We start from the raw sequence: 288,358 nt of genomic DNA on the forward strand, positions 1-288,358 counted from the left end.
TGAAAGTCTGCCCTGGGTTACAGAGGCTATGTGTCGAGCATCTTTACAGAGCACCCAGTGGTGTGAACTAAATCAAATGTAGCAGAACAGAATTCACAATTCAGATGCCGTAATGACAGTGAGGAGGAAGAAAGGAACAAGGTATTGCACTGTAATGATTTCTGGCGCCGCTTAAGAAAAAAATAAAAAAACGGGGGAGGATTAAAGTGAAGGGAAAAACGAAACAAAGGTGCATGTAACGGAGAGGAAAAACACAACAAAAGGTAGTAGTATCCCGGGGTGCAGATTGATTCCTATCAGCTGGTACATAGACAGTGACCTGCGGGGAGAGCTTATCTCGGCTCATGCTCTGTCTCTTTTTTTTTTTTTTTGATCCGACTGCTTTAGGGTGCGGACTGGTTGGAAGGAACAGAGGAAGGGTAGTTGGCTGGATGAATGGATGAATGGGTATGAACGATGAAGAAATAGTTTCATGAATGTATGGAGGGAGGAAGAGGGAGACGAATGAAAGAAGGGAAGTAACGCTAAAGGAAGAGAAACACTGCAGAGAGACGAAGCGATTGCGTCTGGAGGAAGTCTGATAGATCGGGGACAGGGTGGGGAGCATCAGGAGAGAGGGACGGCGTGATAGGGAAGAGCCTCCCTCTGCAGAATAATCAGGGCATGATCAGCAGATGGGAGGGCAGGGAGAGAGGAACGAGAGGGACAGCTGGAGAGATGGAGGAGATAAAGCAGAGATGGAGGAGAGGGGGAGAGATTCGGAACAGAAGCGTGGAGACCGGCCAGCATGTAAAAAAGAAAAATAGAAGATGGGAGAAAAAAAATAAAAAAATAAAAATGAGGCGTAGCTGTGGAGAAACGGAGAAAGTAGAAGTGCGGACACTGACAGAGAAGAGGATGATAAAGTGCTCACTTAAACTGGCAAACGCATTCACTGCAGGGTGGAGGGACAGGCAGTTTGCGTGTATGCACATGATCAGTCAAATGGACAGAGGATGAGGGGATAGAGGAGTAGACAGAGTTGGTGTTTATAAGTGTGCTGTAACACGTTTTAAGCTAAAATAAAAAAAAGTGACATTTTACCATTACAGCTTTGACTGGTGCAGTATTGGATCGGAGACAATATTCTTGAGAATACTACCCGTGGACAGACACATTTCGAGGTAGTTTTTCATATAAATTGACCGGAAGGTTCTAGATTTTCCTCTCTATTAATTAGTGAAATCAGTGTTGATTCACTGATCCTGACCTTCCCTCCCAGCTCATTACTCTTTCACAAGTAGATCCAGTTCACCGTCAATTAACTAACTTTTAATGAAGAGAAGGGCTATTGAGCAAGACCTACAACTGCTCCGGTGGTAATGTAACACACCGCTTCCTTTACTGCCTTTAATAACAACCTGCACGCTTATCGTCACACAAGAATACGGTTTCAAGAAGCGGGTAATAATAGTTGTGAAGGGGCAGTCTTGGCACGGAGAAGTGTTGTCCTTACCGGCAGTAATGAATGGCTGCGCTTAAATGTTAAATGTCCATATTTTTCTGCCGACAGCTCGAGCAGGCTGCACGTGCGGGGTTTTAAATGGCTGCTATAAATAGCTTTGACTTTTCATTAAACTATTATTTTTAAGCACTTCCGGGCCCGTGCATGAAATTCATTTGTTCATTCATTCATCTTCTGTGACCGCTTGTCCTGTGGAGGGTCGTGGGGGGGTTGGAGCCTATCGCAGCTGTCATTGGGCGAGAGGCGGGGTGCGCCCTGGACAGGTCGCCAGGGCTAACACAGACATGCACACCTACTGCCAATTTAGAATCACCAATTAACCTAACAAGCATAACTTTGGATGGTGGGAGGAAGCCGGAGTACCTGGAGAGAACCCACGCAGACACAGGGCTCTGTATATGTTCTCATACATTAATGTCATAATCCGTTGATTGCCAAATAACATACCACATGATACGCCCATGATTGTAAGATAAAGGTAGTCCATTTACAGACTTGTGATTAAGTCAGACAATCATTATTTTTTTTTACTTTCATTTTTATTCACTGGTTAGCTCTAGCAGCCCGTCGAGGTTTAGATAGTTGTTAAAAAGAGAACCTTTAATAAATGAAACACGTTACAGGGCAAACTTCTCCAATCTCAAACAACCTTCACTGCTGTTTTCTTGGTTGCCATGGACAGATTATTGTGCCAGATCCGAGAGCTTTAAATGCAGCAGCTTACACAATCTCGCGGAGAAATCGATTTAAACAAAATGAGGACTGCGGTGCAACAGTTTGATATAAATCTACTGATCCACGCTCCGGTCCAGTATACGGTGGTGAAAGCGCCTGCAGACTGGTTTGCCAAGGGCCAATCAAATTAAACCGTGAGTTGAACTTCTCAATAATTTGCAGTGAGGAAAAAACAAACAAAAAAAAACCAAACACCTGAACTGGAGTTGAGATTCTAACCTTGTGTGCTAGCCATTGTAGACTCCTTTCTCTCACTGGTTATTATGAAACTACTGACGTAATCATACAGATTTTAAATCCTAATTATTAAACCGGTTTGATATTAATCAAGCCAGTGCTCATTCAAATTTCCAAATAATGTGGTCGAGGCCAGATTTCTCCTCTGATAGTTGAAAAGGGTAAATCAGGGAAAAATAGGCCCAAGCTTCCTGTAGTCTGGACCCACAAATAACTCATCCAACCACAGGAGGACTCAACACTATATAAACACAAATTATTTTCGTTCTGTAATATTTTCATGGTGAGGTTGGGCTGCTCTGTCATTACTGGATGGGTTCCCATGAAATGCTGTACAGAGAGCTACAGCAGCTATGACATTTCATCAAGTGCACTTGACTCGTGAGACCGTCGACACTGTTAACATTTGACATTTTCAGCTTTGGTTTATGTCCAGATACCTGCAAAACTAATGAGATTCCCATCAACATCAGCTGTAATCGGTAACAACGATTAACATGCAAACCTGCTTCTCTGAGATGGTATACCAGCACTACAGTGCAATGGCATTAACATTTAGCTCAAAGCATTGCAGCATTTTTAAGTGCATTGCATGAATATGAACAAAACAAAACACAAAAATATACATCCCATACACATTTAACACAGTTATAATAGACTTAAATACAAAAAAACAAAACAAGTGTACTATAAACACATAGTGAAAAATTGGCGTGTGGATGGTGAAATTTTAGCACAACGTTGCAGATTTTATTAAACACAACACTCCTATCTTCATTACAAAATCTTAGTCTCTCCAGATGTCTTTGCCATTTCGCCTAACCACAAATCATACGCGAGTCCAATCTCTGCACTCACAAGATTAACTTCTTTTGCGGTCGCCATTCCAAAGAAAACAGACATTTCTTTCACACTTATTTGCAAATGATAAGGAGCTTGTTGCTCCAAGAATAACTCAACAGTAAGTCAGGTTCCCAGTGCTTCCCAAAAGCCTCTGGGGGGGAAAAGTAAAAGATGCTTTCCCAGTAAGTGTAAAGTTTACTGCACGAGCAGAAACAGTGTTCAGTGTTAAGCAGTAAGATGGGAATCAACTGGGTGAAAAGGCTGTGTCGTGTTTTAAACAATGTCAGTGTCTGACAATGACAGAACGATCGCTTCATTCCACACAGTAGACTGTAGACTCATTTTATTCAATTCGTTAAACAACCTTCTGAAACTTCAATTAAAATCTAACTGCAACAAGGAAGTTTTCTGCGCTCTACACCTGCAGCAGTTACTTTTATATTTACTGCACAATACTTGCCCTGACCTTACTTGTCATCAAGTTCTGCTGAAACATCTCAGTACTTCAGGCAACGTGACTTTCACACAGTCGATTTATACATGACCTTGCGGATCCCTTTTTCTTGGAGCATCGTGGCAGAAGCACCGACATGTGCCTTACCCGTGAAATAAATTAATAAATAATAATAAATTAAAAAAAAGGATATCTGTACTGTGCTGGCTGAAAAGTATAAATTCCTGCCGTCGTTGGAGGAAAAAGGTAAATGAGGCCGTCACCTTTTAACACTGAAAACCACAGACCAATAATAAACTCAAATGAATGCTACAAAAAAAAAAAAAAAAAAAGAGGATTTCAGGTATGAGACTACAAAGCCAGTCTGATGGCTGTTATTTGTGTGCTGCTCTGCAAAGGCCTTGCACCGCCGTTATGAACAGTCACCTTCTCATCAAGGGCAGACAGCGTCTTTCAATTTTGTGCACCACTGGCAAAAGATTGTCTGGAAATGTTCGCGTTGGTTGTATAAGAAGCATTTCATACATTTCATTCCTTGGGCCTTCTTAGAAATTGCGGTTAATGTTGTTATAGTGAAGCTGCAGTGGATAGGATAATCTGGATCCACTGTCCTTTTTTTGTCCAGAGTTTACAGTGCTTTTGTGGGTTGATGGACAGACACTGCATTTTTTGTTACTAAGCTTCTACTGATACTACACAGTTTAGCTAACCTGCTACTTTTATGCTCACACCTCACAGATCAATGCGACTTATCACTGTGTATATGAGCGCCAAACCTCCAGCTGGTTTTGTCCAGCGACGAGTTAAATGGATTCAAACAAGAAAAAGACAGGATTGAAACATTTCTCTGCACAATAGATGAGTCTGGCATATCCGGAAACTTATGACACGGCTTGTGACGGGTCTCCTTCATAAAATTTATATGACCCAAAGACACTATATCAAGAAAATATATGTTCTGTCTGCTTGACACAGAGTGCTCAAGACACACGGAAATCTTCTGCCATGTCCTTTCAGTCCGTAGGGAGTTCAGACGTGCTCTACTCATTGGTCCCGCCTGGAAATGTATTTTTATCTTATTACGTCTTGTTGAATATTTTAGTCTGCAAATAGATAGCTAGGAGTTTACATGTTCTCCCTGTGTCTGCGTGGGTTCCCTCCGGGTACTCCAGCTTCCTCCCACTGTCCAAAGACATGCTTGTTAGGTTAATTGGTGATTCTAGATTGGACATAGCTGTGAGTGTGAATGGTTGTACGTCTCTCTGTGTTAGCCCTGCGATAGACTGGTGACCTGTCCAGGGTGTACCCCGCAGATAGGCTCCAGCCCCCCCATGACCCTTCACAGGACAAGCAGTTACAGAAGATGAATGATTGAATGAAATAGCTAGCTTGCCAAAACACACACATAACTGTAGGCTGATATTCTGTTGAGTACTTAAACCACCCAGATTGTAGGCTATCAAAAAAATAAAAAATCTATGTAGTCCAAAGATACTTTAGAAGTCATCCAGCGACAAACTGCAGCAGCCAAACGCCACCAAAATGATCCCAAACTAGCCCAAATTTTGTTTACCCACCCAAATCCATTTTAACCACACACACACAAAAAAGGTGCTTCCACACTTAAGGTTGTGATTCTAAATCTGGCAGTGTTTCTCCCTCAGGTCGGTTCGTTGACGGCCGGCGTGAACACCAGCAATCCCACTCCATTCTGGAACAGCTGTCCAGCAGTTTACCCGATGCACCCGACAGAGGTTTGTCTAGCAACTTTCTCATGGTAAATGTTGTTTTCTATTCATAGCCTAGACGCTTGATCAAGCGGAACATGTTGTTAAATTACAGAACGCTGGCACATGAATCACAGAACAGCTATCAAAGCTCACGCTTGCTGCTGATGTTCCATTTTCTATTTGATTATTTCCTGATTTTCTGGAATCCTATTTTTTTTCTGTAAAATACTCACCAATCAGGAAACTGGACACGCTGTTGAGGACGTGTCAGAGCTTTATCTCAATTGTCCTTTGAACGCAAACCGAACCAACATTAAGTGCAGCATTGTAACAACACTGCATCACCTACTCCATGAATCTCCATGAGTGGGAAAGCTGCTTGCAATCTGCCAGACCGCCCAATCGTGGAACACCGCACTGTGTTCCGACAACTAAACAAGCAATAATATACATATACATGTCACCCCAGTCAGTCTAGCCTGCACAGTTAGTAGCCCAGTAAAACCTATTCTTCAGATCACGCAGGTTATGGAAGGCTCTGGAGTTCTGCACACTATTTATCTACAAGTTTGTTTGTGTAACGACTCTTGCGTTATGTGTGTGACTTGACAGGCATCTGCGCTACGGACGTTCCGCTACAGGTGTTAATATTAAATTCATAGAAGCCAAACAGTTTTGTCTTTGCGCTCCTATAACCAAAGTTTACACGGTGAATTAACACAAGTGACTCATTTCACATTCGGGCTAATAATGAGCAGCATAGCGGCCAGCTGAGGCCTAGTGAGGAGAAGATGTCTCATTAGTGTATTTTCCTCTGACCTCCTGCCAACAAATCTGTCCTAACTGTCCGAAGACAAAGGGTCAGTCGGTTTTGATGCACCGCTGGAGCAACAAACAACACAGCGATGACTCTTTGGAGAAGTGTTCCCATTTTAAACTAATGTTAAAGTTTGTTTTAATGTTAAAATTTTGTTTACACTGATGCAGTCTATGCAGTACAAGGGATGGTTTTGCTTCTGAAAAGGGTGGCAGGGATGCAAGCCTTCTCTGGATGACATATGGCCGGTTTAAACACTTTTAAGGGGGAGCTACTGTGTTTTTACAACCTGGACCTTATTTCTGGCATAAAATACATTCGTTTACTCACCCACATAACTTTGGTGTCATTTGGAGTCATTCAGACGATATTTAGATCAGTGTATATCCATATAGTGGGAGTGACTGGGGCACCGAAACGCAGCCTCTAAATAACGCATTACCTGCCGCGAAACTCGTTCATTTCACCAATATTTTGTTATGATACGCTAGTGCTATTCCCCGTTGAGTCCGGAGTTACCTGTTATGTACTCGCAGACGTGCAGCGGTTTGTTGTTTTTTGGCCAGCTGTTCCTCTCTCTGCCTCCGCATCCTCCTTTCAACAAGCTCCTAATTCATATACTCTAGCTCAAAACGGTAAGGACGTCCATCATAAACAAAGTCGTCGTCCACAACCTCAGAATCAGAAAAATATTCAGCCACGTTGCAAAAAACTAGCAGTAGCAAATTACAGGTAAACAAGCCAACGCTCAGAGATGACATCATGCAGGTCAAAGGTTAGTAGGTCAATCTACAGACCCCGGATGATGATAACAGGGAACTCCAGACTCAAAGGGGAATAGCACTAGCGTAGGATAACAACATATTGGTGAAATGAACCAGTTTCATGGCAGATAATGCATAATTTAGAGGCTGCGTTTCGGTGCCCCAGTCACTCCCACTATATGGACATACGCAGATCTAAATATCATCCGAATGACTCCAAATGACACCAAAGTTATATGGGTGAGTAAACGATCGTATTTCATGCCAGAAATAAGGTCCAGGTTGTAAAAAACAGTAGTTCTCCTTTAAAGCCTTACTCTAATAATCTCATAATATTAAAACAATTCCACTACAACCCATCACAGATCTTGTGACAGCAGCCATGTATAAAACTGGACAGTAGAACTTCTGACCTGTCAGAAACCCAACCAATCCTCTAAAAGCCAGATTGTTCGGGCAATTACTCTGGATGACCCACCCTCAAACTGCACATCAAATGGCACTCTGGCTGCCTCGCTGTGTGACAGAATGGCAACCTGACCTGGGTTCACAGCATTAGTGGCAGTTAGGCTATTACAATTACAGAAGTTAGCATAATAGTAGTGACACTCTTACATTTGTGGGAGCTGAAGGTGTTCTCAATTTTGTCCACTGGACGTGTATGTCATAATAACAGTCTTCTTGTGTTTTGTTTTTTTACTAGTTTGTTGTGTGAAACAATTATTATTCCCCCCAAAAAAAGTAATTAATCCAGGAACCATTTTGGAAACATGACAATAGTCGTATCCCACTGGACAGAAACAATTACAACAGTATGAAAAAAAATGTGTAGAGAGAAAGTGTTTTCTGCATCTCTGGAGGTTCTTTTTTTTATAATTGTTCGTGTTTTCTTAAATTTGTAATTAAAATATCCAAAAACAAAAGCATTTAAAACAGGCAACTGGACTTTTGTGAGAAGAAGTTTCACCACTCATCCGTGTAGCTTCTTCAGTTCTCATTGTTGCAATTAAAATGGTTTTGAAATAGCAGACTCAGATTTTCTGAGAATTATGATATAAGTCTTGCCCAAGTGGGGGAAAAAAAGTAATATTAGTTGTCTTGTTTTGACATGTTTCTATTCCACTGGCTATATACAGGTAAATGAAATGCTGCCTACTTTGAACTTCTCTTCTTTAGCTGGTTCTGTGGTATTTTGCTCAGAATCTATTTCCCCTTTGGTGGAGGCAGACAAGTATAACAAGAACTGGAGGAAGGCTTGAATGAGTCAGACACCCAAGGCTGTTGCCTAGTTAAAACATGCTGTGTTATTTGTGGCGAGATGCATAATCTGACAGAAAAGCTAACACATATTTTATTTAATGGACACTTATCCCCAAAGTCGGTATGAAGGCAAACATTTTTCTCATGTCACTCTCAGTGGGATGTAAACTACAGAAAGCTGTGCACTTTGTTGACTACATGTTCAACCCTTAGCGTTGAGGGGAGTGCTCTTAAAGGTTTGTTGATTTGTTGTTGCTTTTCTTACTGAAGAAACTAAAGATGCTGTTTGAGCATTTTAGAAAAATCGTTGCTCAAATAACCAGTGAAACGTTTTTTTTTTTTTTTGTTGTTCTGTTTTTTTGTAGCGCCTTTCACCCCGGAAAGTCAATCGCAAAGTTCATTAGAGGTTTGGCGGTAATGTGAAGAAATGTTTTGTTGTTGTTGTTTTTTTAAATTGTGTTTTTCAGAGAATATTAGACGGCTGGGTGGAGAGAATACAAGGAACATCTGTTGGTGGTGAAAGATTAAATCTGTACTGGCCATTCTCAAGCTCATTGAACAGTGGGAAGCCCAATTTGACGGAGCTCAATTTTCCCTATCTAGGAGATTAAAGAATAATGTTTATATCTGATGCAATTCATTCTATTGGCAAAACAGCAAACAATACATAAATGATCTAAGTTGTTCTCCTGCAGAGCAGATGGCAGCTCAGAGGCTGTTTCTAGGTTACGTCAGGACTTCTATCAATTGAGGTTAATTTTTTATAGACTTATACATGTCAGCGCTCATTCCAATTCGCGGATAAATACTTAATACAAAGAGATGTGGGGTATGATAGCTCTGCTGGGTTCACCTGCTTCACAGGTGGGTACAAGTTCTCTGTGCCCACATAAAGGGGAGATAGAGTACATGTTCTTCTCTGTCTGAAGGGTTGGTGGAGGGCAAATATCATCTGCATGCACAGAGTGTAAAATATGTGCGCCAAGATTTTGTTTTCTGCCTTCATTACACCCCCCTAACCTTGACCTTAACTCTTCATATTTCTTTCAACAATTTCCAAACTTTTGAAGCGTTGACCTTTGTAAATATTCATAAATAAAATAAAATATCTGAACGGCACGGAGAGCTGTGGGCTGAAGTAAGTCTGGGGGCAGTGCGCTGGGAGACGAGGCTGTGCTGCGCTGCTTGGTAAACTCTCTGCCTTGACTAAAGTGCGCCTGGGTCTCTGTGTGAACACTGTTTGCCTTGAGTTTCTGTGCTGCCGTATTATCTCTGCATGTTGGAAGGGAGAGGTCACAGCTGGAGGCTAAGCTCTGCTATTCCATGTGAAGAGGCTGCTTGTTGTGGACCCCAGCTTGCTGCTCTAATGAACTCTTTCACCTGCTACAGCCTTCGCTCTGTTGTGAGGAGCTAAGGGCCAAACTTGACCAGAACAGCATGATGCGGTATGAAACCGCATTAAGTGAGTAATCAAACACAGAGGCAGCGGCAGCAGTACTGTTTTTCTCTGAAGTATTTTTGTCGCATGTTGCACGCTACGGGGAAGAGATGCTATATATTCTTTTCTTGCGGCAACTGTCCCCAGCAGAATAAACAATGGAACTGCTTGTTCAAACGCATGAAATGACCTGTGCTTCTGTTTTTCTGACAAGACGCCTCTTGCTGTTCTGTGAATAATGACTGTCATCTCATCGAAGGCAGAAGCAGCGTGATCTTGTTTTAAAACTCCAAAAAGTCTTCGGGAGGAGGTCGTGGAGGTTTTCTTGGTGTACAAAGTGTGTAACTACAACACAGGAAAATGCCAAAAATTGTTTATTTTAATCGTGAAGATGAAGCATGATCTTTCCCCACCCCTTCCAAGTTTACTTTCCTAAGATTTTATTCTATTTTTTTTTATATATACAAATAAGCCAAAACCAACAATATCTTATGACCTCTTCCTGCATTTATACTATATACATTTCTTACTTACTTTTCTCTGGGCACCTTTCCAACATAAATTGTAAATCTTTTAAGACCGGTCACAAACATAGGCAACATTATCTTAAACATAATTGATCCAACTGCTGGGAGCTGAGTAGGTTTAAACACATTATGCTCAAATGGGACTAAATTAGTTTGTTGGGAACTATTTCCAGCCACTACGGAATATTTACAGCAGCAATGTTTGGCACAGAAGAATTCAGTATTTAGCTTTAGTATATTCATCAGACTTACTGTTGGTTGTAGGATCAAGATTGTGACATGTTACGCTGATGTGAAAATAAATGCATTCTTATGAAACAGTCCTGCACCAAGTCTTAGCTTCATAATGGTTATGGTGTTCAGCCTTTGTGGCTTGTAGCACGCATTGATCCAGTTGAATTATCACCTTTCTTACACAGTTTCAACGTAAACAGAACATTAAAACAGTCATGAAGGGGGATTTGGTGCAGGATTGTTACATTAGAATGCATTAATTTTGACTAGTGTACCAAATGAACAAGAAACTCACTAGTTGGATATGTGCAAACCATAGACTGTATATAAATATGTACAACACATTCCCGCTTCCTTGCATTGGCCAAACTGTCGGTTGATGTAGTTTTTCCGGGGATACGGGTGGCGCCCTCTTGTGAGTTTGGAGCTAGAGTCGGTGTGCAGTACGGTCCGACAGTGGAGCTACGTTATTGAGGACCCACCCACACTTCCACCGGACTCACTCGCGTTTTTAATTAACGATGTTACCATTCACAAACAAATGTTGGATTATACACTATACTAATTTATTTATTTTCTCCAACTCTTAAAGTCCTACGGGGCCGCTTCACGGAGCAGTTGGGACGGCAGCTTGTAGCCATCATGATGTCACATCCTGTCCCTATAGTGTCAAATATCTAACTAAAACGAAACTTGACAGTGGAATGTTATATTAACTACCTAAAATCACAGAAACCATTTTTGAAAATTTTGTATTTGACTTGTAATTTTGTGCTTTAGCTTGGCCCAAGTCTCATCCACTAACATGGAGGGGGTGGAGCTTATGACCAGCCAGTCACCAGGGGGAGCTCCACTTGTTTTGGCTTCACTTTTGACAAGCTAAGACTTCCATCCTCCATCTTTATACAGTCTATGTTGCAAACCAAGCAGCAACCTCGAACTCAGAAGTGCAGTTCCACAAACGGCCACTTGAGGCTGACTCCAAAAGCAAATAAATCCCCACAGACTTCTATATTAAAATGTCCAACTTTACAGCAGAAATAAACATATTTACAGACTGCTAACAAAATGGCTTAGGTCTTTATAATCTCCCAATTCATGACAACTGAATTAATTTTTATATTATTCACACTTTTAAGTTAACTCAAGCCTTACAGTTATGTATAATTAAGGGCGTGGTTGCTTTGAAAGGTGGGTGTCCTCGTCTTTATCTTCTCCTATACCTCTGTGACCATTTTTGAGTTAGCCAGGAGCTTTATATACAGTCAGTTGTGCAAACTGGTCCTGGACAGTGTAGACATTACAGTAGGTTTATCGCTGATGACTGAAATGATGATAATAGCCAATTGATGTTGTGTCACGTTTTTTATGATGTGTTTTATTTGTATTGCTATGCTCTAGGTTTCATTGCTGTGTTTAACAAAAGATACATTTATGCTAATTATAGAAATGTATGGTTAATGATATGTTGATTTGTACAGCTCAAGACAGCTGTGCAGAAGTTTGCAAATAGTTTTTTAATATAATTTAGGAATAAATGGCATCCAGCGGATACCTGGAACAAAACAAAATCTGTTATGAAAACAGAAAACAAGCTATTGTTGTGTAGGTTTGTTGTTGCTCAGAGCATATGTGCTGGATACAGTTGATCTTATTCTGGCACTAACTCAGTAATCACAATTATAGCGATAAAATAAGTCCCTCTTCTTTGTGGCTTTAAAGCCGTTGCCAATAGTCGCCATTGTCTGAAAACCAGTGTTGATCTGAAGTCAAATTTCTCCATCACCCTGCCACATCTGACGAATCAATGAGTCAATAGGTGTCAATGAGGGGCCAAAACTCAATTGAACCTCTCAACTACCTCGCTTGTCTCTCACATATCAATAAGTGTTTGTAGGTCTACATCAACTTTAATGAAGTCTGTCCCTTTCTCTGCTCGCACCTTTTAATCTTGTATTGACATTTCTTGCCGGCCTTGTGATAACAGCTTATAAGTCACCTTTATGGAGGCAGCAAATAAAGTGGTAACTACAGCCGCTGAAAGGCTGTCACAGGCAACAGAGCCAGTAAAAGTAAAAAATATGTAATAGGATTCTCTTTATTCCTGATAGAGGAGAACCGCTTTACAGACAACTACTGAGAGAAAATTGAGGCGAGATTGAAATGGTTTTTGATGTCTTTTCTCCCCATCTTTGATGGAGGTTTTTTTCTTTTTCTTTTTCTTTTTTTACTCGCCTCATTGCGACTACATACAGTCTGGCTGGTTTTTATTTATTTATTTCTTATTTTTTGTCTTTTATGGCAAGCAGGAGCTGGGCTGGAACTGCAGGTGCAGCACAATACAGAACATCTGCATCTGTGCCTCGGTGGGGAAAAAAAATAAATAAAAAAAGGCAGGCAGGCATTAAAACCAAAAAGCCAAAGCAAAATGGAACGGCATCTGTCCTCTGTGTTTAATGCGGCCCGACACCTCTATTGTGATGGAGATAAGCGTCACCCCAACAGCACCTCAGGTGATTAACGGCACTGTATTTGTGAAATATTGTATAAACAAACAGGTGTCCTCCACTCCCTCTGCAGCTCATTATAACTCAGCTCATTTTGTTTTGGTTTGTCTTATTGCATCTTTATCAACTGAACAGTGACTATTATGAAGGAACAGCACGCTTCCTTAGAGACTGTGTATTATACGTGTGTCGAGTGCGAGTGTGCATATGTTCCACACAGAGTCCCAGGCTTATTGGAGACATTTCCTAGTCGCTAATGGGGTGTGCAGAGAACTGTCTCCCCTCGGTAAAATGGGACTCAGGCACAAAGACCCCGTTGGCTAATGGCAGGTGAGAGATTGAAATGCCTCACGAAAAAGGACAAAAGCAGGACACTCTGGCGCGCTAATGTCAGCTTTTAACATGTGACGAACAAAAAGACGGCCCGAGGGTAACGACACGGAAGAAACAAAACAAAGTGACGTCTAATGCGCCTCATGGTGAACTCTGGGAAAAGCGGGGGTATTATTAAGCGAGCGAGGTGGGGTGTCGCAGGAGCAGATGCATTTGCACGTGTGTGTGTGTGTGTGTTGTGAGCGCACACGCTCGCCTCCGAGCTTTTGTGCGAGTTCGCAGAGTGGGTGGCTTTGCGGCAAAAACCTCTGCATCAGCATCTTCTCTCTAGCGACCAATTAGCTTAGACGTTCAAAAAAAAATAAATAAATTCAAAATAACTTCTCTCCATTTGCATCTTTTTCATTTGCTTATCTCTCATTCAACCAGCAGCACTTTCTCTGCCTCCTAGGCTTTCTTCAGCTTCAGTGATGTCACACCTGCAAGATAATTGGATAAACTCGATTCAAAGCAAGAAAGCTCTCGGATAGCAAGACAGTGAGGCACCATTTAACTACTGCAGAAATGGGGCATCGCTGAATACATTCAGGATGGAACTGTGAATGCTAACCTGATATCTCTTATGAACTATATAAAAACAAAATGCATCTTGACATTAACATGTGGTTGTTTAGCCTCAAAACATCATATCCACTTATTTTATGTAACCCACATATTTCAGAAACGTGCACGGGTATGTACGTGTGCATGTAGAAAAACAAACTAAAAAAAAAAAATGTGCAGGAGGATTTCTCCTCCCAAACCCTCCCGACTGTTAAGACTGCCTTCTCTGTGGATCAATTCCCTGAAAATCTGGATGAATTATTAATGCCCACATTCTGTTTTTTACTGATGGGGAAATCATTTAAGATGGATTTTTGCCGCGCTCCCAAAGAATTCATCAGTTGTTTAAGGTGTCAATATTATTTCCTAATATTGCTCCAGTAGATGGAGGCGCTGATCAGGATTCCCGACACAGTGACATTGCGGCTCTGACCTTGAGCCGAATCCTTAACCCAGCGTGCGTCGATACATATTCATTGACGGCGTTCACCCACCACACCTCTCCAGGAAGCCATGTTTACACAGGACACGGAAACTGCACGGCATCGCAGGGCTTTAGCGCGATAGCTGCAAGTGTTTTGCACCTTCACTGTTTAATAATGCAGTTTTCCTGCGATAACGCGGGCCTGAATCCTTTAGCAGACTGCTATGAGCAAAACTAGAGCTTAACGAGGGTTATACTGCTTCCACTTTAACTTTCATTATGACTTAATTAGACTTTAAATTTAATTCCGCATCTTTAGAGGCGAAATGGAAGAGGATTCCCCCACGAATGCCCCTGTAATTCTGCGGAAAATTAACTTACGACACAAATGATGTTGTTAGCTTAATGTCAAGGGTGGTGCCAATGCTGTGGCGATGGTGACTGACGGCTCTGTTTGTGCGAGACCTCAGCCAAAGCAGGATGAATAGAGCACAGTTAGCGTTGCCAGCTGAGATCAATAGGCTACAGTCTCAGGTAAGCACTGTGCCTTCACCCTTTGGGCATTTCCTGAAACGATGATAAATGCGAGCTGTTGGATGCCTTGAAACGTGATATTTTTCATTTGTCACATTATATCATGTCATATCAGTGATTATACAGGAAAAGAAATGAGGAACAGGGGCTACAGTGAGGCATTATTCCATTATCTGACGGAATAGTGTTTTGCACAGCCTCAGTGGACCCTGATAACGCCGAGGCAATATCAACACCAGGATATTACAAATCCATGTTAAAAGTTTTTGCACTTCAGCTCTTGTGGTGGAATATCAAAGTAAACCAGCTATATTCAGGCAGCATCAGCAGTAAATTCAAAATTGTCCCACATGGTTTGATGCGTTTTGTGCGGACTTAATAAGATGCTACAGTGTGCACTGCATGTGGAAAGGGGGAGAAAAAAAACGAAAAAAAAACAGGACAAATCTCATTGCAACATGACCGCCCGCCTGCTGGTGCAGTAAGCCAACCACACCGGCTCCCCAAGGGACCTATCAGCATCTGCGGCGGCAACAAATGGCTTTGGACGCCCCTGTATAGCGACCACAGAGGGAGAGGTGCTGAGGGAATGACCTGTAAACCAAACACATTCAGTCTGTTGCCTTATTAATCTAATCAACGGCTCATTCAGTGCTCCTTAGAGACAGCCATCACGGCACGGCAGAGGAAAGCAAAACAGACAATGACAGTCTGGTCCATTGCAAACTGTTTTGCGGTTGAGTTCCTTTTCCAATTACAGCCGAAAACGGTGATGGGATTTAGAAAGTCAACTTTGTTTCTGTGAAAACATATTTTATGAAGTTAAACACCGAAGGTTCTGGTCTCACGCCAGCGTCTGTCGCCTCGCGTTTACGTTGAAATAAAACAATGACACCTTGTGTTACATCTCTCTACTTAGTATTGATGCAGCAATGCCCTGGACAAATCGCTAACATGATAAATATGCATCTGCACTTCATAAACGACAACAATTTGGATTGCTAAGAAACATTTAGTCTCTCATTGATTAATTCGATCAACCTATTATGTATTTTTAATTGACTATCACAGAGGAACGGAACGTTTTTAGAGCGGTCCAGTCACATTTAGTCTATAAAATCATAGCAGACAGTGCATCTATGTTTGTTTTTGTTTTTTTAAAGCTTGACCTCGACGTCCTCAAACAACAGCCGCTCCCAAAAGTCTTCAATTTACAGTGACAACAAGAGAAAAGAAAATAGCAATTCTTCACATATTGAGAACAAAAAGCAGAGAAAATTTTAATATGTTTTTCATGAAGAGATATTTATTTATCAAAATTTTCTAAACTATCTTAAGGTCACTGCAACTGTGGCTTAGTTGGAGGCCAAGAAGTAATGATAATAATAATAATAATGAAAAAAGACCATTCCCATGCAGTTTAAACAGTTGGGAATATCTGCAGACCAACTTACTCTATGCTTGAAATAAAAAAAAAAATATATATATATATATATATATAAAAACCTCACTGATCTCGTCTGTGAGAATTTTTGAGTGGGGTTCAAAGACAAAAGTATTTCAAAAAGGGTTTTGCTGAGTACCAGGGGACAGGTAATGTGTTTCAAAAAATGTTCTTCTAAGTGTCTGAAAAACTGAGCCGTGGGTATACCTACGATATGCAGCTGGATGAAACAATAATAACATTTTCAAATATCTTTAAGATCCCACATTGGGAGGCAGTTAGTAGCCCTATGGTATACAAGTTTAGATATAGTGATAAAACTGCCAATAACGAGCCTGGACTACGTGCAGAGCGGTTGGCATGGCAATTGGTAGTCATTATGATGTCACATCCTGTTTCTATAGCGTCAAATAACTAAAACTTATCAGAAAAATTGTATTAACTACCTAAAATGACAGAAACCATGCTTTAAAAAATAAAATATTTGATGTGTACTTTAGTATTTTAGCTCGGCCTAAGTCCCATCCACTAACATGAAGGGGGTGGAGCTTATGACCTATACTGCAGCCAGACACCAGGGGGAGCTCTACTTGCTTTGGCTTTCACTTTTGAGGAACAGTTCCATCATCCAACTTTATACCGTCTATGCTTCATCTTCTCATCCATTTGCCCTTAAAAATGAGCAGCATCACTTCTTCTCATGTTGAACTCAGGGCAGACTAGAAATGACACTGACTCATTATCACATCTTGTGGTTCAGTGTGGTATTGCGTGAGGATATGGTACACGCTATGCTAATGTAGCTAAATATTCTTTAAACACAGTAGCTTTTATCTCTTCACATTCTTTTGCCATTTTTTGTGATTCTGTGATTTTTTAAACTAGCTAAATGTTTATTTTAAGAAAAATCTTTTAAAGGAGGCTTTTCTGCAGCGGGATGTTTGCTATTCCAAAACATCCTGAAAATACATTCTGTAAGATTTTTATTTTTTTCATTTGGCATTTTTGAGATCATATATTAAAAAGAGGACTCTAACTTTCTCTAACTACTCATTCAACTGCATGTTTGGTAAATCCCTAAATTCACCAGCTGCTCTCGCTCTTTTATCCCACCACTAAATATCGTCTCTGGCTCAGGCTGTATTTACAGGGTAATGAATGGGTGCCGCTCTCGCTTTCGCATGCTCACGTACAAAAAACAGCCAGCAGTCACATCCAGGCCACTCGCAAACAAATATGACACACACACACACTTGTAATCATAGACTCACACCTGTGAAAGTAATGATCATAGTTTATCTGTTTGTGTTCGCAGGGTTCATGTTTGTCTCATTTAGCCACTATTGTTGTGATGACAGTAAGTGTATGTAAACACGTCTGAGAGCGGGACTTACAGGCAGACGAGTTTGGATCAGGTATATGAGCTCTAAAAGTCTGAAATTATTTCGCAAAATGACAACAAATTAAATGTTAATTGTGCTGGCAGACACTCCGTCTACTGGGATTGGTTTGCTCTAACTCCACAACCGTGTTTAGTCTTACCCAATTAAGCAGTTTGTTTAGTGAATGGTGAATCATATTTTTTCCGCAACATGAAATACAGTTTTATCCGAAGCGAAGTACACATCTGAAATGAAAGAGGAGAAATCTTTTAAAGTTTGAGGGAAAAAAAAATCACCCAGGTGTTTTTTGCTTGAAGTCTGGCCGCTAATCTTAAAGCACCTTTCTAGTCACGTTAAAAAAACAATGTGAAAACATTTCTAACAAACCCTACACATCAGAGGCTCATAGAGCACAGTGGTTGTAAGAAATGATGGCACAGCAGTTGAGGGAAAACTGGAGGGAAGAAAACATAAATTAAAATGAAGAGGAAATGTATTGATGCCAGACAGATAAGTGAAGAAACGTGTACAGATATTAATATTATAAGAAACTAGATAGGAATCAAAGCTCATATTGGCGAATAAAAAACCAATACAATAAACATACAGAAAAGAAACATTAAAGCAACAATGGCTTGATCTTTTTGACAAGCCAGAGTCTAACTGTTCATTCCCATGTGATCTAAAATCTATTAAACGCATCAGCGAGCCACATGTTGTGTTGTTGTGATGAAGGACACTTATTTGTTTTCCATCAGTCCACATAGGTTCCCATTGACATGTACAGTATATATTTATTGTATAGCTGTCAATGTGTTGTCAGTGTATTCATCCCCAGCTATAAATGGTCCTTCAATATAAGGTTGAATAAAGTATGCTTAAAGCAGCCGAGCCCAGCGGTTCGTTTGTGCGAACAATTTACGTATTAGCTTATTTATTTATATGAAACCTAACATCGCGATTGTGATCAGTTTAGAAGCCAAAGCAAATTGCAAGGGAGTAGTTTAAACTAGGTCCGCCGATAGATTAAAATATTTAATCGCGATTAATCGCATGATTTTCATAGTTAATGTGCAACACACTTTTAAAAAATCTGTTTCAAATGTTCCTTAGAGGGATATTTTTCATGTTTTTTAAGACTCTTGTCAACTTGGGAGTGGAAAAATATGATTGCTTTATGCAAATGTATTATTTCATAAATGCAACGATCCAAAACAATGACAAACACTGTCCAGAATATTGTTTTCCAGGCGTCTCTGTCGCAGTGCATCCAGCCTCTTGCTCCGGTGGTAACTCACTTTACATCGACGGAAAATGCAGATCATTTTATTTCTGTCAAGAGAACCATTTGCTGGGGCTTTGAAGCTGAACTTGCTGTTTAAATGAACGGTTTATTTCTGTTTCATTTCTGGTCATTTTCTTCTTCTGCTTCTTTGCAATTTGTGGCCATTTTGACACTACAGTGTACATTACTGCCCTCCGCAGGGTATTAGAACTGTGTGAAATAAAAGAACATTTTTTTGACAGCCCCAGTTCAAACCTGTTCATAAACCGATCAAAAGAAGAAGGGTACAATGTGGAAAAAATGAATGATTACTTTATTGCTTTGCTCTTTCAGTGCATGACATCCATTTTGACTGACATTTTCAGGGGGTGTATGTTTTTCTGCTTCCCGAAAAATGGCAGCTCCCTAGCCGAACTGGTAGTCTGTGAAGAGTTTGTTTTTAATTCTCTTAAAGGACTGAAAATGAATGGACACTAGACGGCAAGAAAATACGAAATAAGGACACACTTGTGGAAGATATATATATAAGAACACGAATTCATGATATTTTCCTCACTTCAGTTGATGTCACGCAGCTGTTCCAATTAAATGTGTTTTCTACACCACACATAATTAAAACAGATGGAAACAGTTGACCTGAAATCTTCAGTCGGAATGATTTCAATCAATATATGTGCAAAAAAAAAAGACACATGCATGTAGCCACACTGATTGTTTTGATCTTTTCACGTGACTTGTTGACACTCTTGAAAGCATAAAGGCTGTAGGAACATCCAGTGGAAATGTCGTCCCTCTGTACTTTGCGTGGTTTCTGCACATTTCTGATGACGGAGATGAACACAGGGTCAGCAATGTCGCTCAGGGTCACAGTCCTGTCCAACGGACCAATAATGCATGTGACAAATGTCAGAGAAACTGGTGTTGCTGTGAACCTGTATGGATTTATCGATCCTTCCTCTTTTTGTTTCATTTTGGTTCACAAAAGCTCTGACTGAAGTTTTATGCCCACTGCAAGTCATAAATACTTCCTTGAGTCAACAGAATCGCTCCATTTTTCTCACTGGTTCCCACCTTTTCCTTTTGTTTGACCGGCGTCTTCCTTTGAGTGGATTTATTTTGTCCCTCTTGTTTTCAGCCCAGGCTAATCTCCCTCATCGGCACATCTTTGGCCTGCTCTTTCACCCCCTCCCCAACCCCCCCAACTCTTGGAAAGACTGCTTGTAGTAAAGATTGTAATCTAACTGCTAATCTTTATGGCTTTCTCTGGGGCAGCGCGCTGAGCCCCGGCTGAATGATTTGCCAGAGATGTAGAAACTCGCCGGAGTCTTGAGAAGTTCTTCGTGAGCTGAGTTTGAAGGAGACAGTTTCCACACATATTCAGATGCGCCAGCTGTCACTAGCGGAGTTGTCAAATGGGGAGCCAAAAGGTGTGTCAGGTTGTATTTGTTTAATGATGATGCTCATTACTTCTAACTTCTCGCACTGTTCCGTTTTCCTTACCATATAGCATGAGCCAATTATTGGAACAGCTCAAGAAGATGTGTGCGTGAAAACTTCTGCTTCCCCTACCCTTCCTCTTCTGGCTAGCAAAGCAATGCATATCTGTCGTAATGAGCAGTAGGAAGTGCTCCACCACCAAGCTGCCTCTCATCGCGAACGTAACACAAAGAGATTTACTAATGCAGGCTGTTAACACAGCCAGTTTTATACACGGCCTGTTTTATTTTTTTATTTTTTGTTATTTTTATAGCGGTACAGCAAGCAGTCCCTGGACAGCATGCATTATACACATCTAATTAAGTCTTCACATGTCTATAATAAACTGCATTATGCCTTTGGGGCTAGAGGGCAGGTCAGGAGCTGGCGTGGAGTTTGTGTGAGACAGCCAGTTGTCAGCGTTGTGTGAGCGTTTTTTAGAATCATGCCTATGATAGCTATTTAACTTTCTCTAATTAACCCAGAATAAATCAGGGCAGCACAGTAAATATTTGTCACCGGAGAGGGAGGAAGGGGACAGAGAGACGTTCTCTGCGGTGCTGCCGTGCCACCGGCTGACGTGAAAACACTGAATGTGCAGAAGGGGATTGATGCACACACAGAGAGAGAGAGAGAGAGGGGCAGATTGAGGCGGAGAGACGCCGAGACAGAGATGGAGAGAGAGAGCAAGGCTGAGGAGGGCAGCCGGCCAGCTGTTGGTATAGTTTGATTGGCCTGTGGAGAGCTGCCTCTGTCTTTTCATGGCACCAGTAAAGTGCAGTGCTCCCAGTAGCAGGTGGCCGCTGCCCATCGCCGGCCTCCCGCGGGACGCCACAGACAAAGATCATCAGTCGCTCCACTCCTTTTTATTAAACACCTTCATGCTCTCCGGCTCCGCAGCGACCGAAAGGAAAACAGAAAGGCATTTCACACGGAATACCTAATCAGCACATAAAAGTCAGGAAAACAATTTTTTTAATGGTACAGCGACGGTGTACTCGCCTCTGCTTTCTCTGACATCAAAGGCTTGGGAGACCTGATGCTACAAATCAGTGTCGCTTCGAACATCCCACACAGATTTACACAGGTTGCTTCGAGCGGGGCGTAAAAAGTATGGAGTACTCGCCTGTCCTTCACGGAGCCGAGTTTGGCAGTTGGACGGATAAGGGTACAGTAAACCAAGGAAAAAGAACAGGCCTGTAAGTGCTCTGAGAGCTTTTCCCCAAGCAGCTTGACAGCTAGGTCCCGGTGACCGTGTTTGTGACAATCAGGCTACCTCACATCATCAGTTGGTTTAGTTGTTGCCATGGCAACATACGGTACAGTAACACCGCCAGCCTCGGCTCCATCTGACTTGATACTCCTGATGTTTGCTCTTTGCAGTGCCAGAAAACCGTATTTCCACATTGCCTAGCCACACAAGGCAAGGCAAACTCCATTTTCTCTCCGTCTCTCCGCCTCGGCTTTTCTCCGTCTCCATGTCTCTCTTTTTTTTTTTTTTTTCACTCGGTTCGCTCTCCTCTGTCTCTCTCCAGAGGGGTGTAATTCAATTCTCTGAATACACTTCAGAGAGGAGGAGTGTGAAGACTCATTTAAGCCTCCCTAACACTTGTGAGTTTTTGTACCAAATGTTACTTATTTTCACTGGCTTTGAGTCCTGGAAGCCTTATATTTGTTTTTCTGCCTTTGCCCAGTAATTCAAATATTCCGAAGATTATTTTTCTTGGAATCAGAGATGGATTTCAAGCAAAGATTAAAAAAAAATAAAAAAAACCTGGAAGCTCAGTTCTGGTTGAAACTTCGCAAAACCATTTTTATTGCCTAAACAAATTTGTCAAATTGTCCCGTTTATCCCAAAGGAGTTTTCAGCAGATTTCAATAATAAACAATAGCCTTTTTGAGCGTTAAGATAGCAGTAACATCCTTTTACATACCAGTGTGTTAAAAAAATAGATTTAAGAATATTTATAGTGGAAAATAAAGAATAATAAATGCATTAAAGTTACTAAATCAGGCCGTGTGGCTATTATATAGAGGAAATGAATGTGTGGTTCATGCCTTAAACGATTCTCTTTGTTATTCAAATCCCTTCCATTGTACGGCCTCGGCACTATGAAGGCAGAGCAAAGAATCAAAAGTTGTCCGGTGAATTACTCAAAGGTGAGACAGACTGATGGGACAAAGGCTTTGAAAGGCATATTGTAGCACTGCTGCTCCTCAGAAAGGTTATCTCCCCCTCGCCTGTCCTTGAGCTTTTCGAGCAAGTCAGCGGACATTTTGCAGAACCAAAGTCCATTTCTTTTGGAGATGCACATTCAGACGCAGCAAGGAAGCGAGCTCTTACCAAATGGCTGTCCATGTGTAATTAGGATTATGTTCGCATTCAAATGGAGTGCTTACTTGGCTTTGGTAGCGAGCTGTGGCGGTGAGAGCTTTCTGCTCGTGGATATGAGCTGGCAAGAAGGGCAGGATGTGGGTTGGCAAGAAGGGCACCGTGTCACTCCCGACCTCTCGGAGGGGCTTTGCTGTGAGGGGAACGATGACATGCGTCACGCTCTGCCAAGTCCTGCGCCGCCACTGTAATAATACCCAATTATAACCTGGGCTAATTGGAATGGTGCTTTGTTTTTCTTTCTGTTATTTCAGAAAGCTGACAGCAACAACTCATGGAAGGATCGATGGCGGATTACGAGGCTCATGGAGCTGCATAGAGAGGAGGGCTCAGACTCAGGCTGTGGCTCTCATTAAAACCCGGCCTGATCTCAGCCAAGCCCTGGGAAAGGAGGGTGAAAAAGGCAAGAAAAAAACAGAAAAAGGGGCAGAAAGACGAGAAGAGAGGCAAGAGAAAAGGTAGAGCCGCAGGAAAAAAAAGATCAGAGAGAAAAGTTTACTGTCCCCTTTAGACATGGCCTCCGCTGGACTCTTATAAATGGGTATTGTTCCCCATGAAGCACACAGCGACTGTTTACAGTTTCCCATAAAGGAGGGCTTTATCCCTGCTCAGGGATGCATTGTGACAAGATAATTTGAATAGCCGAGGTCTTACCACAAAGCCATAAACATTTACGGGCAGTTGACATGGAGAATAAAGAATGAGCCATGTAACCTCCGCAAGATGCCGCCTGACTCCTGATGAAGCAACCGGCGCTGGGTCGACTAATTCGAGCCCAGCCACCGCCATCAACATGCCGAGAGACGGCGCAAGCGAGAGATGGGGAGAGAACGCAAACACAAGCGAACAAACAGAAAGCGAGGAAAGATAGTTAGCGAGAGTGATAGCTGAGGCGGGAGGAGGGGGAGGGCGCACAGGTCTTTGATGTCCCCTTTGACTCGTTCCTCAATGAAATGGCGGTGTCTTGTTTTTATGTTTTATCACAGGAGTCGACCGCCAGAGCAGACCCGCGGGAGCAGCCAGACATGAGGCTGAATTCGATTAGACAGTAATCGGAGATAGACAGGCAGCGGTGCAGCCAGCGTCTGCAGGACTCTTTTAAGCAAACTATCACCACGACTTTCCCTTCCGTGCCATTTGCTCTCGGCGGCCGTTGAGCTGCGTTTACCATCCGAACTCCACGATCCAAACCCAGGCTGCGTTTCGGGCTTTGTTCTAATTCTCCAAAATGTCCTCCGGGGTGCACGCGGTAATCATATCAGGTGATAAGAGAGAACTCCGAGTCATTAATAAATTACCTGCCAGCCTGATCTCACTCCTGCGTCGTCTCCATGGGCAGAGCAGCAGAACTGGGGTCTTGGGGAATTAGTCGGATCGTATTGCATTTTCTCGGAGACTTACACATGTACACACAATCCTCTTTCTCTGTGTATCTCTTTCTTTGTCTCTCTGCCACCGAGCCGTTGTTTTCCCTGTGCCTTGCTTGGCATTCCGTTCATTCTCCTAGATGTTTCCAGCGTAACCAATGATTAACAATTATGCCAGTGCATCTAATTAATGCCGGCTAATTATGAGGTTGAGATGCTGACAGGGAACCGGGGGAAGGACCGGGAGATTGCAGCATCAGAAATAATCAGGAGGAGAAGAAGAGGTTGTAGAAAGCCAAAAAAAAAAAAAAGAAAAACTAAAAAGAGAGCGAGAGAGAGACGATTGGGAGTGAGTGTCTTAATTGGCACGCTCTGTTTTTTTTTTTCTTCTTTTTTTTTCCGCTGGACCCTGAGCTTATTACATAAAAATATGGATAGCTTGTGCATAAAATTATAGATGATACTCTCGCTCATCTAATTTGCGGGCCACGTGGATCACATTACAGAAATGAAGAAGGAAAAAAAAACAACAACTTCTGAGCTGGATGGGAATTATGTTCAAAACCACACAAGGTCCCTGGAGTGGCATCGAAACTCGAGCCATAATTATGTCCATAAAAATGCCCACAGATTTTTAATCTCAAACTAATTTGCTCTTCATGTGTCAGCGACTGGTAAACCGAAAAAGCGAACACACATAAACCCTTAAGCAAACTCACAGTAGGACCTTTAATATATAATATATAAGTCAAATGAGCTAATGATAGTTCCCTCTTCATTTACTTTTATTTTTTTTTTTATTTTTTTGCACTCGTCACAACCGTGAACCTCAACCCAGTTCCCCACCTCAAGCAATACTTCATCGGGAAAATTGCCAAGAAAAACGACCTCTCCCCACGACTCATAATGAGGCTGCACGGAGCATTTCATTAGCATAGCCTGTGTCTGCAGCCCCACGGTATATTGGGGCGTTATGTTCAGTGACGTTTTTATTCCTCCAACAATTCTGTAAGGGCTCCATAATAACGTCCACGGAAGAAAACACATCGTATATTAAAGGAACATGATTTTTTGCTTCCTATTCAAATGAGCACATCTAAAGAAAGCAAAGGCAGAGGGGAGGAAAAAAAAAAATGAAAAAGGAGGTTGGGGAATTACCCTGAGAATAGTAATTATATTCAGAGGAGCCTTTTTAGAGTGCATGTTTGTTGTTTTTGTCTTCCTCTGCAGAAGGCGAGGCAGGAGGCTGTGCAGCTCAGAGCGGTGACAGAGGTCCTCCTCAGTCTTCCGAGGTGCATTAAACTAAATGACTGACAATGAGCGAAACCGCATGGACCCTGAGGCAAATTACCGGGGATGAGGCTTCATTCCTCAGATCCGCCGTTGCTCCGCATTTACAATTCATGTTAAGAATCTTGAATAGAAGATTTGTTTGCCGTACAAATAACAACGTGGCAGAATGGGAGAGCGGGACAGTGCAGAGAGGCGCTTTTACACCCTGTGAGGCGGGATGGCACCCGGTGATTTCTGAGAGGCTGAGCTAACACTGTGGCCTGCTCAAACACACTCCCAGCAGCAGCAGCAAGGGAAGCCCGGGCCAACAAACCCGACTCTGGGGATGTTTGTCAATAGGATGCTGAACATGACAGGGTTATGTTTAGCACTGTCAAAGCAGCTATTTGTGTTTGACATGCCGGATTCAATAATGCTTCCAACAGGCAGACCTTAGGCCGAGCAGCCTCGCGTCTGTACTCCCTAGGTCCTCACCCTTTCAGTGTCAAGGTAGCAACTATTAAGTTCAATGGGAAACTTACTTAGTAAATCAATACTGTGGCATTTTTATCCCGGAACTTGCATCTCGCGTCAATATTCTGCATCATTTATTCTCACCTTCATCTTTTACCTGTGTCGTTAGCCGTGCATTCGTTTATGAATGTGCAAAATAATGGACAGCTTCCATCAGAGGTTGAGAATCTGAGAATAAACATAAAAATTCAAGGATTGTACGCCACTCCTTCGCAAAGCCGTCTCCTTACTTAAAAGTCCATTAAGATGTAGCGAGCTGTGAACTGTGCAAATTTAAATGTGAGCAGAAATGCATATTAAACTCTCCCTTTTCAGAAATGACATTTTTGTTAACGGCAGCTTAGGAGTGATTTCTTTTCGAGTCGCGAGAAGCAGAACTTTGGGCGTTCGGCTGGGAGGCTTTTGACGGGGCGACTAAACGTCCAGTTAATTAGTTTCCGGTGCGGAGGGGTTGTCGGCAAATAGGAGGAGACGAGGCCCGTCGTGTTGCGGACGCCTTCGGTGGTGGGAGAGGAAGCCAGATGTCATCGTCGGAGGACAATGGGTGAAAAATTCCGCTAATATCCTTCCCTTTCTGAAGCATCGCACTACGGCTGCTGCGGCGTGAGGGTCTTTGGAAATTCTGCTTCCCGTGGGGCGAAACATTTTTATCTTGGGCAATAAGTAGCAACCACTCCTATCATGTAGTACATTTCATTTATTGTATATGATGTAATAGGCTTATCCAGTGCAGCAAGCATTAGAGAGGACTAGCTCTTATGAAAGTCAATAGGGCTGCAATAACATAAATCAATGGCACACAACAGCCCAAAGCTTACGCAATGTACTACTAAATTAGGCATGTAACAATTACAGTGGGGCATTTCTTTCAGCTCTCAGGTGTGACCCTTGATTAAGCTTCTGTCAGTCGGGAGGGGGGTGGAGCTCTTCATGCATGGCCCGTGTGATTGCTCCAGATTGTGCAAGGTTAGGAATTTATGAGGTGTGTGCTTGTGCGTACACCCGCGTGCGTTTATAAGATTTATTTTTTGATTTTTTTTGTGGGCGAGAAAGAGGGAGGGGAGGTTGAGGGTGGATTAGTGGTGTTGATGTCGCCCGATGTCATTAAGACGCGCCTCGTGCAAATAATTTCATGGCTGTTTACAATCCTCTGCTCCGTCCGTGGCTAAACTGCACCACACAATGCAGCCGTACCTCACACATTCTCCCCCCGAGGGAGGCTGCTGTTCTTCTCCCAAAGAATTAAATAACGCGGTCTGTAGCGTTTTTCAAGTGGTGACCACCTCCGTTCAAAAGAGTCATGTTCAGTATTTTAATATGGGAAGATCTTTCTCTTTGCTTGTTTCATTCTGCAGCACCGGCTACAATCACAAAACAGCGGCGCACCCAAACAAAAAGAAGCGTCCGTTAATCCCGCCGCATGTTTTTTATTAGGGTCATTATGGTTACTTTTGAAGAATTCGTGCTAAAACGATGAGCTAGGTAGAGCACCTTCGGAGGGGGAACCCTTGGTAATTGACCTTGCTGTCTTGAGCCGAGTCAGCAAGCAATAAAGAACGGTTAAATGTTAAGGCAGAAACTAAAGTGCTTGAAGGGCTTCGCGTACTCTGCATTAACGAAATAATGGCCCGGCTTATTTCATATTCCGTGTGAAACCAAGGTCACCATTTTCAGTTGTTTAATAGGCATGCGAGGGCGCAAAGCTCTGATTCCAACGAGTGTGTGTCTGTTTGTGCGCGCCTTTCGGGGAGAAGGAGACGGGAGAGTGTCTGTGTGTGTTCGTGTGCGTGCACGTGTGTGCTCATGTGTACATATCCAACTATCTGGGAGGCTTTTCACGCCAGGGAGAAAATGAATATTGGAATGATTACCAGTTGATTAACGATCCGGCTTAACAGGTATATGAGTTTCTGATTTAACAATGCAGATATATCAGCTCGCTGATTAAAGCTAAAATTAGAAATGCCATGGCAAGGCACCTGAAGGATTTAGAATAAAAGTCTCTCTTGAGGTTCACACTCACACAGCAGGTTGGTGTCGCATCCTCCTCAGTCTATATTGTTTTTGAACCGTATTTTGACGTTAAACATCAGTTTATTCGCTCCTCAAATGCATGTAAATGTGGCCGCCTGTAAAATGTATGAATGGGAGCATACTGCAGCGAGCCACTTATGTGTTTTTAATCGGCGACGGCATGAATCAGCTTTGGGTTTATTTAGATTCCGAATCAAAACGTCTCTAATGGAGCAATTTGAGCTCTTAGCATCCAGCTGTCAAAACTCCTCAGAGCGTCCCTTTGGCCGGCCCTGACAGAAACAGAGCATGTGATTGGTCTAATTGAGATGGCATTTCCCTGTCTCTATGGAGAAGGTCAGCCCAGAGTCAGTGTGAGTAGGTGCTGATGTCGCTGTCTCTTTTCCACGTGCCGCTCTGCAGACAGACACATCCATCTGAAGCTATTAAAATCGTGTTGGCCTGCCCTCCTACGTCCTGCTGTGATTATCATCTATTAAAACCCAGCACCGCCGAGACAGCGTTCAGCGTGGAGGCAGCTGGCTGACGAGCTTAACGGGGCCCCGCTATAGGTTGCACCTGCAAGTGTTAATGTGGTCGGTGACCGTGGGGGGAAGCGTGAGAGACACCTGTGGGAACCCTCGGGGAAACATGGAAACCTGCGCTGACACCGCAGAGTGTTTTACTTTATGTTTGCAGCAGCCTCGCAGGAGATGAGCAGAGGGAGCGCGGATGATGAGGCAGGAATGAGTAAACACGGATTTTAACTGCTCCTCTATCAGGGATGTGGAAACTTCACTTGCATGCAAATAATGCGAGATTAGAGTTTTGGCTCGATAAAGCGTTGGTACAGAGGCACCCAAAGGCACTTCTGCCACTACAAAGGAGGTGAACAACTGAAAATGGACTAAATTGAAACATGTTTAAGGCTACACAAAGCACTAACAAAAACAAGGGCGCAGTGTGAGTTGTTTACTGGAGAGGCTTAGTTTTGAGTTTTGAGTTTTTCCAGCTTGCTCGGATATTTTTGATCACAATATAGGCAACCCTGTGAGATGAACAGCACTACAGTTGGAAAATTAAAGCCAATTGTGGCTCATATTATTCATGCCACTTATGATGAGACGATAATAACATTATTTCTATTGCTTTCGGCGGAACAGACACAGAATCCATCCAGTATCTTTAGGGCCTTGAAATCCTGTTTTGATGGGATGCGAGCAATCAGGTCCAACAATGAACGCAGCATTTGGTTGAAATATTTCTCCTTCTCTGGCCTGGAAGCCGGACCAACTTCTCCGCCTACAATCTGGAACTGGTTATGCCCTGGCGAAGATCTGCCATGACAATCAAGTCGCTTGAGCGGTCTTTGTGCGGTGATGGACAGCAGAGTAACGGCGATCTGTGCGTCATTCAGTTTACTTTCTTTGTGGCGGAGACAACAGACCAACTGTTCCTTTAGTAGACGGGAAAAGAAGGGGGAAGAGAGGAGATAAATTGGACACAGAGGAGTGAGAGTAACAATAAGAAAAGATAACTAAGAGTAAATCTAGTTTAGTTCTAGCTATACGTTTAAAATGACCTATTTCAAAGAAAGAAAAAAAAGAACTATAACTAATATAATCTGGATACACCAAACTGTACTGGGTGAAATCCCAGGAGTCTTTCCTATGCGTTGGATGAGGACCTTATGGACAGACTTGGTTTCCCATGGTGGACTTTACCTTCCCTTCAGATGAAGAAGTTATCTTGCAAACTCTCCAAGCTTCTCGCACTCCTGTCTCCTTGCACACCACTCTCATTCGCCCACATTTACACCCACAAACACACCGAAGTGAACTGAACTGAACTGGACTGCCTCGAATTGAAAGAGACATTCAAACATCTCCGATTCACACATTTTTGAATTTTGATTTGAAAGTTGAAAGGTAAAAGTTTGACTTATCTTCTTTTTATATGTTCATTCATTCATTCATCTTCCGTAGCCGCTTGTCCTGTGGAGGGTCGCGAGCGAGAGGCGGGGTACACCTTGGACGGGGTCTATCTCAGTGCTCTTCTTTTTATTGTAACTGGTTAAATGTAGAGCTTGTTATTTTGACCTTATCTTTGTGAACTTATGGGAATTTCGGATTGATTTATGACCCTTCTGAAAATACAGTTTGGTTCTAATGACTTGACATATTACTTTGACCTTGATGTATTTTGATTTAAGATGTGGTTTAAATACAAGTTATTTAATTTACAGAACTAAATGGAAACTGGTGGTGTAGTATTTTTGTTTATGCCTTTTGTAGCACAGGTACTGAGTTAACCAGGCTAACTTTATTTATTCTGAATCAAGTCATTTTTGAAATTGACAGGTTGGCAGTATAAATAACTCTCCTGTCTGGCGCCCACCTATAATTTTGATTAAGCCTATGCTACATCTTCACCCCCCCATAAAAGATATTGACTTTGAAGGACAAACAGTTAACAGCGATTAAAGCATTTGTTGAGAATACCTTAAAATGTCACGTACGTCGTTGCTCTAGTTATGTGCAGAGGTATTTTTTTCTCTGGTCGAAAGTGTTGAGTTTTGCAGCTCTTCAGGAACGATTTGTCGACAGCTCGTGTGCGATATCAATGAAATCCTCTTCACGTTCTTGATAAAGTATGTACTCTGAGCTTTGAGTATTAAACTAAAACTGTAAATCAATAATACTTTCACTGATTCAAGAAGTTTGCACACCAAGTTCGTACATGTGGAAACAAACAGAACCTCATATTTACAAAACCCCCTCAGAAACTTTTAGTACATGCACATACAATTCTGTAAATGCTACTTGATCAAATGCGTTCCTACGAACACATCCAGGCATTTGGACCGCACTTGGTTGGATGTACACTGTGAATTTGAACACTGCTGGAAGCAAGTGATGACATTTAACAAGAACACGAGTCCAGACAAGAATGCACACTGAGAAATGCTCCTATCAGTCGGGTCGCAGGTATCGGTGTTCTTCTTTTTAATGTGCTCCAGTGTTGTTAGCCTTGCAGCAAAGTGGACCTCTGACAACCTGATATACTTCTGGAAGTGATCGGAATAATTCTGCAGCTCCATCGAAAGGTGAAAAATGCCCTTGCTCTTGACATCCCCTCAGCTTTGGATCAATCCAATATTTTACTTTTCCTGCTTTAAAGAAGGCCTGCAACATCGTCCTCAGTTACATCTCGAGCATCGGCGTGCTGCAAGGTTTCTGCGTGTAGCAGTTTTTTGCGGACGACGGATTGATAAATGCACGTTCAATAAATACAGACGTAGGATTCAGTTGCCAGGGGACTTAAACCTCAGCATTGAAGTGATCTGCTGTAGACATCACCGGGAACAAATGCAGCAGCGAAAAAAGAAAAAGAATTTAAGAAACTTTCTCTCACTTGAGCTCAAACGCATGCTTGGGGTCTTCTTCATCAAGCGGAGCTAAGAATGAATATCACACTCAATATATTTTAGTGATTTGGGTCAAGCGAGTCTGTAATTTGAAAACAAAATGAAATGTTGAAGCGTGGTATTGTTGTCCACTGCCCACGTCGGTCGGCAAACCTCGCAGAAAGAAAAACTAAATTCTCCGTCTTATTTACTCCTTTTTCATCTAGACTGTTTCTTCAGTTGAAATTGGTTCCACTGATAACTGCTCGCAGCCGGGTTTGTGGATTATTTGGAGCGAAATTAACACTAATTCTGGAGGCGAAGTACACCGAACACGCATTTTCTCGGGTGATTTTTCCAAATTGCAGCCCCTTTCTGGCGTTCATCTTAAAAAAAGAAAAGAGTAACATGTGGATGATTTGGAACAGTTTTAAAGCGTTTCTTCTTGTCTCGTCAGACAGCTCATGTTATTTTTTTTTTTTATTCAGCTCGTCAGCCACACCCCCTGTTTGACACAGCGTTTGTCTTTTCATTTTTATGCTGTCTTCATTGTGCGTCTCATTGATATGTCGCGATCAATACAAGACAGTTCAATTTGCAATTCTTGACACTTGGCAAAACAAAACTGGGTAAAACAAATAATTAGCGGGCCTCAGTCATTGTTTCCTTCGTCCAATTATATCTGATGCTCTACCTGTCAAAGTGGCGCGTCTCTCTCTCTTCTATTTAACATCCGCACACTCGAGCAAACGGGTGGCGCTTCCTTCATTATTCCACGAGCAAAGCAGGGTTCAGCCTTGGACTACCATCAGCCAGTGTCATGTGGGACGCACATGAGCGCGAGTCCCGCAAAGAGAAAATTACTGCGATGCATTCAGGTGTCCTCTCAGCCGTGCGTTCAGAGCGCTTCCAAGGGGGCTGAGGGAGAGGCAAAGTGGATGTGACAGGCTTAGATTAAATGCCAGAGACGGGGCGTTTCTCACACACACTACAGCCTCCTGGACAGCAGCCTAATTAGGCACTTCCATGCTCTGCCATCAGCTCTTCCAGCAAAATGCTCCATCCAAAAACACATTTGTTAATGTAACAAAATGTAACGCTGCAGTGGATTGCTGGAGAGATTTTCTGAAAACAGTCCAATTATCCCTTTGAATTCCTTTACCGCACATTGATTTTGCAGTTTTAATAAAAATTTACGCCGGCTGAATTGCACCGTTGTTGCATTATCTCGCTTTTCTCATCCTCGCCCGCCTCGGGGGGGGGGGAGAAGGAAAGCGAATGATCAGGTGGCCCGCGAATCCCTGTGAGATCAAATGACGTTTTTTTCTTTTTCTTTTTGTTGTTGTTGTTTTGTTTTTTTGCCATCGGTTCCCGTATTACCGTAAGAACATGTCAGTCTGTATCACCAAGAGAAGGTCAGGTGTTATTTTTTATTTTTTTCTCAGGCACAACACACACACAGATACCATCTCCTCCTCAGATAAAACGTTCTTCTCGGTTATTATCACGTCAAGTATAGGGCAGAATTATCCACTCTGATATCTGTTCGTACGCCTCAGCGCAGACATGCTGGACAGGGGAATAAATCTGATTATGGAGTGCGTGGGGTAATGCTCAATAATAAAAAGTATTATTTGCCAAGATCAATGTGTGTCGCCATAGCGATAAAGTACAATGAATGGAAAGTGCTGGGAGCCTGCAGTAAATTTTGATGCGTTGTGATATTGAACACATTGTGACAACATACTGCTCGCCAGGGCTGTAAAACATCTTCCAACAGGCTGTTGAACATCCGCCCGCCACATTCTTACACACCATGGCTGCCATACATCAAGCCCCGGCCACAGCATGCAAAGGCTAAGTGTGTGAGGGATTACATGGCAAGAAGCAAAATAGGACAGCGCTACATATTTATCAGAGGAGGGTGGGTGGGGTATTCGGCGTGGGAGGGCGAATTAATGGTAAACTGCCTGCACATGTATGCGCGTTTGTGTGTGACAGGCGGTGGGCGGGTTCCATCAATCACTCAATTATAGCTCAACGTGACGGTGGCATGAATCTTTGTGACTGATGGTTGCACCGAACCGTCTCAAGCCCGCGTCTTTTGGTTTGGCGACATTCACACTCGCCGAACTGACGCGCACCTCAGGAAACTTTTTTTTTTTTTTTGCGGCACCCCATCTGCCTCCCGTGGCCCCCGGACTACGCGAGCCTCGCTGCCCTCAAAGCCTCCGCTGTTGGGAGGCTCAGAGTATTTAAGAATGTTATCTCTAATGCACAGATGTCTTAAAGGTCCCGGTGGAATAGGCCTGCAATTTTCCCTCCTAATTAAAAATTAATTAAATCGGCAGTGGCTCTAGCCAGGCATAAAGCTGAAGGCCGCCGCAGCCGCCACAGGAAACGCAATCATTTATTTAACTCAATTACAGGAAGCCACAGCAGGATCCCGTGCCACTGATGTCCACCTGGAGAGTCGGGGGCGGCTTTGCGGAGCATCCCACCCAACTGCCCTCTCACACGCTCCTCGGCGGCCCCAGCGCTCCCCGTTCTAGCTTGAGGATTCGTCGAGAAAACCGTTGGCTGATGCTGCTTGCGATTCCGCCCGCATCTCTCCCCCAACTGTTGTGATGAATAAACACATAGTCATAGAAATATCCTTTGTCACCTGTTTCCCTCCCTCCTCCCTGGGGGCTGATTTGGGCTGATTGATCAGAGATTCAGACACAGGATCAATAAGGCTTTCACCTCTCCCTTGGCAAGAGCAAGGGGCTCAGTGATGGCCCACTATGCTGTCCAATTATTCAGTAATGGAATACTGGAACCTGCCCAAGACGATTAACACAGTGGACACAGGGGATAGCAAGTAGGACTGCTAATTGTTGGGTTATATTGTAAACAGTGACAACAATGCACTGGCCTTATTCCCTCCTTTTTTGTTTCTTTAACGTGGAAGTGCAACCAAAGCACTTCTCTATTAGACCTAAATATTCCTAGACTGCAGACACAGTAATTGCACTGTATCTACTGTCTGTGTGCAGCTGTTGTGACCCTTGCACTCCCAGTCATCCGCAATATTGACAGTCGGGGAATTTAAGCTTACAGTGGGCTTACGCTAATTGTCATTTGCCCGAGACGCAAACGTGCCCACAATGAGAATGGGGTCGGGCTGTTCATTAATTAAAGTCAACACGCCTTGTCCATAGGTAAATTCAGCTCGCCTCTCGTCAAGACCTCGGCATAAAATCAACATGGATGTGAAACGTCTCATGTCGTTTGACCTCTCTTGTCAAGTTTGCAAATGTCATTACTAAAGGAAACAGAGAAGTTAAAAGCGTTCGAGACGGGGCCCGTTTGAACAGGGATAAATCCTGCTCCTAATCTTTTCCTTGTCTTTCTCACAAATGTTTGCGGCAATCTGGGGATAGAAGGAGTTCTGAATTCGCCACAGCCTTGTGTGAAATTTAAAAATAAATAAATAATTCTAAATCTCTGCGGATATAGACGTGCGCATCACAGCTCCTGGCTATATCAACGGCGCCGTATTATGATCTTAAGATACCTACGGACTCGACACATCATCTGCAAGTTTCACTGCTCACTGGTTTGTTTGATTATTAATTAGCCTGAAGTGAATTCAGGGTTTTTTTAGACATACATTTGTATGTATGAATTAGTTCTGCTACATCGCTACTCAGTGAGATGTCAGTAATCACAGCTCTAAGTGTGATGAGCTACGCCCTTTCTCATTATGAGCAAATCACATTATTCTGTTCTGGTGATTAACACTGTTTACTGATTTTTTTTTTCCCCCCCACCCTGCTCTCAGGGTACACTGTGCCGTAGACAACCTCAGAGCTCAAACAACCAAAGACCACCTTCTACTACACTTGGCAGAGTTCAGCTTACTCTACTTACCTTTGAGGCACGGCACAAACCTCCAACACATACAGCACTGTTTCATATTCCCACTATTGTAATGCAATATGTTCAGGCTTTGTAGAAGAGAAAGCAGCGCTCCGTTGGGAATCTCAGCGTTTGGATGTTTCAGTACCCAGTGTTACAGAGCTCATGATGATGTACAGCAGCTCCAGACAGATACTAGCGTGTGATGTAGCTGCCTGCAGATATGCCTTTGGTTGCCTGCAAAGCAGTCTCTGGGGTTCAGGGACCTCTGGTGCTCTGTGCTCCGCCAGTTTTCTGCTACATATCATCATATCATCAGGGCAGACCTTCGAGACGGAATCGACTGCTGTACTGTATCTCATATATATATATACACACGAGAACACAGGAGGATGTGTTAGTGGGTGTGTTGTTGTTGTTTTTTTTTCCTTCAGACATTGAGCTCACTGTATGTACAGTAAGCAAGCTGCATGATTTGCACAGCATACCAGGATACATGTATCCCTCTGATTGCCTGTCCGGCTTTTACTCACCACTCCCGCTGATCAGAGAAAAAAAAAAGCAAGCAAAAAATAAACAGCTCTGCTTGTTAAAAAAAAACTGTTACGAAACACAAATTAGAACATGACTAAAGCGACCGTGAATCAACTCATTCATTCTCTCGCATGTCTATAGAAACAACAGGGAAAAAAATAGTCATGTCAAACAGTCATGCAGTGCTATTTCTGTTGCTCTGCCAAGTGATTCACCGTGTTTCATAACCTGCTATTTTCACTGTAGCTGCACACACAGTATAATGTGCCGTGGCATTGTTGGTACTAACTGTTTAAGCCAAAAAAAAAACCCACAAAAAAACACAAAAATCTGTTTTAGCTTCAGTAATACCGTACCAGCCTGCAAGTCTCACACTGTCTCTTAATTGAAAACAAGAAGCTATTGTTTGTAGCCTGGTTATTTTTAATGTGCAGCCCACTTTTGATCTTACATTTACGTTCGCGTTTCAGTTGTGAACAAACAGTGGATGAAGAACGTGACCGGTGGTTTAGAGCTGCTCATCTATTCAGCTGTCGCCACCCGTTGTTAATAAGGAAAATTGCTGAAGGTAAAAGCGACGTTAAGTGTCTCATTACTCCTTGGTTTAGATTCCCTGTGCCTCTGAACTCCGATGATCACCATTCCACTCTGCCGTATTTGCATATTTGACAGCTTACTTTTTAATTACCGCAGTGATCGGCCCATAATGAACAGCTTCTAATGAACAATGGTTTGATGAAATTCTCCGCCATTACGCAGTTAAAATAAACTCCACCTCAACCAGCTACAATGGTGAAATGCTGCTTTCAAGTCAGTGCATTAATCAATAATCCTAGTCCTATTAGTCTGCCATTACAGCCCAGAGCCGGATCATTTTGCATAATAAGTACTTCTGATACTATGTACGCTTTATTTGTAATAAGGGCTGTCAGCTTTTATTCGAAATTCCAACTTTCACCTGAATAACTTTCAGCTGGAATTGCTTGTTCAGATTCAAAATGTAATGTCTGTAAGCGCAGCAGAGCTTTTGAAGTTTTCCTTGTGTTCGACGTAGGAAAATTCAATACTATACTACATGAGCTGAAAGCACGCAAAGGCTAAGTGCCAAATTATATGTGTCTTCACAATTCATTCCTTCACACTTGTTTTTGGCAGCTGTGGAGAAACAAGCAGCAATACTTTAGCTGCTAAACAGAGCTCCTTTAATTAAATCAGCTGACTGCTGCTGCTACTACTCAGAGCAATGCTGGCTATCGTGGCAAAGCTACACAAATAGGGATAAAATCAAAAGCTAACATCCGAGACACTGGGTTGACTTGGTTACAATGCAACAACTCAGAAAACCCACACAGACGCCTCCAGGTAAACCTCCACTGTGCTCACAAGGCAGTTTAGCCATTGTTAGCGATACCGTACGCAATGCATTTCCTAGTATTTCATATGTGCCAAGATCATAGCAACATCTTCACAGATAGAAGATGGACAAAACTGTGTGTGCACGACCTATTTAATGCGAGTTGACAAGCGGTATGTTTGTGGGGACGTTCCAATTTCCTACTTGGAGGTTGCAGTTTCCTAATTCAAATGGAATTGAAGAACTGAAAACATCTTCAGGGTGATAATTCCCTGGTTGGTTTGTCTTTAATAATGGCATCCAGATCATTTGAGGCAGGCAAACAAAGCAATTGTTTGGGGCCCTGTAAAGAAAAAAAAATTTGGGAAATGGGGTCCCAAGATGATTACCTTTTGGTATTTTTTCAACTACAGCCACAAACGCCACTGATTCGATCCATTGCTTCCAATAAAATGTTTGGAAAAATGCGATTCGCAGTCAGACCATTAAAAAATGCTAAAGCTTTTACTTTAGTAAAGTCTTGCCAATGGCATCTATCACACGTCCTTTTCCTTCAAATGGAACTCGCGAGCTCCCGGATACGACATGTTGGGTACACAAACTGCTTGGCGTTCAAACATGTGAGAAGACTGCTGCTAGGCAACTGTTGCTTCCACGGGCCACGGAGGCTAACGGTTTAGCATTTAAATGACCGGGTAATTTAAATGCAATAGTGTAAAAAATCCATCAACATGTTTCTCGGGCGCATTATAAAACTACCAAAACATTCAGAAGGCGCTCACAGCTCATAAATTCTTGTTTTATTTCCACTTGAGATTGTAAATGCCACAAAAGACGGACTATTCTCATTTTTCACCAAAGACGTTTTCGACGAGCCGCATTATGTTCAAGTCTCCCAGTGAGCATGAAACATGAAGGAGCTAAATGGAATAAAAACATCACTGCTTTCTTTTCTTTATTATTACTTACTGTCTCTGAACTCTTGTCATGAAATACACTCGCGAAGGCCTCGACTCATTAATGATGATTTTGCTGGGTGAAAATCTCCAGGCTATAATCTTAAACCTTTCTGAAGTTATTAGTTGCTGATAATCTGATCTTTTGCTTCATTATAAGGATAACCCCCCCCCCCACACACACACAAAGCTTTGAGGCATTCATATTCCATCAGTTTCGTTTTAAAGCTCGCCAAATTTAAGGTTTTACCTGCAGTCAAATATGGCTAATATTATGGCTTTGAATAAATGCAGGGATAAAAATAGTTATGCTTCTGCTCATGGGATAAGCTGTCTAAACGTTGGATCAACTCCACCTGATAACAAACTGTAATTTCATGACTTTTCGCTAAAGGCAAAGTCACGAGATTGACTAGAGAGTGGGATCCCAGCAGCCTTGTTTGTCATCATTGTCCTCTGAGTCTCATTGGTTCATAGGTTTATTGCTTGAGGCCTTGCATTGTGTAGCCGTGTGCCTTTTTTCCTTCTTTTTTTTTTTTTTTTTTAATCAATGAATAATTTCATTGGCCTAATATTACAGGCTGTGAGCTCTTCAAGCTGAGCGGTACATGTGGGAAATTGGTTCTGGAAATTAGTTTTTTTTGTATTTATGTAAATGTCAGATTTCTCCTCTTTAAAGTTCCGACCTTTTCTGAGAAGTAATATTCAAACAAAATGCTGTTTTTATATCTCGCACAATTGCTTTATTACGAACCTCTCGCGCAACGTACACATAGAAAGAAAAAAGAAAAAATGGCTGGCATGTGTGTGCAGACTTTGAATTGCCTTCATCTGTCCTTTTTTTTTATTTAAATGTTGCATTCGATGCCAAAACAAAAAAACAAACTCGTTGCGGCTTTTCAACAGCTCAATCCAACGGTCATTCTTTCCCTCTGAATGTTTTCCGGGGGTGATACAGTAAATGTAAAGGTATCAGGTGTGAGCCTGAAGCCAGTGGAAAGGTCAGGTGGTGAATTAATAAAAACACCGCCCCGCTCACTCGTGGCTTTAATAATGTCACTGTCTTAATTAACTCACCTGTCACGTGTCAGGCAGGAAATCCGTCTCCACTCGGCAAAATATCCGCAAAACGCTTAGACAAGGTTAAAGCAAAGAGATGGAAGAGTTTAGAGAAAGTGTGTGTGCACGTGTCTGCCGAGGGCTGGAGGCGTTCGCTGCGCTGACAAGCTGTGTGTGAAAGTGTTAACAGAGGAGTGTTTAACACCTCGCCAGCCGATTGTGGATTGACGGCACCGCGCTCACTCACGCAGGTGGGATCATTGATGCCCTTTGTTTCAACTAGTCCAGTCCACAGCATTATCAATGGATGTGTCTGGAACTGTTTCCATTGACAGCCGCACACACACACACACATATACATATATAGGATACTCACTGCGTCAGTGCAACTCAATACCCCAGAGTTGTAGGCTGGACTTAGCCCTTCACTTCTTGTTTCCGTCAAACTTGGCACAAGGCTGCAGGGTTTCTTCTACAGTACCTCACACATTTTTGGTCGGGTGAATACAGAATGTTCCATAAACAAAAAAAAAACACACAAACTTTAAAAACATTGAAGGTGAACTTAAGGTGCCTTTACTTTTCTTAATGTGACACATTTCCAAGTGAAACCTACAAAAGGAAGGCATCTGATCAGTCCCATATTTCTTCAGGAGGAGACGGTAGTTTTGACTACATGGATTCCATAATTCCACTAATAATCAGAATACTACATGAATACATGAAGTCAGAATAACAAAATCTAGCCAGACTGGCTGCTCTGGCTAGATTTCAAGGACCAATAGGATTGAGAGAAGCGCTGTAAACCTTTGAGAACCGGTTCAATAGGACATTATAAGCGCCTGATAGCCATGCAAATGTTGTAGCTGATGGTTTGTTTCTGGTTGGAAATAATTCAGACATCATTTGATATATTCTTTCTGCAAGTTTTTTCCTACATGGAGTTTCTGAGGGAAAATACACCGATCAGCCACTGCATTAAAACCACTGACAGGAGAAGTAAATAACATTGACCATCTTGTGACAATTCAATGTTCTGCTGGGAAACTTTTGGACCTGGCATTCATTCGTGTGGATGTTACCTAGATATGTACCACCCACCTAGACCAGACCAGACACTCCCACTGCATAGCAATGACACTCCTTGATGGCAGCAGCGATCCCCAGAGGATGCAGCCTGACACAGGCACACACACAAAAATGGTTTAACTCAAAAAACATGAAAAACAGCACAAGGTGTTGACCTGGCCTCCAAATTCCCCATATCCCAAACTGATCAAGTATCTGTAGGATGATCCACAGAGGCCCCTCCCCTCAACCCATAGGACCCATAGACTAACAACATTCTGTTGCCAGACACCACAGGACACCCTCAGAAGACCCATGTCCATTCTCCGATGAGTCACAACTTGGAGGAACAAGGGAGACCTATACAACATTAGGATGGTAGTCATAATGTTAAGCCTGATCGGTGTAAGGAGAAACAGAGCTGTTGTGTGGCTGACACAGCTCTTCTAAACTTGGAAACCTTGGAAGAGTTAAAGATCGTTGAACACCTCAATAGCCGACAGGCCTGAAAAGTGACGAACAAAGCTGGAATCGCTGCGAGTCGAGTTGAATCCAGCGTTGTCTGTAAAGCCGTTATATCTCCAGCGGATCCACCACTCCGCAGCGGGAGCTCTATTCTCATTGATGTTTTGTGCCATGGTAAAGCATACACTACGTATATCTCAGATTGGTTTATTCATTTAGCGTCCATGTCAACAGTTGAGCTGGAATCTTGAATCAAAATTATTTAAACTGGGCTGAGGAAGTATTGTGCATGTAAACGCAGTCAGCAAACATACAACCACAGGCTCAAAGTGAAGCACAAGGGACCCAATATATCATAGATGACTGATATTTAATAAGAAACAATTAAAGTTAGGTAAAAAACGTTTCTTATTTATTGTATGTTTAACTTTTTCTTGTGCTTCCTGTTTTATTTTGAAAAGGCCACACACAACGGTTAGCCTCTAGAAACCTAAGAGGCTAACGGCTAAGCTAATGGCCCTGTAACTAAATGAAGGAAATGTTGCATTATATCTTTTGTTGGACTTATGGTTTAAGATACCACCTGATTTAACACTGCAGCATGTTTTGTTATTACCATAAGTAAATCTTGCATCTTTGCTTTCTCCTCCTGCCTCCTCCCATGTCCCGCATTTGAGTCCTTCCCCTTTAAACTTTAAACTGCGACACTATGGTGGTTTGGATTTGGATTTGGATTTGATTGACAGTTGCCGGGCAATATCAACAAACTACCTCAGAAACTGACCTCACAGTGTGATTGAATAAGGCCTTTTCCTGATTGGTGTGCAGAAAAGCCTGACATCACATTTTTCTCCCAACCAGTTCAAACCGGAGATAAGAGCACAAACAGAAAAACAAATAAAGAAATCTCTCAATTTAAAATGAAAAAGAAATATCAGCTCCATCTTCGGCAGAAAAATAATGTTCTCACGGACTCCATCAGTCACAGTAAAAAGCCGACAGAGGAAGTATGTGGCCGGGGCCTTCGAGGTAGGCAGGCAAACTGTTTGGGCTCATACCTACCTTTGTCTGAGGGATGAAAACATTCAAATAGAGCCGGGATATTTTTGCAACTTTATCTTTAATAAAGCAGTTCGGGAGAATTTTGAAGAGAAAGGGAAAGGAAACATTCTCGGCCGCGAAGCCTTGTAAAAAGAAAACGAAAAAACACGATCAGTCAGTGCTGGATTGATAAGTCACTCCATTGTTGTTCTCTAACCCATCCACTCCCTCAAAGTAATTTGGAGCCAAGGGCAGTCACAGCCGAATTCTCATTGTGATACGCTGAAATTCAAAATGGGTGGAAAAAGAAAGAAAAAAAAAGAGCAAGACTGGTGACATTTGTGAGAATAACTACAATATGATGAAAAGTCATACAATGTGATTTCTACATGGACGCAAGCGTTCCACAGTCCAATCACCCCTCTAAGTCCAAATTGAGAGGGGCGGTGTAAACCTTTGATTATCCTTACAATGGGAACATTTTAGCGGCTGACAGCCGTGTAAATGCTCAATCCGATTTTTTCTCTCTTGCTGGAATAAATACGTTCTTCCTGCGCACGTCTCCCCCACGTGGGACAAACATCACGGAGGGAAACATGCTGGCGGCAAAAACAACGAGGCGCTCAAAGACGTCTGAAAGGACGAAAGGAGCCGGAATCGACGCGAGCAGTGGCGTTGAAAGCACGGGTCTGTCTTGTTTCATCTAGGTCATCTTCTTTTATTGAATGAATTCAGCGTTGTCAATAAAGCTGGTGGGGGCGAGGAAAAAAAACTTCTTGTGTTTCCTGCAGATTTGACACTTCAGAGCGGCAGAACCACTTTGTGCACGTGAAAAGAAGTTCTCCTCTGATGTTGTAAACACAGACAGTATGTTATCAGGCCATTTTCTTTAGCTTCCATGTAAACAGTAACAAGTATTTCTGTATAAACATAGTCAGTGATTCATCTGATTTAATGGCAATGCCTGGGGGGGGGGGGTTGTCACATCCAGCTCTGCGGCACCTGGTCGTCATTAAAGGGGAACTACTGTTTTTTACGACCTGGACCTTATTTCTACCATAAAATACGATCGTTTACTCACCCATATAACTTTTGTGATATCATCCAGGTCAGAAGACATCATCCGGGGTCTGTAGGTCAATCTACAGGCCCTGGATGACAATAACAGGTAACTCCGGACTCAACGGGGAATAGCACTAGCGTATCATAACAAAATATTGGTGAAATGAACGTGTTTCGCAGCAGATAATGCGTTATTTAGAGGCTGTGCTAATATAATTATTTCATAAACGAGTGCAAATGACACAAAATTTATATGGGTGAGTAAACGATCATATTTTATGCTAGAAATAAGGTCCATGTTGTAAAAAACAGTAGTTCCCCTGTCCCCATGTCTTCACTTCTTGATTGTTAGCCCTGCCCTGAGGTGTCTCACCTGTACCTCATTGTTCCCCTTGTATTCAGTCTCCTTGTTTCCTTCCCACTTTGCCAGTTCGTCTTTGTACTCCACGTCAGAAACTTTCTTCTCTTTTTCTAGTGAGCTTTTCTTTTCCTCACGATATTTTTGGACATCGTCTTTGCCTGCCTTTTAAGTAAAGACTTAACCCCCCTGCCTCCTAAGTCGTGCATTTGAGCCCTCCTCAACCACTTCCTCCTCACAGATTTGGGGTACTGTCAGCCTTTAGCTCACATCTCAAGACCAGTTTTTAATAATTTGACTGCTGAGTCTTCACATATATCAACATTAACTGCTGTCTAGTCATATATATTGATTCAACAAAAAGGCGATCTTATTTGAATTTGTTCATTTTAATATTCTAAATGCTTTTTTTAAACCGAGTGCGGCGGTTCGGTCAACATTTGTCGTTTTAAAAATTTGCTCCCTTTAAGAATCGACTTAATGCGGAATGCATTTAAAGATTGATTGCTGGGCTCAGCAAACACAAACATGATTTACTGTGGGGTGATGTTTAGCCTTGATAAGATTAGTCCTTTACCAGCGCCATTATCTGCAGTAAGAGCATGTATGCTGATGCTCACAGCAATTGTGTTATCTCATTATGGAAGTGCGTGGAGAATCAATTTTTAAAAAAGAAATGATTACTGTTGGTACACTGTGTAGCAATTCCATGGTTTTGTACTATACAGTTTGTACTAAATGCTAATGTTTGCTGTCCTTCCTTAGTTGGGGTCGGTGGAGGGGAATCCGTCCACTTTTTGCATATTGTATCTTAGAAAATAAATTGCAGGAAATGACACGGTGCAAACTGTGAATTTGGAACGTGTTGTTTTTCCAGGCGTGCCGGTCACGTCGAAAACAAAGGCTGCTGGACGTGCGCATGCATGCATGGAGATTTATTGAAGACGTTTCCCCCCCAACTCATCCATGTGGATTCTTCTGTTCTATTTTTCACTGTGCTCCAATTTCAGTCTTGTTGCTAATGCTGAACTCGAAGGAGGTTGTGCGTTTGTTTACAAGAGAAAAGTCCATATAGATGGCCCCGCTCTCGTTGTGTTCACAGCCTTTATAAATTTAAGTTGTGACCTGTCTGATGACATTTTCAGAGATTAAGTTGGTGGATAGAAAGTTAATATATTCTAATGAGGAGTATGTCGATATTCCCAGTGAGCTGATCTTTAAACTATACCTGTGCATTTCCTACATTAGCATGCTAAACTGCTAGCCTCTGTGACACCTAGCGGCGGTGTTCTCTCACAAGTTGTGTTACCACCAAGCACATAAGCCTTATTTAAATTCTTTAAATGTTTAAATGTGAGGGTTTTGTCCTTGATTCGGGAGATGAGCAGCCATTTCAAATTTCTTGGCTACCACCAAGTATTTGAAGGCAGCATAATTTAGATAAGCTAATCTAAGCTAAGCAGCTGACTGTAGCTTCACATTTACTGAACAGAAGAGACAATTCCATCCTTCTTCTCATCTGAATCTATATATGAAAATGTAATATCTTAAAATTTAGTCCAATCAAAGGATCCCTATAAAAACAAGTTAGAGTTATATATATATATATATATACACACACACATACACATCTTTTGTGGGATATTCCTGAAGCAGTCTCACCACTAGCCACAATTCGATTACATTATTTTTTTTCCCTCCCATCTGCTGCAAAGAGCTCTTCTGTTGCATTGTCAGACGGCAGTGTCCATCAACAGCGCACTCGACCACAAGTGAATTTCGTATGCATTGTGTTATCTTTGAGGATGCTTAATTTCAGCACTTTTCCGGCGCGGGCGCCCTGCATACTGAAACCCGGTTACAATTAGCATGCGGTATATAATTGAGATGCAGCCTGTGTGAAGACTTTTTTTTCCACTGTTGTATTTCAGCACCACGGACAGCACTTGCCTCTGCAGAGTGCACAGGTTAGCGCCACAATAGCGCCCCTAGAGCGGGTGGGGATTAAGTAAGGCGGTCAAGGACTCTTAGGCAGAGTAAATGCTCGCTGTCACCGGGGCTCGAGCTCAGACCCTGTGGCTGAAAGATGGCAGATGATGATGACTTTATTGGATCACACAGAAACGGGAAGAAAATGGTGCTCGGTTATTGCAGTGTTTGTTGTAAGGTAAATTTAAATCAGCGGCATTAGCTGAAGAACCTGTTTGATATGTGTCTCCAGGACACCCCAAGGACAGCACCCCTCTGACCAGTAATACCATTAGTATTTTTTATCTTCAATGCACTCTCATGTAATTACCCTTCTCCCTGAAGGCAAAACCTTCCTACTTGGCACTACCCTTCTGTGCTCCTCTTGCCTTAATTCAAGCACACAGAGCCATGCACATACACAAATAAAGACCCCTTTTAACAGCTGGGACGCTGCCAGCCTGTGTTTGTGTTGCCGCTGATAATGTGCCGCCAGTATATTTGTCACTCCCCGACACCACCCCTCTTCCCCGCTCCAAGGGGAAATAGCTGTGCCAGCATGTACACCGGCTACACGTGGGCACCAATTCAACACATGCACATGTGGGATATTACATGGATTCGTAACCTTGCGCACGTGCAGGTAGATCTGCAAGTGCACCCTGTGGACGCTTGATATAGATGCTGGGACATACAGACGCTCCACAAGCACCTGTTGAGAAACAAGAAACCGAGGGATGGGTAAAGTGTATTGTGCACACCCGCCCGTTGGATGCTCGCTTGTGCACACTGGCCTAATTTCCCATTCAAATTTTACATTCATGTCTAATTAGGAATAGCTCTTTCTGCCTACTCATTATCAGTGTTTGACCTTTTGCTTTGGCTGTTTGAAGAGCCGAGCGCTAGTCGATGGGTGGCCGGTGATAATAGCTTGTCATTTAGCTCAACACATGCTGATTAAATAAGATAGGCCCGCACACATACGAGCCTGTTGTTCCCTAAGGGCTCAGCCAACAAGGGGAGCACCTACTGTAAACACAGAGATGCTCGGACAACAATATAGTTTCCACAGGCAGCACGAGAACAAGAAGACATGACAAGATCAAACAGTTCCTGTGCTTACTGCACCCCCCCTCCCCCTTCCAAATTTTACTCGATCTCCCTTATGCAAAGTCTCATCGGCATGAATTAATAATACAACTTCAAACAGATGCAAATACATTGTTCTGTGTCCTCTCCAGCTCTGACAAATGCTTAGGTATGTAGGCAGACTCCATCCGATTCTGACGCTGCGATTAATTCTCTGGGGACAGGATGCCTATTCCAAAACTTGACTCTTGTGGCCTTTAGCAGCTCTAAGTTTTATAGAGAGAGTATTTACATAATGTATATTGATCCCTGAGACACAGTGAAACAAGGCCTGTGCTATGTGTTCTTGCATTAAAATACGGGAACGGTATTTAAGTATGTCTTAATTTAGCATATAAAAACAAGCTGCGCACAAACGTACGCGAACGCAGACAGAGACATGCACGACACACAAATGTTGGCAGAAAAGTGGGTTCGGTATGTCTTTCATAAGCTGTATCTGTGTGTGGGCTGCTGTGGCATGCATAAAATATTATTTTCTCAACAACTCGAGGTTGTGGAGGAGTTAGTTCAGGAAGGGGTGGGAGAGAAGGCCAGGGGATATACAGTATTTGGGCAGCTGACAGCTGCGTGCGTGTACGTCTGTGTGGGAGTCTTGGAAACGGGAGTGGGAGTCGCTGGCGTTTGAAATGCAATGAGGTCCTTTTGAAAGGAGCTCCTGTCACAGGTAAGCAGGGTAGCGAGTGCAAGAAGTGTACGGTGATAAAAGGAGAAGAGGAGAAGTGCCCATGCTTTAGGGTGGCATTCGGTATCTGAGGGCTTTTTGCACAGTCTGAGGAAAGCACTCAACGCTGCACACACTTAAATACAAAAGCCCGTGGAACATACATACGCACTTTGATCCTTTTGGTAACAATCCTTAGATTTTGGGGGACCAAAGTAAAAAGCATTTTTTTTTTTTTAGCCCTGGTTTGGGGACCAAAGAGTCTGAGCTGATGCTTTGTTTAAGCCCAGAACAAAGACATGATTCCTTTGCTGAAGGTGATTGAGAGATGCTCTTGATGTTCTCTTTGCTTTCATGCATACTGTAAGGATAAAGATATGCCTTATAAATCAATAATTCCCCACATCACGTGCCCGGTGCCTGGCGCAGTGATGTCCTCCCCTCTATCGGTCTCTGTCCTCTGTAGTGCACCCTTTCTTCACAAGCTATTGAATGTCAGAAAAATGCTGGTTAAAAAATATTGCTTTCTTTCAAATCCTGCTCAGTTTATACATGTGGGTTTAATGCAGAATTTATTAATGTCATGCCCTTTCAGGGATATGACTAATTATGAGAGAAAGGCTTGAAGGAGAAGGTGCTACGGAGGTGAGGTTATATAGCTGTTTCATCTGTCAACACTTTGAAACTGGTTCGCATTGCTCACACATTAGGGCTCTTTCTGTTGGTGATTAATCAATAGATACCTCTCTTGCTTGCTTCTTTCCTTCCCTTTTCTATTCTAGATGGGAAATTGATGACAGGCTTAGAAAAGGACAGACTTTGAAACTGCTGTCAAAATGTGTGTGCGTGTTTTTTTCCCAGGACATATTATACCACCCTTTTTAGAACTTCGGAAACGCTTATCTGCCACCGAAAAGCGATAAAGTACTATGTGAAAGTAAAAAAAAAAAAAAAAAAAAAAAAAAGTAATAATTGAAGATGAAAATAGTGGATTGCCTGTAGGTTGCAGGCTGTGGAGGTGTAATTTGGTTGTGAATGCTGGGAGAAAATGTAAAATGAAATCCGCGAGAATTTATGGTTGTGAAGCGCTTGCATCGGAAAGGTCATAGCTCTGTCATTTAAAAAAAGATTTCAATAAATGGCTGCCTGTGTCTCCTGTGAGACACTCAAGCTGTATGGCTGAGTGGGTGACGCTGGAGCACTGGTGGAGAACAGAGGGAGAGAGTGATGGAGCACATCCCTAACACCCTTCCGGAGATAGAATACCCTAGTTAACTCCTAACGCCCCTGGAGATCAGGCATCCACCGCAAGGGCAGAATAATACTGCATCTCTGGTGCAGCTGGTGAGCATTGTTGACAGCATTGATCCAAGATCCCTCATTACCGAATGAGAGAAACCCCTTCAGCAACGTCACCCTGGAGAGGGCTGGAGCTTGGCTGGGGGATTGAGAGAAAGATAGGGGAAAGAAATGAACAGGAAAGTAGACAAAAAGAAGAGAAATGGGAGAAGATGGAGGGGATCTTTTAGAAGATGAGGGCGGGAGGGGGGGAAGGATGAGGAAATAAAGGGAAAGAGCGCAAGAAAATCAGGTAGGAGAACTGCAGCAAACTGTTGTTAGGTGCTAGTAAGGCCATGCAACAACCTCCTTCCCGTTTCACAGTGAAAGGATCGATCACCGGTCAATCGATCACAGCCTACAAGGAACACAGAGGAGAAAAACTGTGTTGGCTTTGCAGTTTGCATGTAGGAGACTAAGCAGTTCTCGCGGAAGCCGCCTCCAGCTGTGAAGTGAAGTAGTGCAGGGATCCTCACAATCCGACATTATTGCTAAGGCTTGAGGGGGCATTAAGGCTTGCAGGGGATGCATCACAGAGCTGTCTCTTGTTCCGTGACATGTGAACTTGAAGTGTAACATATCCCCGTTTTTTTTTTTTTGTTTTTTTTTTAATGGTGGGTTTTAATAGCTGTGTCATGCAGAATAAGAACGACTCTCTCATAATCAGGGAGCACACGGGGGGACGGCAGGACCAGGGACAACTTCCCTTCAGAGTTATTCTCACTAGGCCCACATCTTAGCATTCGCAACAGCAGCCTTCTCCTTCTCTCTCCCATCGCTTTTATGGAGTACCGGCTCTAAATCCACCTCTGTGCTCCGTATCCCTCCCTGTACGCTCAGCTGCATGTGCCTCGGTGTTGTCCAAATAGGCCAGGAATAATTGGATCAGCAAACATTGTCTTATGGAGATGGGGCTCTCCTTTTTGTTTCCAGTGACTGTAATTTTTGGCCCAATGAGATACTGTTTAATTAGGTTATACTGTATGATTTTAATGCAATTTACACCATAATCTGATGACATTAGACATAATGCAGCTGACATTATGTCTAAAATGCACTCTAAGCAGCACTATAGAGCATCTACAGCTGTAATGATGCTTATTATCAAATAAAACGGCGACTGGATTTCCTCCACAAACTTTCTAAGCAGGATGCTTGTGGTATATCATGGATACTAATCCTTTCCATATCATGCGCATGCGCTAGGTATGAAACATTCATTTCAGTTTCCATTTGCCATATTTTCTAGAATGATAAGTAAGGGCCGTGTCTCTCTTATGGCAAGGCCAGTTCTCTTCCCCTCTCCACATCTATTATCTCTCCTTTATAGACCATAATGATAAAAAAGAATCACAGTAAAACACTGTGACATTTCAAATCTCTGCACTGAGCTGGTTGTCAAGGAGATGTCTCGGTGAGATGTGTCGGGTAAAAAGAGGAAGTGCTCTTTTAAAAGAGCGTTTACCCGGCCGCTGGAGGTGTAATGTGCCTGCCATTAGGACTCTGCAGGCAAACATGGAGCCTCAGAAGCGCACGGTTCTCCGGCGCGAGGCTGCGCCCTCCCAAACTCCAGAGGCTCTCGGATTCTGGATCAGAATCCATTACAGTCTTCAGCAGCACACCCAGATGACAGCCACGCTGGTGATCTCTGCATCAGAGAAGCACTGTTTTATCAAAACAGACTCGGACCTGAAGACCTTTTTCATCACGGCTCTCTCTTGGATCGCTTCATTCCCTACGTGGAACCGCCGGACTTCGCGGCCTCCACGTAGAGGGAACCAGTGATGAAACTGACGGAAAGTGCCAAAACCTATTGTTGATAAAAGATGCATACTGCTGTGTTGTGTTGGGGGTATAGCAAGACAGGCTGAAAGGCAGATAGAGTGAAGCAGCTGTCAGAGTGGTTGTTTGTAGCCCCACGCGTACGGCGCTTTGGGGAAATAATAAACTGCATCATTAGAACCCCTGTCATTCACACGCTGTTTGCAGCAGACTGGCTGTAAATACCTACACCGATGCATCACACACAGAGCACAGGTCACAATCATTAGGCGGCTAATTTGGCAAAGGAAAACAGATCTTATGAGATGACGTGCAGGTTTAAATCACAAAGCAAGGCCTGGCGCAGACACAAATTAGCGTCAAATGCTGGAAACTGCAGTTTTGCTATTTTCTATAATTCATACTTTTTCTGGTAGAAATGCACATCATCAGCTCTCAGGCCTGTTGCTCATGGGAATAAACTGCTTTTTCTTTTTTTTTTGGGAGGGGGGGAAATGTGCTGCTGAAAGGCTGCCGGCAGAAAAACACTCAACTTCCACTGCTGTCATATTAATGAGTCAGCATTCCAGCGCGGGACCACGGTGCAGCCATATGGCATCACCTGAATGAGTCTAACCGGCGATCCAGACGACCTCCTGACGCCTGTGCGTGTTTATGTCTGTGGCCGGTGTGCGCCTGCCACACCCCCTCCTCCTCGGTGCGGTGGTATGATCCAGGGATAGTGTTATAGCAGCACCGAGTCTCACCAGCAACAGCATCAGCCGTCAGCCTCGTCGGGTTCAACTGCGGCTAAACGCACCGCGCCGGGCTCCCTGTCACACGGCACGGCGGAGCTGGCTGGCGTACAGCCCCCACGCAAGGAGATCCCTTCCCTCTCCAAGTCGTTGCGTCGTCCTCCATCGGCATTCGAGTGAGAGCGAGCGAGCATCCTCAGCATCAGCACCACCACCACCGCCGCCGCCACCACCGCCGCCTCGAAACCAGAACACCGAGAGAGAAGAAGGAAAGAGAGAGACACACAGATAGAAAGGTGTCTCGTCCACATTTTTAAAACAGGAGGCACCGCGTCTCGACTCGCGTTTCTGCCGGGAGGGATTGCACAGTCTTCAGCGTTTGCGGGCTGCTTTGTAGCATGGGATCGGACTAAAGGAATGGCTTTACGTCGGGAAGGTAAGCGACACGTTCAGTTCTGGCCTTGAGTGGGCTCGTTCGGGCTCAGATCTGCTGCTGTGTTGCTTGGCCAAACGAGGCTTGGATTGCTGAGACAACGTGAGTTTACAGGAAATGGTTATTATCAGCTGTTCAGATGTGCTGTGCGGCGATACGACCCTTGTGTGTGTGTGTGTGTGTGTGTTTGGGTATTGTGTGTGTGTGTGTGTGACAGAGAGGCAGACAGAGATGGAAAGTGCATATGTGTGTGTGCGTGTGCGTGGTGCGGTTCTTATGAAAATCAGTGCGCCTCCTTTTGAAGTGCGGGGCTGCAGACTTTGTGCATGCCTCCGTGTTTGACAGCCAGTCTGAATGATGACTATTCAGGTACAGTGTGGAACAGCGGGCTGCCTGCTTGCTTGCTTGCTTCATGCGTGTGCGAGTGTCGTTTTTTTTTTTTTTTTTTTTTTTGCCTCAGCAGCGCTCGCCTCGCAGCCTTGAGTTGTTTTGCTCCAGTTCTGGCTCGTCCACTCCATCTCCATCAGCACTGAGATCCAGAGGGTATAGATCTCTCTGACGCGTGCCTTCTGTCTCCCAACATCAATGCAGCCCTACCGGGCCCGGGCCAGACACCACCAGCAGCAGCACCACAGGTCCAACAGGCAACATCAGGAAACACTGTGACCCTCTGTACTCTTGTCCGTTTTTAGGCATCTCCTGTCAACTCCTAACCCTCAGGGTGATGCTGCAGCCGGTGAAGCAGTTTCTTGACTGAGTTATTGAACTGCATGATTTCTATTTATTTATTTATTTATTTATTTACACTGGTGCTGCTCAAGTGGTGCGAGGGTAAATAATTAACAGCAGCAAATGCATTTTGATAAATCATAATTATTGTGAAGGCAGTGCAAATTGCGCCAGGATGGATATGCTCTGATAGATTTTAAATTGGACCTCCTCACTTCTCTCCTTCACAGCAGATTATAAATAATTGCTCGGAGTAAAGCACGGAGGGCATATTTCCAATAAATAAATAATTAAACCAGAAAAGCAAATAAATAAATAATAAATAATATTTCTGTGGAGTGAAATAGATTCTTCCATTGACTCGTGCCTTCCTTTTGCGAGATTTGTTAATCTCCCTTTATTTGACTAGGGAGTGGGAAGGCTTTCTGTGTTGCATTTAAAAAAAAAAAACAAAAAAAAAAAAATGCAAATACATTGTAATCAGAAACTGCTGGCTCTAATGCATGGATGCAACGCTCTGCTCCTCCGGCCGCTGTACACATTTCAGAGGACAGTATTGATGTTTGGATAGTTCCAACAATCGGGCATACCTGCGCTGTAACATATTATTTCAGGATCTGAGACCGGCTTTAATTACAAGCCTGTGCACTTGAACGCTGAATGCTGTCAGCGTAGCACTGTGTGTGTCACTGCCCTACCTGACGTCTCTCCCAATGACACGGGGGCCCCGTGCCTAATTCCTCCTCGGCTTGCACATTATTGATAGTCATGATAAAAATCAGGCAGTCTGTCTTAGCTCTTTGTGATTAATAGAGTGCATCTGTGCAGGAGGTTAGATAATACACACACTCTCTCTCCTTCTGGGCCTTCTCCACGCTTCTGAATAGAGAGATGATGATGTATGGGACCTGGGGAGGTTGATGATTGCAGCTCTACATTTATTTCTCCCACTGTACTGCGCTGTAGTGATGATTGGCTGCGTGTCATAGCAGGGGGGCTTCTCGTTCTATTGAATGGTGAATAGTGTGTGTGTGTGTGCAAGCTCGAAGGCCACATGTGGATGATTTTCTAGGCCCTGCCGTGTTGCAGTACCGTCAGTGATGATGAGCAGTGATTAAGTGCATATTTTTTTTATATTTTTTAAATGGCACACCCATTATGACAACGCCTTCACAATTAGAAGACGGGCCTTTTGAATTGAAATGTCACATCACCAATTATAAGCCGGCGCACACATGCCACCGATAAGGCGAGCGGCCCTGCCACACGGCCAATCAATCAGTCAGATGTTCGGGATTTTAGCTCGTGCCAAAGCACTCTGGTTTCCCCTCAGCAGCAGTTAGTGGTCAGCGGCTGTCGCTGTGGTGATTATCTGTGCCAGTTGTTGCACACTCACTTTTCTTTTTTAATTTTCAGGCATTGTTGTCGTTAAGCGGCTAGCGCATATGGCGTTTTGGAAATCAGAAGTAGCCGCTCAGCTCCTTGGCTTGGAGTCACATCATTATTTCAGTGCAACTTCCTGACAATTTAGGCCCGGAGTGCCGATTGTTAGGATACTGGCGTTCTGCCTCTGCTGTCAGCAGATCCCATTGTCCTGAGTCAAGAAACACAAACGGGAGGGGGGGGGGAAATATAAAAAATCTTCAGTTACGTCCAGTAATTTGTGTTTTTCTGAGATTTGAGTGATATTGCATGGCCTTTGGATAGTGCAGTGCTGTACGAGACAGCGGGGGAGTTCTTTTTGTTATCCAGCCCTGCATTATTTATGAATTTTCATTCCAGGAATGCAGTAGCCCCTGGCACTGTAATGCTCCTTTTCTCCCATGGAATCGCTATCACACTTCCCTTCTGACCAACAAGTTCCTCTGCAAAGCTAAATTTCCTTAATGAAATTGGGGTCATGAATTAGTGAGAGGACGACGTGAGACGCGTCAGAGGTTGTTTTTAATATAGAGTGCAACACTTAGTGGTGCAGTCAGAGTTTAAGCTTACAGGCAATATGAGGCCCAGTGGGAGTCTCTATCCCCCTCTTTCTCCTTCTCCCCTATCTCTGCATGTCCATCATATGCTAATATTGCAATTGGGGGGGGGGGGGGGGGGGGGGGGAGTATAAAATGTGCCAGGGTGTTCGCCACCCTGCTGATGATTTCAAAGTAAAAGCTGGACTGCTGTACTTGCATACACAAACACACACACACAGCCACTAAAAATATGAACCGCTATACAACTTCAAATATTTACCTTCTCGCTGCAATGCTGCTCCATCCTCAAGAGGAACTGTTTAACAAATCCTGCAGTGCTAATTAGCGTTTCCCCCATTCATTCGGCTGTGGTCGGCCTCTGCAGCAAGGAAATTGCCGGCACTGTGATTTTAAAAAAAGCGAAATGCGAAAAAGCACTATAATATTGCCAGATTACCCTATAAAAGAGAATAGGTCCAGTGTTCACACTTGTGTTTACAATTCATGCACTTGGAACAGCGAGGTATTATTAGCAAGAAAATAAAAAATAAATATGTGTTCACTGGCAAAAAGCAGTGAGTATGTGAAGCTTTGGTCCAACATATCCACATTTTGTCCAAATTGATTATAATACTTATTGTAATTACTGTAATTTTCCTAAATAAAAGGCTGTGTAGCCTTTTAAGTGTTTTATCATTAGCTTAAAAAAAAAAAAAAAAAGAAGAAGAACCTACTAAGAATTGAAACCAGACTTTTTGCCTGTTTTTCATTTAACGGGTAAAAAAATGGGAAAGCAGCTTTTATTTTCAAATAGCTTTTAAAAACTCCTCTCCTCTGTCTTTTTTTTTTCCTTCCTCTATGATGAATTATCCAAATACAATAGTGTTTATTTTTGTGTGCAGACCGAAAGCGGGACCAACAGCAACAGAGAAAGGGACAGAAATAGAATCAAAACCAAAATCACCTTCAGTTGCCAACGCTGCAAACACACACACACGCTAACACACGCACGTACAGCATACGCCCGAGGCGTTCTTCTTTAAAGTGTTCGGCTGTGTCTCAACTGGCATCTCCAGCCCCTCTATTCTCTCTTGTCTTCTTCCATTGGGCCATGGGCAAGAGTCAGGAACTATATGCCGTTAAATAAGTGGCGGGGGTGTTATGTGAGATTTATATTGTGAAAAAATGCTTTCGCAGCCTCCCTTCACACTCCTCCACCTTCACACCGGTCCCACTCCATTCAAATTCCAGTCAGAAGACAGAAGGATCAGAGCCACGAGAGGCTTACTGGTCAAGCCCACTTTACCTCTCTTTAAAATATGAGATTAATTTGTCAAGAGGAGTGTGTGTGTGTGTGAAGAGGAGTGCTGATGGAACACACCTAGGCGGACGATTGAGGTGAAAGAGCTTTGAGAGTATTGTTGATTTAAGGTTATGGAAATCTTTGAGGACTTGGGTCATGCTGTTATATTGGATTGCACCACGCACTGAAATACATCTAACAATTGCATTCATCAAGTGATCCCTTGATGTCAAGAGTCCAACACCCAAAAAAACCCAGTCCATTACCTGACGAAATCTATATGATATTACATTGTAGAAGATTTTTTGCTTGAACGGTTCATTCAAATTCGAATTGATTGTAAAAATGGATGCAGATGAGGTAAGATTTTCCTCAGTTGAATGGTTTTTGCAGATTGGGTATTGCTTAAAACAAACTAGGTGTAATATCTAAGCAGACACTTACTACCAGTCACACCAAACATTGAGCAGATGCACATCTGCATGGACACGTCTCCTGTCATAAATTTGCGCTAATCAAGTGAGAGAGCGGCTTCAGGAGAAACAAAAAAATCAATGTCCGTTTCTTCCCCCACTTTAATGCAGCTCAGGCTGTCGTTCACTTTAAAGTGCGCGTCTTGGCATTAGTGTCAAAATAATTAAGTTAAAATCCATTATATTTCATCCTGCTTTTGTTGACACGGAGGACAAAAGGGACGTGGCGCTGGCCAAGATTTCCACCGGCAAGATGTACAGCGGCGTGTCACCTGCAGTCCCGATCGATGCATGGGAACGTTCAGGGAAGCACTCGGTCCAAATCTCATCTGTCGGATATTCAGAAAAGAAAAACAAAAAACTTTGATCAACCCCGAAGACGAGTGATAATTAAACACCCGCTGTGCTCAAACAGAGTCATTGATCAGAGTTGGCCACACACCTGCTGCATGGTGGCACCAAAGAACACAATATAAACCTACATTTGTACCTTAAGAGTGTGATTAACAACTCAAATCTGAATAAGTTGCTATCTTCAGCTTTGTTGCATACCTATGAAATGATTTATTTGGCAACATAAAACACAGTGATGTTATACTGTAGATCTCTCCCTAAACGGGTTCATCTATTTCCTGCTGACTGGTAAATAGCCTCATGTGTATCATCAGTAATATTCATAGCTCTACTTTCTAGATGATCATGAATTATTAACGCATAGAAAAGATGAATGGCTCCAAAATGGTGCTTGATGCATCTCTGCTGGAAGCCGTGTTTTACACAATACAGCTCTGTAAAGTACAGTAGAGGACAGCGGTTCAACACGTGTGGTGCAGGGGAGTTGTTTTATTGTTCCGGTTTAATTTCAGAATGAGCCTTGATCCACCGTGAACTCTGGGATGTATTTCAAGTGTGTGTATCATCACCCAAATTGACTTCTTACTGCGGAGACACATACACTCTACTGATTGCCAGCCAAGATGCCAAGCCAAACTGCATGAAGAAAAGTGATGTAAGAAAAGAAAATCCAATATCTGCTCCAAGAAAATCGTGGCAGCTCTGTGCAGCCATTTTTCAAGTAAAGCAGACCTAAAACACGCTTTCTCCAGATGTAACAATCCTGAAATCCCACATTTTACAGCCGCGCGCCGCATGTCATCCCGACCCGATGTGCCTCCGAATGGGGAGAAATTTCGTATTTTGCTCACTTTAGTGTGCACGGAAGACACAATGCTTCATCTGACAAGCAACGAAATGAGAAATGCAAATTTTTAAGGAGCATGCTTGCTGCTGTTTTGCCTGGCAAATTTTTTATTTTTTATTTTTTTTCGAGGCAAAAGTCTGCGGTGGAAAATAAGATTCACGAAGAACAGAAGTGAGCCGTGTGATATTGACGAGAGAAAATCCTTAAAATGACTCCCTGTCATTTTCTAACTGCAAATACATTTTACAGTATTTGCTATTGATTTGAAGCTTACATGGTAAGCTCCTCAGGTTTTACTGATGCGTCTCGAGTCCAGTGAAACGTTCACGGCCGAAAACATTGCTCAGTTTTCTAATGACTCCGCATTAGTTCTTGGCGAGAGTCGGAATTCGCTGTATCTACTCGCCGGCGTGATTAAACAAGCTGTAAGCTGCAACCTTGAGGTGCATTTATATCTTTATATACAGTATATATACAGTGTATGAAATGTTTTCAGCCTCCACACATCCATGTCTCATCAGTTCTCAACAGACCACTGCCAGGACAACAGTTTGTTCGTCCCCGAGGTCGTGTTTGAGGAGCCGCTCCTCTCTTTGAGGAGAAGTATTTTCCTGTTCAAGGCTGCTGAATGCTGACCGTGCCCCCGGCCTACGAGCAGCCAGGAGAATCAGAGAGAAGGTGAGGGATGAGAAAAGATCTGAGGAGCAGGTGCGGCCGCGTCATGCACCCTGGACTTTTTGGATTTTCAAACATCACAGAAATACCCTTTCTCCCACGGACTCCTTGGTTTTTGGAGGATGACGAGTGTCACGCTGTAACAGTGTAGATGGAAGATTAGCCCACTTAGCATTGGGAAATCAATCTGCAGTGCCGCTCAACAGCTACTAGTAGATCTTTTCAGCTGCTCCTCCGCAGGACTAATACTCTTTCCACGCTCATTTCTCTGCAATCAACAGCTTCATAAAGGAAGACGCGCAGGAAACACTGTCTCAATCGCTAATCACCAAATCCAATTTCTGGAATCAATGGCATTGATTTATCAATTAATTTTGCATCTGCAACGCTGCCGCTTTGTTTTGCTTTGGGTATCGGAGGTTTTAGCGGTCAAATGCATTATTGAAAGAGGCTTTTTACCAAGCAGTGGCTGACGCAGAGAGCTTAGGAGGCTGTCAGTCATGATGTAAAGCTTTATTTGCAGAGCGAGTTAGTGTGAACAGCCTTTTAGTCCTGCTAGGAGGACACTGACATGTATTTATCTTGCGAGAGAGGAGGAATATCAAATGTGTTGAATAAGGCTTTGCCTTGTCAGGGATATTGATTAAGCGGTTTTGGGTGGTGTCTCTTGGCCCGGGTGTGTGTCTGCGTATTTGTGGTCAAGCGTCTGCATGCTGCTGGAGGTGAATGCAGCGTTGTGCACGTGTTTGCGCATGAGCGTGAACGCGGGGCAAGTGCGCTGTTGCATATTACCGTCATTCTTGTGCTTTGTGTTTGCTCCTCTGCCTTCTGGGGAATCAGCGGAGGGCTTTAGATCAGAGAGGAGAAGAAGAAGTGGACATGAATAGGAACTGATAGCGTGGTGAGAAGGAGTGGGAAAAAAAAAAAAGGCTACACCTTAGTCAAGATCTAAAAAGAAAGAGAAAAGTTATAACTGTAGTCAAGTTATAAAACGGCCTTTGAAAAGTTAAAGCCAAGCTGCTCCCTCGCTCTCGGCCACATTCAGAGGGCATGAATAGTGTAGGACCTCATGGATTTCTCCACGCTGCTCAAGCTTGCAGCGCCGATGTGGGATTTGAGCCGTGTCCACTATAAATAGTCAAATGGTCCAGGATGGCTTCCCAGCTCCTGACAGCTCCTGACGAGAGCCAGTCTGCTCTGCGAGTGGACACAGACTTCATGTCCTGCGTCTTTGGGCGTTGCGACACGATCGGGAACACGATGAGGATTGCTGCGCTATTGTGTCACCTATTTGACTCGCCTTGTGCGTTGATGCATTAACCTTGGGAGCTACTGTGTGTGGAGTAATGGAGATATGCAGAGCACTGGAGGCTGATGGGTAAAGACACTGCAAAGGCAAACAGAAACAGCGAGTCAAGGTTCACACAACGCCGTCTTTACTGAAAAGGCCAGTAAAGACCGTGTTGGTTTGTCTGTGGTGCGTGGGTGTACAAGTGCGTTGTTTGTCAGCTAGCGTGGAAAGCTGCAAGTATGTGTAGGCGCAAGGGCACTGCAGCTGATTGTCAGAATATTTCATCTCTGAAGCCTACTGTAGCATGGACACTGTACGTATAGTGGGATCCAGGCTGGTGTGTGTCTGAGCGTGTGTGGGTTTAGGCCACAATATGTGTTCCGCCGGTAAACTCGGCATTAGCGGCTAGAGATTTCAGGCTTGGTCAGCTATGAAAGCACGACTACGTGACCAGAGTGCTGCCGCCGCCCACAGATAGCTCGCCCTTATCCACTAATTAAAACCCTCTATCACTCCATGTCTCACTTGGCAATCTCTCTATCCTTCAATTCCCCCCATTTTCACTGTGAAATCTCTCCATCTCTCGTTATCTAACCATCACTCTCTCCATCCTTGATCGCCATTCATCCTTCGCTCCTCTCGGCAGGGCTCCCAGCGGGCGGTGTGCTGTTTTGTTGTGTTTTGGGTGGTCGAGGTATAACAGGGTCCTGTGGGTCCTTCAGGGCCCGCTCGTCAGAGTTGTCCCTGTCATATGCCTGAGGAGCCATGGTGCTGCTAACGAATGGAAGAGATAGTTTTTTAACACCCCCCACCCTACCCCGCAATCGCTCCATGCACACTCAAAATCACATCCTCACTCCAGGAGAGGCATCTCTCTCCGGCAGCTCACTGTTTACTCCCGTAGGACCTGTAGCCTGGATCTGCATTTGCAGCAGCAGACCGTGTCTCGATTTCTTCTGATGATTAAGCCGTTGTAATGGTAGACAAAATGAAAAGCGGCAAAACAACAGCGGGATTGTCATGACTTCACTTAGGAGCGTCTGCGGCAGTAGGCTTGTGCTGTGGCATGAATACATTTCTCAAGGTTTCTCATCGTCATTCCTGCGGCCTGCGAGGCCTGTTTAGTGAGCGGAATTAGCTGGCCTCTGTGCAAACAAGCTTCTTGGAAATGTGCAAGGCCAGAGCTAACAAATAAAGTAGCTCCCCCACTCGCTGGGGGTCTCCAGGCTGTTACGAACATAAGACCTTCTCTGCATGGAGGAAATGTATTTGTAATCCTGGAACTATACTGTATCAATAATCTGAGGAGCTAATATTGATGGATGGCACCGCTCTCTCCGTCCTCCTTGTTTATTTACCAATGTGAAACTCAATTTCTCTGCCTCTGCCCGGTCCCAGTCCTCTCCCTGCCTCGCTCTTTTCTTCCATTTTGCATGCTGCTCCCTTCTCGTTTGTCATGACTTCAGCACATTCATTTGAGATTGGGAAGTGTAAATCGGTTTCGGCTTGTCCTCGCGGCCCTCGCCTGCGCGCGCGACGATCTCTTGCCGCGCCGTTTGTGTTATTGTCGGCGCTGTTGGACATCTGAGAGACCCCGCCCCTCTGGAGGGGGGGACTTGGAGCGAAAATCCTGTTTAAAAGCAACTGTGGATGTGAGGCTCTATCACTTCTCTAAGCAGATTGAGGGGAGAAAAAAAAAACAGCACGCTTGTCCGCGGCTGCACTGTTTGAATAAATAGATGGATAGGAAAGGAAGGGGAGGGGAGGGAGGGGATCAAGGGGGTGAGGGGTCCCATTAGATATTATTGCATCTCTGTAGCCGTGGATTATCACTCCCGTTTGGTTGTGTGTGTGTGTGTGTGTGAGAGAAAGAGGGATAGATAAGAGACAGAAAGAAAGAGGTTAGCAGGGGATGAAGGGAGGAAGGGGATAACAATGTAATTTGATGCATGTGTTTCACCCAGTGTTGTCACTTTGTATTAATTTTAAACCGAGCGGTGAAGAGTTCATTACACACTGATGAATTATAGATTAGAGCTGAATTAGTAATAAAATCACACAATAACGTGTACATACATTGTCACTGCGTACAGCCGCTCGCTGCTAATCCGTTTATTGCACAAATATAGTGAATGGTATTTATTTTGCCGTAATTTGTGACGGCAGACTCTCAATAAATGTCTAATCTGAGACAGTACTGTGTTTAATAACGCTGGGCCCGAATGCATACATGTCTTTTATGCATAATTTCGCATGTGGATGATTAAGATCATGTTTAGTAACGGGCAGTGTAGTGACACAATCAGCTAAGTGCTCCACTAAAGCAACCCTGTGTCGTGTAGTCCCCTGCTCTTCACTCACATGAAAAAAATATGAGGGGAGATGATACAAATCTTGTAGCGAAGGTTTTGAAGATGCCTGTATTAAAAATTTACTCCAGCAGGAGCTGATTATTCTAGCATCCTAAACCTTGGCATCATTCTTGTTTTGCTTTTTTTTGCTTTTAATGAATAGTAACCTATAGCCATGCTATGGTGCCAATTGCACCCCAGGGTAGCTATTCCTCAATTGCAAGGCTAGGCTGGTGTTGTGCTCAGGTGGCACATGCTGACTTGTCCTAGAGAACGCCCATGTGTCTTGTTTGAAGTGAGCTTGGCTCTAGGAAACAACCTCCAGGTTTCAACATCAAAACCCAGAATCAAACCCCCTAATGGGCACCCCACTGTGGGCTAGAATTAGCAGGAATAACCCCCGCCAGCAGGCTTACTTCTCTAAATGCAGGGGCCTCGGAGGACGAGATGGAGGCTGGAAAGCACGTAAGGCAGGGGAGGAAGAGCAAGGATGCAATGATAAGAGAGGAGCACAGGTGGACTGATACAGGAAGGAGGGATGGCGAAAGAGGGGAAGGGATTAACCGGGAGAGAGGCGTGTTGCGAAATACCAGACAGTATTTCGAAGTTGTATACAAGCAGCGCTACATTCGCCCGGTGAAATGTTCACTCGACCGTCTGTGCGCACACATGACGGGGGAGCAAGATGGTGCACTCTTGTGCAGGATTGCATGCTTTCATTCTCGCGTGTAAGCGCGTGCCAGACATAAAACGGGACGGAGAGCCTCTGTAGAGACAGACAGCAGCCGGTGCCTGCAGCAAGCTCAGAGCTCACAGGGTAATGTATACTCGCTCCTCGCCGTACCAGAGAGAAGGTGACACCAGTCAATCCCGTTCTGACAGGGCAGCTGAGATAATAGCGGGCTTTGATTCCTTGCAATAACTCCTGCCAATCAAAATGAAAGGCATCGTGATTGCAGGGAACCACAAATGCATGTGTGTGTGTGTGTGTTGAAGAGCTTACTGTATGCCACAGTACGGCTGAGAGGATTGGATGCAAAACGTGTAGTCATGTTCTTTTAAGACGGCGTTGCGCTTTGCGCTGCCATTAAAGAGAACACAAAAGATGGATGGAAGGGAAGACGAGTGGCGAGCTTTCACAGATCATCTGCGCCATGATAATGTCTGCAGGGGCCGAGGGTGCGTGTGGGACGCGCGCGGGAGCGACTTGGCCCATTTTTTGACTGTTTTGCTGTCAGGGATCGCCGTGTGCGTGCAGACAGGTCTGTGCGTGTGCGTTGGGGAATGAGGAGGGTAAGCGCGAGGCCAAGGAGAGGAGCCTTTCAGGTGGAATAAAAGCATTACTGCAGTGGTAGAAAGGTCAGCTGTAAACTTGTATCAGACTAGTGGTGATCACCCTGTGCTGCAGATCTCTGAGGTATTGAGCAGGCACGCTCTAATGGCTTTGATATATGGACTACAGGACTCCCTGAAGAGGTCAATACCATAGCACTTTGTCTCTATGAGCAATGACCCTCTCAAGCTCCATTTAGAAGCTTTATAACTGCAGGAAATAGGCTGGAAAGGCCTCGAGCAGGGCACGATGAAAGAGAACTAATATGAATGAAGCATTTTCTAATCACTTCTTCTGTGCCCTAATCGTCGGCCCAATCAATCATTAGTTATGGCGGTATGAGTATATGGCTCCGGACGTTATCAGAAGTAGATTTTGATGTGGCGGAGAGAAGAACAAGAGAATCTGAGCTGAACAGAGCTAAAAGGGCTGATTTATCATTGCTCCACTTGGAAGGGCAATGACACTGTAAAGACTGGTGTCTAATAGCGTTTCATCATTACTTCAGAATCTGGTGAGTCACAGTGTTTAATGAGAGTGACAGGCGCTGGGCTCGGCTACAAATTTGTTGATTTATCTGCGGCTTGTCAATGCCCGTCTGTAAAAAAGAGATAAAGCTCATGGAGAAAGCCGCAACCGACGGAACGCTAAGCTGATTCTGGCCAATTTCTCTTCAAACACATCTGGATATAATGGCTACCACCGCGTTCCCTTCTCAGTGTATTGATTTGGAACTAACCTTTGGTGTGAAATATGAAAGAAGCCAAATACTGTATATGAATGTTGGCTGTAATTGGAATGAGCAGATGTTGCGGTATTGTTCCGCCGTGTTCAATAACAGTCTTCTTGTGCTATTTTTTCTCCTCCACCCTGTTTGTTTAATCCCCTGTTTCCCTTCATTTTCCTCCGCCGGCCCATCCTTCTCCCTCCCTCACTGTGTCTTTCCTCTCACCTCCCCTGCCTCCAGACTCTGTGCTCTGTGCTGTGGCTGTGCTGAGTGACTAAGTGGAGCGCTACGAGCCATGGAGGAGATGGACAGTAAACCCTACCAGCCGTTGTCGAAGGGGCGCCATGAAATGGAGATGTCCTACACCAGCTCGTCCGACGAGAGCGAGGACGGCCGCACCCATCACCGCTCCTACACCTCGCGCGAGACCCTGCCCGACTACACGCACGAGCTGCGCCTCACCCTCGGTTCGCATCGGGAACGGCAGAGCAACTACAGCCAGCCCCAACCAGGTAACAGCGCTTATCACGGCGTCAGGGCGTGCTAATGGTTACCTAAAAACATACTTCCACTGTTGCACAGACACTCTATGAATACTGGCTCCAAAAGAGACACATAGAAAAAAAATACACACACAAACACACACAGAGAGGTCTTTAAAAGGACCTATGTGAATTACCTATTACAGTCCACAATGAGCCAGAAGGACAGTCGGAGGCAGCCAATTACCTCTTCTCCACGGAGGTGATATTTCTCTCCCACAGCTAAACTAGGTCAACCCCAAACCTCTCTGGCCTCACCTGGGGTGGAACACCACCCTTCATTACACACACACTCGCAGATACAGACACGGGCGGACAGAGGGGCGCACACACACACACACCCGCGCGTCGACACGTACACACCGAAAAATTCTTTCCTGCCGGTGACAGGAGGAGAAATGGGCCAACACGCGCTGTGATGGATGGCCTTTATGCAGGTCATGTGTGGTGTTAAGAGAGAATCCGCACCTCATCAGGAGCATGCCGCTGTGCGGGGTTCACGGTGATCAATAGGTACTCTTTCCGCTACCTCAACCTCCTGCCTCTCTGCAAGACCTACCCACCATGCCAACAAGCAACATTAGCCATTCATAACAGTTACAACCCCCGACAAGCAGGTCGCTCCGGGGATTTCATGGCTTGAATGCCACCTGCTATGGATTTTGTCATACTGTTCTCCGTGCACCCACCCGTCGATGGCCGTTCGTCATTATGCTGCTGCTTCGTTATCTTCCACGGCGCCGCTGTGGTGTCAAAGACCACTTGCCTTTTTCAGTAGTTACCCAAACAACACAGCAAACAACATCCCCTGCCATCGGTGTCATATGGTTAGGTGCCGAGGACCCCCCCAAAGCAGACTTTGAAATGTCAATGGCAGCCGGTTCTGCAAAGCACATCTGTTCATCTTTGGGCAAAGGAGTTATATATAGTACACCCTACCTAAGTAACCAACTGTTAAGGGGGGACGTTGCCTCCAGTGACATTTTTAATGGATTACCGTGTTCCTGACAAAGATCAGCCGATTCGTTTCCCCTCTAATTCCCCGCCCATGTTCTTCATCTTTTCCTTCATCTTCTAAACCCGTCACATCTTGGCCTCCCCTCCCATCTCCTCTCTCTTTCCGCGTCCTCTCCCAGCTGTCTATTTGCCCCAATATTACAAATACCTCTCTTTCCGTTTAACTTATTTGCTCGCCCCTGCATTGCACCTGTCCCTGCTAAGCCTCTGAAAGATACTGTTCATAGACGGACAGATAGACGGCTCGATCGCCGTCTCCGTGATGGGTTTTGGAGCGCGCGAAACAGCTGACCGAAATAATTAACTCAAATTAATTAGTTAGCGCTTTTCAGCGTTCCATTTGCAAAGCTAGAAATGTGTTACAGAATAAATGTTTGAATTATTCATAAGCCTCGGATGATTCTGATCATTTGAGTATGCGAGGACCCTTTCACCACTGAATGCACCTTGTACTCTTTAACATCTCACAATTAAATCGGTTAAACAACGGTAATCCCATCCTTTACCGGCTTATTCCCGTTAAACCTCTGGCAGTAAATACGAAAAGATGAACCACTCTCTCAGTCCAGAATAGTGCCAGCTCATCCTCAGCCTGCTATCGGTGCCCACCATCTCCACCAGTCACATATTAGATCAGTCTGAGTTCATTAAGCTTACAAAGAGTATTGCTAAGCGTGCACAATGACAATTAAAGGAGTCTCAGATGAGTTTTCAGCAACTCTGAGTTTCCCTCATCTTGATTCTGGCAGCTGGACAGTAGAGGATACTATTTAGAGAGACTTCAGGTAGTTAATCAAACTTAGTCTGTAATTAGGATAGATTTTTAAAAAGTAAGGGGCCACGCAGAAGGACAAAAGGGAGCTTCTCGATCCCCATTATCTTCCCTCAATTTGTCCTACTTTTTTCTTTAAGATTATTCCCTGATCTATTATTGTCTCCTTTTTTTTTTTTTTTTTTTTTTTTTTACATCTGCATTAGGCTGAAACCCAGACTGTTATGTCAAATAACAAGTAGTGTCGAAAAGTGCTGTCATATATAAATTGCCTTTTTTTTGCTAAATATAATAGCAGGAAATGGAAAGTATTTTCCCTGTAATCACTCTCTCAAACCCCTCGTAGCTTTATAAATATGTTTCTAAATGAAATGGGTTGACAACTTTTCGGTTTGCAGTCAATCCATGTTTGCTGCTACTGGGAAATAGCCTATTTGCTCCTGAATTGCCCTCTTGCAGCCAATTTGAGCTAAACAGTAGTGTGTAGTGGTGACCAATCTTAGGCCGGTTTAATTCCAGCGGAACAGTATGTGAGCCACAGTTGGTCTTGACCCCATCAAACCGGCACAGCAGGACGTATCGCTGGTCAATGGAGTGGTCAACAGGACTGTGGCTTTTACCGCAACTCTGCGGTTCGTGTTCAGAGGACCTGACCTAACACACACATTAAGGGCACTAAGTGAGACGGAGGGGAAGTCTTTCCTTCCTTTCCTGAGTTTTCACCAGAGCCTATATGTTCCCGGGCTTACTATCTGTATAGATTTCAGTTTTTGCCTTTATTTCTTTAAAATCGCATCAGTTCCATCACTTCCACTTACACTGTCCAAAAGGAAAACTCAGGTGGCGAGAAAGAAAATTTACTCAACCGCCTCTACAGGAAGAAAAAATGCAGGGCTCAATTGAATAGAATTGAATTGAAGTGTAACCAGAGGACTAACACAGTATATCTGATGTTCTCAGATAGCAGGTTGATGCTTGGGATTGGAGGGCGTACTAATACCTGAAAGCATATGAGGCTCAATTTTTCCCTCAGTCTGAGTCAATATTAATAAGGTTTGATCTTTATCTGATCTCTTCACCCCACCAAGGAGAATATAGATGAGATCAGGGCTCTGTTTGAGCAGCAGTTCAATACATCTCAAGCTCAATAACACACGTCAGGCAGCCTGAACAGGATATAGCCTCGCTGCAAATGGTTAAGAGAAATTGGGGGTGGCATTTTGATTTGGTCCTGTGATGAAAAACTTAATAAATGCTTGCTCAAATAACAGCTTGTCTCTTGACATAATTGGGAGGTGTTGGGTATTTGGCTTGTAAATGCCTGTCTCTAACAAACACCTGGTCAGCTTAGTTGGCGAAGCAAATAAAAACACATGCCCCCTGTTAGAGGCTCAATCTGCGCGTCTCTCTCACTCCCCGCCTCCAGATTTAGACTTCTGCAAGAGTGCGCAGATGAGGAGCCCGGACTACCACATCCACCAACAGCAGCAGCAGCAGCAGCAGCATCAGCAGCATCAGGAGGAGGAGGAGGAGGCGCTGTGCTCCGGGCCGGCCGCTCACGTCCACGGCCGCGGCTACTCCCTTGGCGTGAGCTCGGACGTGGAGACGGAGCCGGAGGTGGACCCGTCGCCTGCTCACGGCCTGCAGCACATGTGGATGCGCGGCCTGAAGTCCGAGCAGAGCTCCTGCCTCACGAGCCGCGCCAACTCCGCCCTCTCCCTCACTGACACCGAGCACGACAGGAAGTCTGAGCCTGACAATGGTGAGTGAAAAAAAAAACCTCTTATCACTCTTCAAGAGGATTGACGCCAGTATGTAAATGCACACAGGAGATTAGCCTTGCAGATAGTTTCGTATGAGTTAGCTTGCATTGTTCTGAAGTCAGGCCACTTCTATATTTTACCTTCAAAACTGAATTTCACATTAAATTCTCATCGTTTCATTAAAATGAAAAGAAATTTCTCGCCAAGGAATGCAACAAAACACAACCCATAACATCATGACTCCTTTCAAGCTTTAAGTTACAGCCTTGGGCAATTATATGATTTTTTGAAGTTTTTGAACTAACGCTAATGCTTGAGTTCCTCGTTCTTTGAAGAGCCTTTGATGTGACTAAATGCAGGAATGTGCCTATTGGTTATTTAGCCTCTGAAGTGAGCTGGTAGAGAAGGTGAACCTGGGGATGGAGCCGGAGGAAAGTCCGGTGACGAACACCCACGGCGGCGTGTGTGACTTGGAATAGGATTGAACATCCTTCGGAAGCTGGGGCGGATTTTGGTTCAAGGCTTTGTGGAAAAGAAATTGCAGGGGTCTAGAGTGCCTGACTGGCTGCCTGAGGGCAGCTGACAACCGCCTCTGTGGGGAGACTCTAGCCTGGAAGGAAGGAGAAGTTGAGAGGCGGGGGTGAAGATATGGGGCCAACTAGAGAAGAGTCTGGGATGGTGCCAGCTATCTGTCTTGCACTGCTGGGCTTGGCTGGGCTCCCCGCAGATGGAGAGTTAGTTAGAGGTGCACACAAACAAAGACGGAGCTCTTCAAACCGTCCCCAAGGGCACTGTCTGTTTATGTGCCGCAAAAAAGGTGGAACGCATTCAGTGGCTGAGGGAAGCAAGGGTTATAGAGATAGAGAGAGAGGGAGAGAGAGGTGGGGGAGAAGAGAATTAGAGTCGGAAAGAATAAGAGGAAGGGAGAGCAGAAAAATGCTAATGAGAGAATAGAAATGGTAATGTAATGGTATAATTAGAATGAGAATAAAAGGAAATGAGTGGTTGAGGGTAAAACAGGTGAAGGAGAAGCTGTTTCGAGCGTGCGTTTGACAAAGACGGAGGGAGGGTGAGAAAACTGAGACGGGAGATGGGAGGGATCATGCGAGAAGGGTTTTAGGATGTGCTTGTTTGTGTTTGGGTTGCACCCAGGGGAGCTTTTTAATGACAGGCGGACTGGACAGGGAGTCGGCCTCGTAGAAAATCATACGTTGGAAGAGGGGAGAGAGGGAGAATGAGAGAGAGTGTGGGAGTGAGAGAGAGTAGGAGTGCTTGCAGCATTACACAGTAATCAATTTGTGATGGCTGTGTGCATATGGACCAAAGTTATTACCATTTGGGATGAGGGACTCCATCTTTACCCAGGGTCAGAATTAAAGCTGCGAAAAGGGGGGAAGCAGATGGGAGAGCAGCAGAGGAAACAGAGGAGAGAGAGGATGGATGGAGTCACAGAAATGATAGGGGGGGATTTAAATGTTCAAAGGCTTCCCTCCTACAATGCACCAGGAAAGCTGGTTTATGCATGGATTTCATATGTCACATGATAATTACTGTACGTCCTATGGCTCTCAAAAGTTTGACACACTCTCAAGTGCACACTCCTTCTTTCCACTCACCCCTTCCCTCTGTGTTTTCTGCTCTGCATTGGTATCCTTTACTTGGCAACCCCCGTTTTTATTTTTTTACTTTCAATTTTTTTTGTCTTTCTTTCTTTCTTCCTCTCCGCCACCGGGAGCCCATTTATTCTCATCCTCCTCCTGTCCGTCTCTCTCTCTGACACATGGCCAGGTGTGTCCATGCGTGGCATCCTCTAATAGGAAATGCATTATGGATGTCACATTTCTCTCCATCAGCACAACAAAGTCTCGCACGCCCCTCTGTTCCCGGCGATAATGAAAGTTAGAGCCACTCGCGAAAAGATGTTGGCGTAAAGGGGCTGGAATCAAAACGCTAACGTCCCTGCCAAAATGAAAGTGCATTTTAAGTCGGCCCGACCTTGCACTCCCATTGTCTTCGGCGCTCGCCCCCCCTCCCTCAAACCCATTAATGATGTCAGCTTCAGATTGGCAGGAATCCTTTTGTTCCTGGTCTGATTGAAGCTGACAAGTCAATTTAGTCACCGCATGGGTGTGTGTGTAAGTGTGTGTGTGTATATATATATATATATATAGCGAAAGAGAGAGGTGTGTGTGTGAGAAAAATAGAGAGAGGGCGCAGCAGATTAAGAAAGAGTAACAGAGGAAGAGATCTGGTTTGTGTGTGCAGCTTCGTTTGTACAGATGTCTGTCTTTTATTCTCTTTCATGTATGTATGTGTCTGTGATGGGCGGTGGCAATGGCGGCGGCGGCGGCAGTGGTGGGGGGGAGGGGTACACGTCCTCCCTTGAGGAGGGCTGTAGGAATCCTGGCGAACCAGTCAGACCTGCTGACAAACTCGGGAAAACATCAACACCCCGAATCGACGACGGTGCACTGCAAGAACGGAGGAGATTGGCAGTAGAAAGACAAAGTGCAGTTCAGCTAGAGTTTATTACCGACAGAGGCACACGCCTATGGATAGACATGCACTGTATGGCCAAAACGTGCACCCGGCTGCGTTTATTAAACATGTCAGTGTAAAACCATGTGCACTAATTTGTTGGAACCTGGCTGCAGGGATGCACCCATTCAGCCAAAATAACATTAATGAGGTCAACACTGACGCTGAGCAACAAGGGCTCGGTTGCGTTCACTGTTCCCATTCACTCTAAACGCTCTTGGATGGGCTTTGACTGAAGTGTTGCCACAGAGCTGGAATTAAAATCCTCCCCGGACCTGAAAGTGAATGTTAGTTTGACCGTATTATACAGTGCATAGGTGACTACACGCGCATATCGAGCCTTTTTTTATTGCTTAATATTGAAAGAATAGATATAAAGTATTAGCTTTCTTGCAGAGAGTTGGATTAGAATATAAATACCACCCTCATGTCTGTCTGTTACCAGGGTTACAAACTTTACCGCCAGCTGTAGTAAGATTTCCGTGGGTTTGAGGATGAGCCAAACCACGGACGAAAGAACACAAACTATTTAAGTGGCTAGACACCGCTAGAAGTTGCAGAGAAAATAGATATTTTATTTAAGAAAAAAAACAACAACTATAACATGTACTTCTGACTTTCAACAGTAAAATATGTTGAACTTTTACTTTTAACAAGTATGAGATAAAGCGTGATCTCGGGACTCATCCAAAGCAATCTGCTGTTTGAACCTCACAAATCTGCCCTTTGTGTCAGGGATAGTTAACATTTATGATTAATTAAGGATGTTGTCCTTTGGGCATGGACGGATGTGTGTCATTCCTGCTGCTGTATGATCAGCCAATCAGTCACGGCCCTTGAGGGGCAATTCACTTATAGTACATGCAGTTCATTGACACATTAAACATAAAGAAGAGCTACAGGTATATTATTAAGTATTGAACCCAAAGGAACAGTTATGGAGTTGTATTTTTGTGGACATTTCAATTCGCAATTGATCTTAAGCTTCATTTAGAGTACTAGACGCCGTAACTCACGCATGTAGCCTACGCTGGTGCGAGCCATTTATACTTGTGCACTCGTCAGTCTTGCTCGCTCTGTAAAAACGCCACCCAAACACTAGTTGGCAAAACAAACAATTTGAAAATTGCAGAGATGGAGAAGCAGCCGGAAATACTAAATTACTACTACTTCCAAGGGGACCAATTACAGCTCTTGCTGGCTGTGTCGTGGCGACACATGGTTCCATTTCTGGGGAGGTGCACGTCAGCTATGGCGCTAGGGTCCGCGTATGCTCTGCGCTGTCGCCGTAGATACAGCGTCAAATTGACGTAGCAGTCTAAACCACCTATTATACTGTAAATCTATCTCTATATTCTGGGCTCTCTGTGATGTTAATGAACCAGCTTTGAACCTGTTGCTGCTCAAATGCGTAAGAAAGCTCGACGCTGCCACTTTACAGAGCACGAGAGCGGTCGGAAATCTGCCGCAACGCCAGCAAACAATTAGCCTATTTCACTGCGGACAGCCTGGCTCGGCGTAGCAGGGAAAAAGAACAGGTGTGGCACAGTTCCATTAAATGTCCCAGTAAGCCGTGACAGCGAACCAGCATGCACAAAAGTGGGACCTCCCCTGTGCGGAAGACAACAATCATTAACACACCTGTGCTTCCCCTATTGTGACAAGTCCAGATGTCTGCCCCGGAAAAGGCCTGTTAGTTTATTATTAGCATGAAGAATGTAAGTAAAAAGAAAGTGGCCTGACTCACTGGAGAGTTGTTTGTTTAATCCGTAAGCCAACAGACAGGAAAAGACAATTTAGGGTTTTTAAAAGAAGTTACATGGTGTTCTAAATATCTTATTGACGCACAACAGGTTCCAATCAGCTCGGATTCTATTTATAGCGTCTCTGCTTTTTGACAAAGACTTCAGGAAGTCCATGTACCTGTCAGTTATTCCACTGTTGTTTCCTCATGGATTAAGTGAAGAAGAGTGGGTTAATAAGCTTTAGAGTTGTTGGTCACTGACTCTGGCGCTCAGTCACTGGGAGGGAGTACGACAATAAAACGCAGAGGAAAAAGGACGACTAAGAGCAGATGGATGTCAGTCTGCTGAATTACTGCAATGTGGAATAATAAAAAAAAATGACATTAGCTGCATTATCTGGGTTACAACACCATCCTATAATGAGATGCTAATTAGTTGACAATTTTGTCGTTAGTTTAATCAGTTTTCCTCTTCTCTCTCTTCTCCCTTTTATCTTTTTTTCCCCCCCTCCACTTCTGCGATTGACACATTGGCATGTAGCAGACAGCCTCCTGGTTTTACATCGCTGCACTTTTCATATTCCGTGCTTCGAGCAGAAGGGGTTCTGAGGCAATTGAAAACAGCAGTCCTGTGAAAGGCCCTATCACTCATTATAGCAGATAACTTTCTGTGCTAAAATGCAAATATCTGTGTAATTACCATGGCCCGACTAAGCACTTGGTCCTGACTGGGCTGCAGGACATCCATTATTATTTTTTTTTTTTTTAAAAACTTGACAGCTCCCTTATAACTGTCTGATCACAGCGCTAAATTAGTACACTAGAAAGGTTTTGAGTGTTCCATTTCCACCATACTTTGCAGATAATGGTTTGAAGAAGATGGGTTTTTGAAATTGCCTCATACATTTAGAGTCCCCGTGTTGGCAATCAAGCCTTATGAACGCAGTAGTACAGAAAGATGGTTGAGTATGGATGCGATTCCCACGCAACGAGACAGGTCAGTCTGGATCTGTTGATCGGACCGGGCGGTTAAACAAACTAAACACAACAGAACAGAACTCAGAACTGAAATGCAGTTCGGCAGATTTTAAACGACGCTACCTCTAAGTAAAAAATGAACAATACATTTACATTACAATGATGATTAATGTGACAGGTGAATCCCTGTGTATTTCGCAGAAAATTAGAAATCTGGTGTCTGTGGTGATATTCCTGTTCCAGCGTACCATTTAGCAGAAGATTTTATGTCAACCAGCAAGGATTTGTAAACCCTTTATTGGGCACTCATTGAAATAGTTGGAAACTCTAAAATGTTGTTATTGTAGGTCATAAGAACTAAGCCTTTTTTTTTTACTTTTGTGACATTTTTCAATGTAGAAAATCAGGTCAGTGAAGTTACCGTATATAGTTCCTTACCCTTTAGTGGTAAAACAGTGTAAACATGTATTTAGACCATCAGAACATAAGTGCATTAGGCTGCTTCTTTGCGGTAGCAGCAGTTACGCTGAGTGTTCATGCAGAGGTGGACCTTGCAGACCACATTCGACCTGAGAATGTCGCCTTGATCTTCACTGACTTGCTGGGTGAAAACCACATGCTTCTCGACCTCACTGAGAGGCACGGGGACGCCATTTAAAATGTGTGTGGACGTTACCAAATATGGTTCCTCGCCCTGTAAAGGGTTAAGCGAAGCAGAGGTAGGGAGCAACCGAAATAATGGGAGATGGAGAAGTGTACAGCGACTAGGAGTATGGCTGAGCGAGAGTTACAAATGTAACCTACATTTACGTTCTGTGGGATCAGGAAGAATGAAACAGAATTGGGGAGGCTGAAAAAAAGAGAACGGGTTTAAGGACTGTAGACATACATCATAGTGTTGTGATGTAATTACGTGCACCACCAGATGGTTCTGTATAAGTAAACGATGTACATTTGCATTTATCTTTCAGCATTGTCTTTATTCTACACGAAGCAGGCTGGTGTTATATGGATTTTTTTTTTTTTTTTTTCAAGGTACGGATGTTACTAAATGAATATTAAAAACCTTAGATCTAACACCTAGTTTAAGACAAAGTAATTGGAACAGAAGTGCAATTCATTAATTTCTTTACACTCGACAGCCTGCGACTCGACGTGAACACACACATTTCTCGTAACAAAATTTCTCCCCAGCCATAATACATCTATTCATGTGTATGCATTTTTCATCTGTGGAACTGGATTATTCCATGTAGGTTTCTTCTCAAATGTTAGAATTGTTTATTATTATTATTATTATTTTACATCTTCGGGAAACTGAAACCATTTTAGATTTTTAGTGCTGGTCTCACAAAGGAATAATGAAGACGTCTCAAACAGCTCCATTTTTTTTTTGTCACAGTTCGGGCATGAAGAATTAATTAACTAATCGGAAAATGATTTTTTAGATTATGTGATTATGAAAAAAAATGGTTGAGCTAAAAAGTAAAAAAAATAAATAAATAAACCAATACAGGAGATAGCAGCCTCCTTCATGTGTCCCAGTTTGCTGGAATGTTTTCCAACTACATTGTACACTTACTGCTAATTTAAAATGCACTATAATTACTAGAGAATGGGGCCACTAGGCTTTTTTTAACACATCTATCCTCTCTCATTTCCATTTTCTCTTACTGTGCTTGTCAAATAAATGAAAGATAAGCAAAATGAATGAGAGTGTGAGCGTCACTTGTAACGGAGTAGATGCGGCCAGGTCTTTACTTACCAGCTAAGTAAACGAGCCATTTTTGCCCCAGAAATAGCTGCTATTAGACCTTCAAATTAAGTAATTTAAGATATATTTCTACGCTGTAGATGTCCTTGCCTTGAAACAAGACAAGCTTGAATGTTACCTCAAACATAAATGTTACATGGTGGATATAAACTAGGTTGCTCGGGGGCTCGGGGGACCGCACAATGTCATAGAGGGCCCTCATATCCTTTATAAACATGGCCCATTATATTTTTATAATGATGTGCCAAAGTTTTTCAGTTAAGTTTGACCAAGCTGTGCTCAAGTAAGAAGAATTGTAGAAGGTTAGCAAGGGCATGGAGACAAAGGCTGCGCGAGTTGGGTAAGAAAGAAAAAAAAAACTGACCATACGGTTTAATGAGCAAGCGCACGGCACAAAGAAAGACAAAGAGAGGGCACAGAGAGGAGAGGGGAAGGCAGAGAGGCTCGCTGGCGAGTGAAGACATTGCGCTGGATGTTAGGGAGCCGTCATTTAAAAAAATACTGGCGAGTTTTAAATTAATTTTGGTTAGCAGTGATTTGAAATGTGTTAAAGACGTGTTTGAAATACCATTTCGTTGCACTGATGGAATGCGGTGAAACAGCAACAGGTGTTGCTCAGAATTAGATTTCAGATGGGAATCAGATTTTAAGGATTTCTCTAATTCATGATGCAATTCTGACATTTATTAGGCAATCTGGACTTTTAATTAGATAGTGGGGGAATTACAAATGTTTCATGTAAGCTCTCTTATCCAGGGGTGTCAGATAAGAGCGCTCAAGCAATGTGATTGAAATGGATTTTATGTGTTTTTCCTCCGTCTGATGTTGAAAGACACAAATCTCCTTTTGGCAGCTCTGCGGCCGCGATAACCTCGGCGGAATCCGGAGACTACAATGCCTTCTAAAATAGAGACATCTGCAAATGTGCGAACGTAACCGCAACTGCGGACACGCACAGACACACGAGCAGCTTCCTACTGTCTCCTCCGGCCTCCCCGGTGTGTTTGTGTGCGCGTGCGAGCGCCGGACTAAGTGGCCACATCAGGCAAACAGCCGCGTACTCTAACTCCCTTCTTGCCTTCCCATGGCCCAAGGGGTTTTGCAGGAATGGATTTGTCTATTAGCTCGTAAAGAACATTGCTCAGTGCCATATCGATCATCTGAGCTGTAACGTTTAGGGTCTTTAAGTTGTAGAGTTGATCTAGTGGTACATGGACTCCCCTGGCTATTTTACCAGAGTGAGAGATGATCAACTTAACCCTGGTGCTGCGCTTGGCCAGAGGAAACACTATAAACACGTCCGCTGGAGCCAGAAACCGTTTTTATTGAACCGCACGTTCGGACATCCGGGAGAGGCTGAAGAGCTACTATGAATCCGCCAGGTGCCTTGTTGCGGCTGCGGCGCACTTGTGTGGTTTCCCTCTCCTTTAATAGCAGCCTCATCACACAGTTAGCCATGCAGGCCTGTGTTCTTGACAAGCTGTCAGGATGTTGGACCCCACCCTGTTGTCCTAATGATAAACCTTTACAGCTCACTGATCCAGAGGAGGACTCACTGGACTGTACTGCCGGTTGATGGGGGGTAAGGGGTGTGTGTTTTATGCTCGTGGTTGCGTGCGTGAGCTAGAGAGTAAGCGCTGGAGTGATCATTTTCTCTTTGGCCCCCTCTGCAAACGCTCATGCCCCTCCTCCAGTCTCATCTCGCCGCCATGGCAACAGTCATCAAATCAGAACATCGGCAGCGGCTTTCATCTCACGCTGTCCGCTGCCTGCCTACAGGCTGTCTGTATACATAAACTGTGTGATGGAAACATCACAGAGTCCGTCCGCTACTTGCCATTTTAATAAGCGGCCACATCCCGCACAGTGGCCCCGCTCACCTACACAGCAGAGGAGGTGAGAGGCAAGCTTTTTTTTTTTTTTTTTTAATAAACAGTCAAATAAGCGGGCTTAAAACTGTTTTTAGCTCCCAGCGCTGTTGGAGTATTAAAATGAGAGGAGAGCACGGTGAGTGGCACATGAATAAGCTCTACAGCAGAAAGGAACAATAGCCCTGAGAGTGTACCGAGAGATTAGTGCAAATCAGAGTGTTCTGCACCGGGGGAAGAGGCTGAGAGGGGGTGGAGGACACAAAGGTGCCTGTTTGGACACAGACACACACACACATGCTCAGATAGATGCCCACACATGCTCCTACTGTTTTGTTTTGGGGTCAGTGTGTGGTGTGTATTTTGGATTTGTGTTAGAAAGTACAGCCATAACACGGCTGAACTGAGAAGGATGTTGTTGCCATGGAGTGGAGAGCGAAATAAACATTTTTTTTTTTAATGATATGGAAAATGTTTCCGCGCAGGCATTGAGGAACGACACTGGCTTTCATGAATGAACATCTAGAAATCCTAAATGAGCAATTAAAGAGAAAGGATAAGAGACGTAAACAAACCGAGACCTTTGTACCCCGCACAATAACATCCTTGGCGTGGATGAATCTGACCTGTCGCTGAGCACGCTTCCTCTGTGAAAAAAAAAAAAAGCTCCTCGTCTGAATAATGAACCCACAGGTTCATTGTTTGTCTGATAATCAGAATTGTCATCCGGGCCTGCACAGGGATTTGAATACATTTGCGAAGAGCATGTCACTGGTAGTAATGACAGCGTAGCGGTTTCCCCGGCGTTAACAATCGCTGCCATTTTAGTTTAACTGCTTGTGGTGATGGCCTCTCCTCCGCCCCGGCCCTTGTGATGCAGGACAGCCCGGGGATGCTTCTCTGCCATGGCTGCGTCACTGCCTCGTGTTAAAGGCTTCCATCGCGGTCGCGGTGCCAGTAGTAAAGGCTGTTGTTACATGGCACGGTGCCCTGAGCCTGTCAGACCTCCGGGGCGTGCGCACCACCTGTCATTATCAGCGCACGGCCCTGGCAGCTACGGACGGCTAATGGTCCACTGGGTCTCGCCCAACAATCTGCTGACCAGTATGAGCGCTGCTGGTTGCATGGCTGGACACCTGCGCGCGCACGCATGACCACACAGAAAGGACAAGGTATGCGCATCTAAAAAAGCGTGAGGGAAAAGGACAAAAAAAAAAAAAAAAAAGTGATACATGAGTCTATTTCATTCCTTCACTTTTGCCCTGGGACGGACTTCCTCTGCTCACTGGAGAATTATCTGAATGATTTATAGGATTCGAGTGGAGCTTTTGTCACAGACAGCTTTTAATTGAAAACGCCACAATAGGACTTTGGAAAGCCATTAATTGTTACGGTTAATTAAGGTAAACATTAAATGAAGAGATTTTTAATTGGTTTCTCTTGATGAGGGTAGGGATCTGGGGTGACCACAATCTGCATATGTAAATAACTGAATACTCCTCCAGGCCTTGGCTTAACTCTCTCTGCCTCAGAGTCCTGTCTCTGTCTCGCTCTCTCCCTTCCTCTGTTTCTGTTTGTTTTCCTCTGTTTCTGTTTCCCTCTCTCTCTGCACACACGGTGCACGCGCGCAAACACAGCCCAGACTCGCGTCACCTTGCGCCCCAGCCCAGCTGCCGGAGACACAAATGGGGTGCTTTACTCGAGTGGCATTGATGTGATGTATGTGCGTGCTAAATGCTAAACTGGCGGTCCCCGAAGAGATACGTTTGTTAAGATGAGACATGACAGATTGGCACAAGACATCACCTTCATCTTTACAATACGCAGAATTATCCCAAGGCCTCCGTAGCCCACGCAGGCGCCGTGTTTAATTTTAGCTTTTCATTTCTGAAAGAAGGACTTCTGTCGGCGCGTGTGTGTGCCCAGTGGTGCTCGGCGCAGACAGTTTGATGAACCACTTTCCCCTTGTGTTAAAGATTCATTCATCCGCTGTCATGCCGTGACAAAGATTGCAATGTGTGCATATAGAAAACATCACAAACACATAAAATAGCTTTCGTGTGTCCCCTGAACAGCTGCCACCTGAGCCTGAGGAGAGGGCGCCCAGTATCTTTGCCTGATAGATCGACACAACACCAGATAGATAATCACGCCATTAAATAAATAGCTTCTTAAAATGCTTCAAAAATGCTGCTAAAAGCGTGAGCATTTTTACGAGAGACGTGGGAAAAGAGAGTGGCGCTATCAGGGGGAAGGAACTGAATGTGCATTGCGGTGTCTCCAGGTGAACGTGTATGCGCATGTGCGTGCGAAGCAGGCAGACAATTGGACGGCAGCTTGGTCACCCGGTCACCCCGCCGCAGTAGAAAAGCTCCTCACGGCCAATGCGGGGCTCTTGCCAGTGTTTCACAAAAACAGAATGTGCTGGCGCTGTCCAAACAGATGCTCAATGCCATTTCCAGATAGTGTTTATGTGCGCGCGCGCGGTGGGTGGGGTGAGTGTGTGTGCGTCCGCGGGCCTCCGAGGGAGTGCGCACTTTGTACTAATGTCTGCGTGTGCGTGCATTCTGATCCAAACAGATGTTTGCTTTTTCCCCAATATGTGTGTACTAGCAAAATCAGATCAACACCAGCCGGCGCAGCGAGCCTGGCCAAGGTGGATAATATTCAGTGGATGCCGTGGCCAATACACACACGCACACAACACTGAGGAGACTACGTGGAACGACATGTAGAAAGAGCACATGCAAGCAGACCTTTACATAAAACATACAGGAGCATTTTATGCTTTAGCTGACTCCATGAAATGCATGCGACCCGCAGATTAACGACACGTGAATCACCGTGATTGCAAGTAACTTAGCGATTGCAAGAAACTGCAAGCAATCAGCGGTATCTAGATATATACACTTTCCTCCCAAGCGGAGGGTCGACAGAGGAGCTGATTTCCCATATCCTAAAAAAACACCCCTGTCCCGTCCCAGTCCTTGAAGACTCACTCTTATTCCATGTGCATGTTGTGATTTCTAAGAGAGTGGGAGGGTTGTAATCATAATGCAGTGAATTTTGATTCAATACTTGTCGCTCTCGACTCTTAGGAACTGAAATTTGACTTTAAAAAATGTCAGACTAACCTTGATATTTACAAAAGGCCTGTCATAAAAGGCTTTGCCGTTGGATTTTTTCCCATTAATGGCATTTGAATTTTGGTGGAAACAACTTGATCCATCAATCCATACACATCATGCGCTTGTCAGCTGGATGCAAGCAACCAATAACCTACAATGATTCCTTTTTTCCGACATTTTCCCTGCCCTGACTCCTCATCCCATGGGAAACTCGCAGGATTCCTGAAAAAATGCCCCTCCTCTTCGACTAAGTAAGGGTAGTCCCATTGCACCTTTTTGGAAACATGATCAGTGATACTCACCAGTGAATCTTCACAGCTTTGGTCATTGAAAGGAGAAAGGAGGGGTAGGGTGTGGCTGAAAAATAGAGGCCAGGACACTGAGTCATTTGTCCTGGCTGAGATGCACCATATAGCGCTGCTATGTTTAAACATCTAATAAACAGCTCCATCACGGACGACAGACATTAGCTAAGCTACACTACAAACAATCCCATGGCCTGTTTCTTACGGCGATCAAGGGACTTTTCGTGCCTGTTGTGCCACCATAGTAGGCCAGTTTACAATTGCCTTTATCTCGTCATTGCTCGGTTTAAAGTGTTCCCACACAGCTGAGGCCTTCAGCGTGTCGCCATGGTTTAAACAGCTACGGTGAACTGAAGCGTCACAGCCCGAGGTTCGCCGTTCTGCTGTGAGCGAGGGGGGTTTTAGGCATCCAAACTGAGATGGTGTACTTCCACATTTTAGTAGTAGAATTAAAAAGATTACTGTTAAAATGTGGAGGTATACCTTCTCAGTTTGAGTGAAATTAATTCATTATCTGTTACTGCTTGTCCTCTAGAGGGTCACAAGAAGGTTAGAGCCTATCCCTGCAAGATCGCCAGTCTATCACAGAGCTAATATAAAAATACAAAAAACGAAGAAAAGAATTTCCAACCGCCAAAATTGAAAACCTTTTGGGTCCAGCTCTACTTCCAAGTTCCCAAGTACTCCTTAATTAAAAGCTACTTGTACTTGTGCTACTTGTACTTGTTCCAGACCGTGTCCAATTTGGCCGACTTCATACCTGTGCTTCGCAACATGATGAGTGGATCAAGTGTTACGCTCTTTCATAGATTGCATTGCCGAAGAGTATATCAGGCAGCTGAAACAAACTGAACTAACCAACAGCTGCGGTAAAACGCCGCCTCCACATTAACAGTAGCAGTGGGAATAACCGTCTTTTCCACATTCGCATCACATTCACATGGATATGGATTTTCTGAATTAAGAGATATTAAGATGGTACATTACATCTTTCAAACATTTCCAATGTACGATAGCAATTGATTTTTTTTTTTTTTGTATAGTTCAGTACTGCTACTTTCTGTCTCTGAATACTCACTCCACCGTTTAATCAATACACGCCCACACATCTGCAAGCGTAATGCCGTTATCTAACATTATGTTTGTTGAATCGTGTCATCCTGATGATTGTCTCCCAGTTGTGCGTAGCTGTCATCAATGGCAGATTTTCTTTCTCCCTGGTAACACTATATGAGAGTAAAGCAGCAACGGGCACAAAAATATATATATATCTAGATTATGTTACCAGTGAAGACGCACTACCTTAAAAGCTAAAGAGAACTAGAATCTGTGCAGTAAATGCTATTAGATTACATGAATGGCTGTAACATGACTGGCTACAGTCTTACTCTGCAACATTTGTGCACTGAATACCTACTGTGGCTATTTACAGCCCGCTGAAAATCCCCACACCCAGCGGTGGGTATGAGCGGAAACCTGCATACAGGCACTGCTGCACCTCTGCAAGCAGTTATTATAAGAAAAGAAAAATAATATTATAAAATTCAAGAAAATGAGGAGGTGGTGGGAGTGGGCATAAGGGGCATCATGAATGAATGGACTTAATGTTACTCAGTGGGCCCCGTGTTTATGTACTGTAGCCTTTGTAACAGCCCTGCTTTTAATGTGCGCTTGTTAATTTAGCGCTTCCAAGAGGGAAAGCTCCACCCTCCCCTCAAGTTAATGTTGCCACGCCTGTCAAGCTTTCCATTCCAGCATGAAACATAATAGTTCATAATACTAATGGCGGCAGGTATACGTTGAAAACGTGTAGCGGTTCTTGAAAAAGTTCCTTGATTTCAGGCGGAGGTAGGCATGAGCAGATTTCTCATCTCTGTCTATTCCGCCGTCTGAAACAGCAGCTGTTACTGGCAGATTGCATCTCCTATGGCTAGTTTGCTAATTAAGCCAAAGTTTTCTCCACGACTCTCTGACTGACATTTCATTGTCTGACATGTTACTAAGAGTCTGAGGCCAGAGCTGGATTTACAGAGAAGAAAAACAGCCTCACCGTCTTATCAACAGCACAGACGGCACTGAATATAAAGGAGAATCGCTGTTGTGTTTTGAGGTATGGAGACACGCAGTCCTAATATTTAAAGTATGAAATGTACAAATCCGACTCATATTTCATTCTAACATAATCCTGTAATGTTGGCTGGAGTGTAAACTTTCCAGAATCCAATAAAGACTAGGACCGTGTTTCTAAAATTAGCCTAAAGTCAGACAGAGTATCAGTGTGTACGTATCCAGGACCAACTCCAGAGGATGTTCCAGTCCCAGTTCCACTTCTTTTTTTTTTTCTTACATAACCTGTAATCCTACAAAATGATGTTAGAGTGGCAAGGAAATGATGTTAAACCTTTGGAACGAGGTAGTTTTCTGCATTAATTTGTCTTGTTTGATCTGATCTTTCTCTAAGGGAGAAATATACATACAAACACAATGTGCTTAATGCGCAAACACTTCCAATCTTTTTGCCTTTATTGGAAGTACTTGTTGAAGAACTCATCTCCTTTGGCATTGATTGTCTCATACACGCATTTCTGGTAGCTGCAGATCAAACGTGTACAACTTCGCAGTCAGATTTCGGACCATTCTTCATCACATAACCTTTCTTTTTTTTTTTAAGCTAAGCCATATTATTTCTCTCTTGAGGTCGTTCCACGGTATAAGGTTTAAGGTCTGGACTCTGACTTGGTAAAAGATACCTTGAGGAAATCAATTTACCCTTGATGATGGGTATCCCAGTCCAAAGGCAGCTAAGAATCCGCTAATCATGCTGCTCCACCCGTAGCTCTTTGGGAATGCAGTTCCCTTTTCACGCCATGTAGTCTTGCATCAGTCAGATCTGTAGGCTGTCGCGTGTTCTTGGGTAACAGACAGCGGAGATGCTCAGCATTGGCTTGACAGCGGACATTTTGACTCTCACAGCAGGAGGCGCACTGATGTTTTAATGATGGCTGCATTCCAACTGGCGGTAGATCCTTGACGGGCGCATGCTGGTTCGCTGTCACTGCTTACTGGAACACTTAATGGAACTGTGACATAATTAATTCCACCTTAGCTTTCCCTACTGTGACAATTCAAAATGTCTGCAGTTGAAAAAAAAAGGGGTCTGCTCCTTTAAGCCTTTAGCTGTTACTCAGAGGATCTTTTCTTACCGTGCCGTCTTAGCTGGGCAACCACTTGCCACAGAAATATAGTGTCTTCATTTATAGACATTCTGTTTAACTGTGGACTGATCGATATCGAAATTCTTTCGGGTTACTTTATAACCCTCTCCCGCTTTATGCAAGGCAACAATTCTTGATTGTAGGCCCTCTGGGGCCTTTGTGGAGAAGACAATGCCCCCATCAAATAGTTCTTCTTCTAAGTAGCTTAGTCAAAATGTTTATTTTTCTATATATATATAGTCCAAGTAGTTCTAACTCTTACCTCCATACATGTTTGATGATGTCTGGAGGCCACGGTTGTCATTTTCCTGCCTGCACTATAAATATTTGAATGATACATCCGGCATGGAGAAAAAAAAAACTAAACTACAATTTAAAAGATTGTATTAGTTGTGGTTGTATCCATTTGTCAGAGACAGATGTTTATGCTGCTGGTTGTCGGTGCTAAGATTTGAGAAGCATTTGAGAAGCAGACAAAGTTTTTTAAACCGTTCCCGTTACATTTCTGCTTTTATATTTTGGGTGTAGAAACTTCAAGAAATACATGACCTACAATCTGTCCACACAAAACTACGTGCTTGTGCATATTTTATTATTTTATTTGGATATTATTTTCCAATGGCCTGAGCAGGCGCTGCCCCTACTGTACATGTTCAAGCTGGGTGTGATGAAGAAGAAAGGCAGGGGGAGTGTGAAATGAAAATTAAGGAAAGCGCTTCACTGGGCACAAAATTAGTATACGCCCCCAAGTGCAAGATGAGTCATCAACAATTCATTCGTTCATTCATTTTCTGTAACCGCTTGTCCTCTGGAGGGTCGCGGTGGGGCTGGAGCTTATCCCAGCTGTCACTGGACCAGAGGTGGAAAGGTCGCCAGTCTGTCGCAGGGCTAACACAGAGAGACAGACAACCATGAGCACCTACAGCCAGACCTACTCTGCCTCATTACAGTTCCCAAATTGTGGATTTGGAGGAGCGGGATTTGATTTGTCAGTCTGGAGAAAATAGTAATCAGGACATACTGTGTATCAGTTTTCTTTCAGTCCATCTGTAAGCTCGGGGTGTATCATAATCTAGGAACTACGGATGTGTAGTTTTTAGACAGAGCCTAGAAATATGCTCATCATCTGGTTCCCTCCCAGGAGGGTGTGGTGTTACATTCAAAGTACATCCGTCTATTGTTTTTCTATCTTTGGTGGAATAAAGGGAACGGCGGCAGCCTGAGTGGGGTAGATCCCCGCACGATTTTGGGAACAAGCCGCCGCAGAAATGAGTCTAGCCAGTGAGATGTGCTGAGCGATGATCACCTCGGGGAAGCGTGAGCCGAGCTCCCTTGTAGCTGCAGAGTGAGAGAGAGAGAGAGATAATGGAGTATGCAGCAGACAATAGGTGGATGCGGTTCTTCTTTCTAGTTTTTTTTTTTTGGGTCAGCACCAGAGATGGGTCAGCACATAGACCGCGCGGAGGAAACAGAGGGAGGAAGAATGAATGAGAGTAATATCTCATATGTCTGTCTTTGTCCCTGGTTGCCCTCAGTCAAATCCTCACCATTATGTTTTCATGCCTGATTTATGTGGTGTGGTTGATGTGGCTGGATTTTTTTTTTTCTTCCTGCTTTACAAGACGGAAAACAGAGAGGTGACAAACACTGTAAACCAGTTCTGGGGCTGCATCTCTACCTGTACAACACAAAGTGATGCACATAGCGACTAACTATAAATCTTGGTTTGTCCTCATAGCCCAGGCTGCTTCTTTTCCTGGTGCGATGTTGAGTAGGCCGGCCTTATGCAAGAGCTATTTACATCAGGTCTGTCTCAGCTGAATGGATTTCCCCTGATATTTCAAGCAAGGGGGAGGTAAAGAAGGGGCGAGGGAGGCAAGTGGGTGAGACGGGCAATGAATCAAACGTATATATCTGCGGTTGTATGCTTCATTAGTGGAATGAATGCGGGGTGATGCACGATCACCGCTAATGTTTGGCCAGAGGCGGAGAGGGAAAACAAGGGAGAGAAACCTGTGGATTAATGTTCTCATGACCGTTGCACGGCCATGGGAGGCAAGCGCGCATGGGAAGGTTTATCACAGAAGAAGGTTATGATTGTGTGGCTGTAACACAGGCTATAATCGCTGCCGAAATAAACACGGCTGGTTGGCGGTGCTGCAATCATCGGTCAATACTTTAATGAAGACATGATGGCTCAGAGATCAAAACCTCTCAAGCTGAGATTGCTGCTCCCGCTAATTTTACTTATACAAGCACAGAGTGGCTTAACGCTCCAGCACATTGAGCTGAAATATTTCTTTTGTGAAAGCAGATTCTTTCACGCTGCAGTGTATACTTTGCAATTCTGAGGTGTTTGTGCGCAATTATTTCCTAGGGTGCATCCATGAGGGAACGGACTTGTTAAATAAATGACAGGGAGTCGCTGTATACTTACACTATACATTTTGTTTTTCCAAGAGCTGACATCGGGGATCATCCGGCACATATCTTTTGTTCATTTGTCAAGTCTCTGTCTCCTCTCTCCATCCATTTCTCAACACCTCCCGGTATCATCAGTCACAGACTCTAACCACCCGCGGCGAATGTGAATTAACAGACGGCATGCTGCTAGCAGCACCTTGCTTGCCACTGAAACAGATTCATCACGCAGACCTAGATACCGCCTCCCCTCACTAATACACACATATACGTACGCACACACTTTCACCCTAGAATAGTACCTCACATATCATACATCCGTGGTGTAACACTCTTCGCACTTACGCGGTGTACTTTGCGATCAGGAGAACAATAACATCAGCAACAGATTCTTTTTTTTTTTTTGCCACTTAATTTACGACGCCACTGCGCTTTTTAGCTTTTCCGCGGATGTGAGAAAATATTCTCCTGCCTTTTTCTGACCTACTCAAAGCCCCTGGCCTTCACTTAAAATACATCCCCGTTCACCTCTCTTCAATTGCCACATTTATATATGAGTGGGAGTTGCTTGAAAATCGATGTCCATCGGAAGTTGAAAGGAAGAGCGAGACAGGTTTGCCCACAGGTCAGAGGTGCATTGTGGGATATTGACTGTTCCCCCGTGCTGCAGTAGGCGCGTTGAAAAAACACGTCTCCGCGAATATTATTGACAAAGGCAGTACAAGCCTGCACCTCAGTAAAGTGGACAGATACTTTATTATCCTCTGAGAGGAAATTCGTTTTCACAGTCGATACATGAAAACACGACGCACTCAAATGGAGGGATACAGGAGGGATTGGTCTTTGTACTGAAAAGCAAATTTTTTTTTGTACCTCAAAGAGCCAACATAAGGTTTGATATATACCTTTTGATCTAACATAAACAATTTCTTAATGGTTAAAGGAAAAAAACGTGGTACCAATTCAACCTGAGTTAAAAGTACACTGGCAACCTTCAAGCACATGTTCTAGTCATGTAATTAATCCCCTTGACGGCGTTTTAAAAGCATTGCCTACCAGTGTCCCGGTAGCTGCGAACCTTGAACACATGCAATCGCTGACTAGCCAACTTTGAACACGTGTGTAATCAGAATTTTAATTGCGTCGCCTGCGAAGCTCGATCGTCGGTCAGTTCAGGTGCCACAGCGCGGTGGCACGGATGGGGTGAAGCGCTCGCCCGTAGACATGACAGCGGCGCTTCGGGCTTGGCTGAGCACACCATCAGGCATAAACAGCGTCTGTGGGTGGGAAGTCGGCGTGGGATCGTGTTCAGCAGCCCCGACCGGCTCGTGGGTCGCCCGTACGGCCACGGTGGTGTCTGAAGGAGGAGAAACCGTATGTCGTGACAGGAAAATGGCTGGCCTCTCTCCTAAGGTCAGTAGTGGGAGTTAGAAGTGACACGGACTGTAATGTACAAGCTCTTCAGACAAGTTTCTTTTTTTTTTTTTTCGTAGTTTGACATGTTTTCTGAAAAGATCAATTCAATCACTCGGGTCTCAAGTGAAGGTGCATGAATTGGCTTACAAGAAATAGTACTGTAACATAACTCTGTAAAGCATTGTGTATCCCTTGTACTTCTGTCTTGGAGAACAGCCATGTGAATATCTGTCAATATCAGTGTTTGGCCAAAATAAAAATAATAGGCAGAAGAAATATAGTAACAAACGGCAAGAGATCCATCCATTCATTGTTTCACATGGTAATGAATGTTCTGCTCAGCCTATCTTGACATGATAATTAGACCATAGTGAGAATAAAAGTGCTAAACTGGACGAAGAGCATGACACAAAGGTCATCGGGAGTTCAGCCGACTGAAGCGTTAACAAAAAGCTTCATTGTCTTAATTATTTAATTTCTCGATGCTGCCATAAATCCTGAAAATTAATTTAGGGGCTCTCTGGCCTAGCTGTTAACAGTCAATGTGCTCGCGAGCGAAGTACATACGGTGCACCTCCGTCTTGATTCATAAGTGTCATCTCTACGCAGTTAATTTGATTATATTGGTGTTGCATAAATTAGATCGGCTCGGAAATCCCAAAGGTAATGCAATCTGTCCTGTGTTACGAGGCGAGAGCAACAAGTCTTTGCGGATAATGCATTCTGCATTGTCTCTAGTTGGCACACACAATGGAGCGGTCTCGTAAAGCCATAAAATTGTTATTATCTCTTATTTTACGTGCGTGGGTTGAGATGCGCCAGAAGAATGCAGTTCAGATTTTGATATCTCCGCTATAGATTGGGCAAATGAAATGAAGTGGCTATAGATTGAGTTTGAATGAAGGATGGCTGTGTCTTAACAGCGGACACCTTGTTTCCAAGTAGCACTTCTTCTAATTAATGCGCGGAGCATAGCTTACACATTTCAGCCATAATTTATGATATAAAACATGTATTATATTATATTTAAACTATTTATGTTCGCTTTTGTTAAGAAAAAATCGCCCTACAACTGCGTAAATCATTAGATATTAGCGTCCACAGAATCACATTTCATGAAGCTGTGAAATACACGTCAAAAGGAAAAAAAAAGAAAACAGGAAATATGTGTATTTTTTTCTTATTTCTTCATTCGTTGTGTGTGGAAGCTAAAACTGGGGATTCGGGGAACATTTATATAAATAATTTAGCCTTTCAGAGCGCCAAGGTCACGGCACACAGACACATAAAGTCCATTAATGTACAAAGACATTAAAGCAACAGGTCATTGTTGAAACATAGGCTGAGGGGATGTTCAGAGTTGTGCGGAATAATAAACCCGCATACAGAGAGAGAGATGGAGAGAGAAGAGCCTCGGTGCCATTCTGCAAGCGTTCCGTACTCCCCCTCTGGAAATGGTGACGGTTCAGGCTTGTTAGACTTCTAAGAGCAGCAGAAGCCTGTCATTTCACATTAAAGTAGCCTAGCATTGCTGCTTTCATGGATTTAGTCCTCGCCGGACGGAAAATGATATATTTATGTATAGATTTAAGATGGGAGGCAGACAAGGTAGTCTACTCATCCCACATTAGCTCCTGTAGGTGTGCGCGTCTGAATACACGCGCGCCCATTGTGAGGTGCGTGTTTGTCCCTCGCTGGTACAATGCATTTCCATTATAAGGCGCATGCCATCCTGTGTTATGGTGAGCCGAGCTGCCGGCTGTTACTATGACTGTCACATCTCTGGAGGAGAGAGGAAGGGGATATTTCCTGTTTAGATGCCACCAATTTCCTCTTCATGCATGGTGCACACACACACATACACACCCGCGCACAATTGATAGATTTATTATAGCGTGTCAGGAAAGTGCAGGCTTCACATTTCAGCAAAATGGACCCATTTGGCGGGCGAACAGCGGCAACCCCCACCCACCCCTTCCTCCACCTAACTCTTCTCAACCCCGCATCCTCCCGCCCCGCCCACGCGAGCCGGGCACGCCAGCCCACTCAGCCGAATCCAGAACGGCACCGAATACATGTTTCTGTCACAAGCTTCGTGTCAGCTTTTTTTTTACACGAGCAGGAGAAACGGGGAAGGAACGGGTCATTCTGACAGTGGGAATCACTCTGCGCGGATCTTAAATGTTTTACGGCCTTAATGGGCCTCCAGAAATAGATGCAGTGCTAATGTCCTCTGACTCCAGGAGAAAAAATAAAAAAAAATAAAAAAGTGGGGAGGAATGTGTCTGCGCTAAGTGTGTGCGCCCTGGAATTTGTGCGCATGTCTGTTTGTGTCTGCTCGTGTGTGCGCGATTCAAATGGGTTTAAGTGAGGGATTCACGCATGCAAATGAAGCCACTTAAATCTGGGTCCTTTTTTCCCCTCTATCTCAAAGGACACCCTCTTCTCTATTTAGAGCACCACTTTGACATCAGCCCTATGGAGGCAAGGCCCTATGGGGCTTTAGTCTTAAGTGGTGCACTATAGACTATAAGGAATCATCCAGATTTGCCTTATATAATCTCTCATCCTTAGAGATATCCACAACAAATCTTTAACAAGCCCCCTGCTTGATTCAGACACTTGGCATAACCTATCGCCCAGCTTGAGCATTAAGCATTACCTTTTGAAGAAGTGTTCAATACCGTGGGATTCCTGGCATTCGGTGCTTCCAGACAGCATTTGCTCCTTCAGAACAGTTAACCATCTCCCAGCATGGTTCCTCTTCTCCAGACAGACTCTGACTTAGAATATTGATCTCTCTGCTAGCTGTATCCTTAGCCCTCAGACAATCCATACTAAATGTATTAGCTGTGGAGAGAGCTACGATGTCCTCTGCAGCTAATCATATTTAGCCGGAGAGAGAGAGAGGCATCTTTAAAGAAGCAGCCTGTTTTCGGGGGGCCAAAGTGAATTGTCCGGGCCGGAGGATGGTGCTGCGATGCGCAACATCAAAGGGTGGGCTTCGCAAATTAAAGGTTCATCTTGAAACATTGCGTTTTAAAGTGCGTGGGCCTACACAAGCCACTGCACATATGTTGCATATGGAGGAGTCATTTCGGTACACCGGCGTGATTTTTCATAATTTCTCCCCTCTGTCACCAGTCACACACGCTTTCTCTCTCTCTGTCTGTCTCTCTCTTTCTCGCACACACACACACACTGTTATGCATCACAGCAGGCATCATACAGGAGAGCAGCACTGATTGTTGAGTGGGGCAATCAAAGGCTTTGATGCTAATCAGAGCTCTCTGTCCTGCCAGTTTGGGATGATGGTGGAAATATACAATAAAGAAAGGCTTTTATAGAAGATGCCCAATGCCTGGCTGATGTGATTGCTCTCTTACCTCATTCACTGGGTAGCAGGGGATGGAAATCAGACATGAGCCAGGGGATAGAGCCGCATACTGGCTCGTGTGAGCTCCTAATTCAGTGCCACATGTAATGAGCTTTGGATTTGGGCCCCCATCATGCATAGAGTTTTCCGCCTAATCTGCTAAACACTTTGTGAAGCATTCATTCCGTTTGTTTGGGTTGATTTCCGTGCTGCTACTTCTTTAGAGATGACAGTAGTACTTTGTTTGGCGGGATCTCCTGCAAACCACTCTGATAACACCTGTGCCGCTTGATGCAGCGAGCGTATTCCTGGCACTCATCTCCTCTCGCTGCAGGGGGGCTGCCGGTGGTGTGTGTTTTTCTAACCGCCGATTTCTCTGAATGTGCGCTGAGCATTTCCGCGTTCGTCTCTGCTCTTGCCAGAGCCATTTTTTGGACACATGTGCTTGTGCTTTTAGTGTTTTGTGCGCTTGTGTGTGCGTGAGGGATAGAGAGAGGGAGAGAGAGGGGAGAGTTTTTGACAGTCCATCTCCATTGTGTTTCTTGACTGCGCGCATGTGCTTGCGAGGGTCCGTGTGTGTGTGTACGTTACCTCCGCTCGTTGTTGGTTGACAGACTGTTGTTCAGCCTTCTGACAGACAGTTCCATTAAATCATGCTGCAGTGGTAACCTGCAGTGACAGGATGCCATTGCCTCCCTGGGATTCCTCCATCAGGGTCTCTCATGCGCTTAACGAGGAAGTAAACATGCTAAATTGTCTGCTGGAGATGAAGCGTAGAGGCTGTCTCACGCCCGCACGTCACGTGTGATGTCTGTACAAGCTAGTTTCCTTACTTAAAGGAACACACATAACGCAGAGAACGCACAAGGCTAAGAGCCATGTTTGCTCCCTAAATAGAAAACGTAGCGTGTCTTAGCATCAGTTTACGAGAATACACAGCATTAATGTTAAACGCCGCGCGCTGCCACAACAAAAAGACACTTAGAAAATGCGCACCGTGCACGATGGCATATTTGCCAGACTAACATGTGGTCAAAATGGTCAGAATCCAAGTGTGGTGAGAAATATTGTTTATTTTCAAACTGTAAAACTGCACATTGGCAGTAATCTTTTACACTGGAAACACAACACTGAGCTTCTGAAAATAACTGCCTGATTCTTAGACCACAACCACATTCACTGTTTTTCCTGAAACCTTTTCTTTTCTTGTGGTTTCGTGATCGTTCCGCAGTCAATTACTTTCAAGTTCCTCGGCGACAGCGCTGTATGGCGGTGCTATAGTTCCAAGGAGGCTGTGCAATAATAAATGCAGCTTCTTTGATGACTCCTCTAATAAACAAGCGCTGCATTTGAATATGCTCTTTGTTGTTGTGAATCTTCCTGCAGATTGAGGCAGAGCCTGCCTGGTGCGAAAACGCTGAGTGGATTTTGAAGAGGTGTTGAGTGCAGGGGATGATGGCTCTGCTTGTTCCTTTTAAGGTTATTTTAAGCCGCAAGACCTGCAGGGCGTGCGTGGTGTGTGTGTGTGTGTGTGTGTGTGTGTGTGCGATGTGTGTCGGAGGTTGTGTTTTAATTAGAGAGACGAGAGTGTGTCCTTGGGCTGCCGCATAGGGTCAGGAGAACCTGGTAGTCTGGGAGAGCAGTGGCTGGGACAAGTCTGGCAGGCCTGCTAAACACCCATTACCCAGACGTGTAGATGCACTCAAGAGCGCACGCTCGTGTCCACGGCCGCACACACAAATGCACAAACAAACGCACATACGCGTCCTGGTCTTGGCGCCATTCCTGTTGGCCGGCGATGCCATGGTAACTGAGCAGCCTGCGTCTCCATGTGTTCCATGGCCTTCTCTTGCCTCTGAAAGCAAAATTACCACTAGCACTACTCTGGGGAGGCGGAGAGAGGTAGGCAGATTGAGAAGGGCGGCAAGAGGTGGAGTGGAAGGAGCAGGGGGAGGTTGAGAAGGAGGTGAGGGGAATTGAAAGAAGAAAAGGTTGAGAGGGGAGTAGAAGGAAGCATCTGACATTTATCCTCCTGGCCAACGGAAAATGCCACTTCAGACTGGCATCTCTCTTTCATTCTCGGCGACGCTCTCTAGCCTCCATCTGACCCGAGGCTCGGCTACTTCACCTACATCCGCGCATCTCACTTCAATTCCCGCCACCTGCCACCGGTCGCGTCTCCTCTCACTCGGCTGCGTCGGCCTCCTCCCATTTTCATGTCCACCACATGACCTTTGGCTTTCATCCAAGCGTTTCTTCCTCTCCCTGTAGTCATTTCCATATCACAGGCCCTCACCTATGCCACATCACGCCCATCTTTCGTCAGCTTTCCTCTTTGATTATTTGCCTCCGAATCCTCTTTAACCTCGCCTCCCTTCCCCTCGCCTTACCTGTATTTGCATCTCCTCCTTTCTCTCCTTTTCTCAAAAGCTAACCTTCCCCTCCGCCCCACCTCCACTCTGCCTCACACACACCTCTAGCGTGCCCAGCCTGGGTTCCAGCCGATGATGGGACTCATACAGCCTCCCAGATGAGGCGATAGCTAATGGCTCTTGAATAATGCATGGCAGGCAGGATTTAGAGAGCCCAGTCTATTAGCCTGACCAAATACTCTGGGCTTTTATTAAAGACCAACACTTACAATTACAAACTACATTAAGGCCGGGGTCCTGTCTGAGCTCCCCCTCGCTCTCCATTCGTCGCTGTCTCCGCAGTCATAGCTAAGGCAGAATATTATCTTTTGCCTTTTAAGATTTTATAGCCCTGCAGCAGCTGACCCTTTTAGAAGGGGTCACCGGCAGTCTTTTCTGGTTGTTGTGTCTTTTTTCTTATGTTATTGTGTCAGAGGTGAGTGACCCTTTTAGTCACAGTTGTAGACAGAAAAGGAGACGGGTGATGCGAAGGGCAGCGGTGTCACATTTTCACTGTTGGTGCTCTGAGTGATTACGGAAAGTCGGTGCATATATGTAGCCTTTTTATGTTTCTCCTCACTGTGGCTTGTTGGGTTTTTTGGCAGTTTTGTGCCCTGGGGTTAGAGACAACGTGCGCTTGTGCGTATATATACGACTGGTACACAGTATATTGGCATCTATGCGTTGAGTAAACACCTGCGTTGTGCCAAGCGCTCCACTACTGCAGACCTGTCATCATTTTCTAGATGGATTTTAAATTTCTCTGTGCTTACTGTTGCCACTGCAGATGAGGCTCCCTCACACATCATTCCGCATGATTATACATGAACGTTAATGGTCGCTAATAGCTATAAGTGTCTGGAAGTGTGTGTCTTGTAAGTGGCTTCTGAATAGTCATAAAGTGTTGTTAGCTAATGGCTATCTAAACATCCCTCTACCTGGCTATGTTTAAGTGCATACTTAGCTGTCTGGCTGTAATAGCGTATTGACCTACCTCTTAATTTTCAGATTGCTATGCATGGTTTCATCTTTCATTTGCATACTAGACTGTGACACGTCTGCACATTCTTGACAAGTTTGCAGAGCCAGGTGTTTGCGTGCCACGGCGCGTTGAGATATTTTCAGAAGGAGAACGTAGCCGTGGGACCAGGGGTCGGTGGGCCTCTGCCGTCTTTTCTGCCTAAGGGTTCGGTTTTTATATGCTGACAGCTCTTTAATCATGTAATGCTGGGAACCAAGGGATATCCAGGCCATGTCAGATAGAGAGTAGGCGGCGCGATAGATTGATGTCAGTCAGTTCATCACAGTAAGTCAACCACAAACCCTTGATCCATCCACATATCCTCGGCGTCGGTCCCTCGTCTGCTGTGTGTCAGGAGACCTAATTGATTACATGTGTGATCCACCAGCGATCAAATGAGAAGCTGCTGCTTAATCAGTAGTCAGAAGCACTGACCTCGTGAGCTACAACTTCCTGCACATGTGTGTACGTCTGTCTCTCTCGGTTGACTGGTGTTTATTTATTCAGATATTGCTGTATATGGTAGATATATGCCCTAAATATCATGGACTTTTAAACCACGTTTCGTTCCATGAGTATCCAGCAAAGATTGTGGCGGTTCATTTAAATTAATATGTAACCATAAATCCAAGCCTAGTGGAGAAATTACTCACGTCAATTCCTTTCCTAAATATAACAGCCACACATTAAAACCACAAACCATTGAAGTGGATAACCCTGATAATGTCAGTACGACGATGTTCTTCTGTGAAACCTGGGTCCTGGCTTTTACATGGATGCTACTGAGGCAACGCCAAGGAGGTGTTCCTTGCATCTTGTTCCTCCATCCCAGATACATGAGGCACCCGTGAGGCCATCCACATGATAAAACGTGACACATTACACCAAGCCGCCTACTACCATTGATCCATGGTCTAGAACCGGATGCTACGCAGTCCCGTGCACAACTAACTGCATTGCTGCACATGTATTCTGACACCTTTCTGTCAGAACCTGCATCATGTTTTTCACCAGTTTGAGTATGTTGTATTAGACCACACTGGTCAGACTTCTGTGCATAATTTGACCCTGTCCCTGGTTCACCACTTTTCCTTCCTTGGACCACTTTTGAGAGGTACTGACCACTGCAAGCCACACAAGAGCTGCAGCTCTGGAGCTCCTCTGACCTAGTTGTCTAGCCATTACAATTTGGCCCCTGTCACAGCTGCTCAAATCCTCCCATTTTCAACACACCGCATTTAAGGACAAAATGTTCACTTGCCGCTTGATATATTCCACCCACTGATACGTGCCATTGTAACGAGATAATCAGTGTTATCGCTTGAACTGTGATTACGACCAGCCAGGCATAAAGTTATGGCCGATTGGTGTATTAATAAAAAAAAAAAAAGAAAGAAAAAAAACGCTGTGTCCAATGATATTAAAAAACTTAACGACGCATTTGTAGTGTGTGAAATTATAAATTACAATGCAGTGTAACCTCACAAGGTTAAAAATTGTGAAGTTAACTCAAAGGCTGTACCACCAGTGTAGCCCTAATTCTACTTGCAAAGTAGAAAAGTGGCACTAAACTTGGGAATGAAGGTAAAAACTGACACCATGAGATGTCGTTGAACATAACATGCAAAGTGAGATCAACGCCTGCTCTAAAGCATTTTAGTTCAAAAATCCATCCCTCTTGGAACTAGTTAAAAATGCTCGTGGTTTCCAAGCATGGGACATCATTTCTGAATTTTTGAGTAAATATTATTTAGCTGCAAAATTCTATCAATATCAAATACATTCTTGATGAAGTCAAACATCAAGAATGAACCAGATCAATAGCCAATCAAAGCTCATGTGAACTGCAATTTTGTACCTGATGCGTAAAACTGTGCGCAGCAGGGGAGAGGCGCTCACCCCTACCTCGGAGAGAAAAAAAAAGATTGAGGCTTACATGTGGCTTCCCTGCCTCGGTTAAATGTCCGCGTACAAAGGGGTCACTAAATATCTTGTTTTCCTCTTCACCTATCAAAGAAGCTGCTTGAGTTCAATAAGTCAGCAAAGGCCAGTGGCAGCACGGGTGAAGGGAAGAGCGAACGAGAGCGGGATTTGCCGGTGTTTTTTGTCAAAAGAGAGAGGTGTGATTGGGAGGAGGAGTGATGTGGTAGGTATCAAGCAGGTCTCACAGCTATTCTGATTGCATCTCTCGAGCTTTGCACTGATACGGACATGAAGAAATGACTCAGAAACGTTTGTGTGTGTGCGCGTGTGTGTATTGAGACAGCACAGGACTGCAGTGTCTTATCTTGGTTAACGTTATTCCTTTGTCTCTCTGGAGGCACGCGGGGAGCAGAGGGCAACTGCAGTCTGATGTGGGGCATCTGTTCCCACATTTGTAAGTTTCTCCTGGTGTGTGCGTGCGTGTGTGATTTTAAGAAAGAGAGAGGGACGGACAGAGAGGTGGCCGAAGGAGTGTGAAAGCACATGCTTGCGTGTGTGCCGTGATCGGTGTGATAGGTGCGGTCGGTGGAGTGGAACGGCAAGATGTTGTTGCAACAGAGGGCAAGTGCCGCCTTGTCATTGGTCTGTGTTAATTCTGACCCGGGGCGGGGGCTGCACTCACCCCATTGACCGCAAGATGGCCGCCAGTCGAGTCTGCAGGTGGTGCTGAAGACACGTCTATTTCCTCCCATTCTCTCCCTCTCTCTTTTCTCCACTCTCTTTGTATCCATATCTCCCTCCACCATCTATTATATGTTCCAGTCGGAATACCAAGCAGCCCGTTACTCTCTCAGTTATTCCCCCTGTCTACCCGTATTCACACTTGTCCTCTACCGCAACGTGTGTATATATACAGTATGCACACCTCTGTAAATGCTTTCCATAGTATAATCTCAGTGGGGACATTACGTGCATAATCTACTCTATAATAAGACTCCAGTTGGCCCTGGATGCCTGGTAAAGATGGGAAGGGAGATGTGTTAATTAGTCTCATTTACTGCGCCAGCTAGTAAAGAGCAGGACCCCTTCACAGACGACCTGCTTCTCCTTGACAAGAGCTACAGAGTTGCTGATCAAAGTTTCACACGGCAAACCCCCGGGGATCTCTAGGTGAGCTAAGCCGGTTCCAGTGGTCTTCTTTAAGCGAAGAGCACCGCTGGTAGACGTTCTGGGAATAGGAATTATTGACTGGAGCGGCGTGGTATGGAAATAGTGTCTCTGGTGTGCCATCGTCGAGACGGAAAGCTTATAGTACCCTGATTTATGACTGCTGTGGAGAACTGAGTGCTTCATAAAGATTTGCCGCTGGCTGAGATGGAGTAATCAGCGAAGTGATCTGACTTTGGCGCATTACAATTCCAACGAGTTGTAAAGTCAGTCACAATGCCTCGACTTTGTCGGTCGGACAATGTGCGGCGGAAGGAGTTACAGGCTAACTTTGGCCCTCTGTCAAGGTCATATGGATTAGAAATGATTGGGTTTCCAATACTCTACTGGGGAGTTCTGCATGATGAATCATCACTCTATTCCAAATCGACACCAATTAAGAAGGGTCTGTTTATTCCGCTGTGGGACATGCTGTGGATGTTCACTTGGAACACACATTTTCACCCCCTTTCTCTTTTCACCGGCAACACTGTGGCATTTGCAGGGATTAGTACAATGCGCGTGTGTTGTATCTGTGCACGCTCCCTCATGCGCTCTCGGGTTCATATTTCTTTCAGGCTTGCGGATTCGCATTCTGTTTGCACATCCGTGCGTGTCCGTGTTTACGTGTGCGGAAGTGTTGGCACGTGCGTGTCCACAGTCGTGTCACTCAGTGTTTACTGTGTAGCCTTGCTCTGTTTGTGCCAGCAGCTTCATGTCTGTAAGGCATGCTATATGAAAAGTGAGGTTGTGGAGCCCAGTGCCGGAGCCAGTGAATTCATTTGCATTCATTCCACTGCCTGTCTCTCCTCAGAGCCCATTCTAATTACCAGCAGCTCAGGTCTGCTACAACACTGCGCATACTCTCTCTCTCGCTCTCTCTCTCTCTCTCTCTCTCTCTGTATCTCTCTCAGTGAAAAAATGGGCTGCCGCTGGTGGTGCATTCCTGTAGCTTTGATACCACTCTCTCTTTAGCCTGCCAGGAATCGCTTCATGTTGGTTTGTTTGCTGTCAAGCCCAAGCACTTTCTCCTGTTTTAATGTCAGAGTCAGAAAAAAAACAAAAAACGTAGCGTATGAATGTGTGAGCAGTAGAAACTCCTCCTCCAGACTCTTGTGTGTGCCTGTTGTGATTGTTTTGGGGTCGAGGGAGATGCAGTGTGTTTTCATGTACAGGACGGCGAGCGAGGAGGAAGGAGCGAGAAAACTGCGAGGCTTCTAAAGGATGAATGTGCTCACTAATCACCGGAATGGCCATCGTGGCGTTTCACCTCCCGAGTCTCGAACACCTTGTCGCGCCGTCTTCCTGGTGATGCAAATTTCCAAGCAAGGCCAATAACTCACATGATAGCACTGCCATTACTGAGCATGCTCCAGAGCTCTGTGAGCCACTCATGTGCACCTCTATGCAGGAATGCACACACGGATGTATGATATGCAGCATGCACACACATAAACACCTGCCCAGCTCCATGGCATGGTAATGACCGGGCACCCTGCAGCAGTGACAAGGTCAGGAAGGATCAGGACGCTGCCGTGCTCTCAGGAGAGATCGGCTGAGCTCAGCTAGCTGCTCCTCCACTATGGGCTACATTCAGCCAAACTTGAACTGCCCTCGTTTTGCCTCTTCCTGCAAAACTCGTTAAGATCAGAAAAGTTTGGTTGGCCATCTCGTGTATGCAAAACATCAGCGGATTAATTCTAGGTTTTAAACAGATCATTCAAAGAAGCGCAAGACCACGGGAGCATGCTCCCCTGAAAATGTAATTTGCGCGGAGGCCCCTGCAGTGAAGTGTTTGAGTGATGTTAAGCCTCTCGCAGTGGAGCTGAGATGCTAGACTCAGGAGGCTTCATGCGCTCTCCAGGGAAATGCTACTTTCAGAATCACCTGCAGCCTAAACATGATTGCGTAGCTGCTTCCGAGTTGTTTTTGGAGATGCGGGAACAAACAAGCAATTATACGAATGTGCGCACGGATATACACCTTCACATACGTCCGCGCGCGCCGAGCGAGTCCTCCGGTCTGAAAAAAAGCCCAGATGATGCATGGCTGCTAATTATCAGGCTCTGTATGAAAATCGACTGGGCTCCGTATGGGAGGGAGAAGCTCTTAGAGCACTCGGTTTCTTCATTTGTATTTTCTTGCTTTAATTGGACAACATGATTGTGTCACTTTGTTAAATGGAAATCCCACCGTTTATCCCTGTGTCTGCAGAGATGAATCAATGGCTGTTTTTATTCTAATTGCTGTCTCAGAGCCCACTGTCATCAGTGTAATTATCAGTGTTTCTGCCGCCATCACCGCTGTTTTCATCATCATTGTTATCACTGTTATTACTGATGTTATCGTCATTATCTTTGTTATTTCCATCACCCCCAGCCAGCCACTATCAGCGGCGTCATCTTCTTCAACATCCTCATCGTCGCTATGATCATTAGCAATATTAGTCCCCGGCGTCATATGTTCACTATTCTTATTATCGATGAAACCATCCTTCATGCCGACTTCATCAGCACCATCAGCAGCCAACCGGTGAAGGGAGTCATATTAGAGCTTATAACGTCTGATGAGATAATGTGTTATCTCTGGTCAGCAACTCCGTTTAGACAAAGACAAATCGTCGCAGAGAGTCAGATGGTCAGCCGGGGCAGGATCCCATCTCATTACCACAAGAATGAAGAAGAACAAAAACCAGCTAGCTCTAATTTCGGTTGTCTGACCTTTTTATGGGGTTAATTATTTATTTCATCGAAGCACAGCAGTGGAATAAACTTTGTGGCAATTTAATGCAAGTCAATTAAGAAGTGAAAAAGATGAAAAGCTATCCTGGGGGAAATTATTAATCTTTTATTTTTAGAGTGGGGCGGATGGTGCGCTTTTTCAGCGGGCCCGGCCGACTGCAGCGTTAAATGTTTTCGAAAGCGGCCGCGTTCCTCTGTTAGACAGACAGGTTAGATATTGTTGAGGTCAGGCTCTATGGATTTTATATGGCTTCTGTGTAATAGGTGAAATTAACTGTGTGCTAGAGTGTTGGGCACAATAATGAAGCAGGGGTGAGAAGAGGAAGGGGAGGGGCGTTAGCAAACACAGGGAGCGAAGCGGAGGAGAAACCCCGCTGAAATATTAGGCTTTAATATCATCGCGGCCCGTGTTTTTTTATGGTTTGCTTCACTTCAAATGCGGTGGTCTCTTCTTATTAAAGAAGCTCTACGTTGTGTGTGTCCTGCCTCCACACTTGACTGTATGAAAATTAGCGGGGTGAAGGGTGGCCAAACGTTACTAATTATTTTTGGTTTGAACCGCCGTTCTGAGTTAAATGGTGAAGTATTTCCTTTAATATCTCAAAGCAAGCAGCAAATATAACAAAATGGCATGAATGCAGCCAGTCTTCCATTTTAAAAAGTAGCACTATAAAACAGAACGGTTGCAAATGGGTGCACACGGAGGCAAGCTGATAGGAAAAATAAAGCCCTGGTACAGAAACTGAACTGCGGTCCTCGTGCATGTCTTTTATAATGTAAATATAATAAAGTTAATGTCAAGGATTTTATGTAATGAACAAAGATGAAGTATTTGTTTTGTTTTCTCTTTATTTTAATGAGCTATTTGGCTTTTTGTAAAAGTTCCCAAGGCCAAAGTTCACGTCAAAGGGAGTTCCACTCTCCCCCAGAAATTGGTGCTCCTCAACTGTCCACAGAAAGTACAAAAGAAACTCAAAGGTGCCCTTTGGCGCTGTAGCAGTGGTACATCAAGTTTGCAGCTGACTCCAGTGTTAACCGGCCGGTAGCAATATCAGATGCCATTAGATACGGCTAAAGTTCGTACTGCTTTCAGGCAACAAGAAGTTTTTCCTGCTAACATGTGTTGTAATTCAAACCTGTGATCTTTTACGAAATCTGAAGTAGTTTCAAAGTAGTTGTTAACGTAACAAACTTGTTTTGGTCCCTATTCTAACAAGGAAAATAAAACTTAAGTCCAAAAATCTAAAAATCCCAGTCTCCAGAGTTAAAGGCCTGTGATTTGTGGCTTATTGTGAGCCTCCACCAGAACGCCAACCTCCATGGAAGGACGTCACAAGTTATAATTTGGACATTTATGCCTTTATTCTTTAATCTTCATTCCTGCACCACAGCCTCGGTTCATGGGGCTCATGCTCAACCAGGTGAGCTACTGGGGTGTCCCTGGAAGCTTTATAACCCATAACGTTTTCTAACCCATAATGGACACTAGTTGTGCCAGTTTCTAGTCTTTAAAAGGAACAAGTCAAGCAAGTTTCTGATGGGTTATAACCTATTTAAACCTCAACTTCCCACCAGTCCCTTAAAACTGAAGAAGCTACTCGGATGAGTGGTGAAACGTCTTCTCAAAAACTCTACAAGTCCAGTTGCCTTTTTTTCAATCGCTCTTTGAATATACCATGACCTGGATGTCTGAGAACCTTCACAGACACCTAGGTCGATGTCCCGAAACCGGGAACCCCAAGCCCTGTTTGTTTGGGATTGTGAGAACACACTTTACCCGCAGACCGATACAACTACACCCTTGTAATTATAGTACACAGCCGAGCAGTTTACCCGATGCATCTTCGGAGGAGAAACTCTCAGGTGAATAGGTCGTTGGCTGCCTCCATCTGTGCGTAGCCTAGATGCTCGATCAAACTGAACACGTTGTTCACATACAGAACGCCGGTATATGAATTACAGAACAGTAATAAATGCCAGTGCCGGCGCTCGCTGCTGATGCTTCACTTTCGGTTCGGGTTATCTCCTGATTTTCTGAAATCCAATTTTCCTGCATAATTACGAACAATCACAAAGCGAGCGTCGAGGCCGTGCCAGAATGATGTCTAATTTGCCCTGTGACCACGAGCCAAACCAAGGTTAAATGTGAAAATCGGAACAAAATAGAGATGTGAAAAGACCCTAAAATTAGAACCACTCGATATTTCACCTGAGTGCTTGTTCTCTGCGGCTGTCATCGTTCAACATTAGAGTAAATTGCAAACCCAGTGCGTCACAGTCCCGACACCAAAGGACGCCTGGATCGTCTCTTTGAAACGATGACTAGCAGCGAGGTTGGCATGACATGTCCTCTAAGTGGTTGTCCAAAAACGGAGTGGGCAGCTGACCAGTCAGAGCGCACTGGGCTTTTTGGGAGGGGGATCTTAAAGAGACAGGAGCGTGTTTCAGGCAGAGGGTAAAAAGAGGTGCAGCAGGAATTAATACTCTGAACCTCTTTAGCCGTCTTCCCATCAGTTCCTGCATATTTTTCTCTTAGGGAGTTTTCCTGACTGTAGCATTTTAAAAATGTCTCTGGCCTTTCCAAAATCACCTTGTACAAGTAGCCCTGAACATCTGTGAGGTTCATCAAGACCGAAAGCGAAACACGATGAGCACGACGAGCCTTCGCGAACACGATTACTCCGCACACATTATCCATTTTTCATTCATTCAGTTTTATGCCCACTTGTTAAGAACGAGAGCTGCACACTCATGACAACTAAGTCATTACACACCGCTACCACTACACTGTGCATGTGTATGCTTCAGTCATTTTATTTCTCGTCTCACTTCATTAATAGGACTTGGCTTTAAACGTCTAAATTGTCATAAATAATTTCTGTGCTATTTTGGGCCCATCTCACCAACAGTAATGCATTTTTAATACCTGGCCCAGATACCTGTTACCTGTTACTTTTCCCACTAAATCCCCCCAGATCTCCCTTCCGCCGACTATAAAACGCTTTTCCTCATATCTCACTTATGTAACCAAAAGCTGATGATTCCAGGAAAAATATCTCATAAGCGACTTTCCGAAAGTGTCTTTTCTGGAGGGCTAAGTCCCAGAGGAACCCCAGGGCAGAGGATGTTCTACACTGTCACGACTGTCATCTAGAGCTGTAATGGCCCCTCCCCTGGCCTCTTTCTGCTCCCCGCAGACTTGATTTGATGTTTCTGAACTAGCTGGCTGGTCTGCCAAATATTGCACGGCCCCTGCCCTACATCGCCTTCCCTATTTAGGTTACATTTACTATTTAACACAACATCACAGCTTGCGTGTTTGATGCGACTTTGTGTGAATGAGCGAGAGAAGTGTTTCTGCAGTTTTTTTTTAGTTTTTTTTTGCATTTGTGTGAGAAGAGAGGAATTGAGTCAGTTTGTGGATCTTTGGGAGCGCGGACCCAAAGCTGCCTTAGCTAAGCCTTCTAAAGCACCATCTGGCAGCCAAGGCCTCTGTGTCACCCTACTCACCAAGATTACATTCTCCCCTGGCCTTCTATCCTCTCCCCTTTTCTCCTCCCCTCCTGTCCTTGTTGTACTTTCCTTCCCCTTCGCCTGGCAGCAAACACAAATGCGGCAGATGAAGGTGTTATAACTCAGGTTTTCTAAAACTGGTGAACTGGAAATAATTTGACTCGAGAAGCAGAAATAATTTGGATTTATAATATCAGTTTCAAAGCAATTGTGAGCCATTTGGGCTGAAAGGAGTTTCTCATTAAACTGCTTTCTATTACAAGGAAACACTGAAATCATTTTTGAGCCGCCAAAAAATGCAAAAAAGTCAAAACATGACGTCGTATCTGATCGCATCCCTTTGCTTCTGTTCGTCTCGCCAGTGCATAGAATATATTTAGCATTACAAATCTTGAAATGGCTTCACTCTTTTGAATTTGCATGCGTGGTTTAGGTTCCAGTGTCAAATTTGCAGGAGACCACTGTCCAACGCAAAGTTTGGATACGCAAAACACCTCGTAGCGTTGTTGCCCCACATACAAATGAACACGCAACGTCAAGTCGCACACAGTGGTTGGATGTAAAATAACTAAAAACATTTTACATGCACACAGACATGATTATCGGACACGGAAGTTGCATTTCTCTAAAGTGTCTCGAGACTATTCTGTCATTGGCTATATACATATACATAATTCATTTATTTTCTGTAACCGCTTGCCCTCTGGAGGGTCACGGGGGGGCTGGAGCCTATGCCAGCTGTCACTGGGCGAGAGGCAGGGTACACCCTGGACAGGTCGCCAGTCCGTCACACACCTATGGCCAATTTAGAATCACCAATTAACCTAACAAGCATGTCTTTGGACAGTGGGAGGAAGCTGGAGTACCTGGAGAGAACCCACGCAGACACAGGGAGGACATGTAAACTCCATGTTGGCCGATGGATTCGAACCCAGAACCTTCTTGCTGTGAGGCATCAGCGGCTAAATCCAAATAAAATAAATGAATGAACTGGAACTGAATCGCTCCAAGTTGAACAACAACATTAAAACGCTGTTTACATGTGAATTAATCTGTAATAGTGACCAAATATACAACATCAAAGCTTTGGAAAGGCCTATCGTGCACTTACAGTCATTTGAGCATCTGTTATTAATACGGAACAGTTCGAGTGCTGTATTTTTCGACAGCTGCTTTGTGAAATGAAGGATCTAAATTCTTCTTGAATCACCGCAACGTTATTCGGAGCAGGTTTTAGCCTGAGTCATCGGCTGCGTTGTGATTCGGTATCACCTTCGGCTGGCAGGTACTTAATTTGATGCGTCAGAGAGTTAGCTTCGGAGAAATGTTCACATCGACTTTATAATTTCTAATTGCCTCGCATTGTCCTCAAGCGACTACAGTGTATCACAGCCTGAATCAAGCCTGAAATCGACAAAGTCCTGCTCGAGTTTAAAGTATAATTCGGCGTCTGGAGCGTGCAATGCAAGTTGCCAGCTCGAGTGTCTTAGGAAGGCACCACGTTTTGTTTTTTTTTGTTGTTGTTTTTTTAAGGAAAAGTTTGAAAAAAAAAATATATAGAACTGCTAAAAACATCTAGTATCTAGAAAAAAAAATAGCTGTGAAAGCAAGGGATTTCTGGCCGGACTCAAAGGACTCCCCTAGTGATGAATCAGATAGGCTGCTAAAAACTGAAGCACCACTTTAAAGCTCCCGGTGCATTACAATGGCACACTATGCAGCAGTGCTCTAAAAATGTTCTGTCAGTTTTCCCTAAGCGTGTAATTTTTAATACTCAGAGGTGGCTCAGACGAAAATAACATCCATTTTCCACATCCATTAGTTTAGACTAAACAGCACCTCCAGGTGATGACACAAATACATTTCCTGTCATTTCGCGAGGCCTTAAATACTCAGTTTGAGCGCAGCCTGATTAGCTGCTGAAATCATCAAGTGTTTTTAGGGTGGTGATAAAAACCAGGTTGCATATGGCGCCGCGCAAAATAATATAGTTTCTCGGGAGAGAATGAATTCTTAATGTCCACGAGGAGACGTGTGCGGCGTAGGCACGAGTGAAAAATGTGACACCGTCGTCGTCTGATTAAAGGCATCCGCGAGCCGGAGGATGACACACACTTGTCAGTTGTTGTTATTCCACGCAGACATGCTAAACACGGTAAAAAAATATCTGATTTCATGTGTTTGCCTGAAATATGCATCAGCAGTGTTCAGCTGAACCCCACCCCCCCCACCCCCTCCCCCCCGCCTGCACGTTTCTGTGAAAGCGTGAAATAAACATGTGACGTGAGCAATGGCACGTCATGATTAATGAAGGGATCATTTCATTGTATTGGGATGCGGAGAGAGTGGAGAAAAAAACATTTTATTATGTGCTTTGGAAATGTGGCAAATGCAATTCAGGCTCGTTGGAAGGCCAATAGGCAGTGATGCCTCGGGAAGGACTGAAGAGGGGGAAGAAAACAATTTCTTCAAAGAGTATTTTGACAGCACTCAAGCAGTTATTCTGTAAACACTAATGTCAAATATGGATATATATATACAGTATAAGCAGAGGAAATGTCATCATGACGTCTGCTACTATAACAATCTTCAAAATGACATTTCTGCTGGAGACGTTACGGAGAAAGGTTCGCGGACCGTTCCCGAGAACTGTTTCTGTCCTGCCGTAGTATTCTTCCACAACTACTTCGATACACAAAATGTGAAATTTTAACCGCAGAGAGTCGTAAACCTGACGTCCCATGTTGTGTGTCGCACGTTGGCGGATATGATTTCTTTTCGTGCCCGTGCAAAACGGCAACAATGAAGAGATCCGGGCCACAGGAGATGTCGGCGCACGTGCGCAGTTTTCGTGTTATGGAAATGTCTGCGATAAAGCGCTCCATTACCGTTTTCTGTGCAACATTTGGAAGAGAGGTTGCCTCCGTTTTTAAACATAACGGTAGCCGGAGTACACTTTCTTCAAACGTGCCGATTTTTATGCCCCGCAATAGACACTGAAACGGCGCTATTTAATTCTTGAGTTTTCTCAGTTTTCATCTGGCGAGAGTCATCAGATCTGCTCGCCGCGGTTATCTGTGTAATACTTACACTTGAAACGGGAAGGCCGTGGTAATCTCCCAGGTGGGATACATTTCCTGATAGTAAATTGTTGCTGACACTTTGGCAGCAAATAGACTTGGGGGCCAAGAATTCCTGGCTAATACCACACTCTGGTTGACAGATTCTTTACCCTCTGCTTTGAAGCTAATGTTACATTCGTGGTAAATACTGCTGGACAGAGGTGGACCTTCTAGGGTGAGGGGTCTGTGTGGGTCGTGGAGCCACCTTACAACCGTCTGGTGCACACGTAGAACAACATGCAAATCGGCTTCATCTGCAGCCACACGCGCATTAAGCAAACATATGCACTCACATAGCGATTGGCAAAAACTCTAATTAGTCTATGCTCAGTTTTAGAAAACAGACGAGGGAGAGCAGCAGGGAGGAAGAGGGAGAAGGAGTGAAAGAGAATGATAAATGATGGACCGAGAGAGCTGTAGCTGGACCCCGAGGTTAGCAGTGTGAGGGAGTTGCAGCTGGCTAGCTCATTCCGTCGAGCTACAGATCTCATAATAAACATCACATGGGTAGTTTGGGCTGGCGGGTGCAGATTAAGCCAGAGCTGTTAGCTCTTTAAAGACTGCTCAATGTTGCAGCAAGCCAAGATCCTATTTATAGGGAGGCTGGAAGTGTATCAAAGCAGGTAGGAAGGGAAGGCGCCGGACAGGGACAGTTTTCAAGCTGATTTATGTCCCTCAATCAGTGTAATAACAATAAACTGTCAACTAGCACGCCACTTTTATTTGTAATTTACGGTGCTGCGCTCCTAATAAAGCTATGTTTATTTCTCCCCTGTCCCTCCCTCCTCTTCTTCCCCTCGCTTTTTTTTCCTCTCCGTGCCTCGGCGCAGAGCTGCCCAGCAGTCCAGGTGGCCAGTTCACGTTTCGCCCGCTGCCCCCGCCTCCGCCGCCGCCCCACGCTTGCACTTGTGCCCGCCCGGCGCCCTACACTCAAGTCAGCCTGCAGAGGAAGACCATGCCGACGCGGTGCCAGGCCAGCCAGGGCAGCCAGGGGGCAGACACCAGCTCGAGCACAGACCAGGCACAGCTTCACAACAGCTGGGTGCTCAACAGCAACATCCCCCTGGAGACCAGGTAAGAGAAGGCAGCTAATGAACGCGTTCCTCCCAAGGTTATTTGTTTGGCGTGCTGTTTTTAGGTTGTTAAAAGAAGATATTTGAGGCAAATGGACGGCTCCAAAAAGCTTTCAGTCAAAACATGCGGGTGTCATTTTGTAATGAAATTCTTCAAATGAAAATATCTTCAAGGCAAAGCACCTTCCTTCAGCATTATGTCACTTTTCTTTAATCTCACAAATGAGGATCATTAGATTAAAGAAAGTTCTTTCATCGTGACTGGGATTTGGCAGACTTTCGGAATTTGTTAGGAAAATCTGAGTAGAATGATTAAGAATGAATGTTGGACTAAAGGATTTGTTAGGATGGACATGTTTTGCATGTGTTTAGAGGAGTAAGTGGAACACCAAGCAGGCCTCTGGGGTATTATTACAGGACGCTGCAAACCATCAAAGTCATAACGAATCCCTCTTTTTCTTCGGGATTCTTTTCATTCTCTTACCCCCTGCTGCACAGAGAGATCAACCAGTTTGAGTTTAAACTTTCCAGAATAAAAGCAGGATCCAGTTCAAGCGGCAGAAATCGTCTTTTCAGGAATACATTGATATTCCCATTCCAGTTTTAGTCGTATGTTTCCCAAATGCTCGGAGACGAACCGCTGAAACTTCATCCCATCAAACGGAATTAAGCATTTGCTTGCTGCATAAGTAATAATTGATCAGAGAATTATTTAGGGGATCCTCATTTGTGAGGCTGCTTTCGAGAAGAAGCAGCAAGGTGCAGAAGAATATGTTTGCATGTTTAATGAGAGCCCGGTGCAGGAGCTGATTTCTGGTATTATGAGTGAGGATGAGATTGGCAGGCTGCCACGGCAGAAGAAGAGGTTTTAATAAGTTATGCATTAGACCATAATTAGATCTTACCTCATTTAAAGGAAAGGAAGAATAAAATTAGATTCAGTGACAATTTAAATTAATCACTGGCCAGACACGAGTATCAATGTGAAAGACTTGTCAGGGGTGCATTGTAATTACATTACTTGTCGGAGTGTGCTTTAAATGAGAATCCACCATAAACAAAATTCATGCTTTTTTTTGTTCTTGCCACATTTCAGATCATTCAAATAATATTTGCTGAGCAGAAAGAACTTTCTCCCAAAGAGAGATGGGATTATAAAACACAATTTCCGCAGCGGCTCAGTATATTGGATGGTGCCTTTTTGTAGTAATACATTTTTGCATTTGGGACTTTATAGTCAAATAAGTTTCATTTGATAGTAGGCTATTAGTTCTGAACCATAAAATGTAATCATATTCATAGTCAATAGAATAGTGTCCCTTCATAACATAATTCAGATATTATTGGCTCTTTCTATCCAGTTTTGGAGGGGGGAGACCGAAAAAAAAGGGACTAACTCTTCACTGCTTAACTGTTTTGAGTAGGATTTAATATTCAAGCACCCACCTCTATCTCCTCCATCACATTCTCAGATACACTGCTAATCTAATGATTTCATATTCCTGCTCTTACCGTGGCATCGCTATCAGCTCCATCTCGGCCGCCAGATTAAAGATTTATCAAGTATTTACAAACTTGACACGCGGGGCTTATGCCAGCGGAATTATAAGTGACGCGGTGACCTTAATAAAAATGGCAGAATTATGGATAATATCTCTTGTTGTCGAGCACACTTCCATTTTCCTCGATGCGCATTTGATGAATCCGTATTGAAATGTATTGACGTCGCGTCAGCAGAGATTAAGATTGTTTGAAGTGCGCATAGATTTCCTTTTCGGCTGCACATCCGTTATGTTTCTTGAGAGGGCAGCTTGTGGAAGTGGAAGGATGCAGATATGGATATTCAATATATCTGACTAGGTCTCACACTGGGTGTGTTAAGAGGCACAACAAATGTTGGGACTATAATGAATTGACCGATGCCCTGCATTCTCTCCTTCCTCTTATCGCTGAGATGTGAGACTACTCGAATCACTCTTGTGCCCCTACACCATGAAATCAACTTTTACACGCACAAACACACACACACGCACCTTACATCTGCATGTACCTGTGAACAAAGGCCTCCGCCTACGCACACATATACACACACACACACGCAGCCATTTGCACTTATCCAGGTAGAGACAGCCCCTGGGCAAAGTCTCCAACCTCCTGGAGAGCGGGAACTCTCATTTTCTTCCTGTCTCGGGGGAAATCTGCCCTCTGATATGAATTCAGAGCTTCCTGGGCGTCGCCTCTAGATATTGTCTGAGAAGATCAAAGGCATGGAGCCAAGAAGAACAGAGAGGCGTTTTTTTTAAAAAGCGCCGCACAAGAAGAATAGAGTTCCACATGCGGTGACAAATGCAATTTCTCCAGATGGATTCTGATCCCTTTTGTTCTAATCCACCTTCAGCAGAGCAATAAAAGCACTGCGGTGGACCCGACCCCTGTACCGGCTTCAAAATATGTGAAACAGGTGTATTTGAGATCGTTTTTTTTTTTGTGTGTGTGTGTGAATATTTGTACTGCGTGGTCATTTTTGTATGCTTCTCTCAGTGTGTGTGTTTCCTTCTGTTGAACTGCCGCTGAACCGTAGGTGTGCGGTTGTTCCACGTGCGGCCCCCCTGTGTCCTCCACCTGACTCGCAGCTTTCAGTAGAAGCTGAATGGGTGGATGGAGAGAGGAAAGTAGGCAGACAGCGGAGCGCGGACGTCGTCTGTTCTAAACATAAGGCCACATTACAGACACGCAGTGAGCAAAACACTCAAAAAAAAGGAGACTGCAGATAAGTGGCAAGATGAATAACGAGAGAATTTAAGTGAATAAGGACATTAAAACACAAGGACAGTTCAACTCCAATAAATAGCCATCTCAGCCCTAATTACATCTATTATTGAGACTAAAGAAAATTACTTTAAAAGATGTCTCAATGGGATGAGATTTTTTAATGCTCTGGAATTGCTCCCCGTGTCCTATTTCTTGACAATATTATTTTATCTTTTATCCTGTTGTGTTTTAAAGCTTTCCTTTAATAAGTTCCCGTGTAATTGAATATGTTAGATCGAGTGCAACATTGAGCTTTACTCTGACATGATACCAAAAAATATCGCAGGTAGACATTTCCATAAACTCACACGGCACCGGCAAAATACTGCTCTTGTTTCAAAGTAAAATGTGTTGTCAGGGCGGGATACGACTTGAGAAGATGGATGTAGCTTTGCGATATGTGAGGGGCAAGCGGATGAGAAATGGGGCGCCGCATTACGGTGTCTATCGATGCTGTCAGTCTCCTGCCCGGCCCGGCTTTAATGGCCCGTCCTCCGAGGGCCGTTCGGAGACCGGTCCCCACCTCCAGCCGGCGACCTCACACCTCTCGCCGCACGGGCGGAATAACACTCGTGGCGAGCCGCGCATATGCCCCAGCATATCGCGCTCGCAGCCGGCATTAACCTCTGGGGCAATCATGCTGTTGGTGAAACCCAGGAGCTCAGATAGTTTGTTGTTGTTTTTCTAGTTTGGAAAAAGCACACACACACACACACACACACACACTGCAGAGCATAAAACAATGAGTCATACCTGTTTTCTGCTTTTGATGTCGTCTCCAGTAGCCATCCTTTGTTTCCCACCACCAGCAGTCTTTGTTTGTCTTTTGATGGAAGCCACTGTGGCCAGAACAGGCTGGAGCTGCTTATAATTGCCTGCCCGGACCCACTTTTCCAAATTGCATAATTTCCTAGCCCCCGTACTTCTACTTCCGCACCTGACACCATCCAACCTCCATTATCCAAACACAATATAGATGAAATGCGACCCAGATTAATTTCCCCTCAGCTTAGTTCCCCTATCATCATCTGCCATCTAATGCACTCTTTTTTTTTTTTTTTTTTGCTTAATGAAAATGAACCCCATCTTCGTTTAACTAATAGAGTCGTATAACTTAAGTAGTCACTTTGATGAGTCAAAAAAGGAATAGGTAAAGCACTGATCCTTGGCTGCCAGGGCTGTTGGATTCACTTTCATACCAGTGCTGCTCTGCATTACAGTAGCAGCTCATAATGTTGCACCCAAGAAGCACTCGGTCAAATTAAAGCTTGTTCTCTGAATGAGGCCTGGATAGAAGTTTGTAGTTTAATAATTACCCATAATGCATTGAGTTTCCCATATATTGCGGCGCCTTGCGTGCAATACGTGGCAAGGCTGTTTTCTATTGTTCATAATGCACTAATTTTGAGTAATGTTTGTGTTTTACATTTTGTCACATATTACTTCCCGGAGTTCATTGTGAGACATAAATAAATTGCAAGTGGAATCCTGGCGCTTAGGGACCTTCTTAGACTACTTTTCTTCCTTGATTTTAGCTCCCAGTATAAATTTTTGATGATGCATTACTTGCAAGTTGAAGAGGCCACTTAGATTAAAAGCGCGCAGATGCAGCCAAACGTGCAGGATATTAACCGTTAAGCTGAATTACGCACTTCTAGACGACGCTGAGAGTTTATTTCGACAGGTGAGGCTTAGTAAGACCGGGCCTTTCGTGCAGCGGCAAAGTGGAGCACTCTGTTCTGTTCGTGTGATATCTGAAACGTGCTGTATTCATCAGTTGAAAAATAGCAGTAGAAGGGGTCTCTTCCAAAATCTCCCACCTTGGGGGCTCTTTAAATGAGTTTCAGTCAGGCGTACTTCAGAGTGAGACCGAATTCCACTGAGTACAGATTTGCATAAATAGAATCAGAATAAGATACATGATACCTGAGAAAAGATGATGTCTGTGCTGTGCTAAGCTAATTGGCAAAGCACCGAACCTCTGTCCTAGATAGGCCTACAAAGAAACAGTCTCCAAATTCATATTGAAATTTAGAAAGGCACAGATAGCAGTCCCAGAGGTGGCAGGTAGTTTGTGGAACACAGAATGCAGAGCGGCTCCCTCTTCATACTAAGATTAGGACAGCAGTTAATTGACACACGAGCCCCTCCCTTGAACAGCAGTCGGCCAATGAGAGCTTAACAACTGCAGCTAAGCCTGGCGAGGATTTCCAGCCTTCCCCACCTGCCAAAGTGATATGCACGGTGCTGGGGTAATAACCATATTCTGCATTTAAAGAGTTCGGAGAGTGCTTTTTTTCATCTTTGCTTTTTCAGACTTACTAAACCCAGAGGATAGGAGCAAAGTGACATTAAATAGTGGGATTTATCAGCTGCAAGTAATCTGAATTATTAGCATGTGTTGCTAACTAGTTGCAAGGGAACATTTTTCCAAGGCCACATTATAAGATGCACACCTGCATTGGATGATACAAATAAATCCTTCATTTACATGTTTTCTGTTTAGAGGATGCAGGAAAATGCAGTTTTAGTCTCAGTCTTTTAGTACAATATCATGTATGTAGCCATTAGGTGCACCACAAGGCCTCTTTCAAATGGCAGCTGTTGTACAACAAGTCAACCGACTCCAAGAGCTAATGTTTGCTTACTTAGCTAGCTGCAATTGATAAAATAGCGGAAGTTGCATGTTAGTAATGAAAGGCATGTTTTGTCTTCTTTGTCTGAAGTCTACAAAGTAATTTCTTAATAGTTAGAAAGAATCTTACGTGGTAAATCTGTCAAGGTTAACACTGCAAACTACACGAAACGAACAAAAGACTGACTGGCATGACAAGGAGGGCGGGGCTTAGTTAAGAGTAATGCTGCCTTCAAATGGAATCCGTAAACTTTTCATGCGTTCAGTCATTTACACAAAATGTTGCGTTCACGTGGTAACGTCGGCCATAATAGCCGTTTTAGACTTCTACGTTAAGTTGACGCAGAGACTACGGCGACAGCGCAGACCCCTACGCAGACCCTAGCCGCGTAGCCTGACATACCCCTCCCCAGAAATAGTAACTATGTGAAAGAGCTGTGATTGGTCCTCTTGGTAGTAGCGTATTTCCACTTTAGCATTTCTGGCTGCTTCTCCATCTCCGCAATATTTGAATAGATTGTTCTGGATCGATAAAGATGAAACACATCAAAGAAAGGTTAACTGAGAGAGGTTCGGAGATACAAATCTCGACTTAAGTTTCAGTCGCCATTGTTGAAAGTGAAGCAGGAAGTAGAAACAAAAATTAACCCGACTTGCAAAAAAAAAAAACACAGCGCCAACTAGCGTTTCGCTGGCATTGTTACAGCCCGAGCCGGACTGACGAGCGCACAAGTATAAATGGCTCCCACCGGCGTAGGCTACTGCGTCTAGGTCCCGCTGTACTCTAAAAGAGCTTTAACGCTGCCTTTAAATGGAACTTGCGAGCTGTTGATTATGACATGGGAACTTGTGTACAAAAATGCTTGGTGTTGATGAGCCGTAAGACACGAGCTGCAAAGCAACTCTTGGGATCTACAAGCCTAGACGTGAATGTTATGGGTACATTCACTGGAAGCTGGTGCTATGAACACTTGTTGTTCCGTGTCGGTTGAACTGACTTTGACTTCTTTTGTTGCACCTGTTGACGTGGTAGATAGTCATATGTTTGCTTCACCCATTGTCTTGTTATATTTACAGTTAATGCCCGTTCCAAATGCTGACAGAATTGGAGCATTTGCCGCTTGTAGTGTGAATGCACCGTAACAGTTCAGCAAGCTAACAACCACAAACATATTCTAAAATACTGAAGAAAAACTCAATCACCATAAATTCATTTCCTATCCACCAAAAAATAAACGTCCATGGGCTTGTGAAAACACTTCTGAGGTTGTGAACACCACAGGTACACATTGACTCTTCTGTTGAACAAGGTAAACACGACCTTGTTTGAAGGTTACAGGACGGAATCACATTTATGTTTTTTGTGTTTCTCCCACAGGCACTTCCTGTTCAAGCAGGGGTCCGGTTCGTCGGCTCTGCTGTCAGGGGCGGGGCAGGGGTACCCCCTGACCTCCGGCACAGTGTATTCTCCGCCGCCCCGGCCTCTCCCTCGCAGCAGCGTGACCAGACCACTGTTTACCTTCAACAAGCCTCACCGCTGCTGCAACTGGAAGTGTACGGCCCTGTCCGCCTCCCTCCTCACCCTCACCCTGGCCCTCCTGCTCACATATGTCATCGGTGAGTTACCGGCACGCAAGTCCACCCTGTCGGAACGCCCCCTGAGACGTGCGCTTGTTTGTTCTGATTGTAGCTTTAAAAAATTGAAACGTTCTCAAAATCGGAGGAGAAGCTAGGAAATTGGGAGTCTTGTCAAGAGGCCGCCTAATTAATTCCAAGGAGAATCAATACGGAAAAAAAAAGAAACACAGAAACAAACTCTAACAGGGAGTTTTACACGTACACACTGTTACAGGTATCAAAGGGTAAAAAATGCAAGAACAAAAGAAAAGAAAAAGGAAAAAGAGATCGATATGGGATCAAAGCGTGGCTGCTGAAATTTTTATGCTCTTACTTTGAAGCAGTATTGTATTGTCTTCAGAATGTGACCCTGCTGTAGGATATTCTAAATTGTAAATTAGCTGTCCCGGACCAAAGCGCAAGAAAGCTGGTAATTATACCGTGATGAATACACACCATACAGTACCTTATTTGACGTCTCTCTCCCCTCCCTCTTTCACACACAAACACACACACGCAGAGCTACACACACTCACGGAATCAGCTCATTATACTTCCACTTTCCCCCCACTGTGTTTTTATTACATTAATCAGTCCAGGTTTGTCTCATGACCGCACTGTCCGTGCATTTTTATTGTTATATATTTTGTTGATGTTCATTTTTCACTTGTTTTAAAGTGAGGTCTTTCTACTTAGCCCCCCTCATTTATTATGCATTAATGAAAACTCTAGAAATTGCATTAGTACAGTTTATTATGATTACTTTTAAATCCCATTTATTTTTTTTGCACAAACCAACTAAAACTAACAAGCTCTTGCACCTCCACACAAAATACAGGAGGAGCTTATTGAATATGGTGATGGGGATTGAACCACTCACCAGGTAAAAACAGCACTAATGCAAGGCCGTAACTCATTGATGCATCCGTAATAATCGATCCAGGTAGGTTTTAATGGATCAGTATTGGCTAAGATAAAGCAGATGGAAGTCGTGTCCTTCTTTAACTGTACTCTGCTGCACTGTTCTTCTTCTCATATCGTATCAATAATTTAATCTTGTTTAAACTCAATAGTGTAGAAATGGACCCATCAGTAGTTTGATGTGTTTACTCCACCCACTTTGATATTTTTGGTAAATGCATGCATTGAATTAGATCATAATCAGGAACCGGGAAAAGCTGAGCTGCATTTTCAAGTCAGAACTTGTAATTTCTTTTAATTATAATGCACTTTTAATTGTGATGCAGCATTTTTAAATTGTCCTTCTTTTTTTTTGGGCTACATTTACTTTAGTAAATAAACTAAATTGTACCCCTGGCTGTGTTTACATTGACACTAGTATTCAGCTAATAATCAGAATAAGCACCCAATCAGCTCAAATTAAAATTAAAATGTAACCGCCTCAGCTGGAACAGACTGACCTGACTGAAAGTAATTTTCAGCTGGATTGAGACAGATGGTGTAAAGCTGCGAAAATCCGTTTAACGGGACAACATTAATAACCGTGTAAACCCTTGACCCGGTCGCTTCTCTCCGGGTGGAGTAAACACATTCTTTCTGCGCACGTTTGCCCCGTTGCGGGGTAAACATCGGGCGGCGCGGTGAGACAGAAATATCTTTAAAGTTTTAAAGCGAGCGTTTTTTTTGACCCCGTCTGGGTCAACGTTTTCTCTTTAATGAATTCAGTTGGGGAAAAAACTTCCTCTTCTTCTGTTGTATCTTCCAGCAGACTCATTGCCCCACAGTGGGGCCCCAACCACTTTGCGCAAAACAAAAACTATATACTGACTGATGTTATGGGGCATATAAACACATGTCAAATATATTAATTTAGCGCTATGTAAACAGGTTGGTTGAGCTGAAGTAATATTGTCCGTGTAAACACAGCCATGGGCTGCAAGTGCAGATAAATACATCATTTTTCTGAGCCTCCCATGAATGCAGATGAACTCCAGCTTTTATGACTGCCTCTGACTTAATAATGAGTCCAACCTTTCAAAACAAAAAAAGTTTCTGAAGTTGATCAGTAGTCTGGGAGATCATCAGCGGAGCTTGTCAAAGTCAAGTACCAAATTTATTCATCGATCCCCTCCTATCGCATCAATTCCCCGTTCATTCTCAACCTTGGCCGGGCCCTCTACCGCAGCACTCTGGCTTCCCTCCTCCGCCCCAAGTGCACATATCCCAAACCCTCCACCCAGTTCATTTCCCTCCTGTGGTGGTGCTCAAGGTCACGCCGGAGCAGGCTGGGGTTTGCATTAATCACACACACACACACACCACAGATATCGCACACATACACATACACACGCGCGCGCTGGCGAATCCATGCAGATTAATCCCCAGGCTGAACCATGCTATTCCATTAATGTCCCAGCCCCGGTAATTAGTGCATTAGTGAGGAGTGTGAGTGATGACTTGGAGCCGACATCACCTTTTAATTGGTGTCACGCTCCACTCCTGTTTGGCAATGATTGATCTTTGTGTTGACGTCACCGTGGCAACCGCGCCAAGATGTATGGGACGCGAGCATGGATGATATGTCAGCCTGTAAATCAAAGATATTCAAATTGCAAGATTAAAGTGGTCATGGACTTAATGTCTTTGTCTAGGGGGAGAGGTTGAGACACAGGCCACCAGATGATTAGGTCCCCTCATTACATAATGATTCAGTAATTTTAATGAATTAATTAACAGCCACTGACAGGAAGGAAAAAATAAAAAAAAAATAAAAAATCCTCCCCAGTGGTATTCCGCCTTCTCATCTTCATCAAACGATCGACGTGCCGGCTTTCGCTGTATTTATTGATTTCGAGCCAGTCTCTCATTAAATCGGGTTCCATTGAATATTAATTCTTATTAACATAATGTGATACAAAACTAAATTAATTTATTCCTGCCCTCAAAATATGATAATGGATTTTCCTTTATTCCAAATATAATCAGCTCCCGCTAACTGCCCTACTGTATTTACTTAGGTAGTCGTTGAAACAAATTCTCAGGGAGGAAAAATTGGATTTTTGATTGGCTTTTCTACCACCACATGCTGCAATCATAATTTCTGAAACTACTGCATATTTGAAAAAAGTCTACAGAAACTATTTTTTTAAACCATTGCCACGCAACAGACTCATCCGCTGCTTTTCTTTGCTTTGCTGATTGAAAGCTAGGATGTTGATTTAAATATAAAGACAGTCTTATTAAAAGTCACCTGTTGGTTTTGAAATGTCGAATGTTGGATTGCATGTTAAGCTTAAGAAACTGTAATGCCCCACGTTTTGTTTCCCAACCATTTACAGACTAAACTATGCAGCTTGATAGATGCAATTTTTCTACTGTGAACTGAATCAAGACGTTTGCAGATATTTCAAAAAAAGAATTATGACATATTCTTTTACAGTCGAGCCAAGCTGGAGCCAAACATTTCCTAATGTTGGAGAGGCCCAACGAACCTCCTGTTGAAAATCGTCTTAACACAGCTGTTAGATTTGGCTCAGTCTTCCGTCTTTTCTCGTGACACCCAGCCAAAGTTTACTCCGCTCGCAGCGATCGCGCCTTGTTTCGACACGTAGCGGCGCTTGTAAGCGATCTTAAATGCTCTGCGAAGACGGTGCGAGTGGTCAGGCACTTGGAGCGGCTCCTGAAAATCTCGACGTCGCGCTTGCTAATTCAATAAACGCATCTGACACTGATGATATTCTTTGACGGTTTGAAACCACTTCTTAGTGCCCACCTCGAGTTATTGCCAGTCCTTGAAGCTCTCCGTGACTTGTTTATTAATTTGGGGGAAAGTAACCCGGCAAATAATGAGGCAATAATGTTATGTCTCCAATTAAGGTTTCCAATTAGCACAACAATAGGACGATGCATGATTGCAGAGATAATGCTGTGCCTAAGTGATTGCAGTGTATGCCCCCTGTTGTGATTAGCTAAGGCAGTCCTGCTCTCTTTCTTTACTGCCCTCTTTCGTCTCCTCCCATACCCCCTGGTGTTGCAGGGCCTGTGAATAGCTTTGTTAATTTGTTTATTCCCCAACGTACCCCTCCCTCCTGCAGCCGTAGCTTGTTATTAAGCACAACACGGCCATCAGATATGAGGAGCACGCATTATGATAGCAAACGGAGCATTTAAGGAGAGATAGAGGACAGATTAAGATTGCATCTGTAATCTTGAAGAATATTGCTACCGCCAACACTGCCAGTAACTCATTTTCTATTTTAAGCCTCATTTAAGTTCATCCTCTGTAAAGCCTACCTACTATTGCTCTATCATGCTGTCAAAAAAGAAAGAAAAAAAAAGCTAATTAGAGTATTTTCTGCATTAATGAATGTCTTGCTGTTTTAAACAGTTGCAGTCTTCAGTTGCTCAATCAAATACGAGGGGAGAGGGTGGGACGTTTCGCTTATGAACGATAATCATCTCTATGGCAACAGGGAGAAGCTTCTGACGCAAGTGAAATGAGCAAGTCAGCAGCACCCTGCAATCAAATAATCACCTCCAAATCACATTTCAGCCACAGACAGCGCGCACTTTAAGCTAAGATCTTCTTTATAGTTCAATACTTGTTGCTGCGGGGCACCTGGAGGTTCCATAAAAAGCCAAATGACTCGTTAGCGGCTTTAAGTTTATTACATTCATGCCTTTTCTGTCAGGAAATCGGCTTTCACAGTTTGATGGCAATTCAAAGCATCAGCCTTAAAAGTTACATATTAATCCCAGAGGTCAAACTCAGTACAGTCTCCAGCTGTGCTAAGAAGAGAGAGAGGGAGAAAAAAAAAATGTTTATAAGATCTAATGATTATTTCTGTTACGATAAATCCACAGATTATTTTCTTAATTTGGTTTCCCAGGGCCTAAGGTGTCGCCTTCCAATGACTTGTTTTGTCCAACAAACAGACCAAGACTCCAAATATATTCTGTTTACAAGAATAAAGGAGCAAACAGCACACTCATTTTGGAAGCTCGAACCAGCAAAATGTTTGCCATTTATTCTTGAAAAAATTACTACACTTAATCCTTTGTCCAAATAGTTCCATTTACACGTGTGGCCAACACTGCAGCATAGATTCTTGGTTTGTTTCTGAAATGTAATGATTTTAATATATTTTTTTGTTTATTTGTTTAGATGTAATGTGATAAATTGGTAATTTAAATCATTTTAAATTAAACTTTACCTACATGAAGAAAACAACGCATTACTTTAGATGTTCAATTTGATGGATTGTGTAATTTCAAATATAAATATATATATATATATATATTACCAACCATTTACAGACTTAATATGTTTTTATACAACAGATACTGAATCAAGACATTTGAAAATATTTAAAAAAAGAATTATGACATATTCTTTTACAGTTGAGCCAAGCTGGAGCCAATTATATCCTGACGTTATATATATATACTGTATATATATATATATAATATATAGATATATTTAAAAAGGGCATTCTTATTTTACTTACCACATAACAAACTGTGTGTTTGATGGCTGGGGCTGAATCCTTAAATGGCTCCCTGGCTTTCTCCTCCAGACGTCCTAGCAGGGCTCGTCTGTCTCAGAGCACCAAGCTGATTACAGCTTATCATAAATTAAACGCTCGTTCTGTTCTATGTTGTTGACCAACCCGGCTATGGAACTGTGACAACACAACTGCGAGCTGAGGAGCACGTTATGCCCGAACATACACTCACTTGCCAAAACATTAGGTACGCTGGTGAAAACAAATGCATTTTAATGTGACAGACGTGCACTAAATATTTAGTTTCAAGATGTTATGATGTTCAGATGATGGAGCAACAGCGTCACAAAGGTGGTGATTCAACTGTATGATCACTGTGGAAGATGTAGGTTGCTGTGCTGTTGAATTAACTGGATTGAATTAAACACTAAAGTGTTTCTGCTATGTAACCTTGCCCCCTGACTACAATGGGGTTGTCGAAATAATAGAAATATGAGTCGATACAACACAATACAATATAAATGGTTCGACAAATTACAGCACAGTTGAATCAACATCCCTTTCAGTTATTTTAAACAAAGGCTGAATACCATAACCTTCATGAAGCCAGGATTTAGTGCAGGGCTGTTGTATTAGTGTGCATTTGTTTTCACTAGTGTACAAGGTGAGCGCACATAATATAATGACTGTATTTATTATTTACATATTATAAAATTCAAAGAAACGGGAGGATAAAGACATTTGCCTGTGCACTTGGTTGTGTCTAATTCTGTGCTCAGATGCGATAACATAACCTTAGCAACAAAAAATCAAAATGCTCCTTTCATGTTTGAGAGAGTCAAAATGTGTGACCACAGATGGCACACGTAACGTGATGGGGAAACAAAACCATTTTTCACTCTTTCGGCTGCTGCATCCGCTCTCACATCCTGACAGTCACAGCAGAGGTTGTGGTGTAAAGTAGTAGTGCTGCCACCGCAGCCTGCTGTCACCGTCGCTGAGCTGATGTGAGTCAAACCAAGTGCACCTACCGGCCTTTGACAGCGATGGATTATAAATGATGTCTCTCCAACGTTGTGAGCACGATAATAATAATTAGCATGTTTGACACGAAACAGCCAGAGAAACACTCTTAAGGAATGTCTTCTTTTGCAGCTAAAATAATCTTTGACAGAAGCAGCAATGTTTTGCTCCACATTAAGTAGTATTTCTAGGACTGCTCCACAGTTGCAGGTGCCCCTTAAAAGGCTGAGGCTGAATGTTTTCATTTACTCAACCATTTTAATTTCGTTACTAATTACTAAATATATATATATTTTTAAATGAATAGCTAAAATATATAAATATAAATATCTGACAGACTGGATTTGGACCAAGTGGCTACTCTCTTCCAACTGTTGGTCCCTATATAAGGACTCAAATGGTTTAGTCCAAACCTGCTAGAAGGGGGAACCTGACCTAGCTTAACTGAGTTTAACTTGTGTTTTTTTTTTTAATTATTCAAACTACCTTGATGTTATGTTGCAGTTAAATCAAAATTAAAGCTTTTTAGCCAGTTTTCAGGCAGCACAGAAGAGAAAAACAACCAAAGGACGAAGAGGGAGAGCCAACACAGTAAAGGTGAGCTGCTAGCTCCACAACATTTTAGCCTTTTTTAAGCTAGCACCTGTATAGCTTTGCTCATTTAATTTGCACATTTAATGGAAATCTGTATAGACAAAGACTTGGCAGTGAGCTGTGGCTGATGAAAGTCCTTCAAAATGTTCTCACGTCAGTTTCTCTTTTAAATAAAAGGGCTAGTTTTCAAATCCAGGGACAAAATAGACACTGAAGATACTGGAGTTGAAAGCTGATGAAAGCTTAATTCAGAGCAGTGTGCATGTCTGCAAAAACTGGTAATGTTATCAGATGGCACGTCCACCAAATGTGCTGCATATGTGATAAACTAGGCCACCTTGTGTAAGTTACAGGCTCGTGACCAGCTAATTTGGTGGTCGAGCTTAAAGGAGGATTGCTGATATTTTTTTAATCCGGGCTCCTGTTTTCCCATCCCTTTGAATCTAAATGATTAATAGGGATGAGAAAGTTTGGAATCAGTCCAATGTGGAGCGAGAACAAAAGAAACTGGAACCCCTCGTAATGCCCCGCAGCGTAATCAAACGGGGCATTTTTTTTCTGCAGCTTCCCAACAGTCGTTGTTTGTGCCTGATAAATTATGGAAAGGCATCCTACACGGTTAGACATGTGTCTGACATGAAACATAAATCTCACGGGAGCGGGGTTGTTGCAGGAACACTACAGATGAGAGTGAGGGTTAAAGATAGCCGTCAAGGGAAGAGTGGAGTAACTTATAAAGATGGAGAACAGAAAGCGAAAGACACTGTTGTTTAAAAAACAAACAACAAAAAAAGAAAAAGACATTGGTCTGTCACTGCACATTTACGGATTGTGACAACAAACGTCGCGGGACACTTTGGCGTAGCTTCCACAGACTACCTTTGTGAGACAGGGACAATCTAGAGTTGTGGCAAGTCGAGCTGCGAAGATAAAACGATTGTGTTTGCAATGACCATTTTGATCTTGCACGACTACCAGTGAAACGGGAGAAGAAAACTTACACCAAAGCACTTTTGCTTCGGGGAAAAATGTGTTGTTTGAAGCAGTCATACGAGATGCCTTGGTCTCAGGCTGGTGCTGCTGCGCCTCTGTTTTTCACACACCACATAACTTGCCAGCTTTGTTCTTCCTCAACACCAGCACTCCAGACTTTCATTTAACTCATCACAGTTTAATAGCGAACGCAGCAAAAACAGACACCTCGTCAAAGGAACGCTCCCTGGTACGGACCAGAGAAAACATCAACAGAGGTGGTGCGCTTAAAGAAAGATTTAACTTTACTTGCTTTATCAAAGCCAATGCGTTTTACCAACATGCAATGACAGTGAGGCTGTGCTGTAATTAAGGGAGTCATGATTTGACCTCGCCCCCTGGGGAAGAAAAATCCTAATTTCTCATTTTATTACAGCTAGAAAAGAAATGTTTCAGTATGTTGCTTTATTTATTTTTATACAAGAAAATATTCCAGTTAAGAGTCAAATTCAGTTACTCTGAGCAAACCAATTACTAGAAGTAAATATCTCAGGAGAAAGACAAAGTGAAAAACTCCTTGGCCTGATTTTTTTTTTTTTTTTTTAGTGTACCAATACAAAGGACAAAGAAGTGATGACTTTGAACAAAATAAAAAGATAGTCCAAGTCTAAATTGGAAAGGCTCAAATGTGCTGATTCACGCTCCTGGAGATGTGCTGCCTTTATTCAGTCTGAACTGCACCCCATATACAATCAGACTGCACAATCTGCAAGCCATGGCAACGGCACACTGCGCTATACGGTTGCCGTCCATGCAAAAACGCTTCAAACGTTTTGAACCTTGATGATATCAGTTACTGAATATATCGGTGGTAAACTTTCGGAAATAATGCTAAATATGAGGATCTGTCAAAATGACTGTGTCCCTACTGCGGTGCATTCATTAACTTTTTACATTACTGTGTAGGGAGCAGTCTGTGTAAAGGGGATCGCAGTCTGTTCTCCTGGCAGGTGGTGGGCAGGAGGCCAGAGATTGTGTACAGAGGTAATGTCAAAGGGTCAGCTGAGTCTGGTGATGGCTGTCGGGATGAAGCTGTTGAGGTGCTGAGTCGGCGTTGCCCTAATGGAATGTTACCTTCCCCCAAAGGAAAGTTTTTGAACAGGTGGTCGCCTGTTTGTCTGGGATCAGTGGAGATCCTCTACATTGCGGGGCTCTTGTCACGGAGGGCAACTGGCAACCAATTATCTCCTCGGCAATGCTGAGTGGGTAAGATTGGCTGCTACAACTTGTTTCCAGTAGTGCCTGGAAACTGAAATCCTTTCTGTTAGGAGTGTTCTGGCTCAGCACAGTTCAGTTGGACAAAAAAACGCTGTCACACACACACACACGCACAGTGACTCAATCACAGTACAGTAACACTGCAGGGCTCTGCTGCACTCTGTATTGACTTGTGATATCGTCTTTGTTTCAGCAGATGTGTTTAGTTTGGTGCATACTTATAACTTAACTGATGAGGACTTTCACCTTTGCGTCACCATGTGTGTCTGCATTTGTGCACGACCGTGTTTTAGGGTAATGTTCGTGTTCCCTCCACCATCGGCTCATTACTTTCAGCTTTTGCGTTTAAAAAAAAAATACAGCAATGTATCCTCATTTATTTTGATTGTTGGTTTAAATAAACACTATTAGAATCCTGTATTTCAACCATCACGTATTTATTTCTTTGCAAATATGGACTGACGCTTAATGGCGTGTAACTGGCAGCACGCATATTTGTGTTCCCGTTTTATTTATTTATTTCTATCAACAGAAGCAATTTCTGAGCGTGCTTACTACAAACGATGGTGGACCGTCTTTGGTTCGTGAGGACAGAAATTTTAATTAAATATGTGTTGAGCTGCTGTAGTAAATCTTAAGTGTTTGTATGTACGGGAAGGTGCTTACATGCCTTTGTGATTCGAATTGTGTGTGCGCTCGCCCGCGTGTGTGTGTGTGTAGGCGAGTGCGCGCTCCTCACCCCGAGCTTCTTTCAGCCAGCTGCTTCATGCCTCATTGGGGTTTGTATTGATTGGTCCAGTTTCTCTTTGTTTTCACTCCTCTATTTTGGTCGTCTGATGCAGCTCTAAGAAACCCGCTGGCCTTTGCTAAAACTGCCCTAACAGCTACAGAAGCCTTTGGTAAAATTGCTTTAAATGGCTAGACAGATTCTGGTCAGAAAGCCCTGAATGGCGAGAGAGCCCTTTGGTAAAATGTCTCCAGAAGGTCAGGGAGGCTGCAACAAAATAGCCTCAATGGCTCCGGTAGTTCACCACGCAAAAGCGCACGCTCGCGCACGGGGAGCGCAGGGCCGCACCGCCGCGCCCGGCAACTCACACCGCTCTGTTTCTTCCTCATCGTCTCTGTTGCGCTCTCGCACAAACGCAGACGCACGCCCACGCGCAAACGGCGAGGTATTGAGCTGAACGCGACCGGCAGTTGTGAGACGCTGTTTGTCTACAGCGTTTCAACTCTCGCTGGTGGTGGACGGTGGCTGCTGAAGGGGGAATGTAACATGGCGCCTATCTCCCTGCCTTGTAACATGACTCAGCTTTCAGAGAGGGACCAGATCAGCGAGACAGCAAGTGGGAGACGGGCAGCGGGAGTGGGGGACAGAAAGAGAGAAGAGGTGTGATTGGAAATGAAAGAAGCAGCGGAGAAATGCATGGAGCAGAAAGCTGTGATATGTTCGACTTGGGTGTTGTGTTAACGTCGTGACTAACTAGATAGCTGTGGCAAATTTCTCCTGGTAAATAAACACCATATACGGCAAATCTCATCATTCAGGATGCGAGAAGTGTGTCACCACCTCCGCTCTTCCGTTATCCCCTTTATCCAAACAAGGCTTCCCATTCCAGATTAGCAAGGTCAAACCCACGATGAATCCGGAGGTTTATGCCGGTCGAGAGATTGCGGCGCGAGGCTCTGCTCCCGCTCAGCGACACTCTCGCGCACTCGGGGGAAAATGTCAGCGGACGCACACACTCGTGCGCGCAAACATACACACTTAAACAGCCATGACAGTGGTATTAGTAGCTTTCAAGGAGTTGGTGGAGGGGAGTAAGAAAAACACTTTAGCACCTCTTGTCTGTCAGAGTGAAGCGAGGGTCGACAGGTGAAAAGGCGGGAGGACAGGCGGACCCCCAGGCTCTCCGTCACTGCTCCGACGTTGCCATAGACACAGATTCCTTTTATTGGCTCTGAAGTCCCTCTCCTTCACTCTCCTTCACAGTTGTTTTCCCCATTTGTCTCTTTCCACTTTCTTACTCCCTCTATACGTGTCTTTTATCCCCCCTCTGCCCTTCCCTCTCTTCCTGCTATTCTTTCTCCCATCTCTCAGAAGTTTTGACTTGGCTAGAGGCCGGCACAGCCATGCAGAACTGGGATGAGCAATTGCCTCGACTGTACATGCTAAACTACGCACCAAATCGGATGACTGATGCTCTTGAAAGTGTTTGCTGTTGGGCGAAGCCAGCTGTAGTCTTTGGTTGTCAGAGAGAATATAGTTGGCAGTTAGCAATGTCTATGAGCAAAAAGGACTTGGCAATCAAGCCCGGGTGTCTTCCCGCTCGTGTGAGAGTATTGATAAATCATTTTTAACTGACTGCAGTGCTACCTTGGCTGTAATGCTTATTGATAGGGCAGTATATTCACAGTCAATTTCACCCATTGTGCCCTGCAGGGGGACGGCTACAAACACCAGATAACTATATGTAGCACAATACAGGCATTAAACAGGAATGCACGCGCACACACACACACCGACACACACACGCACGCACACAATTTTCTTTCTCTATCTCCTATTTTTTCTCCCACCACAAGTGTGAAATCTAATCATCACTGGAGCCCACAACCTTTTCTATCTAATCTGGGGACGCACACATGCCTGACAACAACAATAGCGGCAACTGCAGCAGCATCTGCAAGCTAGCATTATCGCTGCGTCTGCCGGCTCAAATAGCTTCCTTTAAAAAAAAAAAAAACCTGGAAAGAATGGTGAAGAGAATTTAGTGGTGTGCAGTGGCCATTTAGTAAAGTCACAAAAATGTAAAGCCCAGATATGCCATCTATATACGTCTTTGCTTCCCATCTGTTAATGTACAAAAGCCTGAATGGAGTGGCTGGTACCTCGGCAGCCCTGCTAGCTTTATTCACACATCTCCACCGGCTTGGATTCTTGTGTTTCTTTCTTGCGTCTCTATGGTAGTTTAAAGCTGAGAAAGTCACATCAAGTACCACTTTCTTTTTATAGTGAACCGTCTCTCCGCGCACCCCACGCTCTTCTCCTCAGCCTTGCCTCATCCTCAACAGTCTCGGCAGGACAGCCGACAGCGAGGGTACGGCACAGAACCCCCCACACAGCAGTGCCATCCTATTACCTCTGGCAGTCATCTCGCTGTCACACTGATCAATGATTCATGTGTGCGAGGGCCCCGGCCTGTTAGCTCGCCGCACCGCTGCTCATTGTCGCCACTGTGCTGCTGCTGCTGCTGCGGCTGCTCCTTCTCCCGCTATAATGACTGGACTCACTCCGAGTGTCTTTGCAGCGCGTGACGGTTGCGCGCGTCCTTCGCCAGCGCACAAGAGGGAGAAGACGGACACTGAGAGAGAGACGGATAGACAGGCGGGGGAAAAAGAGTCAGAGCGAAGGTTCACGCTGAGCACATGCTGCTCGCATAACTGACTGCACGCTGCGTCTAAGTGTGTTTCCGTGAGAGTGTGTATGTATTTTATGTGTCGCACAAAGGGTCAAAAATTTATCAGATCTTGTAAGCAGCTGAGCTGAGAAGTGGGAGGAAGTTTTTTTTTTTTTTTTATTACAGTATATTCCCCATTTTGAAATTTTCTTCTGATGATCTTATAAATGTTCCCTGGCAACACACGGTGTGTCACGACTACGACACAAACTGCACACTGACTGCAGCATCTCCAGTTCACTCGTTTCCTGAAAGAATGCAAATATGTGCTTTTTTGCCAAGAGTTAGATGACTAGACTGGTGCCACTGCTAGGAAGACATTTGAACTACTGCTCTGTTCCCAGCTTTAGGCTTTGATTCAACTATGCACACATTACTGATCAGCCACAACATTAAACCCACTGAAAGGAGAAGTAAGTAACGTTGACCATCTTGTGACAATGCAATGTTCCGGCGGCATTCATGTGGATGTTACTTAGACATGTACCACTCACCTAGACCTGACCAGGCACACCGACCCCACAGCAGTGACACTCCTTGATGGCAGCAACCATCCCCAGCAGCCTGACACAGGCGCACACACAAAAATATAACTCAAACAACATGAACAAGGTGTTGATCAGGCCTCCAAATTCACTAGATCCCAAACTGATCGAGTATCTGTGGGATGCACTTGAACAAGCCTGATCCACAGAGGCCCCTCCTCTCAAATCATACGACCCAGAGACCCCCACTAACAGCATCCTGTTGCCAGACACCACAGGACACCCTTACAAGGCCCCAGCACTGTTTGGAGGCACAAAGGAGACCTGCACAATATTAGGAAGGTGGTCATAGTGTTATGCCTTTCGAGTACCTCTGAACTCCTGGTTGTTTCTGTAGCAGTACACTTGTAGGAATTTTGAAATTACTAATTTATTTGGCAGTTTGTGTTACTGAAAAAAAAATCACCAATTCAAATGGTGAGCTGACGATAGGGTCCACACCCCGCTGTGGGACATTCTGACCCCTCTTTGGGAGTTGTAATTGATTTCACTCCTTACATTTTTATTTACAGGCTGGGACCTTTCTACTTTTACGAGGCCTGCGAAATACCATCACAGCTGCGCATTACATATTTTAATCTAGATTCAAGGTCTACCCAACAGCTCTCTATGAAGCTTAGAACAAAAACATAGATAAGGTCAACAGCGGATCTCTATGATGATGGAGCAGGCTCCGTCAGAAAAACGGTCCTTGAGTCGGGATTGTCAAAATAATATTTCGAAGGTCAAGAATAAACACTCAGCAGTTGCTCATCTTTTTTTTACCGCTTCAAGCGTGAGAGTTCTGTGCCCGGCCAAGCCGTGGAGACACCCGCATCAAATAAATGAGACTCTTGGTTTCAGAATCCTAGACTTAAGCTGCATTTCAACCCAAGAATAAATGCTTTTGTCTTGCCCTTGCTCGGTGCTCTGCAGGCACTCCCTTTTTAAATACCAACTTGGTCGAGTGAGAAACAACAAACATGTCCTCACTCGTCTTAATGCCGGTGTTCGGACATCAGATCCTCAAGAAGTACAAGAGCATATGCTCGAACTCTCACTGTATACCGCCCTCCTCTCCTCCTCGAATTTCTCAGGTCCTTGTTCGCCGCTTGCTTCTGTGTGTGTGTGCATGCTTTGTGACTCTGATGCTAAGTGTCCTAGCAAAAGGTCAACAGCCATAAAACAAGAGAGTAAGAGAGACGGGGAGAGAGAGAGAGAGGGAGGGAGAGAGAGGCTGATGAGCAGAAACAAGAGAAGTAGTGTGTGAGGTGCTTTTGAGGAGGGATGGAGTGGTGAAGAGGAGAAGGTAGGAGAGCCGGTGAGGACTGTCGCAGCAGAGTCATAACTGGAGTGGGTAGTACTTGGCTAACGGAGGTGTGTGTGTGTGTGTGTGTGTGTGTGTTTGGGGGGGTGGGGGGTGGGCAACAAAAGCAATTCAGATGAGAGGAAGCAAGGAGAGAATGGAGCACGAGAGATTGAATGGTGGAAATGCTAAATGTATCAGTTTGGGAATAACTTTCCATCCCTCACTGAGCACTCTTAGAGACTAATTTATGAAAGTACGATAGGTTGTTCCACTCCACTGCGAAATATAATGCAGCACAAACAGCCATGATGAATACAAACCTGCAGTTGTAGGTGCTCTGCTATATTTCACGTTTAATCCTAATGGAAGATAGTTGATAATGGGATGCAGCTTAAAGAAAATCTGAGCGGGATTGCTTTTTAAATTTGTCATTGTTAAATAAAATGCGATCGTGACCGTCGTCAATACGTCCTTCTGAGGAGTAAATACGGTACCAGACAACAGACAACCAGAAGGGAATTTGCTGGAGATGAATGGACGTAAATGTACAAGGCAGATCATTTGAGTTACTGTTTGTCATACTTTTTAATTTTTTATTTTTTTTCCCTCCGGCATCAGAATGAGTCCTCACAGCTAATTTCACAGCACTGTGTTAATGAGAAAATCCCCCACACTGCATCTTTTTCAAATGAAAATAAAAAGTGGAGAAAAAAAAAAAATGATCTTTTAAAAATGACTCATACTCACTCTGATGTGAAGAATCTGTGTGTGTCCATGTCTGGTCTCGTCACAGGCTGACAGTTCAATTAGTCTGAACTAAATGATGCATGGCGTCTCCCTCGTGGCCCTAGTAATCGTCAGTGTTCTGCTTTGAAGAACTCATATTGTGCATGAGCAGATAGCTAAACCAACAGTGGCTAGGGCTAGTCAGAAGTTGAAATGTATGATTTGCTGATCCCCACAGATGCCGGAGCGGAGCAGGGGACCACGCTGGCTTTAACTCTCGCAGCTCATCATAGCTTTGCTGTATTTTTTTCACAGAAAATCGTTCTTTTCTTCCTGGGCCTCTGCAACGGAAAGTAGCTGCAAATGGCTTTGAACTGTGTGGAGTTTTTTAATTAGGTATTCCTCATCAGCTGGGCCACGAGTGCGGGTGAGCGCGTAGGTGTGCGCGCGTAGGTGTGTGCAGGCATGCGTGCGGGAAAATGGCAAGCACATTACCGTGCGAGCGCGCCGCGTGATTGTGTCGCTTGCGCCGTTATAATTGTAGATTTGTTTTGCTAAGCAGCCATTTTGTGCGAGCTTTAGCGAGCCCGTGTCAAGTGCTTTTCTCCGGGCGTCGGCAATCAGCAGACCGGGGGACAGACAGTGAAGATGTTTGAAGTCGTTGGAAGTTCCTTACCTTGATCTGCATGCAGCAGCCATCCTCTGACTGCCACCAGTAACTTTGTGATTTGAGTCTTTGCTTTTGTTTGATGTTCCAAATGTGTCAGAGGAGTGGAGGAAAAAAAAAACCCTGCAATGCTTCATTTCATTTGCTTTGTTCTTCCTGTCAGCAAAGGCACGTTACCTTTTTAGATTCTTTTTAAAAGAAAGAACTAAAGCGGGTACAATCAGGTACAATCTGATATGACTGGTCAGAGCAAGGTGAATGTTTTACTGAAAACTTTGTTGACATCCTTGCAAGACGCTAATTAATTTCCTTAATGGGCAGGTGTTAGTTGTTTTTATTTAACAGCGTGTTGGATTGTTGTCCCAGTAAACTCTTTTATGAGTGGGAGGGGAAATCCAGTATCCTCCCATACCCTTTGTTGTTTAAAAGGCCCATATGGATTGTGAATCGGCAGCAGCTTTCAAAGCATCATTAGTCATGCATAAAAGACTGTGTTAGCGCTTTAATACCAGCCCTGGGCTCAATCTCTGAAGATCTGCCTTAATTGCCCACCTCTGCCACGTTCTCTGTTCACGTGCATATGTATACGTGCACACACCGCATGTGTGTGTGCGCGAGAGAGTTGGTGTGTGTGAAAGTGTTCTCTGTGTATTCGCTAATTGTCCACTGCTTGCCGGGCACTAATAAGCACATAAAGAGAATGAGTGCTCTAAGATGGGCATTAAAGAAGATTCAGACACACCCCTCCGCATGCCTTGAATAACGATCTTTTCTGTCTGCTTTTCCTTTCCCTTCGGCTGTCGCCGTGTCTGTGCGTGTGTGTGCGCGTGTCTGTCTGTGTGTGTGTGTGCAGCGGTCCACCTGTTAGGTCTGACCTGGCATCTGCGGCACGGCGAGAGCCAGCTGTACGAGAACGGCCTGAGCTCAGCGGACCATCAGCAGGAGGACCGCAGTAAAACCAGACCCACCAGCTCCATCCACCTGCTGGACACACTCAACCCTGAAAACACACACGCCGGTGACAGAGGTGAGCAAACACACACAGGCGTGCGCACACACGTTGTCACACACCATGATAACAGATGTTTCGCACTCGACGATCGACGGGATTTGCTTGTGAGTTACAACAAAACGAACGTGACGCGGTAATTTGGATATTCAGTAAATGTTAAATGTATTGAATGAACGTATAAATAATCTTAATGGAGTGTTTTCACTGCTGCTGTTATGCAGCTTGAGAGGGAGCTACACTCATCAAGCGTAACATTATGACCACTGACAGGAGAAGTAAGTAACATTGAGCATCTTGTGACAGTTCAGCTGTTCTGCTGGGAAACTTTTGGACCTGGCATTCATTCGTGTGGATGTTACTTAGACATGTACCACCCATCTAGACCAGACCAGGCACCCCCCACCCCATAGCAATGACACTGGCAGCAGCCATCCCCAGCAGGACCCAAAGGCCCCCACTAACAACACTGTGTTGTCAGACACCACAGGACACCCTCAGAAGGTCCATGTCCATTCTCTGATGAGTCACAACTGTTTTGGAGGCACTAGGGAGGCCTACACAATATTAGAAAGGTGGTCATAATGTTATGCCTGATCGGTGTATATGGGGTCTGATAGATTGACTCATGTGATGTCACCTGAGGTACCATTAGCTGGGGATGAAGACTACATTTGTGAGTTTGGCTTTTGTAGCCTGCACCTAATCTCTGCTTAAGGATGCTAGCTTGAGGCTGCGTTCGAGCTGGTAACCTCAAGCGAGCTCGAGGCCGCGTCAGCCGGCACTACGGCGACACATCCGAATCTCCAGCTCCAGCATCGTGGGGGATGCCAGATTTTGCAAAGGAGGAGGAATAATGTGTGGCAGGAAATCCTTTATTCCACTCACAGGTCCGTGTTAGATCTGTGGCCTTTTTGAGTCTCAGACACTATTATCTTCTTCACTTGCCTGGTCACCATTTCAGTCCTCTTATTATAAAACACCTACCACTCGAAATGTCAACTGTCAGTCTTTTGTACATGAATCGAAGTTGAAATAACATCTGGCTGAGAAACATTTAGCGGCAGTGGCAAAATTTGTTAAAAGGTCTTCGTCTCATGACACTGTGACACTTTTTTTTCCTGAATTAAAGTTGTGGAAGCACAGAATGTATATAACTATATATCAAATGTTTATGGTTTGGGTTGTAGTTGGACATGCATATGTTAAGGCAAGTCCAGTGTTTCCCATACAGCGTTAATGCTATGGTGTCCCGCTAGGGTCTAATTTACTCTACCATGGTCGCATAACGAATCGGATATATTTTTGCACGCTTCAAACAACGTTGCGTTGTTTTTCCTATTGCTCTCTCCCTCCCTCCCCTCCTTAAACCCCCCCCCCCACCAGACAGCACGGACACCTCACGTAGCATGTGTAGCTAATCAAATTTTACGTTACCGCGACTTTTTAAAACCCGATGTTTGTGCTTGTGATTTTTTAGACCATGGAGATTTACAGTTATTTAAAGAGAGTTGGTCAAAACCAGAGGAAACAACTCCAGCTGTAACGTGAACTAGCTTAACTTTACAAGCACCAGCTAGCAAAGTTAGATTGAAATTCAACAGTTTTCTTAAAATACGTTTTATTTTATTTAATCTTACGTGCATTTGTCCATAGAATTCCACGTTTCAACACCTTAGTTGTCGCTAAATACAATGTCCGCGTAATTTAAAGACGGACTATACCTTTCACACTTTCAAATGTAAAGATAAATGATAGGAGCATGTTGAGACTGACTATATATATCCATTTGCACAAGTTTCAATCAGCCTCTAGTGATTTAAGTGCCTGGCTTGCACGTATAACACACTCTGCTCAATGAATGCGCCAATACAATAGAGAGACATCAGTCCAGAGATCAGTCTTGAACTGATTACTCATTTATTAGAAAGGCTAGGTAATTGGTTAATCATGTTCCCTCTTAGCCAGTACGTGACTGGAATAGCCCTTCTCCACTCTGCCGTCTCTCAACTAGCCAGAGGAATTACTAACACCAATTTAACCCCATGATATGGGACATTAATTGTGAGTGTTTCAGGTCATGGAGTCAGACAGGACACCGCAACCTTCACGCCTGGTCTGACTCTGATGGATATCACACTGGATGTTATTGGAGCCCACGTTCGCCACTTGTACGGAGAATGTGTGAGTCAAACTGCAACCCGGTGCAATTTAGGCAACCTGGGACATCCCTAAAGCAACTATTCTTGATGAATCCTCACATTCTGAGGATTAACGCTCTCATCAGTAGCTAAATCCTCCAATAGAGCGCATAGGGGTCATGGAATTCACTTCTGGGTGTTGCGTCACAACAGTCTATTGTTTCAAGTCCTATTGCTTTATATGCTCGATGAAAGCTGGGAAATCAAAATGGGCAAAGCTAAGCCGTTGATGCTGGGGGCTCAGATTAATAAAATTGGCACGGTGGAGGTGGTCCCCGGGCAGAGGAGGGCCAGGGAGATTAGAGATTAGGCTGTAATCCAGTGTGGCAGATTATCACGCTCATCCTGCTGTACCATCACCTCTCACACCAAGAGACCACACAATCCCCTAGATTACACCGCCAAGGATGGTGAGAGGAGGCTGTTGGGAATGGAAGGGATAAAAAACATGTCATGGTCGGGGGAGAGGAGAGTGAGAGTGACGGGAGGAGAGGAGAGGTAGAGTGATTGGTGGAAAGAAACAAGAGAAAAAAAAAAAAAGAATTCATTAACCGTCGTCAATTAATTTCTGAAATTTAAAACCAAAATGTTTGTGTTGGTTTACATTTTTTTTTAGTCTTGTAACAACAGAGTGGGAGCGCAATGTCAGCTGAGCAGAGTGATTGGAGGATAGTTATCGGATTCTGCTTGTTTTGCTATAAACTGATGGCACAGAAGGGAGAGATGAAACAAGCTTGGCAGCATGATTGGAAGGTAGTAATCTTCTGGCGCTCTTCATGTATTTTTAGTGTTGTTGTTTTTCTGTCAACTTCAATGCCATGAAGATGGGCTCTCTCAAAAACGGGCTCTCTGTTTGATTTGTGTTGGATCCGGAGCGGCGCGAGTCTAATCCACCTTGCGAGGCAGCGTGCACCACTGCGCTCGATACTAATTGACATGTCGTGTCGTGTGCGTATGGCTAGTGTCTTGTCAAGGCGCGCGTGCTGTGTTTTTTGCTCTTTCGCGCCTTCGCTCCTGCAGTTTCCAGAGATCACCAGCAGCCCTTCTTAGTCCTCCGCACATAAAAGCTTTGCTAATTAGTGCTACATTAATTGCCACTCACCCCATGATAATCAACCTCGGGCTTGTTGGCACGCGCAAATGTGCAAGCACTAACGCTCTGCTCCCTCTCTTCCCTTTCCTCTATTTCTATATTTGACGTGCGTACGGGCGTGGAGGGGCATTCACGCGAGCGCATAGAAATTCCTCTGGTGCAGATGAAAGCCGAAGTGCCCAGAGAAGAAATTTGCAGTCGGTGGGTTCCCTTGCCTTAATGAAGTACATCAGAGTTCGAGAGTAATATTTCACTCAACGTGGGACGTCGGATATATTAATGATATGAAATGATACAAACTGACATACAGTAGAGCGGCATATTGCCTCATTATAATGTGAAGATGATGAAATGCAGAGCTTGTGGAATGCCATCTGAGCCTATGGGATGATTGTGCAAAGCGCTGTACGAAAGGAGAGTTAGCGCCTCGAATTGTTTTCACTACATCCGATGGTGTGGTTGAAATGGTGTGTAGATGGATGGAATGTGACACAGACAGAGAGGAGAGCTCTTAAAGAGCACATCAATATTCTAGACTGCGTGCGGAGAGAGTGGAGGGGAGTGAGGCCGAGCAGCGTGTGTGTGTGTGTGTGTGCAGGGTAGGAGTAAGAAAGAGTGCGCTTGTGGTGTGTATGTATTTGGCGAACAGCAGGTGTGTGTGTGTGTTTTGTGTGTGTGTGTGTGTGTGTGAGAATGGGGGTGTGAGGGAGACGGGAGCGTGCGTGCTTGTGCATGTGTGCAAATGCTGATGGACTGGTCCCTGTTACACTGGTCGCATTGATTTTCTCACGCTGGGATACAGTCTCAGGATGTAACACATGCACACACGCCCACGCACACACAGATGCACATGCAGGGAGAGTATAGATCATTTGGTGAACCCCCCGCTAGAGTGCTTCAAGTTGAGAAAGCCTAACAGCAGCAGCGTGTTTGCTACTCAGCCTGCATTCAAATATCACCCAAATATAGCTGGAGAAACGGAACGCAATTTAAAGCTGCAGCCGGTATTTACAGTGTCGATGACACATTTTATCAAGACCATTAATCACTCTTGACATTGGGGAGTAAGATTGATGTCTTAGGCCAAAGAAAAAAAGTCAATTTTATCTTCTTGGGAGACAGACTAGAGCTTCCTTTTTTTTTGATAAAAGACAGCAGTGAGGCCAAAACGGGGTTAAATAGAAGTTTAGTACTTGTACTTTCCTTGAGTATGGATGAATCCGTTGACAGACTGGTGTTCTAATTTATTTTGTGCGACCTCCACAGCCCCTGGAGAGCCTAGCCCGCTAATGTTATCTCTCCAAACAGTGTTAGTAAACCTACCGTGCGGTTGTTACTGGGAACAGAGCCCTTTCTTTTAATATTCTCGATCCACTCCTGGCGAACGACACGGCCCTCTGTACCCTCAGAGAATCTTTGTAATGTCTGTGGTCTTAAAGAGAGGCACTCTTCATCTAGTAAAAGTTTGGTGTTTTGTTTTCACGTTTTATTTATTTTTTTTCCCAAAGTTTTTTAGAGAAACTGGCGAACAGTCCTTCCTACTTTCCTAGAACTCACTGTGAAAGGTAACTTTACATAGAAAGTGAAGGTTAAGGCAGAAAACTGGCCAGTTCTTAGGAATGATTGCATTCGTTATGTGCAGATAATCAATGGTGAACACAGCCATAGTGATGTTGTGTTTACTTCTGGTACTTCCCCAGATTCATGTATTCCTATTATTCTATTCTATTTGAAATAGAGAAATATAGCCACTACTTTTGTTAAGACTATATTGTAGTTTTGTTATTGGCTCCTTTACAGACTAGAACACCCTTGAACAAAACATTATGATGTCACAGGGAAGTTGACATGTAATAATTTGATCCGATTTGTGTGAAATGTTGTCGTATATCACAAGAATTATTTTGCTACGGCCAAAAAAAAGCTCTAAATCAACTTTGGTGCATAATTAGTAGGAGATACCACAAGAATGCTTGGACAACTGTTCATGGACACATAAAAACTCAAAAACCACTAGCACAGAATACACAGTGACTTGTTTTAGACCACCTAAAGAACATTTAAAGTAGTAGTAAATACCTCCCCCTTGTTCTGTTACAACCTGAAATGCTTCTTACACACTGAAGGGTCATTAATAACAATGTAATGATCTAGCGTGCAGTATTGTATCGTTCTTTAAAACCACTCGTCTTCAGATTAACTCTGTTTTTAAGGTATGTTTTTCTGCTTTAAACATTCCTAATTTTTACATTTGCTTCACGATAACATCACCCCTACCCCTTCCAACAGCATAACACGCAAAACAGTCTTGGTTCATACAAATATAAGCAGAGTGGAAATAAAAAAGAAATGAAAATTATCATAATAATATAGACAACAGTATTTAGCCATCATTTAGTGGTCTAGGAAGTGTCTAGAAGTTTCCAGAATAAACTGCCCCGACCCTAATCCTAACCCTAACCCTTGTACTTTTACTTCTAGTCCCTGAAAACTTTATTTACCCGGTGGTTCCAAAACTGAAGCAAATGAATCCCTGAATAAATCAGCAAAGTTAATAGAGTAACATTTTCTGTCACAAAATTATGATAAATCTTTTGTTATGAACACACGACTCAGTCCGTGGTCCTCACCAAACTGCAGTGGTACCCTAGTTCCAAGTTCCTACCCAGGCTAGACTGAGCTCCAGTAGAGTTCAATAATAAAGAAAGCAAAAGGCAAGTACTTTATCGATGTGTCAACTTACGCAACACACATTACATGTGTAACAATGTTAAGTGTCAGGGAGTGAACGAGTTTGTGAACAGGCAGATATGTCCGTCACAGCCGTAGCCCCGGGCCCCGACGGTAGAAGGTGAGGACGGGAGAGTAATGGAAGGCCCTGGGGCCAAGAGCATTATCTTCTCCTGACTCTGACTGACACTCATTAGGCTGCACAGTGGAGAGAGGAGGCTGAAAGCTTATTAAGCCACCTGCTCAAAAGGCCCTTAATTGAATCCAAGTAATTATAGAGACCTTGCCCATTGTGATATTTTTATTCATCCTGCGGCAAACTCAATCTCTCTTGCATTTGGAACACTATTAATGTTGTCTGCACCAATATGTGGGAGATTCACGCGCCGGCCTACACTTTAGTATCGAGTAACACGCGCACACACACACCCACACACACACACAGTTCCGGTCCCCTTGGACATGTCCCGTCACCAAGACCCTAGCTGCACTTTCAGTCTGTTCTCTGCTTCATTAGAATCTGAGGGATAATAACATTAATTGCAAAGACAGTTTAGTTCCTTTGAAAATAGATTACAGGTGTAATTGTTTTACCTGAATAACCCGTAGGCAAGAGAAATTAATTAGACCTTGTGTCCCAAGTCCTAATGTAGTTCCTTTTTTTTTCTCCATCGGCCTGACACACCACACACAGACACACACTATACACGCAGAATACCAGAGACACGCACCAGACAGATGGGCAGGCACGCTCACGCAGACTTTTTGAAACGTGCTCTGTGAGAGGGACGACGGATGACAACATGAAGATGTTAGCTAGTCATTAGAAATTGGAGAGGTTACGAGTTCAAATGTAAAACCGTCCCGATGCAGATGTCCTGTGGCCTGGGAGCCTTTCGAGGCCTAATTTAGCAGAAAACATTGCCGCGTGTTTGCATATTATGTGTGAACGGAGGGCGTCGGTTGTGCCCCGCACTCCCGCTATAATTGGCTGAGGCATCATCATTATTGCAATGTGCTGTATGTTGGTTATAGCAGACCTGTCTGCTAACGATTAAGCGTTGCATCAAGGCCACGTCGCGCTTGATGGTTGACATGAATAAGCCGCGCGGCGCTTTCATTGCCCCTTTAAACAGGCGCAACGTTTTGAAATAAACCTTAATACATTTTTCTGCTTACAACTTGCTTCTCCTGCCAACTAATGATGAAAAGCGCAAGAGGAGATTTATGCGATGCCATTTATTCATTATTTTTTTTTTCATTCCAAGCAACTGATAGCAAGTGTGAATTTCAAGCTGCTTTTCCCTTATTAAAGCCACAAGATAGCAAGGTGTGAAGGAATCTTACCTCTCCGTTTGCATATTGTTTGTTTCGGCTTGTATTCCCTCTGCCTGCCAAGTAGGAATAAACAGATTTGCTGTTTTGAAAGATATTTTCAAAGGATGGTCTCAGGTTTTGTGCTGAGATACACGGGTGGAACACATTGATTGACAGCGGTAATCTGAGCAGCTCGGGGGGCCTGGAGGAGCCCCAGTCACCATGTGAAACTGTCTGCTTTCTGCGAGACTCCCAAAAATGCCTCAATCCTCCCTCTTTTCACTGGAGCCGTGGCATTATTCTCTACTGCTGAGACAGAAGGAGGGAGAAATGCAAGGAGGGGTTTTCTTCTTTCTTGCATCAGCAGCTGTAACTTGACACCGCCACCTACTCAACGGGCATGGTCCTCTCCCCTCTTCCCCTCTTCTTCGCCTCCCCTCCCTCCGCTGTCTACGACAACCCACCACCCATCCTCACGGCTGACCTGCGCGCGGCTTTCTGTCCCCGCGTTGCGTCAGACTGGAGAGGCGCTGTACACTAATTAGCATCAGAAGGACCTGCCTGCTCATCTGCCCGCCAGCCTGCCAGTCAGCCTGCTTGCCGGCGCTCCGGTCTGCCTGCCAGTGTTCTGCCAACTGCCATGCCCTATTCATGTCCTATTCATCTAGTGCTGAATAAAAGACTGCTTTCCTCAGGACATCCATCCCTCTGCTGGCCTTTATATTTCTGTGGCAAAGGCGGAGGAGCGAGGATTAGCATTAAAGGGAATAGGCTGCTGAGGTAGACTCGGCAGGTACGCATGAATGCATGCCTTAGTTCCGTTTGGTAGATATGTTAGTCCAGTGTGCTTCATACGGGGCACCTGTCTATGTTTTTCCCTTTCATTACAAGCCTTTCTGAACTCTCCTTTGGTACTCAACCCAATTTCATTGCACTCTCATCCCCTTGTTGTTTTCACAGCGCAATCTAGTTCAATCATTTGCCATTTTTTACCAATTATGTGGTCCACAGAAGTAGAATGAGTCTAAAAAACCCTGTGCTTTAGCATTTACTAGCAGCCTAAGAGACATTTTGTGAGATTAAGGCTTGTAAAAATACAAAGCTACGCCAAAGCTAGAGGTTCTAGCACGGCGGTGTTTTGAGCTAGAAATGCTAACACTGAACTGGCCTAGACTATGTGTACGCACAAATGATGGAGTAAATACACAATTTTCCTTATCATATTAAAACCACATTCATTAAAATAGGCAGAAAAAAACAATTAAACAGTCTATTTGCTGATTCACTCACCCTCATCAATTAATGTCCTAAATAAAGTATGAATCTATAACAAGTGTCCCATGCATGGCTGTTTCCATTTGGATGAAATGTAAATGTAGGCAATTGCAAATATCATCACACAAATTGAAACAAATTACCGTCAGTGTAAGTCCTTGCTGGACGTCGTCACTTTCACCTCCTTTCTTGGACGTGTCCCACTCTCTGATCGCATGTACAGTAATTACAGCGAGCGCCATGTCCGACAGATCAGGTGATCTTCGTCCTTCTCCTCCAGTTTGCCTCCTTTTCCTCTCCTGGCCTGTTCTTTTTCTGCATTAACTTTGATCACAGATCGTTCCCATTTTTACCCGAGCCACAGTCTGTAGGCAACACAACATTCACCGCTTTATTAATTGCCCTCCAGGGGAACGCTTCTCTCTCACAATAACCTCATTAACTCTTTCCGTGACAGACGTATTCTTTATTTGATAGCGGCAAAACAAACAAAAAAAATAAATAAACATAATAATTAATGTTCACGAACATACGGTAGTGAGATCAAAATAGTTTTTTATGTTTTTTGTATGTATACGTTTGTAAAATTGGCCCATTTGTCCAAACTGGTGTGTGTAACTATGACCACAATCTTATCATTTGAAAAAATGTGATGAAATAAAGTACTGCTTTTTACCTTTACATTGATTTTTCTTTTTTGACCTCAAAGAAAACGTTCGTAACACTCTTCACTCAAAACAACATGTATGTTGCCGATGGTACCATGAAATGAATGTCTGGATGAAACCGAATAAGAACCAAGTTTTGGACTAACCAAATGACAGATGGACCAACCAACAGACAAACACTGTCATTTCCTCGCGGCACTGCTAGCACTCTCTACCTCCTGCTCTCTTTGTTACAGCCAGAGTTGTGACATTCACGAATGAACCGAATCTATTGTCTGGTCTCTAGTGGTGAGCATAGCAGTGGATCCGGGTTCCATTCCTGGTCAGTGTGTTTACCAAATAAATAAAGCATCTGTCTATCTTGAATTTATATTTTAGATGTAGATATACTCAGATATCCCACCAAGCTGACACCAAGCACCCTATCGCAGCTATCACAAGTTTCCCCCGGGCTGGCATCTTAAAAATAAATAAATACCCAAATGAGCCAGTCTTTTGAACGGCTCTTTGAAAGGAACGAACCCGCAAGATCCGGCTCCCTTCAAAGAGCCATAAATCCCATCTCTACTGACAGCACACGTGAAATATGCGTGCTGGCCCCGTGGGTGTGCATGGTGTCGCCATAATGGAGTGGTAAAGCAGCAGGCGTTATGGATCGAGGGCGAGCGGACTCGTCCATGAATCTGCCCCTAACTGTTCTTCTGCCTTTGTGGCCGTAACGATCGGCTGGCTCCCTTCTGTCACCGTATTTCCTCCATCTTAGTTTAGAAGCAGAGATATATCTCTCCATAAAGGCCGACACAAAGAGGGCTGGAGAGCCTCGCCTGCTCCGCCACACAAAGGACTCCGGCCTGGTGGTTGATAAAGGCTTATGGAGAGGAGAGGAGCTGATGGCCAGGGGACTGTTGGAAAGACCTATTCTCTTCACACACAAAGACGCGCTCTCACTCAAGACACTATCTGTGCGCCGCGACGCTGTTTGTGAATGCATGCGTGCATGTGTGCCCCTGCCCTCGTCACTATTTCTCATCCACTGCTCCGTCTCTCCTTTCACACACATGCTAACACGCACACACACACGCTCTTTTTTTTCTTGTTAGAAGATGCTAATATAGCGCACGACAAAGCCCCGGTAGACAGCTCTCAGACAAAACACTTCTTTTCTAAAGCAGTTCGTCTTTATGCAGAGCCTATCCAAAGGACTGCCAAAGCACGGTCTGTTGAAAAGCTGGATTTTCACCAGTGCTCAGTCATTCCTTATTTCCATTCAGCCTCACTTCATTATACAGCCGCTGATCACGCTGATGTTTGAGGACATCAGGTGGGTTATTAATTGTTCCCGCTGATACTGAATACGACTCCCCGTCCATTGTGATAAATCTGCAGTACGTGGCTTAACAGTATCACCCGTCTGTGGCTTTTACCTGCAGAGAAATGGGTGAGAGGCCGGGCCATCGACCGTGGCGAGGTCGACGTTGGAACTCAGCAGAGCCAGGCGATCCCGCCGGGACTTTTCTGGAGGTTCCATATGATTGTGCATCATCCAACCTACATCAAGTTCAATCTCTCTCTCTCACACAACGCACTGCTGGGGGTCTATGGACGCAGGAACATACCGCCTACACACACTCAGGTAAAGAAGGCTTCTGTTGTAGCATGCTGTTCGCCCAGATGGGCTTGTTTGCTTCAACTACCACATATCACATCCACTCGAATGCACCATTTTTTTTTTTCTTTCTGTTTTTGTCTTTTCTTCCACACTAGGTGTTTTCGGTTTTGGCCCTGCATTTAGCATTTACTTAGTGATGTATTCGTGCCTAGCTCCAGATCTTGTGATAGGATATTTTAAACACACAGATAACACCTAAGATGTTTCTGGAAGGGCCTGAATTTAGACGTCACAGAAAGAATGCACAGTACGAAGATCGATTAATGTAATGCAGTGCAACATTTCACAAGCAGAACTTCCAACTGCAAACCTCAAACTGTTAAATTTAGTAACGTGCCATGCTAAGTTGGGCTCGAGCTGATTGGCGTCTGACTGAGTCAGTCACACTACGGCAAATGCAAATGGCAGAAAGGAGCAACTGACACTGCATGATGTCTTTGAATATTAATGTGCCTTGCTATAGCCAGAATCTGTGACTTCAGTTCAGGGGCCACTGTGTGGAGCTCACACTGAACGAAATACAAAATCCGTATTTGCTATTGTCCACTGACAATTACAAGTTTTTTTCAAACAAGATGGCTGTGTCCTATATAACAGCATTACTGTAAAATATTTAAATCTGGAATTGCACTTGCAGTTTTATTGGTAACTTAATTACAAATATGTTAACACTTGCCTGAATGGACATTCTTAATTTTATTTATTATATCCATGAGAGTAAACAGCTTTTCTTAATGACAGTATGCAGTATACTTATGGCTAAATAGGCACATTTGAGCATGTTAATCTTCAGAAATGTTCTCTCTGCTGCACTGAGAGTATAACCAAGGTGTGCTGTTACAACCCTGTATGAAATTAGTGTTAGCAAAGAATTACTTAATTCGAAAATCTAATCTAATATAGCTGTTCATCTGCAAATGTATTTTCTTTTGTGCGTTCGCTGTAAACCAGACATGGATTATATGGTATTATTGTTATTTTTATTACCATTATAATAAACAGACACGTGGATTATTTCTGTTCTGCCGTCTACAGTTTGATTGCCTATAGATTTGCTATAGTACGGTGGAAGGAAGGTGGAAGCTGCAAATCACTTTCCCGATTCAGATCTTTTTTTTTTTCATGAAAATTCATGAAATGCTGATTTGCAGGCAGACAGGTGTCCATAAACTGTATTTATACATGTTTTGTCAGGCAAATTTGTGAGAACAAAACAACAAACGGATCGATATCTCAGTGCAGCAGAGCGTGAATTTACGCCTGTTTATCAGGTAGCATTTTTGAGAACAACTCATAGTTTTATAACGGTTGTGATAAACAGACAAACAGAAAACATGTAAATGAGAACAATTAAATAGTGAGTTTAGCCGTGTTAAAACACAGTGTGCGAGAGTTTTCGCTTGCTCACTTTCAGTAAACTAATTGGGTTCTGCTTCCACCAAGTGTAGGATGTGACGGAAAACGTTGCTATTTGCCAACTATGAAGTGAAAGGAAGAACGGATTATCCCCTCGTGGACAGAGATCATTCCAAAACTGACTTGTTGATGTGGATTGTTGTTGCAAGGAAAGCAATGGCTCCTGTGTTCCAGGCACACTCCCAGAAACAACACAAACACACATATAGTATGCTGTACACAATGTAGAGCAGCGTTACGCCATGCAGGAGACCCGTATACAGACGGAAATACAACACACACCGAGTCATCTGCTTTTTAACATCAGTGCGCCCCTGCTCTCTGCATGAAGAGGTCTAATTAGCTGTTTTTGACACTAGTGTGACACACAGCCCTCAGGGGGAATAAGACTCAGCAAGTGCTTGCTAGTTCAAGGAGGTTTGAGGATGGATCGGAAAGGCGGTAGAGACGAGGGTGGTGGGGAAAGCTAAAGAGGGTGAGAAAGAAGCACGGAGCGGTTTAGACGGAAGAAATAATAGTCTGTTCCATTGACAACCTGGGTGGTAAAGTCTGCCCGTGCTATTAACAGCATGTCAAATTGTTGAGCCAACTGCTGTAGAACATGTCTGGCAGAGGACTGAGATGGCGGAAATGAGTGTTTCCCTTCTCTTCTCTGGATTTTGATTTCACATCTGATATGCGCATGCAATGCAGTTTCCCAGCTTCTTGTGTGCAGGAGGTTTTCTAACAGCATTCAGTTCATTTTCACACAAATCATCCCAAGAACAGCCACACGCCACCGCACCAGGCTTGGCTTGCAAATGCCTGTTGCATTTATGCACTTTTTGCGGATTCCCGCCTCGCTCATTCCAATCGGATGATCCTGCAGTCTGAATGTGTTACTGTTTTGTGTTCAGTTCGACTTCGTGAAGCTGCTGGACGGGAAGGCCCTGCCCAGGTCCTTGACTGATCCCGTCTCAACCGCCAAAGCTCCCAAAGGTCTGCTGCTGAGCGGCCTCCAGGAAACGGGCTTCATCGAGTACATGGACCCTGGTACCTGGCATCTGGCACTCTACAATGACGGACGCAACCTGGAGCAAGTGGTGCTCCACAGCACTCCCATAGGTGAGGAGGTGTGAGTGGTTGAAACTGGAAGCTTGTTTTCCTGCTTGTTCACATTAAGTTTTAGTGAATATTTGTGTTATTTGTAAAATTATACTCACTGGGCACTAGTGGTTGTACAGACTCGTCGACTAGTCGGTTTGTCGACTTAATCCCCCTTGACATTAACAACACGGACACCTCTGCTGAGACAGGTAAGAAGCTTAGTGGGTCATTGCTGCAAAAAAAAAAAGCAGCGATTCATAAAGTGTGTGGAAATACTTCACTAAAAATTAATCTCCTGCTGCCGTGACATGCGAAATATGTAAGTCACTCCTGAAATACAACGAAAGTACCACTGCAATGCACACTCGTCTGAAAAAGGCATCCGCTAACGCTAGCAGAGGAACGGTCCAAATCCTCTCGACAGCAGTCAATTAACGACTTCACCAAACGCCCTGCGGTAGCAGAGGGATGGCGGCAGCAAATCAACAATTTGCTGGTGAATTTCATTGTCAAAGTTATTAGACCTTTAGCTGCGGTACACAGTGAAGGCTTCAGAGAAATGCTGCATTATTTTTAACCCAGCTCCACTATCCCATCTTTCAACAAGCCGTGGAATACTATTAAATGCTATTGATGGTGCTGATTTACACAGGCTGTACATATCTGCAGTGCACAGTATGTAACACATGAGCTGTCTGTTCTCAGCATAATGTATTCAGGTCAAGAATATAGATTGTTGCAAAGCATTACTTTCTACTCTGTTTTTATTAGTGATGCCATCAGCGATGCATAATAGTCGACTTCAAAAGATCTGAACTTGTGCAGCACCTACTTGGGTCATTATTTGTTACACCTGTCAGCCATTCACATGGAGACATCTAGGCATGTAGACATAGTCAAGAGTATGTGGTGAAGTTCAAACTGTGAATCACAGTGGGGAAGGAAGGTAATTTAAGTGTCCTTAAACGTGGCATGGTTGCTGGTGCCAGTCAGGCTGGTATTTCACTAACTAGTATTTCAGAAACTGCTGATCTACAGGGATTTTCACACACACAACCATCTCTAGGGTTTACAGAAAGTGGTCTGAAAAGGAGGAAATATACAGTGAGCGGCAGTTCTCTGAGCAAAAAATGCCTCGTCCATGCCAGAGGTCAGAGGAGATTGGCCTGACTGGTTAGAGCTGATAGAAAGGCAACAACAACTCAAATAACAGCTTATTACGAACGAGATAGCACCGCAGCGCGTTGAACCTTGAAGCTACAGCGGCAGAAGACCACACCGAGTGCCACTCCTGTCGGCTCGGAACGGCTACAATTCACAAGGGATTACTAAAATTCGATAATAGAAGGCTTGAAAAACGTTTGATCTGATGAGTCTTGATTTCGGCTATAACATTTGAACGGTAGGGTCAGGATGTGCCGCAAACAAAATGAAAACCTGGGCCTTTCCCGCCATGTATTAACCAAGGTTGTAGAGGGGATATTTTTGTATCACACTTATGTCCCTTTAGTACCAACTGTGTATTAAATGCCACTGCCCACCTGAATATTGTTCCTGACCATGTCCATCCCTTTATGACCGCAGTGTCTTGGCTACTTCCATAACACGCTACGTCAAAAACCTCTCAAACTGGTTTCTTTAATAAGACGATGTGTTAACTGTACTCAAATGGCCCCCAGTCTCCAGATTCCAGTCCATCAGGGCACCTTTGGGATGAGATAGAACGGGAGATTCACATCATGGACGTGCAGCCGACAAATTTGCAGCAACTCATGTTCCTATGAACCGAACTGTCTAAGGAATGTTTCCAGCACCTTGTTGAATCCATGCCACATATAATTGAGGCTGTCCTGCGGACAAAGGGAGCTTTAACCTGATACTAGCAAAGTGTACCTAATTGACTAACCGGCCGGTGAGTGTATATTGCTTTCTTGCTTCACCCTCTTGTTCCGACTCCAGTTTTATCTGTTGGTTTGCAGAAACATAAGGACGAGGCCAAGAGTGGTTTGGAACTCATTGACATTTGAAGGGAACTTTTCCTATTATAAGAGTGAGCTTGGCATGGCAAGAGACAGCCGTTAGAAAGGGGAGGACAGCTCCTGTAGTAATGACGGGGCTTGCTAACTGCAGCTCATTGCTATGACACACACGGATGGCAGTGTAAATTGAAGGATGTGAATAATGCAAGAGTACGCGGCTGAATATAGACAAGAGGATAATTACCAGGGCAGTTTCTTCACTCCCCTTTGTCCAGTAGTCCTTAAGAGAATACGGTTTTGAAATAACCACAAAAAGGTGTTGGGAAATGTGGCAGCACAGTAACATCATGGGGGAACATGGTCATTTATACGTGGCAGACGGTAACACACCTGCAGTGTGCGATGAACAAATATTATGAGCAGAACTACTCCATTAGATTTTTTTTTTTTCGCCCCTTGATAATCTGGCTCCATAAGTTTTTATGTCATTTAGGAAATGATCAGAAACATTTCAGCTGTCTCGAAGCTTTTAAGTTAAATATGTGTATCAGCCTCTTGTCAGCCAATCAGTAAACAGCTCCATAGAGCCAAGACATAGCACTGAAGACATCTTTTATCGTCATATTGACAGAGTCCTTTTTATAATGACTGGCAGCATGCGACAGCTAAACACAGATTTTATTTCAGAGCTGTCAAACATTTGCTGACACGTGTGCTGTCTGTAAAGTCTGGAATAGACCAGACCTCTTTTTATTTTTTTATTTTTTTCGAGTCACATATTTTGAGCTAAACAGGAAACCTTTCTCTTGCTGCTTTTTTTTTTCTTTTTTTTTCGCCCATTGCTACTCTTCAATAATCAAACCAGACGCAACAGATGGCCGCGGAATCGCAGCCTTTATTCTGCCACGGTTTTTCAAAAATAATTAATCAAGCGATTTATCTTTGAAAGGTTGGGGGGGGGGGGAAATATTAATGGATTGATGTCAGAGTTCACTTCACTGTCCATTTGCACGTCTAACGAGGGTTACGAGCAGACGCTTGCGTTGTTTCGGAGGCAGATAATCAAAACCATCGAGCCACAGTGCAGTGACTTCTCATAAGAGACACAGTACGCCGTAGCCCCCGAGAGTGGAGCTCTATGCAGAGATGATGGAGAAATGAGATGATCTCTGTCGGGAAATTGAGCTTTTCCTCGGCAAATTGTAACTGGATACGGCGACGAAAGCGAGAGTATAAATAAGAGAAAAGAAAAAGGGCCGTCGTGAAAAAAATAAATAAATAAAATGAAATAAAATCAATACAGCGCAGGGGTATGAAATGATACCGGTCGCAGTGCATGAAAAGCATGCATTCTCTTGAAACGTGCTTCTGTGTTAAAACATGTTTGCACTTGTAACAAGGTGTGTGGTTACACGTGACAGGTAAACGGCGTCGCGAATGATCACAAAACTCGCCGTCTTGATAAAAGTGAAAAGAAGAGAGAAGTGAGTCGGGGCGGGACATTCAAAATCCAACGTTTCGTCAGTCAAAAGGCACGTTCTTCAGTCATTCACCCACAGACACACTGTCTCAGTTGCATCTAACTCGAGGCTGCTGCTGAGCCGTACACAATACTGTTGGTATAAATGCTCATATAGATGCTATATACTAATATATGCCTGTGTGCCTTGACAGTATCCTCTGCTGTCATTTTCCAGTGATTCCATGACTACCGCGGATAAATAAGGCGCATGTAAATGTAAAAAGGAAAGAAAAAATGTGATAGACCATCTGGTGATTTCAAAATAGATATCATTATGTGATTCAAAATGCAATTTCACACATTTTTCGTTACTAAAAAATGTCATCTCATGCAAATAAAGCCCCTGTTTTTCCCCCTCCTCCTCCGCCGCCGTCAACTTTCGCATGCAATCCGCGAAAGCCTCGGCTCAAATGAATCCTGCCACCTCCACTCCGGCATCATCTTCTTTAAACGTGCTCGGGCAGAGATTGCGGCGCTTCCTGCAGTGCTATTAATTATGCATAATTGCTATACTTCACCTGCCGTCACACGTCCCCTCGCTATATTATAGTTTTCTCGCAGTGGCCAACGACGCGTGAGGAATTGTCGTATCGATACCTAGGACTTCTAACAATATGGATGATAAACAACAAAAAAAAAAAAAAGATGGCTCGCTTGCGGCTGGATACTTCTAGTTAGCTGAGCAGCCATTTGGTTTTTTTCATAAATTCATAAAGCCCAAGGGTCATAAAGCATGGCTGAAATTTTACGGGCTCATAAAGTACAATTGGAATGCTTATTTGACCAATCAGATCACTTGGCTGGAAGCACCCATTTTATAATAGCATTTAACTTCAATAACTTATGGCATGAGTGATTTCTAACAGGAAAGGGTTTAGTCAGTGGAAAGAACAGAGTGGGTGTCTCACACACGTGTGCACACACACACACACACACACACACGCATGCACACAGTGTACTGTAACAAATAGAGACATGGCTCTTCATACATTACCTCTTAATTGCCTGGAGATTTTTATGGTTGAGACATTGACCTGAAAGATACAGAGCTTATATCACTGTTATGACCCTGCTTCTTACAGCCCGGCGAGCTTTCAGCCGCGCCGCTCGTCACCGCTGGATTTAAAGGAACTCTGCGACCTTGCAGATGAGTTTTTGTTCATTGCATGTGTCAGGTGCCAGATACTGGAATTTGTGTATGCAAAGCTTTTTTAAAAAAAAAAAAAAAAAAAATAGAGAGACACATATGGAGAAACATTTGTGAGTCCTCCTGACTATGCGGGTGAAACGATGATTGCCACTCCTTCTCTCCATCAGTGTGACGATGACAGGTGATGGAGGTGAAAATGACTTTGGTTTCTGTGCTGATGCGCTGCTGTGGAGGATAACGTCGCGCTGCCGGCTACTGGCAGGGCCTGTCTCATTAGCATGTGTCACACGCGCCTCAAGGCGGGTGTCACATAATAACTTTGCGCGCACGTGTTTGTAAATGTGTGCGTGTGTGTGTGCGCGCGAGCGAGCCTCGCCACTGAAGGATTTGTCATCCGTGCTCCCTGAACAGAGCGAGCCGGGGGACTGCAGTGGTTTGACTCAAGAGTCGATCCCTGTTCTGAGGCGCGGAGCAGGACGGCCCAGGGTCAAATAAAGGATGACATCCCTGACACCCAGTTTAATTACTCTATCTAGCTCGGATGGAGCTCGCCCTGGCACAAGACAACCAGCCGCACGGTTGAAATCCCCAACCCTGCCAGCCGCTGGGTACTTCTTCACCAGAATCTTCCATCTTGAGCAGAGCTGACAGAGCTCAGCAGGCTTATATAATGCTCTAAAAGCATAAAAGTGCTCTCTCTCTTTATCTATCCTTGCCATGCCGCCTGTACCCGGAGAACGAGATCCGACATGATGGACATATCAATGGGAGAAAAGGAGAACAGTAAAAGGAAGGCAGCTAATTGAACTCCGATTGAGGAATATGATGAAACTCGTATAGCCTACAGAAGAATATGATGAAACACACGAATCCAGATGAGACGGAGCACCGGCAGGAGCAAGCGTCACGTTGATCTTTGCCATGCCCGGAGTGTATCCGCTGTCGTGACGCGGTATAACCCGGTTCCCCCGCTAACTTCTGCTCTCGCAATGTCAAATTTTATGTTGTCCAATCTCGTTCCAAACTGCGCCCTTGTAAACAGTTTGTTGATTAAGCCTTGATGTTTGTAAATTTGCGTGCAGTGTGTTTCCAACCTGTAATGCAGTATAATGTGCTTAGTGCTACTGAGTGTAAGTGAGTGCTTGGCCGGTCCCCAGAGAGTGATAGCAGCTGGATCAGACTAATCTAATATAGCCCCTGTGTCTGGGGAGCCATCCATTGCTTATCAGATCTCTCATTCAATAACACAGGGCTATGCCAGCTTATGGAGTTACATGTGGAATATTTTCAAGTTCTGCCTTTTTTCCCCCCCCTCTGTCTTTTTTTTTGTGTGTGTGTGTGTGTGTGTGTGCGCGGTCATACAGACTCAATGGACGGTTGCTCCACAGACTGTAACGGAAATGGAGAGTGCGTGGCCGGACACTGCCACTGCTTCGCTGGATTCTTGGGTCCTGACTGTGCCAAAGGTAGGAAATATCTATTCGAAGATAAGGCTGGTGTTATGTTATGTAGCTTTTCTTTTTTGTTGCCGAGAAACTTCACGGAAAACCCACTCCCATGCCTTCAACATTTTTGTGGGAGAATGTGGTGGATCTGCAGGGCCAATCATATCGCTTTATTAAGTGCTGATGGACAGAAGAGTAACAGCGACGTGGTCATCTGAGCGAATTTATTTACAATACAATGGCTCTGATTGGTTGTTGGACTGTCCAATGGCATTTAGAGGCTAGAACAACAAAGTTAAGTGTTGGCAATTTCTCAAACAGGAGAATATATTGTATATAATATATTGTCATGATGATTTACTGCGACCTCCCCCTCCATCAGTTTTGATTGACCTTTGACGCAGTTTTCTGTTAATTAAAACTCCCTCCTTGTTCACCTCTGATTCATGTGTCACGTGCCATTTTGCAGCTCTGAGAACAGGCTTCGCATTTTCATTCATCAACTTTTTAACTTCAAGTCTGTTTGTGTTGCTAAACGTTACTCAGTGAAAGGATGTTTCACGTTAAAAGCCTCCTGGTGGCTCCGTGGGCAACCCCCTCCCGTCGTTTGCGGTACACTTTTATTGTGAAATGTCTGCAGGAAGTGCCGAGATTGGTTGACACCTATTACCCTGAGTACCCAAAGGGAATTTTTACCGTTTATTTGTTCCTGCTTGCCATACCACGGACTGTAATTTGAGACAATAATTGTTGTCTGTTGATAAGACAGCATACAGTCTGTGTCACATGTTTCAGTTCAATTTTGTCGACCAACTGCTACATTTACATGGACTCTGGTATTCCTCAAATTATCAGAATAAAAATTTGCCAGTGGTTCTCAACTGGTCTGGCTTCAAGACCGACCATCACCCCTCAATGACAAGCTGTGACCCAAATCAAAGACAATTTTCAACCTCTCAAATTTACTGAATAAAAAGATTGTGCGAGTTGAACCGGCGATAGTAGAACAGAATATCACAGTATGAAAACACAAAAAAAAACAAAGTGGCAATGCTAGAGAGGGAACTATTCCCTTTTACGCTCAATTAGCTGCATTTTAATTGAAACCAAAACTCTTCATTTCAGTGACTTCAGCCTTTTTTAACAGACTCAACAGAGCTTTCCAAAATACAAAAGTCCAACTACTGAGAAATATATAATCTGCATCTTGCCTGTGTTTTGCCAAATTAGCACATCTAAACAAACTTTGCGGATCTTCTTCTGTGGTGTGAAATGGCAGGTGTCACCCACCACCTACTGCCACCTACTGTTAAGGAGTGTGAATCGATGACACTGTTTTTCTTTGGGGGGGGCCAGGCAAAGGCCCGCGTCCCATTGAAAACAGTCCTGCCTCCCGCTTTAGACACATGTTTGTCCGACACGGGGTAAACATCAGGTGATGTGATGAGTTTCTGGGAAGTACAGAAACATGGCGGTAGCAAAACTACGAGTTAACGGAACGGTGTAGGCATGAAAAACATGGAGCCGTCTTGGTCCACCTTGATCAATTCAGCGTTATAAAGTTAGAGGGGAAAACAAATTCTTCTTTTGTTATGTTTCTGGCAGAATCGACTCTCCACAGCGGGTTGAAGCACTTTCAGCGTGTCGGACAAGGTATACCGGGGTGAATGTTTGAACATCTTAGCATTTTATTCGACATAAACAGTTGTAAACATGTAAACATAGCAACTGATGCATTTTTAAACAATTATAGCACTAAGGGATAAAGGCTAAAACTTGGAACGAATGCATCCTTTCACTGCAATCTTTTCATATATTCACAGCTTCTCCTTTGTCTTTTATTTATTCTCTCTCCATCCCTTTGCTTTTTCCTGGCCTTACGCCATTTCCTATGTCTGCTCCTCCATGTCTTTCCCTGAGCGAGTCCGTCCTCGTAAAAATTATTGTAGTTGTATCTGTCTCATTGTGTAGAAACAGGTGATATGATATCGCATCCAATGATTTATTTACGCTCATCATTTATTCATGCCCCCCTCTCATCGTTTGCTCATTTGCCTGTGCTACAATATTCTGGGTTTGAAAAGTTAGACAGCAAGTTTTAGCAAGAGTTGTTCAAAGTGAAGTGTGAATTTATTACGGAGTGTTAGATTTGACAAAGGATCAAGCAAATACATAACGCGTGCCCGCTCACATGAACGCACGGGGCCTTCAGCGCAAATTATCCCGGCAAAAAGGCGGATGGCTCTGGATCATCTTGCTGCCACATTTGAAGTCCCGAGCTGTACCTGTCAGCGTGTCGTTAGACCCTCGCTGACTTTATTCTACCTGACTGTCATTACATTAGCCACACAGCTCTCCATCTCCGCATGGCGATAGCTGCGCTTTCCAACCTCATTCTATAAACCCCTAATGCTCTCTTTCCTAATCTTCCGTTTTCACGATTGTTTTCACGCCCTGTTCAGAACGAGTGGGGTGACGTTGGGAGGATTTTCTACAATTCCTGGGTTGCCGTGGTAGCCAGGCTCAGGTGGTGCTTGAGTAAATTGAAACAGCGTGAGGGATAAGCTGGAGTGTGTGTGCGTGTGTGTAGGTGCGCACGAGAGTGAGTGTGTGCGTGAGAGAGAAAGACGGGGCGACAGAGGTTGCTTGAGGATTTGCTGAATCCGCGCACTAGCCGAGATAAGAGAGCGCAGCCCCACTCGCGGCAGGTTACCGCGGTCTCCCGGCTAATATACTGCAGCACTGTGTGTTTGCATGGGCGTACTATTGAGTATGTGAGTGTAATCTGTGTTTGTCCCGTTGCAGATTCGTGCCCCGTGCTGTGCAGCGGCAACGGCGTGTATGAGAAAGGAAGGTGTGTGTGCCTGGCAGGGTGGAAGGGGGCAGAGTGTAACGTGGAGGAAGGTCAGTGTATCGATCCCACCTGCTCCAACCATGGCTCCTGCATCCAGGGTATCTGCATATGCAGTCCTGCCTACAAGGGTGTTAACTGTGAACAAGGTAAGAAGTTTTATCCGTCCAGAAGTAATGATACATGCCTTTTTACTGTGATCAGCAAAAACGGCTCCGCTTCCGTGCATTTAAGTCAATGACTTTGCTATTTTTAAAGAAGGTAAGCATTTAATTTAACGCTGCACTAATCAATAGTCTTCTATTGACACAGGATCAAATGACTGTGTGTAATTTAACAGGGCTCCCTCCCGGTGACACATCCACGGAGACTTGACTTCGGAGAACTTCTCTCTCTGCAGAGCATTTTAACCCGTTTCAATTATGTCAGTTTTGGAAATCGGTTGAAGTTTCCCATGCACAAATATTTTGTTGGTGTGGAATCGGAACGGATTACTCTTTGGCAAAGATCGGCCGGGCCAATCAAATCATCTGGGTGGGCTTTATGTGGTAATGAAACAAATGTTCAAATTGCTCTGATTGGTTGTGGGGCTTTCCGATTCCGTCCAGAGGTATTTATTTCTCTGCATCTGTTGAAACACGCCCCATTCTGAAGTCCAAAAAAACTTGAGTCTGGTAACATCAGTGTTACTAGACTCAAGAACTGAATCTGTCTTGACTCTTGCCCACATAACAGCTGTAGCAGCAAACAGCCTGCAAACAGTCAGTGGTGTTCTCAGCATGCACGCTGCACCAAATGACAGGCAGACGGAGTTAGAAACTAGGTGGTGGAAAAAGTGCAGTGTTTAGCAACTACAAGGCAAGACCAAACAGTGTCATATCATTTGATTTATGCGAAGGAAGTAGACAGAAAACACGACTCGCAAGCACTCAAAGAATGATAATACAATAACAAGCAGTTGTTTGTTAACTTCGTAAATTTATAGGGTTTTGGTTTTAGCTTTGTTCAGCGGCCCCTAAGGTCCGGTGACGAACCTTATTCCGGCGTTCATTAAATGTAGACCCGCTGATCAGTATGATTCAGGAGAGGCCAGGTCTGTACAGGGGCACGGTGCATGTGTCAATTGGCCATTGGCTGTAGTCTTTGCAATGTGTTCAAGTTCAACTTTTGACCCAGACACATTCAACCTGAGGTGTCGTCACAGTCGGCCCCCGTTTGGAATACTGATTGCAGGAGCTGAAAGCATCTAGATAGGAGAACACAAAAAATAAATGCCCCTTATTCATTTTGTGACCGTAATAAAGCAAATAACAAAGGAAGTAGTGTCAAACTTTATCTGAATGTGCACCGTGTATCATCTTGGATTCAAAATTATCCCATCATATGACAGCACAAATGATTTAAGTGTCATGTAGCTGGGGCAGCTTACAGTCCTACAGGAAATCAGCCCCGGGCCTCTTGTCATATCCTCTTCCATCTCCCCATTGTAAAACCGCCCAATAAATTAACAAATACAAACAAAGTCGCGATGTTTAAAACGGTTATGACGTTACGCTTGACCACAACCCGATGGCACAGCTGTCCCGAAGACCTCCCCGCCGCCGCCTTCTGCATCCCGGTCTGCTGAGACCGACTCAGGTGTTTGACCTTGAGCGGCGGTAGCTGAGCAGAGCTGAGTTGAGCCGAACTGTGCTGAGCTTTGGCTCGGCGCTCAGGGCTGTAATTACACACACTAACACAGCGTAGCAAAGCCCACCGCGACACACACACACATACACACCCACACGCCGACCAACCCATTTCACCCCTTATCAAAGCCTCAGTTCTAAGTGTCCTATGAAGAGTAATGTTGTGGAACAGATACAGGGATTGTAGCTAGGGTGGTTAACTCCTGGATGGGATGCAAAGAACACTGCTTTCATACTCTGTGAGCTGATGATTATAATGAGACAACCCCCCCTCACCTCCACCACCGCCGTCATCCATCCACCCACCCTCTCACTCCTTCCCTTCACCTCTGACTCACTCTCTCTTTTCCTTTCACCCTCTATCTGCAGTGGACTGCGTGGACCCTCAGTGCGGCGGGCACGGCGTGTGCGTGCGCGGGGAGTGCGTGTGCTCCTCGGGCTGGGCGGGAGTGAGCTGTGATGACCCGCTGCCAGCGTGTCAGGAGCAGTGTTCAGGACATGGCACCTATCTCCCAGAGTCAGACACCTGCGCCTGCCAACCCAACTGGACAGGACCAGACTGCTACACTGGTAGGACGCGAGGATTACTGTCCACATTCAGGAGAGAAACGCTGAAAAACGGAAACCGCACGTCAAGTAGTTCGCCAGTGTTCTTGTAGCACGCGCGCCCCTGCCAAATACTATTTTCTGGGGATTTGATAGACATGAGAGAGAAATATGTACTGGAGCAACGCTGTGAAACGTTTGTTTGTGTGTGTGTGTGTGCGTACCTGCGCATGTGTTTTTACGCTCGCTCTTCATGCTAGTCACAAATGAGATTTCCCCCCTCATGACTCTTTGACTGCAGCACTCCGGGTCCCCCCCCACTGCACTCGCGCTCACTTAACTGTGCACTTACACTGTAGCACATACACACACACATACTTATGCACATGCAGACATCTGGACTCACATATTCCCCTCAGCTAAATGAAAGGAGGGGGGAAAAAAATGCCAGCGAGGAAAGAAAAAAAAACTCAATTCTCGCTTTGCTGCAAGGCCTTTCAGAGACTGCAGCTCTGAGGAACATTCTGCTTGGCATTTAAAAGCTCTGTGATGTTTATTGCGTACCCATTTGCCCTGTGCACTACACATAAGTATTATTTTAGTTAAAGATACCTAGGCGCATCTATAACTGTGCCCCCAGACGTGAAGGAAAAGCTGCGAGTTGGCGATTGCAACAAGGCAAGGCGAGCACGTGCGCTGTGGCGTCTACTGTGATATGTTCCGAGCGTCGAACGCAGTGAGAAAGTGTCCTTGTCCTTGCAGTGTAAGCTGACAGAGAGGACAGTACCCATTATGGGACAGGCTTTGCTCTGCTTCCACCACATTAACCCGTCGTTGGTGTTGGGTAGGATCTGCTCTCCCATGCACGCCGGTGATTTGCTGGCGACTGGCATTAGTGCCCGCTCTCAGGTGTATGTATACCTTATTATAATGATATAGCCTATGATAATGATGGACCGTGGCTGAATATCTGAGATATGAGCGGCTTCCCTTTACCTGCGGGGCTTTTAATCAAAAGGACCCAGCAATTCTATGTCCTGGTCTTGTTGAGGCATAGCTAAGTTAATGTAATTCTAATAGAGAGCTGAAAAACTCTCCAACTTTAATCCACTTTTTCCTCCCTCTCCATGCTATGTATATTTAAATTGAAATAACTTTTTACTGCAGCTGGATAAGTAGTCTTTGTGTGCCTCCAGCACTTTGCTCTCTTTACTGATGGATGAGGCTTTGCTTCTGCAGAGAGAGAGAGAGAGAGAGTGAGAGTTAGATGGCGAGGAGTGCAGAGAAAAGGAAGTAGACTAAAAGAGAGAGGGGGGGGTGGTTTAAAGGGATGTTGCAAGAGAGAAAGAGAGAAAGTGATCCAGAGGAGAGAAAGCTGACGGAGACAAAGATGGAGAGGCACGGGAAAGGAAGGGGTATTAACATCCCCACCAAATCTGATCAAAATGTCAGGAAAAGAATAACAGAGCTGAATTGGAGTCCCTGTAGTTTAAATATGCGGTGCAAATACGAATCATTTGGCTGTTATTATGAGTCTATTCACTCCCCTCCTTCAGGGAGTTCGGCTATTAGAGGTGGGAAGATTGTGTATTGTGAGAAAGTAGACTTTTAACTCTCTGAGGTTATCCACTTCTACCGCTTGTTTTTTCTTCTCACCTATATCCAATGGCTCTCCCCCAATTCAGATTTTCTCTTGACTCTATTTTTTTTTTGTCCCGTGTGCTTCTTTTACCCTTTTTTTTCCTTCCAACGCTCAATTCCTCCATCTGTTCCCCTCCCTCTCGTTCGCTCTTCCTCTCACACTTACATGGGTTTTTTTCTCACGCATGTCTCCGCCCACCTGTTTCGGCAGAGCTGTGCCCGGTGCCATGTGGCAGCCACGGCGTTTGCTCGGAGGGCCAGTGCCAATGCGAGGAGGGTTGGATCGGCGCCGCGTGCGACCAGAGAGCGTGCCATCCTCGCTGCGAAGAGCACGGCCAGTGCCACGACGGGACCTGCATCTGCCAGCCGGGCTGGGAGGGAGAGCACTGTAACATTGGTGCGCTGTGTGTCAGTGCATGTGGGATTGTTCAGTTGTGTCTTGTGATATTTTGATTAGTATGATAAATAGGTTTTTAAAAAAATGTGTCGGCATTTATAATTACTTTCTCTTATGCAATTCTCACTTTTTTTTTTTCCCCCCTCACAGTTACTCATGATTTGGACGTCGTAGTAAAAGGTAATTTATATTTATTGAGATTTGAATTTCACGTTGTGCTCATCCAACATGCTCACTAATGCCAAATAAAAATATGTGTGTGTGTGTGTGTGTGTGTGTGAACATGTGCGCGCGGGACACGCCTTTTCAGACGGCTGCCCAGGTTTGTGCAGCGGACATGGGCGCTGTACCCTGGAGCAGAGCGGTTGGCGCTGCGTCTGCCAGGCTGGATGGAGTGGGCCTGGATGCAGCGTTGTCATGGAAACTGACTGCAGTGATGGAACAGACAACGACGGAGGTGACATTCTAACATCATCTATCATTTTCTATCTCTTTTTCTCTTTCTTACCTCTTTCATGTCTGTCTCTCTGGCACCTTGTCCATTCCATTCCATTACTTCTCGTCCTGTTTCTCCTGGAAAAAAAAAATAAAAAATCTGCCTCATTGTTCCTCTCCTTCATTTCTCCGCGCTGTCCCAGTCCTGCTGAGACTCCTGTAGAGTCCTGCTGGTCATTACTGTATTGAATATGCATTTGTGTGTGTGTGTGCGTGTGTCTGTCTTCATTTGCACAGGTGTTTATGTTTCTGCTTTTCCTCTTATCACAGCTAAATGTCTAATATGCATACCACCTGCCAGGATAAAAAGGCACTCAGAAAAATGTTCACAGGACTAAATACAGCAAACCATGCAGAAACTATTTCTGCTTCTTTGGTTATCAGGTGTCTGGTGACAGGTGAGAGGTGTGTGTCACTCAGCCTTGTAGTTTTCTTATCCTCAAAAGAAGAAAACAAGAAAGTGGCTGTAGGAGCTTTGCTCATTACAATCATTTCCACTGCTCTCTGGTCCCATCTATAGCACTTCTCAATTAATTACACCAAGTTTTAAGAATACAGCGCTGTCAACTCTACCATTCGCTTTGAAACCCCATCAAATATCCGTTATGGACATGACCGCTAAACCGGTGCTGTGATCCGTCAATGTAAACGAGGCAGTGGCACTTTTCTTTTGAGGTATTTATTTATTTATATATGTATTTATTTTGGTGCTTTCACTTTTCGTAACGAGCGGTGTTTAAATGAGTTCACACAGCCGCGGGAAACCTGAAACTCACACAGCACATATTTTTGTAGTCACAGTTTTCCGGCGGTGCAAGGTTCCGATAGTAACCTTTATCCCTGCACATTGTTTACCAAAGCTGCATGACTGACTCAGCCAACACTTCAGAGGGTCACCGTCGACGGCTGCCGGAACCACATATTATAGCTCCTTATGCTGGATTATAGCCACAGAACCGTGCAAGTACGAAAATACATAAATAAATAAATCCCGTGGACCGTAAATAAGGACCGCGGCCTGCCAACAGTGTAGGCACTGATTGTTGTGTTTTTGCATTGTATCAATGGATTATGCTCTTATTGTTGGGGGATATTTTTTTTTGTTAATAATGTACGTTTCATTCGCGGTGAATAAAGGTCTGCCACGCTAATGAATTAGCTCATGCCTTAATTCGGTGACACAATCAAGCACTCTCGGTTTTTAAACGGGCTGTTTTTTGTTTTGTTTTTTACATAAAAGTTAAATGAAAGATTTAGAGTGTGGAATAATTTTGCATTAATGGAATCAATGTTCATGTGGAGAGTCACAGGAGAAGATCAATAAAATCTCCTATTAGAGGTGACGTCCTGGAGTGTTTTTGTCACCGTGACATTGTTAGACAACAGGCATTGAACTCCAGGAAGCACAATCCCAACCTTTTATTTTTCTTTTTTTCTTGAAAAATAAAATAAAAAGCCGTTGTTTTTTCAAAAGAGACATTTAATTTGAGAGCATTAAATCTGCTCGTAAGCAGATTTGGTTTCCTTTTGTTGTGTTTTTCTCAGCAAGAAAAAGATTTGGGCATTAGCGGTCTTGGGGTGGGGGTGTAACAGAGAGTCCTGCTGATCTGCATTATATGAAGGATGCTTTGTTTACGTAGCTTGACCCATATTGGAAGTTATATACCCCAGGCTCTCTTGCTTTAATATAATAATTCTTTTTCTCTTATGAGTCCTGTAGTATTATGGAAGAGCAAAACTAAATTGCTTGACTACCCCCTTTGAATTAATATCATTTCTGTGCGAATGAGAAGTGGTTGAGATCGCAAGCAAGTGGAAACAACAACACCAAACAAAAAAACATTAAATATACACTTTACATAGGTATATGGGCACAAAAGGATTCCAGTATGCATACTGTATGTTATTATGCCGTACTAAAATGCCATATTAGTATTGATAAACCTCCTGCAGTGTCTGCACTGAAGGTTCAAGCCGCTCAGTTTAGTTTTAATTATGCAAGGGAAAGACTTTGTGACAAAGCCGCATGGAGACCATTTAGGCTTCTCTTATCGTTCTGTGCTTCCACTTCCCTGCACTGCTTTTCAAATACCATAATTTTCTGCCACACAATTCAGCCATCTCCCTTAATTGGCAGATATACGGTGGGCTCTCATAGCCTTCTCCCGCTGCAATCTTTTTGTCTCTGAAGATAGACAGAGATGGAAAGATGCTATCACAAGTAATCAGAGAATAAAGAGGAACTTTGAAGAGAGACTTTCAATTATTCCGCCTGGATGGGAGAGTAGGGGAAAAAAAACAACAAGAAAAGATGCGTTGTGCTTCCTCTTGAAAAAAAAAAAGCAGCATTTATTCCGCACATATGAGCAGCGGAATCGCATGCACCTACATATTTATAGTTCATCGCGCACGCCTAAAATCAACGTTTTTACTGCGTTTCTTTTTCCGTAATGTTTAACGTGCGTGCCTGCATAATAACCCACAAACCTGTGGGTTCCTTTTAATGACAATGATATTTGAAATTCAATTAATAGTGTGCTTTCAAGTTCAGGTTTGTAGTGAATCTTATGGAAATCAACCATTGTACTATGCTTCCTTTGTAGGAGTAGGTTATAATAGAATATTGTTGGCCTTTAGCTCTCTGCTCTGTGGTCAGATGGATTTAAATGTCAGCAATGTTTCCTGCCTTTTCAGAAACAGGCTTGAAATAGGAAACACAAATGCCAGCCGGGCTCCTATTACCTGCCGGGGCCTTGGTTTGTATCTGTGGCTCTTTGTTTACGCCAGACTTTTATGGATCGCGTTCGCATAATGCTGGGGGATCGGAGACGGATTTATGGCGGTGCATGGTATAATAAATTTAATTTGATTGATACTTAATGATAATGATGATGCATGTGCAGTTGTTGTGGATTAAATTACTCAAGCGGCTTCTCACTGGCCAGAAGTGAAAAAAATAACTTTTATTTTATTATTACTTCAGAGAGGTTTTTATTTTATTTTATTGTGTCTTCCTGGAAGCCAGACCAACTTCCCCGCCCACAAATGTTTTGAATTGTGTCTGGCTACCCCAGGCTGGTGTCTTCTTCCTGTTTTTCTACAACTGTGGCCTCTGGAATACAAATTTATTTCACCACCCTAGTCACTTATCTCTGTTATGGCCTTTTAGTTTTCTTTTTTTTTTAAAAACTTTTTAAAACTTAAACAAAATTATTCTGTTAATTCTAACTCCCACCTCCGTGTCCATTTCAGACGGCCTGATGGACTGCGTGGACCCAGACTGCTGTGAGCAGCTGAGTTGCGGCTCTGACCCCCTGTGTCACGGCTCGGCCGACCCGTTGGCCCTGTTGCTGCAGAGCCCGCCGCCCCCCACCTCGCCTCCCTCACCCACCAGCACTCACACGCACAACTTCTACCGCCGCATACGCTTCCTCCTTGGCAAGGCGGCCACACACACTCTCCCCGGAGACGTGCCCTTTGATACCAGGTATGCGCTTGTTTACTCTTTGTGCGCCTCGCTGTGTGCGTGCGCGTGCTTATTCTTTCATGCGTTTCGTTTTGTGTGCCTCCCCGTCCTTGAGTTCTGCTGCCGTGCGGTATGCTGAAAGACGTGAGCGGCAGAGAGGGGAGGAAATATATCTGTTTTAATGAATTACTATGTCCATTGGCTATTATTTGTTTAATGAGAGAGTGTGTGGGTGCGTTTGCATGTGAATGAGGCTTTTTATGTGTTTGCATGCCTGTGCATACATCGCCGTGATCTGTGTTACCCTGGAGACTAGCAGGATGTGCATTGTCCTGTCCTACGGCACCAGTGTCAGGCTCCCACTAGAGAGTATTTGTTTGAAACGTATTAATGCTTAATGTGTCATTCAGTTACACCAGTTGTAAAGGTGTCATCATAAATCTTTCAGTATCCTCTCGCTGCAATCTGCGAGCGCAAATACATCTCACCGCCCGGCATTATGATGACCTAGAAAGTTTGGTTAGGAGACTAGAAAGGATGCCTCTCTGAAAAATAGAAAAGTGCAATTTTTTTCCCCCCTCTTGGTTCACTTGCAGAATAAACAAATAAATTAATTATGTGGCCATTTTTTCAAAGGGGAAATCGATGGTGGCTTTCAGGGCAGGAGTAACAAACGGGGCTATGCATTCACCCAGAGAAACCTCACCATCCTTCATCTATGCCTTTTGTGGAGTAACAAACTCCATCAATGAATGTGTGTGTGTGTGTGCGCGCAGCCCATGTGTCTGTCTAAATCTGTCTTCATCTGTCCAGAGCAGCAGTTATTCCAGACTGAAGCAGTGTATTTCACACTTTACCTGCAAAATCAAGACGAATATTCCCCAACAGCGGAGACGTTTTTGATAGTTTAAATCCTATTTAAAGAACAGCGAGGGCCCAGTTTTGCTGCAGGTACCACTGTCATTGTAATATAAACATGATGTGGAGGTTTTGTTTTTCTATATGACAAGGTGTTGAAAGGTCTCTCTGTGGGTGAAGCTATATTTATGGCCCTTGTATCCTGGCAAACGCCGGCAGATTTCTCTGCGCTAAAGAAGAGAATAGTGCCGAGCGGAACGAATGCAGCAGCCTTTTGTTCGCGCGCAAGGTCGTTTGACTCGTGCGTCACAGTATGTCTCTGTTCAAACAATGATTATGTTCTCCATCATTGTAAATCTGTCATCCCTCTTTGTTTATCTCTTTCTATTTTCCTTCTCTCCACTTATTGTCTTTGTCTGGCAGTCGGGTAGCGGTGATTCGAGGCAGCGTTGCGCTGCAGGACGGCTCTCCCCTGGTTGGAGTCAACATCACTTTCCCGCAGCATCCTGAGTACGGCTACACCATCAGCAGGCAGGATGGAAGGTAGAAACCCAAACCCAAAATATAACAAAGTGTCCGTCTCATATCCCCCTCTTCTCACAATCTTTCTTTGCCGTGCTCTCATTTATCTCTAGCTTTGACCTGGTGACCTTTGGCGCCATGTCTGTAACCCTCATGTTCCACCGGCCGCCCTTCCTCCCACAAACACGCACCGTCTGGACCCCAAACAACAACTTCCTGGTTCTGGATCAGGTGACCATGTCCCGAGAGGAAGCTCAGGCTCCTAAATGCGACATCAGGAGTGTTCTGAGTCCATATCCGCTGGTCCTGCCCTATCCGCTTCCCAGATACACAGGAGCATGTGCAGAGAAGGGCCCAGCTGTGCCCGAGCTACAGGTACCATTGAGTTTAGCTGTGTGGAGCTAAAGTCGGCATGCTAACATGGTCAAAAGGACTGAAAGTGATAAGTAGCATTAAACTCTAGTACAGTCCAGAAGTACAAAACTAAAAGTACAGTCAGTAATAGTTGAAGTGGTGTGCAATAAATCGACTATTTTGTTTATGTTTAAGCAAATGTATCCACATTTGGTTCCTCTTTAATGTATTTAAATACTCTAAGCTGAATATATTTAGAAGATATTGAATGTCAACTGAAATTGAGGTGAGAAAAAAAACTATTTTCTGACATATATTAGATTTAACAATCGCCTCATTAATTGAAAAAAAAAAAAAACAGCTGGACAAAATGAATCGGAAAGAAATAAACGAAAAGTAGAACCAAGGTTGCAGTGCATGCTGGGGGGAAGTTACATGTCATAATATATTTCCAGTGTGCCCAATAGTGTCTGAGATGTTTCACTCAAAACCAGAAGTGTCAACTTATGGGTGGTTATAGATGAAAACTCTGTGATCACCAAAGTCGGTGGGATTCATCCTCTGGGGAGAGCCTAAAATTCCGTGGCATTTCTTCTGATAGACGTTGAGACATTTCACAAAAAAGACCAAAAATGTCAACCCCACGGTGGTAGAAGAGTAAAGAGATCAACAAAGTCAGTAGGACTTGTTCTCTTGGGGGTCATGAACGTCTTTAGAAGCTGCGTGATAGCTGCCACTGCCATGTCTGAAACCCTTTTTTATGAAACGGAGCAATATGCCGTTTAATGTGTACAGAGGACTGTCTGCTAGAATGAAGCCTCGCTGTAATTTGTAACAGCTCAGCAACAAACCAAACTAGTCTCGCCGGATTTTGCAAATTTAGCTCCGCAGAACATTTGCACCATGCAAACACGGAATAGGCAAAATGCACAGTCGGGCCGCAGCCGTGTGCTTCCCCACCACGCAGGCAAATTAGGCGTCTCAGTGTCACATGTGGAGGTCAGACTGGTGGCTTGGAGTGAACGAAACCTCACTGCGGCTTTAATTTCAGTGAAAATTCATCATGTAAGGCTCACCCTCTATAGACTGCCGACAGCGTCACATCCAGCGTGTGCTGTGGACACAAATCTATGCTTTTAATTGAAAATATTATCATCCTATTTACAAGCTACATTTACACAATCAGATTGGTTTGAACAGATCATCAAAAAGAGAGAAGGGAACAAATAAACGGATAGAACAGTACGTGGTGTTCACAGTGGGCTTGGTAACACCCGTGTGTTCACCTTTGTTAAGAAATTATATTTGATGAAAATGTCCTAGAGATGCTCGGAGAAAATTGAATTTGATTTAATCACTGCCTCACACAACATGTGGTTTCAGTAAGCAGAGACATCATGGTGGTGTTTACTAGTCTGTACGGTGGAGGATATATTAACATCGTTTCCTGCATTTTATTTTTTAAAAAATAAACCTTATTATAAAGACATGTCACGCAGATTTTATTTCACTTATTGAGAATTATTCCTTGGAAAAGAAAACGTGGCCGACACATTCTTGGTGTACTTACTGTACCCGGTGTTCCTGCCAACAGCACTTATTGCCCCGGCTCATTATACAAACGCAAAGTCATAAAAAAAACACCTTCTTCTTTTCTTTTATTACTTCCTGCCTCTCTCTTCCTCCCTCTCTCATTTCTCATTTATACTCTTCTCTGTCACTTGTATTTCTCACTCTGCCGTCTTCATCTTGCTCTCCGCAGGCGGTGCAGGAAGAAGTTTCAATCCCAGGGGCCTTCGTGAAGCTGAATTACTTGAGCACCCGTGCTGCGGGCTACCTCTCTCTGCTGCGAATCCTCCTCACCCCTCCTTCCCCATCGTCCCCCGTCTCCCCGCTGGGTGGTCTGTCCAAGGTGCACGTCCGCTCGTCCGTCCAAGGGCGCTTATACCAGCGGTGGTATCCCGCCGGGCCCGGGCTGGTTCACCGGCTGGTCTGGAACAAGACCGACGTTTATGGCCAGGAGGTCTGGGGCCTCACTTATGCAACGGGTAGGCAAAACATGAGCCACACTGAGTATTTTTCTTAAATCTCTCTCTCTTACATACACAGTCTGAATTTCTTTGCACATCGTGCACCTTCATTTCCTGTCATCTTCCTACTGCCCCTGTGGAATAAAAGCAAATATCCCAGGAAAAAATACAACATCTGGGTCAAGAAAAGTGTGCAAAGTGCTATTTTATTCATGCCCACGTGACTGTCTATTAAAAGAGATTAGATAAACAACTTATCTTTAATTATCTTTAATTAAAACAGCAGCAGTCCTCAGCGGTTGTTAAAACATAAGAGCAAAATTAATATGATAATACTGTAATAGCCCTCCTACATAGCAAACATAACAACGCCATCAGCTCGATCTGTCATTCAAAAATAACCCCGATATTAACTGTTACTTTAGGTTATTTCAGAGTTTTCAATATGCCAGTTTTATTGAGTTGCCAGAGATAGCTTGATATTTAGATTATGTGTCATTTATATTGCTGCCGTGAACTAGTGACTTAAATGAACAGCTCAGCGTTTCACTTATTTGCTTTCTTTCTCAGAGTTTGATGAGACGATCAATACCACTCTTGCGCGCAAAGATGTGCCACTTGAGCCGGGGAGCCTGTCTGAGCCGGTCGGCGCGAGAGCCGCGGTGGAAGGCCTCCGCGTAAATGATTGACCATTCAGTAGTTAATCAGCCGATTGTTAATGGACGGTCTCCTGCTAGCAAACGGAAGACTGAAAATTGCCCGAGGTTACATAATTGTCGCGGTATCAAGGTTTAGTTTCTTTAGTGGTGGTTTGACAACTGCTGATTTGCCAAATCACGACGAAGTGCTCCCCCGCAATTAAAATATCATTAGGAAATTCAAAACATGTGATGAATTAAATGTTGAAAAGCAAACTGTTTGCGCTCTGCAGTGCTCCCTTAAGGGAGTCCTCTGCACATTCTATGCACCGTGGAGTTTAATAAAATTTAAGATATCATCTAGCGTGGAAGCTAGCCCGAAGTTCCTCTGCCCACAAATGTTTGTGTGGGGGCGTAGTGGTCTTGGCTCGCTCTGCTCGGAGTTGATTATTCCCCGTGAAGATCTGCACGGCCAATCGAGGATCAATTTAGGTCTGGCAGCCCGGTCAAATCGTTAGGGTGGGCTTTGATGGACAGAAGAGTGACAGCCATGTAGTAATAACTTTTAAAAAACATATATTAGATATATATCATCTGCTGGTACAGGGAACAAGCACTTTTGGACACCTTCGACGAGGACTGATTTGCAGAGAAAGATAAGCGTTCGTGCTTCAAATCCAAATCTGCAATGAGAGTTTTCAAGCATGTGACCCGTCGTCTCTTTTTCCCCCATGTCCTTTCTTACCCGTGCAACAAAAAAACCATATGCGCGATCTATAAGGCTTACTGTTATTGCACTTTTTATGGCAAAACCAGCCGCTTTAAGTCCCCATCAAGCCCCCTCCCCCCTCCACTATCTGCTGTCCGCCGCCGAAGGATGTAGACAAACAGTGCAGCTGCAAGACAGAGCTTTCCATAAGCTCTGAGATCAGGCTCACCAGACGCTTTGTCCACTCGAGTGTAGGGTCTCGTACGGAGATTGCATCTCCCCGTCCTTAGGCCATCTCTGCCCCCTTGATCCATCCCCTCCTCTCCTTATCTGTTAGAGCTGCATTTCATCTGCCCGGGCTCTCTCTCGTGCTCTCACCTCCTCACAGCTCAAATGAACCTGTTTTTTTATTTTTTTTTTATTTACCCTGCTTTGCTAAACCACCTTGCCCTTCTTACCCCGTTCCCTTGCCTCCCACTCTCCCCCCGCCCCCCGCCCCTCGCCGTGTATCCTGTGTTTCTGTCCTGTCCTGAACTTTCTTTGCCTCGCTTCCCTGCTTGTTATTTCTTCCGTTCTCTCTGATCTCCCCTGTTACCTCGCTTCTGTTTTCCCCTGCCCTCCTTGTTCTCTGTTCTCCACCCGTGTTTTCCCCTGATCTCACCCTCTCTATAGTTCCCCGTGCTTTGTTGGTTACAACGACACGGGCGAGCACGGTCGCACGCACAAACGCCGACACGTGTATATCCGCGGCCGTGTCCTCGCGCGTAGCCGCGGCGAGCAGGAGAAAGGGAGATCATGCTCTGTTTGCCGGGGTGAACACATTGCCCGAGGCTTCCGCAGCGGGGAATGAAAGCTTTCACCTGTGAGATATTGAGTGTGCATTTATGGGCTGTGGCGCGCACGCGTATTGTTTGTGAGAGAGTGTGTGTATCCGCCTTGATGTGCGTGCGCGTCGTTTGTTGTAATATAGCTTCAGCGATATTGGGCTGTGAAGCAGTTCTCAAAACACTGACACTTTTCCTTTGAGATTGCTTTGCCCGTTTTGCCCTGGAAAAGCCTTGTTCCTCAAATTAAGTCAGTTTTGCTGGAATTTAAAAAAAAAAGAAAGAAAAAACAGGACGATGTCCCTTTTGACTGCAGTGTATTTATGGCAACTTCTGATGCATTTTTATAAGGGGGGACATGTTTCCAGGTCGTTTTGCATTTCCTTGAAGAGGGATGCAATGTGACTTTAAGGGTCAGAAATTGTGCAAAACTAATATATTCCATTTTGAGACGTGCCTTTTTATTTTCAAAAAAAAAGTCTTCTGTGTGTTTAGCCAAGCATCACTTCTGCAAAACATTCGAATTCCCTGCCATTCACGTCTGTTTCTGGCCTTCAACCGCAAAACATTACAAGCCTAACAGAGCCTAAAATGCAAAAATTGGAACAAATTGACTTCTCGAACAAACCTAAGTGATAGTTCCTGGACTAACAACTTTTGTGCAACACTCTAAACCTTATTTTTCTCCTTCAGAATCCCCAGTGTCCCAAATTACCCATTATCTTCCTTCTCCAATCACCTTATCGATTGTACCCACCGAGTTGGAGATTTAAGTTGGCCCTGTGTGTCTGCCGAGAGTTTCCCTCCGTGTTAAAGGGAATCTCCCGAGTTTGTGCATAATGTGTGCACCCCTGCTTACTTATTCCGCCATGTGAGCCGCTCTTTATGCTGACTTTGCTCCCCATTTCCCTTGAGCGCCCATCAATTCACGGGCACGTTGGTCTACAGTGAAGGAAGTTAAGGGAGATCAGCGCCAGCAGTGATTGACAGTGACAACTGTTCTTCCACAGCTTTTGTGTCAGACTTGTCAAGCTGTCTTTTCTGTAATGTTATATCATTTTAAATAGAGTTAACGCTATTGAATCCCTACAGCTTTTACTATTGTATTTAATCATACAATGTAAATATATTACCACTGAAAATTTAGGTAGGCGTTTCGATTGATGAAATGAAAACGGACGTTGCTGTCATCGGATGTCTCTTACATCAACTCCCCAAAGCAATATAACCCTGTTCATGTGATACAATTAGGTGCTTTATCAAAGCTGCACTAATCAATATTTTTGTACAAACAATACATCAAACAAATGGGTGTAATCTGAAAGGGTCACAGGAAAGGATGAGCCTGCAAAATATAATCACCCAACACAGCAGCTCTCCTTAGGTTTACATTTTAGAGTCTTCAAAATAATTGATGAATCTTGTCGACCCACCGTCCCTCATCGAAGTTATTACCAAACATAGGTGACTAACCAACCGAACGCTACCTCCCAGTGCCCAACGGCAAAGATAACAGCCACCTATTTACCCTAGCATTTAGCAGGCACATCAAGTTTTATATATATATGGTGAACTTAAATTCATCATCGGGACTGAAATCTTAATGTTAAATGTAATAGTGCCGGATGTGTGCCCTTATTATCTGAACAAAAGTTCACCATTAACAACTTTAGCTGCTGATAATATCGGGCTGTACTTACTGTCAGCTATGCTGCCCCCAAGTGGCCAAAACAACAACAACACAGCTTTAAAGAGAATGAGCTTTACCACAGTATTAAATATACACTGCCTGGCCAAAAAAAAACACTTGCCACCTGGATTTGACTAAGCAAACAGGTATGAGCCTCTTATTGGATAATTACTGCATGGGTGATTAATTTTCAGCTGACAGCAAGTTGAGTAGCTTCTCATTTCTTAAACAACCACGTCTAAAGACACATCCTGTGGTCGTGGAAAAGATGTTAGTCTGTTTGAGAAGAGTCAAATCATTGGCATGCACCAAGCAGAGAAAACATCTAAGGAGATTGTAGAAACTACTAAAATTGGGTTAAGAACTGTCCAACGCATTATTAAAAACTGGAAGGATAGCGGGGAACCATCGCATCAGGGTAAGAAGAGAGGCAGATGAAGTGATGCTCCCATCATGCCTAGTGTCTACTGTACAAGCCTGTGGGGGCAGTGCTATGATCTGGGGTTGCTGCAGTTGCTCAGGTCTAGGTTCAGCAACATTATGTGCCCAAAGAATGAGGTCAGCTGACTACCTGAATATACTGAATGACCAGGTTATTCCATCAATGGAGTTGTGTCTTCCCTGATGGCACGGGCATATTCCAAGATGACAATGCCAGGATTCATCGGGCTCATATTGTGAAAGAGTGGTTCAGGGAGCATGAGACATCATTATCACACGTGGACTCTCCCATCATTAATACAAGATCTTGGTGAAAAATGAATGCAACACTGGATGGAAATAAATCTGCCACGGCGAATGCATGCTGTAATTAAAGCTAAAGGTGGTCCAACGAAATATTAGAGTGTGTGACTTTTTTTTTCAGCAACGACTTTTTTTTCGACCAGGCAGAGTGTGTAGATACATATATATAGTTAAGGTAAGCCTTAACTGCTACTCCACCTGCTGATTAGTCTCAGTGTGGTTCCTTTTTCCTTGACTACTACAGCGTGAAAAAATAAATTTTTCACAGTTCCTTCCCCATCATCGCTGCTCAACTCTTGCATCACACGTCATGTAATACCTTATAAGATAATAATATGTCTTGAATACACTGAATAATATACGCAAGTAACAAGTATCTCTTAAATTAATATATTGTGTAGACAGTAGACAATATGAACTGATTTATTTTTTTTACCTTCTGAAATTGGTGATGACTTGATCAAATGGTCTTCGTCCTGCATTTGTGTGTTTGTGTGTGTCTTATCACGTGTTGCAGGAGGACACGTACGCACCATTTGCGTGTTTTCATGTTTTTGAGAGCTCCTGCATCTTTGCCACCTGCTGCCTTTAAACAGATTCCAAGTGGCAAATTACTGTCGAAGCATATTTAATCCTGCCAAGCCAAAAAAAAAGCTGTTGTTAGTTGTAGTGGGAAGCTGCACAGCGTATCATTACAACTAAGAGGCCAAGCAGCTAATTCTAGGGCTCCTTCATGAAGACGGGCTCCTCCTGATTACGCCTCCACTCCTCACTGATCTCTCTCAAACACACACACTGATGAGGTCTCGCTACAGGCCTTTCATCTATCTCACCACTCAATACAATATAGTTTTGAGAGACACAGAGGGGAAAAGCATGTGCGTGCTTGTGTGTAAAGGCAGGCTCTTAGGTTCTGTGCCTCATGTGCAGTCTTTTACTGTAGTGTTAAAACACAGCGGCGCGGTATTATATGTTACAGCATGACTTATTTGTGCATTTCAGTATCAGTCGGCTATGAGTACGAGTCGTGTCCCGGCGTTATCCACTGGGAAAGGAGGACCGCGCTGATGCAGGGGTTTGAACTGGTTCCGTCCAACCTCGGGGGATGGTCTCTGGACAAGCACCACGCCATCAACTTACGCAGCGGTGAGTACGCACGCATGATCCAAATTAGGCTCGCTCAGAAATGTATTGTTTTTACTCACATTTTTGTCCTCTGATCGTGTTTTTTGGCGCTTGGAGGCTGGCTGCATTTTCAAAGGCGCAAATCGATTGGACTAAGTTGAATTGAATTGAACTGAATTAGTTTTTGCTTTTGAAAGAAGACTGAAGTTTCGCTCCCTTTGACTTTGAGATAAGTAACAATCACAAAGCTGCGTCATTAAATTTAGCCGCTATTTACTTCCTTTGATAGTCTTGAATGAGCGCATAAAATGGCACCCAAGACAATGCCATAAAGTACAACAACACAAAGACTCATTTCCACTGCAGTCCTTGAAGTAAGGGGAGCAAACAGTCCAGGTGACTCAGCTACATCATACAACAAAGTGATTCAGTTAATAGAGTAAGTAAAGCTTACTTCGACGGAATAAGACACATTTCTTACTAAATACCCTACAATCACATTAAAAGTTATTATTTATTAATGTATACATCGCTCAAAAACTTCATGAGGTCATTGCAGGGTAGTTGGCTCAGATTTGATTGACAGTTAGCTGAACCGCTGGTATCATATGCGTGCAAGTGCACCGAAGGGTCGTCCACATTTTCAGCCTGCCTCCATAAACCCAGCGCGAGGAAAAGGAATGGGGCGAAATAAAAAAGTCAATCTGTCATGTGGAATTCAAACTTTGTCAAAAAATGCTTTCATATAGGATTCCATCCCCTCAGGCAATACACCGACTTTTCTTTTAGGGAGTTTAAGGTATTTATTGCATTGGTCTCTCCCCAGGAATCCTTCACAAAGGAAACGGAGAAAACGTATTCCTCTCCCAGCAGCCTCCTGTCATCAGCACCGTCATGGGGAACGGTTTCTACCGGAGCGTTCCCTGTGGCCCAAGCTGCAGCGGCGCAGCCAGGGACATGATGCTGTTTGCCCCCGTGGCGCTGGCCATCGGCCCCGACGGCTCCCTCTACGTGGGCGACTTCAACTTCATCCGCAGGGTGCACCCCGATGGATACACCAGAACCATACTGGAACTCAAGTGAGAATCGGGATCTTGTTTGCATGTGATAAGATCATGCTGCTCTGGGTAGAGATCTCCCACATTGGGAAGCAATTGGATTTTGAGCTTCGGATTGACTTGAGCACAATTAAAACAAAATTAGCTCGGCTGAAATGGGTTAGCATGGCATTAGTTCTGGTTGGCATCTGCGTTTGTGATCTGTTTGATCTCAGTAGAATACTTTGTGAAGTTTGTCTCCACGCTAAGGCGGAGTGTGTGAGGTTCAGATCACACACTCTAATCTACCTCTTTAGGATGTGAGAGAAGCTGAAAGTCTTTGCCGTGAAACAAAGATACTTTTTTTTCCTCTGGATTATGGCGATGATATCTCCTACTGTGCTGCAGGCACGACATTCTCTATTTCTGTAGTTTCTCAAGCGTAGAATCTCGATGGGATTGCACAGTCATTTGTCCTGTAAAGTGTTCTCCTTATGTAACTTTACTCTCTCATTCGCTGTTATTATTGTACCTCTGACTAATATTTCTGGTTCAGACGGAGGTTTCACAGTGTCTGTATTTGATACTTTTCTGTCCTCCGGGAGGAAATGCCAAAAAGCTTCCTGTTTATGTTAATATTTAATGTGAAACAATGCAGCCGGCTAAATCAACCCTAATCTCCCTTTATGAGGGGAAAATTGACTCATTGTAGCCTATGAAATTCTGAGGTACTCTCGTTAGCGTCATAAATAATTGTTTTTACTTGCTCTTCTCTTCTTTTCAAACCCTCTTCCATGGCCTATTATCAGGAACCGGGACACCAGACACAGGTGAGAAGTGGTGATTAACACCTCTTTTATATACCTCCACACAACACAGTCACACACACAAAGAACATGCGTCAAGAGAAAAGACAGGACATGTTGCAAAATGCCTCGCAGCACGTTGACGGCTGTTTGTTTTCCGCAAATTGCATTGACCTGACTTCCACACAAACACGCGTGCGCCACAACCAAAATCTGTGCACGCTCCAACTGCAGAGAGATCAAATCCTCATTTAAATTTCACCGGGCGATATTAAATTTCTAAGTTGGAAATCAGCCAAAATGTCAAGGATTTGACTTTTTAGAGGATTACTGAAAGTCTGTTTGGAGGGTGCATCCGTTCGCTCTCTTCCTGAGCCGGCCTAAAAGCCCAGGGCCGGGAATGGCCCCACCGTCGTCCCTGGCTCGGACCCTTGATGTTGGTTTGAGCTCTATACGCCGTGTCTGACACGAGATTAGACAGATGTTTGTGTGCGGCTGTGTGCGTGCTGATGTTTGTGTTTCTGTCATGGATTGCTGTATATTGAGCCGATTGTGTGTGCGCCCACGCTTGTGGCTGTTTGTGAGAGACTAAGAGAGGGCTTATCCGATTTTGAAAACACACAGGATTTTTCATGATATCATATATCCATCATGCCAAAGTTGCAGGCCATGCACCGATGGGTGTTTATGGTTCATGGATGAGTGTGTACATGTGTCTGCATACCCTGGGAAATTGGACATTATGAAAACAATGGTTATTTCCTACTTTAAAGCCTAAGCCGACTGGGATTACTTCTAGCACAGAGGGGTTGCTTCAGCAGTTTACAAGGGACACATGGAAATGTAGCTTGAGTGTCTTAAACAAATGGAAATACCATTTGAATTTGTAGAAAAATACATATAGAGAGTGTAGAGGGGTATTCTGGTGGACCACCATGGGACCTTATTTTGTAAAAAAAAAAAATATATATGCACAGTAGTCAATGACGGCAGACAAATAATCTTTTGATTCTGTTAGAACATAAAGGTTGCATGGAGATCCTGCTTGCACCTGGCATTAATGTACATCTTGGAGGATCTGTTCACAACAGACAGCTCCAAGTGCATGTTGTGCCCACGCTGAGATCCAGCTGCTCAGGCTGCAATCACTACTATTCCACTACTACTACTTCTACTACTATTCTGTTAGTGCAAGTCTATGGGTTAAATCCAGAGAACAAATTCTGCGTGCTGAATGTTTTAGTTATGGCACGATTCAAACAAGATCCAAAACAGATTCCAACATAAGATTCCACAGCGTCCACCAGATGGTCAGGACTTCGTGTCTCCATTGATTCCTCTGCGACACCTGAAAATACCCGTATGATAAAACAGTTGTTTAATGGCTTATTAAATACATAGCCAACGGTAATGAGTAAACCATTACGCTAGCTTAAAGGGGATACATGGTTTAAATAGCTGAAACATAGGGCTTAAAGAGTTTCTCTTGCTAAAATTAATTAGTTAGATGAGATATTTGAACAAAATTACTACTGAATACTACTTCATCAGACATTTAGTCTCGATAAATGACCCAAAGAGCTGAATTCAATAGATAAATTGTCAAATATATATTTATTGTACTGTCTTTTGTTATATTTGTTTTTATATCATTAATCGTTGATGCCTGAGTAAAATTATTTCAATGGACATTTGTAAGATGATGGGTGGAAGTATAAAGGTGAATTTAAGTCAATCTGGCAGGCATGTGGAGGAACACGTAGAGGAAAAAATAAAAATAAAAATAAAAATGTTAGGAACCCCGGTCTATGTTGCACGAATTGGATTCTTCTGAAGGCACTTTCCTTACCCTGGAGGTTTCTTCTCCCTTAGTTCCTGCTTCCTTCTCTGGAGCAGCTTTTTACAGTTAGAAGCGTGTTAGTGTTTCTCTTTTATTCTATACTATTGTTCTCCTAAGTCAAATGCATTAATTATTTATCCATATTCAGCTTTCAAAGCCTTGCACTACGCATTCTTCCCAGCAAAGTGCCTATCAGCCAACAGGGTTTCAAAACAAGGTGCTCTCTGAGGGAAGACAATATGGGAAGTGCTCAGTGCGAAAACTACTGTCTGTTCTTTCCCTTCAAGAGCTTGAGTGAAGAGTAAAGCAAATAGGGGTGGAAGTCCTCCACAATCATATCTGAGAGCCCAGACCGTCGATTCAGAGAGACTGTCAGGAACAGCCAGATCGCCGCGTCTATCAACTCTGATCATTGTTGTGTTACGTGTAGAGGGAAGAAGAGACGCTAGAGCGGGATTGTTTGTGCTGGGGTTGTTATTGTTGTTCATTTTCCTTCCAGCGGGTAAATGTATTTGGTGCTGCGGGCTTCTAATTGAGAAAAAGATCGGTGAGGGGATTTGCTATCAGTTGCGTGCACCATACAGTGCTCGTGGTAGCTTCAAGAGGACCAACAAATATGATATGCCGCGCGGAGCAGTGGCACATTTTGAAACGCGGTGAATAACTCTCTCAGGATCAAGTTTAAATAATGCATGTGCAGTTCAGTGCTGAGCTCTGTAAACAGTTATGCACTTAATGGACTAGATGAATGACAGCACCCTTGCCTGTGTTGCTATGTTTTTTTTTTTTCCCCTCTGGGTTGTGGGAAGGTTCAGGCTTATATCAAAAGAGATTTTTCTCTTTTAAGAGTAAGGGATAGCGGGGCTAGAATAGCCTCACAGTTTACAGCCGCTGCCCAAAGCAAATAAGCAAACACAAAATGAAGCGATACTATTGGTTTTAGCTATGCAGAAATATACTTTAATTGAGAGAGAGAGAGAGTATGCAAAAGGTTGAGAATAGAGATATTTTCCTTGACAGTGTAGTCTCCCTTGCAGGACTTTTTTTTTTTTGTTGAATAGCTATGGAGCAAAAAGGGAAAAGGAACACTTTAACAGGGTGTCTTCAAGTTTAATTGGCACGAAGCCTTTGACCAGACCTGGCTGACATTGGATTTCACGCCGCAAAGTAATTGCCTGAAACTCTCTGAGTTACAAAGTTCAAAGAGCCAAATTTAAATTTGCTCTCACAATTTTATTTTTTTTTTGTAATCACTATGTCTAGGTCTCAATAATGCAACACAATAGCCTGGAACTATCAAAGGTTTTATGTAATTAATGAACTGCAGATTATGCTGTACGTACAGTGGTAAGTCAGGTCTTCCGTGCATTGCGGTGTGATCGCAGTGATGTCATCCATCCTACGCAATGTACAGTATGTACAGTATGCAGGTCAAAGTCAGTGTGAGGGTAAATGACTTCAGTGCGCTAACGTAAGCCGGAGGCATACACTGACACGGGATGAAGTATGACGCAGGATGAATACTACATGATTCCATACTGTGGTCTTTTCTGTTGCATATATAAGCAACCTTACTTAAACTAACAATAACAGCTAGAGCAGCAGACAGTCATTTGCCCCCATGACTCACTGAGCTTAGGATAGATTTAGATTCATGAATGCTTGGCTTTAATTTTGGTCTTGGACCTTTGCTGCATGTTATTACCAATCAGTGCTCCCACCGTTGCGGTTTTGTCAGAGATGAGAAACGCATGAATACAAACAGGCATAAAATACGACTGATGAGCGCAGGCTGTTTTAAAAAATGCACCAGTGCTCATGGAACAGAGGTGTCACATCTCAGAAATATTTTATAAGGATGCAGCTTTTGGTAGGATTTACACGTGCGTGGATTATGCCGCTCTCCACCTTATTCCAGTCGGCGCATACATTCACACATTAGGTTCTTTATCGCTGCCTGACATGTGCCTACGTTTATTCTGATGAATATTTGTCTACCGCTATAAAATCTATAAAACGTCTTTGCGGCTCTATTGTAAGGTACCGTAGGTCTCTGTATGCTGCTGTTTTTATCCTGAGCATTTTTTAACAAGTGTGCCGTAGAGAACAAAGGCGCTGGTATCACTTCTTCTCAATTTCCTAACAAATAAATCAGATTTGAGTTTTGTAGCCTTAAACCCTCATTGAAGCAGTGTTCCATTCATGGTTGGCAAACCAAAGACAAATACATGTTTATGCTTCTGAAAACAAAGAATTCGTATTAAAAACTGAATTCTTTCTTAGTTTAAAACGATCTTGTAAAATGGACTTTGCACAATTATTGCTACAACTTTGAACTGGTGACGAACAAAGTGGATTCTGTCGTTACTTCAAGCACACTGTAGTGTTCAGTTGGTTTTACAATAACTGTTCCAGGTTATTTAGAAAAGTACTCATGCGTTTTAGTGTCAATACACAGAAGATGAACGAGAGACAGAAAAGAAGAGAGTTTGTCTACGGAGACGAGCCCGACGCGTCTGTAGCCGCAAGTGCCTTTATTATTAGGAACTCGGTCCATGGGACTGTAGCCAAACTCCCTGCATGTGGTCGCACAAGGACAATTGACTCCAGATTGACCAGAGGGACAGTTCAAATGGCGGAAAAAGAATCAAGGAAAAACTTCATGACGGACACTAGCTGACCCTGAAGATCAAGGATCGACAGTGTCTGGTTGCGCCATATGCTGCTGTCAGAATGAAACTGAAACATTAAAAAGCTCGACTGGTGTTTCATGGAAGGCCTTTGGACTAGCAGCAATGCCTGCGGGGCAATGCTGTTGGGTAAGTCACATCAACTCTGTGTTCGCAAAAGAAAAAAGAGAAGCGAGAAGAAAAGGACACTATCCCCACTGTAAAGCAAAGAGGAGGCTCGGCTGTGTTCTTGGGGGGGCTTTGATCCATTTGAATCCACGCAGGACACAAGGAAATCGAGATATAATCAAACATTCTGGAGCGGAGCACACTGCTAAGGTCACGGCTCCTCCAACAACATTAATGACCTCAAGCGTACATCCAAGAGCACCCAAGTGAAAGAGGGCCGTTCTGAAGTGGCCCGCTGTGAGACTTGATTTTAGAGATGTAGCCGTGAAAAAGAGTCAAACTACCAGCTGTGTGGAAGTCTCATTAAGAGCTACAAAAAGGACTTGATTGCAGCGATCGCCCGAAATGGATGTTCTCCAACAAATTAGATCCTGGGTTCAAATAGTTTTGTCAGTGTCATTATAATTTGGTGCTAAAGCAGTCTGTCTGTTCTGTCTGTCAAATAAGGAAGAGAGGATGGTGGCTGGCAATTACATTCATCTCTTTCAACTTATCTCTGAGAAAATGATATATTTTTAATATCATTAAATGGAAACGTACCAGTAATTTAAACCAAGTGCGTGTAATCAAAGTGTATTCAATTGCTCTAGTTACAAAACTTTTTTTTATTGCAAACATTAAGCAACACAGTGTCTAATCTTAAACTGTGTGTTCATGTGATTCATCCCTCCTCCTCACTTCCTCTGCCCTATATTTTGGTACACGACATGGCGAGTTGTTAACATCACATGCGCGGAGACACGGCGGACGCACGTAACCCTAACTGCGTATCCATCTCCACCAAACGCCATACTTCTGAGCAAATACAGACTTTTTTTTGAATACGTTTAATATTAACCTCATGTCACGGCTCCCCTGATTGGTTTCCTTTACTGTTTGTTGTCAAGCAACTACTGAAACACTTGGATCAAGTGTCTACATATCTTGTTATTGTTGCTGTGGAAAGATTTGCTTTAAGGGAAGGACATACTTACGTTCATCTTGGCACCACTTTCCTCTGCTAACTCCCAAGAAAGGACTGTTCTCCTACTGACACCAAAACTGAATACCTTTGATTCAAGTAGCTCCATGTATGTTGACTAGTTTGGGGGTGCCTGGTCTGGTCTAGGTGGGTGGTACATGTCTAAGTAACAGCCACATGAATGCCAGGTCCAAAAGTTTCCCAGCAGAACATTGAATTGTCACAAGATGGTCAATGTTATTTACTTCTCCTGTTAATGTTGTGGCTGATCGGTGTGGTGTACAATGGACATATCAATCACTTATTTCGTTCTTTGAATTGACTACACAACCACATTCAGAATTTTCCTTACATATACAATGTTAAATTAGATAGTGACTTAGGACTACTATTCAGCTGTGGCGGCTGGGACCATCTGTACTATGTAAATGAGAAGACATTAATCTTCTTGTTTCAGAACAGGCACAAGTTTTACTGCTGGAGTCTCTCATACTAATGCTGTACACTGGAATGACCTGATTGCCTCCCAGTACATTTTCTTCAACTGATGGTGTTGTCTAGTCATGGATACAGAGGAATATTATATATTCCAAAACTAGGCTAGTCTCTACGGCAGTGTAATTTTAAACTGCAGTGTGATACAACTCTGGGCAAGAAGCAAAAAAAAAGAAAATAAATCCATGAGCCGCCAACTTTATACTCTTCCATTGGCTTGGGGAAAATGTATGCACAAGTTTGCCATCTAGCTTGAAATAAACTTTATCACTCTTCTCTTTCCAGCACCAGCCCTGCACATAAGTACTACCTGGCCATGGACCCAATGGGAGAGGTCCTTTACGTGTCTGACACCAGCAGTCGCAGGGTCTACCGGGTGAGGAACCTCTCGCAGCCGAAAGATCCATCTCGCAACCTTGAGGTTGTGGCTGGAACCGGGGAGCAGTGTCTGCCTTTTGACCAGAGCCACTGTGGAGAGGGCAGGAAGGCCACAGAAGCAGCGCTCAATAACCCTCGAGGTAAGATCTGCAGAACACACTCAGCCAGTCGGGTCACAGATACTGCACAACATGAACATGAATTTTTATCAGCTCTCCAGGCTAATTAATGATCGGTACTCACAGATCAGTATTTAGCAAAATTAGGTGCACCTAACCGGAGCAGTAGGCTCTGGTTAGCCCTTTGAAGGTCAGTGTTTTAGCATTGAAAGAGCTCATTAAGTAAAGTAGCCTGCATGTGTTTCATCTGCGCATCTTGGCAAGTGCCAGTATTGAGGTTGTCACGAGATACAGAAATGTCTATCATGGTCTCATACAAAGGCTCTTTGATAACCCCGCTCTAGACCCGGCTGACATTGATGTGCGCTTTGAACATTTTTCTCCTGGAAGTATAGTGTTTGAAAAACGGTGATCCGCGTGGGAGGGTGTCGTGGGCTTTTTTTCAAATGACAGTGTTGTGATCACCTGAGACATTTTACTGTGCTTTTATTACCACATGCATCAGTCAAAGCTGGTTACAATCCCTTGTGACAATACGTACAATCTTAGATTATATCGATATCGTAAATCCCCCCCCCCCCGTGTCTTATAGATTCTTGCCCTTGTTTGGACATTTCATTTTTCCCCTAGATATTCTGAATACTGTATAAATTAGCTAAACCATAGTGAAGTTACGTTCTGTTTCGCCTGACAAAAGATAATTATGGTACAACTCCATAGTGATTACATTTAATTATAGTTCTAAGTCTCTTTACTGTTCAAATGTGCATATTGTAAATATATTTTCTGAAGTGTGCACTCTACACAAGTATCACCGCCATGACTGATTCATATATTATGGTATAATAATCATTTAAAGCTTTGTTACTCATTTAATTTGCACTTACGCCATGAGCCTTCAAATATTTATATATCCTGTGGCATTAAAACAATTCTTAATTGGTTCAAGGATCCGACTGCGTGCTCACCGCAAAAACACCCCCATCACATTCCCACCAGCAGCCAACTATCTTCGACAGATTGACGGATCCACGCTGGTTGTGCCTCTCCCCCCGCTCCCTGCCACCATCGGTATTTTAAAAACATAAATTGATTTACGCAGGCAGCACTCCCACTCTTTTTTTCCCCCACTCTTCAGTTGTCCAATTTCAGCGATTATCATTGTTTGTCAAAGTTACTTTTAAAGGTAATTACTTAATTGCTGTGTGATTAACCCTAGCTGTTACAAAATGTTGTTTTTACAATAAGGAGATTGTTTGCCAAAGCACTGCTTGACTTTTTCCACAGCAGATGCTTTGCCGAGGCACAGGTGTGACTAATAAAAAACTAGTAATCATGTTTGCAGTCCATTCAGGTGTTCTAGTTTCAGGCTCCTGGTATTATGCATGCCGACTCACTGTCAGGACTAACTTCAATTGAATAAGGGCATCATTAATGTTGTTAGCCGCACCTGTGCTTTTCTTGCTATAACGAGTCAAATTGTCTCTGTGGGGAGACCAAAAAAAGGTCTATTGTGTTAGTGTTGTCGTCCACTAAACACTACATGAGAAGTCTCAGAAATGGAACAGTCTATTCTGGGTTGCACTGACTTTGTTGAGCCTGAATTACAAGGATTATAAGAAAACATGTCAAAAGTACTTTATTCAGTCCTTTTTGGGTCCTTACCGTTCACAGTCACACAGTGCCACAACAGTACAGTGCAAAGCTACAATAATAAAAGAGTGACTGATTAGTTCCATGCTCCTGCTACAGTCATGTAACATTGGAGTTAAGGCGCTTTTACGGTACGGCGGGACCTAAAAGCAAGGACCTAAGTCATTTATACTTGTGCCTCGTCAGTCTGGCTGGCTCTGTAACTACGCCACCCAAACATTAGTCGGCGTTGTGTCTTTTTTGCCAGTTGGGTTAGTTTTTGTTTCTACTTCCTGCTTCACTTTCGACAGGGGACTGAAACTTTTGCCCAAATTTCACTGAACACGAGTCAAAACAATCAATTCACAAACTGCGGCGATGGAGAAGCAACGCTACTGCCAAGCGGACCAATCGCAGCTCTCGCGCTCTGTGTTGCCGCGGCCCGTAGTTACATTTCTGGGGAGGTGCAGGACAGCTACGGCGCTGTCAGTGTTCATTAAATTATATTCTTGAAGTACTTAATACTCTTATCAACATGGCAAATACTGTCCAGAATATTCTCCAGAATAACCTCAAAGGAGCTGCATGCTTTAACAATATGTTGTGTCTCCATTGAATTCATTCAGCCTTGTCTCTGAGCGTACGTGTGTTTGACCTGCAAGCTTTGAAGCTGAACCTGTCATTCAAAGTATCTCTTTCTTCTCTAGTCCTGCTCATTTGTTTCAGCTCTTCTGCTTCTTCTTTTGGAGTTTTTGGCGGTTTTGACCCAATGGGGCGTATTACTGCCCTCCTCGGGGTAAAATTGTTTGCGAAGCTACTGCTGCTTTGATCAGTTCCTGCTTTTTCAAAGGCCTGGGCCTGGGTCATAATAATAGCAGAACATGCATGTGTGAATCGCACATTAAAAGTGAGTGGCGCTAAAAGGCATTGCGTTAATGTGTTTTTAATGTGTTAACAGCCCTAATATTACCCTCTCAGTCTGGTCTCAAACAGCCAACCTGTGTCATCAGTGACATGAATCCATCCCTGTTACTACTATCCCATATGATGTGACTGTAGCGTTAAGTTGGGCGGATGCTATGTTCACGTTGGACATTTCTACTGGACTGCCTCCACAAGTCGAAATGTAAGACAAACCTCATTAATCCTGAGATCAAAATGTGAAATGAAAGCCAAATCAACAGTCATAAAAGTTGTAGTAATATTCTGTTTTTTAGCACTTCCATCTATTTATGTCACATTAAATCTGTATTATACTGTCAACGTCTATTTGGGGACATGCAGCAGTGGGGTTTGTTTGTGCAAAAATGACCTTGTAATGTATTATTATCAACTGGCCTTGCTAACAAAGGCTTATGAACGTACCCCACTGTATTGGATCTAGGTTGTGCACAGGAACGTGTTCAAATCGGGTGTGACGCCACAACCTGACCTCAAACTTAAATGGAGGTAAATGAAACGCAGCACATGTCTGGGATTTATTACAAAGACAAAAGCTTCAGTTAAATGTTCATGGTGTCATTTCTGCGAGCGTGAGTCTCCATGGAAACTGTAAGATGACAAAATATGATGTCGTTTGTGAAGTGTGTCGTATATGTGAATTTTAAAGCGCTACTCTAATGCATTAATTTCCTAGGTAGGTGTAGCTACTAAAGAGGCTAAAGTTGACAACGTTGGCAAGATACCAACCTTTTAAGTCTGCAAGAAAAACAACCTTTTTACTTTATTATTTTCTTTACTTTAAAAGTTAAGCTATAAAAGATACATGTTTATCACTTAAGGAACTTAAAGTCATGATTTTAGTTAACTAAATGTCCAATGGATTGTTTCCATAACTCATATATTTGTGTTAACATCATTGGCATGTCTTCCTATACAGTACATCCCAGACTGGATCACATTAGGATTAACATTCCTCAGAATCACCAATTTTCCTAACGTGAAAGTTACATTGTGATGGAGGTAATGTGTCTTTTCAATCATGTTCATAAGTCTTTGTTAGTCAGTCTGGTCTTTTCTCTAATTAACAGTTAGTTTGTAAACCATGACGAATTTCAAACTTCCAGCACGCTTTTTAGTCACTTGAGTCGTAGGGATACTGTTAAGGAAGAGTGCTCTTATTGCTCTTCCTATAAAGACCTGAGATACTTTAGCGTAGTGTAAATTAACAGAACAACATAGTAAACGTTTTCTCTCTTTTTACAGTGTCGCTACTGTTTAACAAGCTCTAATTCCTATCAGCAGCAGCCTCAGCACACTTCTTCACCTTATAAACTGATGCGCAACCGTACAATCAAGAGCGATCCCTGTTTCTTTAATTTGAAGAAATTGTGGCTAATAGCTCGCCACAAGATATTTTTTTATCTTGTTTTTATGACATGGGGAAATTTGATCTTTGTATTTAAATGACAATAATAGCTTGACTAATAGGGTAAGCGTGGCTTCCCCGGGCTTATACGAGAAAATAGCACTTGTAGGCGCTGAACTTAAACCCGAAGCCGCTTGTCACATTAAGCTTTTCTAATGCAGAGACGTGTTCAGATTCAGCTCTTGATTCCCGCCTTGCTTTAGCCCAGTTCATGCTATTTGAATGAATGCACATATATATTTCAGACGTTAAGCCTGGAGTGTCAAATTGAATTGGTTAATCGTTGTACCCTTACTTATAAGATGACAGGAGTGGATTCCAGCGGTGTGTCTTCTCTGCTATTATAATGCGTTTATATTTCATTTGTTCTGTCCCGTCTGTTAGCCGGATCAAGTCTTAGGGGCTTCAGTTATCCATAAGCCATTGTCACCTACGGGAAAGCGGGGGTTAGGGATCTTTTTTGTCCCTCGAACTTGTAAATAGTATCGATACAAAGTCAAATATAGTGATGATACAGTATTTTATGGTATAGGGAGGAGTGTAAATCTTCTATACTATGTTGTGCTCTTTAGGGTAGGGATTACTCCGCTTTATTTATTCATTATTTTGCTGGATACACAACACAGTACTGTTAAACTGGAATGCCTATGCTTCGTTTCTTATATATATATATGCATAAAGAATGATTTTGAATAACAAGAATAAGGAGGCGTCCTACAACAGATGGCATGGTCTCCACAGAGCCTCCATCTCAACATCATGGAGGAAACTGAGACGGGATTAATCCACAGAGGAACTGTGGCAAGTTCTCTAAAATGTGCGGAACAAGCTGCCTGCCAAGCGCGTTGAGAAAAAGGTGTATGAGTGTACCTAGGATCCTGGGAGAATTGGTGCTTTTCTAAAGCCGGTGGGTGGTTACAGTATTTTTTTTTATTTTTTATTTTTTTCTCTCTCTGTTCATGTCATTAATTTTTTAAAAGCATCCTCACATTCCACTTCTGTGCACATGTATTTGTAATACTTGTGCAGGTCTGTGCTCACGATTCATGTTTTTTAATTATTTTCGTCCGTCCGTTTGTTTATTCTAATGCGTGTATAGAAATATGCGTGTCTGTGTACAATAACTGTGAAATAAGTACCGAGCGTACGTGGCAGTCGTGATGTGAACGGATCGAGAGAATAGGATAATTGCGAGCGGAGGAAAAGCGAATATCATTAGCCGTCTTTCATCAACATCATCACACTGTCCACAGATTGCCCACAGAGTAATGAGTTTTGGAGCAAAACACGAGCCCACTGTTGAGTGTGGGTGGAAACAAGGGGACACCATGTACCTTTCCCTATAATAATTCATCAACCTCGCGAGCACTCCAGCCTCCGAGCTGTGAGGCTGTATTGTACCATGTTTTGTCAGTGGCACTGAACTCGCCATGAATTGACTCAAATCCACATCCTTTATATTTTTAGAGTCATACGCTGCGTTTGTTGTCCACCAGGATGTCTCACCACGAAGGTTACGATGGCAGCTTGTTATTCCTCTCTTCTGATTCCGCCGACCCAGCTTCTGTGGACTCACATCATTACGAAGCAGACATCATACACCGCAGCCTCGGAAGGTCAACGTAGGACCAGATTGGGCTTGTGGGGGCTGCATATGCGCGGAAAGCGAGCGCTGCCTGAAAAGAAGAAATAATCCATTTTCTGCTGTCACCAATCCCGCCCACTCACCTGGCCACCTCTTAGTCCCCAGGTCGCTCAGGAGCTTTAGCCGCAGGCCTGTCGCTCATGGCTACTCCCACAGTCCTGCGTGGCCTCTCCTGTCAGTCACATTCGGCTTGCTCATGCAGTGCTGTCTGACGCCGATGGCAGACAGCCAGTCGATATGGAGCACAGTAAACAAATGCAGCGCACAAGTGTCTCCATTCTTCAAATGCCACCGGTTCTAAATACAGAGCAGCACTAAATTTGATCGCAGGAAACAAAAAAAATCCTCTCTCTTTCCAAGTTCATTCAGATACACCGATCTGCCACAAAATTAAAACTACCTTCCTAATATTGTGTAAGTCTCCCTTGTGCCTTCTCCAAAATAGTCCTCATGGTGTCTGTACAGGTTAGTAGAAGGAGTTTTCTGGTCCCATGGATCGAGGGAAGGAGGCTCTGTGGATCGGGCTTGTTCCAGCACATTCTGCAAATACAAGATCTGTAGGGGATCTGCCAAGCTTGGAGGATGGGTCAACACCTTAGGCTATTTTTTTTGAGCCATCTCTGAGGAGGTTTTGTGGTGCAGCAGGGCGCATTGTTCTGATAGATAAGGCCAATGCTATCGGAGCCTCGTTGTAAGGGGGGTGGAACGTGACTGAGGACATTACACGAAGGCCAGGACCAAGGGTTTCCCAGCAGAATACTGCATTGTAACAAGATGATATATGTTATTTACTCCCCCTGTCATGGGTTTTAATGTTGTGGCTGATCGGTTGTATGCAGGAGAGAAAAGATGATAAAAAAAAAAGAAGTGACGAGAAGATAAGGGGAAAAGATTGGAGATGATTCCTGCTACATTTGACACATGATCTGAAGGCTATTATTCTCAGTATACTCGCCCCTCATAACACAGAACATGCTGTATCTCTGCCTTTATATAGTAATAGAATATTCTGTCCCGAGACTCCTCCTGTTCACACACAGCGAGGTATTTTATAGTCTTTGACTCACTGCAGTTCACACACTTTCTTCCTTGTGCCATTGTGCTCCGACTAACCAGCTCTTCTCTCCGCCTGCAGCCCCCTGGTTCCCTGTCATCTGTCTGGCACAGCCCACACTCCTCCTTCCCCTCCATGCACCCTCTTACCAATGGTAATGAGTGGTAGACTTCACAGAGAAATATCTGTCCATTTCTTTTTTGAAGTCGTGCCTCTGTGATTCGCCAGCATTGATCTTGTCTTGCTGTCCTCTGGTGAGCTCCTCGCTCCAAATTAGAGCCTTCCTTCTTTCCCTTCGCTTCTTCCATCTCATGCTCTCCCCGATCTCCTCCCCCATCTCATCGATGAATCACCCTCATGCCCCGGTGTTGATATAGTCTCAGTGGGCCCGCCGCGACACATAATATTACTTCGGCACTGCAAATAGTTCTTAAATAGTAATCCATAATTTTAATTTAGCCAACGATGTTGCCGACGCGATTGAGCACTCTGCTGCCGCTGCCCAAGTTTATAGTCTCCCCATAGCGTAAGCTGCAGGGATTATGTTGTGTCCTTCAAACACTCACTTATGAATACAAGATCTGGGGCATTGTTTAGAGTTGGCTCCTCGTGCGCCTCTGCAGTCAATTAGCTGGGTAAATAAAAGACCTTGCTCCATTTAGGATGGATCCCATGTCTGACATGAAAGAGGCGTCAGTCCCACGGGACCCAGCAGCCTTGGCTCACATCTCTAGGCTCCTGGTTTTTTTTTTTTGTTGTTGTTGTTGTTGTTACACATTTGTTGAATAGTTATAGTGTTTGTAAAAATAACTATGTCTTCCGTGTCTGTTTCATGTGCTGGCTTTTGGACAGAGGAGTTCAGAGTGATTGAGAGTTCAGTTGTTGGTGGTTGCCATGCCCAGGTTTTATCTGTTATTTGTGGACTAGTCCCCGGCAACAAAGCTGACATCCACAGAGAGATCTGTGTGCATTTATGTGTCTGCACATGGTAGAGTGTGTCAACGCTTGCAGTGTCAGTCTCTCACTCTGACCCACAGGGGGCAGACTAATGCCCTTATCAGTAGCTGACATGCTGCCACCACATTCCTCCCTCTTGCCCCTCCGGCCTCTCTCTCTGTCTCTCTCTATCTCCCCTTCTCTCTTCTGCTTTCTTTCGTCTCCTTCCTCTGTGTCTCTCCTGTCCTCGCGCAGATAGACGACACATTTGTCCCCGTCTCACTGAGCCCCCACGGCTCCGAGGCATGCCATCGGTGACGAGATAGCAGCGCAGAATGAAGCGGCGGGGTTTCAGCAGGTTGCGGTTATTAGCACGTTGAACAGCCGGGGTGTTTAAAAGCAGGGCCGCCGCCAGGGGTAAATACGCTTCACATGGCACATCACTACTCAGCTGCCATCCTCGGACCAGGACGGCCAGGCTTCATGCTGTTCAGTATCTGTCTTGGCTGGTGGTTGCCATATAAGCAGCTTAGGTGGATGAATATCTTTGCACGTTGGGTGTTGGTCTCATTTACAGAAACGGCTGAAAACGTGGCAGCGCGCACAGGAGCGCGTCCCAGTGCGTTTCAGCAGTGCGAATCGAGCATCGCTTTGCTGTCAGCAAGCCCGCACTCAAACCGTTAACTCAGCGAACACCAGCCCCCTGCCTCTACTCGGGCGGTGGAGCCTTATGAGTGGTAGTGTCCTTTAACTGCACGGCTCTAATCACTGCAGCCGGCATTTTCCTGAATCTGCCACTTCCCAGACTGTATTCGCTACCTGCAGCAGTGAAGTTCTCAGATCTCCCAGGGCCGCGTTGCCTCCATGGCAGCTGCACTGTGTTATAACTTTGGAATGAATATGCCATTGTTATTCTACCTCTGGCTCCCGTAGCATTTAGTACAGAGTGATTGTTGCTTCTCACAAAACGGAGAGAGAGAGGGAGGGGGTGAAAGGGAGAGAGAGAGAGAGAGAAGGGAAGCGGATTAAATTGATAGAGAAAAAGAAGTAGCTCAGGACTGAGAGTGCGTGCGCATCCGAGAGTAAAAAATAATATGACGTTAATAGAGAAAAATAGCAAATGGAGAGAAAAAAGAAAATGAATCAAATGGATAAAGAGAGAGAGAGAGAGCTCAGTGTGTGTTTTTTTTTTGTTTTGTTTTTTTCCTAAATCCAGCGGCACGTAGCAGTCCCACACCTCATCTGCATATTAAACTGGCCCTGTGGCTGTCTTCCACTCTCAGAGGGTCAACTATCATTGTTTCTGTTGGTTTAAACAGAGCACTACTTCGCAAAACAAGGGCATCCGATAAGTCACACTGTGTTTTTAGCTCCGACGCTCGCTTTGTGTGTGAGCATGTGCATATGTGCGCAGTTTTTAACAGCCTGCTCCTGTGTTTCATTTCACATTGACCGAGCTTTTGTCTTTGCCCCTGGACATTCCTGCATTAATGATACACACATGAATTAATCACGCGGCAAGGCAAACAGCAGCATACTCTATGATAATGCAAAACAGAGAGACGCCATTGGGTCATGCTATTTCCACCACAGCTTGTTTTCTCACCGCAGCATCCATGGTAATTAGAAGAACGCCAGTGGTTTGTGCAACAGTCATGCTTCGCTGAGCAGCCACAATATGAAGTTCTGCCAGGGACTCATTTCTCCTCCTGAATCTAAGAATATAGCTGCCAGTGGCAAAGCTGGAGGGCCAAGTGAAAGAGCATCCAGCAAAGAGAACATCACACAGGTACATGAGGACATTTTCTGCCAGTGAGCGACTGACTGGGAGAAAGAATTGCAGAGAAATGGCCCAAGTCATGTCTTTATATTTAGTGCTGACTTTGTCACGGCCAGATAGTTTGAATGTTCCCGACAGAACGGCAGGATTCTTATGCTGCTCCCTCACTACTATGAAACACTGACGGGCCCATACAACTGGATTGCATTGTGACACATCAGAATGGAGCTTTTGGTAAATAATGCATGCACTTGCACTTTGTAGCACGTGTTTTTTCTGAAACATTGTGTTAGCACTTGGATGCCGGGCCAACTCCCGAGTCACAGCTGAAGAGTTTGGATTTGTTGAATAAGGCAACATAAAGCCCGAATAAGGAAGCTGTCAAGGCTTTCCAAAATGACAGACGCAAACATTTTCAGATTTGGTGAACCTGTCAACACAATGACAAGCCCATTGTGTCCTTGTGTCTAAATAACAGAAACATACATGTGAGCCAAAGGGACAAGAACTTTAATGCTGCAGATGACTAGCTTGGTAAAGAGTGTGTTTTGAGCATAGACTGTATATAAATATGGACAATGTGACCCCACTTCCTTGCGTTGGCCAAACTGACGCTAGTTTCCCGGGGATACAGGCGGTGCCATCTTGAGTTTAGAGCCAGAGTCTGTGCAGTACGGTCCAAGAGTGGAGCCGTGCAAAGCCGTGCAAAGTCGCCTTATCGATGACCCACCTACACTTCCGTCAGACTCACTCTCGTTTTTGTTTAATTAATGCTGCGCTCTGCTCTACCTCCACCAATTACAAGGAAATGTTGGATCATACACTGCACTTTATTCCAACATTCACTGTCCTATGGCACTGCTTCACCGAGTGGTTGGCATGGCAACTTATAGTTCAAATAACTAACTAAAACTAAACGATTCCGAAAGATGGTCACTTGAGTATACATCAGCATTATATTAACTACGTAAATTGACAGAAACCATTCTTGAAAAAAACATATATATTACATGTACTTTGTTGTTTTAATTTGGCCGAACTCCCACCCACTAACACGGGAGGGGGTGGAGCTTATGACTTACACTGCAGCCAGTCACCAGTGGGAGCTCGATTCGATTGCCCTGGCAAATCTTTGCAGAGAATAATAATTTCCCAATGTGGTGACTCCAGACCAGTTTCCCCCCTATTGTTTTCTGCAAACAATTGAAATGGATTTTTTATTTTTTTTTTATTTCTTTTTTGGGGAATGATAGTCCTGCAGAGGGATTTTACAGCGTTGTAACGACTTCCGTGTAGTCATTATTTACCAGAGGTAAAGAGGTTGCTTGTCAGGAAATGTGAACATAGCCTTTCAGCATTTGAACAAATGTTGTTGGGTTGTTTTTTTTTTTTTCTGGGTGAAGACAGTCTCGAGTATGATGACACAGCTCCTTCTAGACAGAATGAGGACTTAGCTGTCAACACCAAACATGATTTCAACAAAACTGTGGTTGATTTCACTCTAAAGATTTACCAAACTACTTTCACTGGTGCCTGTCTTGACCTACAATACCACAGGGAAAGTGGGGGTGAAAGAGTGTTGCAGTGCAAAATATGACCTGGATTGTGGTACTGCTTGAATCATTGGTTGAAAATGACCACTGATAACATAACGTTGGGCCGTGACTGGACACATATTTACTGCTTACTTTAATTCACCGGTGTGCCCAAGTGCTGCTGACGCTTTCGTTTCTTAAGTAAAACTGTTAAGATAAGATCAGATCAGATTTGCATCGTTGGATATTTCCCAGAATAGTATTACAAGAGAAAGTCTTTTTGAGGCGAAGGAGCCACAGGAAAAAGCTTGTGAGTTTAAATTTGCTAATGGATCATTGTATTGAACCAAGATTCATTCAACGTTGCTGGAACTTTATTGTCCACCGTATAAATGGATGGGACGTGTCCTGAATTGCACACTAAACACGGATCCATCCCTTTAAGAACCAGGTCTACATCCTGATAACCACGGGTCAGACGAGGACTCATAGATATTCTGAGAGTAAATAGTCCACTGTGACGATTTGCTAGAGGACCAAAGGAAAATAGAGTCAATGGGCTTAGTAGAGGCAGATTGAGACTGACTTAAAACAAGGCTCTACCTGTAAAGTTCCTGCTATTCAAGTAATATAATAAGTAGAAGACTACACAGACTGACAGCTACCTTGTTTGTAGTCGGAGTGTGTGCAGTAGCTTCAGAGAGATTACTGAAGCTCACTGTGTGTGTAATGAAGCCCTGAGTGAATAAGACATGCAGGCTCAAGGCCAAAGGATGAGCCTGCGCGTCGAACGTGCATGTTTGTGCGAGCCGGTGTGCTTGTGCATGCTTGTTTTTGATTGACAGCCAGCAGGTCCCTGGACCTGCTCTGCCTCCCACCGTGAAGGGACAGACAGTTAGTTATGGGTGCCTTGTTAAAGGTATGTCAGGTTGACAACGTCAGCGTGATCATGGGAAATGTGACACCCGTGTCCCTTTAACTGGTCGGGATGGCCACTGCTGGCAGCTGGCCTGTCAACCTCCACTGGGAGCCTGGCAAACTGACAGGAGGAGTGGAGCTTTGCCACTGTGGAGGAATAAATTGCTTTTACTCGAGGTGAATGCCCAACAAACACACACACACACACACATACGTACGCACAAACTGAGACGGAAGCATTTGTCTCGGTCACGGGGGCGGAGGGAGCTCTGATGAGGGGGGGAGATAGTGAACTTGTGCCCAAGCAGGTTGTTTCTACCTTGATTCTTCAAACACACTGACAGAAAGATGAATAAGTAGAGTGACAGGTTCGGCATAGCAGTTCAGTTGAAGCTCCCTGTGTGATAGTGGAGGTCAGCCGCCGTTAAAGTGAAAACAGAGCCAGTAAATCTTTACACCTGGGCACCATTATCAGCTGCCGCTCTCCAAGAGTCAATTTGTCAGAGCTCCATCCAAAGAAGCACTCACTTCTTTTTGGAAAACATGGAAACGAAATCTGCAAACTATCTGCGATAAAGGCCTTGGCTGCTTCTGGCACAGTCGATGTGATGTCTTTGTATGTGGGAAACTTTGTTTGGGCAGAAGCTGCAGAGATTTGCAATCCATAGTATTTTGCGCTTCCTTTTTTCTTTTTCTTTTTTCAACTCCTGAAAACATTTGTTTCCTCCCATCTGATCCCAATTCCTTTTTTTTTTTTTGCCATTGCTTAGCCTCAGCGGTTTGTTGTTGTTGTGATGGTGCGTTTGGTAAAAAAGAGCTTCTATTGATAGACCTCCTTGTGTTTGTTTGATGTTCTAAACAGTGCAACATAATCTGCAGACGCTCCGCGCAGATCCAAACCCCTCAGCCTTTCATGGAGCTTTCTAGTCCAAAGCATTTCAATTGCTTTTATAATTGAGTTTGTCTGCTGCCTCTGTGATTGCTTTGGATCTCTCTTTTGCTATCAAACAAGGCAATTACTGCCAAATCGCATATTTCCAGAAAAAAAAAAAAAAAAAAAAATGTTTATTCGCACAAAAATTAACATGCAACTATTGCGAAAATCTCCCTCCAGTTCTCTGCACGCTCGCCGTGTCTCGCCTCGCATTACACGTGTAGACGGGAACTATACCAGCTCAAGAAAGAAAAGAAAAAAAGTCAGCTATCAATAATTAATTAATGCGGGTTAATATGTTAACAAACTTATAGTGGCTGATAATTAGATGAACCACAGTGTCTGATTCAGACTTAATTACTAAGCCACTGTCTGTTCTGTGGGGCTTTAATGAATAATTAATTACAAGAAGCATGAATTATTTCTGCTTACCAAAGATCTACCAGAAATACACGCCTGCGCTATTCTCTATTGATTGATGATAAGTGTTTGAGGCAAATAAGAGCAGTTGGACCCAGCACTTATACTGCAGTGCTGCAGTTCATACTGTAGAGGTTCATGTCATGGACCACAGAGCTGTTTACAATGCACTATGTACAGAATCAATGACTGATTGCGGCATGAACACACTATATATAACGCAACGTTTTTAAAAATCATTTTGTACAGGTGTGGAATCAAAGTTTCTGTCAAATGCGCGCGGTACCATTTCTCGAAAGGTACACCGAATTTTCCGCCCTTCCGTGCACATGGGGAACCTCACCGTTCCCGCCAAAGTTGTGTATGCATGCGACGTGCAAGGGTGTGAATTTCTCATCAGCGCACGCTCTGATTTATCCGCTCTGCATTTGCGTGTGCGCCCCGACGTGATAAACTGACATCGCCTTATCTTTCTTCTCTCGTTTGCCGCACTGCGAGTGGGCACCCTGAGACGTGCAACGCGGGTTTGCAGGCGCTGACTTGTGCGCGCACCAAGTTCACACGTTCGCACACGAGCAGCATTGTGTGTTCTCAAGGAGAAATGATGAAAGTCAACAGTAAACCACACAGCCAGCTAAAGACTCTGAAACAGTGTGTTATTCAGCTTCGCTTGCAATTGGACTGTAGCACTTAGTGAACCCTGCAGGCTTTCCCCAGCTAATATGGTTGACTTTATTTATGGCCAGACTGCCTCACAGGGGCCGGTTGTGCAGGTGAAACTGTCCATCTGTCTACATTCACTTGTCAGTCACATACAGTTACTTTGTAGAGAAATGCCATGGGCCATAATCAGCAACAGCTAGCGTCATTTAGATGCTGTAATAATATGTCGGTTCATATCATTAACACTCACTGGGCCTGGGGATATGGGAGGGCAGATTGAATGACTTACACCTCAGGCTGCTGGCAGGCAGCGCGCACGTGTGTGTGTGTGTGTGTGTGTGTGTATGTTACTACCCCGTGTGCCCATGTGCTGTGGTTGTGTGGGTGTATGAAAGTTTTCAGGTAGAAATGGAACTTCCTTACGTGCACACGTTATGCTCTCTCCTCCGTAAACACATCCTTTAAGTAGGTTTCTTTAGCAGAATATGCACTTATTTTGCACTCAGACGGTTGTTTCACCGCCTGACAGACAATGATATGTTTGTTTTCTGTACAATTTTACAATTCTGCTTGCTTTCATCCACAGCGGCAGCTCTTTTGGCAGCTTTGCTGTCAACGTTTGAAAGGTGAAAGTACCGTAGAGGGAAAACTTGAACAATACCAGAAGGCTGACTTCCTGCGCTCTTAGGGGCTCAGGTGTTAGCAAGTTGGTATGCGCTACACACTTGTACACACTCACACGCGCGCACCACATCCTGATGTTACTGTATACTGTCTGCTATTGCTGCTTAATATGATACATAATCCACAACCTAAGATATAATTAGTCCTTCTCACTTTATCCCATTTCTCACCTTGCACCTTTCCTCACCTCTCTGTCACTCTCTGCTTAGAAACTCCCCGTTGGCCTCTTCGTTTTAAATAGCTGTAATCAACGCTGATGTTCTGTAAGACCCCTCTTCAAGGCATTAATCAGATTGGATTGTATTGCAATGCCACAGGGGGTTGTTCTAACTGATATTCTTTTGACAAGGACACAGAGCAAAGAGATTCTTTGATTGAGAGTGATTGGCCTGTAATGGTTAATTGAGGCAATTCCTCATCACGCCCCTTTGTCTTATCGCTACCTTTCTTCTCTTCCCCACCTCTTTTGGCACTGTCTTTTTCTCTTTGGCTGCATTTCCGCCTTAAATCTGAGCTGAATGTGAATAGCGTCACAGTATCGTCCTCTCCCTCTCTCCACTCCGCTCCCTCTGTTTTCCCAAGGTCAATACAGCTCAGTCTAATTCACTTTCCTTTGATGATAAAATCCAGTCCCAACTTTAGCCAAATGTCCATCTCCGTTTGGAGTTGAGATTTATCTCAATTACTTCTCCACCGGTGTGTCTGCCAGCTTCTAAACACGAGTATCAGTTTGCCAGGTACACCCTGGGAGACACGGTAAATCTTTTGATGTCTTGTGAGTATCCAGTGGCTATACGCAGGGGCTGTAAATTCCCTTAAAGCAGCACACAGCTTTATCCACAACAGCAGGAAATCCAGCCCCTGACAAGGAGAATGTGGACTAATCTACCGCCTTTTCAATAAACATGCCGAAATACTCTTAAACAACACATAAACTGGTGTAAATCCCCATCCCAATGCCAAGCAATAACAGCAGTCTTTCTTCAGAGTTGCGCTTGAGTGAGGATGAATAAATCAGTCCCATCCTGTCTTTATTGTTAATGATAGATTGGCGGCTATTTAGAACCTGTCTGTGTGAACATAAGACAAGCGGATCCTGAGTACACATACTGAGCATGTCATAAAAGAAAAAAAAAAGGGAGAGATGAGGAAGGGATAGAGGGGATTTAAGATGGAAGTCAATGGCACCAAAGTAGGCGAGAAGAAAGAGTAATATCCAGGGACACAGGGAGAGAACAGAAATCAGTATTGAGAGAGAGTCTGGGCTGACTCGTCATGTCCTTGTGCAGGATTTATGAGCTCTAAGATCAGGGACAGGTTTAGGGCAGAAGAGGTAGCAAGAGGAATTGATAGGAAAGTGAAAGGAAAGTAGGAGGAATACAAGGATGGTGCTGTAGCAGAGGCCGAAATTCAGGCCTAAGTAGGCACAGACTGCGCTGTGGGTTGAGATGTCCCTCCTGCATAATGCCAGGTGACAGGAGGAGAAATGGCAAGGCCACGAGGAATGGAGGGATAGAATAAAAAATGGGCTGCGGAGGGGAAAACGGAGCCCAGACATTATCGAAGGGTCAAAGGTCACTGATTTGATTAGCACTCGCAAGGTTCGGGGCAAGATTCAGGGAGCGCAACCACACAAAAGAAAGCAAAGGACGAGAAGAAGAAAAAACAAGGGGAGGGGAAGAGGGAGCAGGATTAGATCAGAAGATCAAGTTAGGGGGAACAGAGAGCAGAGGAGAGCCAGAAGAGGAGAGAGAAAAGGTGTTGGTGTTGGAGGGGGGCTGAGGCCGTGTGGGTGGGGTAATCTGTCTGTGTCAGAGGGATGATGAAGGGGCCAGGAGGGAGAGCTCTGCAGTTCACCTTCTGGCCTCTGGAGGAAACACACTGACCCTGGCCCTCCCCCTGCCCACCTCCTTTCTCCACCGCCACTCCGCCTGCACGATTTATGACTCACAGGGTCGGTCCAGGGTTGCTCAGCCTGAGGACGTTTGTGAATCTAGTTGTTGCGGCGGTGCTTGTTTGTGTGTGTGTGTGTGTGCGCGCGCGCACATGTTGAACAAAGTCACGTGTAAAGAAGGCTATTGTGTGTCAAGAGGATGAGACGTTAGTGGTACCTGGGGAATAGGGCAGCAGCGATTTTTATCCTGAGCTCATGGAGTGAACACAGACGCATCCACACATAATCCAGTATGACAGAGTTTGAAAGGAGAAAGACGGACGGAACCGAAAAAAAAAAAAAATAAATCAAGGGAAAATGGGACAAGATGAATGAGGGAACAGCCACTCGTGCTGCACTGCATACTAATGGTGTCTGTCCTGTCCATTTTTTATCATGATGTGACTCTGCGTGGTCAAATCACTCGCTGAATCTTTTTGAGGTGGAACTGGGAAAGGCAGCTAAATGACTTAGGAAACCCATTATATCTAGAAATAAAGGAAGAAAAAAAAAAATCCGGAGACATTACCTTGTGCTGAGGGGAATTCTGATTGGCCTCTTTCTCTATTTTTACGGCCGCACTAATCAATATTTATGCTCATACAGTGTTTTTAAATGGCTGTGTACTTTTAGCCACGAAACCCAGACATCATTATAACCTGACTGTGCAGCCCCCCTCAGCCCTGTTCTTAGAAGTGTTTTAACCTCGCTTAGATATATCTAGCTGTGGTTTTATGACTTGCAGTTTTAATGTTTTGGTTCACACTCACCGCCCTCATCTGTCTCGCTTGCAGCAGCATGCAGACCAAGTTAGGGTCTAGCCGGTGAACGTAGTGGAACATTTAATAGGGCCGTATCCAACTCAGAACTTCTGTCAGTCAATCTGGATTCCAGTGCAAAGAATCGAATATTCCCTCATTTCCTTCCTCCCCATATAGACTATACTAAATCTAAAATAATCTGCATGATTTTTAGTGATGCTTTTGACAACATTAAAAAGCATAACATAACATTTTTTTTAGGGTTTAAAAATCAGCCGTGACAGCTGCGCATAATGCAACACTGGAACTCCGTTTCATTGAATCGCTTCTACTCATAATGTCCCTAAACTTCCGTCTGTTTTGCTGAGCTGTTGTCATGCACACCGACTGACAAAGAGAGAAAACAAAGGGCTTCTCTGCTTGAGGTATCACAGGTGACTGAGGAGTCTCCGGAAGACGATTTGACTCATCGACTTCCAGGGGCAGACCTAACATTTAGAAAGTCAGCTATTACCCGCAGGTGTTGGTGGGGGAACTACAGAACTCAGAAGAGAGTGAACACCGGTCTTGGCTAGCTTCATTAGATCTCCAAATATGACTCAAAATGTCAGTTGGATGTGTCATTATGAAACCATATATACTTTTTTGCATCCTGTTCCATATTTACACCATTTATTTTTTTAGATTGATTACATTTAAATATAAGTAGCTATTGTCGCAGTAAAGTCCTTCGAGGCAAGCTAGGGGCAAATGGATTTATACATAAACCTGACATGATTCAGTGATAAACCATAAACATAATGCATTTATAAACGACACAGCAGTGAGCCACATGCGCTGGAGGTGCAAGGTGGGAATGCAAAAATATGGCTTATTGCCGCCGATGCTAAGTGAAAGCAATCAAATGGAATTGGTGGAATGCGGCATGGGAGGTGAGGGTTGAGTCGAGGAATATTATTGGCGTAGAGTTGAGTCAAAGGGCTATTCTCTGTATGGAGATGAGACGCGGATGAAGGTCGCTCCTCATCCATAACAGATGATTCATAGTCTGCCCTGACCTTTAATACCTGGACTTACCTCTCAGCCTCTCTCTCTTTCCCTCTCTCTCTCTTTCCGCCTCTCTCGGCTCGCCATCTACTGCAGAGCCCCGCTCCAAGGAGAGTTCAAGTGTACGCTGTTTGTAGCGAAACGCGCTTGCAAAGTCCACACGTGCTGTGCAAATACAGGTAAAACGCATATGCTCGTGCGGCCGCTGTTTGAAGTGTGGACGCACATTTATAATGCACATTTGCGCAGGCGTCAGATGTCAAAAGTTCACTGCGGCACCCTGCTCACATCTAATGTGACAAATAACTTCTTCCTCCAGTTGCATTGTTCTAATCCCTTTAGTGGGCTGTGGAATGGAAATATAATTACATTTCTGTGGTGCAGTGCCTTTGATAAGACAGCCGCTTGCTGAGCTGAATGTCTAACTGAGTTGGATGCCTCTCGGAAGCCACCTCTCCTCTCTGCACTTCTCCCCCTTGCTCGCTCCTCTCCATCTCCTCTCTTCCTTTCTCTCCTCTTTTCGCTCTCTCCCCCTACTCTTTTTGCCGCTATCATCTCCAAAAGCTCATTCTGCCTCCCTCTCTCTCTCTCTCACCCACCCAGGTATTGCAGTGGATAAAAGAGGTGTCGTCTACTTCGTTGATGGCACCACCATTCAGAAGATTAATGAGAGGGGTTTGCTCTCCACTGTGATTGGCTCAAACGGGCTGATGTCGACGCAGCCGCTGAGCTGTGATGCGCGCATGGACATCAGCCAGGTAAGCTAATAATGCTGCTGAGATTAAACGAGTAACAAAGGCAAGAGTTTTGCTCTGAAATATGCCCCCGTTGCTTATACAATCTATGGCGTCTCGAGCAGGATTTCTGCATCGACTAATTGGTCACTAAATGAAAACGGCAATGAATCACAAAGTGTTTGTTGCCGTCTCACAGTCTGTTATTGTTTTGTCAATGTACATCACCAAGCTTCTTCTGCGGAAACTCTTTGTGGTTTCTTAAAGGTGTGCATGTGTGTGTGTGCGTGAGATAGAGAGAGACAGAGTGTGGTAAGACCAAAGACAGCTACTTCACAGGTTTGATCCGCCAGCCTTCAGATCACTCTGCTAACTTATACCAGGCCTATTAGAGCAGGGGATGAATTATAGATGAGCTGCTGGCTCTATAGAGGAATCTCTGCCCACACAGAGGGATGCGAGCGCCTGTGTATGTGTGTGTACGCCAGTGTGAATATGCGTGTTAAGGCCAGGTGAATTCTCAAAGGAGCTATTGTATGTCTTTAAAGGGGCCTGCGCTGCCTCGCAGTGCTTTTGTCTGTCATTGGTCTGATCACGTCCAATCGCACTCGTCCTCCAACCGTGTTTGTTCTTATAAACCGCTGTGACCTCAATGTGCCGACAGTATTGATGGAAACTCTGCCTAGAGAAAAAAAAAACACAACCGCAGAAATGTATGCTCAACGAAGACCACACAGTAGTGCTGACCTCATTTCGGAGGATGTAACTCCAACAACTTTGAATCTCCTTCACGTTTTGTTATAAAACTGTCATGGTTTTAAAAATGGTAGTGCAGCTTCACAGAGTGATGTGGTTATGAACCATGTCACTGGATATCAGCTCTTTGACGTCGTAGCAGTTCGGACACATCAAGCCACAACCAATGCTGAAAACGTAACACTGAAGTTCCATCTTGTGACAATTCAGTGTTCTGCTGGGAAACTTTTGGACCTGGCATTCATGTGGATGTTACTTAGACATGTAGCACCCACCTATACCAATCCAGGCACCCCACACCCTATAGCAATAACACTCCTTGATGGCAGCAGCCATCCCCAGCAGGATGCAGCCTGACACAGGCACACACACAAACGATTGAACTCAAAAAACCTGAAAAACAGCACAAGGTGTTGACCTGGCCTCCAAATTCACTCGATCCCAAGCTGATCAAGTATCTGTGGGACGATCCACACAGGCACTTCCCCTCAACTCATAGGACCCAAAGGCCCCCACTAACAACATCCTGTTGCCAGACACCACAGGACACCCTCACCACTTATTGTATATGTTTCATTCTACTCTTTTATGTATAGTTTTATATGTAACAACCCAGTTGCTAACTTGCTTCTCACGAGTTATGGTCAATATGTCTGTGAAAGTTCTCAGTCATCCAGGTCATGGTATATCCAAAAAATCAACGGCGCCGTCCACACCTATGCGTGGCAGCCGAGCTAGTCGTAGCCGTCTTCCTTACACTATAAGAGTCGAAATCATGACAAATGATGAGTCTGCCAAAACCCACAACAACCCCTAGTCGTGGAATGCACAGCCCTCCATATGTCACTGTGATTCAAACTAAAATAAACCGAGGGAAAGGCAACTAAAATGTGGAGTCACGGAGTAACCTACACATTGCAGAAATCCCAGATGGTACTGATCAAGCGTTAACAGCGTCACTTCTCCAGCTGGTTCTCAATACTGTTTAATTTTACTTAGTTTATGCTATGTGTAGTCGTACTCTGCCGCACTTCCGAGATAAATATTGGGCTGCGTTTATCTGACAGCTGCAATTATCAAAAGTACATATAAGCAGTGATGCCATCAGGTTTGATGGTCGTTTCATAGCATCATTACATTGAGAGCTATCATTTGCATAATGTGCATTTCGGTGCCTTAACATTATTTTAGCACTTCTATACCTTTTACTTAAGTTAAGATTTTGAATGCAGAACTTTTTAATGAGTATTTCTCCTCCGTGGCATCGCTACAAAGGACCTGAATACTTCCTCCACCGCTGGCGCCTGCCCACACAGACATTGCATTTCTCAAATTACCAGTACCTACATTGTCAGCGAGCCAAAAAATCTGGGCCGTCCAGAGAACACGAGCGTACAAGAGAGCTGTGACTGCACAAAAATAATGAAAATTGCAATTATGACTTTAGTTAATTATACCTTTGACAAAGTAAGTACACAAGTCAGACCCGAGCCCAAAGAATAAGCAGCTTAATGAATGTGGAAAAATGAATTTTGAGTTGGGTTTGACTTTGAATCGAGCCGAACGAGCTCCGTGTGCAGGTCGACTTAACTTGTAGAAGTGGTCGCCAGTCATCACTCCAAAGTTCAATATCATGAGCAGGAGAGATTTGATTCGTGCCCTCTTTCCAGAGACGTGTTGAGTCCTGCTTGATGAATCCCCCCCACCTCTTAAAATGGGATTTCAGAGCGAACCCTCTTCTCCCTCTCATTTGACAGAGCCTATAATTGGACATGTCAGTGGCAATTTAACATGATCCATTTATTTACCAATCCATCCTCAGAGTCATCAATCACCTGACGCACCACCTTGTCTCTGCAGCAGACGCGCCTCACCGTTTGTGTGTGCGTGTCTGTGAGATGACAGTGATGTGGGCGGCCGTGCTCTGGTGTAGGTTTGTCTTGCTTTGACCCCCGCAGTGTTTCGCGGACAGGGTGTGCTATTTGAGCAGGCAGCGATCACGGTTATTGGATGACATTTGGAACGGTGCCGGAGCGAGCCGGTGTGAGCCGGCGAGAGCCTTGAATAAACACGGGAAGGCTCCCTGCCCGGCGCTGACCTTTGCATGCGCGGGGAGGGTCAGGAGGCCTAATACTGTGTTATTAAGGAGGTATTATTTGTATCACCTGTAACTGACTCTTGCGGGCGATCGCCACAGTGGCTTTCTCGCTCTTTTGTTCCCCCCGTTTGAGGGAGATGTGCGGTAACTGTGTGTGTGCGTTTGCTTATGTGTGCGTGTCGTTCCACAGGTGCGTCTGGAGTGGCCGACAGACCTGGCCATTAACCCACTGGACAACTCCCTCTACATCCTGGACAACAACATTGTCCTGCAGGTAAAGACAAACTCTAAAAGCCTTGTCTCTTAATCAGCTTCAAGCTGCTTTTTTTTAAGAGACACCGGCACTATAGGTAGCAGTGGAGGAGAGCGTAATAAAACGTTTCTCACAAATTGTGGTGCTGTCAGTGTAGGTGCATTTAGAGTGAGTGAGGCTGCGAACACAAAAGAAAGCAAAAGAGCACCTTGTTAAAAAAAATAACATGCTATCAGCACTCTCTGCAGGAGTTGTTTTTAAGAAAGTGTCACTCAAAAATTAATGAATTGCCTGTGTGAGCATGTATCCCGTAACAGCTTAATGAGTCAATAGATGATCTGGGGGATGTTTGAAACACCGGATCAACAAAAGCTTTGTTTAAGTCGGCGGCTAAGAGGGACTGCTTACTTTTTGACGCTCTTTGGCATCAATAATAAATGTAAGTGTGTTTTTTTTATCCTCAGGTGTCAGAGAGCCTTCAGGTGCGTATTGTGGCCGGACGTCCCATCCACTGCCAGGTCCCGGGAATTGACCACCACCTGGTGAGCCGGGCTGCAGTGCGTGCCACGCTGGAGGCCGCCAAGGCCATCGCCGTGTCCCACCTCGGAACACTGTTCATCGCTGAAACTGATGAGAGACGGATCAACCGCATCCAACAGGTCACTAAAAATACCACACTTGCTCTTACTAGTGGGCAGCTATCAATTTACTCATTTTGAAGTAAAAATATAGCTACTCACTGATGTTCAAAGTAGCTAGTTTAATGTGGCCATTGATTTAAATTTTCTGCTACACCTCTTGCTGTTTCAGTACAGATTTCCAAAACCCGCTCTGAAAGATCACAGAGCAAGGGCACTTGCTAAAACGCCTTCTGCATCCCTAGCAAAAATGACAACCAGAAAAAAGCAGCTCAGCTGGAGATGAGACCAGCCATCCATCTGGCCTCATGACAATAATTTACCCCCACACTTGTTGCATTACGTCCCGCTGCGGTCAGGTTGTTTGCATAACAAATGCTGTGCAGTGAAGCGGCGTTCAGAATCTGTTTCTTGCACGCGGATTTAAAAAAAACTCTTGATGTAACCAAAAAGAAAATAAGAAAAGAAAAAAATATATATATATATTTTTGTCCATTAACTCCATTAGCAAGCAGCGTGCGATCAGAGCGCTGCAGCATTTTAGCGGCAGCGCCACAAAGATACTGCCTGCTGGACTCAATCAATAGCCTCTTTGTGGTCTCCAGCACCACGCTGGGTCCATGTGGAGGCAGACAGAAACATAAAATACCTCAGATGCCTTTTTGATGGGGACTGACCAGCCATGCTGGAAAGGGCAATGAAAAGACTTTCTTTTTTACTGTATTTGTCACATCTATCTTACATTCGGCCTTTCTTGGCCTTTATCAAGCGTCTCGGGATCATTCAAACAGAAAGTCGAAGTAGAAGTGCAAAAGTCTACCTGTGGACATTTATGCCGGGTTCCTGCACTCTCTCTGCAACAAGTTAGTTCACTGATTTATGAAGTACACATTAAAGTTAAATTAGCGATGACGTGCGATGATGATGACGATGTCAAGATTTTCTTTTTTGGTTTCTGACGTTCACCAGTCAGGGAGATGCAAATACAGTCTGATACTAAAACTAAATTAAACTGACACACGAATTAAATGCTATGCTTAAATGAAACTTAAATGACTGACGCCAGCTCCATCTTCTGCTGTTCAGCCAGCAAGTCTTTTTTTTTTTGTCCCAGTATAATAAGCCCCATTAAATGTGGACGTGCCTTGGCTGCAGTGAGCATTTAGGAAACGCTTTGGCACTGCCTAAAGGTCTGTTCCCATCGTCCAGGCATCTGTCCATCACACAGAATGAGAACATTTGGCCTGAACATCAGGGACCACACATGCATAACCACTATGTGTCGACGTTTTGTTTCGATCTTGTATAAAGGCGGTGATGTTATTTATAATGAGTGGTAGTGGTGCTTTGAGGTGCATTAAAACCACGATCGTTACATCCCAAATTAGCTCTGCTGTGACTGCGTTTTGTTCAAAATACGGGCAAATGGCACAAATTTGTTTTTCTGTGAAGCGGGCGTATGTTTATGGAGCATTTATTGCAAAGACCTTGCCTATTATTATTATTTTAAATCAAAAGCTTTATTTAATATATTCCCCCGTCTCTGGAAATGAATGTATTGTCCTAAGTCAAAGTCATGAAACGCTTTTACACGTAAGCCTCTATGATGCTTGTGGAAAAAAAAATAAAGTAGTTTAACATTTGGTGGAAAATGCGCTTATGCACTTTCTAGCTGAGAGTTAGATGAGAGGATCGATGCCACTCTCCCTCCTCTGCGTAAATTATTTATGAAGCTACAGGTAACAGCTGGTTAGCTTAGCGCCGACTGGAATCAGGGGGAAACTGATACCCTGGTTCTGTCCAAAGTTAAAAACAAATAACCGTTAAATGTTACAATTTTACAGATAACGGATTAAACTTTATTAATTATTGAGCTTTACAGGTACCATATAGACCCGTGAGTGTTTTCAGAGGCTCAGTCTGGGGAAAACGAAAGCAAATTCACAGTAATACAGTACAGCGTTACAAAAGACAACTAAAATTAACTTCCCCCGAGTGATAATAAAGTTCATAAAATCTAAATCCAAACGCATCATCTGCCCCAATTATCTTCCATAAATGCGCGCACCTCTTGGGCCAGTAAAGAGGCCTCATCCTCCCCAGATTAATCAAAATCAGAGTGTTGGTGTAGCAGTTTTCACCTTCATTTATAGGCCTCCCCATCAGGGCAATGAGTTTAATTTGTTTGGAGATTTAATGTTGCGAAGATTTGTCAGATCAGTCGACGAAGCCCTATTTAGGCCGAACAGGGGGATGTGCTCATGCACTGAAGATGCTTTTTGCTTTTCTTCTTATTTGATTTTAATATCTTTTAATCTGCTCTGTTTTATTTATTTATTTTTTAATTTTTTTATGAAATGCCATTATTATCCCATTTGTCGGGGAGACGTCGAATATTATCTCCTGCTTGACAACGACGCCCTGCAGCATTTGGCAGCCCTGTGTGACGTGTCATTTCTTTTTTCTTTTTCTTTTTTTTTTTTAAACTCCACAGGTGTCCACCAACGGGGAGATATCGGTTATCTCTGGAGCCCCCACTGACTGCGATTGCAAGATAGACCCCAACTGCGACTGCTTCTCTGGTGGGTCATCGAGCGCGCATACGCTGCACTTGCCGTGTGAGCTCTGGATTAAGTCATGTTATGAGTCTAATAGGATTAAAGCACTAAACAGCACTTTAGAAAATATTTCAGATCGTATCATATTTGGCCTGATTCGGAAGTATGTTTAAGGGAAACAGAAACAGGGGCATTTTAATAGCTTACGTGATTTGATGCAGCCAATATGTCTCGGTATCCAGTGAGGAAATCTTGCCGTCTGTGAGTCCCTGCTGGCCAGTAATTTTATTAGCACAGCTTGAAAAGAACTTTCCCTCTCTTGTCCGTCTTCTGTGCCGTTTCTTTTCCGTCTGAATTATGAAAGTCGGAGGGAATCTTAATGGCTAAGAAAAACCTCTTTGACTCTCCTTGAAAACAATTAAGAATTATGATAATGCCGTTTAAGTAACTGACGATAGAAGAGAAGAACGAAGAGAACGTTTATAATCTCACAGTGGACAGTTTGTGAATGCATTCGCGTTGGATATACAGAAAGCGTGTACGCGTGTATGTGTACACACAGGGCGATTTATTTGTATTCATAAGGAGGATCCTTCTTTGCAGAAACCTCCAGCTAAATTTCAGTAGGATACCAGCTCAAGAGACACCTTTCAAATCCATTCAAATTACAGCTGGTGGAAGAAAAAGCTCACTCCTAGCTGCTTCTTTTTTTTTTTTACCGGTTGGTGTATCATGGAAGGGCACCTGAAATGTAATAAAAGGAAGAAGGAAAGGACCAAACAAATAAGCAGATGTTCCTTTGACAGTTAGGCCAGGCTTTCATTGTAAGTGTCAGAGGATGTGATTTTATCATTTAATTCTGCTCATAAAAATCTGCCTCTTTCTATTCAAAATGGAGGGAAGTGTCTATCCCATGCCACAAGCCAATGGGCTGTAACCATCCCTATTTCTTGGGTTGTACTTTGCATATTTTCAATCATGTCTTGCTGTTAACAGATGATTACTCTCTTCAGAGGCTTTTCCGTTTCCATCCCTTCGCCGTAAACACTCACGCAGTGTCTTTGAACGGGCACACATATGTGAGCGCACGCCCCGCGAATACAAACGGACACACACACTCATGCAGAAACATACACACATAATGCGCATGCTGTCAGGAGATAAACTGACACCCCGCTGTCTGTACAGACCCATCGGAGGGCTCGGGCCTACTGCTGACAGCATCTAAAGGCCTTCACCCGACTATTATCCTGCTGTGCTACCAAAGACATCTGGATGCATTGAGTCAACTACTACCGCCATCTGATAAGGCTGAGGTCACTATCAAGGTGGTCATATCCACTCCACTGGGAGCCTACAGTATCCCAACAAGTCCAGGTCCTGAGCCAAACTGATAAACGCTTAAGCGGCACCATGGGATCTTCATATTTTGCACACCTTGTGTGTACCGGTTATGATTTCTCTCTTTGGTAAAGAAGGATTTGTATTTCTCAGTGTGTTTAGAGCTGAGGGAGATTTTGGTTATTCTATTTTGTCGATAAAAAGTTCGCCCTTACCGAAACAATAATGTGTTTTTTTGTCTTATCAGGCGACGGGGGCTACGCCCGTGATGCCCGTCTCAAAGCCCCCTCCTCGCTGGCAGTGGCCCCCAACGGCACCCTGTATATTGCTGATCTGGGCAACATCCGGATCAGAGCAGTCAGCCCCAACCAGCCTCAACCCAGCCCAGCTGGACTGGTGGAGATCAGCTCCCCACTGGACCAGGAGCTCTATCTCTTTAGCCAGGTACACAGTGTCTGAGCTTGGTTGATAAAACACGACATCTCAGGTCATTTAATTTGCTTTTGTGCTGATAGCATTACTAAATTTAACACTGGGTAAGTGGAAATTGGAACTTGTGTTGAACTACCAGAAACGTCTGACAAAACTATTGTTAGCTTGCTAATACGGCCCATTCATCATCAAGAGCAAGAGGGGTCAGGTGAAATTTGCAAGTCTCATCTGAAACTTTAATAATATTTGGTGAGTTAGCATTTATCTAATATTTCATCACGCATTCTAACTTCTAAAGATAATCCTGAAATACCTGAAATACGTTTTTATAAAGGATTTATAATTATGTGACATCTTGTGATGCTACAATGACTTCCTGTTTGAAGAGTTTATGATGCAACCAAGTTTAAGAAATCCCAGGTTGGAAGGGATGTTCTTTCTTTACATAATTTGATTTACAAACGGCTAACGTCGCTGAATCCTTCCTTCCTTTCCACGACAGAATGGCTCCCACATGTTCACCAAACACCTGATCACCGGCCACTACCTGTACAACTTCTCTTACGGCACCGACGGCCAGCTCTCAGGGCTGACTTGCCGCGACGGCCGAGGAATCCAGGTGAGGAGAGACGCTCACGGAGTGCCCCTCTGGCTGGCGCTACCTGGCGGACAGGTGTACTGGCTGTCCCTTAGCAACAGCGGAACGCTGAGGAAGGTGTCGGCCCAAGGCCATGACATCGCCCACATCACTTACCATGGCAACACAGGTCTCCTAGCAACCAAGAGTGATGAGAATAGTTGGACCACAGTTTATGAGTAAGTTTACAGTTTCTCCTACATCTGCTTATAGTTCTCTCACCTTTCATTCTTTCTGTTTTTTCTTTTTTTTCTGTCTTTCTTTTCTTTTCCTACTTTCTTTTTCTTATTTATACTATATGGTGCCTGATTCTGAATGTCCGTATGGACGTGGCTTTGCATGAATGTGCATGTGTATTATTGTGACAGAGCTAACGTCAGCGGTGTGAAATATGAGTGCCATCTGGTGGCAACTTCTGCATCACCCGTGCTGTGGAGGGCTCGGGGGCCTTTTCTTCTTTTAAGCCTGCGCTTAAGTGACTGATTAGTTGAAGGGCATCTCTGCAGCGCTTTGATCACATACATGTTACTGTTACCGCACATACAGTGCACACGCTAACACACATCTGTCTGAATTATTCACTGCCGCCAAGCCGGTCACTGTCTCCAATTCCACAGCTGGATAATTACACAAATAAATCATAGCTGACACTTACTCAGTGACAGTGTTTGTGTATGAAGGAGGAAAGCAGAGGGATAGCATAGAGTGTGTGTACTTCTGTGTGACGCAGCTTTCTGCGTGTGTCTGCGCATCATTGTTTTTTTTGTTTTGTCTTTTTTCCAAGGTACAACAACGAGGGCAGAGTGACAAACATCACGCAGCCCACTGGTGAGGTGAGCGGTTTCCACGGCAACCTGGAGCGGTGGTCTCGCGTGGAGGTTGAGGCATCCAACCGCGAGAACTTCGTCACTAGCACCAACCTGTCTGCCAGCGATACCATCTACACGTTCAAACAAGGTGTGGCGTCATGGGTTTTATTCGTCACAATTCATTAGGAACGTTGTTGGATCAGTGGGAGGACAAATGAGTTCATGCAGGGGCAAATATGGCTGCACAAATGTGTTGCGCTTACCTATTTGCTGGCTGACACGTAGGAAACATTATAGCGTAACCACCATGCGTACGTCCCCCGCTCGAGTTTACCACAAATGCGCCGCAAGGGCGTTAATGACTCATCTGGGGGGCACTAAACCATAGACACTATACAGAGATGTATAAGGAGTGGAGAGCTAAGGTTATATAGTAATGCTTAAACATTTATGATTGGCAAACTGCAATAACGCGGCTGTTATTCTGGTCAGGTCAGACACTCTGACCTGTGTTTTTCTTCTTTTTCATCGGCTGCCGTCGATGTACCCGCCAGAGAATCGCAGCTTTAAAAAATACATTTATCCCCTCCTATAAATAATTCACATGTGGGTCTGATATGACTTCTTTACATAACCAGACTAATGGGCAGTAAAAAAAAAAAGTGCGATTTATTTATTTTAGATCCGACTGACTTGTGAAACGTCTTAACGGCTTCGGGTGTGGGGGGAAGAAAAATGGAAGCGAGGGCAGAGATGAGAAGAGGAGAAAATGAGTGTGGAGTGGAGACGCCACTCGTGGGAGCAGTTTCTTCTCATGTCATCCCTTTAATTGCTTTCTAGCAGTTGTCACAATGACAGGACTGCAGGGAGGGAAAAGCTGTTCCAGCACACACAAATACACTCGCACGCACGCACGCAGCTACTGTGTGACAGAGCTGACAGGGAAACGTTGAAATGACCCCGTATTTTAGAGAGCCCCTTTTACTTCCGCCACAAAAATTCACAGTGTCTGTGCCTGCCTCGGAGGCAACACTAACCATATGTACAGAGGGGGGTTTATAGCGGTGGAGAGACGAGAAATTGCCGTCCCGTTTATTAGAGGCATTAAGTTTTATGATTTATATATAGTTTGATGATTATTTGTCTTCTATTTTTTTACTTTTTTTTTTTTAAATAGCACAGAAATGAGACGGAGTCATGGACATGTGTCGGCTCTGTTTGAAATATTACTCAGAACAATGTAGAAATGAGAGAGCAGAGACACCTTTGCAATGTGTGAAAAACGGCCACACACCCCTGCCATACACCTCTTTTTCTTTTTCATCAGCTTCGCCCTCTCTCTCTCTCTCTCTCTCTCTCTCTCTCTCTCTCTCTCTCTCTCTCTCTCTCTCTCTCTCTCTCTCTCTCTCTCTCTCTCTCTCTCTTCCTCTTTTCATTACTTTCTCTCTCATCTATCCATCTGTCTGTTCTCCTCCTCGTCTGTCCTCCTCCTCGCCTGTTCTGTTCTTGAATAGATGTTTTTCCGAGGCTGCAATCGCAGTCCAGCGCTAATGCTGCAAAGAGAAAGTTTAACTCACTCAGTACAGTGATCTAAGCAATTAATTCAGACTAGAAAGTGCCAGACGTTGCATTCATGTAGTCTGCAGCTGTCTCTCATCGATTTTTTTTCTCAAGGATGTTTTTTGAGCAACAGTAACTGATGTATTTTCACACTTTTTTTCATGTGCTGTTGCATATTCGCATCTTTGTGTGCATGTGTGATTGCATGCGGCTTTGTGTGTATGCGTGTGTGTGTCTTTGCACTTGCGTGGGCCCTCCATCTTGATGAACGTTCGACCCCCCCCCCCCCCCCCAGACCACGCTCAGAGTGCGTACAGGGTCAGCGCGGACGGGTCGTTCCTCGTGACGCTGGCGAGCGGGATGGAGCTGTCGCTGAGCACGGAGCCCCTCCTCCCGGGAGGCCTCGGGGGAGGAGTCAGTCCCACGGCCAGCCGCTGCAACATCAGCCTGCCCGGAGACCACGCCCCCAGCCTGATTGAGTGGAGGCAGAGGAAGGAACAGAGCAAGACTAACTACAGCACTTACGAACGCAGGCTCAGGGTAAAACTCCATATCGAAACTTTCGTCGTACTCTGATGTTGTAGAAAAGCACGTCCTCAAGATGCAGTGCTCCACGGACGCCGTCACTAGCCAGATATCTGCTGTGACTAGATCAAACAGTCACATCAGCTACATCTTAGGAGTGTGAATTCGTTAAGTTGCGCAATCTGACCTTTTACATATTTTAGCAGGAAATGTCACTTAAAAAATGCACTGAGTGAAATGTAGGTTACCAATACACAACATGCTGGATGTTCTGAGTGATGCATGGCGTCACTGGGAGCGAGCCGCTAGGTCAAATGACTGTGAACCTGTTAGCTGTACTTTCCACAGTGCGGCCCCTCTTCTGTTTTGCCTCGGCGCAGGAAGCAACAGAATATTTCATAAGAAAAGGACATTTTATCTGATGTGCACTAATTAATTAGCAATTCCCAGGACTCTGTTCTTCACTTGTTCATGAGACAATTTATTGTTATTATGCAGGCCCGGGTTTGCTCTAAATGTCACAATTCATTTATCTAAACTAATGAAATCTCTGCGTGTCTCAGACATGCTACTTCATTTGTATTTGCACGTCTGCGGCTTCATTGAGGATTTACGATGATTGTAAGGCAGTGAAATTAAAAAAGTTTTATTTTGTTTTCCATCCCTCTAGCCTAGCTGACACTTTACTGCTTTTCCTCCACAGGCACATAACAGGAACCTGCTGTCCATCGACTTTGACCAGAGCACCAGAATGGGGAAGATTTACGACGACCACAGGAAATTCACCCTCCACATCCAGTACGACCCGCTGGGCCGGCCCGTTGTGTGGTCGCCCAGCAGCAAATACACTGAAGTAAACATCAGCTATTCTGGTGGAGGACTGCTGTCAGCCATCCACCGCGGAGAATGGTCCGAGCGGCTGGAGTACGAAAACGACAGGGTGGTGTCCAGGGCCTGGGTTAATGGCAAGATCTGGAGCTACACGTACGCAGACAGAGTAAGAGAACTCCACCTTTGGGGGGGGGGGGGCGCGTGGGATAGACAGTTTGTGACTGTCGTGCTGAGATTTCTTTTTCACAACTTCACTATTACTTTGGTCTTTGCTGTCAAGAGAGACGCATCTGCTCTATCTGTGTTTCCTGCCTCAAAGCTATTGCCGTTATCTGAAAGTAAAAGTGACTCAGAACATGAAAAGTACTTTCCTTGCGGGAAATGAAAGTAACAAGGTGAAAGCAAATTAAAAAAAGGTTTACAGTAATATACTGCAGATGACATTTATTAGGTATTTTCCTCAGTTTCCATTTATTTAGACAAACTGTGAACATCAGGCTGCAGAAAGAATATCATGTCTGCTGTGTTTTATTTTATATTTCAGTGCCTGTGTAGGCTTTTGAAATCAGTCCTTATTGATATATGCGATGATTACAACAATGCATAACTTTGAGAGAAGTAAATGCCACAATGCGGTCTTTGTGACGGCTTTCGTAACTCAAGGAGGTTACAAAGTTCAGTTTCCTGAAAGTGGGTTTTTATAGTAAACACTCTGCACGCTTTGACAAACGATAAGGAGTAATGTGAAGCGCCTGTAGTTTTTAGCAAAAGACGACTAAAACAATGTGTGTGACGATGCTGAAAGCCACCAGACGGTATAATTTCCGTCCCTGAAATTAACTGAAATATTTAATGAAGTGATATTCAGCCCGTGATATATTTAGTGACAAGGTTTTGGTCCAAGACAAAATTAGAGTGTAAATGAGATTATATTACAGAACCATCTAGAAATTAATAACGCCCGCATGTATTATTAATGCATTAATATTATCACCTTACAGTGGAATAGAAACGTCGCACTGAACATTGTTTTACTGCAGATGAATGTGTTCAGAGAGCTTCAGAATTACACACAGGTTTTTTTAAAGCTTGTCGGAATAAACAAAAAGAAATAAATGGCAGGTAGCTAAATTGCTGTTGTCTGGAAAAACCCAAGCCTCCAATTATTGTGATTTTCTTTTTCTTTAACGGCACGTATGTTTAAGAATTAAATAGCTTTCTTTCATTGAACAAATGAAGTGGTCCTCAAACTAAAACCAAGGTTGTTGAAGAGTAGCCATTTTATTGCCGCAAAGTTTTCTAAAAAACGACAATGACGTTTCAAAACATTGCAAGGAGGCGCAGGAAGAAAGTGTCCGTCAAAGCAGCGGTATTGCTTCGTAACGCTCTGTGTCTGTGTTCTTGCAGTCCATCATGCTGCTCCTGCACAGCCAGCGCCGCTACGTCTTTGAATACGACCAAACAGACCGTCTGGTTGCCGTGACGATGCCCAGCATGGTGAAGCACACCCTGCAGTCGCTGCTGTCCATCGGCTACTACAGGAACATATACATTCCTCCTGACAGCCAGGCCTCCTTCATGCAGGACTACACCCTCGACGGGCGGCTGATGAGGACTCAGTACTTGGGAACGGGGCGCAGTGTCATCTACAGGTATGACCGCAGAAATCACGCCGGCTGTTGGTTTCAATTTAAGAAGAATATTCAGAGGGAAAGAGGTTGCAGAATCTGACAAGTGAAGCTGATACTAGTCCTTTGAACCTGCATTCTTTCGAAAGACCACAGGGGGGCAACATTACTGGTTTGTATGGAAGTGTATGGGGCGGCACAGTGGCGTGGTGGTTAGCACTGATGCCTCACAGCAAGAAGGTTCCGGGTTTGAATCCACAGGCCGACTGGTTCTTTCTGTGTGGAGTTTGCATGTTCTCCCTGTGTCTGAATGGGTTCTCTCTGGGTACTCCAGCTTTTTCCCACTGTCCAAAGACATGCTGGTTAGGTTAATTGTGAGTGTGAATGGTTGTCTGTCTTTCTGTGTTAGCCCTGCGATAGACCGGCGGCCTGTCTGGAGTGTACCCCTGGCAAGCGGTTACAGAAGATGAATGATTGCAAGAGTAAATAACTCATCATTGGTTTCACAACCTCAGTAGATATTTTTCTAATCAAGTTTAAGATCTCAGTCGTTAGTATCAAATCCTTTTCTTGGCTGCCTTGTCATTGACAAGTTTCTAACTTATAGGTGCATATAGGTGACGCCTCTCCCCGCTACCCTTTTAAACCAGAAATGTGGTCATTTCTGGTTCTAAATAAACAACACTGCAACCAAAGTGTCAAATTAGAAGCTTCAAAATGTTAGTCCCGAAAGAAGTGGATGAAGTCACGTTGGTGGTACAGTCCATGGGTTTGATTCTGATGAAACTTGGAGGCATTATGCATCTTGGCACGTTAGCGAGCCACATAAAAACATAACACTGATTGGCTTGATGAAGGTGCTATAATTAAAGGCTAATCTTTAAATTTAAAAGCCCTATTACACCGAGTCTAGCCTACACTAAACGTGCTACACACAACCATCTGTCCTTGCAAATTGCACTGATTGGACTAATGGGGCAGACTGATTAAAGGTCACATTTTTTTATCATCCTACTATGTTAGACACCACTGATCAGATTTTGATGGAAGTTGGAAGTCTGATTCAGGCAGTGTTCTGGCATTTAACGTTTTTAATACTCATAGTCCCAGACGAGGATACCATTATAAATGGTCCCATTTTCAAGAAATGGAGGGCCATAACTGCCACAGCAGCTGGTCTGATTTTGATGAAATATGGAATGATGATGCAACTTGTTCCTTACTTGCCCAAGGGATCTTTGTATTATTCATGGAGCGTGGCATGTTTACTTATATTGAAGATCAAATGTATTCTACCGTGCATTAAATAAAAGTACGGTTTTATTCCAGTCTTCTGACATCGCGGCCATTTTATTCTCATATCTCTTAAAGGTATACACCGGCGGCGCGGCTCTCTGAGGTGGTTTATGACTCCACCCTGGTGACCTTCACTTATGACGAAGCCTCTGGCACCGTCAAGACCATTCATCTCACCCATAACGGCTTCATAAGCTCCATACGCTACAGACAGACAGGTACGTATACACATTAACTCACGGCAAATGCGAGCGAAGCGGCCGACAGCCACAAATGAAATAAATCTTTACAACGTGTGCGGCATCGTCCTAGAATGGATCATATAACAGAATGCATGTCATTGTGAATCGGCCTGTGAGCGCGGCTCAAAGCATCCGTACTGTGTTTGAGATGCCAGATTTCACGGGTTGTATCAAAATCTGTAGTTGGGCTTTGAGTCAGACATAGTGGTATTTCATCTGAGTCTGATGCAGCCACAGTCAGAAACGTGAACAGGGCCATGCATGTTCAAGTGGAAGAAATTGTGGTCTACCACAGCTGTAAATACGAGACCACCCCCTGGGCTCTTAGCCGCGCTCTATCTTCCCCACCCCCGCAAAAAGGCTGCCTGATCAAAGTTAACAAGTGCAGTGTATAAATATAAGCTATTATTTTGCAGCCTGTCGCATGTCAACACCTTCCATAGATGCTCAAACATCTATGTGACAGGAAATCATGATATATCAACTAAGAGTATAAAACCCAAATAAGTGAACAATAGTTTCACTTTTGCTATGGAAAAGTAGAAACAATGCCATTTATAAGTGGATGTATTATTACATAATGGCATGGCCCCTCTTGGGACCCTTAAGCTGTGGCAGCAGCACATATAGGTAGTGTGTAAGGATACCACCATTGTTAATAGTGTTCCGCGATTCCCTTTAGTTACAGAAACTGTCCAGGGTCATTGAGAGCACTGTCATCTCAGCTGCTGGTTCACTTCCCACGGCTTTGTGATTGGCTTGCCATGATCAGGTGTCACTAATCTGCGAGGCACAGCTGTGTATGTGTGTGTGCGTGTGTGTGTTTATCGCTTTGCCCTCTCTGTGAATAGACTCTCACCTTCCTTTAACTGATCTCATTTCAGCAGAACAAACGGAGCCTTGGAGAGGGGAGAGATAGTGGTAATTGTCCCTTGAGAGGAGACAAGGAAAAGTAAGGCTCCAAAAAAAAAATAAAAAATGAGAGAAGGGGATATAGTGAGGTAGGCGAGGGAGAAAAGGCAACAGAAAGCGAGAGGGAAAGATGACAGCTTGGGGAAGTGACAGCTAGAGAAGCGAGACGAACAGACTGCAAGTTCCCTAGGGCCGTAGAAAAACCTCCACCTCACTCTCAGTGCTTCTGCCATTTTCCCATTAGCGTAGGTTTAGAATCAACATTCCACAGAAAATAAAAATAGAAGATGTAATGCTGATCCAGCTCTCTACAGTCTCCAAAGCTAGACACTTAGTCATTTTAACTGCAATCAGAGTCATCTCGAATAGCAGCATAATGGTGTTTCATTAGCAGGCCTTTTTCTTCCCAAATGGAGGATGAGCTGCAGAAGTGATGAATGGTGTTGTTAAAGTTGATGTTCTGACATTAAGGAGCACATTGGCCCATCATGGCTATTGTCTTTAGATTTCATTATCTCTCCATATTAAAGGTCACCACTGGAAATGCCATAGTGGTGTGGGGATAGTTAAACTGAATGGATTGCACTTCGTGTGCCTGTGTTAATGATGTTGAATTAGTCCTTGATTTGAACTGATTAGACAGGCTTGTATGGGTAGTGTGTTGGCCAATTTTAAGTCCCGTTTGTGCAAATGTATGTGTGTGCAGCTCACGCTCACTAATGATTGCTTTGAAACGTTATCAGCATCAGTCAATTTCCAACATAAATCTGTTGTGAATACTCTGCACAGGTCCGCTGACGAGTCGGCAGATCTTCCGCTTTAGCGAGGAGGGCTTGGTCAACGCCAGATTTGACTACAGCTACAACAACTTCAGAGTCACTAGCATGCAGGCGGTCATCAATGAGACCCCTCTGCCCATCGACCTGTACCGCTATGTCGATGTATCCGGACGGGTCGAGCAGTTTGGCAAATTCAGCGTCATCTTCTATGACCTCAACCAGGTACGCAGCTATCAACAATATACATGAATATCTGTCTATATCTATCTATATCTAACTCCGCTCCCTGCCCGCTTTGTGTACTGGTTTAGTTCCTTTCACACTGTAAACTTAAAAATGCCAGTAACTTGAAGAAAACCTCAGTTTAAAGCTAAGCTATAGCTAATGATCGTTTCTTTTTTCAACTCAAGACTATGAGTTAAAATAACTTACTAGGTTACATTATCCATTGAAGAAAACTCATATTATCCTGTCAAATGAACTCACAGTTTCTCACCATTTCAACTAAACAACGTAACTATATTCATATCAATTGCCACCAGTGTTTTTATTCCTACTTAGATTTCAGACATCTTGCTTGTTCAGAAACATTTATTTCAAAATACACTGACAAGATGTTCAAAGCTTGGGTTTGGCATTTGGAACAATGCCCTCACTTAATGCCATTTAGAGAGGAGGATATTAAATCTGATCCACCAAAAACAGCCTCTTTGGAGTGCATTCCTGGTAGGGAAACAGGTTCTAAAATCCACCCATCTATTTGGGTTGGCTTATGGTGCCAATAGTTATGCTGATGCTGTAATACCGTGGTTTAATGCTCTTTTGTGGAGCCTTGTTTCAAAGGTATCGCAATTTTCTAGTAATAGGTCTGTCTAATCAATCAAAATGTGTCTATTTTTCTTAGTATTCATATTATATCACCCCTCTTCCTCCCCCATAGCTCTGTTCAACTCAAAACTTACAGACAAGAGTTAAATGAAAACTGGCTCACACCAAGTCCAGTCAAATTTGAAAATGTATAAAACTGAATTCAACGGCAAAAACTTTGACTATTTGACTATTAAAGGGAGGAAAAATGTTCACATAACTTAATGGGGTTGTAATGTTTTACAGTGCAGCCCATTGCTTTGTTTTTATGGCCCCTCAGCTTTATGTGTTGCTTCAGATTCACTGTTTTCAACAACTTTGCATCCAGCACCCACCTCATGGTGCCTGCTTGGCCTGGCACCAACGCAAAATGATTAGCTTGTCAACATAGCATTTTAGCACAGAAGCCAGACCAAATTCCCCTTACTCGCAATTTTTTGGAGGCCGTAAGTTGCCACCACTCTACAAGTCCGGTTACACTTTTTGGATATACTTGGATGACTGAGAACCTTCACAGACTTACTCTCCACACGCTCTGTAATGAAATCCAAATGACATGTTACCAGACTCATATTCTGATAAGAGTCTGTCTATGCTAGGCTAATAGCATTTAGCAACTCCTATTTTTTTTTTCTTTTTCTTAATTAGACCAATAAAGTCTCACGGTTGATTGTTTGTGGGTGTTTAGGTGATCACCACCCATCTGATGAAGCACACCAAGGTATTCAACTCCTACGGCCAAGTGGTCGAGGTCCAGTACGAGATCCTGAAATCCATCGCGTACTGGATGACTATTCAGTACGACTCGGCGGGACGTACGACCACCTGCGACATCAGGGTGGGCGTGGACAACAACGTGACCCGCTACACTTACGAGTACGATGCAGACAGCCAGCTGCAAAGTGCCTCGGTCAACGAGAGGCCTCAGTGGCGTTACAGCTATGACCTTAACGGAAACATTAATCTGCTCAGCCATGGGACCAGTGCTAGGTAAGTCTCCACCTGCTACATGTGCATTTTACACTGGATAATGTAATGAAAATGTAAGCGTATTTTTTGGTTCTACACTGGTTCTGCGTGATTCTAGGGATGGCATTGACCACTGACTTAGATAATAATAATAATTTCACAGTATTATAACAACTATTTGGGATATTTGGTTCAAAATCTGCTCAGACAGTCACGTTCCCAGGTTAAGGTCCTATTGACTCTGGTAATTGTCTAAATTTTCAACAGCAAATATTTCTCATTTATTTTCTGCAGCAAGTATTTGAGTTTTTTTGTCAAATATCTGGACAGATTCACTAAATTTCACAGGTCTGTGTAGTTCAAGAATCTTTATTGTCGTTTTACAACAACAAAGTCTGCTTGAGCCCCATAGGGCAGAATACCATTTTCTTAAAAGTGCTAAAATAACTAAAATATGACTAAACCTAAACTGTCTGGGAAAGCCCATAGCTGCTGCATCTGTGCATGTTGCCATCTTCTGTCAATAATCAATAATTACCAACAAAATTAAAGATATACCCATGAGCCTCATCATCATCTTTGTAAATCTAAAGTGGTATTGTGTCTGATTCCAGGCTGACGCCACTGCGCTATGATCAGAGAGACCGCATCACACACCTTGGCGAGCTGCAGTACAGCGTGGATGACGATGGCTTCCTCCGCCAGCGGGCGAATGACCTGTTCGACTACAACTCCAACGGACTGCTGACACGGGTCTTCAACCGTGTGACCGAGCGCACCGTGTGGTACCGCTACGACGGACTGGGTCGGCGCGTGGCCACCAAGAGCAGCCAGGGCGAGCAGCTGCAGTTCTTTTACGCTGATTTGTCGCACCCCACCAGGGTCAGTCACTTGTACAACCACAGCAGCAATCTGATCACGTCGCTGTACTACGACCTTCAGGGCCATCTCATCGCCATGGAGCTGAGCAGCGGGGAGGAGTACTACGTCGCCTGCGACAGCGTGGGAAGTCCGAGGGCAGTTTTCTCTAGCAAGGGCCGACTGGTCAAAGAGATCCTCTACACCCCCTATGGAGAGGTTTATCAGGACACAAACCCTGACTTCCAGCTTGTCATCGGCTTCCACGGTGGCTTATACGATCCTCTCACTCGACTGGTCCATTTGGGCAGGCGGGACTACGACACACTAGCTGGCCGATGGACTTCACCGAATCATGAACTGTGGGGGGAGCTGAGCAAGGAGCCGAAGCCGTTTAACTTGTATGCTTTCAAGAATAACTGCCCAGTTGGAAGGGTGGAGGAGGTGACAAAGTTTACTACAGGTGAATTTCACACATTCTCACACACTTCCATTTAACACTGAATCAGAGGCCGACTGACGGATACAAAGAGAAACAGGCAGATTTTTACTCAGCAACACCTACTCCCACAAGCACACATGCACGGGAAACATCTGCCATAAAGAATGAGTGAACGTGCCACATAGCTAACCACAGGTGAGCTTTGTGTTACAGAGAAAAGATGTGACAGAGAGAACGTACAGGCAACAGAAAGGACAGCTATGCCTCTGATCACATTGTTTTTTTTAACACAGGCTTCTCTGTTTTGTTCCCTCTGTCTGTCAAGAACATACTGTTTCCCCAAGAGACAAAATAGAATCTCGAGCGAGGGAACGAGATGGAATAGGAGAGTAGAAGATGAATACAGGATGTTGGTGGGGGCGTATGTCCTTCTGGTTAATGGAACATTCATTTGGCCTGTCACGTTTTCCTGCAGCAGGATTGTTTATTGCAGAAGGAATCTGTTTGTGAGGGGAAACACTGGCCGACCCGCCTCGGCCGCATATTATTCTCATATATAGTGTGATTTCCTGTGCGAGGTGTTTTTTTTCCCCTGGCCTTACGACTTTTTGTTTGCTTCCCAGTATACGCATTATTTTCTAACTTTCTCTCCCTCTGTGTACTTTTTTTTTTTTTCCCCTTTCCTTTCTTGTGTGTCTGTGTGTGCCCAGACATCGGTAGCTGGCTGCAGCTATTTGGTTTCCAGCTTCATAATGTTGTCCCTGGCTTCCCGAAGCCTGAAGTGGGCAGAATGGAACAAACATACGAACTGATGAAGACCCAGACCAAGACACAGGACTGGGACTCCAGCAAGGTGAGCACTGCACCACTGCAAACCTCATTGAGCTGCAGCACAGGAACTGAAAATGTATATTGTTGTGCAAAATGTATGTGGTAAAAAGGTGTGTCAAACTTAACCCACTAATAACCTGTTAACGCAAACTCCTTTTAACGCATGATTAACACATGCACGTTACTGTGGCCATCAGCCCAGCTGCACTTTGAGTAATCAGAAAGTGGTGAAAGAAGCATAGCACCTTGAAAAGTTGTCATGATTGCGGTAGTAAATAACTTTACCCTTAAGCAAAAAAAGAAAAGTGGCACCACCACATAAGTTGGTACGTGGTTTTTATCTGCATTCGCTGTCAATGGGGTCAGGGATGAAGCTAAATAAAATGCCTGGGCAACAATATTCTTGACAGTATTCATACATTGTTTTGAATTGCTGCATTAATAATAAAACACATTAGCATAAAACTAATTTGTTCACTCCCATGTTGATGAGTAATAAAACTTCAACTTAAAAAGTACATTATAAACAGTTTTTTTTTTTAAACTGTGATTTATTTGTGTTAATGACTCATTAGCTACTGAAATCGTGCGATTAATCGCGATTAATTATTTTAATCTATTGACTGTGTTCGTTCTTGGTATTGTCACCCCTCCTTTTTCTTTTTCAGTAGAGCATTTTTTTTTTAAATCAGACTCTTTTGAATGAAATCTCGGTTATTAAATAAAAAGAAACTCCAATAAAACTGTTAATCTACAATCAGCAGTGATTAAAGCGATATTTCATAGAGTTGAAAAAGGAAAATGTCTCGTATTTGGCAAAATATTGATTCATGTATATGCTTACACAATTAATTTGTGCACTTTTGTGTTTATTTCTTTCATTATTACACATAATTGATTAATTTAATTAATTTAACCCTCAGGGCCTACATCTTAGTGTAGAAGCATAAAGACACCAATGACCTGGCTTTGATGGTTCTTCTAATGTGTAACACGGATCCATGATCTATTTAGAATGAAGATAGATGGATGGATGGAGGGATGAAACAATTAAACTCCTAATTAATTTCATTAAACAATATGATTATCAAAATACTATATGTCATAACGTTCCAAATATATGTGAAGATTATGTAAACACGTTTTTTTATAATAAATGGAGGTTCGGTGCAGTTAACTGTGCTCCCCTGTTGCGTATCTAGCATTTTAAATCAAACACTTGATTACATTTTATATCATGAATTTAGACATATTATTTAGCGCCACACTAAACTATCACAATAGTTAGTATTTGATTAATACTATAATCATGACTGAATAACATTTGTGTGATTGTGCACGCCATCTCTCTAGTTTGTTGCATGTTAAAGAGAAATCTTAAAGGAGTCGTCGTTACTGTTTTTAGAAATAGCTTTGCTTTTCTGCCAGTCACAATCCCTGCTGTGAAAACATGCTGTGACTGTACATCAAACCTCTGAATTAAACAGTTTGTCCTGTTTTCCCAGGTGGCTTTGGGAATCCAGTGTGAGCTGCGGAGACAGCTGAGGAGTTTCATCTCTCTGGAGAGGCTACCTCTTCTCTCAGAGCCGGTGGGATCAGCTTGCCACAGACCGGCACGACCTCCTCCCTTCGGCTCCCGACCCTCCATTCTCGGCCCCAGCATCCGATTCGCCGTCTCTCACGGCCGGGTCAGCGCGGAGGTCATAGGGGTGGCCAGCGAGGACAGCCGCAGGGTGGCGGCCATTTTGAACGGCGCCGTCCATCTCAGCGGGCTCAGCTTCACCGTGCACGGCTGCGACACCCACCACTTCGTCCAGTCCCGGCCGATCGAGGAGGACCTCGCCTTGGGGTTGGGAGTCGGGGGCCGCGTCCTGGAGAGCGGCGTGAACGTGAGCGTGTCTCAGATGAGCGCCATGGTGAACGGCAGGACTCGACGATTCGCCGATATCACTCTCCAGCAGGGGGCGCTGTGCCTGTGCGTGCGCTACGGCGGGAACGAGGAGGAGGAGAGGGCGCGGGTGAGGGAAGAGGCGAGGAAGAGGGCGGTGGACGGAGCGTGGGAGAAGGAGAAAAAGCGGGTGGATTTAGGGGACGCAGGGAGCCGAGCGTGGAGCGAGGCGGAGAAGCAGCAGCTCTTGTCCGGGGGACGCGTTCAGGGTTACGACGGCTACTACTCCCTGCCTATAGAGCAGCAGCCGGAGCTGTCCGACTGCCCCTCCAACATCCACTTTATGACACTGAGCGAGGTGGGGGGCAGGTAACAGAGACACGTGAGCAGCCCCCCACCCCACCAAAGACTGCCTGTTTCTACTCTACTCTGATTTGTTCTACTGTTTCTATACTGTATCAAAAAAAAAGAAAAAAAAAGAAGAAGAAAACGACGACAAAGAAGAACCAGAAGAGAGATTGGGGGGAAAAAAAACTTCCAAATGCCTTTAATTGTGACAAAATGATGGTATTTTATTATTATCGTCCAGTTTCTCCGATTTCTAACAGTGGCACAAGCAGTGTGGTTTGGCTGTGGCTTTGCTTTTTGTATCCCGACTGACGGACGGACGGACCGACCAACAGACCGAGAGACCGACCGACTCACTGACGGACTGACTGTGTCTGTCATTTTGCTGTTTCAACACTGTTCATCATTTCGGACCCCGCATCACTGAACTGTAGAGGTGAAGACTTTTAGGATTGCCAGTGACTAATCCTCAAATCAAGAGCTCTCCGGTTGCCATTTGAGTTCCTACATGGTTTACCTCGGATATACTATCGTTTACATATTGTGTAAGAGAGGCCTTGTCGACTCTGACACTCCCCCTTTAGAGAAGGAAACCTCCTGTGGTTTTCTGCCTCTGGTGTGCTCCAACAGTAGTTTGTATGAGTGTGTATACTAAAAATCAAGAATGTACATAGCCAGTGCTTTCACACTGAAAAAAAAAGTGCTCAACTGGAAACTCTGTTGTTCATAAGTGTCAGTATTGTTAATCAATAGAAAAACAGTTACATTTTTGCAAAGAATTATACATGGCTATAGTAAATATTCTCGCTGAAAAATCTGACTTTATTGGGTTACGATGCTGATTAAAGTTATTATGTGTGAATTACCAGAGTGCTCAGTGGGATTTCATAGACATCGTTGCTTGTTATTTGTCTCCTCGTCTGCTCTCTCTCTCTCTTAGTCTCTCTCTCTGTCTTAGTCGCTCTCTCTCTCTCTATCACGTCTTCTGTGTATCTGCCGCCTTCCCTCCACACATTTGTTGTGCTCCCTTTGTTCTCGTTTCAGGGAGTTTGTTACTTTCAAATCTGTGCTGTCATTATCACCCATCATTATGGCTCAAGCCGAGTTATGCATGAGGAACCTGCGTCTGTCAGAAGAGTGGGAGAAGAAGAAGAAGAAGGAGAAGAAGAAGAAGGAGGAGAGTGTGTGTGTGTTTGGGGGGGGTTGGAACACAGAGGAAGGGAAAAAGAAATGTGACAGCTGAGGCTCAGCGAGTGGGTGTTGAGTGCAGAGGGGGCAGGACCTGGAGTTGGCTGTGCCGTTCTCTACAGCTTGTCTCCTCTCATTAGGAAATGCCAATCAAGACTACATGTGAACCACTTCCAAGCCTCTCCCCACCAAAAGTTAAAAAAGAAAGTAAAGAAGTTTGTTTTCCTTTTTTTTTCTCTGTTTTAAATCTAGCTAGCACTAATCCACTCGCCGCCCCCCCTACACGCACACTCCACTCGCCTCCCTCCCTCCCTCCCGCCGTCACTCCGCCATCTGCCCACCATTAATTGTTTGTGTTCCTCTCCTGGGCTGCGGATGACAGAGACGCACAATGCATATGTTCTGACTGCTGCGAGCAGGTGATATACATTCCTGACTAGCGCCGCGCCGATCGGCGGCGATGCACCTTTCCCTCCTAAACCATATGCTCCCCTAGATACTGTCCAACCTCATCTCTGTAGTGAAAAGATGGAGGGTCCGGTTGCTAGGAGACCGCTGCACTGAAGAATTGCCTGGGCTGAATGGATGCTCTCTCTCTCTCTCTCTCTCTCTCTCTCTCATACACTTTTCTTTTCCATGTCCCTCTCTCTCTGTCTGTCTTTTTTCTTATGAGGCACCCATAATGTCAGTCATGTGAATGACGGACCCTCCCCTCCCTCCTTCCCTCCCCCTTCCCTCCTTCTTCTTCTTCCGAGTAGTCATCCTTCCCTCCATGGAAATCAGTTCTTCAATATGTCAAATTGAATTTTTTTTCTGCCCACATTATGTGTCAGAGGCAGGCTCGGCTGCGTGCGGCTGCGTACCCGTGACCTTATTTAAAGTAGTTTATTTCAGCCAATATCATTTATTTCCTTTGCCATTCACACAACTCTATTGCATTAAGAAAACACAGCACAATATTTGTTGTCAACTTACGTATGCAGTAATGGATATTAATGTGCCAGCAGCTGTATATTTTACATCACACCCCTTGAAAGTTATGGGGCTCACTCTTTCTCTCTGTCTCTCTCTGCTGAATTTGCAGAAAAAGAAAAAGACAAAAAAACAAAACAAAAAAAATACACTGGGAGATCTGAGTCAACACGAGTTTGAAAAACAGCAAAAAAAAATTGCATTTACTTCACATGCAGCATGTCAAATGAAACTGTAGGAATTAGTCCGTTTTTTTTTTCTTTGTAATTAGGCTATTTGACGGCTTAGGGTTTGCCCCTAACCAAAAGCTTGCCGCACCTCCTTCTTGTTCCTGTTTTTCTGTCCATGTGCAGCGTGCTGCCTCGGCTGCTGCTGCTGCTGCTGCTGCTGGTGGTTGAAGTAAACGCCTGGGCTGCTCTGCGTCTGCGACAGGCTATTACCGGCCGTCGGTTCCTCCGTGTATGTATGTTGCGCTCGACTCTGAGCAGTGACAGGGTACAGCAGAGGCATGGCAATTCCTTGTCCGGGCTTCTGGAAAGCTGTTATCAAGTTCTTTATTTGCCGGAAATATCGTTTTGGCACACCAGGGCTGGTCTGAAACACAAGAGAGAGTGAAAGAGAGTTAAAAAAAAAAATAAAATAAACCAAAGAGGGGAATTCAAAGCGTCTCCATCTCCACATCAAACCCCGCGGGGGTAATGAAGAGGACGGGACGGGCCTGTGTTGAAATGAGCTCTCACAGATTCACCTTATAAAAGACATCAGACGTACAAGTGCAAAGAGATGGACTGGGAACTGTGCCAGTTCTTTTATATAGCTGATCCACACTGAGCTTGTGTTAAACAATAAAAAGAGACATTAATAAATAAGAGGAAATTAGATAACATCTGTAAAATCTATTGCAGAAAGGAGGGAAATATAATGAACATCAAGGGGTTTCTAAGCTAAATTTAGAAAACTCAGGATGCAGCTTCCTGTGAAAACATTCCCTCCCCTGAGATTTTTTTTTTTTTGTGTGTTTTGTTAGTCAATAAAAATCATTATTTCAGCATTTATCTTAGAAACTTGAAGTGTTTCCTCGTCTCAACAGCTTTGCCCGTGACAAAATAACACAAAGATCCTTTATAGAAATCATCTGCGGCCGTGAGTGAAAAATAAGATGAATTGTTTTTCTGGATCTCTCGGTGGGAGCTTTGCTTTATTTCTAATTGATAGTGCGCACACATCGGTTTCCCATTCGTTTGTTTGCCCACAGCTGTCACTTTTATATATCTGAACCCCTTGCGCCTTGGAAACTACCATAATTTTGTCAAGTAAGGACTTTAAAAAAAAAAAAAAAAAAAAAAAACATTTTTGTGTTTTCATTCTTGCGCCATCAATCACGCGGCGGCGGAATGGTGGAGAATGTGTCCTTTGAATGCATTTTAAAATCATTTAATCAAACGCGGAGAGCACTTCCCGCAGCACGGCACTCCGGCCACAAGTGCTACCTCTGTTCCCGAGAAGATTTCATTAAAGTGATTGATATTGCGCATGAATAATGTAAAGTGTTATTGAGCTTGTAGTGAAATTTCTTGTAATTCCAGCCTTCTTTCACCCCCCCTCTCCCCTCTATCCGTTCGCTCGGTGCTGTCAGTAAAAATGAGCGGGAGGAAAATGTCGTTACAACAGCGTGGAGCTCAGTCGTCAGAGAAAGACATAGCCCTCAGATGTCTCTATACATTCCCATCTCTGGGTGTTTGCCAGCCCTCAGTGCTCAATTACATATCCCATCAGAAATGCTGTCAAACGCAATTCTACGTTTCCCCATCTCTAGAGTATATGCTGATGCTGTGGCATCCTAAATTTGAGGTTGGGGTGAAGGGAAAGAGAGAGAGAAAGAGGAGGAGGAGGAGGAGGAGGGGGAGATATCTCACAGGGTGTTATTGCTAAAGCAAAAGAAATGCACCCGTCTCTCAGCGTTGTCACTCCTCAAAACAGAAAAAAAAAAAGAAAATGTTTGCCTCAGATTCACAGCTTGTTGAATTGTGCTGGCACCGAAAACACCTTCTAAACCAATAAACGCCAACCAGGGCCAGACGGATGTGCAGCTGTTCTGCCGGCTCTGTAGAGTTTTTTTTCACAACACAGAATGAAGCCACAACAACAATAAAAATAAAGACAAAATAAAGAAAGATAAAATGTCTCACTTCTGCGGCCCACGAGCCTGCCTCATCCTGGTGGATCCTGTATGTGTAGACGTATCCGTCGAACCTGCGCACACAGATAGGCACAGATTAACCCTTGACCTTTTTGGTTTTAATGAAACAAGTATTTGACCCAGCTGTCAGTGCCGCTTCTCCTATGGGACTCTTTATTTCACTCTCAATAGCAGACCACGCTTTCACTTTGGATTTCACTTTCTTTAGCCTTTTATTTTCTGTGAACGTGAGCAGATCAATAATGTTGTTGTGACGGCTGAAAATAGGATTACACATGTGCTGATGTGATTATGAGGCTTGCGTAAGAGCCAGAAGATGCAGACCAAAGTTACTGTGCAATTTGTGTTTATACTCACAGCACACACAGGCAGAAGACACCCTGCACAGAGTCACTGTTGCGGATCAGGTAGCACCCGTTTCGCCCGTCCTGGCCCAGCCGCCTCTCGCCTTCTTCCTTGCCAATAGGTCCGTGGTAGACAGGCAGTTTATCCATCACGGCTTCTCTCCAGATGTGGCTTTTTTGTTCTGCCCCCAAGATCCAACTCCCCTCTCTCTCTCTCCTTCTTTCTTGGCTTCAACTTTTTACTGCAGGCAGTCCTTTTTGTCTTCACTGTGTATCCTCTAGACTGGGAACACAGGTGAGGCAGCTGTCCAGCCTCTCATCTGATACCTGCCTCTTCTTCTTCTCTGTGTTCAAATGCTCTGTTCAGGGAGCCTGAGCTTTTTGCCCAGCGAGCTTTCTGATTCCTCGCCCAGACTGACGGCAGCTCTCTCCTACCTCTAACCTTTATGACAGCCTTCCTCTTTCTCTATAAGGCACATTCTCTATGTGTGTGCGCGCACACCCTCAAAATGTGGGCTCGTTTATCTCTCAGGAAATGATTGTATTTTTCGACAGGAAACTACTTCAAACGGAGAGCACAAGAGAGGGATATACGTATATATATATATATATATATATATAAAAAAGCAATATCATTCTTTTCACACACATTGTACGTGACACATGCAATGACCCGTTTCTTCCTTCACTTCGCCGTCTTATTAGCAGAAGTTTGCACGGGCCATCTGTTTACACTAGCAAAAATGCATTTACAGCCTGTTAGATGTGCAAAAAATATAAATAAAAAAATCCGTGTGAGAACATATGCACCCTCAGAAATTTTGCATTTTACTTAAACTGAAATGTTAAATGCTCCACTGCATTTAAGGTCTGCAGTTAAAAGTTAAAAAGTAGAGAAACAGGATGAGCTTGAAGTATGAAGAAATTGTTCTGAAGAAAAGGAAGTTCATCAGTATTTTATTATTATAACCAATGACGTGGAGCCGGTTTAACACAGCAGCAAAATAGACACACAATTAGCAAATACTCTTCAATCTTTGATGTATCTGGTGAAATGTAAAAAATATCAAAAACACTATCAAAAATTATATGTGTTGTTTAAATATTTTATGTAAAATCTTAATCTGGACCTACACATGAAAAACAAAGGCAGTGGACTAGAAAGGGAAGTGTAATCCACTGAAAGGTAAAGTACCTCAAAATGATATTTAAGTAACAGCACGTGAGGCATCTATTCTATGCTGCACGTGCTTTTATGTTATTTTATAGCACTATTTTGTTTTAGCTTCCAGAAATGCACCGCATTTGACCGCTGCTGCGATTTTCTCTTCTATACCAAGTGATTGCCTTCGCCTTTCTCTGCAGCCTATTTGCATTTGAGATGCAAATTGCCGACAATTATTAGATCGTACAAGGTCGTATTTATTGGGATTTTCACAAGCCCCGTACCAACGGTAGATTTACGGGCCGCCGTGTGGAATTTGTGATGCACACTGTTGTAGAGTGAAAAACATCAGGGATGGATTTGGCCCGTGGGCCTCTATTAGCCCACCGGTGACTTATTACTTCCCACAGCTGGCAGGGTGAAATGTTGGCAGTGCTTCGTATTTCTCTGCTTGTAATGAAACACAAACATAGAAACTAAAGAAAAGTAACAGAACAGTAGTTTACAAGGATTGTTCGGTTAAATTAAACTGATACATCAGACATTTCATGGCTGAAAACTAAAAGAAAAGCATCACCCACTGTACTCCTCAGCAGGCCTTAAACTGTCATACATTTACACGTGTGGTCAGTCACATGTCACTGGTTTGTCTTCTGTTAAACCTGTGGCATGCAGCTGCTCTGCAGAACAGAGAAGAACCGGCTAATGAAGCTGTGTGCGTAGACATTCTGCGTCACTGCGATAAAACTCATCCCACAATCTGTTCCGTCACTCGGAAAGTTCTGCCGTATCAAATTAAGGATCTAGTGATGAGAATATTCAGTGTTCACCGAATCTTAACACGCTGATAGTACCTGGAGTTTTACACTTTTGCGCCACGTTGAGGTTATCAGTTTTAGTTTGTGGCTAACGCTTACAAGTCCTTCACAACACCAGTCATTACTGCACATACCTTTCGATAGGTTAACCGTGTGATTCTCACATTTATCTTGCATGTGTTAGGGGTGCATGACTTTATACATTCAGAGTGGTAGCCTATACATGAGTCATCAGTCTGAGGCAAGGCCATCTCTCCGTCGGCTCAGAAAGATCATGAGCGGTGGGACTTTGGGCCCTCTGTCTGGGTAAGCAGCCAGTGGCATATTATTCATCGCATCTACAGCATTTTAGCGCCATCCAGTGGCAGAAGTTAAAGTGTAGAGGCAGATTTTCTCCCTTTATTGGTGCCATATTAATATGCGGAAACATCCAAGCTACGTTGGTTTTATAAAACAGACTAGAGCGGCAACTTTTCACCCTTTAGTCTGGAACATAAGCCATTCTAGGATTCTCAATCCGGCTTGCTTTCTAGTCTCCAAGAATCCCTCACCTGTCCAAAATCTAAATGACACCACACTGCATTGGCTGTCGGCTCACAGAGAGACAGGCCAGGGAGGGCCAATGCATGAATGCGGCGGATCTATACTAAACACAAATAGCAGACAGAGATAGATCATTGATTGGCTGGCGGCTCCCTCAACCAACACAAGCGGCTGGACTGGAATGCATCATCAGGACATTAGTATGAGATTATGATATCTGGCCTTGATATGTGCGCAAGCCATGTGAGGCATTCTGAGAGGGGAGAAAACCAGAAAGTGAATGTCCATCTGCCAGGCAGACAGTAATCTCAGCACTCTCATTCCCAGGTGGCGGAAGCTCTCAGTCACAGCTGTTAGAGGGTAAGATGGAGGAAAAGGAACATTAAAAATTGCAAATGGATTTGGTTTCAGGAAATCAGCGTATGTGTGGAGCTGGACTAAAATTAGCTACACGATTTCCTGCTTTAGTAGAATGTTATCTTTTGAAGGGTCGTACGAAATGAAGAGGTGGCATTTTGATGGAAATGTTTGTTCACTTTATTTCTTATCAAGTCGAAGAAATGCAGTGTTTTTCCGTTTCCTTTTAAACCATTTTTACAGTAGAGTACAATAAAAAGTTACAAGTTGAATACACACATAATATCTGGGAGAAAACGTAGCATTGGTATGACTTGTTATATATAGCATTTTTCTTTTAGCCTGTTTTGCTAAAGAAACAAACAACAAAGAGCATAAACTTAAATTTGCTTTATCTTATAAATTATTATTTTGCATCAAGGTTTTAACAAAATATAGAATGTAACACCTGCAGAACTACAAAACAGCTTTTACCAGACACGTTTAAAATAACACTAACTTGAGCGATAGCCCTAACTAGCCTCAGTTAAAGCTAAATTTACATTTACCTATTTCTTGAAATTCGCTAAATTAATTTAGATTTTACGACATTTATGAGGTTTCTTATTTTATAATTAATTATCAATAATGTTTGGCTAATCTGACTGTGAGGGAGAAATGAAGATAACAGCGACAATGGCTAATATATGACTAGCCTAGCTTAGCCTAGCTGTAGCTTCCCCTGAAGATTAAAGGCTTTTTCCTTCACTCAGTAACTATTTATTTATTATTTATTTATTTATTATTTATTTTGCCTCATGAGAGTTGAGACAAATAGTGAACAAAACTTTAAAACAGAATATGTTTTTGTTGATCTGGCGAAAAAATTAGCCATCTGTTGCATCCTTACATATCCAGGAGGTAGGCTACGGAGCAACAACACAGGCGGAAAATTAATAATTTGGTGGATGGTAAGTTAACATATAATGACTTTAATCCATTTATTTTTTTCATGAATATATTATGTGTTGGAGGAAAATGTCCAACAGCCTAATTTCAGTGTTACCTGCTTGTTAGCTTGCTAAATGATTCTGTCAGAACTTACTAAACATTTTCAACCGTGAAGTACATGAAATGTTTGGAGAAAAAGTGGTAACATCATCCACAAAGTCATGCGAACACCGCTGCTAGGCCACTGTTGCTGTCTAGAAACCACAGAGGCTAACAATTTAGCAAGCTAACAAGCAGGTAATGTAATGTAGTAAATGCATAAGCGTAATGAGAGGGGCATTCACTGAGATGTGTTTGTGTACACCTCGACAATATAAGTATTACTCAGTGAGTGTTTTTCTTTGTTTAAAGTTTATACCAACTCCTGAGCAAAATATGTTGTTCTTTAGCTGAAAAATGCTCCGCTACCTTTGGTAGCCAGTCGCTAACTGTATCTGTCAGCTGCTTTCTTGCTGAGCATATAATGTACAGAGACTTTGTGGAGTTTTGCCACCTGCTGTTGTTTTTTGCCAACACTATTACACTAGTGATCCATAACAGCAGCACAACATAGAAATATGTTCAGCCCAATAGCTAAACAATAAATTGAAACTCACTATGAAGCTCAGTAGAGTTGATGGAAGCTGTACATAGGTGATATTTCTCTTTAGGTACATCACTAAGAGCCTTCTACACACCTTCCACCTTCCATACACTAAGCATTTGTATTTGAGTTTAGTTTTTCTTAAAAATAATGACTGTCAAATTTAAAACACTTAAAACACATGTACAATTAAAATTTTTGACTAAACAGCGTCAAGATATTAAAAACTTATTTTCTCTGCTTCTTATTTTCTGTCTTTGTAAGGTGAAGTTGAGCTCTGCAGACTTAGTCCGATATAGTAACAGCTCCATCTCACACGTCTATGCGTATTGGAAGTAATTTGAAGTTCGTTCTTTGGGAGGTGTGAAACTAGTGGCAGGAATGGAAAGTCCTCTTGAGCCGAGGGAGGGGAGCGGTCTGCTAGGCAGGACCAGAAGGCTCCACAATCGCCATGTCTTTGAGGTCACTGAGTTTACGAGAGAAGGAGCTCAGCCTGGTGCTGAAGGAGCCCCTCTTCTGGCTGTGCTCCTCCCCACGGGCCTTCAAACAAGCCCATACACCCTTGCAGAGGCCCCCGAGACGGCCACGGAAATGGTTCCCGACAAAGCAGTAGAGCACGGGGTTGATGGCCGAGTTGGAGAAGCCCAAGCAGAGTGTGAGAGGGGTGAGGTTGTTGATGCTCCAGTTTACCCAGCAGCTGTCCAGCCAGCCCTCGCTCTTCAGCACGTTCAAGAAGGTCACGCAGTGAAAGGGGAACCAGCAGATGAAGAATGCTAGGACCACAGCGGCCACTGTCCACAGCACTCTCTCCAGCCCCCTCCCCTCCAATGCTCTGGTCCCACTGGAGCTGGGGCTCACACAGGGGGTCGGGGGTCTCTCTGGTTTACAACATCCCTCGTGGGACTCCACTGATTTAAAAGAGTGTGCGTTGGAGTGGTGTGATGGTTCTTGCATTCTTCCTAACCCCGTATCAGCCAACAAATGTTTACCAATGGCGCAGTAACAACAGGAAATGACAAGCAGCGGCAGCAAGAAGCCCAGAACAATCTTCATACAGTTCAGGGTCATGTACCAGACATGATCAGGATATAGAATCACACAGGCCTCCACATGAAGCGTCAGGTGGTAGGTATCCCTCACGGCGAAGGTAGGGGCTGAACAGGCACATGCCAGAACCCACACCAAAACGCACATAAGCCGTGCGCGTTTGGGGTCTCGTGCGCTCTGGGAGCGGAGCGGATGCACGATGGCCAGGTAGCGGTCCATGCTCATGCACGTGATGAAGAAGATAGATGCGTAGAGGTTGAGGTTATGGAGAGCTCCACAGATTTTGCAGGCCACCCGGCCAAAGGGCCAGCTGTAGCCCCAGGAGTAGTAGACGGCCCACAGCGGGAGAGACAGCAGGAACAACAGGTCAGACACACAAAGGTTCAGCATGAAGGTGTTAGCTACAGTTCTCCTCGAGGCATTGCCATGGGCCAACACACACACTGCCAAGGCGTTGGCTATAGTTCCCAGCACACAGATAACGCTGTAGATGGTGGGGATGACTGTGGTCATAGGTACATCAAGCCAGTCTAAGCAGGGGGGAGCAGAGGTGGCGAGGGAGGTGTTCAGATAGACCTCCGTCATGAAATAGGGGGAAGGGGTGGAGTTGGAAATGAAGAGGTCATTAGGGATTGCCATTTTGGAACTGGATGTACCCTTGCGTCACACAAATTGACTTCCCTCCTTGCAGTTTTCCAAGGTCAGCTGCAAATTAAAAAAGGCAGAAGCACATTTAAAGATTCAGCAGCCTTTTATGGACAAAGTTTCTCCACACAGTAATCTTTGACTTTTTATTAGCTGCTTCACTTGATAACTATAATCACAGCAAAAACGCATTACACCATACTTGATGTTGAGCAGTAATGAAATACGTAGGAGGGGTTGTAATCATTTGGCTGCTTATTGGATTCCTCGGAAACAGCTATATCGTATTAATGATTAAACTTTTGGAACATCCAGGCCTCAGATGAAAACAACAAAAACTTCAACTTAACTTTAGATTTAATACTTTTACAAGAAGCATAAAAAATTACAGAAATTGAACGTATAAGAGTGGAGCGCAGGAAATGAAATTTAAAGCAGTCAAGCAATAATATATGAAAAATTACATCCCCTAATAAGTTTTCTACACATACATACAAAAAAAGGTAATTATGCTCACGGCTGAAATAGTGATAGAAACAAGGAGATGTGCAGTAGCAACCCTAGTTCTTAAAGTTGTTTTTGAAGATTTTGGTTAAAAGAATGTATTTTACCTGTAACAACTGCGTGTCCGGTCCAAACAGCAAAGCAGCTTTTAGGGCTTCTTTTGGCTAAAGTCCATGCCTTGACTACTGCTCCTTGACCCCTCTAAGAGAAATCTGCACAGCTGAGCACCATGTCATTCCTCTGTGTGTGAGTGCCTGTGTGAGTGTGGAGAAAACAGATTCAAGGCTCTGAGAAACCAGATGAGGCTGATGGTCTTATAGCTCCCAGGAGCCACTCAGTGATTGCACAAGAGGGAAGTTGCTACACGTCATATCTTCATCATTACCAGAGGGGCTGGACTGTACCTGGACACAAGCCAGTCTGCAAAGGGAGAGAGAGACACTTTCTCTCTTTCCTTTTTTTTCCATCCCTCCCAGAGCCTCTACCAGAAAACACTTTAACTGAGGAAATCAAGTCAAGATGTGAGATGGAGTAATAGCTGTGAGTCCTGTGACTGCGCACACGTGGCCGCTTATCATACCTGAGCGAAATGAATGACACACTGGTGTGCTTGACGTGTCAAACTTACATACATAACTGTCCCCGCCGGGGGGCCCCTGACCTGGGGAAAGGAGGCAGCGTGTTAATTAGCAGAGCCTCTCACTTTGTGTCATATTCCCCCTGCCAGTGGTCAGATAAACCAGGCCACTCTATCTCAGCCTGCCGTGCATTAATCAACACAGTGTGCTCCAATGTGTTTACATGTGTGCGCTCTCTGCTCCATCGAGTATCTATCAGGATGTGACATGTTTTAATAGCCGTGGGAAAGCTTACAGTTAGGGCGAAGGATGAAGGCGAGGCAGAAAGCAGCAGAGTATTAAGAGAGCTGTCGCTGCATTCTTGCAGAATAGGAGAAATTGTGATTGCTGTGCGTTGCACAAATGTTAATATAGGATAGTTGTTCTTTCCAGAACGGACAATTTGTAATGCAGTGCTATTCTGCTGGTATGTTGGGTATGCACAATTGTCCTCACACACGCGCACGTTGCATGGTTGTGAGGACCCTCATTGAACATAATGCATTTGTTATATACTCACCCTAAACTCAACATCACGACTTAATGCCAGAGCACAACCTAAACATAGCTCTAACCTAAAATCTTAACTCAGGTCTGAGCCCTCATACAGCCCTTTGAAAAGTCTGTCCCAAGGTTTAGGAACGTCAAAAATGTCCTCCCTCCAAAGGTCCAAAACCCTCATAAAAATAGATGTACAACTACAAGCACACAGAGATCGACAGAAGCCAGTGGCCCTTAGTCATGACACACAGCAACTAAAAACTGAAATTTATAATGTCATGCTGGCCAACAGCAACAGAAGCAAAAACAGAACTATGTCTGAGCCTCACCACACTTCAGTTCTCAGTAATCCAGTCGTGGAGAATACAGTGTACATTTATTTATTTGTACATTTAGGATAAATACTACTTTTTTTTTTGTAAAAAGACCATAGATACTGTTGCCTTTCTTCGTTAACAGTTATATTACCGTTATAAACATTAAAATCCTGCTCAAGAGTAGCAGCCCAAGAACAGTACATAACAATTAAATAAAGTATTCTGATTGCATGTGGGATTTTTTTCCCAATACATTAAGTGCAGTTTGAGTTTGATTGCAAACATTTTTACCCACTCTAGCTGTCGCTTGCTACTTTTGCGAACACAAATAACTGGAAAACAAATGACATTTGCAGCCTCTGCTACTATTGCTCATTTGAGCATTATTAGGGGTGCACAGTCAGGACCATAGACAGTATAAATATGGACGGCGGAACAGCTTCTCAAGAGTGAACCCAAAGCAAGTAGAGCTAACCCTACTGACTGGCTGCAGTATAGGTCATAAACTCCACCTCTTCCCTGTTAGTGGATGGGCCAAACTAAAACACTAAAATACACATCACATCATTTGTTTTCAAAAATAGTTTCTGTCATTTTATGTAATTAATATAATGTTGATGCAACAGGATATGGCATAATGCCAACCGCTCTGTAATGTGGTCAGTTTTGCCAATGCATATTTATGCAGTCTATGGTCAGGACAGGCAACTAAGCAATTGTTTGAGGCCAAGTGAAAAAAATGAGAAAGCAGGCCCCCACATGGCTACTTTTTGTCATATTTAGCAATGACAACTATAAACCTCCTTAAGCTGAAGAAAGCCCCACAGTTCAGTGACATTACTCCATAACCCGCTCCAGGGCCCCTATTGTATTTACACAGATTACACTATTGGACGGGGGGGGGGGGGGGGGGGGCAGCACATGGACCCCCCCACAATCTAGGATTGCTCACTCACAAAACTGCTAGCATAGCTTCCTATTAAGACTTGCAAATACAGTTTTGTCCCGTAATATTACATCCTTGTTACTTCCACCTATGTAATCACAGTGAAAGCCTTACGGTCAAAATGAAGACGTCTTGCTGCCTCTTACACAACCTTACTCTCACTTGTTTAATCTCAGAGAGGCTCCTCTGAACGCCGTCAATATTTTGGAATCTCGCTTTATCTCATTTACAGGAAATCAATTAAAATGGCTCGCAGTGCACACGTTGACACACAACTCACTTCTTGAGGCATCTGTGGCATGTAAAACATCTCGGGAGTTAATTCAGGAGCACACACCGAGAGGATGAGCGATTAGCGGTTTAAGCGTGCGCGGGGGAGTGCGCGCCCGTGTGTGTTTATCTGCTGATCCAAACACGGGGACTTATTTACGAGGCAGCGTCTGTTCAGGCAGCAGATAAGCAGAGCAACTGATCAGAGAGCGTCAGACCTCAAATTACATCACAACCCTGTGCTGGACATCCATCAAAGGCATCAAAACTATAAATGAACAGATATGCAATTATGTAGTAAACAAAAAGTGTGAAATAACTCTAAATATGATTCATATTTTAGACTCAAAATAGCCACCCTTTGCTTTGATTACCACTTTGCACACTTGGCATTCTCTGGATGAGTTTCATGATGTAGTCAGCTGAAATCGTTCACCAAGCGCACCAACCTTGAAGGAATTCCCAGAGATGCTGAGCACTTGTTGGCCCTTTTGCCTTCACCCTGCGGTCCATCTCATCCCAAACCATCTCGACTGGGTTTAGGTGAGGTGACTGTGGAGGCCAGGTCATCTGGCGTAGCACTCCATCACTCTCCTTCTTGGTCAAGAAGCCCTTACAAAACCTGGAGGTGTGTTTTGGAGTCACTGTCCTGTTGAAAAATAAATGATGGTCCAACTAAATGCAAACCGGATGGGATAGCCGTGCTGGTGCAGTGTGCCTTCAATTTTGAATAAATCCCCAACAGTGTCACCAGCAAAGCACCTCCACACATCACACCTCCTCCTCCATGCTTCACGGTTGGATCCATGCATGTAGAGACCATCCGTTCACCTTTTCTGCGTCATACAAAGACATGGCGCTTGGAACCAAAGATCTCAAATTTGGACTCATCAGACCAAAGCACAGATCTAATGTCCATTCTTTGTGTTTCTTGGCCCAAACAAATCTCTTCTGCTTGTTGATTTTCCTTAGTAGTGGTTTTCTAGCAGCTATTTGACCATAAAGACCTGATTGGCGCGGTCTCCTCTGAACAGTTGATGTAGAGATGTGTCTGCCTCTAGAACTCTGTGTGGCATTGATCTGGGCTCAAATCTGAGGTGCTCTTAACTTGCAATTTCTGAGGCTGGCGACTCGGACGAACTTATCCTCAGCAGCAGAGGTGACTCTTGCTCTTCCTCTCCTGGGAGCGGTCCTCGTGTGAGCCAGTTTCGTCGAAGCGCTTGATGGTTTTTGCAACTGCACTCGGGGACACATTCAAAGTTTTTGCAATTTTCCGGACTGACTGACCTTCAGTTTTTGAAGTAATGATGGACTGTCTTTTCTCTTTACTTAGCTGATTGGTTCTTCCCATAATATGAATTCTAACAGTTGTCAATAGAGCTGTATACCAACTTGACTTCTGCACAACACAACTGATGGTCCCAACTCCATTAAGGCGGCAAGAAATTCCACAAATAATCCCAGACAAGGCACTGTTGGAAAACCATTTCAGGTGACTACATCATGAAGCTCACTGAGAGAAGTCCATGGGTTTGCAGCACTGTCAACAAAGCAAAGGGTGGCTACTTTGAGGACTCTAAATTGTGAATCATATTTGAAGTTATTTCACACTTTTTTGTTTACTACATAATTCCATATCTGTTCATTCATAGTTTTTATGTCTTCGGCGAGAATCTACAATGTAAATAGTCATGAAAATAAAGAAGAACCATTAAATGAGAGGGTGTGTCCAAACTTTTGACTGATAGTGTCATATATATATATAGATATAGATCTACATATCTATATATATATATATATATATATATATATCACTTCCTCATTACTCATGAATTTTGCAGAAACCACACACAGCTTATAAGAAGTCTGCACAACTCCCACCAAAATGATTATTTGTTTCTGACAGATACGCAAGCTGTGACATGTGTTAGTTTGTATAATGTTACGTATGTCTAACCAAGCTAAACTGACATCCGATTCTATCTACATGCATTTTCCCATGCGCGTAGATAAAATCAGATGTTTGCAAAAACAAGAGGAAGCTGCGTGCACACAATGACCTGCATAAACACACGAGGAAGAAGCCACAAGTGAACGTATACACTATGAACAAGGCACTCAAAAATTGCTTCCACAACTGTTGTGTTTATAGTTATTGCTGATAAATGTGCTATGTGTTTATTTGATGGTGGGGGTCTCCCCGCGGGCCAGACCCTGAGAAGATAACCAACGCGAAACCATAAAAAGGCCTCTGTGGAAAATCTGGCTCTCGGGGGTTCAAAGGTTGGAGGTCAGGGTTGACTCCCCACTCCTACCTCACCCCATCCCATCCCACCCCGTTTCCTCTGCGCTGGCCGAGAAAAAACTCAGGCCTACATGACAGAGTGCAGCCGTAGCATTGGTTCTCAGAACATTATTGTAGCTTGTGTGTGGGATTCTGTAAGGAAGGGGGCCCCATATGTAGACGGGACCCTTGAGAGAGGTGAGATGAAGCTATACTTAGTGTCACATCTTTTGTTTGGGGGCAACTCTAAAACCTCTAACGCTGGCCCACAGCTTATAGCATCAAGATGTTCGTTCTTCCTAACAAACTGTGAGAAGAACACATTTCACAACTTTCCAGCATTCCCACTCCACTTCTATTTTGAACTGAGTCAATATGGTCCATGTGGTTGCATTAATGCTGTTTGTGGAGTTGTTTTTGGAGCAACATTTTATTTTTATTTTTTATTGAATCAGAACAAGAAAAGTTTGGCAAAAAACATCACCAGCCCATACATACATATGGGTCCCATTTGTATGTTTCTACCTGTGTATCACAAGGAGAAGGATGAGAAAATATTGATGTCTAACTGATGTTTTTTTCTTTTACACACATAAGCGAGCGTGCGCACATACAGTCATAGGAGCCGTGACTCCGGACAGGCTCATGCAGGGTTTATGAGGTCCAGGGGTCCAGGGGTCCTGACTCTAGTTCCTCAGAGGAGCAGTAAAAAGGCTGTAAAGATGCTAACAGATACCCCGTTACCTCTGCACACACTGCGTGCGCGTTAAAGTAAGCAAAAACATGTGGCACGGAGAATGCTTTAAAAAGCTTTGCACATGGCATTCCCAGAGTTCACACACTATTGTTTGTTCAAATGGTTCCAGGACATAATCATTTCCATGACTAGTCGTCCATGTACTGTACATTTGTCCTTTTTTAAACTTTGTTGATTTTCAACGTCCCAGCTTTTGTTCCTGCAAACCACGGTGATCTGAAATGACCTGGGATCCGGCAGGAGTTTTTGGAAAAGGAAGCAGATCTCATATGAATCAGTGTCTGACTTGGTAATGATAACATTGTAACACAACATGTAATGAGAAGGGTGGTCTACAGCTGTGGCCAGAAGTTGTGAGAATGTCACAAGCATTATATTTCTGCTTCTATTTTTGGATCTTTTTGTCACATGTCACTAATGTACAGTGAAGTATAATTACAAGCATTTCATAAGTGTCACAGGTTTTTATTGACAATTGCATTAGGTTTATGCAAAGAGTCAATATTTGCAGTGTTGACCCTTATGTTTCTGCTTCAGCTTCTGAGCCACATCCTGACTGACGGCAGCTCATTCTGGCATAAAATGCTTGGAGTTTATCAGAATTTGTTTGACAAATTCTCAATGGGATTAAAGGTCTGGGGAGTTTCCTGGCCATGGCCCCAACATTTCGATGTTTTGCCTTATGGCGAGTTGCTCCATCATGCTGGAAAAGGCATCGTTCATCACCAAACTGTTCTTGGACGGTTGGGAGAAGTTGGTCTCGGAGGATGTTTCGGAACATTCTTTATTCATAGCTCTGTTCTGTGAGTGAGTCCACTCCGTTGCCTGAGAACAACCCCAAACGATGAATGGTCTCAGGATGCTTTACTTAACAGTCACACAGGACTGATGGTAGCGCTCACCTTTTCTTTTCCGGACAAAATTTTTGTCTGGATGCCCCAAACAATCAGAAAGGGTATTCATCAGAGAAAATGACTTCACCCGAGTCCTCAGCAGTCCAATCCCTGAACCCTATCTCCCTGAATATCTGTCTGCTCTTGATGTTCTTCCTGGACAGAAGCGGCTTCTTTGCAGCCCTTCTTGACACCAGGCCATCCTCCAAAAATCTATCCCTCACTGTACGTGCAGATGCACTCACACCTGCCTGCTGCCATTCAGCAAGCTCTGCACTGGTAATGGCCCCCATCCTGCAGCTGAATCAGCTTTAGGAGATTATCCTGGCACTTTCTGGACTTTTCTGAGCACCCTGAAACCCTCCTCACAATTCAATCTCTCTCCTTGAAGTTGTTGATGATCCCACAAATGGTTGATAGGTGCAAACTTTATGGCAGCAATATCTTTACTTTTGAAACCCTTTTTTTGTGTGCAAAGCAATGATGAACACGTTTAACAGCGGAAGAACGATGATTTCCAGCACCACCCTCCTTTTAAAGCTTGCAGTCTGTTACTGTAACTCAATCGGCATGAGAGAGCGATCTCCAGCCTTGTCCTTGTCAACACTCTCAGCTGCGTTCTTTACGAGAGAATCGCTGACATGATGTCATGGTCTTAATGTGGAAGGGCTGAAATGTTGTGGATTTTTTTTTGTTGCTGTTTTAATATTTGTGTCATCCTCAAAATGTTTGGAAACGACTTTACAGGCGTTCCAGGCTCTGTTAGAATGTGTATAGGAACAGTTGAGCTTTGAGATACATGGGGACGTTTGCTTGCTAATGTGTTAATATGCTGATGTTTAGCATCTTAGTTCAGCTTGTTAGCATGCAAACATTTGCTATTAAGATAAAAGCACACCTAAGGTTAATGATGTTATTACTACTGCCAAAGCATTAAAATAAAATGGTTTTATGAGAACCCCCGGTGATTATACGTTCTTTAAAAGGAGCAACTATTTTAATAATTATTGAGATCAAAAAATACATGAAAACCTCAAGTTGGAACTGAAGATTATAGGATCATCGGTTGCAATACATCATCTGGAAACCACAAAGGTCCATTTTGCGCCAATACTTCCAGTAAATGTTGAGATATCTCACATCAACTTCTTGTTATCACTTGAGGAAAAAATGAAGAGATTCAGTCATCTTCTGGGGGGCATGAACGTTTGAACCGTATTTGATGCCGATACACCCTAATATTTTCAATGTGGACCAAAGATTCCAACAAAGATTTACAATTAGCATTTAATATCCTGCAGGTGTAAGAACAGGTTTATGGCGTAATAATGTCAACAACAGCCTTTGTAATACAGCAACACGGAGCATTATAAATTATAACACAGCTCATTACAGAGCTATTCAATCATTTCTGGGAGTTTACACTCCCAAGAAAGATTTGGCCACCATGGGTGATGTGGGATTAATGAATTATAAATGTGAGATGTTTTGTATCTGGTTGGGAATATGTCTTAACAGTAGCTCATTTGGGCCAAAGAGCTGGAATATTTTTGTATGACTAAGTTGTTATTTTTCAAAACAGTGGCGCTTTCAAGGTACTCGGCACGAACGGTTTCTGATCTCATGAAAAGCGAGAATGCGCAGCAAAGAGTTCTTTGAAGAAGAATTTATCTAAAAGTCAAACATCTCGGTGTGTGGAGCGTCTGTGTTCACCGCTTATAGAAACCGACAGGTTGAGAGAAAGGGTTTGGTTTATGTGGTATATAGGTGAGCCATTGTTGCTGCTGCTCATTATAGATCTTAAAGGTTTATTTTTTTGGATGACTTGGGAGGGGAAATTTTTTGGTGTCAGATGATATTTTGCTGAGCTCGAGGACAGGAAGCGTCTGCTGCTTTTTGCTTAGTTGTTTGCACTTATAAGTAAGTAGTCGACAAGACGCAACATGAATTCATGAAAAATATAGATTTATTTTGAGATCCTTAATTAACAAGTGAACACGATTTTCCAACAAAGCAGCACAGCACTAGTCCATCTTGTCATCGTTACCGGCAGAATTTTCAGCCTGGGCTAAATTACAACAAATAAAAGCATCATGCATTCGTGTCTGTGAAAGCCGCGGCTCAAGAGCCAAGCAATTCTTAAATGACACAAACAGAACGAATTTCACAATCTGCCATTTACGATTGAAAAAGCTTGAAAATAGTTGTGGGTGTATATTTTTTCTCCTTCTTTCTAAGTTTCTGCCCCACGCAAACCCATTCAGTCATGTGTACTGGAATCCATTTGATTACCGTTGCTATGCAAATGAGCTTGGATGTTTTCTGTGGAAATATAACTGGCGTGGGCAGACAAAATGAGAATGGAAATGTGAAATGATTAAAGTCTTTCTAACTGTGCTTGCTTGCAAAACGGCCTATTTACAATGCATAATGAGTGTTTGTCAGTTTGGATGAGATGTGCGATGGCAGTGTTGGGACGAGGCCTCTGCTGGGGCTGGCTGCGGTCTCTCAGCTGCGTGTGCTGTACAGGTCTTCATCCTCGGGGTTGGACTGGCCGAAGTCCATGAGAGAAGGGTCTGGCTTGAAATCAGAGCCCTCTGGAGGGCGGCGAGAGAAATGCAAAACCAAACGACAGTCACAAGCACAGAAATAGTAGTTTTTAAACCTTAACTGCATCAGAATAAACTGCACAGAATATACTTCAATTGCTGGATAATCCAGTTACTGATCCTTCCTGTTATCTGGACGTTCTGTACTAATTATGCCTCAGTCTTGTCATTTGTTTCAATCTAGATATGAGATTACACTTCCGCAGAATACTCCCCAGATTTCTCTGAATATGGTCTTGTGTCATACATTTAAAATATTGTGCTAAGAGTGATTCAGATAAAAAAGGCTGATTGAGAGATGGATGTGTGGATGTAAGATAATTTGATACTTAGATGCAGTTAATGACATCATGGAAAAAACGTAGAAGCAAAATTTGCACGCTATCGTTCTGCTGCTATTAGATCACCAGTTAAAATCCATTTGCAGTTTGTTTTGGATGCTACCTTGTGTAGAGTACGCTAACACCGTACATTACACATGCAGGAAGGTACAACAGGATTTATACTTTCTCAGAACAAAACCGATTCCCTCACTGATTCCGCATTATGCTATACAGTATCATATGCATGACAGGAAATTGTCATACTGTTCTGCTTTAACTCTGACTGACAAGACTACACAGAAAGCTTGACTAATGATTTCATATTCCATATATTCTTTTCTGTGGTAACTCATTCACTCCTCGATCTGTCAAGCTGTCTCATACATAGATGGGTTCTCCAAAGGCAAAATATGATATGCACTGTAAAACTGTTCCAGCAAGAGCAGATATAACACATATCAATTTACATCAGACACAGAATGTGCTGTTCCTCAGTAGAAACTGACAATAGATTTATCAAATTCCACTTTGTTTAGGAGTGGAATGACAGGATAATTAATACCTGTCCACACACAGGAACAAGACGCAACATGTTTAGGTGCTTTAAAATCCAGGTACTACTCAGGTGTGTGTGCGAGTCTGTGCGCTTTAAGAGGTCATGCCCAGTACCATTTCTCTAGGTCTCTGTCTGAAATCCTTCCCACCACGAGAAGCGGTTCAGTCCATGTACACAGTTTCGCGCATTTCATCCGAAAATAGACTGGGACCAAAAATACTGTTTCCCAGTGAGAACCAGATGCCAATCATGTCACACGGGGCTCATAAGGACATCAGGATCATGGCTGAGCATGTACTAAACCGGTGAAAACAAACTGCAAAACATGTGTTGTGTGGTTGTAGAAATATGGATGCCTGGATTTTTAAAGATGTTGCTGATGTGTAAGTGCAAAGTTTGGCTGGATTACAGACTCAGAGTTGCAGCCGAAATGTGTTGGTTTGATACAGGGCAAATGGTTCTGTCTTTACCGAACAGAGCGGAAACAATAATGTGAACTGAACGCTTCTCTACTGGTCTAGAATTCCTGTATCTGAGGGCATGATAAGGAGACATTGGTCTGTTTGTATCATTGGATCTGGTGATCAGAGATTAACTCCCACACCAGAGCAGTGTTCACAGTACCTTTGCTGCTTTCTTCCGCAGGTTGCTGAACAGGTGGTGGCGTGAGAGTCTGCGTCTCCTCCACAGCAGCAGCAGCAGCAGCAGCAGCAGGTGGCTGGCTAGCTAACTTGGGCTCAGCTGATTCAACAACAGGCACTTGAAGGAAATCAAAATGTAACCCGGGGTTAGCAGCACAGACAAAACTTAAAAAGAATATTAAAATATTAAATGAACACTGTGTGTTAATGTCTTGTTATGGGTGTCTGGTGGCTAAATTGAGTGCAGTGTCAATGCAATAATTTGCTTTAGCTGATACAAATGAAATATTTGCATAAAAGCGGTGGCAGATTTTATGTGATCTGCACAGCCAACAGGAGGGACAACTTTATGGTCAGGAGTTAACGGCATCTGGCATCGTGTTAGTTTGCATGACTCGTGTTATCTTCCTCTCTGAAGGCATATTACGGGGAGGAATATTTTTGATACCTGCTGGCTCGTCTGCTGCCTTTGGAACAGATGTTTCTTCAGATGAAGGAGCAGACTCTACGCTCGGCGTGGGCTCCGCCACAGGGGATGGTTGCTCCTCAGAGGGAGGGGAGGTCTCTGCTGGCAAAGCATTTGTCAGTGGAACTGGACAGAGATTAAATACGCCACCATGATCAGTAGAAATCTTTGTGCGATTGTGTGAGAAACAAAGACAGACAGAGAATGGAGGAAAGGGATAATGACAGGGATATATATATATAATACCTGTGATGGTCTCTGTAGTGGATATTTCTGCGAGTGTTAATGACGACACGTCCTCCGTTCCGACAGCGGGCTCGTCAGAGATAGAAACAGTCTCAGCTGATTTCACTTCTGTCTCTGAGACGGCAGAACTCTGCGCTGATGTATCTGTGGTGAAACTGGCCTCTGGGGCGTCCTCAGCCGCTGCCGACGTTTCATTTGGTACTGTAGCTGACTAACAGCACGTGAATAAAAAAATTAAAATACAGCTTTAAATTCCTATATATCTACTACTTGCTAGTGACAGCCTCAACACAAACAATCTGGAAACAGAACAGAGCACTAGCTTTACAATTTTCCTGAGCAGTTCCTGTCAAATAAGTTTAAGATTTAATACACTGGCAAAAAAAACACATCATATTTGACATGTTGTGCGTGCGACAAGCTTTCATTTCCAGTAACATGCAATGATCAGAAAAGAGCAAGGAAAGGAAATGGAATACAGACGGGATTTTTTTGAGCAAGTAAAATATGTCAAGGGGAAATCATTCAGTAGAGGCTGAACCCACAGAAAGCACAGCTTCACTGTACTTTCTATTTTAGAATTAGCCAGCTACATGTACACCTAATCTTGACGATAAATCTATCCGGTAACTTAAAATGACTCTTCACCTGTGGCTGTGAAGCAGCAGTCTCTTTGGGTACAGGCTCCTTGGAGGCAAGTAGAGAAGACACTGTAGCTCTGCTCCACTGCCCTGCAGCATACACCTTTTTACCTGTCACCTTGGGAGCGTGAGACACAGAGCTAGAATTAAACTCTGAAAATAATATGATTCATAACAAGATGTTGGTGATTGAAAAAGTACCGTTACCTTTAACACAGCCACCGCTTGGGCCGGGTAACAGACGGATGCTCCTGCACTCATCAGGCCCAGTGGAAGAGCTAACCTCTTGAAACGAGAACCTGAAATTAAGTAATCAGCAATCAATGTCTGAGATTAAATCGCTTGAGGACTAGGTCACGGACACAGCTTATTTAGACCAATGTAGTGCAGAGGTTGAACCCATGTTGGTGGGTCATAAACATTCTCCCAAGCCAGTTTGAATACAGGACAGATGCTGCAGGAGTATGGCAAACACACAAGTCTTTCAGTGACAGAAACTTGAATTAATGAGATGAACATTTAAATGACTCTGCCATGATAGAGTAAGACAAGAACAAAGAGTGCTGAGAAAACTGAAACAGAAACCTAACTATGTTTGTTTTTAATGTGGTCGGCTTCTAGGTAACCTGCGCGCCTGTGGTCGGATTTCTGATCACCAGAGTTCAGATTCAGATTCAGATTAACCTGTGACAGTCTGCCACCTGATATGAATGGTCAAAGTTAGATGAAAAGGTGAACCAAACAGATCTGTATCAATTGTGGCTGCGTCAAAACCGTGTTGCATTTCTTTTGTATAACAAAACCCTGTGAGTCAGTCAAAGTGCAAAGCTGCGTTCACACTAGCAGTGAGAGACTGACAAGCAAAAAAACACATTTTCAATTAAAGTGACAAAATGAAACAACAAGTTTATATCCGACACTTGTTGCTAGGTCCAAGTTTACCAAGCCTCAACTTTCTTTTGTCTCTGCAGTGACCAAGCAACACGCGTCAACTAACATGTGTGTTCACAACGTGTTTACTTCCCGTTCTTGTGTTATAGATGCAGTCCTATTCACACCTTGAGACTGAAGCCTCTGATTGACAATGGGTTGCTAAAGCATCATTCGCTGGAGAAAGAAGACAGGGTCTAACAGTCTCCTTCAACGACAGATAAGTATCTATTTGTTAACAGGCGCTAGTCATGTGAGAATAGCTCTTTACTTCATTAGTATTGCAGCTGTTTGTGGGTGGGATATTTTAGGCAGCATGTGAACATTCTGTCCTCCAAGTTAATGTGTTAGAAGCAAAAAGAAAAATTCGACCAGGGCTAAATTATGGTGGCTAGATGAATGGGTCAGAGCATCTCCGAAACTGCAGTTCTAGTGTTGTGTTTCCAGTCTGCAATGTTCCGTACCTATCAAAAGTGGTCCAAGAATGAAAAAGCACTGAATCAACGACAGGGATTTGGGCAGCCAAGGCTCAGAGATGGATGTCTGGTCAGTGTGGTCTAAACCAAACGAGGAACTAATGTGGCTCAAATTGTGGAAAAAAACATTACATACACTGGCACTGCACCACAGGCTGCCTAGCCGCAGACCAGCCACGATGCCCGTGATAACCCATATCCTCTGCTGAGAGCGCCTAAAATGGACATATGAGCATCAGAAGTGGGCCACAGAGAAATGGATTAAAGTTGGACTGGTTTGATCGATAGGCGGGTATTAACATATGACACCAAGATGCAGGGAAGCATAGCTGTTGTCACGCAGGGGTGCACGGTGGGTGGTTATGTTCAGGTGGGTGTATTTGTCAAAGTAACATAACACATAAATGCCACCACCCAAGTTTCCCCAGAGGAAAGTTACATTGTAACAAGATCCTCTATGTTATTTACTTCACAGTTTGGTTAATGTTGTGGCGAATGGGGCTATGTGTCAAAGTAAATATTCAACGCAGCGGGGGATCTCAATGGAACATCAACGGTATGATGTTTCTGATCGGCCAAATATGGCTCCAGGTAAGGAAAAGCTATTCATGAGCCAACGTGTGAAAGCTAAGCTGTTGTTGCTTTGAATGTTTCAGGTTGAACTTTAAACTGAGTGACGGTGTGACAACATGGGTGGGAGAGCCTGTGTGAAGGAGTAAAGGTGGCTCCAGATTTGGGTCAGTTCCGGTACGCTTTGTAGTGGGGGTGGATGTGGGTATGCGAAATTTGACCCGCAAAAGACTCAAGTCATTTTGTATTAATGATAAACAGCCTGTTTCACATGTAATGCTGATTCTAAATATTACACAGTCCTGGTTTAGATAACGTGAAATATACTTCCACAAAACATTTATTTCCTGGCCTTTACTGGTAGAAAGGGAAATAGATGGTTGCATAGGAACTTTGATCAGTACAGATAGGGTTGTGAGACGTCAACACTCTTTGATAATCAACCAAGCATGTGCACATGGAAAAATGTACCGAAAGTCAGAAGATAATGTTTAGATGCTTGAATATTGTGAAATGACACGAGCACGATGATTTTCGCTGATAAGCTTCGAGATGTCTAGACAGATGATGAAATCACTGTTCCTTGCCGGGTGAATGTACATATGATGTAATGACCGGCGGTTTCCGTGTTTCCGTACCTTTCCGTGCCAGGAACATGCCAAGTAGGCCAGCCATGGTGATGGTCCCAAATCTGGGTAGAAAGTCCGGAGGAGGGTCTTTCAAGTAATAGAATACATCTGGGAAACAGGAACACAGTCAACGTGCTGAAACATACTCTTGCTGATTAATCAGTATTCATAAAAGCTGCAACGTGAATAGTAAAGCCACGGGAAACATGCACTGCCACAAATGACTTATTCTGCTTGTAAATAAGACTGCTCATATGACATTAAATAACATCAATTCAGACATAAGAAAATCAATACGACTATAACTTTAAATAAAGTATGTGAGATTTGTTTTTAAGGGTTAACTCATAGGTTGATGTAGAAAACCCCTAGTATCAGATAGTGTTTCTATTTCCATGTATTATAATGTCACAATGCTTTTTAAGTGGTGATGGATAAATGGAGGATATGAAGGATAAAAGGCAGACATCTAAATGTGACCTTTTGTGGGCCTTCTGTTACTCACCTTCTCCGGCATGATAAAGATTCACGCTTCCCCTTTTCACAGAGACACAGGCGCCCTGCAGGGAACACAGAACAAAACTGAAATCACTACAAAAGGGCCATCAAAGGACACAACATTGGCAGCAAAACTGAAACGGATACATCTGAGTCAGTATTAAGTCAGTGTTTTTTTCCAGTCTTACACTCTATCAAACTGTCAAATCTTGCAGCAAGCCTTACAGCTGCGGAGCTAACAGCAAAAACACTATTTCCTGTCTAACTCCTGAAGTTTGCACAGTGCAAAATAGTACCTGCACAGAGCACTCGCAGCATGTAGGATTGTGCTCTGTAACCGCAAGTTACAGGAACAAAAATCAGGGTTTAGAAAAGTTAGGGTGCAGGTGCGAGATGAGCGATATGAGACATCTTCGTTACAACTCAGCTGCCGTTCCACATATAACATGTATTTATGCTAATTCTTTTTTTTTCTGTTTATGCTGAAAATACTGAAGAGGATGTGAAAGCTAATTCTGCAAAAAGTAGTTTCTGCGAAGCAGATTGTGGCGTGTGACTGCAGATACACACAACAAAATGTTAATACCTTTACAGCCTGGACAACCGGTAGTACACTCTCTCTGGCTGTTGTTATCCCTCTCTCAATGACCCCCGGACTCTCTGGAACAAACTTAACCTGAGCAGACTGTGGCAGTGGCGTGTATACGTTCAGCTGGAGACAGAGGCAGAGTCAACGTGTTATCAATGAGATGCAGTGAATTGAAATCTGTCACTCCAGACTTGGTGGGACAGGCATACCTTTCCTCGAGACACCAGCCCATCAGTGGGAGCTTCATTTACGGTGTACACACGGATGGAGGCTATTCCCAGCACCGTCGGGACGGCCACCATCACCACCTAGCACAGAACAAAAGCACACTTTTATAATATCTGCCACCTCAAAGCAACAACACTAACAGATAAAGTAGTAACAGATGACTCATATTAACATTCAGTGATAGAAGGACATAAGTAAAAGCAGAAAAAAAAAAAACATATTGTCACACCTCTGCAAGTAAAGCATTAACACTACAGTAAAAACCCTTACTACATATAACTTTCACCTCCATTATACGAGACACAAAACAATACAGTACATGCATCGTAACCATACATTAATGCAGTATTATTATTAGTCTATTTTGATAATCAGGTCATTGTATGCAGTACGCTGGTGCCAGCAACTCGTACAGTGGTATGTAAAGATAAACAAATAAATATTATCAGGTTCTCAGTAGTAAAATTAAATTCGGGGCGGGGGGCGTGAAAACATTCCGGGCCCCTAGGGGGGGCGTGACAGAAAATAACTGAGAACCACTGCATTAATGATAACACTGTATGTAGTCTATCAATAGATTTCTACTGATTGGCATTTGAGTACTTGAATGCAGCATCTAACGCTTGACACACCTCAGGTAACGTCATATTTTATGTTGTTTGTTTTGTTTATACAATTTCTAGTGAACACAGTTGTCAAATATGGTGACATCAAAAATATTAGTAGCTCGATGCTGAACTAATTTAATCTTAAATGATGTCTGACACTAAAGTACGTGTATTTTATTGATAAACGCTGACTAACTAACTGCCTCCAACTGGTTACTAGGCTAAATCAAGACAACGCGAGCGCTACCTCCTCATTACTTGTGTCTACATCAGCTAATATAGTCACGTCTGACAAATAAAAAATAATTAACAGATACAATATGAGATATTTAATTGTGGGGCATCTAATCAAAGTGAAGTCAGCTAACGCATTTTATTATTATTATGAAATTAACAGCTGCCCGGCTGGACTCATTCAGCGATGCTAACACAGTGGACGTGGTTAGCAAAGCTATTTTCGTGCAGCGTGAAAGCCTGAAAAATGACAGGCCGTTGAAATTTTCTTTAACGGGTCCGGGGCAATTGTCGCTAACACACGACCTACGCATTCATTTAAAAACACACTGTTTAAGCACCACAAACTTTGCCTAAAAGAAAATGTCAAGCGTTCACCTTGGCCGCCATGACAGCGCTCCTCCTTCTTCTTCTTCTTCTTCTTCTTTGGGCTGTGGTGGTCAGCTTCGGCTCGTCCAAAACACGGTCAGCTACCGCCACCTAATGGACTCAAGCGGAACTGCAGCCTGGCTTTGTGAAAACAGCAGGAACGTCCACTCATGCTTAACTCATGATTACTTTTGGAAACGTGCATGCATGTAAATAAACTGAAAATTTGTTTCACATGTAAAAGTGGTCTATTAGGGGGCATCTGTGCTGAGGCGCCAGAACCTTTGGTGAATCATCAAAAGCTCCAGGTGCATTGCATGTTTATTAGATGAGCTGAACATGTGCATTGCTCCTATGTAATGTAATGTCAAAACTGCCATTATTAGTACATTTTATGTCAAATTATAATTCGAGCTTATTGAACTTGTTTTTATTATTATTATGTTGTTGCTAAATGTGTTGTGTTGTGTTCAAGTGAAATTGCCATCAAGTAACACAAAGCAAACTGTTTGCATTGGGGACCCCTAACAGGTCCACCCAGAATAAGAAGGCTCTTTGTTACGCACTTCTGCACCTCCACAGACTGTGCAAGTGTGTTTGGCTTGTGCTTAATCACATTGACCAGTCACACCTGAGAAGACTGAATAAAGGGCCTTGTTGAAGAGGCCTAGGAGGATGACTTTTCAGGTGCAGAGGCTGTTGCCTTTTTGTTTTCTTTTGAATGAAGTAAACCCTTATTTTTGTAACTCCGTCATGTGTCTCGACTTTATGTTGCACCTCTCGAGCCGGGTCTCGTAACATCTTAAACACATTTGTGATGTTTCATATGTGTGTGTGATGTGATAAACTGGTATCCTACCTCTCACCAAATGTGACTAGTCTTTGACCCTGTGCACGAGAAATGGACATAAATAATGTTTGAATGGTATGTGTGGATGCATAATAGGCACTTAATAGAAGTCTCTTATGTGAATGTTTCAGTTTGCTCAAAGACATTTTAAGTATAGTCTTTAGGGATAAGGCCTCTTCATTTGAAATCATTACAAACTAATTTGAACACGCTGTAAAACTATTTGAACAATTCAGAGAAAAGGCACACATAAACAAAACATAGCTCATAGTGCAGAGGATTCGGTTTATTGAAGTCAAAGTTTAACAACTTAGGTTTACAATCTGTATTTTTTGTAATATATATTCATATATATGAAACCAAAAAAAGGCTACTTTAGGAAGAATAAATGTCATTTTCTGTCTTTTTTAATATCATCTTTAGTCAGTTTAATGTACAGAATAACAGTAAGCTAATATTATTCTTGAAAAAGAGCAATATGTTCCTTTTTTTTTTTTTAATGTCGCAGTGCAACTTACATCTTACACACCTGTGCAATGTACCATGAGGTGTACACCCCTGAAAGAACACACAGTGGAATCTCCCTTTTCGGCCTGTTTCTGCAGGTCTGCACACACAAGGATCTGGGAGGGATAACACAGTCAGTGCCTACAAATTAAAACTCTCAGGACTCCTTAATCTACAGTATGTCGCCTGCTCGGTGGAGCAGCAGTTCGGAGAAAGAAGACCGACACTAGAAATGAGAAACGGAGAGAGGTCTGCTGACTAAAACTGTACTGTAACTCTTCTACAGCTGTGTGTGTGTGTGTGGTAGGAACGCCAGTACAGTCAGTCCTTCGTTGCCAAAGAGAGGATTGGGAGGCACAGGGAAAGTGCTTGCATCATTTTTGTGATACTCTGAAATGAATGGTTCAAAAAACATGAGCTATAATCGCTGGAGTGTGTTTGATTATTTCTCTACAGTGTGACACGATGAAAAACCTGAACCTACACAAGAACTACAGTCAAATAGGAAGGATAGGTGAAGCTGAATGCAGCAGGTGCTACGCTTGTCTCTCAGAGTCTTGGTCACCGGGGGGCACCGTTGAGTCCTTGGCCTGATCTTGCAGATGAAACGAGTCTTACAGACGTTACAGACCTTTTAGCGTAGAGGTCTATGATCGCCCAGTATCAAACATATGCGTTGAGGGAATGTCAAAATATCTTTCATTTGAGACCTACTGATGTTTCTCAGGTAACATTTTCCGAAGCCTTTGGATTTGCTTCAGTCTTTCTATGTAAACCAAAACATCAAACTCAAACCTCCTGTTTGGATGCTGTGAAGAGGATCTGCATTAGAACTGAGTAGTTGAAACAAATAAAAAACCCTCCCTCAGCTGTTGTTGTTGTTGTTGTTGTACAGTGTGTGTCTTCAAATGCTAGCTAAAGAAAAAGAGAAGACTGTGAGCACATAAATAAAGTCATTCTTCAGCAGTGCGTTTGCATGTATCATGCGCTACAAGTCTAATTCATCTTGCAATCATGAGAGGAGGAGAAAAGGAAAAAAAAGAACACAAATGATCCACAGTATTTTACCCTGTCCATTCAAATCAGTCCCAGGCCTTTTCTCATGCAACACATCACCAGTCAAAAGTTGTCGGTCAACTGTCAAGCGACGGCGGTGGTTGTCGATTGCCTCCTAGTTGCTCAAACTGCTAAACACCCTGCGCCTACAGAGTGAAGAGGGGGGGACACTGCAAAACCTTGGCATAGAATACATCATACTTTACATTATAACTATGACACAAAACGTAAATAGATTTATATATTCTTCTATGTTTAAATATATTTGTAGACTGTACACAAATCTTTAGAAAATGAGACGGCAAATGCTTTTACCTGATATTTGAACAGCAATGGTAAAGAGGCCGATGAGACATAGACCCTGTGATGCAGCCAATGAGATATAGAGATATAGAAAGTGCATTCTTTGTAGTGAGTGACTCCTTTGAAAAGAACTCTCTAGCTCTGGCATTCACTGTTTAAGGAGGAAATAATAATAATAATAAAAAAGAATAACTAAGAAAAGAAATCATTGCACCCACACAAATACATACTCTCTGTCTTCCCCTCCGCTACCTCTAGAAGCATATCACAGTGGTAGTGGAACGCAAACATTTACATCAGTATACACAGCAGTATACACATATACACAAGTCTTTGAGGACTGGAGAGAGAGAGAGAAGAACCGAAGATAAAAAAAAAAATATCAGAAAAAGAGAGGGAGGAGATGACGGGAAACACTGACAGAGAAAGGAAAGGAAAAAAGAACGAGAGAGAACAGAATCGTAGAATTGCACTCGGTCAGAGGAGCCTCCTTATGCAGGTAAAACTTCACAGTTTGAAATAGTGTGCATCTGCCCAGCACGACGGGTTCGACGTGCTCGTGACGCTCGTTTTCATGTGTTCCTTGGGAAACGGCAAAAAAAAAAAAAAAAAACGGATAAACCAGCTTTAACGGCTACCTCTCACAGTCTTACCCCGGAGTCACTGCCCTTACTATGCCCAAACTCTGTCCCGTGAGATCAGCCTGGATTAACAGTGAGGTCCCTGTAAATCAGGATATGCAATGTGAGAGACAAAAAAATAAATTAATAAATAAATAAAAGACACAGAGATAGAGAGAGAGAAAGGGGGAGAACTGGTGGCTCTGGGTGCAAAGTTCATCAGTACAAAAGTACAGTGCTGTGGTGAAAAGGGTTCTCCTCTGTATTGCTGCTACATAGCTCCCCCTGCCCCCTGAAATCAACAACAAAACAAAAAAAAAAAAAAGCAAAACCAAGGGAGTACAAAGGAACGAACGTGTTAAAAAGTCTTCTTTTTTCCCGTTTTTCTTGACAAGCGTGTGGAGTTTATGCTGAGTTCCATAGACAAAGGAAGATTAATGCTTTCTGTTCAGGCATGCAATAGGCACCCTGTGGGGTCCTCAGGATTATCAAAAGTTCATACACGCAGGTCTCAGACTGTTCCCTCTATGATATTTACACATCTTACAATGTGTGTTCCTGTATGTGTGTGTGTTTGTGTGTGTGGGTGTGTGCTCAGGGTGGTGATCAGTAGGAAGAAGGGTTATCTAATGTAAAGCTCTGTGTTTGTGTACGTAAGTGTGTGTGTGTATCAGTTCAGTCTTTGCTTCCCTTTCTCACACATGTGTCTCAATGAAGGAGTGTGTGTGGGTCATGAGGGGCGCGGCCAGCGGGGAGAGGTCGTCCTGGCCGTTGGTGCCGGGGCTGAGCTGGCAGATTTCTGAGTAGAGGTCGCTGTGCCACTGCTTCCACTCTCTGAAGGTCTGGGAGCACAGGCCAGGGTCCTCCAAGAGGGCACAGATTACCTCCAGCTCCGACTCTTTGGCCTGCGGGAGCAAAGAGACGCCACAAGGGTTATTAATTCCTCATCGTTTTCTTCCCTAAAGAATTCCGGGACTGAGTCTCTCGTGCTACCTTCAAGGTGCTGCGGAGGGCTCGAACCCGGTGCAGCCTGTCGTTCAGCAGGGGGTCTCTGGCCCTCTGGGTGAAACAGCGCCGAAGCTCCTGCTTGGTGCAAGGTCGCGGGTCCCCTAGGGCCGTCACGTTCGCTTGCTCCAGGGCCCGATAAAGCTGCTCTAGCCCGTCCAACTGCTCGGGCTCACGGCCCTCCGACACCCGCCGCTCCCTTCCCTCCGACACTCTCCTCTCTCTGCTATCCACTCTCAGCTCCCGCAGGTCTGAGACAGGAGACAGCAAGGCAGAGTCAGGCTGATGGTGGACAATGATGGAGTGTTTGAGCAGGCATTTATGGATAAAACAAAAAAAATGAAATGAAGACAATTAAACATTTTAAAATATGATGCTTTTTGTTAAGTTATTTGAGAGAATTTCTGGGTAATATTTTCTAAATTCTTAGAAGGTACACTGATCAGGCATAACATTATGACCACCTTCCTAATATTGTGTAGGTCTCCCTTGTGCCTCCAAGACAGTTCTGACTTATCAGAGAATGGACATGGGCCTTCTGAGGGTGTCCTGTGATGTCTGACAACAGAATGTTGTTAGTGGGGCCTTTGGGTCCTATGGATTGAGGGGAGGGGCCTCTGTGGATCATCCCACAGATACTTTATCAGTTTAGGATCTAGGGAATATGGAGGCCAGGTCAACACCTTGTGCTGTTTTTCAGTTGTTCCTAAACGGTTTTTCTCTGAGTGCCTGTGTCATGCTGCATCCTGCTAGGGATGGCTTCTGCCATCAAGGAGTGTCATTGCTAATGGATGTGGGTGCCTATTCTGGTCTAGGTGGGTGGTACATGTTTAAGTGACATCCACACGAATGCCAGGTCCAAAAGTTTCCCAGCAGAACACTGACTTTTCACAAGATGGTCAATGTTATTTACTTCCCCTGTTAGTGGTTTTAATGTTGTGGCTGATCGGTATATAATGATTCACAGTAAATAAGTTCATCTCCCTCTCATCTTAACGGGTTGAAACTAGCATAATTCATTGGTGAAATGTACAAATACTGTACTGTAATAATTCTGAGACACTTTATTTCATTTATTAAATTAACTTTGGAAACTCTTTGAGGTAAACACTACATCTATAGGTGCTAGTAACTTGAAAATCTTTTCCTTGCTGATAGCGTTACTTTCTTAATTTCTCATTAATGGCAATTGTACAGATCAACCCAAATAAATAAAGTAGAAGTAGAAACTCGACTCGGGCATAAAGGAATCAAATTATTGTCAGTCCTAATAACAATAAACTCATAATCATAATCCAAATTGTGGCTATAAATGAATATATTTGTAGTGTGACACATTCTTTTGCATGAGTACTTTTATTTTTAAACTTTTTTCTAATAAAGGGATTTTGTAGCCTTTTACTTTTAATAAGATTAGTCTAAAGATGTCTACTTTACTGCGCATTATTGTTAATGTTATTAGTAAATGATTTGAATGCTTTGTTCTGTCTAAATAATACATTTATTTAGAGACAGTGTAGTCTTGTATAAAGCAGATAATGTGTCGTTTTCTTACCCTCCTCCTCCTCGAGCATATCTGCACCCTGTCCCTCTGCCTCCTCGTCTTCACTCCTCTCCTCCATATGGATCGAGGTGTGCAACAGTTTTCCCGGCATTGGGTCCCTGTTCCTGGGCAGACTCTGGCTCCGCTGCTTGTGAGAGCGTCGGTGTGTGTGGCTGTGTGTGTGCGGCCCCCGCTCCAGGGGGAAGGGCCCGTCCCGTTCCCTGTCCCTCTCGGCGGCGTGGTGTCTCCGTACGGGCAGCGTGGCCTGCCTGCGTCTCTCTGGGGACATGCCTTGCCTGCCCAGCCCTCCGTAGTAGCCCATCTCTCCGGCCATGCTCCCCATCAAGCCGTAGTCACTCTCGCCCGGCGCTGTCTGGAGGAAGTGAAGCCCTGCACTGGTCAGAGGGGTCTCGATGAGGTCCTGCCAGGAGCGCCGCTCGCGATGGGACGAGCGGCAGCCAGACGAGTGGGTGCTGGTGCTGCCTGTGCCCGTGCCCATTCCCATTCCATCTCCCCGCTGGTCCTCGGCGGAGGAGTGGGAGTGTGTGGACTCGCTGGAGAAGTGGCGACCGTGCTTGGGCTCCGGGAAGGGGCTAGAAGAATTAACCTGGAGAGGGAGAGGGAGAGGGGAGGTGGAAGACACCATCTGTGGAGGAATGGGGGAGGTGGAGGCACTCATTGGTGGAGGGAGTGGGGATGGAGTGGAGCGCATGAGGCTCATGGAGCTCACTGAGCGGGGCAGCTGGTCGTAACTGTGGAGGAGGTTAGCCTGAGTGGGCCGTGGGTACGTGTCATGGTCAGTATGAGGAACAGTGAGCAGGGACGGACAAAAGTTGACAGAAAGGTTGAATGTGAGCACAGATGAAAGGAAAAAGTGACCCAGCAAAACAAGGAGAAGGAAAAGGTGTGCAAGGATGGAGAAGAAAGAAGGACAGGGAAGTGTGAAGGGCAGAAAGAGAGCAAAAGATGAGAGCAAAGAAGCAATGAGATGGCAGAGGAAGTAACTCCAGGAATGACTGACATGACTGCTGTATGGCTCATAATCATGGTACCAATGCTTAATACTTAAATGTGCACGTGTGAGAATAATCTGGAGCAGAGATGAAATGAGCATTGTCGATTGTCGCCACCTAGAGGTCATATTGTGTGCAGGTTCTGGCAGCAGAACGGAGCAGTAATGGTGTTGGCTGCTTACAGAACCAGATAGTCTCACACTCTGATGTTTTATTAATGCTGAGAGCTCTGGTCTGCGCAGCTCTGAAAAACTGTGGGGCTTTTAAGAATAAAATATTCTATCAGAATGAAACACTGCAAAGAAGACGTCGAGCGCGCCTGAGTGTGTGTTACTCACTGATGGCGTGCGATGGTAAGTATCACAGAGGGACGAGGGCCCCTCCTGTTTGAGTGTCATTGAGCCGTCGACCTCGTCTTGATCGCTCTCGCTCCAGTAGTCTGACGTGGCGATAAACACAAAAATGTTAGAGATTCACGCATGAAAACAATAATAAAAAAAAACATTTCTAGTCAAGTCGGCTCATCTCACCTTCATCAGGGCGTGGCACCTTATCATCTGGTGTGTAGCCAATAGCAGCTAGCCCCAGCCGGTTCATCCACCTATAGGAAATGAGTTAAATTTTAAAAATGAAGGAGAAGGAAGGCATCAGAAGGTTGAGGAAGAAACCCCCAGAGAACAAGGGGGGCAGGGAAGGATAGGTTATCCTGGGTAAATGGTAGGTGATGAATAAAAAACCTTCATTCTCAATAATTTACATGGTTTCCCTTAACACTCAATATCTGTCTAAACGACTCCATCCCCCTGATGAGGAGAGAAAAGCTTTGAGATAATTAGAGAGACGGATGCGGAAAGAGAGAAATGACAACCCTTCGTCTCAGACAACATTCTTTTTAGATCCCAGCTTTTCCCCGTGTCCCTCTGGAGGCGCCCAATAATAAGGTCGCTACTAAGAATAGAGTCCTTGCTTTTTACACTAGGAACAGGAAACTCGTCAGGCTAGTGTAGGAAGTGCCTCCTGCTGGAAGAGACACGAAAAAAAGAAGTGACAATTAACTCGTCCTACCATCTTGTTTATAGTCGGAGCCTGATATGACTGCGTCTGTGTCATGAGCTCCATTGTCGTCGAACAACTAATAATGTCATCAGTGAGTCACGAAGCTGCAGCTGACATTTTCATTCAGTATGATGGATAAGTTTCCTCTTTTAGTTAATCCCACCTCCACCGTCCTCGTGCCAGAAATACACCCATGTGCACCTAATATGTATTAAATAGTTCCTGGCAATGTCACAGTTCCCATCTGTAACACATGTCCTGATTATTTCCTGAGTAACATTTGCTAAAAGCTGCAGCACCCAACTGTCTGTACCTTGTCTGTACCTCCATGGTGCTCGGATGTCGTGTATGACTAGTTTGTTGTTAAGCAGTTTATGCATTTGTGGGACTAGACGCCATAACCTACGCATGTAACTTACGCACGTAACCTACGCTGGTGCGAGTCACGTAAAAACGCCACAAAAGCGTTAGTTGGCGCTGTGTCTTTTTTTGCCAGTTGAGTTCATTTTTGTTTCTACTTCCTGCTTCACTTTCAACAATGGCGACTGAAACTTTCGCCGAAATTTCGCCGAAGACGATTCACACAAATGTTTGTATCTCCGAACCTCTCTCAGTTAACCTTTCCTCGATGTGTTCCATCGTTATTGATCCAAAACAACCAAATCGAAAATTGCGGAGATGGAGAAGCAGACGGAAACATGCTACTACCAAGGGGACCAATCGCAGCTCTTGCGGTCTGAGTCGCCGTGACGTGTAGGTACCTTTCTGGGGAGGTGCACGTCAGGCTACGGCATTAGGGTCTGTGATGGGTCTGCATAGGGTCTGGGCTGTTGCCGTAGCTACGCCGTCAAATTGACACAGAAGCCTAAAGCGCCTATTACTCCTCCGTCAATCTGCACAAAGCCCTCCCAAATTATTTGATTGGCTCAGCAGACCTTTGCTAGAGAATAATCAGTTCCCAATGGAGTTACTCTAGACCGACTTCCCACTACAAACAAAATGTGTGGTCTGGGAAGTTGGTCTGGCTTCCAGGTTTTGTTGCTCCACAACAAGAACTTTCCTATTGAACCAGGAACCTTATATAAAGTGATTCACCATGGTTTTTTTAGCTGACAATTGATTGCTAGCGGTTGTTCAAGGCTCTGGTTGCCTCGGTAACCCTCTTGCATATTTCCCACTGCAAATGTGAAGTGAGTGAAACAAGCAGCACATAAGAATAATACTAGTGTATGAATGGAGCTCGCTCTTTTCTCTCAGCTTGACTAGAAAATACCACTAACGATGTTACCGCTCCAAGCCTGCTATGCAGCATGGTGAACTGGGTTGTAGGAACCAAAGACGGGGCGATGCTTCCTTGAAGTAAAAGTTTGGGGGACTCTGTGTTTGAGTCAAACGTTAATCCCACTGGCCCTCACCTCAATGGCATTGCCTCAAAGTTGAGATCAGTTCAACTTGTTATGTGTTGCCAAAGGTTTTGTTGCCTCTATTGCTGGAGTTGGTTCCCTGCTCGCTGAATTTCAGTAAAATCTATGCTCTCTTGATGCCACATCGCTGCTAGTCTCTTCCTTTGTGCACGCTTCCTTTGGATTTGCGTTTTAACCACAGGAAACGGAACATAATCTTTACTCGCAGGCCTCCAAGAAACCACAATAACACCGTGCAGACGCCCACCTTTTCACACACAATGCACATGAAAATGTGTGCGACTACTCTTTCACACATGAACCCTTTGACGCAGTATGGAAGTCAGATATAGCTGGTTAATTACTCCCCCCCTAATTATCTGCCCATGTCATTGAGGAGATGTGTGGATAATTAGAGCTCATCAGATAGCACTCCTGCAAATATCACTACCATCTCCCTCTCACACGAGCACACACGTGACTCGCGCGCAAATCTGCACCTACATTGTTGTGCATTTAACGACAGCGGGCCAGGTTCATTCCTTATTCATGCACAGTGTTGTGTTGGTGGGACTGTTGCTTGTGTAAACTTGATTTACTCAGCTAAAATATTCATGAAAGGACACGTGGCGTCCCCGGCCTCCGACTGCCGTCGACATATTGAAGACACACACTCGCTCACTCACCTGTTCATTTCCTCAAGACAGTCTGTGGCGAAGAAGAAGCTCTTGATTTTGGGATGACAGGCTTTGAAGGCACTGCAGTCAGTCAGGGAGAAGGAGAAGAACTGATTAGCGGTTTGTTTTTGTGTTTTTTGTCAAGTGAGCTGCAGGTTTGTGTGCGTTCGCATTGTGTGGGCGAGCACAAATGTGCTTGATTAGTAATTTTGGCGACATGTGAGGGACACTCACAATTTCCGTCTGCACTCTATGGCTCGGTCTATTCTGAACTCGGGGAGGCTGATGAAGCCCTCAGCCTTCTCATCCTGAGGGCGGAGACAGATGGAGAGTGGTGGTACATCATCAACACGAGAGAACAAAATGTCACGCATACTGATATACCAATTTTATTCAGGGTAGTAGTAATGTAGTCGAGCATATGAAAACAACATATGTTGTTTACATTGGATGAAGTCCTTTCCTCGCTTTAGATGAAAAAAAGAAAAAAAAGACAAGCTACCCTAGCTAAACTGAGATATATAAACAAACCATCACTATTCTAATCCCAAAAATTTAACCAATATCTGAAGGTCTTACTGTGAGTTTTGTGTTTGTGTGAGTTCTAAATGGTCTGAATGGAACAAACAGATCAACTAGTATGAATTAGAGCTGCTATAACTAGTACCAACCAATCAACTAATCAATGGTGACTGATATTTTACTCTTTTAGTAAGTTTTATAGGCCAGATTGATTGATTGATTGATCAAGTACAGTTTTCACCACTGCACTGCTCATTGTAACACATGTTCAAAATGTGAAATCTCCAACCTTCAATATTTTTGTACAAATAATCTCACTGCAAACTGAAATTCAGGGCATTAAAGTTATCTAACATTTTTTTGTAATGTTTGCATATAGATTTTTCTTTAGATCTCTGGAAAAATAGTTTTTACTGTTTACACATGCAGTACATTGACCATTATGTTTAAATTGGTGGAGTGCATTTTAATTTCTTTCCTCTTTTTTTGCAAATAGCACATTTTACACAATATTTCGTATATTTATGGCATAGTTTTTGTATATATTGTGTATTGTTTGATTTATTTGTTTCTTTTCTTGTTTCACATCTGCCTTAAATTGCCATTCAGGGACAAATAAAGTTTTCTGAATCTGAATCTTACTGTTTTTTGACAATAAAAAAAAGAAAAATGTGACATGCACAGAAAAAAAGGTTAAAATGATGTAAAAGATTCTGACTATAAGCATCAGAACAAAATGATAGCTAAATGAGATGCCTTACATTTTGGTTGGTGTACCAGTAGAGGCAAGACTCCTTGAGGATAAACCAGTACTTCCTCCATTTCTGGGTGAAGTAGCCTTTCGCATCCTTCTTCTTCCACAGCCAGCCCTCGCAGTCGCCGTGACCGAGGTCCTTACAGGAGATTCTCCTTCTGCTGGCACTAGTGAGGGAACCTAGAAGACGTGACAAAGAGAGAACAACGTCGGTCATTTGGGTTGCAGCTGGATCTGAATAAAGGAGAACACTGGAGGCTATTTGTGCGCTTGTGTTTAGTGATTCCAGTTTGAATCCAAATGTCTGCCGTGGCCTACAGTGGGGCTTTCGTGTTGTAAAATCAGCAAGCAATTTATGCCCATTTGCAGCACTGAATAATATTTAGGGCACATTACGTAAGAGGCAGTGACAAATTAGTACAACCGAAAAAGGTAAACAGTCACTTACAGGGAGTTAAATGGAGGGAAAACAGTGATGACAGGTGTTAAAGAAACACAGCATGTGCAGCACTCTTGCTCCGGTTTTGGTCTGTTTATCTATGTGCATCAAGTATGCTATATCTGGAATATGCAAAAAAAAATGTCTATAGTCTGAGCTGACGTCCCTTTCATCTCGTGCAGTGAAGTACCACAGTGGACAGTATCGGATTTGAGTTCAAACGTTAAGACTGAGACGCACTTTCGGGGTTAAAAACACTTAATCCTCTTTGTGGTCACATGTGCTAACATACTCGCACTAACAGTAGTATACATGTGAACACAAAAGTGTAAACAAAAAAGAGCAAATGCATCAATATGCCTACCTTTACTTCTCTTTTTGGTTTTCGTTCTGAGAGAGGTGTAATGGAAAGACTAGAAGGGTGAGAAAGGTGAGAGAGAGGAAAGATGTTAGCAGGAAATAAAAGTCTATTATGAGAAAGATGTGCTCAAGCAAAGTTTGCAGGTACAGTAGATGCTGAGGAATTTCAGCACAGAGAAGCAGCCGGTTCACACTCCACGTTCATCTTTTTTTATATTTCATCAGGCGCACAGCGGAGAGGATTTACTGGCACAGGGGGGAGCACGGCGCTAAAACCTCTTGAGAGAGGAAGTGGCCTACAACCTGAGATGGAGAACTGAAACTTGTGAGCCACAGAAAGTAAACCACAGAGATGCCAGGGTGTTGAAATATGGATCATGACGGCTAAAAATATTTGTAGTAATAAATCTAACGAAGTCCATAAAAAATTGCCAAGATCCTAAATTTACCTCAGTATTGATCAGATTATATTAAAGGACTCTTCTGATAGAATCAGTCTATCGTAGTCCAGTTCTATGCAAAACTTTTGACACAATAAGGGTTAATGCTTAAAGTTAAAAAAGAATAATTAAATCAGTTAACTTAATAATATCTGCAACCAAGCAATACAATATCTAGATCTGCAGATGTACATGCAGAATCTGTAGGCAAGGAGCAAGATTATGGTGCCATTAGTCCAAATAGTGTGAATCAATCACGTTCAGGCCACTCAGAATTCCTTTTGCATGTATGGTGTGCAAAGCAAAAGGGGTGTCAGACCCTACCGCCAAGCTAACACGTCACATCTGTCAAGCAAATACCCTAAACAAAAAAATTTCAAAACATTAATAGCGTGTACTGGCTTCTTGTGAAACATTTGTGTTGCAGATGTCATCTCTAAGTTGCTCGTTGGACTGTAAACAAGATTGACACAAGGCACATGTAGATTGGACATCCATTATCTGCTATCCAGATATCTGCTGGCTACTACAGAAGCCCCAAAACATCCAGATGTTAAATCACTAGAGGATGGCTGATGGGTTCCTAGATTGCAAGATTACAGTATAAACTAAGTAAACGTTAGCTACCATAAGCTACAGCGTGATCAGTGAGTTGCCATTGAAGTGTTGCTCAAGCACTTGGTGACATTATCCATTTCACTTAGCTGGCGAAAACAAACACATATGACTGGTTTGACATGACATGAAGCGTTGAGAAAAGTTGAAGCCAGCCGTCTTATAGGGGCAAGTGTCGGCCACCAGTTTGAGGCTTCATATCGCTGACTTCCATTGCAAATGAATTGTAACTTATTGCTCTTTCTCCAATTGTCTGAACCTTAGACTGCGTAAAGACGGACGATGGAACTGCTCCTCAAAAGTGAAGCCAAAGCAAGTGGAGCTCTCCCTGGTGGCTGGCTGCAGTATAGGTCATAAGCTCCACTAAAGTACACATCAAATAATAAGGATAATTCTGTCATGGCAGTTCATATAGTGTCAATTTCTCTGATAAGTTTCATTTTAGTTAGTTATTCGATACTAATAGGATGTGACATCACGATGACTACCAGTTGCCATGCCAACCGCTCCGTGAAGCACCCCCGTAGGACCGTGACAGTAGGAAAAAATACAAAAAGTACAGTGGGTAACCCAGTATTTCTTTATAACTGGTGGAGGTAGTGGCTGGAGAGTTAGTTTGGCCAACACAAGAAAGTGGGCTCGCATTGTCCATACTTATATACAGTCTATGGTTTGAACGCGAGCATGAGTGTACAGTAAATAATGGGGCCTTTAATTTAGCTTTTCATTTGTAACAGAAAGAGTATTTTATTTCTTTAAAAGTTAATTGATCTCATTTTAAAACCCACTGTGTAAGTATTCTGAACACACACTAGCTAATGCATCTGAAAGAAGCTAATGTGATTAATCCTAGTTGCTATAGGTGTCAGCGTTAATGCAAACATAACAGAATAATCCTACAAGCTATTTATTTGGATAACAAAGCCTTACAGGTGCGTGTGTTTACAGTCAACCAAGCTGACTCACTGTATGCTACAACTCATAGTGCTTTAGAGAAAAGGTTAGAAATAATGACTAAGACCGCTTCCTGTGTCACAGTAACCTACATATGGAAACCAATTTATTTCACCTGACTCTTATCTTTTATTTAATTATCACCGTCCTGAATGGATTTAATCTTAGGACTCTCCTGTTCCTGTCTGGCTGTATGTTCAGCTGTTATTTGCGCACAATTGATCTGTGCGAGGATGTGGTTGCCATAGGAGACAGTTCATGTAACTGAAGCCTGTGTCGTTTCAAGATAATGAGGGTTGGGATCAGATGAAAATGTGCTAAAAAAGACAGCATTATTTTTTAAATAAAATAAGCTCCAGTTTGCACTCATTGAAACACACGCTGTCTTTTTTCATACCTTCCTCATGGAGGCCGCTCCTGAGCTTCCTGAGCCCGAGTACCTGCAGAGGGACAGGCAGGATTGAATGCAACCACAAACAACCCTTACAACTCGCCCCGTCAATCACAAGCATGTGGTCAAACCACCAACAAGCAGAGACATAAACTCACCGGTCTGTTGTGTCTGCTCGCAGTGTGTCCGCACCCCGCTGATGGACAGAGAAGAAAAAGTTCTCCATTAAATAATTTGTAAAAACCTTCCATAGCTACACACACACATATCTTCCTCCTTAAACCTGCTATTGGTAATTATCAGTCATTGCTCTGTAGCTTTTGCTAGTATTGTGTACAGTACATACTGTATGTTCTCTAGTTGCATTTGAACTTTGAACCATAAAGACCAAAAACCTAGATAACTGACATAAAGGGAGCAGCAATGCTTTCTGTATTTTAAATTCTACTTTCATATATTTAGTTATATGTAAAGTTTCACATACAAATTTATCCAAGAAGCAAAGTATAGGCTTGTATTCTGTAGCCTGGCGTAGCAAGACTCAACTCTTATGAGGGAAAAAGGCTTGTACACAACAGTTGGATTTCTTTTTGGGGCGTATTTCAATTGATACAGAAAAAAGAATTACCTCTGCAATTCGTTAATACACAGGATTGGATGTTACAATCCCTTGTGCCAAGATCAATGGCAAAACACATTTAGAGGCCCCATCCAACGGAGAAACCCAGACAAACCTACAGTCATGAGATATGACGATTGAACCTACAATCTAAATGAAGTAGCTGCTGGCTTGTATGGCCCACAGAGCAGCATTTAGATTTCTTTTTGGGGCGTATTTCAATCGATACAGAGAAAAAAAATACCTCTGCAAAAAACTGGACAGTGCTACAATCAGCTCAATGGCACTCAAATGATGTCTATGACTACATCGCTGTTACTCTTCTGTCCATCACAGCATAAAGCCCACCCCGAATTATTTCATTTGCTGGAGAATAATCAGTTCTCAACAGAGCGACAATACAATCCCAAACTGGAAAAATTAGGTTGTTCTTTTTCAGCTGGAGGGGGGTTATGCTAGCAAGCCGTGCTATACTACCTGTATATGATTTTACTGTAGCTTTAATGTCCTCAGGACCTTAGCTGTCACAAGCATTTTATTGACTCCAACCCTGACAGACTATTTCTGGGCTGATTACAGGTTTGAATTTTGAACTGTAAATTTGTCTGACCTAGCACTTCAAGAATTTAATGGCTTATGAACCACTGATATAATCCTCTCAGTCCAGTCCAGTGAATTTGCCTTTTTTTTTTTTTTTTCTTCACAAAGTAGCATTTTTCAGATAAACAAATGGGACTACATGGGCTCAGGTCTGGGTGCCAGAGGGATCCTAAGCCACAGTGTGAAGAGATCATTAGGAGCGTTTCTTGCTGGAGAGTGAAGGGGCTCAGTCAGCCACCGTGTCCAAGGGACCATTATCTCATAATCCAACCATGCTCTCATGAAAATTTTGCAACACTATTAATGGTGACTGCTCCTTTGCTACCACTGCGTGCTTAGTTTTGTACGATTATAAACCAGTGTAACGGCCTATTGTCATGCACTGTGGTAAAATATGCAAGCGTAAAAAAAAACACATGACTTCTCAAATCCTCAAATGTCCAACAGAAAATTTGTGTTGCATTTTATTTTTTTCCACTAAAGGAAAAGAATCACGACAAGAAAACGAGAAAGAGGGGACGAAGAGAATGCAAGCCCCATAAGGTTACCATATGCTTGTTAGTGCGGGCTTGTATACCACATGTGCGACCGAATGGATATGAGTCACTGCCATGAGAAACACGCATCTGAGAGGGTTAGAGAGGGCTGGTGTGAGCTAAGCTGTTAGTACGCCGTGTGTGTTTGTGTGTTTTAAGCACAGTCTGTCAGTCGTGCTTGTAATTGGTCTAGCTGATGCTGAGTCATACACCTACTCACAGGGGTACGTGCGTTTGTGTGCGTGTGCGTGCGGGCGAGTGTGTGTGTGTGTGTTTGTTCAGAATAAACTCCTATTTAGACTCAGGCGTGTCTGAGGAGATGGGGGATATTAGGATGAGTTAGGACGAGCCGTGAGATGGCTACCCTGCATACAAATGCACTCCTGTATGCTAGCGTGTGTGTGTGTGTTTGCGTACGCCTGTGTGTGTGTGGATGCATGTGTACTGTATGTACTGGCGTGTGCACGGAAGCTACAGAGCTACTAGCATGCCTCAGTGTCACTGTCCTCATCATCCGTGGTGCTGGCAGCCTTGCAGTGGCTCTTATTATTCTCGCTCTCCTTTGTCTCCTCTACTTGACGTACACGCACACATATACCGTACACAACCAACGATGTGTGTGAATCTGTGAACACCATGACCTGACAGTTCCCTTTTAAGAGAACCAAATGCCTGCTTTGAATAACCTGTAGTTTGTTAAAAGCAAAAATGGCTTGATGATTTTACACGGATATTTTTAACGAAGGTCACACAGTCATCATTGTGCACGTTTAATTTAATTTCTTGTGCTTGTATTCTGTAAACTCCACGCTCCATTTTCCCCTGAGCCTCTTGTTGTTTATTGCCCAAAATCCATCCTATCGACAAATCAATTCAATTCTTGTAAATGCTGCCACCACCTGTGTGTGGCCTGGTTTCTGATATGAACCACGCAGGAGAAAAGCTCAGCCAGATACGTACAAGCACGTTAAAGTATAAGTTTGATTAAAGTCCAAAAGTTCTTATTGTCAATTAATCTTTCAGTGTTTTCAATTTTCCTCAACCTTCCTGAAGCAAATTTTATTTAAAAAAAGTAAACAGTACATTCATCGTGAACTATTTAAACCCAAGTTACAATAATTAATTTTGTGCTGTAGTGAGTATTTACATCTATGAGGGACTATGAACCTTCGGAGGTTCTCATTGCATTTCCACTGCAGGCACTAGGACAGGTGTGTCAAACATACAGCCCACGGACCAAAACCAGCCCACCAGAGGGTGCCCCCTGGCCCCGCCGGATGATTTTTCAAAGACATTAACAGCAAATGGTCAATAAAATAGGCAGCTATTCCTAATTTGTCCACTAGGTGCCAACACCGAGACCCAGAACCAAACTGTAGGCGGCAGCAATGTAGCCTGGGTGTTCCCATACTGCTTTGCGCGCGATTTCATTCTCGCTGCAAAAGCAGTCTGGAAACCATCGCCCATATTTTCTCCTGAGATAGGGAACCAATCACAGAACGGGGGGGGGGCAGCAAGACGATGACGACGTCTATGCGCGACACCGAAGCTTGTAGTGTGTTAATCCAACATGGCAGCGGACCTAACGTTACCGTTCGATGCAGCCTTAGACAGTGTTTTAAGTAGCTTAGAACGCAAGTTTATTTTAAAAAAAGAGCAACGTTTGGCGTTGAAAGACTTCATTGCCAAGAAGGATGTGTTTGCTCTGCTACCAACAGGCTTTGGCTATGAATCGCGCGCAAGGCAGCATGGGAATTACCAGGCGCATTTGATAGACATTCGTAGCGCCCAATAAACGGCTCTAGGCATTTGTAAAACCACGCCTCAAATACGAGAAAATAAACACGTAGTTTCCAGACCAGCATCTCATTGAGATGTGCAGTCGCGTCAGCCAGGCTAGCAGCAATGTGCCAAAACTGGACTTACTTTTCTTAAACACTTTCAGGTTGCTCATGAAATGTTTTTTAGTTCATTAAATGTAAACATTTTCATAATGTACTTCTTTGCACTAAAACAAAGAGAAACATTTGGAGTTGTCGTTATTTATAGGTTATTATGCTATTATGTTACTGCTCAGGCCCACTTGAGATGAAATTGGGCTGTATGTGGCCTCCGAACTAAAATGAATTTGGCACTGCTGCGCTAAGATGTAAATGTTGTGTGGTAAATGTTGAAACTATTTTACCTCCAGAACGAAGTCAAGGCTAGCAGCCTTGAACCTCTCTGATTGTTCGCTGCTTTGTTATGTTTAAATCAGTCTGATTACTTTAAGTCTCAAATTTAAGTCAAAGGCCCCAGTTGCAAAGTGCAGTAGCCCATTTTGAATCTCCTGCATGATGATGCATTGCCACCTACAGGACTTGAGAAGAACAGGTTGCTGTTTTTATGCAATATGTCTGCAGATTAATTGGTCTTATCTCAGTTAGTGTTTAGAAACACAGGCCAAATATCTGAAGAAACCATGTCAGCCTGAAGAAAAGTTGGTGCTTTGGGTAAAAATGCAGCTTAAGCTACAGTACACACGTGCACATGCACAGCAAATGTACAAAGGAGGCCAGTGACACAGAGGAAGAACATAGTAGCAGGTTATGACTACAGTAATGTTTTTATGATCAGTTCAATGTTGTTTTAGTCTTTTTTATAATTTGTTAAAAAAAAAATGTTACTTTAACTGGCTAGAAGCATCCTGTGACTTACTTATGCATAAAAAAATATATAACTTAAAAGACTGTGTACATACAGGCAAAGCATCTGGTGGCTGGTCTAGCCGCAAGGTGGAGGACAGCATCGAGGGGCTGATGGGAAAGCTGGGGCTGCTGGGATTGCGACTCTTGCGCCGAGAGCGTCTGGTGGAATCCCGCCTGCTTTCCCTGCCCGGACCCTCTGGCTCCTCCTCGATCACCAGGATCTTGTCGTCACTAAGGTAACGCAGCAGGGAGTTGTCTGAATCTGAGGGGAGGAGGAGAGGGGAGTGGAGGGACACGGACATCAGAGGATGGACAGGCTCAGCTGAACAGATGACAGAGAGGGGAAAACCACAGGGAGGGCAGATAGCGTCGCAGAGTCAAGGGAGAACCCCACAGAAGAAACAGATGAGCCTGAATAGACCCTTGCAGATAAAAAACCCAACAGAAAGGGATAAAAGTGGCTCTAAGCTGGAGTATCTGATATGGATCCACAGCCGGGGACATACAGCTAATCTGTTTGCAGTGATTATGTTGATCTGGAGGGCACTACTGCTAAATCTTGTCAGTCACAGAAAGTTTTATTCCGCTTTAGCTCCACATAGATAAAGCCCCTCACCTAATTTGTTTATTATCCATACACTTAAAGGTGAAAAACTAAAATTGACAGAGAGAAAGGGGAGGAAGGGAACACAGGCAGACCCCCAGCGTTAGTATTGTGCTTTAATGTTATTCATAGACTTTCTGATGGTAGAGAGGAGGATCCTCACTTGAATACAGATCAAGCCTCGCCGCAAAATGTTGAAGCTGGTTCCAAGTGGTCACATAGAAATATCCTCATTTCAAGAGCGTCTGTATAAATGCAATTTCCTTGCATTTATGTTTATTCAGTCAGATACATACCGGCCAGATATGTATCCTCACACAACAACACCACCATGGATAACCAGAAGATGAGCTGAAATGTGTCGAGCTGAGTATGGAGCAAAGCACGGCACCAGTACGACCTGTAAAGTGTGTGTGGGGGGCCTTGTTGTGTTGTGCTGTGTTGTGGTTTGTGTGGTGTTTGTGTGTGTGTACCTCGGCTCCCTCTCTTGCCCATGCTGGGTTCCTTGGCCTCGGCCATCCAGTTATATTCGGGAGGCATGGAAACTGGTCTGAGGTCACCTGGAAGCACCAATCATCAATCAGAGAGTCGGCTGTGGGGGAGGCGACGGGAGGTGGGGTGTCGCGGAGGAGAGACAGCGTGGGAGACAGCGGGAGGGGTGGACAGGTGTGTGTGCTCGTAGAGGGGTAGGGACTCTTGAGGGACTACTATGACTTGCAAGGCGAGCGTCAAGCGTGACCCTGAAACATGACCGCATTATCATTCTGTCATTCTTGCATTACCTTCTTTACAGTTTATTTACTGTCAGACATTTATTTTGAGTGTCTGAATCGTGTGTGCTTTCAGAAATTTGAGAAAGCCCACCGCTGCTACTTTTGCAAATGATTCAAAAGTGACACAACTGCCAATGATGACAATCTCAGTTTAGTGCTTTGGGTGAACTATTTCGGGTCCATTATAGAGGTAATAGCAAATTAAATTTCTTTGTTAGTTTGGAGTCTGATGTTTTTGTTCATCAGAAGTGACTGATGCATTTTATTAGTTCCGTGGATAGCAACGTCAGTGTATGTTGGTGTTCAAAAGTGAAACATCTTAAAGGGGAACTACTGTTTTTTTACAACCTGGACTTTTTTTCTGGCATAAAATACAATCGTTTACTCACCCATATAACTCTGGTGTCATTTGGAGATGTTCGGACGATATTTAGATCCGAGTATATAGTGGGAGTGACTGGGGCACCGAAACGCATCCTCTAAATAACGCATTATCTGCCGTGAAACTCGTTCATTTCACCAATATTTTGTTATGATACGCTAGTGCTATTCCCAGTTGAGTCCGGAGTTACTTGTTATCATCATCCGGGGTCTGTAGACTGACCTACTAACTTCTGACCTGGATGATGTCATCTCTGAGCGCCTCGCGCACCCGCGACAGTCGGCTTGTTTACCTGTAATTTGCTACTGCTAGTTTTTTGCAACATGGCTGAATATTTTTCCGATTCTGAGGTTGTGGACGACGACTTTGTTTGTGATGGACGTCCTTACCGTTTTTCACAGCTGCTGGTAATTTACTGTAAAACTGAAATTTTCAATAAAGTAGCGAAATTTTGTTTTACAGTTGAACCGTTTTTTTTCTTTACCGAGATATGCTGTAATTAGCTTTACGGAATATTTGCTGATAATAATTTACTGTAAAGACATTTATAGTATAGCAGCTTTATTGTTTGTTTTTATATGAAATTACCGTAAACAACTTTATATGAGCCCTTTTAAATTTAAAGTAAATAAAGATCTTTATGGTATACGTTGATTTTTTTATAGTAAGTTACCGTAAACACACATAATTTTACCATAACGGCTATCAAAAAGGCATGCTGTAATATGCGTTACATTGACACCATATTTTTTACAGTAAACTTCTGGCAACCAGAGCTGCTGGCACTTTACTGTAAAAGACACTGACTTTTTTTTTTTTTTTTTTACAGTGCATGGTCTCCAAAGATGTGTCCTAAAGTCCCCCGACAAAAACTTTAGAGAGTCAGTCTTCATTGTAGCCAGGCTAGCTTCTTAAACTAATCTGGCAAAGAAATGTTTCACCGTCATCTAACATTACCGTCAGTTTGTTAGTTATTTAAAGTTTGCATTAGGCAAAATCAAAAATAAATTTCTTGTAAGGGACATTTGTTTCTAAAATAGCTCCGTGTTTGAACGGTTCCTTTTTAATGATCAGATTCTTCTGCAGCCAGCATTCAGGACAAACGTTGGCAGAAGTTTTTAGCTGGGCAACAGAACTCCACATTAAAGCTCTTAGGATAATTATGTTTGTATGTATATTCATGAAAGTAGAAATATCATATTGTGAAAGGAGGCTGGCTGGCTTTATTTAGCCTTCTGAGGAAGTTGCATGACCCTCGTCTTGCATGCCATGAAGCAGTCCCCTGGTAGACTCACGGGGAGGTACACTGAAGGATGCTGTGGAAGCTGTCGTTGACGTGGGGGGGTGGACACAGGTGGCGGGGCAGACGGGGAGCTGGAGACAGTGTGTTTGGACTGACCGTTCGTGATTGTGGTTTTCTCTGGGATGTGTGTGCGCCAGGTAAAGACACGAGGAAGCAGAGCCGTGAAGCGAGTGATGAACAAACACATAAGGAGGAAATGGTGAAAAGAAAAAGTGAGAGAACCTATGGGAGAACACATGCCGTTCTAGGAAACAAACACAGGACCAGAGCCATTCTTGCTCCTTTTCAAACTGCCTGGCCGCGTTTGCCACCTTACCATGTGTAGGGGTCTTGTCCCGTCGGCGTACCCCCGTATTGCGGCCCCTGTCATAGTCAGGCACTGGGGGCACGTCTCCTTCCAGCAGGGAGAAGTACTGACCGCTGTCCTGGTCCAGGTAGTAGCTGACTGCCTCTGAACCTTTGGAGCCAGACTGAGAGCTCACACTGTAGCGGCTGATGTCGTCACATGACATCAGGCCCATTTCCTCCCTGGGGAGAGCAGAGGTGTCATCAACACTGTCATCAGGAGATCATAATAATCGACATAATGACCATCATTAAATAGAAGTGTGCGCGTCTGACCTGGTGCTGTAGAGGCCAGAGACAGGAGAGAGGATGTAGACGTCCTGCATGCTGGGGGCGTCCATTTTGGACATGCCCAAAGTTCCAACGGGTGTCGGGGAGGTGCTGGTGGGGCTGGTGGGGACGGGCTGAAGTGAGAAAGCAGAGAGAATGAAGGTGACTTTTGAATGACTTGTTATTGGAGGATGGTGAGGGATCTCGGAGCTCAACCTGCAGAAACGGAGGTCTTTTCCAAGCACACAGTTTACGGTGTTACAAAACAATGGAACCTTTTATTTGTGATATCTTCCTTGGCATTCGTTTCAACACTGAATCACAAACAAGAGAGCCTTTTCCACAGCTGCTGCCGTTGTCCGTGTTGTCTTTCTTTATATGCCGGTCCGACTGTGCAGCATCTCCCACGTTCAGTCGCTTCACTATTCTATCATTTTGTCTCAAGCCTCTTCACTCACACAGGGCTCTCCGTGTCTGTTCCCATGACAACCCCTCCTCTCCCAAGCTCTCCTTGCACTTTCTCTTCTTCTCACCCCTCCCTCCTTTACTCCATCCTAGGCTACGAGGGAAGGGGAGGACGGGGGAGAGCTAGCGTGGCCTCCTGCCTCTGCTCGACTCAAGGACGCACGGATTCATTTGTCACCGGGACCTCTGTGAGGACAGGGCGCCTTCGCCTCTGATGTCGCAGCGACTCAGACTGAATTTCAAACTAATTCTATTTGTTCTCCGGCGGAACAGCTGGGGTGACAAACACTTCGCTCACGCCGCCAAATTTCTCCCCGAGGAAGAGGTTCCCAGATTTTGACAAAGTGATTGTTTTACTGTATGCCCGAGGAGTGCGCTCCATTTTAGAGAGAGGAGACGCGAGTGTGGACAGAATGGATAAACAGAACCCGAGTGATGGGCGAAGCGGGCAGTGTTCTCATTACGGAAGCACAGTGTTTCATCATTTCATCAGCAATGCATTAATCAGAGTCATTTCATATTCTACCTCTTACCCCAGGCCCCGGGTCTCTATCTTCCTCTCTTTCTCCTGCACAGTCTTCCTCTCATCAAGGCAGCTTACAGTAAGGCAGCTTCAAAATAAATAACGAAGATGGGGCGGAAAGAGACTGATGGGTGTGTGTGTGTGTGGGTAAGGGGGTAAATGAAATAGGACAAGGAGGGCGAGAGACGGAGAAAAACAGTGCAGGAGAGAGAGGGAGAAAGTGAGGCGGGGGAGCTGTGCAGTGTAGTGACTGGAGCTGAGAGTGAAAACAGTAATTTAGTGATTACAGCCCACTGCTCCCTGCATGGAAAAGGGGGTTGAGGGGAGGCTGGGGGTAGAAGTAGAGAGAGATGGATCTACCACAGCAGGCAACATTCCAGTCTGTTAAAACAGCACTTAAACCATTTGACCCCCGCTGCGTCCACTCCAAACTACCTAAAAATCTACTGCTCAAAGCCTCCCAGAGCCAATATTCCTAACACACTGACTGCACATGTGCACATGGAGCCCCACTGACACACATACGTGCATGTTTATATTAATAGTTTTTCAATATGAAGACGGTTTACCAAAAAGTGTAAATCTCTTACCATCTACCAACCATTATAAGAAGATATTTGGGAAAAATAGATGGTAGTTAATGATTGGGAGACAATATTTTGATCCCATTCGTGTTGAGCCATGTATTAAACATGTCATGTCTGTCACTTTAAAAGGTTTAAATTGTGCAATTTGTCCAGAAGCATATGTCACATCATTCGCTGGTAGGCACTGACTGGTTATAGGACTATCCTGTTGCGTGCAGAAGTATTTTTTTGTCTGGTGGCTGCATCAGGCACTGGTTTTCAACTTGAACAGCTTAATTATATGCAGCTTATTTTGCTTATATTTCTTACTTATTATAAAAGCGTATTGCAACTGTGTTGAGTTGACTGCTATGTGCTTTTATAAGCATCCCCTGGCACAAGAATTTTTTTCAGGATTAATAAAAGTATCGTATCGTATCATGTATTGTGTATCGTATTGTATCATATCATATCATATGATGCATTGTGTATCGTATCGTATCATGTATTGTGTATCGTATCGTATTGTATCATATCGTATCATGTATTGTATATCGTATCGTATCGTGTATTGTATCATATCCTATTGTATCATAGCGTATCATGTATTGTATATCGTATCGTATGGTATTGTATCATATTGTGTCGTATCCTATTGTATCATATCGTATCATGCATTGTGTATTATATCATATCGCATCGTATCGTATCATATCGTGTCATATCGTATCATGTATTGTATCATAATGCATCTAATCTGCATGGATCTAAGCTTATGTTATTTTGTGTTATGTTATCATATCAGATTGTTTCGCATCGTATCTTAAATATATAATATTTCTAAGCCACTTCGCCTTTTACTATAACCCCTAAAATCAAGAGATGTTACAATTGGTTTAAGACACGTTAAAATTTAGCTGGGAAAAGCTTCACCGACCAGTGACATCTAACCTGATGTTCAATCAAGTAATTAAGTCAAAGCGCAGTCCAGAGGCCCGGGTCCTATTACAGGTCACATTGTAATTAATCCAGACAAACATATAAAACTAGACCCAGAAAGGATACGACATGTATTGATGTCTTAAATTAACACGGTGACATTTGAGGAAATTATTTGTTTTAATGCCGTGATTTAGGCAAGGAGATTATTTCCACTCTCATACTGTATCTGTGCACTGAATATGAAACCACAGCCAGTATCCAGTCAGCTCTGCTTTCAATCCTTACACTACTTATTCCTCACTGAGCTTCAAAGTTCATTCTTGACCTTTACAAGAGCCAACACCTGAAGTGTCCATTAAGTAGCTGCAGTTTAGCTTTTGGTCGCATCACATGATCTTCACCGGGAGATGGCTTGCCCACCTGTCTGTCAGAATTCTGACTTTCGTCTGTGTGCTTAAAAGTTTAAAAAGTTGAGTCTCAGACTCTGTCCATAATAAATAGGCCTTCAAGTGAGACTTTTGTTTGCTATTGCTTTTGCAGTGAAAAAAGCCTTCATGTTTGAAATGCTGAATTTTTAAGCTCTTATGTTGTCCAAAAAACAACAACAGACCAGAAAAATAGCCTTTAATTATAAAAAAGCAATGACCTCACCTCCATTTATAATGCATTACCAGCCAATGCGTCATATTGACTAAAATAGCAGGTGTTTACCAAGAGTAATGATTTATACAGTAAGTCTAAACATGTGGGAGATTTATGAAAGAGGGGTCATGGACGATGCACATGGATGAGGCTTTCAGTAACACATAAAATGACTGTACTTTTTGCATTAGACAAATCCTCATCGTCTTAGTTAAAATCATTGCCAGCGTCAGTGTAATTACATCAGATTGCTTTTACGCCATCCCACCGTAGACAAAACAGACACACATGCAAACACACACACACACACACACACACACACACACACACAGAGAGATGTGTTATTATTTAGTAGAATAAAAGAGGTTGCCATGGAGGGATCACATGATAATTTCCAGAGATAAATTGTTTCCTTTGCGGATTCAGTCATAATCCAGCTGAACGTCTGCCACATCTGAGCTAAACTTCCCAGCCGTGCTATTCAGCCTCCAAAACAGGGCTTAGAGGTACGAGTGCGCATGTGTTTTCTATGTGTGTTTGTTTTCTCAGTGCTCACGTACAGTATGCATCCAGAACCGGGCTCACAGAGTGCAGTGACCCAGTTCCTTTCGCCTCTCAAAGGAGCAACGAGACAGATAACAGAAAACAACTCTGGGCACAAATGCGCACAGAAGCACGCTTGCCTCGACACACAGATGGACGAGCACACATACGGCCGTGCTTGGCAACGTGCGCAACCGCCGTCCACCCTCCCCACCACACACACACTCACACTCACAAACAGGCTGTTTAGCAAGATATTTTGGATTCAGTGAATTATCTCCAGTATTTGCTGAGTAGCGGCTCTTGTTTCAGAGCCAGTGGAGCTGCCTGTAGTTGCTTATGAATAATTAAGAGCTCCAGTCTTTTTGAGAGAGAACAAAAACTAAAACACTCCTTTCTTCTCTTCTCCCCCAGATATCTCTGCGCTCTGATAGGGGGGCTCACGGCGCGTTTTTGCATCTTAGTAGTCCATCAGGGTAGAATTCCCATAATCCTCTGCTGTTGCACACAGCAGACGTAACAATAAGTTCCTGGTAGCAACTAAAGAGGGACAATAACAAGTAAGCAGCCTGGAAACAAGTCATATAGCTTGTTAAAGATGGTGATGAAGATGCAGTTGACTTTGCGGTTTTAATTACAGGGTTTCAATGGATTCTGGATGATATATTTAAGTATAATTATAGGTTAGGAATAATTTATGGAAACATTTTATTTATGAGCATGTTAACAAGTTCAATCACTTTTAAGCTCCTGAAAAAAAAGAGTGACTGTGGAGCACTGGGGGCTACAGCCCTGAATACTTTTGGCCAGAAATAGGAGGAGTTTATAGCAAAGCAACACAGACTGTTAGAGAGCGGAAATTGAGTTGCAGTATCTGAAGTTGCTAAGGGTTGCACAGTGTTGAAAGATGGAACACTCCAGTATATCCGGGCTACTTCAAGAAGAAATCTCAAGACAAATCTCAGAGTGTGGGCATTACACAACGTATCGGATTCTGTCGTGATTCTGATGTGACAGAAAATAAGCCGGATAGCTCCAAAAATTACCCCACAGTGAACTGACAGCCAGCCCGAGTAAAGTTTCTGTCTCCCTTCGGTTCAGTTCAGCGATAAGCTGGCTTTATTGACCATATGAAGAAACAAACTGTAGTGCAAACACACTCGGGGAACAAAACACATACACGATACATATGGATCAAAAATGAAATTGCTTTCTCTTTTGTCACGCAGCTTAATGTCGGCATGAACCTGTTGCCAAGAGACCACAGACGGCATAGCCGGTGCAGATACTGTAACGATGGTCAGGATGAAATGCTGCAGCCGGCTGAGCCAGGACCAGAGCAGAATGAGCTATGTGTGTATTTGAGAGAGAGAGGGAGAAAAATATATGTAATTAAGATGCAGATCTTGTCAAATGAAATATCATCTGGGTCGTATGTAATATTTTAGCTTGATATGTAGAGATTTTGTGTGTGTCAGGTCCCACCCTTATATTTACGCTGTAGATCGATTTATTATTGCGTTTTGTGTATGAAATAATATGGACTATAAAGTCAGACAACCTCCCCGAGCTATAGATACAGATCTCCCTTAAAAAAAGAATCCCAGCCACAACTAATTGAACCGCTGATCTTTCCAAACATGAGAAAACGCTGAAGGATGCGATATAAATACCCTCTAATTACAGCTGACAGTCTGCAGTTTATATGTATTATATAACTGTAGCTATAGTGCGTTTTGATGAACAGACAAAATATCAAAAAATGCGTCAGTGTCCAAACATGTAAGGACCTAACTCTATAAAGCTCTGTATAGCTCAGTCTTTCTCATGTCCGTATACTTGGATATATAAATATATAAATATATATATATATATATATATATATGCTGCTAAATGTTGCATGTATATGCCTCCAGATATATAGAAGCTGAGTGAAAATAACAGGGGAGCGACATGCAGGAGGAGGGAATAAAAGAAATCAAAAAAAAGAGAAAAAGCCAAAGAGCACCTGAGCACTGAACTGAGATAAAAGCACGCATGTAGCATGTAAATGAATTAGCCTGACGCAAAGTTAAAAATAGCAGCCAATACGCAACACAAGACTCTGACGAGGAAGTCGGCGCTTCACAAACACTCAGGAAGCACCCCTCCGTCCATCAGCTTGTTCCTTCTGTGCACCAAAAATCATGGAGCGATATTTCTGGGCTGTGAGTAACATACTTAGAAAATGTGCGAACTATGTCCAGCCGCTCTCAGTTGTAAACCTTCCAACAAGCCATCCACCTTTTTTAGGTTTACAGCACATTAAACATTTACTGTCTTTTGAAACTGAAATGTTATTTGGAACAAAGGTTGGTCAAGTCCCAGTGAGTGGGAGTGTGCACTGCCCTGTACTTTACCTCCTGAGCAGACATTTCAGGCTGTATTATACCCTTTAAATCACTCACACGAGGCTGAAGTGCAGATTAAATTAGCTTGTTTCTCGCCTTCACTCCTCACAATTTTGAGTTATCGCTGTCTAAAAAAAAAAAAATCCAAAAAAAAAAATCTACTTTTGTTGCGCATAAATTCTCTTCAGATGGGGGTTCAGCAACTGGCACATTTGTGAATGGCTTCGAACTGTGCCAGCAGTGTGGCAGGCAGTAAAAATAAGAGATTTGTTGAACGCTTAACGGGAGGATTGATGCAAGGTCAAGGTGAAAATATTTGTTTAAAAAGCCAGCAGGAGAAGAGTGTGGGCAGTGAAAACATGAGCTGAGGGTGAGTCACAGACAGAGACACAATCTGCACAACGTGTGTAGATAGAACTGTACGGTTATGACGAGGGGGGGCGCCTTGAGGTGCAAATATCAGTTTCTGGCACGCTTGTTCGGATTTAAGCCACAGATCAGAATGTCACTGAGTCGGTTTAGCGAAGGTCAGCGTTTGAGGAGTGAAAGTGTTGGTAGGATTTTACCTGAAGGCCCAGTGGTTTCCAGCGCACGTTCCTGAGCAGAGCAGGTGTGGAGCTCAGGGTGTTCTGGGGCCTTTTCTTCAGCGTGAGGATGACTCCGCATGGGTCCTCTCTCAGGGCGTTCACCAGGTTCTTCAGCTGCCAGCCCACCTGAGGAGCACACATAACAGGCTACCAAAACAGCTGCTGTAGGCAACTAAACACACTTGTGGTGAACAATGCACTGCATATCAAGCAGATCTACTGAGGAAAACCACCACACACAGCAAGAGTTAATATTTCACCTAATTTTAACTATTGCCACCCACCACCACCACACACTACTAAAACCGTCCATGCTATTATTAATTTATTTTTGGCCGTATTATCTGTTAGTGAAATTCTGAAATAGTAGAGAAATGAGGGAAAGACGCATCAAAGGACCCAGCGTGACTCTAATTTCCTATTCATGGTCACTGTCTCGACCCCCGAGCAACAGAAGACGTTCCACAAGCTGTTGCATTGATGACAATATATCAGCTGTTTATACTAAATATATTTATGGCTGCTGTTACATTTTCTGGCCTGGACCGAAAACACTTTTAACAACTTGTGAACAGGCGGTGAAACTGTTCCCTGTAATTAAATGCTATCTTCACCTAATTTTTTTAATACCCTTCAGTTCAGTTTTCACACAAAACACTAAAACCACTATCAGGGCAATTCAGTGTTCTGCTGGGAAACTTTTGGACCTGGCATTCATTCGTGTGGATGTTACTTAGACATGTAGCACCCATCTAGACCAGACCAGGCACCCCCACCCCATAGCAATGACACTCCTTGATGGCAGCAGCCATCCCCAGCAGGGTGCAGCCTGACACAGGCACACACACAAAAACGGTTTGGGAACAACTAAAAAAAACATGAACAAGGTGTTGACCTGGCCTCCAAATTCACTAGATCCCAAACTGATCAAGTATCTGTGGGATGATCCAAGGAGGCCCCACTCCTCCACCCATAGGAGCCAGGCACACCCATGTCCATTCTCTGATGAGTCAGAGCTGTTTTGGAGGCACAAGGGAGACCTACACAATATTATGAACATAACATAATGTTGTGGCTGATTGGTGTATGTCATTCTTCGTAGCAGTTATCATTTATTTTTTACCCTTATCTAAAATGAATGCAGTCAAATACAACACGCTACCTTTACAATGGTTAGAATGAAGCAGTTTTAGCTCAAAGAGATGCTCATTTGACTTTTGTGTTGTTCTGAAAGCTTCAGTTTTGGAGTAATTGTACACCGCATCGTGCACTCTACTGTGTCACACTGAGAAGTATTTATAGTCTAGCGCTCACTGATATAACCGGAGGGAACAAAAACGAGAAACTCCTCTCGGTGTGCATCTCAAGCGAGCCTGCAAAATTTGATGGAATGTGACACTATTCAACTTTAAAGCTCTATAGCAGCATGACACATTTAAACAGTCATAACATTATTTCTCATCCCTTTAAAAGCACCAGTGCTCCCAGAGAGGATTTAGGTAATCTCCAAAAATTATGTCATCATCAGCAAACGTGCATTCCGATGTGAATCTAAGCCACAAGCAAAAAAAAAAGAGAGAGATTTGTACGTGCTCTGTGAGAGGATATACGTTGCCACAGAATTTTGATCTTCTGATATGATTAATTGGATGTCGAGGACGCTGCTAAAGACGGAGGAAGCCGCAGCATGAAATCTATTCGGCCGCTGTGCATCAGGCCCACCTCTAGTAAACATCTGAGGATTGCGACATTGAGCGTTTAAATGTCAAACTCTGTAGCTACCAATACAGCAGGACACTGACTGTGACCTGGGACCAGTAGTCTGAAAAGGGGGTTATGTTTGCAAGTGTGTGTTGAAAGAAAAAAGACAAGGGGAGCTCAGTCAGGAAAGGTATTGCTGAATGAGGCAACATATGGTCCACTGATGACTATTTATACATTTTGATTCGAATAAACTGGGTGTCTGTGGCGACATTCCTCACTAAAGTCATGTTTATAAACAGGATATGAATGAAGAATGCTAAGTCAGATCACTGCTCATGCAGTCCTAACATTTCTTACAGCTGCAGCTTCACATGTCAACACAAGTTGGCTTTTATTATAAAATAGTCACAGGGAAATGTATTTGAGCAGCACTTACTCGTGCATCTACAAAACAACGGCCATTTTCCGCACTTTCTTGACAGCAACTCAGCTGGAAATGTTGCGGAAAGTAATGGAAAAAGAATGAGCAGCCACAGCGAGCTGTCGGACGAAGGACTGCAGGCGACGGGCTGCACGCCGCCAACTTCTCAGCAAGGTAACCAACTCCTTTCTCGGCTATTCATACGCGTATACCTCATTCAGCACAAAATCAGATCAAGTTTGCTCACAGAGTGATGGGAAAAGGCAGGTTATTGTCACGATAAAAGTTTTGCTGCCCACAAAATCCTGTGACCTATCGTATTAAACCATGTTCGCTGCTACCACCAGTATCTACAAGCGTCCCCAACTCAAGATTGCCACTTTAAGTTCTAAGGAAAAGAAATATGCTAAAAGGCTAAAAGAGGAGTGCTGACTGCAGTGTTTCTTCGTGGTTCCGGCCAGCCTGTCTCCAGAGCTCGCAGCGCTCGTCAGGTCATTGATTGGCTACACTGGTTGCAGCGGCGGGAAGTGTCCGCAGAGACCACCACACACACACACCCACGAACAGACAGACAGAACTGCTCTGACCTTATTCCTGACATAATGATGACCAGCCTGTGCCAGCCTGGGGTCGGCCCGTTTCCTGTCCTCTTTGGCGCGACTCGGAGAGTTCACAGAGTTCTGAGTTCAGTCAGCGTTCAGCTACAACAAGAGCTTTATTCGAAGAAAGTCACCACTGTCCCAGACCCAGTCATGTACAGTTGTAATCAAAATTACTCAAACCTCAATGCAAATTAGGTTTATTGGCAAAGTGTACAAACTAGCAGCTGTTTGCAATAAACAAATCAAGCAAGAACAACTTAAATAGCTCAACACAACCGATATTACAAGTGGTTTCTCCAAATTCCACTCAAAATGCCACTTTTAATGACTACTGCCGTCTTGAAATGATTCAACCCCTTCATGACAAGCATCTTAATACTGAGTAGAAGACCCTTTTGCTGTTATGACCTGCTGCAAATATGATGTATAGCCAGACACCGGCTTCTAGCAGCATTCCTGGGGAATCTTAGCCCATTCCTCATGGGCCTCAAAGGCCTCCAGTTCACTAATATTCTTGGGTTTGCGTGCTGCGTCCGCCTTTTTCAAATCCCACCAGAGATCTTCAACGGGGTTCAAGTCAGGTGACTGTGATGGCCACTCTAGTATCTTCCAGCACTTCCTCTGACACCAAGCCTTGGTGGACTTTGAGGTATGCTTGTGATCATTGTTCTGTTGAAAGGTCCAATGATGCCCAAGCTTCAGCTTCCTTTTAGACGGCATGACATTTTCTCAGGATTTCCTGATACTTGATTGACTCCATCTTGCCGTCCACGTGGTTTCTAGTGCCAGAGGAACCAAAGCAGCCCCAGAGCATCACTGAGCCACCGCCATGCTTCACCGTAGGCCGGGTATTGTTTTCAGCGTATGCTTCATTCTTCCTCCTCAACGCATACAGCTGATCCATAGGCCCAAAAAGTTTTGTTTTCATCGCTCCGCAGTACAGAATCCCAAAAACTCTTTGGCTTATTTAAATAGTTTTGAGCAAATTGGAGCCGATCTTTCTTGTGATTTTGGGTCAGCAGTGTGCTTGAGACGGCAGTAGTTATTAAAAGTGGCATTTTGTGTTAAATTTGGAGAAACCACTTGTAATATTGGTTGTGTTGAGCCATTTGTTCTTTTATTTTGATTGCAACTGTATTTGTGATGTGAGTCACCAATTCAGACTGTTCAAATGCAATTCATGTCCAAGTCACGGAGATAGCTATAGGTATCAAACTGAAGTACTGGAATCTCTGACCAGATTTGTGATCTTGCCCAAAGGATTTCTGTGCATTCTTGTTACGAGTTAGATGAAACCTCTCTCCGTACATTCAGTACAAAGCCACAACCAAACAATAATTTGCTTACTTAGCATAAAGACTTGGAGCAGGGAAGAAACAAGTCGCCCAAATCGTCCTAGCAGCACCTCTAAAACTTACTAATTAACATGTGATATCTTGTTTGTTGAGGCAAGATTCATCCACCCCCCCCTTGCCTCCGATCTCCATGCTAAACTAAGCTAATCCTCTCCTGACTATAGTTTCAAGTTGAACGGATAGATAAGAAGCTGGTGTCAATCTCCTCATCTAACCCTCAGTAAGAAAGTGAATAAGCATGTTTTTTCGGGGCCAGAGGGATCTTCAAGGTGAACGGACCTGGACCTTAATCAAGCTGAACTTTTCAACTGTTGTTTGAAGCGCCGCAATGGTGGTCAGCAGACAAGAGTACATTAACAGCAAAAAAACAAAGCCAGCCTCATCCGGCCCAGCTTAGGGCCGCTCTGTTATGCAAATACGCGGAGACCAAAGGGAAACAGGGAGAGACGTACCAAAATAATAATAGAGCGTAAACTGCTGCTGGAGAGCCTTTTCAAATCCCAGGGGTCTTCATTATTTTCCCAGATGCTATTACCTCCACGTAATTATGTTGCCTCTTCAAACATTCAGTTTGTTATTTGAGCAAATTCCACGTTTTACCTCAGAAGAGAAGCTGAGCTAAAAACTGCAAGTCCTGTTTTGAAGCGGGTCTCAAACGAAGCTCATGCATAGACATGAAGGCAGCGCTGTTGCTAAATACGTGGGACAGGCCTACATAATGATCCTGTAATGGAATAGAATTTGTTCGCTGATCTAATTTTTGAATTCGGAGCCCGACTAGATGAAGTTATCATCTGGGATGTTGACAGGGAGTTTGCTGTATGCTGCGTGTATCCATCTTTTCCTCTCAGCAGCTCAGTTTGGGATTGAGCGAAGAGCTGTGTTGACTCGAAACTTCCCTCCGCTGTTCTCCCCCCTCCTCTTCTTTTATCTGCTTCCTCCTCTCCCCGAGTCCCTCTTAACTTCCTCCTCCCTTTTTGCCCCGCTCTCCCAGCTCTGCCTCATCTCTGCCTCCCCTGACTGCTTCAGCCCCCTTTCCTCACTGTAAGCGCACACCTCTGCTTCCCCCTGCTTATCTCTCCCCCAGAGTGAAGGATCAGAGTGGTGAGGGTCTAGCTGAGGGAGTAATGAAGGGTTGGCGCTGAGAGCCTGGCTGGGTGCGATCTGCGCTGTCACCCCGCGGGAGGAAGAGAGAGAGATAACGCACACCTCCCTCATGCGTCAATCAACGCCGCTCCCCAGCGCTTCCTTCATGCATGCTTTCGCATGAGCAGCACCTATCGAGACGTGAGGGGAATACTTGCAGAAGAAGCACATAAGAGACGTCTACACACAGACACTAACTCTTTTTCCCTCAAATAAACGCTGTAACAAATTGTTTGTGCCAGAGCTGACAGCGCGGGCGATAGACGAGCGCGCTCAATCACATGCCCTCGCAAGGCACCGTTCCTTTTAAAATGGCCGCCCATTTTTGTGCTTCCCCCTCTGATGTGACGGGTTGAAGGCAGAGTATTCAAGTCTGAAAGTGGAACATGGGTTCACATTTCAAAGCAGACGCCTCCTTCGGGGCTTTGTTGCGACAATGGGAACAAATTCCAGAAAGAGTGAGCTGACAATCACACTGGACTGAACAAAGGTCTTGTAACAATCGTCCTGTAATCTGTTTCCGCAGCACGTGTAATTAGCCTACATAGCGACTCAAGACAGGAAGCACCATGGTGGCAGGGGCGGTGGAGCTGGTGGTGGTGGAGGTGGCAGACACCGTGTACCTTGAAACCCCGTCAGCCCAGCCCAGAATGGAGTACAAAAAGACAATCTGCTGTATGCATTCACAGTGGAAATACATGGAAAGCACATCCCCTGTGATTCCTTCTGACTACAGTGTTGGATTTGACAGCTTTTTGACTCACCACGGTCTGGTGGTTGACTTGGATCACCTCATCCCCTGCGTGGATCTTCTTGCACTGGTCTGCCGGAGACTGCAGAGGCAAGAATTAGAGGACAGAAAGGGACAATGGGAGCAAGTTAAGGAGAGTCTGAGGCAGTGGATTCATTGTCATACGGGAATATGAGACCATAAATTGTGGATTGTGTGTCAAGCTACGGAGAGTAGCAAAAACTCACATTCTCCGTAGTTCCGGTGATAACGTGGAGCCCATCGTATGTTGATTTGATATACATCCCCTGAAACACAAGCACACACAGGCAGAGAGTACACAGATAAATACAAATATATGTACAGTATATTGCATAGAGCATCCGTCTGCATTTCTGTACGTGTGGACCACAGTGACTTTACGTAGACTTTGGTCACAAAAACAATGGCTTCAGACCTGACACTGAGACTTAACCTATAGATGGGTGACAATTTAACTAACATGTAGGTGTTGGTCAAACAAGACCGTCACTCTTCCTTATCCTACTTCATGTCTTTGAACTTTACTAGAGCTCTACTTGCTAAAGTTTTAGTGTTTTCACAATGCTGGTAGAGAGGGCTGACTAATTTACTACTATGGAAACTCAACCCCGCTATAGGCATAATTCAAGACAACAATGCATTGGTAAAGTGCTTTAACGATGAACCTGGATGTGGATTCATTTACATTCAAATAAAGTTGCAATCTCTATCAAATAATGTCTTTAATAATGTTTTTTTATATTAATATTTGTTAAATCTGTGCCTAGATGAGGGAATTCACTGGTGACTGAGTCCCATGTCCCATGCATTGATGAAAGCATTGCGATGGCTGGAGCTTCAAAATTTGAATAGCAAAATACAAGTCTTCATTTTATTTTTATTTTATTTTACAGAAGATCCGTACAAAAATTGGCAGGGAGTAATGGAAGAAGAAGGAGCAGTCACAGTGAGCTGTTAGGTGAAGAGCTGCAGGTGACAGGCCGCACGCCACCAACCTCTCAACTAGGTAACAAACTCCTGTCACTATGTCCTGCAGTTTGCAAACTAATGCCGTGTGCAGCATGAAAGCAGAATGATGGAAAAAGGCCTATTATCGAGTGACTTTATTAAAAGTACTGACTGAACTTCGTAACTTGTAATATTGAACCACATTTGCTCTTACCACCGGTAACTACACGTGTGGCCAAATCAACTAGGACGGAAGTGATGGAGATTGTTTCTTTAAAGGGGAACTACTGTTTTTTACAACCTGGACATTATTTCTGGCATAAAATACTTGCGTTTACTCACCCATATAACTTTTGTGTAATTTGTATTCCTTTGGGAGATATTTAGATCTGCGTATATACATGTAGTGGGTGTGACTGGGGCACCGAAACACAGCCTCTAAATAACGCATTATCTGCCGTGAAACTCGTTCATTTCACCAATATGTTGTTATGATACACTAGTGCTATTCCCCGTTGAGTCCGGAGTTAGCGGTTATCATCATCCAGGGTCTGTAGATTGACCTACATGGCTGAATATTTTTCCGATTCTGAGGTTGTGGACAAACCATAGCAGTAACAAATTACAGGTAAACAAGCCGACTGTCGCGGGTGTGCGCGGCGCTCAGAGATGACATCATCCAGGTCAGAAGACATCATCCGGGGTCTGTAGTTTCACAGCAGATAATGCGTTATTTAGAGGCTGCGCTTCGGTGCCCCAGTCACTCCCACTACATGGATATACGCAGATCTAATAATCTCCCGAAGGAATACAAATTACACAAAAGTTATATGGGTGAGTAAACAATCGTATTTTATGCCAGAAATAAGGTCCAGGTTGTAAAAAACAGTAGTTCCCCTTTAAGTTATATAACTAAATTATAGTCATTATTTCTTTTTTAAAAGTAGCCCAAATATTTAATACAAATAATAGTATTTGAGGGACATATTTTAGGATTTATCCTAGAATATGTTGGTTCAACAAC

The 288,358-nt window shown here is 43.8% G+C and overlaps 5 protein-coding genes across 6 annotated transcripts in view; 1 reads left to right on the forward strand and 4 right to left on the reverse strand.

Moving 5' to 3' along the window:
- Positions 1-63,722: 63,722 nt before the first annotated feature.
- tenm1 (teneurin transmembrane protein 1) lies at positions 63,723-223,513 on the forward strand (the record flags this gene model as incomplete). Its single annotated transcript, XM_084549760.1, has 37 exons — positions 63,723-63,939; positions 67,185-67,520; positions 107,052-107,295; positions 114,119-114,357; positions 131,227-131,400; positions 142,097-142,299; positions 144,648-144,855; positions 150,853-150,954; positions 153,739-153,933; positions 155,842-156,042; positions 157,871-158,056; positions 158,207-158,236; positions 158,367-158,513; positions 161,804-162,038; positions 163,299-163,418; positions 163,511-163,772; positions 165,514-165,799; positions 171,389-171,532; positions 172,338-172,590; positions 173,358-173,378; positions 179,794-180,026; positions 198,919-199,073; positions 202,094-202,177; positions 202,621-202,815; positions 205,289-205,376; positions 206,941-207,137; positions 207,628-207,941; positions 208,547-208,719; positions 210,427-210,671; positions 211,360-211,653; positions 212,895-213,139; positions 214,487-214,629; positions 216,355-216,566; positions 217,900-218,201; positions 218,795-219,501; positions 220,191-220,333; positions 221,817-223,513. The coding sequence occupies 37 exons, from the start codon at positions 63,723-63,725 to the stop codon at positions 222,570-222,572; spliced, it is 8,289 nt and encodes a 2,762-aa protein (XP_084405886.1). The 3' UTR covers positions 222,573-223,513.
- A 1,037-nt stretch (positions 223,514-224,550) lies between these two features.
- sh2d1aa (SH2 domain containing 1A duplicate a) lies at positions 224,551-227,840 on the reverse strand. Its single transcript, XM_084549304.1, has 3 exons — positions 227,265-227,840; positions 226,897-226,960; positions 224,551-225,301 (listed from the first exon to the last, which is right to left on the reverse strand). The coding sequence occupies exons 1-3, from the start codon at positions 227,399-227,401 to the stop codon at positions 225,005-225,007; spliced, it is 498 nt and encodes a 165-aa protein (XP_084405430.1). The 5' UTR covers positions 227,402-227,840; the 3' UTR covers positions 224,551-225,004.
- A 2,494-nt stretch (positions 227,841-230,334) lies between these two features.
- agtr2 (angiotensin II receptor, type 2) lies at positions 230,335-234,534 on the reverse strand. Its single transcript, XM_084549597.1, has 2 exons — positions 234,011-234,534; positions 230,335-233,459 (listed from the first exon to the last, which is right to left on the reverse strand). The coding sequence occupies exon 2, from the start codon at positions 233,391-233,393 to the stop codon at positions 232,128-232,130; it is 1,266 nt and encodes a 421-aa protein (XP_084405723.1). The 5' UTR covers positions 233,394-233,459; positions 234,011-234,534; the 3' UTR covers positions 230,335-232,127.
- Positions 234,535-242,436: 7,902 nt separating this feature from the next.
- On the reverse strand, positions 242,437-251,466 carry apool (apolipoprotein O-like). 2 transcript variants are annotated; one of them, XM_084550411.1, is made up of 11 exons: positions 251,111-251,466; positions 249,872-249,970; positions 249,660-249,785; positions 249,081-249,135; positions 248,585-248,683; positions 246,178-246,269; positions 245,978-246,088; positions 245,330-245,540; positions 245,066-245,185; positions 244,601-244,735; positions 242,437-243,085 (listed from the first exon to the last, which is right to left on the reverse strand). In XM_084550411.1, the coding sequence occupies exons 1-11, from the start codon at positions 251,120-251,122 to the stop codon at positions 242,997-242,999; spliced, it is 1,149 nt and encodes a 382-aa protein (XP_084406537.1). In that variant the 5' UTR covers positions 251,123-251,466; the 3' UTR covers positions 242,437-242,996. The 2 variants fall into 2 exon arrangements, with proteins under 2 accessions (XP_084406537.1, XP_084406538.1); XM_084550412.1 differs by having other exon boundaries at positions 245,066-245,182; positions 251,111-251,453.
- Positions 251,467-254,979: 3,513 nt separating this feature from the next.
- Positions 254,980-288,358, reverse strand: part of LOC311491965 (connector enhancer of kinase suppressor of ras 2) — a gene marked incomplete at its 5' end in the record, with an annotated part of 59,633 nt that continues 26,254 nt past the window's right edge. Inside the window, 18 exons of the mRNA XM_084550057.1 lie at positions 254,980-255,342; positions 255,431-255,693; positions 256,998-257,754; positions 258,337-258,437; positions 258,529-258,599; positions 261,144-261,215; positions 261,369-261,442; positions 262,418-262,590; positions 263,214-263,262; positions 265,616-265,658; positions 265,768-265,805; positions 270,105-270,313; positions 271,129-271,215; positions 273,430-273,641; positions 273,735-273,862; positions 280,366-280,512; positions 286,379-286,447; positions 286,593-286,652. Of these exons, the coding sequence (XP_084406183.1) occupies positions 255,133-255,342; positions 255,431-255,693; positions 256,998-257,754; positions 258,337-258,437; positions 258,529-258,599; positions 261,144-261,215; positions 261,369-261,442; positions 262,418-262,590; positions 263,214-263,262; positions 265,616-265,658; positions 265,768-265,805; positions 270,105-270,313; positions 271,129-271,215; positions 273,430-273,641; positions 273,735-273,862; positions 280,366-280,512; positions 286,379-286,447; positions 286,593-286,652 (2,763 nt within the window). The 3' untranslated portion in view covers positions 254,980-255,132. The remainder of the gene's footprint in view (positions 255,343-255,430; positions 255,694-256,997; positions 257,755-258,336; positions 258,438-258,528; positions 258,600-261,143; positions 261,216-261,368; positions 261,443-262,417; positions 262,591-263,213; positions 263,263-265,615; positions 265,659-265,767; positions 265,806-270,104; positions 270,314-271,128; positions 271,216-273,429; positions 273,642-273,734; positions 273,863-280,365; positions 280,513-286,378; positions 286,448-286,592; positions 286,653-288,358) is intronic.

Source organism: Chelon labrosus (assembly GCF_963514085.1).
Source record: "Chelon labrosus genome assembly, chromosome: 8".
Taxonomy (NCBI): domain Eukaryota; kingdom Metazoa; phylum Chordata; class Actinopteri; order Mugiliformes; family Mugilidae; genus Chelon; species Chelon labrosus.

Bases quoted from the DNA above. Each gene is read 5' to 3' on its own strand.
- sh2d1aa (XM_084549304.1), bottom strand. From the start codon at position 227,401: ATGGATAAACTGCCTGTCTACCACGGACCTATTGGCAAGGAAGAAGGC. The intron at 226,961-227,264 runs GTGAGTATAAAC...CTGTGTGCGCAG, and splicing joins GTCTTCTGCCTGTGTGTGCT to GTTCGACGGATACGTCTACA. The intron at 225,302-226,896 runs GTGAGACATTTT...CTTGTGTTTCAG, and splicing joins CAGGCTCGTGGGCCGCAGAA to ACCAGCCCTGGTGTGCCAAA.
- apool (XM_084550411.1), bottom strand. The intron at 246,270-248,584 runs GTACGGAAACAC...ACTTAATTTCAG, and splicing joins CATGTTCCTGGCACGGAAAG to GTTCTCGTTTCAAGAGGTTA. The intron at 245,186-245,329 runs GTATTATATATA...ATGCTTTGCCAG, and splicing joins CACTACAGAGACCATCACAG to CAGAGACCTCCCCTCCCTCT.
- agtr2 (XM_084549597.1), bottom strand. From the start codon at position 233,393: ATGGCAATCCCTAATGACCTCTTCATTTCCAACTCCACCCCTTCCCCC.